The sequence below is a fragment of the Salmo salar genome, chromosome 01 (assembly GCF_965601325.2).
Source record: "Salmo salar chromosome 01, fSalSal1, whole genome shotgun sequence".
Taxonomy (NCBI): Eukaryota; Metazoa; Chordata; class Actinopteri; order Salmoniformes; family Salmonidae; genus Salmo; species Salmo salar.
In genome coordinates, this window is record NC_138291.1 from 156,608,856 (window position 1) to 156,877,678 (window position 268,823).

A 268,823-nucleotide genomic window follows, 5' to 3' on the forward strand; every position below is an offset into this window, starting at 1 on the left:
TGCCTCACAGGACTGTTTTCTCGTCGTTGTTTTTGATTAAGTGTTTGTTTGGTTTTCTTCGTAAATAAAGAAGATGAGTTTACACATTCCCACTGCGCCTTGGTCCCATCTTTACGACGAGCGTGACAGTTCAAGAGTAGCCTACAACTTGCCCACATTCTTTAACGTATGTATACTCAGAATGGACTGATACATTGTACCTTTAAGCATAACTCAAATAATACCACATAGAATGGTCAAGTGCCTCTGAATCTGCTCAGTGGGCATTGGGCATTCTATCTAACTGTTAATGTTTACCAAGGGAGTCTTGGTTATTCAGCTAGATAAAGAAAAAGCACTTTAAAGTTGCCAAAGGAAAAATAGTCCATCTAGGGCTGTGAACAGTGCCGCAATTATCAGGTTGTTCAGAAGATAAGACTTCATATCCACTGGAGAGAGATGGGGGTATCTGGGAGAGATGGACAGGCACCTGCTCATATGGATCTGGACAGTCATGGGTGAAGGTGGATGGACTGTGTGAAGGACCATACCTCCCCAACACCAGCCATCAGTGACAGGCAGTGACCAGTAAGCAGACAAGAGACCCAGACAGCAATCAGAGGGATGGGACTACAGCACTGGAAGGTTTGCAACAATGACTGTCTGTCTGTGCTCTTTTATACATATTGAAAGTACATTTGCAAAACTATCTATTTTTAAGTGTAATCTACAGTCCTTTCAGTTGCAAATACAACTATGTGGTGTTATTTTAAATATGTGCAATTAAGGTACAATTTATCAGTCCTGTTTAAGTATACATGATTTGAATTTGGGTCTGTTAGATACTCTTGAACTGTATTCTTATTCTCTCTCTAGTTGATGAGCCCTTGCTCTGGAATCCCGTTTTAAACTAAAGTCACAGCTTTAACAAGTGACCTGATCTCTCAAGCTTTCTAAACTATTCATTCTCTACATGGATGTTTGCTTTTGTAATAGAATGAGTGTCTTAGAAGTCAAGGTAAAAAAATAGGTGCTTTCCAACACACTGTTTCTAGGCATACAGAAGTGTTATGTGTTTCTTAGAAGAGTTTAGAGAAGTGGAGCATTACACTGCGGCGTTAGTTCTGTTGGAAGACACTATTGTATTGGGAAATCAGGGAGGGATGGATGGGCAGTTTCCTCTGTCTGACATGGCCCTTTCTGAACAGTACAGAACTTGATCTCTTCCCTTCTCATAATCTGATAAACCTATTTTATCATACAATTTGTGTAAAGAAAAAGGGACTTTCCCCACAGTCCCTTTAGGGTGATTCCTCCCCTTGTTAGTGGTCTATCTCAGCCTCCTGGTTTCAGCCAATTGGTGTGCACGAATGGACATTTGGACTCACCCACTCTAGCTCAGAGTGATTATCATCTTCAGCTGATGAGGATGCAAAGTTAGGCTGGGGACCAAGTTTTCACAGTGTTTTCTAGAACGCTGTGAGTGCATCGACATAACCACAACAAGTAAGATCACAAGTCATTCGGATTGAAATTCCTTCATAAAAACATCTTCAAATGGAAACAGCTGTGCTGAGCTCCAGCTAGCCATTTTTACAAATTGACTCTAGAAAGGCTGGCTAAAACTTTTACATGTGCAACTTTTGAAAAGTCCTCTGACATAACCGAAAAAGCTACTGTACCTGAAAACAATCTTCTCTACTGATAAGGTATGTGTTAGGTCAGTTGTGTAAAGTACTTAAGTAAAAAATACTTTAAAATACTACTTAAGTAGTTTTTTGGGGTATGTGTATTTTACTTTACTATTTATATTTTTGACAACTTTTACTTTTACTTCCTAAAGGAAATATTGTACTTTTTACTCCATACATTTTCCCTGACACCCAAACGACTCGTTACATTTTGAATGCTTAGCAGGACAGGAAAATGGGCCAAATCACACACTTATCAAGAGAACATCCCTGGTCATCCCTACTGCCTCTGATCTGGAGGACTCACTAAACACAAATGCTTCATTTGTAAATGAGTGTTGGAGATGGCCCCTGGCTATACGTAAATTTAAAAAACAAGAAAATGGTTCCAATCTGGCTTGCTTAATATAAGGAATGTTAAATAATGTATACTTCTACTTCTGATACATAAGTATATTTTAGCAATTACATTTACTTTTGATACTTAAGTATATTTCAAACCGAGGACTTTTAGACTTTTACTCAAGTCATATTTTACTGGGTGACTTTCACTTTTAATTGAGTAATTTTCTATGAATGTATTTACTTTTACTCAAGTATGAAAATGGGTAATCATTATGTACGACGAAATACAGTCTCTGCAAACCTATTTGTCTTCATCACCAATATGGCCATAGCAGAGCATGGTAAACACCAGCTCAATGTTAACCACTGTAAACACACAATTTATTACCACCAACACCGTAGATGGTAGTGATACTGTGTCCTAACAGCCCTCTGACTAACACGTCAAATAGTGCAAGTTATAGTTTTTATCTCTGTCCACTAACATCTCAATGGAGGCCTTCCATCCACCAATGATGGTCCCAACAATCCCATCCTGCTTAGTAATAGTTTTTCTACAGATATGTTATTGTATCACATTTGGTTTGTGTATCTTGCTAAACTGAGAAACATAACATTTAACTGAGAAAAAAAAGCGGGGAGGGACAGAAGATGATGATGATAAGAGAGAGAGAGAGAGAGAGCATAGTGCTGCTGTGCACACTGAGTACGTACATCCCGATACAGTTATCTTTCAATCATCAACATAGAGCATCACAACCCTTTTCACCTCTGCCTTCTGTGGACACTTCGAGCAGGGTCCACATCAACGCATCAACAGGAGCAGACAAGATTGGGACTTCACATCTACTGACCCACAGCCCACCTCCCAGGTTAGTGGATCGAGAGGGACAGAATTATTGTGCCGTCCATGGCATGTTAGAGAGGGAGTGAGTTTTGTTGTATTATTGATTTTACTCTGTATTGTGAATTGGTTAGATTTGAATGTGTCTCGGTTCCTGCTACTTTCAGTTACTCAGACTGCTCGTATCTGCGTCTGGTGGTCGGAGCTACATGTGTTACTTGTGTTACTTCTTGTCACTCTAATCTACTGTGCAAAGATCCAAAAACTCAATTAACCCTTTACACTCGTGAGAATTGGCCTTTATTGATAGGAATAAATTGAAACGCTTCTTACAGAAGAAATATGAATTAGATAACCATGGTATAGCAGCAATTGAAAGGGAACAGTTTCAAGATTAAGGGGAAATTATTAGTCATCAGTTCACCTGACACAAGGCTGAATTCAAATATGAAACTATTTATTTGTTGATAACAGCATCTGAAAATACTCTGACAAACAGAAAGTGTTTTTTGTTTAAAATCTATTAATTATTTAAGATGAATGGGTATAAATCGATCTCTGAATGTGCTACCGTGTTGAAACCACTCCCTCATGCTGCACTATGATGTAATGATTATTAGTGCCCAGCTTCAAGTACTTTCAGATTTCACATCCTACGTCAGACAGGCCCAGAAAAAAAGACTACTTTGTCCATGGGAACCAGGGCTATCAATCAATGCAAGCCATTTCAATCTAGGGTATCCACAGATCAATTTATAAGCAAAAAAGGACGGTAGGACCCGATACCAGAACCACGCAGGTCTCCTAAAAGCAAGCTGTCGGGCACGGTTTTCTCCAGTTCACAGGAGGTGTAGGCAACACTGTGTGCTAACTAGCAACACCGGTAGACAGTGTCCTTCGCCCCCGCCTGTCGGCCCAATTTTCTCCAGGACACAGCAAGCGGAAGGCGTGGCCGACACCATGTGCTATATAACGAGCAAGCTAGCACACGGTGTCGCTAACTAGCTAGCTAGTTAGCACATGGTGTTGCACCAGCCTCTTGCCACTGACTAACAAGGTAGCTAGTTGCAGTAGCACACTGTTGCCCCAGCCTCCCATATTCCAGAGAAAACCATGCCCAATAGGTGGGTGCGAAGTACACTGTCACCCACCTCCCATTAGCACAGCAGGCAGGAGGAGGGGGTCGACATCATGTGCTAGCTAGCTAGCGACACCGTGTGCTAGCTTGCTCGTTATATAGCACATGGTGTCGGCCACGCCTTCCGCTTGCTGTGTACTGGAGAAAATTGGGCCGACAGGCGGGGGCGAAGGACACTGTCTACCGGGATGACCACTAGACGGTGTCCTTGGTCGTCGCCTGTCGGGCACTGTTTTCCCGCAGTTCTCTCAACGATGCTCAGGGCAGGTGTTCGGCATGCGGGATCGAAGGACACTGTCTACCAGGAGCGAAAAAACTCAGATAATACTTATTTTTTTCCTTTTGACCCACATTCAAAAGTGTCACACAAACATGCAGATGTCTTGCGGGGGGGGGGCGTTCAAGCAGGAACCAATGGGATGCTCAAGGGGAGGCGTTCCTGAAGATGCAGGAATGCCGACATGCAGGAACTCCCCGAATTGCAAATGTATAGGCAATGGAAGGCAGGCTTCATCAGCGCATCACACACCACTTTGCAATGAGCTGGAGGCAGTATGAATTTGGAAAACATATACTTACTACATATTATGAGGCATGTCTTACCTTGCTAGTAGCCTAGTCAAAATCAGACCATCTTTAATTGTCCAGTAGCCAAAGCCATAATCCTAGTCATATTATCAACCCATGCTAGTTGTTGCAGATTAGATCTCCCCTATTTCTGAATGGATATTTTATCTCTGTCACATGAAACCGCTTGCATGTGCTGTGGGCTTTTGACAATAGTTTTTTTCCGATAATTGCCTACTGCCTTGTGTGCATTGCTGCGCTTATAATGTGAATAAATAATATACTGAACAAAAATATAAACGCAATATCAACAATTTTACTGAGTTCATATAAGGAAATCAGTCAATGGAAGTAAATTCATTAGACCCTAATCTATGGATTTCACATGACTGGGCAGGGGCGCAGCCATGGGTGGGCCTGAGGGGGGCATAGGCCCACCCACTTGGGAGCCAGGTCCACACACTGGAGAGCCAGGCCCAGCCAATCAGAATGAGTTTTTCCCCACAAAAGGGAATTATTATAGACAGAAATCCTCCTCAGTTTCATTAGCTGTCCCAGTGGCTGGTCTCAGACGATCCCACAGGTGAAGAAAGGTCCTGGGCTGACATGGTTACAATTGGTCTGCGGTTGCGAGCCAGGTTGGACGTACTGCCAAATTCTTTAAAATTACATTAGAGGCAGCTTATGGTTGAGAAATGAAAATGATTCTATGGCAACAGCTTTGGTAGACATCCCTGCAGTAAGCTTGCCAATTGCACGTTCCCTCAAAACTTCCTGTGTGACAAAACTGCACATTTTAGTGGCCTTTTATTGTCCCCAGCACAAGGAGCACCTGTGCAATGATCATGCTGTTTAATCAGCTTCTTGATATGCCATACCTGTCAAGTGGATGGATTATCTTTGCAAAAGAGACATGCTCACTAACAGGGATGTAAACAAATTTGTTCCCAAAATTTGAGAGAAATTAGTTTTTTGTGTGTATGGAACATTTCTGGAATGTTTTATATAGGTTCATGAAACATAGAACCAACACTTTACATGTTGCATTTATATTTTTGTTCAGTATATAGTTTAACAAAATGTTTCATCAAAATGTTCTGATCTGTTGTATCAGACTCATTGCTTTGAAAGTTTTTAATGTATCATCCCACAACTGTCCCAGGGTCTGTTTGGAATAGGCTATTTCTTTCAGTACAAGCTGACCAATAGAATAGGTAAACTTTTCTACTACGGGGAATAGGAGATTGACATAGGTTAGTGATTTTGATGTTCGTTACGTTGGCTGAAGAAACGTAGGCCTAAATGTGGACAGTTATTCTAACATCTTCGAAGTGTGCATCAGAATTCTATATGAAGTACCGCACATTGTTGCATCCTCGGCTTGCATGTTCTGTTGATATGAATTACCATAATCTAAATGTAACTTCTGTTATTCTGAGTACCGTGGACGCCCTAATCAGGTTACACACCCAATGCATATAGGTCCGGTAAATTTCTCAAATGTCTGGTAAATTCAAAGTCTGCCAGTCCGGTGCCACAGTTTCCTAACTGAAACCCTGGGATGAGGGCAACTTCTTGTCGGGTGAGGTGCTCAAGTTCAGAGCAGCTGTCAGTCAAAACCCAAACAGGGCTGTGTAGTGCAGAGACAGAGCTCTGACGTCATGAATAGCATGTTACTGTATGCCTACAGCCACTGTGCTCCAATGTAGGCGTTTATCAGTAGTAGAAAGTTTATCAAGCCCCTTTCTCATCCTCCTAGATCTATCCGCTGCCTTCGTGAACCATTAAATCCTCCTCTCCACCCTCTCAGGGTTGGGTGTCTCAGGCTCTGCACACTCTTGGATTGCATCCTACCTGGCAGGCCGCTCCTACCAGGTGACGTGGAGAGGGTCGGTGTCTGCACCACGTTGTTTCACTACTGGTGTCCCCCAAGGCTCGGTTCTAGGCCCTCTTCTCTCTATACACCAAGTCATTCAGCTCCGTTATTTCCTCACATGGTCTCTCCTATCATTGCTATGCGGATGACACTCAACTACTTTTCTCCTTCCCCCCTTCTGACACCCAGGTGGTGACATGCATCTTCGCATGCCTGGCAGATGTCTCAAATTGGATGTCAGCCCACCACCTCAAGCTCAACATCGACAAGATGGAACTGCTCTTCCTCCCCCCCGATGGCCTGCCTGCTCAAAGACCTCTCTATCACGGTTGATAACTCCAGTGTCACCTTCCCAGAGTGCAAAGAACCTTGGCGTGACCCTGGACAACACACTGTCGTTCTCTGCAAACATCAAAGCAGTGATCCACTACAGCAGGTTCATGCTCTTCAACATGCGTAGAGTACAACCCTACCTCACACAGAAAGTGGCGCAGGTCCTAATCCAGGCACTTGTCCTCTCCCGTCTGGACTACTGCAACTCGCTGTTGGCTGGTCTCCCGGCTTGTACCATCAAACCGCTGCAACTTATCCAGAATGCAGCAGCCCGCGTGGTTTTCAATCTTCCCAAGTTCTCTCATGTAACCCGCTCCTTCACACATTCTACTGGCTTCCAGTTGAAGCTCACATCCACTTCAAGACCATGGTGCTTACATACAGAACAGCAAGAGGAACTGCCCCTCCCCCTTCAGGATATGTTCAAACCCTACAGCCCAACCTGAGAACTCCGTTTTGTCACCTCAGGTCTTGGCCCTTACTTAACCAGCACTTTCACTTGCCCCCCCCCCTCCTAGCTCTGACTCTACTGATAGCTACGATATTGAGGAAAAATGTGGTTATCCTACCTAGCTATCTGAAGATTAATGCACTATGGAGAATGGAGCCTGGAAGGGATGGCGGCCGTTTTAAGGGCTCCTAACCAATTGTGCTATTTTGTTTAACTTATTTTGTACATAATGTTGATGTTACCGTCTCTTATGACTGAAAATAGCTTCTGGATATCAGAACAGCGATTTCTCACCTTGAAGTGGGCAAATATTTTTTATTTAATGAGTGTGACGTGCAGGATATAATGTTGCTTCCAGACAAGGATGAAAATCCTCGTCATTCACGTGAATAAAATAAGGAAATACAAGGGGCGCAGATCAGGGTGCCTTGTGAGAATTCGTCAGCCAGTGGGTAACCCGCATCTACCATCCGTTCTATTGGCCAACGAGCAATCACTGGAGAATAAACTGGATAAGCTCCGTTCGAGACTATCCTACCAACGGGAAATGAAAAACGAATATCTTATGTTTCACGAGTCGTGGCTGAATGACGACACAGATAATATACAGTTGGCTGGATTTTCCGTGCATCGGCAGGACAGAACAGCTACTGTACGTCCAGTAACACAAGGGGTGGGTTGTGTGTCTACTTGTCAATAACAGCTGGTGCACAATTATAATATTAAAGGAGTCTCGAGGTATTGCTCGCCTGAGTTAGAGTACCTCATGATAAGCTGTAGACCACACTATCTTTTCGTAGCGGTCTATTTACCACCACAAACCGATGCTGGCGCTAAGACCACACTCAACAAGCTGTATAACGCCATAAGCAAACAAGAAAATGCTCATCCAGAATTGCCGCTTCTGGTGGCCAGGGATTTTACCTAATTTCTACCAGCATGTCACTTGTGCAACCAGAGGGGAAAAAACTCCAGACCACCTTTGCTCCACACACAGAGACGCGTACAAAGCTCTCCCTCGCCATCTATTTGGCAAATCTGACCCTAATTCTAACTTCCTGCTTACGAGCAAAAACTAAAGCAGGACATACCAGTGACAGACTCAACAGGGAAGTGGTCAGATTACGCGGATGCTACGCTACAGGACTGTTTGCTAGCACAGACTGGAATATGTTCCGGGATTCATCCAATAGCATTGAGGAGTATACCATCTCAGTCACTGGCTTCATCAATAAGTGCATCGACGACGTAGTCGTCCCCACAGTGACCGTACGTACATATCATTTTTTACATTTACATTTTAGTCATTTAGCAGACGCTCTTATCCAGAGCGACTTACAGTAGTGAATACATTTCATACATTTTTTAAATACTTTTTTTTGTACAGGCCCCCCGTGGGAATCGAACCCACAACCCTGGCGTTGCAAACACCATGCTGGCGTTGCAAACACCATGCTCTACCAACTGAGTCACAGGGAAAGCCCAAACAGAAGCCATGGATTACATGTAACATCCGCCCCAAGCTAATGGCTAGAGCTGCCGCTTTCAAGGAGCGGGACACTAATCCGGACGCTTATAAGAAATCCCGCTATGCCCTAAGATGAACCATCAAACAGGCAAATCATCAATACAGGACAAAGATTGAATCCTACTACACCGGCTCAGACGCTCGTCGGATGTGGCAGGGCTTGCAAACTATTACGGACTACAAAGGGATACCCAGCCGCAAGCTAACCAGTTACGCGAGCCTACCAGATGGGCTAAATGCCTTTTATGCTTGCTTCAAGGCAAGCAACACTGAAGCATGCATGAGAGCACCAGCTGTTCCGGACGACTGTGTGATCACGCTCTCCGTAGCCGATGTGAGCAAGACCTTTAAACAGGTCAACATTCCCAAGGCTGCAGGGCCAGACGGATAACCAGGACGTGTACTCAGAGCATGCGCGGACCAACTGGCAAGTGTCTTCACTGACATTTTCAACCTCTCCCTGACCGAGTCTGTAATACATGCATGTTTCAAGCAGACCACCATAGTCCCTGTGCCCAAGAAAGTGAAGGTAACCTGTCTGCCTAAATTACTACCGCCCCGTATGGTAGCCATGAAGTGCTTTGAAAGGCTGGTCATGGCTCAGATCAACAGCATCATCCCGGAAACCCAACCGCCCCAACAAATCCACAGATGACGCAATCTCAATCGCACTCCACACTGCTCTTTCCCACCTGGACGAAAGGAACACCTATGTGAGAATTCTGTTCATTGACTACAACTCAGCATTCAGCACCGTAGTTCCCACAAAGCTCATCACTAAGCTAAGGACCCCGGGACTAAACACCTCCCTCTGCAAATGGATCCTCTTGTACTCTCTGTTCACCCATGACTGTGTGGCCAAACACGATGGTGGTAGGCTTGATCACCGTTGTGGTAGATGGTAGGCTTGATCACCGAGACAGCCTATAGGGAGGTCAGAGACCTGGCAGTGTTGTGCCAGGACAACAACCTCTCCTTCAACATGAGCAAGACAAAAGAGATGATCATGGACTACAGGAAAAGAAGGGCCGAACATGCCCCCATTCACATCGACGGGGCTGTAGTGGAGCAGGATGAGAGTTTCAAGTTCATTGGTGTCCACATCACCAACAAACTATTATGGTCCAAACACACCAAGAAAGTTGTGAAGAGAGCACAACAATGCCTTTTCCCCCCTCAGGGAGACTGAGATTTGGCATGGGCCTCCAGATCCTCAAAGTTCTACAACTGCACCATCAAGAACATTCTGACTGGTTGCATCACCGCCTGGCATGGCAACTGCTCGGCATCCGACAGTAAGGCGCCAGTACATCACTGGGGCCAAGCTTCCTGATATCCAGGACCTATAGACTACTAGGCGGTGTCAGAGGAAGGCCCAAAAAACAGTCAATCGTTTTGGGTAGCCTTCCACAAGCTTCCCACAATCAGTTGGGAGAATGTTGGCCCATTCCTCCTGACAGAGCTGTTGTGACTGAGTCAGGTTTGTAGGCCTCCTTGCTCTCACACGTTTTTTTTCAGGGCTTTGTGATGGCCACTTCAATACCTTGACTTTGTTGTCCTTAAGCCATTTTGCCACAACTTTGGAAGTATGCTTGGCGTCATTGTCCATTTGGAAGACCCTTTTGCGACCAAGCTTTAACTTCCTGACTGATGTCTTGAGATGTTGCTTCAATAAATCCACATAATTGTCCTCCCTCATGATGCCATCTATTTTGTGAAGTGCACCAGTATCTCCCGCAGCAATGCACCCCCACAACATGATGCTGCCACCCCTGTGCTTCACGGTTGGGATGGTGTCCTTTGGCTCGCAAGCCTCCCCCTTTTTCCTTCAAACATAACGATGGTCATTATGGCCAAACAGTTCTATTTTTGTTTCATCAGACCAGAGGACATTTCTCCAAAAAGTACGATCTTTGTCCCCATGTGCAGTTGCAAACCGTAGTCTGGCTTTTTTATGGCGGTTTTGGAGCAGTGGCTTCTTCCTCGCTGAGTGGCCATTCAGGTTATGTCGATATAGGACTTGTTTTACTGTGGATATAGATACTTTTGTACCTGTTTCCTCCAGCATCTTCATAATGTCCTTTGCTGTTGTTCTGGGATTGATTTGCACTTTTCGCACCAAAGTGCGTTAATCTGAGCAATATGACGACTGCGTGTTCCCATAGTGTTTATACTTGCGTACTATTGTTTGTACAGATGAACGGGGTTTTTCAGACGTTGGAAATTTGTCGCCAAGGATGAACTAGACTTTTGGAGGTCTACATTTTTTTGTTCTGAGGTCTTGGCTGATTTCTTTTGATTTTCCCATGATGTCAAGCAAAGAGGCACAGAGTTTGAAGGTAGGCCTTAAAATACATCCACAGGTACACCTCCAAATGACTCAAATGGTGTCAATTAGCCTATCAGAAGCTTCTAAAGCCATGACATCATTTTCTGGAATTTTCCAAGCTGTTTAAAGGCACAGTCAACTTCGTGAATGTAAACTTCTGACCCACTGGAATTGTGAAACAGTGAATTATAAGTGAAATAATCTGTCTGTAAACAATTGTTGAAAAAATGACTTGTGTCATGCACAAAGTAGATGTCCTAACTGAAATGCCAAAACTATAGTTTGTTAACAAGAAATTTGTGGAGTGGTTGAAAAACAAGTTTTAATGAGTCCAACCTAAGTGTATGTAAACTTCAACTGTATGTATACATAAACATTCATACATATACATACTTTCTTTAGAATATACCTTTATTTTTCCCCACAAACCCTACCACCCCTCCCCAATTGGAGTAAACTAATAAACAATAACACTTAGGCTTCTACCTTCAGTTTATACATATTATACACATTTTACAGACACAAGTTTGTTTTTAGTCCTTCCTCTATTTCTGTTGTCCATCCAGTTTGGTTTCTATTTGTACCTGTGCTACACATTTTACAAATCCCGTATGTTTTTACATTGGTTATCTTGTTATTAGTCCCGCCCTTCAGCTCCATTCAACCCCTCCCATCTATCTTTTAACACCGTCTATTTTGGATTTCTATTTGCCATATATTTTTCAACTGTGCTGTGATGCTTCACAAAAGTACTGAACCTTTTATTCTCATGGCTTCTACAGATTGTAAATTAAAGAAGCATTTTTGAAAAAAGAATTATTGATTGATTGACTATGACTTTCCAGATCACCCAGTATTGCTATCTGCAGTGTTAGTTCTAGGTAAATGTTGCAGTTCTTCAGCTGTTCCTGGAGCTGTGACCAAAAACACGCTACATGTGGACAATACCAAAATAAATGATCTAATGACTCTGCCTCCTCACAGCAAAATCTGCAGAGCTGATGTTCTAACTTTATACACTGCACTCTTTGAGAGAGGTAGTTAGCAAACCAGGCCAAATTCCCCTCAGAGACACCAATACTCCTTAGCCGGCCCACAAGGATGGAATTGTTTACCGTATCAAAAGCTTTGGCCAAGTCCAAAAAAAAATGGCAGCACAACATTGCTTAGAATCATTGGCAATGGTTGTAGTGACACATCCATAACCTGAGCGGAAACCAGATTGCATACCCGAGAGAATACAATAGACATCGAGAAAGCCAGTGTGGGAGATGATTCAATGTAACTAGGTGCAGTTGCTATGCGGAGAAAACATCAAGCCAATAATTACATTGGCCAGATGCAGAAATGATGTCATCTAGTGCATGACTCCAATATTATCAGGCAGTATTTAGACTGTCCACTTTGAAGAGCTAAGACAGAATGGCTATATAAGGAATGGAAAATATAGGACCAGGGCCCCGCTACCATTATAACCTATACTGCTGTCAGATGTGGGCGTTAACAAGCAAGAACTGAGATGGAAAGATAATGGTGGAGAAAGGTCAAGGGAAGCTATTTTCATATAGAGGGAGGGGACTCTATACGTTATGCAAAGACAGAATGCTATAAAGGCAGGACTCTGGAATATGAGAATTTTGTCTTTTCCATGGAGGGGCTCGGCTCTGTAACATTTGTGACAAAACTATGGCCTGTAGGACCTGTCTGGTTGGCTGAGATATCAATAAATCAGAGCAACGCCTTATCATGGACAGACCTCTTCCCATTACATTAACCATTGAGTCTATATGTTTTGACAATGATAGCTTGCTATCTAGGGTGACACCCAGCAGTTTAGTCTCTTCAATTTGCTCAATAGCCACATTATACAATAATAGATCAAGATGAGATTTAGGGTTGAGCGAGTGACTTGTCCCTAGAGATGCTTTTCATTTTTTAGATATTTAGCAACAGCATATTGCTAGTTACCCATTCTAAAACTGACTGGAGCTCTATGTTAAAGGTGTCAGTTATTTATTTGACTGTTGCAGTAGAAGGTTATTAGTAAAAAATAATGGTCCTAGCCGGCTGCCCTGCAGTACATCAAACTCAACAAAATCATTTGCATGAAAGAAAAGCCTCTGTGTTCTATTGGATAGGTAACTGACCATCCATGATAAGGCAGAGGATATTAATCCATAGCACAAAAGAAGTCTCACAAAACAGCTCCCACAATCTTATCAATTTCTTTCAGCCAATCAGTAATTTGTGCTAGTAACGAGCATGTTGAGTGGTGTCATGACGTTGGCCTGTGGGTAAGGTTTATGACCCCCCCCCCCCCATAAATACCTTTCTCCCTTCCCTCTTTCTCTGACTCTACTGAAGGACTCTTGAATAGCCTTTGTTAAACATAGAGAGTCTGGGAACATCAAACAAGTGGGGGGAAAGGAACCATATTTCGGTAATAGAACCAGTTGAAAATACATTACATTACATTACATTTAAGTCATTTAGCAGACGCTCTTATCCAGAGCGACTTACAAAATGGTGCATTCACCTTATGATATCCAGTGGAACAACCACTTTACAATAGTGCATCTAAATATTTTAAGGGGGGGGGGGGGGGTTTAGAAGGATTACTTTATCCTATCCTAGGTATTCCTTAAAGAGGTGGGGTTTCAGGTGTCTCCGGAAGGTGGTGATTGACTCCGCTGTCCTGGCGTCGTGAGGGAGCTTGTTCCACCATTGGGGTGCCAGAGCAGCGAACAGTTTTGACTGGGCTGAGCGGGAACTGTGCTTCCTCAGAGGTAGGGGGGCCAGCAGGCCAGTGGTGGATGAACGCAGTGCCCTTGTTTGGGTGTAGGGCCTGATCAGAGCCTGAAGGTATGGAGGTGCCGTTCCCTTCACAGCTCCGTAGGCAATCACCATGGTCTTGTAGCGGATGCGAGCTTCAACTGGAAGCCAGTGGAGAGAGCGGAGGAGCGGGGTGACGTGAGAGAACTTGGGAAGGTTGAACACCAGACGGGCTGCGGCGTTCTGGATGAGTTGAAGGGGTTTAATGGCACAGGCAGGGAGCCCAGCCAACAGCGAGTTGCAGTAATGCAGAGGGGAGATGACAAGTGCCTGGATTAGGACCTGCACCGCTTCCTGTGTGAGGCAGGGTCGTACTCTGCGAATGTTGTAGAGCATGAACCTACAGGATCGGGTCACCGCCTTGATGTTAGTGGAGAACGACAGGGTGTTGTCCAGGATCACGCCAAGGTTCTTAGCACTCTGGGAGGAGGACACAAGGGAGTTGTCAACCGTGATGGCGAGATCATGGAACGGGCAGTCCTTCCCCGGGAGGAAGAGCAGCTCCGTCTTGCCGAGGTTCAGCTTGAGCTGGTGATCCGTCATCCACACTGATATGTCTGACAGACATGCAGAGATGCGATTCGCCGCCTGGTTATCAGAAGGGGGAAAGGAGAAGATTAATTGTGTGTCGTCTGCATAGCAATGATAGGAGAGACCATGTGAGGATATGACAGAGCCAAGTGACTTGGTGTATAGCGAGAATAGGAGAGGGCCTAGAACAGAGCCCTGGGGGACACCAGTGGTGAGAGCGCATGGTGCGGAGACAGATTCTCGCCACGCCACCTGGTAGGAGCGACCTGTCAGGTAGGACGCAATCCAAGCGTGGGCCGCGCCGGAGATGCCCAACTCGGAGAGGGTGGAGAGGAGGATCTGATGGTTCACAGTATCAAAGGCAGCAGATAGGTCTAGAAGTATGAGAGCAGAGGAGAGAGAGTTAGCTTTAGCAGTGCGGAGAGCCTCCGTGACACAGAGAAGAGCAGTCTCAGTTGAATGCCCAGTCTTGAAACCTGACTGATTAGGATCAAGAAGGTCATTCTGAGAGAGATAGCAGGAGAGCTGGCCAAGGACGGCACGTTCAAGAGTTTTGGAGAGAAAAGAAAGAAGGGATACTGGTCTGTAGTTGTTGACATCGGAGGGATCGAGTGTAGGTTTTTTCAGAAGGGGTGCAACTCTCGCTCTCTTGAAGACGGAAGGGACGTAGCCAGCGGTCAAGGATGAGTTGATGAGCGAGGTGAGGAAGGGGAGAAGGTCTCCGGAAATGGTCTGGAGAAGAGAGGAGGGGATAGGGTCAAGTGGGCAGGTTGTTGGGCGGCCGGCCGTCACAAGACGCGAGATTTCATCTGGAGAGAGAGGGGAGAAAGAGGTCAAAGCACAGGGTAGGGCAGTGTGAGCAGGACCAGCGGTGTCGTTTGACTTAGCAAACGAGGATCGGATATCGTCAACCTTCTTTTCAAAATGGTTGACGAAGTCATCCGCAGAGAGGGAGGAGGGGGGGGGAGGGGGAGGAGGATTCAGGAGGGAGGAGAAGGTAGCAAAGAGCTTCCTAGGGTTAGAGGCAGATGCTTGGAATTTAGAGTGGTAGAAAGTGGCTTTAGCAGCAGAGACAGAAGAGGAGAATGTAGAGAGGAGTGAGTGAAAGGATGCCAGGTCCGCAGGGAGGCGAGTTTTCCTCCATTTCCGCTCGGCTGCCCGGAGCCCTGTTCTGTGAGCTCGTAGTGAGTCGTCGAGCCACGGAGCAGGAGGGGAGGACCGAGCCGGCCTGGAGGATAGGGGACAGAGAAAATCAAAGGATGCAGAAAGGGAGGAGAGGAGGGTTGAGGAGGCAGAATCAGGAGATAGGTTGGAGAAGGTTTGAGCAGAGGGAAGAGATGATAGGATGGAAGAGGAGAGAGTAGCGGGAGAGAGAGAGCGAAGGTTGGGACGGCGCAATACCATCCGAGTAGGGGCAGAGTGAGAAGTGTTGGATGAGAGCAAGAGGGAAAAGGATACAAGGTAGTGGTCGGAGATTTGGAGGGGAGTTGCAATGAGATTAGTGGAAGAACAGCATCTAGTAAAGATGAGGTCAAGCGTATTGCCTGCCTTGTGAGTAGGGGGGGAAGGTGAGAGGGTGAGGTCAAAAGAGGAGAGGAGTGGAAAGAAGGAGGCAGAGAGGAATGAGTCAAATGTAGACGTGGGAGGTTAAAGTCACCCAGAACTGTGAGAGGTGAGCCATCCTCAGGAAAGGAACTTATCAAGGCGTCAAGCTCATTGATGAACTCTCCAAGGGAACCTGGAGGGCGATAAATGATAAGGATGTTAAGCTTGAAAGGGCTGGTAACTGTGACAGCATGGAATTCAAATGAGGAGATAGACAGATGGGTCAGGGGAGAAAGAGAGAATGTCCACTTGGGAGAGATGAGGATTCCAGTGCCACCACCCCGCTGGCTCGATGCTCTAGGGGTATGCGAGAACACGTGGGCAGATGAAGAGAGAGCAGTAGGAGTAGCAGTGTTATCTGTGGTAATCCATGTTTCCATCAGCGCCAGGAAGTCTAGGGACTGGAGGGTAGCATAGGCTGAGATGAACTCAGCCTTGTTGGCTGCAGACCGGCAGTTCCAGAGGCTGCCGGAGACCTGGAACTCCACGTGGGTCGTGCGCGCTGGGACCACCAGGTTGGAGTGGCAGCGGCCACGCGGTGTGAAGCGTTTGTATGGCCTGTGCAGACAGGAGAGAACAGGGATAGACAGACACATAGTTGACAAGCTACAGAAGTGTTGTTTCTTGTATTATTGTCTCCTGTGTCTTTAGAGAACTGTTTCACTTTGATATCCTTTTTCTTCTGTCCTGATTTTCTCTTTCTTTTCTTCTGTTAACTAGATATTCTTTGTTGTTCTTCGTTAGCTAGCTAGCTTCTTCCAAAAGAGTCCCTAGCAACTGCTTAGCAACTGGTAAACAATTCAGCTAGCTAAGATAAATAACTATTTTTCATAAAATTGTAGTTTTCAAAAGCCTATCTTCTTTGTTTGTTGCTTGTTTTTTCTCCTATTCAGTCTTGCAGTTTTCTTTTGCTTTTTTCCGATGTACTTCACTCTAAAAACCATGTAAATTTCAATATTTAGAAAATATATGCGTTGGTACTTAATGTATATGATGTCTGTTCGGTTGTCATCTGAGACATTATGACTGATGACAGGATGACATAAACTGTATCTGGGAAAGTCTACACATTCTAGTTATCAGATTCACATGGAATTGTTGTGCAAATTAAATGTTTGAATATGAAACTATTTGTGATAAGATTAAATGTAATTTTAGCTTCCAAATGAAAGAATTGGGTTTTCATAAGGTTAGAGCCCTGCTCAATCAGTGGCCCGCCCCTGTGAAGAGACATGGGTTATAAACTATGAAACACACCCTTCTCTCCCTCCACTATATAAGCCCTTGATGAAAATGTAACCTCCTGTTCCGAGGACGATAGGACGACGGTCCATACGTTAAAAAGGACTAACATGTCAACTACAGAACTAAGCCAACCTCAGCGTGAGCTTTGGTTGTGAATGGTATGAACTTTGAACTCTTATTCACTAAAGAAGTGAGACATCCTAGCCGTTGAGTTAGCAACAGCAGCTGTAAACGTGGGCTAGGAAAGGATGGACGACGTATCCAGTCTAACACAAAACGACGATACTATGACGTATCCAATTTACCACCAGAGATTCTTCCGAGGACAGGAAGATCTCTGTTGGCCAACACGGCCAGCATCTACGACCAACCTACAGAAGCGCAGCTCAGAGTAAATATTTATTGCATTTTCCTTTTCCAAATGGGCGGTAATTTAGAATGCATAAGATACTGTATTTACGATAGCACAGCTTCTCCCTTTGTTCCTCAGTCTTCCTGCTCTTTCATTCAAGCCCATCCCCCTCTCTTTGTATAACAAGCCATCATACAGGTTCCGTCCACCAGGGATGTTTTCTGTATGACATCATTTGCATTCTGTGTATATGTAATTCTGTGTGATTAGTTAGGTATTTAGTAAATAAATAATTAAACCCAATTTTGTCTTGCTGATTTAACTTGTTAGCCAGGGTTCGTGAAGATAACCAAGAATTTACAACTTTCAGATGAGACTGAAATAAGGTGACGATTAATATTGACTGCTATTGATGTAAAATATTACTAGGTCTTTCAGAGTTTATTCGGAAGATAACAGCTCTATAAACACACTTTCGTGGTGCCCCGACTTTCTAGTTAATTACATTTACATGATTAGCTCAATCAGGTAATATTAATTACAGAGAAAGTATTTTATAGGATAGCATGTCATATCACTTAATCCGCCATAGCCAAAGACACGACAGTGGCCTTCCCTATAAGCATGCTGAAAGTCTGTTCATTTGTTTTCTGTAAAATAACATTGTATTTGGTGACATGGGGACAAGCACAGAGTGGGGAAGGATAGACAACCACAATACAGGAAGTCAAATGTAACACGCAACACAAACAAAATAAGAATGACAAAGCATGTTAAACAGTAGCAAACAAATTCAATCTCCAACTGATCAGTCCTATCTTTGACCAAACTACTCCCAACATGTAAATTGAGATGGTAGAGATGGTGACAAACAAGTATGTACATCAAGCAGCTACAAGGAGATACATACTGTAGCTATTGTCATTCAGCCACTTATAACTTTAAAATCAACCGCTCCCTGGATGTCTAATAATACCATGGCATGGATGGAAGGTGTTCCAATAAAATAAGAAGTGATAAGGCCAGTGGGCTACTAGGTACAGATACAGGCTGGTCTCATAGCCTAGAAGTAACATAGTAAACGATAATCCTGGACACTCAAATCAGTATGATATGTTACGTTTGGTATGATTACAGAAGACAAAAGGAGGGTGGTTGGTAGGGTGTATGATGTGAACATCTAGCAACCCAAAGGTTGTGCGTTCTAATCTCAAGGACAACTTGAGCATTTTAGCTAATTAGCAATTACTTACATTTGAGCTACTTTGCAACTACTTAGCATGTAAGTTAACCCTTCCCCTAACTCCTAACCTTAATCTTAAACCCTAACCCCTAACCTAGCTAACATTAGTCAAAACAAATTGTAATTCGTAGCATACGTATTGCAAATTTGTAATTGTATGAATTGTAATTCGTAACAGCCTACCATACAAATTGGATGATGGACATCCACAAATTAATACGAAATGTAACAATTTGAATGTCTCAGATTTTTGTTTACTATGTTATGTTTACCCCTGAGTCAAGGTTAACGGAAACGGAAACCTGTTTTCTCTGCTCATTTCCCTGCAGTGACAGAACCCTGATGACAAACAAGGGTCCAGCTCTACCATGAAATCCCCCTCATTTTGCCTCAGGCTCTTCCTCCTCCTCATCTGCCTGGCCCCTCTGTTCTTTCTGGTGGGACAGGGGAGTAAGGGTGGGCGGGGTCCAAACTCTGACAGAAGCCACAACATCACCATCCTGCTGTGGCACTGGCCCTTTGGCCCTTCCTACAATTTGGAGGGAGACGTGTGCTGGAACCGGTACCGTATCCCTGACTGCCGCCTGGTGGACCAGCGCTCTCTCTATCCCAGTGCTGACCTGGTGGTCTTTCACCACAGAGAGCTGATGAACGGCCAGGAGCGGCTGCCACTCCACCTCCACCGGCCGAGGCACCAGAAGTGGGTCTGGCTCTCTCTGGAGTCCCCTGACAACAGCAGATACCTGAAGCCCTTCAATAACGTGTTCAACTGGACCATGTCCTACCGCCGCGATGCCGATATCACCATGCCCTATGGTAAGCTGCTGCCAAAGAACTGTGATACTGGTAATGATAGCAGCACAGAAGACATCATTCCCAATAATAAGTCCATTCTGGCCTGCTGGGTTGTTAGTCACTATGAGCCTCAGCACAGCAGGAGCTTGGTGTACAAGAGCCTGAAAAGAAGCATCCCAGTGGAGGTGTATGGTCGCTTGAGAGGGAGTGTTTTGGCCTCCAGCGACCTGCTGCCCACCATCTCAAGCTGCTACTTCTACCTGTCCTTCGAGAACTCCATCTCCAAGGATTACATCACTGAGAAGCTCTGGCGGAACGCTTACCAGGCAGGGGCAGTGCCTGTGGTTCTGGGTCCACCGCCAGATGACTACATAGCTGTGGCTCCACCTAACTCCTTCATCCACGTTGAGAACTTTCCATCCACCAAGGAGCTGGGGAACTACCTCTGCCAGCTGCAACTGGACAAGGAGAGATATGCTGGGTACTTTGCGTGGCGGCATAGCTATCAGGTGAAATTGTATACAGACTGGAGGGAGAGGCTATGTAGCATCTGCCCTCAGTATCACAGCCTGCCTGCTCAGAAGGTTTACCATGACCTGGAAGCCTGGGTCAGGAAGTGAAACCACACCCACGGTTCACTTTGGCACCTCAGACTTTCTGCATCCCAAATAGCACCCTTTTCCCTATGCAGGTCGTTACATTTAACAAGGGCTCACAGGGTCTGGTCAATAGTAGTGCACTATACAAGGGGAAACAGTGACATTTAGGACACCTTTTAAGAATGTTAAGATGGTCTTCTCTAGGACCAGCTCTTTTCACATAAATGGACATTTCAGCAATAAACCTCCCCACGCAACTGTGAGGAACAGGGAAAGTGGTTGAGCATTTATGGGTAATCGGTGTCACGATTAGCTGCACTGTTAAGCAATGTGTTACACATACTGCGTTTATATACACAATAGCATATTCACTGCAGAAGTCTCAAACATTAAGGTAACAATGTAGATTTAACACTAATGCTGCAGTGAAACCTTGTAACATGCACAACTCAGTATAAGAACCTCAATCGTAAAAAGAACCAAAGCAGAGAAGGTAAATGTTCAAGTTGGAATAATTGTTACAACAGGTTGGCATGGAAAATATTTAATTGTGTGGTGAAAAAGTTACATCTTAAGGTTGCGCCAGAGAAATAGCCAGAGTTTCAATAAATTATCAAATATGCTTTTATTTATAAACATGAGATTGTGTAAATATCTCTAGTCAAGAGATTTGAGTCACATACAAGATGAAGTCATTTCAACTACACATAAAGGCACTAGATTGTGCCTGCGCAGGATGGCCATTTCAGATTTGTTTTGATCAAGTTTGTGTACGAGTGGTGATGTAATCAGCGCTGTAACAGTGAAAACCATTAACAATACAGGTCCCTGATGATCATGTTAACATAAGTAACACATTGGTTAATCCCCTTACAGCAATGGCTACTATTAGATTAAAAACAGTTAGGCAACATATGCAATACAGACATGGGTAACAAACATGGCAGGATTTTTTTAAGACAATCAAAAAATGTATTTGTATACTTCCACTATACCTTCTGGACAAGAATGCAAAGAATATTTAAAGAAATAGTAGGTAAAACAATGGTCATCTAATAGATAACCTCTGGACGAACTGCAGCAGTAAGACAGCACAAGGATATTCAAGATAAAGAAAAAAAATCTCATTTTTAAAATATAAAAAAAAAAAAAGGTCAGACAACTTTGTGCAAAAGCATAATCTCACAGCAGATATTCAGAGCCAATCCCTCCCCATGGTGCAGGATGGAGCATTCAGTGCTGTGCAGATTACTTGTAGCTGAACTGGGTGGGAGGCAAGGCCCTAAACCGATGAACACTTTCAAATAGACCAGGAATTTGCAGCATTTCTTTACTGTATTCGCCTTTGATTGACTTCCTCCCCATTGTTGAGGAACTGGATACAGAGGACAACATCCTTGGTTGGGAGGGACTGGTGGAATGAAGAGGTAGATAATAGCCATGTTGGGTGGGAAAGGGAGGCCACATGGCCACAGCTGGTTTGGAGAACTGGAACACGTTTAGCTGGTCAGGTGACCCACCAGTCCAGGGTGCAGGGCCTGCTTAAAGACATCTGGCCTCTGGAGGGGGGGCATGTAAAAAGTGGGGGCCCCGGTGTGGCTGGATAGGTGGTACCCCTGCCCAGGGAGGGGGGAGTGGGTCATGTGCGGGGGAGGTGGGCTCTGCTCGTAGTACTGTCCTTCACACTCCTCATCGAAAGGGAGGGCCAGGCGCTTGCCTTTCTGTCTGCGGTTACAGAACCACACACGCACCACCTGCCAAACACAACAGTCACATGCTGTCCAGAATACTCCCCACTTCCTTAATTTTTAAAATATAGAACCTGACAGTGTCAGATGAGTCATCACATACAGCACTAAGATTCAAACCATGGAAACACAGGAAAAGCATATTTACCATAAATTAATTTAGGGTCCATTTCATCTAAGAGCAACTTAGACTAAAAAGCCATGCAGGGTTGGGGAAATAAAGGCCAGTAGGTGACCGAAAGGAAGTGAGGGAAAGCTGTATCAGTGTGGGACTCACATCTCTCTCCAGACACAGGTCATCTGCAATGTGTGTGATCTCCTGGGTGTTGGGCTTGGGGCACTTGATAAAGTAGGACTCCAGAGCCGTGCGCACCGAACCCTCCAGACTGGTCCGCCGCTTCCTCTTCCTGGTGTCCACAAACACCCGCTCGATCTTGTACATCTGGGGATACAAGCATACTCACATTCAGACTGGGACATTTCAGTGTGCTTTGGGCCATTGCAGAGGACATAACGCTATTGGTCCCCCCCAAAAGGGCCTCCCCTCAAATACCAAATGCAAAAGTTGAATGGTGAACATTTTCTAATAAATATTACTTTGGTTGGCCATGGGAAGTTCATGGCCAACAAGATGGAATCCTAGACACATTGTGCAAACCTGATGCTGCTCTGGACCAGCTGTGATTCTAAACAAAACAAAGGTATCTGATAATAAAGAGTTTGATTAGAAGAATACTCACATCCTGAGGGTTGTCAGAGCTCTCAGCCTCATTCAGCCATCTCCGAAGCAGGGGCTTCAGCTTGCACATATTCTTGAAGCTGAGCTGGAGGGCTTCGAAACGACAGATTGTAGTCTGGCTGAACATCTTGCCTAAACAGAGAACGAATCATTGTCAGTAGTTGACACTAGGGATTAATATTTTCCCAAAAATCTACCAAATCGCAATACCGGGAATAATTCATATGTATCCTGGGAAATACACAAAAATCAGAGCGTTTAAAACCAAGATATGGTCACTCAGGATTCTCCCAAAATAAGATTGTCACTGAGCCGAATTGGAGTCTTGGGTAAGACACTAAGGAAAGATTTCACAACAAGAGAAACTAATATTTAGTAATGATTGAGTAACTGCTCCCCAATAACGTTGTGAATTGCGAAACAGGTAGTTGATCAATTCAGTGCTTTATCATGCTCCTCAATTCAGCATTTCATCAGTAGGCCTAGGCTATCTCGAGACAGACATGCACTAACAGCAGGCAAACAAAGTCAATGACCAAAGTGATTAAGCTTGCTAGATAACCAAAACTTTCTATTTGGCAAAATCGAGTGGATTATACAGATAGCAGATCAGCTCATGAATAACGGAAGGTGAAGAGGAACTTGTTTAAATATCAATGCATCTTAACCGGGACCAGCTGTTTAAAAGATATATACAGATCTACCATCAGACCTTGTGTTGTTTACACGTACTCTACCGAAGCTCTCATTCAGGCAGCAATACGAGACAGCGCAGAGAAGCGGGGAAACTTTTTTCCCCCATGCATATGCGAGACGTGATTTGATAATGCCACCTATAGATTACAGAATAAAGTTAGCAATGTTAATGCTAGACAGGATCCGGATGTTGGGTTTCAGTGGGATTGGGAAGATAGGAAAATACCCAAACTCTATATAGGGCTACTACGTGAGTAAATAGATAAATTACACTTGATTTATGCTACATTATTGCATGCTAAATGTTTGATCAGTGAGAGTAGCAAACGAATAAATGAGCTACCACTTCCACTTGTCCAGCCAGATATCATTTAACCAAATATACAGACCCTGGCTTTTGGTCGGGAGTAGGACAGGCTACTACGCGAGTAAAGCGCAAAATACACTTGTATAACATGCTAGCTAAATGTTCTGATCAGCAAACTACCAAAACGATATTTATTAGCACAGACCTCAATTTAGCTATCATTTCCCAGGCTTAAATTGTTACCAAATATCTAAACGGAGATTCAGTGAAAACAAAAGATCTGACATTGAATTATCTAGACTAGTCCGCCACTCTTGTCTCAAATCAGCGACACGGCCCTGTCCCAATGAAAACGGTGCTGAAATTATAATCTAGTTGACCACACACACACACGACTATTGCTTTAAGAATTAGTACAACGGTTTTATATCACTTTTGGAGTTTCAGTATAAGCAAGATCTTGATAAATGCCTTCAATTGTATTAGCCTAATTAATTCCAATATTTTCATAATTCAGCTGAACAAAAGGTGAGTTTTCCTCTGCACTTTTTCTCGGCCCAATGGCTGTTTCTTGTCTCCTCACTCAGCTGCCGCCCGCCACCGCCACATTGAGAACAACACCAGTTCAAAACAATAGTGTACGGCTGTCAGGTTAGGGCTCATTTCATTTATGTGACGTTGAACCAGTCATGGGCTTCAGCTCACTGGTCTTGGTTCAGAACGGGATCGAACTTCCAATTCTGGTGAGAGGTTTAAAGTGCATTCGGATCTGGTGTGTAGTACAGCAGTGTCAATTATGCGTGTGCTTTGAATTTATGGCGATTGTGTGAAGTAAATACACTATGCGTCCATGGGACAAGCTGTTCGCATAATGGAAATATATATTTTAAATGGCACAATATGCTGCACATAGTGCATTTTGAGATTATTGCATTAGTGCGATATTGGGGGGGGGGGGGGGGGGGTCATTTCCCGGAACTGGTCCTTAATTGTTTTCGGGAAATGTAAAAGAGTGGTCCCGGGATTGCAGTTACCCATATTAATCCCTAGTTGACACTGCAACAACTACAGTAGGTGTCAAACACAAGGACCATAGTATTCTATGGTTTCCTAAGCCAATTTAACGGAACACTCAGTAAATTCAAAGACCAAACACGCATTAATATTAGGCTGTGACATAGGTTAATGGTAGTTTTAGTGTACGCCTAATCCAAACTCACCATAAAGGTTGCCTAGAGCCATTCCTACATCTGCTTGTGTGAAACCCAGTGTTATACGCGTGTGCTTCAGCTCCTTGGCAAACTGTTCCAGCTCCTCAGTTGAAGGGTTCTCCTGTTAAAAAGAGGCACACTTACTAAAGACTTTAGGAAACATTTTCCATCCCTTAACTTTTTTATTAATAGGCAGGCCCCAGGGTAACAAGCTAATAGGACATCATGGGGATAACGGTACATAGGCCTATTTTCAGACTCACCTCTTCCTCCGAGTCGCTGCACCCACCGCTGGAGGATCCATTGCTTTGGGTTTGCGCCTGGGGCGCTTGGGCACCTTGGCTTGCGCTCCCGTTGAACGGGATCCCGGGTAACCCATTGCTGGGGGGTGACGGCGAGAGCGATGGGGATGTTGAAGACGATGTTGAGGGTATGGAGTTAAAGTTTTGAGTATTGGAACTCGCAGCAGTGATGTGGGGAAGGCCAGGCCAAAACGAGGGGTTCCATGGGGTCGAGTAGTAAACCCCTTGAGCCACAGCGGACGACGGAGTTGGATACTGTTGAATCTTTACCTCACACTCGTCATTGACATCCTTCTCAAGCTTTATATTAGGCATTTTGATTTGTTCCCTGACTTCGGCAATGGGTGGGCTCAGGTTTGTGGCCTGCGTAGTCACTGCAACCCTCGGTACTTGGCCGGTGTATTCGGGAGCAGCGATGGGATACCAGTGTTTGGGTTGGCAAAAGTCACCGGCTTGTAAATCGGAAGCCCTATAGTCACCACCAACTGGTGGGAATTGGAAAAAGGTTTGAGGTGTTGGAGGCAACCCATTGTATGCAGTCTTGTTGAATAGAAGACTGTGGTGCTGTAGAACGCCGTGAGGGATCTGGAGCGACGTGCCTCCAAACGCCTCTTGACTCAAGGCCTGGGCGTACATGGGTCGGCTGAAGTCATCCGGCCGGCTGTTGCAATCCGAAATAGGGCTCTGAGATCGCTCCGACATTCTCCTTGATTTGAATCTCAGACAATGTGGTTCAGGCACTTGGTTAAAGTCAAGGACACGCTTGCAGTCTATTCCGTCTATATACCCATTACGCAAGATAGAAAATTGTTTCTGAACGGCGTGCCCTGAACACTTGAGGGTGGCAAGAAAATGTCCAAACGCCAACGTTTTTTGAGCAATTCCTTAAAGGGTGAAAATCAATCCCGAAAGTTCCTCGTCACGCTGTGTGGAAACAAACCTGTACAGAAATAGAAGCCTGTGTGCGAGATACCCATCAACTGTAGTCCATTGAGTCTCGAGTTCACCACCTACTTCACCTTAAAATGGCCGTCTCACAACACCCCAGCTCCACAGTTTTTTTTAATCAATCGGTGTTGGGATGTTAATTGCCTCGCCTCCCATTGGCCGCGAGAGACAATCATACACAGCTGATTGTGAATTTGCGAACGAACTTGATTTTTCCCCTTCACGGTGAGATAATGGTCCATGCTATCAGGGATCATTGGGACGTCCCTACCCCCCATTGAAGTTGAAATGTAAATGGTTAGGTAAGGGTTATGTTTAAGGTTAGGTTAAGGGTAGGGGTTAAAGTTTAGTGTAGGGACGTCCCAAAGATCCCTGATAACACTGACCGTGAGATAACAGGTAAGGTAGGGCGCGTGCTTTCCCATTGGAAACTTGAGACTGAAAAAAATTGTTACGATATATATATAGGCTATTCGTCTTCCTGAGTTAAAATTTAAATAACTGAAGCTCAGGTGTGTATGCAAACATCCTGTAAGCAATTAAAGTAAATGATCTAATACATTTTTTTGATCCATTTAATATATTTAGCCTACATGACTAAGTAGTAAATACATATTCAGTGACGTAGCCAAAGTATCTTATATGCATGGAGCGTTGTGTGGACATTGTTTAAATCATTTACCTTAAATAGCTTTCCTTGATATTAAAAGTGATTTGGGATAGCGTACATGAAAGCAGATGTATTTAAATACAGAGCAGAATTACATATTTTGACTATCACTCATTAAAAAATGTTGGCCTATAGGCCAAGAAAGTATACGCAAAATTGTGTTCAAATCAACAATAACATTTATTTTAACAACATTTGGGCAACCTTGCTGATCATGCTCAACTTATATCCATTTTATATTACACTATAAAACAATAGGCTATATAAAGATTATATATTTTTCATAGCCTAAAAAGCCAATTTTGTGCAAAAATAATTATCGAGTATAAGTGAGGGATCCCATTCGATCAAAATAAAAAAAAAATGAAATAGCATAGACCCATCTATTTTCGCTTGCTGAATTTTTTGGGATAATTGTTAGAAATTAAAATGTAAAAAAAAATGTGGGGAAAATCTTTCAATTTGTTAAATGGAAATTATAACCGACTCAATGCATTTTGATTGAGGTTTAGACTTATACACAAAACACATTGGCCTTATGTGATCCACAAGCATTAGTGAAGTTAACTAATAAAGAATTAGGTTAATGTTTTGTCATGTTTCACAATGTTTGGACCATCCTTTTGGCCGAGAGACAAGGCCTACAATGTGATGGCGCTGTAGCCTAATTATATGGATATATCAGTAAACTGAGAATGACTCCTGTTTCAGAAATGCATGTGAAAAAGGTCAGTAAGTCTAGAAAATAAAAGCAGTCTTATGACATTTCAAAATAGACAATTAACTCAACGAATGATGAACATAATGGTTGAACTTTTCTGAAGTGTCAACTTTACTCTCAATTTACATACAGAAACCAATTTTTGCCCATGTAAAATCAGGACAACGCAGAGGAAATTACTAAAACAACTAAAAGCATCCAGTCGAATTTATACTAGCCTTGATGGGTGTATTGAAAAGAGTGGATGGCCGTCGCACCGATACAGATACGCACCCCCATAGCGAGTCGTTGGCTTCAGATTGTGGCAGGAAGACGCGCCGCGGGAGGAGTGGGGGTGTCATTGTGCTACTTGGCCCGGGGGCACCCCGCGGCTTTTAGTCGTTGAGTAGCGATGGCCGACCATTAGCTCCTTTTCAGACACGAACAATAAGTCGCAACCCTTTGATTCCGGCCCACACACACCTACCCCCTACCCTGAATGAAACAAACACTCATGTCTAGGGAGTAACTTATTTGATGGGGTGGGTGATGTTATCATGAAAGTTATAGCATTTGTACATTGCTATGTGCAGTGTGAATAGAGGATGAATGAACATGGTGTAGGGGCATCTCGAGCCACCCCCTTAGAGCATATGCAGACCAGGTGGCTGGAGTGTTTAAAGACATATTCAATCTTTTTCTATCCCAGTCTGCTGTTCCCTCTTGCTTCAAGATGTCCACCATTGTTCCTGTACCCAAGAAAGCGGAGGTAACTGAACTAAATGACTATCGCCCCCTTAGCACTCACTTCTGTCATCATGAAGTGCTTTGAGAGGTTAGTTAAGGATCATATCACCTCCACCTTACCAGACACCCTAGACCAGGCGTGGGCAACTCCAGTCCTTGATGGCCTGATTGGTGTCACACTTTTTCTCCATCCCTAGCAAACACAGCTGATTAATCTAATCGCATTCTAAACTGAAGATCTTGATTATTGGAGTCAGGTGTGTTAGCTGGGGCTGGGGAAAACTGACACCAATCAGGCCCTCAAGGACTGGAGTTGCCCACCCCTGCCCTAGACCTACTGCAATTTGCATACCGCCCTAATAGATCCACGGATGACACAATCTCCATCGCACTGCCCTATCCCATCTGGACTAGAGGAATACCTATATAGGAATGTTGTTCATTGACTACAGCTCAGCCTTCAACACCATAGTACCCTCCAAGCTCATCATTAAGCTCAGGACCCTGGGTCTGAACCCCACCCTTTGCTTCTGGGTCCTGGACTTCCTGATGGTCCGCTCCCAGAAGGTACGAAACAACACCACTACGCTGATCCTCAACACAGTGGCCCGCCAGGGGTGTGTGCTCACCCATGACTGCATGGCCACGCACAACTCCAACTCAATCACCAAATTTGCAGAAGACACAACAGTGGTAGGCCTGATTACCAACAACAATGAGAGAGTCTACAGTGAGCAGATTAAAGCCCTGGCAGAGTTGTGCCAGGAAAATAACCTCTTCCTCAAAGTCAACAAAATCAAATCAAATTGTATTTGTCACTTGCACCGAATACAGTGAATAAACCTTACAGTGAAATGCTTACTTACAAGCCCATAACCAACAATGCCGTTAAGAAAAATACCTACAAAATATAACAAAAGTATCAAATATTAAAGAGCAGCAGTAAATAATTTAGGTAATATGTAGATAGCGTTATTAAAGTGACTATGCATAGATAATAAACAGAGACTAGCAGCAGCGTAAAATAGGGGGGAGGGGCAATGCAAATAGTCTGGGTAGCCATTTGATTAGATGTTCAGGAGTATTATGGCTTGGGGGTAGAAGCTGTTTAGAAGCCTCTTGGACCTAGACTTGCTGCTCCGGTACCGCTTGCCGAAGAAGCTGATCGTGGACTTCAGCAGAGAGCAGAAGGAGCACGCCCCATCAACATCGATGGGGTCGCAGTGGTGAAGGTGAAAAGCTTCAAGTTCCTTGCAATACACATCAGTGGCAATCTGAAATGGTCCAACTACACAGAGTGTAGTGAAGAAAGCGCAACAGTGCCTCTTCAACCTCAGGAGGATGAAAACATTTGTCATGGCCCCTAAGACCCTCACAAACTTTTACAGATGCCCCATTGAGAGCATCCTGTCAGGCTTTATCACCACCTGGTACAACAACTGCCCATTCCGCAACTGCAAGGTAAACTGTCTGCCCTCCAGGACATCTACAGCACCTGGTGTCACAAGAAGATTAAGAAAATCATCAAGGACCTCAGCCACCCGAGCCATGGCCTGTTCACCCTGCTACCATCTAGAAGGAGGAGACAGTACAGGTGCATCAAAGCTGGGAACAAGAGACTGAAAAACAGCTTCAATCTCAAGGCCATCAGACTGTTAAATAGTCACCACTAGCCGGCCTCTGCCCAGTACCTTGCACTGAACTTTAGTCACTGGTCACTTGAGTCATGTTTACAAACGGTTTTATACTGTATTATATTCAAGTCCATCCTATTCAACTGTTGCTGTACATACACTATTGTATCCTACGTATTATTCAGATACTGAATATTCTATCCACATACTTTCCATAATGTCGATACATCCCATCACACACACGCATATTATTGTATATATATATATATATATACATATATATACATACATATACATATATATATATATATACATACATATATATATATATACATACATACATATATATATATACATACATACATATATATATATACATACATACATATATATATATACATACATACATATATATACATACATACATACATACATATATATATACATATATATATATATATATATACATATATATATACATACATATACATACATACATATATATAATGTATGTATATATATACATATATATATATATATATATATATACATATATATATACATACATATACATACATACATATATATAATGTATGTATGTATGTATGTATGTATGTATGTATGTATGTATGTATGTATGTATGTATGTATGTATATATATATATATATATATATATATATATATATATATATATATATATATATACACACACACATATATATATACACATACTGCTCAAAAAAATAAAGGGAACACTTAAACAACACATCCTAGATCTGAATGAAATAAATAATCTTATTAAATACTTTTTTCTTTACATAGTTGAATGTGCTGACAACAAAATCACACAAAAATAATCAATGGAAATCCAATTTATCAACCCATGGAGGTCTGGATTTGGAGTCACACTCAAAATTAAAGTGGAAAACCACACTACAAGCTGATCCAACTTTGATGTAATGTCCTTAAAACAAGTCAAAATGAGGCTCAGTAGTGTGTGTGGCCTCCACGTGCCTGTATGACCTCCCTACAACGCCTGGGCATGCCCCTGATGAGGTGGCGGATGGTCTCCTGAGGGATCTCCTCCCAGACCTGGACTAAAGCATCCGCCAACTCCTGGACAGTCTGTGGTGCAACGTGGCGTTGGTGGATGGAGCGAGACATGATGTCCCAGATGTGGTCAATTGGATTCAGGTCTGGGGAACGGGTGGGCCAGTCCATAGCATCAATGCCTTCTTCTTGCAGGAACTGCTGACACACTCCAGCCACATGAGGTCTAGCATTGTCTTGCATTAGGAGGAACCCAGGGCCAACCGCACCAGCATATGGTCTCACAAGGGGTCTGAGGATCTCATCTCGGTACCTAATGGCAGTCAGGCTACCTCTGGCGAGCACATGGAGGGCTGTGCGGCCCCCCAAAGAAATGCCACCCCACACCCCACCGCCAAACCGGTCATACTGGAGGATGTTGCAGGCAGCAGAACGTTCTCCACGGCGTCTCCAGACTCTGTCACGTCTGTCATGTGCTCAGTGTGAACCTGCTTTCATCTGTGAAGAGCACAGGGCGCCAGTGGCGAATTTGCCAATCTTGGTGTTCTCTGGCAAATGCCAAACGTCCTGCAGGGTGTTGGGCTGTAAGCACAACCCCCACCTGTGGACGTCGGGCCCTCATACCACCCTCATGGAGTCTGTTTCTGACCATTTGAGCAGACACATGCACATTTGTGGCCTACTGGAGGTCATTTTGCAGGGCTCTGGCAGTGCTGCTCCTGCTCCTCCTTGCACAAAGGCGGAGGTAGCGGTCCTGCTGCTGGGTTGTTGCCCTCCTACGGCCTCCTCCACGTCTCCTGATGTACTGGCCTGTCTCCTGGTAGCGCCTCCATGCTCTGGACACTACGCTGACAGACACAGCAAAGCTTCTTGCCACAGCTCGCATTGATGTGCCATCCTGGATGAGCTGCACTACCTGAGCCACTTGTGTGGGTTGTAGACTCCATCTCATGGTACCACTAGAGTGAAAGCACCGCCAGCATTCAAAAGTGACCAAAACATCAGCCAGGAAGCATAGGAACTGAGAAGTGGTCTGTGGTCCCCACCTGCAGAACCACTCCTTTATTGGGAGTGTCTTGCTAATTGCCTATAATTTCCACCTGTTGTCTATTCCATTTGCACAACAGCATGTGACATTTATTGTCAATCAGTGTTGCTTCCTAAGTGGACAGTTTGATTTCACAGAAGTGTGATTGACTTGGAGTTACATTGTGTTGTTTAAGTGTTCCCTTTATTTTTTTGAGCAGTATATATATATATATATATATATATATATATATATATATATACACACACACACACACACATATATATATATATACACACATACATACATACATACATACACATACATACATACTAGCTAGGGACAAGCATTTCGCTACACCCACAGTAACATCTGGTAAATATTTGTACGTGATCAAAACAATTTTATTTGTATTGTAATCATTTTTGTTTCCATTTCAAAACCCCCACCCCACTCAACACTCCCTTTACAGATGACTGTTTCCCCTCTCCATCCAGCCTGTCCAACTTCAAACGCAATGACCCAGCAGATTTAACCAGGAGAGCTGTGCTCTCGCTCTCCCTATTATAAAGCCAGGGAGAGGGGACCTTGGAGGCCACAGGAGCCAGTCAAAGGCTTAAAAGACATCAAACTCAAGCATTGTCCTGTGCCATGGACTTGGGAAGGAATTGTCATGCTAAACACACAGGGAGAAAGTAGAACCAGGCAGGGATTCCAAGAGGACAGGGGTCCGTGGGGGCAGGAGGGATCCGATGGGGACCTGTATGGCCTGGTACAGTCAGGGGGTAGTAGGTACAGTCAGGGGGAGGGAGGGTGCTTGGGGATTAGCCTGAAAATCCCCCAATGTCTTTTTTTTTTTTTAGATCTTGTCTTACCTCTTTTAAGTGGCCTCTTCGTCGTTCATAGTCCCTTTCTTCAAGGGAGCTCTGTATTTCTCTATAGGAGAAGAATCTATCTGATCTCACTGCAGACTGGGTGAGGGGCTTTGCCCTCCTTTCGCTGAGCTTTAAATAAAAGAGTGGAGGTAGTGGAGACAGTAATGGTATCACAGCACAATACAATACTGTATTATGTAATAAAGTCAAAGCTGTAAAGATGTTTAATGGTATTGTATACTTCAACACTCTCACTGAGACAACTCGCACATATCAAGTCTGTCTAGTACCATGTCCAAATAAGCTCCCTGTACTACAGTGTATTCTATATGAAAGTAGTGTGGCATCAGCCATGAGGAGGTGTGAGGGAAAGTCACACATTGCTGTGTGCGTAAACAATTGTGGTTCAGACACACGGTCCCCACTCACCCACCCAGGGTGATTGAGATAGGCATAGGAGGACTGCCTAGTTTCAATCATTTAAGCCTTTTTTTATTTCATTGCCATAAAAACATCTTGCCATTATCCCCTTCTGACTCGGTCAGTGGAGAGATTTCATACAGATTGACTTGCCCAAAAACACTTGTTCATTTGTCTTGATTGGCTGTTTTCAGAGGCCATGACAGGGGGGTGGTGTAGTGTATATGTATATACCCATAACTTCTTATTCAGGCCAACTCTAAAAACTCTAGGCCTTAGTTATAGCCTATATACACACAACCTCTAGGGCTCAGAGTTTTTTCTGACCTTTCTCCCCATAGCATCCATCGTAGGCTCACAGTCTGCACCTCTTTTCTCGCTGACTACCTTCCCCCATAAATGAGTCTGATGGCTTTTTGATTTTCTCCCTAACAGCCCTGCCTTTGACAGTCAACACTATCCCTCTACCCATCGCAAACCTTCAGCAGCAGACCCATACCTGCCTCCCTACCACCATTCATAAGGACAATGGGCCTTAACGGCCCTAGGCAGGCAGCTCAATGGAGCCAGTTACAAGAGCCCCCACACACGTTTGTTTTACTATCCTTGTGGGGACCAAACAATTGATTCCTATTCAAAATCCTATTTTCCCTAACCCTTAACCTTAACCCAAACCCTCAACTTAACCCCTAACCCTAATTGTAACCCTAACTGTAACCCTAAGCCTAACCCCTAAGCCTAAAATAGCCTTTTTCATTGTGGGGACCGGCAAAATGTTCCCTTATTTTACTATACTTGTGATGACTTCTGGTTCCTCACAAGGATAGTAAAACCAAACACACACACACACACACACACACGGTTGTAGACCTGATAACCAACAATGACAAGTCAGCCTGTAGGGAGGAGGTAAGTGAACTAGCATTGTGATGCCAGGACAACAACTTTTCCCTCAACGTCAGCAAAACAGAGGAGTAGATTGTTGACTTCAGGAAGCAGAGGAGGGAACATGCCCTGATCCACATCAACAGGACTGCAGTAGAGAGAGCAGAAGTTTTAAGATCTTCAGCGTCCACATCACCGAGGACTTGATATGGACCAACACCACCACCACCACTGTTGTCAATAAAGGCACAACACAGTCTCTACTTCCTAAGGCCGCTGAAGAAATTTGGCGCGCCACCCCGGGTCATCTCCAAATACTACTGCTGCACCATCGAGAGCGCCCTGACCAGTTGCATCACGGCCTGGTATGGGAATTGCTCCATCCACGACCGCAAGGCCCTCCAGCGGGTGGTGCAGACGGCCCCGTACATCACCCATCCAGGACATCTACTTTAAACGGTGCCTGAGGAAGGCCCACAGCATTATTAAGGACCCCACACACCCCAGCCACAAGCTGTTCACTCCCTTACTGTCTGGCAGACGGTATTGGAGCAGGAGGTCTGATAGAAACTGTCTCTGAGCCTGTTGGTATCTACAAGCCCTGAGACTGCTGAACACTTGAACTGGACTGACCACTTGCTCTAATTCTCCACACCTTAGTGTAACAGTATAGCTTCTGTCCCTCTCCTCGCCCCAACCTGGGCTTGAACCAGGGAACATCTGCACACATCAACAAACACACCCAGACGCACACAACACACATTAATGCTGCACACCCATCACAATGGTTGCTACCAGACTCTTATTGTGATTGCTAAATACTGCACGATTTAAATACTTGCCCCCCAATCCCCCCCCTTCCCCTAAACACCTGTAAATATTGGACAATAAATTGTGCCTTCCTGTATTATACTTGTGCTAAACAGTTTATTCTATTCTACTGAGCCATTTACTTTATGTTCGTGTTGATATATTTTATGATTTCTGAATGTTGTTGCTTTGTCCAGAAGGAAACTGCAAGTAATCATTTCGTTGGGCGGTGAATACCATGTGTATTCCGTACATACGACTAATAAAACTTGTAACTTGAAACACACAAACAGAAAGGAGTGAGGAGAGCAAAAGTGACTCCAGTCCAGTCCACCAAAGACATTTGAGAAGTGTCATAGAAAGTGTGATTCAATAGGCAATGAAAGTTGAAAACTAATGAAACTGTCTTTTATTTGGTGTTGGTGTGTGATGCGGAACCGACAATACAACAAGTCATAGAGAGCTGGATAACAGAGTCAGGAATGGATATTTCCAGTACCTACTCCAAGCCTCCCCCACACACCTCTGATCCCCAGCACTCGCTCCAGCCACTCCTATATCTTCAACCCACATCATTTACCCATTTTGTGCAGAGTCCATTTCAGGGTCAAAAGTAATGTAAAGACCAACATCCTTTCAAGAGAGAGGGAGATAAAGAGAGAGTGAAATCCTTTAGAGAGAGAAAGAGAGAGATAGATAGAGCGACAAAAATGTGCATGGTCATTTTGCACATCTCATTTAAAAACATTTAGTTAATGTGCAAATATATAACAGAGAGAGATAGAGCGACTCTTTGTATGTACATTTTGCCACACCAGGGTTGGAACAAAGGGATATTTTTAATTGTACCTTTATTTAACTAGGCAAGTCAGTTAAGAACAAATTTTTATTTACAATGATGGCCTAGGAACAGTGGGTGCCTTGTTCAGGGGCAGAACAACAGATTTTTCCTTGGCAGCTCGGGGATTCGATCTAGCAACCTTTCAATTACTGGCCCAAAGCTCTAACCACTAGGCTACCTGCTGCCCCAAACAGAGGATAAAACAGAGACAATACTAAATAGTGATATTTACCATACATCCACCACCAATTGTCAATCCTATAGATATTCAAGTGTATATATATCACTTTACATGTCTCCTTCAGTTACAGGATCCTTACACATATGAGACTGAATCACAGTCAAACATGTCAGAATCACACCATTTTTGTGGGCATAAAATAGTACTTTAAAGATTATATCACAGTATATCATGACAGTGTCCCCTTGTGTTCCTCTCGCTCCTTAACCCAATACCAAGCACATTTCATGAAAACCCCTTTATATGTACCTATAATGAACTGGGTTTAGCTACTAGCTATGCATGACAAATACAGTAAGGGACTGTTTTAATTATATATATTATAAAAACTGCACATCTCTGTGTTCTGTATGCAATCTATACATGTTAGCTCATTGTAACATTCAAACAGAGGCTTTGGGAGATCACTGCACAAAATAATGAGCTTTACAAAGGCAAGCAAAGGAAATATTGATTCTAAGAGGGGGGGGGGGGGGAAATATCGAGTTGACACAAAAGGGGCTATATAGTGCACTACTTTTGACTAGGATCCATAGGGCTCTGGTCAAAAGTAGTGCACTATATAGGGTGTAGGGTGCCATTTGGGACACACATTGAGGTTTACACATGGCTGTAGTTCCCATAGAAGTCCACAATGGCCGTGAGTGATCCAGAGTTCATCTGTCAATCAACATCCCTCTTCATTTTCTTTAAAACATTTTTTTTATTCTTCAACAGATGTTGGATCTTAACTTGACCACTCTTTTGTTGCGTAAAATTTTCCTGATTCAATAATTCAAATGTGCCTTGTGATTGGCTAAAAATGAGCAGTTATTTCTCTCTCCATTCGGGGGCAATCAAGTTATTGGGATCAGAGCTCGCTATCCTAAACAAACATTATCTCCCGCTCGCTCAAACGCTATAGGCCTAGGTCCCATCACTGCAACATTCAAATGTACAAAAATGTATCTGAAATTCAACCATATACATCAACAACTTTTGTTTTATATAGCTTAATAACACAAGATAGTTATTGATCTCCACTAGGGTATGACATACAAGTGTCTAGTGTATCCTAAGGTTACAAATAAACCAGGGGTGCAACTTTGGTTTTCGAAGTGGGGGGGGGGACATAATTATTATTATATATATTTTTATCCAGTCGAATAAAACACTCCGAACAGGATACCCGACCACTCGGAGGTGTCCGCATGGTCTTAAAGCCCACCGTTGCCTCGTTTTGTATCACATTCCAAAAATGCAATTTCAGAATGTGGGGTGGGGGTGGGGGGGCATGTTCCATCCCCAGTGAAAGTTGCGCCCCTGGAATAAACTATCCAAATTGAGTTCAATTGTGGTCTAGTGGTTATCGCCACTGCCTTCAGCTTGCACATATAGGCCTATCGTGTTGGCGTGCGTTCGATTCCAGCCCAAATAATGCAATCTCCAGATTGCCTTGATGTGGTTAGACATTACAAATATGGACAGTCCAGGGTCATTTCTTGATTAGAAATTACCATACCAGACACTTTTGAATAACATAAATAGTAAACAAATAAAATAACAGTACACCAACATTAGTTTCCATTCATACAAAGTGTTGGGTGAATTGCCACAGTAGATTTGCCATAATAAATGAGGAAATACTTTATTTCTATTGTACAGAATGGTTGTAAAATAGATAAATCACCCGTAGTCTGTTCAAAAAGGACTAAATTGTTCCGATGACAATGCCAACCAGAGGGCGAACATATCTTGAAAGACTTTGGTTGAAAGCAGGACTAAGGCAGAGAGGAAGAGGTGAAGTGAGAGGGCTCACTCTCGCAAAAATAAACCCAAAGCGTTTCTATGGTCTTAATATGCAGACCTAAGCTTGTCGTCTGCCTTTGGGACGACTCCCATTGTTAGGGCGAAGACATGAGCATCTCGTTATTATATACAGATCTCTGACTAAGGTAACACCATCATCTTTTTGGGGGTCGTAGAGGTGACCAACAATGGTTGGAATTGAGATCACCTGTGTGGGTAAATTTAGCGCATATTGATAGTTTAACGAGACCTATAGCCGTGTTCACATTGGCAGTTTGAAATGACTCAAATCCTTTTCAATTCGATCTGTTATTTTCCCTGCTGTCTGCACAGCCAAAAAAATACATGGAATCTGATATTTCAATCCGCATTTCAAACCACCTTCCTGGCCATGTGACTTGTGTCTGAACAGTCAGGTCTGATTTATTTGCCCTCAAGTGGTTTTTAGACTGTTATTTGGCATATATTGTTGCTTGCTAGCTACTCTGTTGACAGTTTGACAAGAACATGTGGTAGCTACCTAGCTTGTTCATTGTTTACAAACAAACTAGTGAATATGCTAGAAAGCTAAACAGCTACCTAGCTAGCTAGTTTACTGCTGTGGCTAGCCAAAAAGGACTCGTTTTGAAAGTTGGATCATCTTGTCCTTTGATGCTTTTACTTCTTGCGAATTAGTGGGACGCTACCGTCCGGTGAAATTACAGAGCGCCAAATTCAAATTAAATTACTATAAATCACAAGGGCAATACATAAAAATAAAGCTTAACTTGTTGTTAATCCAGCTGCCGTGTCAGATTTCAAAAAGGCTTTACGGCGAAAGCAAACCATGCGATTATCTGAGGACAGCGCCCAGCACACAAATGCATAACAAATTGAGAGTTGCGACACGAAAGTCAGAAATAGCGATATAATATATGCCTTACCTTTGAAGATCTTTTGTTGGCACTCCAAAAGGTCCCAGTTACATTACAATTGGTCCTTTTGTTCGATAATGTCCTTCTTTATATCCATAAAAACTCAGTTTAGCTGGCGCGGTTCAGTCAATAATCAACTCGGTTTCCCTCCTTCAAAATGCATACAAAATGAATCCCAAACATTACGAATAAACTTATCCAAACAAGTCAATCAACGTTTATAATCAAACAATAGGTACCCTAATACGCAAAAAAATGATAAAATTTAAGACGGAGAATCGTTATTGTCTTTGCCGGAGAAAAATACCAAAGAATGCGCTCTCATTCACGCGCTTGGAAACACTACAGACAAAATGGGAGCCACCTAGAAAAACTTCTGGGTAATTTTTCCAAAAACCAGCCTGAAACTCTTTCTAAAGACTGTTGACATCTAGTGGAAGCCCTAGGAACTGCAATTGGGCACGATTTCGCCCTATTACAAAAGTGCCAGCCATTGAAATCAGTGGTAGGATGATTTTTTTGGGGGGGGGGGGATGGTTTGTCCTCGGGGTTTCGCCTGCCATTTCAGTTCTGTTATACTCACAGACATTATTTTAACAGTTTTAGAAACTTTAGAGTGTTTTCTATCCAAATCTACCAATTATATGCATTTCCTAGCTTCTGGGCTGAGTAGCAGGCAGTTTACTTTGGGCACGCTTTTCATCCGGACGTCAAAATATGGCCCCCTATCCCAAAGAAGTTAAAAGTGTTCTTACCCTAATGATTTTAAACATTCAAAGCAACTGGGACACGTCCATGGCAGGCATTGTTGTCACCTTAGCTTGCTACATAACGTCTGAGTGATAGGAAGCACAAGCACCACCACCAATCAGCCTACACCACTGCGCAAACACCTGTCGTTACTATGACAACTAGCGTAGCCTTGTCCGCAAATGACTGCTGTCTGAACACACACAATCCGATTTGGTCACTTTTAGCTTGCTGTCTGGACAGTCAGTAGCGCAAAACAGATTTGATATCCCAAACTTTTAGTTAGGCTATGTATAATTTGCAGAGGTGGGTAGAGTACTGAAAATCTGTATTTAAGCATAAGTACTTCTTGAGAAACTACTCAAGTATGAGTAAAAAAAGTATCCGGTCAGAAAACATTAATTTATAATTACAGCCTGCCAGCACCATTTTTATTTATTTTTATTTTACCTTTATATAACTAGGCATGTCAGTTAAGAACAAATTCTTATTTTCAATGACGGCCTAGGAACAGTGGGTTAACTGCCTTGTTCAGGGACAGAACGACAGATTTGTACCTTGTCAGCGCAGGGATTCGAACTTGCAACCTTTCGGACACTAGCCCAACGCTCTAACCACTAGGCTACCCTGCACCATCTTGCAGACGTCCCCCAGCACAGGTACTCTCCAATGAAGACTAACATCAAACAAAGTCGGTAGGCTGTATAGTTTCAAATAGAGTCATTCAATGTTGACTTAATATCTAGCAATGTGCAAAATTTCATAAAAAGGTATGTGGTACTCGAGACATTGGCATAATTGTACAATTTCAATGGCATTAATGAAAAATGTATTTCACAATATCATTTCAAGTACATGTGATAATGCATAGAATTTTTTTTACACCAAGTGTGATGTTCAATTTTTCACTCAGAATGGACAGGTGTTACAACAGTAAAACAATCAATACCGAAATGTCACTATAAAATCGTGTTACTAGTATGCAAATCAGACACATTTTACCATTGAATTAAATGGATGTCAAAAGTAGATTTTTTTGTTGTTGCATTTTAGCTAATCCTAACACTTTTACTAACCTTAACTTACTCCTCCTAACCCGTTATGATTTTTTATTTATTTTTGACAAAAGCTTTATCCCTTCTAGACAAAACCGGATTTATACTCCATCCCTTCCGAACCTGTCCTTTCCACTTTCAAGGGTATTTTATTTTCTTGGCTGGCTCATTTTCCTACCGCCTCGGTTCTGCCGCTACAAGCTATAAATAAAAATACAATCTATATTATTTCTATAGTGCACAAAAAGCTTACTGAGATGATACACTGACTGTATGAAAGAGGTGCTTATAGGCATTTTCATAAAAACAGAATGACACACACACAAACACAGGGAGAAAAATGTGTGGGAAGATGCTGCGGCGGACTGACCTGTTGATCTTGCTAATGTTAGCTAGCTACATTGTTGACACTGCATCTAGCTTAGACAGCTTGTCTTGTAATGGCAACCTAATGTGATAGCTATACTGAACGAAAATATGAACGCAACATGTAAACTGTTGGTCTCATGTTTCATGAGCTGAAATAAAAGATCCCAGAAATTTTCCAGACGTAAAAAAAAAGTCTTCATCTACATTTCTTTGCACAAATGTATTTACATCCCTGTTAGTGATAATTTCTCCTTTGCCAAAATAATCCATCCACCTGACAGGTGTGTCTTTACCAACAAGCTGATTAAACAGCATGATCATTACACAGGTGCACCTTGTGCTGGGGACAATAAAAGGCCACTAAAATGTGCAGTTGTGTCACACAACACAATGCCACGGATGTCTCAAGTTTTGAGGGAGCGTGCTGCCTGCAGGAATGTCCACCAGAGGTCATATGGGGAGCTAAAAACATGAGATGAAACTTTTTCTGTCACATTCTGGGTCAACCAAAGCTAGCTACTTAGCCATTTGATTTGCACTTGTCCTCAAAACACAATTTCAACAACAGAATAATATATTAGAAATTACTTATCTTACTTCAGAAATATATAATATTACAAAGGCAGAAGGTAATTAAAGTGCAACTTACCTGATCAAGTCTGGCTAAGAACCCAAGAACAAAAATATGAAGACGTGCGCTTCCCTTCGAGAGCCGTGGTGGAGATAAAACTGGGTTTGATGGACAACTTTGAGAGCCAATGGACTTAAGAGTTTTGATGACAACCTATTTTGAAAACATTTCATTGGTCAAGTGGTTGTGAAACGTTCATACAGACGTATAGTATCGAGTCATGTAAAAAATGTCCTCCGACAGCGACTATAATATAAATCTATGTAACTAAAGTAATTTGATCAAATGTAATGGAGTAAAAAATAAGTACATTTCTGAAGGAAGTAACTTGAGTAAGAGTACAAGTACAGCCCACAGAGATTAACTAGAAATGTACTAGTTTCTCAAAGGACATTAGTGGACCAGATTCAAACCCATGCCTACTCTAGCATATGTTTACCGTTGTCAGCGGCTGTACCCACTGGACCACACAGGCACTGCAATAACCACCAATTTATTTTGCTTATTGTTTGCCTTGAACATATAATACAACAATTAATCAGTGGACCTACAGTCTAAATTATTGTATAGCCTACAAAACACTGCTTCCAACTGCCCCCCTGGTATTGATTCTCAATATTAAATAGACATTAAATTCCTCCTGCTGCAGATCATTTTCCTTTTGCAACGAAATGCGTTAAAATGAAGATCCAACATCTGTATAAGCCTGTCCAGTTTTGAGAGAAACCTGACTGATAAGGTGGTCTTTTCCAGAGTACAACAAATTGCATGTGTGTGTAGGTTTGTATTATGTTTTAATTGGTTGTATGTTTCTGTGTGTGTGTGTGTGTGTGTGTGTGTGTGTGTGTGTGTGTGTGTGTGTGTGTGTGTGTGTGTGTGTGTGTGTGTGTGTGTGTGTGTGTGTGTGGTGTCTGCGTGTGCCAGCATGCATTAAACCCTATGGAATTCCCTTGGGATTCCCTTGGTAGTATAGGGTAGAGTCGTCAAACAAAGGATTTTTCACTTCCATCTCTCCAGTCTGCAATGAAATAAAAACTGTTGTTAAAAGCCAAACAAACACAGTCATCATCAATATGAATATTGTGTGTGAAACAAGGACAGAATTTGTGTGAATATATTATGTGTTCGTGCCTGAGTGTGTGTGTGTGTGTGTGTGTGTGTGTGTGTGTGTGTGTGTGTGTGTGTGTGTGTGTGTGTGTGTGTGTGTGTGTGTGTCCTAGCACACCCACCGGTGCAAGGCCAGGGCACTCGTACACAGTGAAGTCTCCGCCCACTTCTTCCTCATCTGATGTGACTTCTGAGTCAGTGACTTTCGTCTCCGATTTATGTCTGAAAAACAACAGAATGCACCAAGATGAATATGTGTGTGTGTATTCATATTTGAATGAAACTGAATTGTTGGACAGGTAGAGAGAGAGAAAGGACACAAGAGACCGAAAGGGGCAGGAGGAGTAGAGCTCACTTTTCCATGGAGAGCATCTGCTGTTTCTGATGCTGGTAGTGGTACATCTGAGCACTCTGGGCCAACTTCTTATCCCCCGACTGAGGAGAAAAGGGAGAAGGAGAGGAGAGACCCATGAAAACCACCCTCAGCGGGGAGGAAAAGCAGAGAAGATGCAAAGCCTGAAAATCAGATGTTTACATCACAGACATCCTGTGGTCAAATCACATTGACAGAAGGAAATTAATCATACAAAAAAAATGGTCTAGTCCCTTATTTACACACACATATAGGGCCGGTATCCCGAAAATAGATTAAGGCTAATCCTGGTCTAAAATGCATGTTCAAAATAGGGATCTTATATTCAAAGTGCTTCTTCGTCCAGGACTAAGCTTAAAGACAAACTTTAGCCATTTTTTTACGTTTACTGTTGAAAAACAATATCCCCTGTATAAATACAGTAATGTACACACACTTATGGGTACACAAATATGTTTTGAGCAAAACTTTGTTTTTGGACACAATTGCAAACTTCAAGAGTTGTCCATTCAAGGAGCTGGTCTGATGGGTTTACTCTTATGTCATCAGCCTCCCCACTTGATTGTGGAAACAACAGAGGACCAAAGGGAAAAGGGTCTAATCTGGGTCTGGGTAATATGGAATAGACTCCTACTGTATTTAGCTGCGGTGGATGTATTGTGCCCCATGCGGAAACAATGCACTTACTGAAGTCCTGTTCGCTGTTCCATTGCTTCCAAATGCAGGGTAATCTACCTTCTGGGCCAGACGGGATTCCTTCTGCAACCTGTAGGGGGCAACATTATTCTGACCCATTAGAGACTAGGGAGACTGGAGCAGGAACAGTAGGCAAATATATTTTTAAAACATCTGCATTATGGACCCATCCCAATAGCGGATATTCTCTATATAGTGCACTACTTTGACCAAAGCTTTATGGACCCTGGTCCAAAGTGCACCATAGGCAGTAGGGTGCCATTTGGGATGCATCATAACAGTGCAGTGCTTAAATTTATCCTTTATAAAATGTGTTGGAAAATTATTTAACATGCTCTAACAAAAACAACACTTGACAGTAAAACAATAGAAGGGAGTCTAGCACACCTTAGTTGTCAAATTAAATAATAACATATTGATATTGTTACTGTCTGATGTCTTACCTTACCCAGCAAACTGTAGCCAAGATCAGGGCCACAGTGCCAAAGATGATACACACAGAGATCATAACTGCAGAGGTCGAAACAAACAGAGAAGAGGATAGAGTGAAGACAAGATACCCATAAAAGGAGGAGAAATTATGAAATTGTGTGTGACTGCAGATGAAATCTAACCACTCTCAAATCTATTCCCTTCGGAAATTATTCAGACCCCTTCACTTTTTCCACATTTTGTAACGTTACAGCCTTATTAAAAAAATACTTACTTATTTTTTCCCCTTATCTACACACAATACCCCATAATGGCAAAGCAAAAATAGGTTTTTAGACATTTTTGCACCTTTGTTAAAAATAATAAACTGAAATACCTTATTTACATAAGTATTCAGACCCTTTGCTATGAGACTCGAAATTGAGCTCAGATGCATCCTGTTTCCATTGATCATCCTTGAGATGTTTCTACAATTTGATTGGAGTGCATCTGTGGTAAATTCAGGATTGGACATGATTAGGAAAGGCCTGTCTATATAAGGTCCCACAGTTAACAGTGCATGTCAAAGCAAAAACCATGCCATGAGGTGGAAGGAATTGTCCGTAGAGCTCCGAGACAGGATTGTGTCGAGGCACAGATCTGGGGAAGGGTACCAAAACATTTCTGCAGCATTGAAGGTCCCCAAGAACACAGTGGCCTCCATAATTCTTAAATGGAAGAAGTTTCGAACCACCAAGACTCTTCCTAGAGCTAGCCGGCCGGCCAAACAGAGCAATCGGGGGAGAAGGGCCTTGGTCAGGAAGGTGACCAAGAACCTAATGGTCACTCTGACAAAGCTCCAGAGTTCCTCTGTGGAGATGGGAGAACCTTCCAGAAGGACAACCATCTCTGTAGCACTCCACCAATCAGGCCTTTAGAGTGGCCAGACGGAAGCCACTCCTCAGTGACGGCACATGACAGCCCGCTTGGAGTTTGCCAAAAGGCACCTAAAGGACTCTCAGACCATGAGAAACAAGATTCTCTGGCCTAATGAAACCAAGATTGAACTCTTTGGACTGAATGCCAAGTGTCACATCTGGAGGAAACCAGCCACCGCTTATCACCTAGCCAATACCATCCCTACGGTGAAGCATGGTGGTGGTAGCATCATGCTGTGGGGATGTTTTTCAGCGGCAGGGAATGGGAGACTAGTCAGGATCAAGGGAAAGATGAACGAAGCAAAGTACAGAGAGATCCTTGATGAAAACCTGCTCCAGAGCGCTCAGGACCTCAGACTGGGGCGAAGGTTCATCTTCCAGCAGGACAACGACCCTAACTGCACTTAGTAGAGCTGGCCTGGGCTCAATCCATAAACGTGTCACTACTTTCAACTAATAAAGACACTTACTGACAAGGAGACTGTCCTTGGAGGGATATGGGATGGCTATGGGGCCTCCAGGTCCCACCCTCTCCAGAGCCCTAGTGGAAGGCTGCGGGGTCCGGGTAGAGGGGTGGGCGGTAGTGGGCTGCTCCGCAGAAAGTTGGGCCTTGCTTCTCTGTCTGGGAGACTTTGTCTGAGTCATAGGAACTGCCTTGGAGGGGGTGTCTGGGAGAGAGAGAATAAGAGAGCGGAAGAGAAAGAGAGACATTGTTATTATTGTGGTGTAGATAACGTTTTATATATAGCGACACGCATCTATGGAAAAATAACTGAAACGTAATAAAATTCATAGAAATGCATAGTAAGACTCACCTGATTGCTTTGATTGTTTGACCTCTGACACTTCCTGTTTGGCAATGACTGAGTGAAGGAAGTCAATCTCTTCATCTAGATCAGAGAAGGCTGTCACTTTACCTGAGGAGGAAGACATTGGCAGATATAAGAGTGAGTCCATATGAACATCATGCCTTTGTTCAGGATATCTTCATATATGTATGTATATTGTGCTTCTACATTTGTGAGTTTTGTATTTGTATTTATTAAGGATCCCCATTAGTTCCTGCCAAGGCAGCAGCTACTCATCCTGGGGTCCAACAACATTAAGGCAGTTACATACAATTAAAAATATTACATGACATTCATAACGATTTTCACAACACATTAAGTGTGTGCCCTCAGGCCACTACTCTACTACCACACAATACAAAATCCATGTGCACGTGTGTATAGAGGGAGTGTGTTATCATGCGTCTGTGTATGCGTGTGTATAGAGGGAGTGTGTTATCATGCGTCTGTGTATGCGTGTGTATAGAGGGAGTGTGTTATCATGCGTCTGTGTATGCGTGTGTATAGAGGGAGTGTGTTATCATGCGTCTGTGTATGCGTGTGTATAGAGGGAGTGTGTTATCATGCGTCTGTGTATGCGTGTGTCTGTGCCTGAGTGTGTCCATTCACAGTCCCTACTGTTCCATAAGGTATATTTTTTATATGTTTTTTAAATCTGATTCTACTGCTTGGATCAGTTACCTGATGTGGAATAGAATTCCATGTAACCATGGCTCTATGTAGTACTGTGCGCCTCCCATAGTCTGTTCTGGAATTTGGGATTGTGAAGAGACCTCTGGTGGCATGTCTTGTGGGGTATGCATGGGTGTCCGAGCTGTGTTTTAGTAGTTTAAACAGACAGCTCGGTGCATTCAGCATGTCAATACTTCTTACAAAAATAAGTAGTGATGAAGTCAATCTCTCCTCCACTTTGAGCCATGAGAGATTGACATGCATATTAGTAATGTTAGCTCTCCATGTACATTTAAGGGCCAGCCATGCTGCCCTGTTCTGAGCCAATTGTAATTTTCCTAAGTCCCTATTTGTGGCACCTGAACAGACAACTAGACAGTAGTCCGGGTGCAACAAAACTAGGGCTTGTACATCCTTGATAGTGTTGTTAAAAAGGCAGAGCAGTGCTTTATTATTGACAGACTTATCCCCATATTAGCTACTGTTGCATCAACATGTTTTGACCATGACAGTTTACAACCCAGGGTTACTGCAAGCAGTTTAGTTTAGTCACCTCAAATTGCTCCACTTCCACATTATTCATTACAAGATTTAGTTGAGGTTTAGAATTTAGTATTGTATTTGGGACAAATCATTCAGTAAGTTTTTGAAATATTTAGGACTAACTTATTTCTTGCCACCCATTCTGAAACTAACTGCAGCTCTTTGTCACTCGCTTTAGTGGCTGACGTGTATAGTGTTGAGTCATCCGCATACATAGACACACTGGCTTTCAGTGGTATGTAATTGGTAAAGATTGAAAAAAGGTAAAGGGCCTAGACAGCTGCCCTGGGGAATTCATTATGTTGGAGAGGCTTCAATTATGTTTTAGAGGCTTCAATTAAAGAACACCCTCGGTGTTCTGTTAGACAGGTAACTATCTACAATATAGCAGGGGGTGTAAAGCCATAACACATACGTTTTTCCAGCAGCAGACTATGATCGATAATGTCAAAAGCTGTAATGAAGTCTAACAAAATAGCTCACACAATCTTTTATCATCAATTTCTCTCAGCCAATCATCAGTCATTTGTGTAAGTGCCATGCATGTTGAATGCCTTTCCCTATAAGCGTGCTAAAAGTCTGTTGTCAATTTGTTTACTGTAAAATAACATTGGATCTGGTAAAACAGATTTTTTTTCAAAAGTTTACTAAGGGTTGGTAACAGGATGATCGGTCTGCTATTTGAGCCAGTAAAGGGTCTTTACTATTCTTGGGTAGCGGAATGACTTATGCTTCACTCTAGGCCTGAGGGCACACACTTTCTTGTAGGCTTAGAATGAAGATATGGCAAATAGGAGTGGCAATATCGTCCGCTATTATCCTCAGAAATGTTCCATCCAAGCTGTCACCCAGGTGGCTTGTCATTGTTGATAGACAAAAATATATTTTCACCTCTTCCACACTCACTTTTCGGAATTCAAAGTCACAATGCTTGTCTTTCATAATTTGGTCATTTAGTGTTTACCTATTTAGTAGCGTTTGTTGCTGGCATTGCTAATCTTGGCGACGAAAAAAATCATTAAAGTAGTTGGCAATATCAGTGGGTTTTGTGATGAATGAGCCACCTGATACAATGAATGATGGAGGGGAGTTTGCCTTTTTGCCCAAAATGTCATTTAAAGTGGTAACCATATAACTGAGAACAGAGTGTGGGTGTGAAAGAGCAAGCATTAGAAGAAACAGGACATCCTGTTGTGTGACTACAAGTGCATGAAGCAACCCATGAGAGAGCCAGAGAGCCAGAGAGTGTGTGTGTGTGCGCGTGTGTGCGTATAAATGTGTTTGTGTGTGTGTGATAGAGAGTGTGCCAGTGTGTTGTTTGTTTGGGCAACAGTGAAAGAGAGACAAAGCCAGGGTGTTGTTTAACAGCTCTGTTGGCCAGACAGTAGGCCACATTCCAGGACTAGGCCACAGTTCTCCCTGGTTACCGGTATACATAGTGTGTGTGTGGCCAGGGGTTGAAGCACCGCAGGGGGCTTGTGCAATCACCCCGCCCCTCTGTCTCGGCCCTGCTCCCTCACACACACAAGTCCCTAAATCTCACTCAGCTGAGTGCTAATGGTGATGATAATCTCTCCCTCCCCAAGGTTACTCTAAAAGACCAGGGAATTCTACACTGTTTACGTGATAAGCTAAATATGATTCAGATTCAATATTTAATTACTATAGTGAGACATCAGCCATATCACCAACTAAGCCACTTCTTTGAATATGCTTAGTAATGTCTCATTGTGTTTGTATTAGCGTGAGCGCCGTGTTATTAATGATTAAGGTGCTGTCCTCTACAGAAGGGTGGCCATCTGGCGGTGGTAATGTGCGTGATATGATGTGACGGCACTTTCAGTCTGTGCTTTGTTACTTTCTCACCCCCCTCTGTCCCATTTAGTGTGATCCACAGCAGGTGTCAGTGGGGGTGGGTCATGCCATCTGTACTTTGCAGGTGGTGGAGTACTCCAAGTGTGTCAGTGTACCTGCCAGCAAGAACACTTTATACCCTACTTTGTTAGCCAACTTAAACATTTGAGGAAAATGTCAACATTTGAAAGAAAAGGAGAACATTCCTGAGATATTGTGTTGGCATGAGTACTTGAGTGAGAGGGTACATAGAAGAATCAGTGAGCATGAACCACAAAAAAAGGGAGCATATGGGTATTTATGTTTGTTTGAGTGGGAGTGTGTAGTAGATAGAGAAAACAAGAATGGGGAAATTGATGTGTGTGTGTGTGTGACTAAGCGTACACCTCTCCATGCATCAGAGAGGAGGTTTTGGCACCAGGTTGATAATTAACCATAACCCAAGAGGTGCCAAGAGGGATGTAAGGTGCACTAGCCTTGAGTGCGGGTGAGAGAGGGCTTGACAACGCGCTGGGTTGGAAATGACAGCGATTAGTGTGGACTAAATGGAGGAAATTGAGAAAAAGGTGGTGGGGGGGGGGGGGGGGGGGTGTTAGTAGTACAGAATTTGGCAGACCATGATTGACCACACACTCCAGCACAGTAGGTGGCGGCATGCACCTTAAACGTTTGTTTGCGGACTGCCATGATATCATAGAAGTAGAAGAAGAGGGATGTAAGTTTGTGAAAACAAACACTAAACGGTCAGACTCTCTTATTCCACTTACAGCGCATTTCTATCCACCCTTTCCCCACCCTGGCTGGGCCTTAGTCATACATCAGGACAAGGCATTCAGTTACCTATCATTTCCCATCACAACATAAACACCGAATCTGTCATTTGTATTTACAGTAAAAGGGGCTGCCCTGATCTTGTTTGTGAACTGAAGGAATAAAAGTATCTAATGGACATGTAAATTCACAGACACAGCTCACAGACACAGTCTGGGTAGGCTGTGCTGGTAGGGTAGTCTACGTGATGAGATTATTATGGATAAGAGCGAGAATAATTTTTTTGGTCAAACGGCAGTCAAGCATCGATCACCATGTCACCGGAATAAGACCCTCTAGATTTATTGGAAAGCAGCATCAAGCTAATCACAGTGCTCTTTCACCACCCTGTGAAGTGCCTCATAACTTATTTCATCTGTAGCCTAATAAACTGCATGGATTCCCGAGCAGTGTTGCCAACTCATTTTCAGGGGAAGTTGCTAGAGGCAGGTTGATTTGTTGCTAAAAGTTGCTAAATGACGTTGTGACATCATTGCGTGATGATGTCATTATGTAATAACGGAAAACGGCATCGTTACTAGAATACACAACGTTACTCAAATTGACTGGCCATCTCGGCGAAAAATATGATTTTACATTTGTTAGTTTAGATTTGTTTGTTTATTATCATATATTTTTATTTGTAAAAGTAATAAACACATTTTATATCATCAGATAGTTTTATTTTTAAACACAACACATTGAATTATTAAACAATTACACATTATTGAACAATTACATTTTATTTATTTTCTTTAACTAGTAAACCTACACATTCTGAACAATTATACTTTTAAGCAGTGTATTGGTAGTTAATATGTTACCTAACTGATCAACAATTATAGGTACAAGCTAATAACAAGGTATATATGCTATCTTATTGAACTAGGCATCTCTCTCCAGCTCTCTCCAGGTTGTTGTGCTGCTTGGCTGGCTAGCTGCTCAATGGTTTCCTCCAGATATTGCCACTGTTCTCGCACACACTGCAGAACACACTGCCACCATCAGCTGTGTGTCTCCGCCAGTTCCAGAAAGTCCACTCCTTGCATACGTACTGTAAATATGATGAATTATAGATAGGCAAGGAAATCCTCTTCATCTTCACTGTCCAACTGCATTGTCACGGAGCTGGAGCCAACAGTAGAGGATGGAGAAGCCTTAAAGATGTATGCTGCTGTGGTGCCAAACTGCTGCACAACTTCACTTGGTAGTTTATGCTGGTAACAGGTATCACCAGCCAGCTTCAGTCCATACTGCACCAGGAGCATGGAGTTGAGAGTGTGCAGTGACATTCTATTTCTTAACTTTTACTTGACCACACTCATTTGGCTGAACAGCCGTTCAACCTCCGCAGTTGAGTGTGGCAAGGAGAGGGTAGCGAGTGCAGCTTTGCACAGTTCTTCAAATGGATTTGACCCGGAAGAGTCTGTGTAGTTATTGACTTCACTCCAAAACTCGACTGTATTTTCAGTTGAGTACCACCTAAACAGATGGATGTTTCTCCATTGGGAAACAATTTTATCAATTGTTTGGGGCTGGTATCCCAGTAGCTTAGCTACTTTAATCATTTCAGAGGTGCCTTTATTGTGCTTTAGCGTTTCCTTAACGCTGAACAAGGCCATGTTTCGCAAGGCTTCAAGGTTGTCTGGGAGCCTTGCTTGTAGCTCCTTGCTTAAAGCAACAATGTAGTTGATGCACCGTCTCCGAATGACCTTTTTGTCCTCTGGCGCAAGACTGAGTTGGTACACCGTGCTTTCTAAAAGGTACCGAAGGTATGGTGATGGACTGAGATGTCCATCAATGGCATCCTTCAAAACATCCATTTTTGCCATAGGGTTGACTACTCTGCTGCAAATTGATGTTAAGAGGTGTACCAGATTGTCCAAAAGCTTAACAGGATCTGTTTGCTCTCCCTCAAATGACTTCACTGCAACTTGTACGTCAGACAGGATTGATTTCAAGAATGTCAGGTAGACATAGCTGGTCTTGTCCATGTACATGGCGTAGAGCACATCCGCCATGTAGCAATGCTCACTGGCCTTGGTCACCTCAAAGTGGAGTTTCAGTTCTTCCCACTGGCTCAATATACACGAGTTACCGCAGGCTCAATCGATAGCCAACGTGTGGCCCACACTTTGGTGATCTGCAGGGGTTTCTGGCCACAATTAATGGTGGCATACACTGCTTTGTACGCCTCGTGCCGTTTTGGGGAAATCGAAAACCAGTTGTAGTTTTCCTGATTAAGTACTCAACACTCCTATGAATGATTTCTTTGGATGCTGCACTGACAGACAATTGTAAAGAATGGCACACACAGCAGATGAGTACCAAATTGGGCAATGCACATTCTTCCTTTAAAATCTTGTGCACCCCGTTGTGCACCCCAGTCATCACGGACGCATTATCAGTGCCAATACCTGAAGAGTCTCTTTTTTAAGGTTACACTTCTCAAGAAACTCAACTACCGCCTTTGCTATTGATCTGGCATCGCCCCCTCCAATTCAACCAGCCCGAGAAATGTGGACACAACGGTTCTTTTTTTAGCACTGAAATATCGAATCACCACACCCAGGTATTTCGAGACACTGACATCAGTGGACTCATCAAAAAGGAGACTGAACTTCTCATCCCCCACATCTGATGTTACCCTTTTGAGAAAATAAGGAGCCAGTACTCCCCTAATCATTTCTGTGCACTTGGTGCAGTGCATTTGGAAGTTTGTTGCTGCCACAGAATCTGAAAAGGCAGCTTTGCAAGCATTACCTAAATGGTCGCATGCTAGCAGCGAATAATGCTCCGCAATGGCCATTGCCATAGTAGCTTCTGCGCTTTTGCAGTTATCCACTTTCTTAACCAACTGTGGTAATGTAGACTGCGTTGTGGGGTTGTATGGTTTTGATTTATTTATATGCTTTGCTGTAGCACAATGTTTTTTGATGTCATACATTTTTGCAAGCATATCTGATTTGCAGTATGGCCGACAATCATCCCCAATTACTGGCTTCAGCCACCCTTTAAATTCATGTACAGACCTCCCACTCTTTTCTGTACTTCTGGCTATACAATTTTGATTGAGACATGTTGATTGATGTTGTAAGTTCTGTTCAAGATCAAACATTTGTGACCAACTATATTCATTGGGTTTGTCTCGTTGAACGCATACTACTGCTGCTGCAGTCAGCCAACAATGACTTGCAATTTGCTGAAATTGCTGCTGGCCTGCTGCTGCCTGTGCACGAGCTGAGCGCCTTCTGCTGACGTCACTCACAATGCACTTTTGCAGCCAGACACGTGTGTTGTGACTGAGTGTGTGACAGAGAAAAATCGGTTTTGTGTCATTTAGAGGGAAAATGGAAATGCCTTTATGCTCAAATACTGATATAATAACCATCATATCGAAGTAAATTTGTAGTCACACGATGATATGGGGTGTGGTCCTCCCACTACGACTCGGGAACAGTGATGCCAACTTAGCAATTTTGTTGCTAGATTTAGCAACTTTTCAGAGTACCCTGGCAACTTTTTTTTCAAACAGCACCTAGCATCAAATTTAGCTACTTAAAAAAAAAAAGAACTTTTAGCAACTTTTGAAAAGTGACTCAAACGCTAAAACATAATTAATTTTACCGAAACAAAAAGATCCCATTTCGAACAAACAAATTCTGTCGGAATTTATAAAATGACCCCATTTATAAAATGACACCAAAACTGCCTGTTTCCGTCAGAGCTGTCATGATTTTTTAAATAATATGAGTACTCACATAAAAACTGGATGGAAATGTGGTTTCCTGACTAATACTCAGAGGGTGGGGAATTTCTCAGAGGTTCATTCTTAGGGTCTACTGCTGCCCTCTTGTGGCTATGAGAACAATGTGCCGGTGATTATTTTCAATAGGACCTCTTCCATTTCTATTTTAAAAAGGCAAGTCAGTTAAGAACAAATTCTTATTTACAATGACGGCTAGGAACAGTGGGTTAACTAACTGCCTTGTTCAGGGGCAGAATGACAGATTTCTACCTTGTCAGCACAGGGACTCGATCTAGCAACTTTTCGGTTACTGGCCCAATGCTCTAACCACTAGGCTACCTCCATACAGTGCACTAGGGTAGATGGGCAATCATTTTCACTGGAATGTTAGCAGCTATAGCTTCTTCTCGACCACACATGGTAAAGCTTGTTGACTCAAGCCTATATTTGGGTCAGAGGTACTTGGTCAACATCCATAATGTCTTGGTTAACTATTCCATCCTCAACATTGCAACATTGCAACAACCCATTTCTCTCTCCATGGTGACACAGCATAAAACACATTTTCAAGTGAATTATTCCTGAACACCAAACTCCCAAGAGTATTGTCCCTTGTACAGGTGTCTATCAAATTCCATCAACCCTAGTAGTCACCATGTTAAACAGAATATTGAAATAAATCACAAGGACTTCACTATTTTTAAATGAACATCACTACCACTCAACTCAATGACTCCTCAACGCATTTCCCATCAGGACTAACATAGTTAGAGCTCCACACTGAATCAACTAACAGCATGGCATTGAATAACATCCCTGATTCCTAATGGATTGTCAACAGCTGTCATTAGGCTCCATTAGAGAGCTTCATTAGCTTTGCTTAGACCCCTATGCATCATCCCTCCCCGCACCCCGTCTCTCCCCATCTCTAGAGGGTCTCCCTGTTCCCAATGTCCAGCTCCTTATCTATTATTAGCCTCTAGGTCTGACTATGGAGGGGTCAGTTTGACCACAGCTTTACCTGCTGTTGATGACCACACGTACACATGGACCCAGGTACCTGTCCCTGTTTCTGGGTAGAGCTCTGCCCTCAGTACATACTGTGTGTATACATATCCAGTTCTCCTGACTGGTTGCCAGCCTTATTACCAGACAGGGCCCATAGCTCCAGTGTTTACCTATGGAAGTGTATGCCTTGATGTCAAACACAGGCTTGTCTTACACACACAAAGAGTACTGTTCACTAACTGTACTCACCTAGCTACTGTTATTTACCTACCCTGTCACCTCTGCTCCTATTGGCGGCCACTGTAAAACCAGTGAATAACAGTACTACTCTTCTCTTTCTGAGAAGATACACATTGTACCTGGCACCTTAATTGGGGAGGATGGCTCATAGTAATGGCTGGAACAGAGTTAATTGAATGGTATCAAACACATCAAACACAGTTTCAAATGCTTAATACCATTCCATTGACTCCATTCCAGCCATTCTTATAAGCCGTCCTCCCCTCACCAGACTCCTGTGGAACCTACCCATGACAACTTTACCTACTAACCTACAAAGCATGGCACCTACACTCACATATCTGTGTATTAGCGTGTGTGTGCGCGCATGCGCGTGTGAAAGAGAAAACAAGAGGTAGTATGCTCATGTATGCGAGTGTGTTTGCATTTGTGTACATTTCTAAATGTATGTATTACATGTTGCTGTGGAGAGTGTATTTGCTTATTTTGTGTATTCCAGTGGAGGCTTCTGAGGGGAGAACGGCTCTTAATGACTGGAACGGAGCGAATGGAATGGCATCAAACCATGTCTTTGATGTATTTGATACCATCCCACCTATTCCCCTCCAGCCATTATCACAAGCCCGTCCTCCCCAATTAAGGTGCCACCAACCTCCTGTGGTGTATACTGATGTGCATCCTGCTGCTCTCTCATACATAGTCTAAGACATCCGAGTTGCTAGATTTAATAATGTATCCGTTTCGGCTCCACTGGGTCACATAAGCCTCTCTCTGGCCCTGCTGTGTCTGGATGGGTTCATCTCTCCATGGACAACAGTCTCTGTCTACATGTGTACTGGAAAAAACATCCATAAGCTTCCTCAATAGATACAGCCTATGGAGATAAGAGATAAGATCATGCTAAAAATAAGCACAAATAAGTTTAGCACATAAAAGGAACATAAAAGGTAAGGCTTTGGATGGTGACATGTCCGGATTGCTCTGATTAGGAGCACATCTCCATTGATGTACACCTCATCCTGTACATAGGGGCTGCATCCCAAATGGCACCATATGGGCCCTGGTCAAAAACAGTGTGCTATATACAGGTTGTCCTGGATGCAGAACTGAGCGATTTCCCCTTAGATAGGCTAGCTGTAAAGTCAAAATTGGCTATATTTTAAAGATTCATGAAAAAGTGGTCTTAATTTAAGGTTAGAGTTAGGCATTAGGCTTAGCAGTGTGGTTAAGTTTAGGGTTCAGGTGTGGGTAAGGTAAAAAAAAAATTTTTTTATGATTTTGTGGTTGTGCCAGCTAGTGACCACTCTGCAGAGCTGCCTCCAGAACAAGATTCATGACAAAAAAACGCTAACCTGTGCACTATATAGGAAATAGGGTACTATTTCAGACATAGCCAGCAGTCTCTGACCACAAGGTAGGCTCCCCACAGGGTCAGTTTGTTCTAGCCAGCCCTCACAGGTTTATGTAACCTAGTCCAGTGGTCTGTAGCACTCATATCACACCACCACAACACACTCAAACCACACCATAACACACCACCACAACGACCTGGCCTTCACAATACACACACACACCGCTTCTGCTTTGTATCAGAATTTCTGCAAATAAGACGCTCCTAGGTTGAAAAATTCCCTCCTCAAACAAAGTTCTCGCTCTCCTTTTCATCCGCTCTTATTTTTCTTTCTCTCATATCTCTCTGTGTGATGCCGTGACCCCTAATCTAATGTCCTCTGCTGCAGACCCAACTGAATTATTAATCCTGGAGAGAAACACACACACAGAGACAGAGAGAGACAGAGAGAGACAGAGAGAGACAGAGAGAGACAGAGAGAGAGAGAGAGCGACAGAGAGAGAGAGAGAGAGAGAGAGAGAGAGAGAGAGAGAGAGAGAGAGAGAGAGAGAGGCAAGGTAGAGGTGGCAGGGTAAGAGAGAATATCTCCTAGTTCCTCTTCCTCTCTATTTCTCCTCTCCCTCTATTTCTTTCACAAACCATGGCATGCCTTGTAAAATCACCAGACAATAAAAATGAAAAATGTTATTTATTTCCACGGGGCAACGCTTTTACAGAATGAAATTAGATTGTATTAAGGAGCCAGAGAGAGTGAAAGAGGGAGAGATGGAAGGGGAGAGTAACAGAGAGAAAGGGAGAGGGAGAGAGATGGAAGGGAGTAAGAGAAGGACAAAGAGAGATGGAGAGAGAGATATGGAGATGCAGAGAGAGAGATATGCAGGAGAGAGAGATGCATGCAGTACTCTGGGTGATTAAATGCGGTGGTGATCTGTCTGTGGGCAGCAGGAGCGGGGATTAGAGAAACACAGGATCAAACTACAGCGCACAGAGAGATGGAGAAATAAGGACAGATTGATGCAGAGAGCAAAAGAGAGAGCTGAAGAGATCGAGGGAGAGAGAAGAATGGAGAGATCAATAGGGAGAAGGAGGGAGAGGAATTGATAAGGAAGGCGATAGAGTAAAGAATAAAAGAGGTATCGAATAAATATAGAAGAGGGAGATTGAGAGTGAATGCGGTAAGCAAGAAGGGGGACTGGGAGAGCGAGGGAGGAGGAGAAAGAGGAGTAGTGAGGGTTTCCTGTCTGTGTCACTGTGGCTCAGTGTGCCCACTCTTAAAGCACAGAGTTAGTTACTCATGGCTACACCGCGAACAAAGGCGCACACACACACACACACACACACACACACACACACACACACACACACACACACACACACACACACACACACACACACACACACACACTTCAAACGGCAGCCTCTCTGCATCAGCTCATGAACCACTTTGTGTGACCAAACTGTGTTTGACCTAAGCCCATAACCCATGTCTGGATGCTCAGAGATCTGTAGCTTGACACAGGATGTGTCCCAAATGGCACTCTATTCCCTACATAGTAAACTACAAAGGTGTCAAAGTAGTGCACTATGTAGGGAATAGTGTGCCATTTGGGATGCAGATACAACCAGGGAAAGGATGATGATAGATGTTCATTGAACATACGTAGAAAATGACCCTGTGCTGTTGAAGCAGCTTCATCAAATAAATTCAATAGCATCTTTCGTAAATTCCCCAAATCTCCTTGCTTTCCTACATTATAATGGAGATTGTGGGGCCGTTTGAGTGTGCATAATGTGTGTGTAATATCCAGACCAACATACCATGGTGATGGCGCCTCTTCCTTGCTACACACTGTCCTTCCTCGTTCTCCTCCAATGGGGTGAGGCAGGGGCCGCAGTAGGAGGTGCCAGGTTTGCAGAAGTGCCGCCCCTCACGGGCACAGTCTATGTGGTGCGGGCACTTACCCCCAGCTAAATAGAAAAAGAGAGCCAGACATTAGATAACACTTTTGCTCACCTCCTCTAACAGAACATACTGCATCATGGTCATCATGATTCTTATGGAGTGTGTGTGAGAGGACAGGAACATGAGTGTGTCACATCATCCCCCAGGTGTCATGACAAAAGAGGCTGCTTGGAGACAAGATGCCATGTAGTCATGACAACTGATTGAATTAAAGATGAATTGACGCACCAGTGGCAAACAACATTTTATTATGTACAACGTAGAGGGATTTCAAATTGCAAAGCCTTCTGACTGTGCTATTGTCTTCATTGCATGAACATTATTACATTACATTTAAGTCATTTAGCAGACGCTCTTATCCAGAGCGACTTACAAAATGGTGCATTCACCTTATGATATCCAGTGGAACAACCACTTTACAATAGTGCATCTAAATCTTTTAAGGGGGGGGGGGGGTTAGAAGGATTACTTTATCCTATCCTAGGTATTCCTTAAAGAGGTGGGGTTTCAGGTGTCTCCGGAAGGTGGTGATTGACTCCGCTGTCCTGGCGTCGTGTATCATGTATCATGAACATCATGTATTGGTTAGAACTCTGTTTTCAGACACAGACCCCAACTATTGTAATCACATTGTGCTGAATTTAAAAACAGTTACCAGGGAACTGAGGAGAGCTGCTGAGGGGAGGACGGCTCATAATAATGGCTGGAACGGAGCGAATGGAATTTCATACCATTCCACTTATTGTGGTCCAGCCATTACCACGAGCCTGTCCTCCCCAACTAAGGTGCCACCAACCTCCTGTGCACACACACACACACACACACACACACACACACACACACACACACACACACACACACACACACACACACACACACACACACACACACACACACACACACACACACACACACATATTCACCTGTTCCCTGGCTCTATTGACCTTAGAAAAAGTAGTCCTTCCAACCAGCAGTGTCATCTATCAAAATGATTGAAAGAATATACAATTACACCTTCAAGACCTAGATCATGATGTTCTGCTGATCAGGATTATAAACCAGGTTGACAGCATGAATGCTTGAATAATTCTCCAATCTGTGATTATCAACATCCCTATCTAGCCATACCATAGATATCTAATGTGTAACCATTGGCTGGGACACACACACACACACACACACACACACACACACACACACACACACACACACACACACACACACACACACACACACACACACACACACACACACACACAGAGAGAGAGAGAAAGTGGGTCACAAGGTGTATTTTGTTGCAGAGGGTAGGCAAGGACATAGCAATAGACTTAGCAGCCTATTTCTTTTTCTTTTTTTACCTTTATTTAACTAGGCAAGTCAGTTAACCTGTTATGGCTAGGGGGTAGTATTTTCACGGCTGGATAAAAAACGTTCCCCGATTTAATCTGGTTACTACTCCTGCCCAGTAACTAGAATATGCATATAATTATTGGCTTTGGATAGAAAACACCCTAAAGTTTCTAAAACTGTTTGAATGGTGTCTGTGAGTATAACAGAACTCATATGGCAGGCAAAAACCTGAGAAGATTTCATGCAGGAAGTGGCCTGTCTGACAAGGTGTCGTTCTTCTTGTCTCTGTTTATTGAAGAGTGAGGATCTTAGCTGTCCCGTGACACTTCCTACGGCTGCCATAGGCTCTCAGAAGGCGGCAAAACGCTGAATCGTGGCTTTGCAGGCTCTGGCTGAAACAAAGTAGCGCGTTTGGGTAGTGGCTGGTTACAGTACTGTGAGACTCAGGCTCGTGCTCGCGTCGACCGAAAGCTTTGTTTTCTTTCCTCTGTTTAGCTAAATGGACATTCCCGGTCGGAATATTATCGCTTTTTTTACGAGAAAAATGGCATAAAAATAAATGTTAAACAGCGGTTGACATGCTTCGAAGTACGGTAATGGAATATTTAGATTTTTTTTGTCACGAATTGCGCCATGCGCACGACCCTGATTTACCATTTCGGATAGTGTCTGGGACGCACGAACAAAACGCCGCTATTCGGATATAACGATGGATTATTTTGGACCAAACCAACATTTGTTATTGAAGTAGCAGTCCTGGGAGTGCATTCTGACGAAGACAACAAAAGGTAATCAAACTTTTATAATAGTAAATCTGATATTGGTGAGTGCTAAACTTGCCGGGTGTCTAAATAGCTAGCCCGTGATGGCTGGGCTATGTACTTAGAATATTGCAAAATGTGCTTTCACCAAAAAGCTATTTTAAAATCGGACATATCGAGTGCATAGAGGAGTTCTGGATCTATAATTCTTAAAATAATTGTTATGCTTTTTGTGAACGTTTATCGTGAGTAATTTAGTAAATTGTTAGCAAATTCCCCGGAAGTTTGCGGGGGGTATGCTAGTTCTGAACGTCACATGCTAATGTAAAAAGCTGTTTTTTGATATAAATATGAACTTGATTGAACAAAACATGCATGTATTGTATAACATAATGTCCTAGGTGTGTCATCTGATGAAGATCATCAAAGGTTAGTGCTGCATTTAGCTGTCTTCTGGGTTTTTGTGACATTATCTGCTAGCTTGAAAAATGGGTGTCTGATTATTTCTGGCTTGGTACTCTGCTGACATAATCTAATGTTTTGCTTTCGCTGTAAAGCCTTTTTGAAATCGGACAGTGTGGTTAGATAAAAGAGAGTCTTGTCTTTAAAATGCTGTGAAATAGTCATATGTTTGAAAAATTGAAGTTTTTGTATTTTTGAAGAATTTGTAATTCGCGCCACGCCTATCATTGGATATTGGAGCAGGTGTTCCGCTAGCGGAACGTCTAGATGTAAGAGGTTAAGAACAAATTCTTATTTTCAATGACGGCCTACCGGGGAACAGTGGGTTAACTGCCTGTTCAGGGGCAGAACGACAGATTTTTACCTTGTCAGCTCGGGGATTCGATCCAGAAACCTTTTGGTTACTGCCTCAATGCTCTAACCACTAGGCTACCTCCCGCCCCAGAGTGGTACAGTAACCATGGGCTATTACAAGTGCACAGTACAGAAGGAGGGTATTCATAGAAACTCATGCCCCCTAGGCTGCTGCAGAACTACAACATCTGTCGCCATAATGACCTCCATGGCAACAGGATCTCTGACATCAGGAGCGAGTCACAGTAGTGTTTATGTTAGTGTGTACTGTATGTCAGTGGAGGCTGCTGCGGGGAGGACAGCTCATTAGAATGGCTATATAATGAGTTCCACTTATACTGCTCCAGCCATTAACATGAGCCCATCCTCCCCAATTAAGGTGCCACCAACCTCCTCTGCTGTATGTGTGTATGTCATAGGCTGTGTCCAAAATCTGGATTGCCCACTACTTACTGCATACTGTGTACTAATCTTACAACATACAGTGGGGGAAAAAAGTATTTGATCCCCTGCTGATTTTCTACGTTTGCCCACTTACAAAGAAATGATCAGTCTATAATTTTAATAGTAGGTTTATTTGAACAGTGAGAGACAGAATAACAACAAAAAAATCCAGAAAAACGCATGTCAAAAATGTTATACAATTATTTGCATTTTAATGAGGGAAATAAGTATTTGACCCCTCTGCAAAACATGACTTAGTACTTGCTGGCAAAACCCTTGTTGGCAATCACAGAGGTCAGACGTTTCTTGTAGTTGGCCACCAGGTTTGCACACATCTCAGGAGGGATTTTGTTCCACTCCTCTTTGCAGATCTTCTCCAAGTGATTAAGGTTTCGAGGCTGACGTTTGGCAACTTGAACCTTCAGCTCCCTCCACAGATTTGCTATGGGATTAAGGTCTGGAGACTGGCTAGGCCACTCCAGGACCTTAATGTGCTTCTTCTTGAGCCACTCCTTTGTTGCCTTGGACGTGTGTTTTGGGTCATTGTCATGCTGGAATACCCATCCACGACCCATTTTCAATGCCCTGGCTGAGGGAAGGAGGTTCTCACCCAAGATTTGACGGTACATGGCCCCGTCCATCGTCCCTTTGATGTGGTGAAGTTGTCCTGTCCCCCTAGCAGAAAAACACCCCGAAGGCATAATGTTTCCACCTCCATGTTTGACATTGGAGATGGTGTTCTTGGGGTCATAGGCAGCATTCCTCCTCCTCCAAACACGGCGAGTTGAGTTGATGTCAAAGAGCTCCATTTTGGTCTCATCTGACCACAACACTTTCACCAGTTGTCTTCTGAGACATTCAGATGTTCATTGGCAAACTTCAGACGGGCATGTATATGTGCTTTCTTGAGCAGGGGGACCTTGCGGGCGCTGCAGGATTTCAGTCCTTCATGGCGTAGTGTGTTACCAATTGTTTTCTTGGTGACTATGGTCCCAGCTGCCTTGAGATCATTGACAAGATCCTCCCGTGTAGTTCTGGGCTGATTCCTCACCGTTCTCATGATCATTGCAACTCCACGAGGTGAGATCTTGCATGGAGCCCCAGGCCGAGGGATATGGACAGTTCTTTTGTGTTTCTTCCATTTGTGAATAATCGCACCAAATGTTGTCACCTTCTCACCAAGCTGCTTGGTGATGGTCTTGTAGCCCATTCCAGCCTTGTGTAGGTCTACAATCTTGTCCCTGACATCCTTGGAGAGCTCTTTGCTCTTGGCCATGGTGGAGAGTTTGGAATCTGATTGATTGATTGCTTCTGTGGACAGGTGTCTTTTATACAGGTAGCAAACTGAGATTAGGAGCACTCCCTTTAAGAGTGTGCTCCTAATCTCAGCTCGTTACCTGTATAAAAGACACCTGGGAGCCAGAAATCTTTCTGATTGAGAGGGGGTCAAATACTTATTTCCCTCATTAAAATGCAAATCAAGTTAAAACATTTCTGACATGCGTTTTTCTGGATATTTTTGTTGTTATTCTGTCTCTCACTGTTCAAATAAACCTACCATTAAAATTATAGACTGATCCTTTCTTTGTCAGTGGACAAACGTACAAAATCAGCAGGGGATGAAATACTTTTTCCCCCCACTGTACTATTTAGAACATACTGTTTAGTAAAAATGAATGCAGTAAGCAACAAATATCAGAATACTAGGCTCATTCTACTGAGAATGTGTCATCTAATCCGCAATCGCGTTGATTCCCACCATTTGTTAATTTTGGTATAGCGGGTCCCCTCAGCTGATTATCAGCCGTTGTCTCGAAAGACGATTCTATTGCTCAATAGTGTGTAGCGAATGCTGCTAGATGTGTACGACATCCTGGCATTTAAAGCCTATACATTTCACATACTCCAATCCAGTGGAGGCTGCTGAGGGGAGGACAGCTCATAATAATGGATGGAATGGAGTCAATGGAATGGCATCAAACACATAAAAGACATGGTTGATATCAATCCATTCCAGAGATTTTCATGAGCTATCCTCCCCTCAGCAGCCTCCACTGCTCCAATCTGTGATTGTCAACATCCCTATCTAACCATATCACCCCTTAGATCGCTCATGTTCAAGCATAGGCTATTTAGAATGCAAGTACGGGTTTTCGGACACGGCCTGAGTATTAAGTGTGTGCATAAAATAATTGGTGTTTTCACTTAAGGAGTGCACCACTAAGCCGTCCACCTCCAGCTTGCCTGCCTTCCCTACTCACTGGCCTGTCCTTCTGAAGGTGGCAGTGCTTATGTTACCCAGGCCACACTGGGATCATGCACTGTTGACTGCTCCCACATGTGATGTGGCTTTGGAGGCCACATATCCTGCCCTTTGAAGGATTTTAATCCCAACTTCCCTTCATGTATATCTCTGTTTGTCCACTTCTCTTCATCCGTGGTTCTTTTCATCAAATTGTGCCAGATCATTTTTCTTCTTCTTCTCTGTAGTACCAAATAAATATATCTGAAAGCATTGTTCAGATCATTATATCTGTGTTGCCTCTGTATGTTCTGTGGTGTAAGTATCATTAGCCTGCAGTAGTTTTCTTTTTAAGCGGGAAGTTAATGTTGCACAGAAAATTGCAGCCCTAAAGACTGTGATCTTTAAGCTTTACTAACACACACACACACACACACACACACACACACACACACACACACACACACACACACACACACACACACACACACACACACACACACACACACACACACACACACACACACACAGAGTCCCCAGCTGAAGCACCACCTCTTTGCTGTGGGTCATGGTAGTGAATTAAGAGATAAGTGCATCATCAGCCCAAGGTACCACAGCATGAAGCAATTAAAGGAGAATAGTCTGAGTCACACCCAAGGCACTTCATTAAACCTGCGACTGAGGTGGGTGGAAAGAAAGAATGGTGAGAGAAAGAGAGGTGGGAGAGGCTTAATACAGAAGAGCTCATTGCTAGAGCACCACTTCTGAGGCATGTGTGGAGACACTGACAGTATGGCTAAAGGCTCTAGTCAAAAGAAGTGCACTATGTAAGGGAATAGGATGCACTGTGTCTATAGGGTCTTCATGACACCATCACTATCATCACTGTGAGACAGCGTCCTACGCACTTTCCCTTTTTGTCCTCATTTTGTCGATCGCCACAAACACAATGTGATTACAGAAGGAGAGAATGTCAATAAACTATAGGAGGTCAGGTTGTCACCTCACCATGCCTCCCATACCACTCAATAATTAGCAAACATGAAGATCTCCACGAGGGAGAGAGAGAGAGAGAGCGAGCACCATCCAGTCAGGTGGGACCAGAGAGGTGTAAATACAGTTATGTAACGCCAGAATAAGTCGATATGAGACATGAAAAATGACTATTCTAGCCATCTGCTGCCTGCCAGGCTGTGCAATCATAAACAGTTCCAAGAAGGGCAGACCAGCAAACAGTGCCATGACATGTGTACCACAGACGGTGAAAAACACTGATGTGGCAATGTTGACCGTTTATTGACTTAAGGTGGTATCATCAGAAGTCATGAGAAAAGCTGGAAAATTACACAAATCAGTACATAGGAGGAGTGGAGTGGGCCTCCTATACAATTACATTTTAGTCATTTAGCAGAAGCTCTGATCCAGATGAAGTGAGACAACCACATACTATATCAGTCAGAGTAAGCACATTTTCCTCCAAAAACGATCTATCGGCAAACTCAGAGAGAGGAGAGTCTATGGACATGCCTGGTGCCCAAAATGGATGACGTATGTACAGTGGGGGGAAAAAGTATTTGATCCCCTGCTGATTTTCTACGTTTGCCCAGTTACAAAGAAATGATCAGTCTATAATTTTAATAGTAGGTTTACTTGAACAGTGAGAGACAGAATAACAACAAAACAATCCAGAAAAACGCATGTCAAAAAAGTTATAAAATTATTTGCTTTTTAATGAGGGAAATAAGTATTTGACCCCTCTGCAAAACATGACTTAGTACTTGGTGGCAAAACCCTTGTTGGCAATCACAGAGGTCAGACATTTCTTGTAGTTGGCCACCAGGTTTGCACACATCTCAGGAGGGATTTTGTCCCACTCCTCTTTGCAGATCTTCTCCAAGTCATTAAGGTTTCGAGGCTGACGTTTGGCAACTCGAACCTTCAGCTCCCTCCACAGATTTTCTATGGGATTAAGGTCTGGAGACTGGCTAGGCCACTCCAGGACCTTAATGTGCTCCTTCTTGAGCCACTCCTTTGTTGCCTTGGACGTGTGTTTTGGGTCATTGTCATGCTGGAATACCCATCCACGACCCATTTTCAATGCCCTGGCTGAGGGAAGGAGGTTCTCACCCAAGATTTGACGGTACATGGCCCCGTCCATCGTCCCTTTGATGCGGTGAAGTTGTCCTGTCCCCCTAGCAGAAAAACACCCCCAAAGCATAATGTTTCCACCTCCATGTTTGACGGTGGAGATGGTGTTCTTGGGGTCATAGGCAGCATTCCTCCTCCTCCAAACACGGCGAGTTGAGTTGATGTCAAAGAGCTCCATTTTGGTCTCATCTGACCACAACACTTTCACCAGTTGTCTTCTGAGACATTCAGATGTTCATTGGCAAACTTCAGGCGGGCATGTATATGTGCTTTCTTGAGCAGGGGGACCTTGCGGGCGCTGCAGGATTTCAGTCCTTCACGGAGTAGTGTGGTACCAATTGTTTTCTTGGTGACTACGGTCCCAGCTGCCTTGAGATCATTGACAAGATCCTCCCGTGTAGTTCTGGGCTGATTCCTCACCGTTCTCATGATCATTGCAACTCCACGAAGTGAGATCTTGCATGGAGTCCCAGGCCGAGGGAGATTGACAGTTCTTTTGTGTTTCTTCCATTTACAAATAATGGCACCAAATGTTGTCACCTTCTCACCAAGCTGCTTGGCGATGGTCTTGTAGCCCATTCCAGCCTTGTGTAGGTCTACAATCTTGTCCCTGACATCCTTGGAGAGCTCTTTGCTATTGGCCATGGTGGAGAGTTTGGAATCTGATTGATTGATTGCTTCTGTGGACAGGTGTCTTTTTTACAGGTAACAAGCTGCGGTTAGGAGCACTCCCTTTAAGAGTGTGCTCCTAATCTTAGCTCATTACCTGTATAAAAGACACCTGGGAGCCAGAAATCTTTCTGATTGAGAGGGGGTCAAATACTTATTTCCCTCATTAAAATGCAAATCAATTAATAACATTTCTGACCTGCGTTTTTCTGGATATTTTTGTTGTTATTCTGTCTCTCACTGATCAAATAAACCTACCATTAAAATTATAGACTGATCCTTTCTTTGTCAGTGGGCAAACGTACAAAATCTGCAGGGGATCAAATACTTTTTTCCCCCCACTATATGTTGCGCAGTGAGAGTTGAGTGAAGACGAATGGATTCGGTTCAGTCAGTCATTCTATTGAGCCCTCCCCAGCTAACTATTCTGAACAAAAATATGTAATAATGCAATTCTCCTTTGCCAAGATAATCCATCCACCTGACAGGTGTGGCATATCAAGAAGCTGAAAAAGTCAATGTCCGCGCCACCATGGAAATCTTATTAACATGATCAAATCTGTCAGTTTAAGCTAGTGCATCTGACCGTAAGGCGCTAGAGGGTAGTGCGTACGGCCCAGTACATCACTTGGGCCAAGCTTTCTGCCATCCAGGACCTATATACTAGGCGGTGTCATATGAAAGCCCCCCCAAAAATGTCAGAGACTCCAGTCACCCAAGTAATAGACTGTTTTCTCTGCTACCGCACGGCAAGCGGTACCGGAGCACCAAGTCTAGGACCAAAAGGCTCCTTAACAGCTTCTACCCCCAAGCCATAAGACTGCTGAACAGTTAATAGCCACCAGACTATTTACAGTGGCGTGTGAAAGGAAAAATGCCAAGTGGGGTGAATACTATTTTGTTGCCTTACAACCTGGAATTAAAATAGATTTTTTGGGGGGTGTGTATCATTTGACTCACACAACATGCCTACCACTTTGAAGATGTAAAATATTTTTTATTGTGAAACAAACGAGAAATAAGACAAAAAACTAAACTTGAGTGTGCATAATTATCCCCCCCCCCCCCCCCCATGATTCACTGTGGGGATGGTGTTCTCGGGGTGATAAGAGGTGTTGGGTTTGCGCCAGACATAGCGTTTTCCTTGATGGCCAAAAAGCTACATTTTAGTCCCATCTGACGAGAGTACATTCTTCCATATGTTTTACATTTACATTTACATTTACATTTAAGTCATTTAGCAGACGCTCTTATCCAGAGCGACTTACAAATTGGTGGATTCACCTTATAATATCCAGTGGAACAACCACTTTACAATAGTGCATCTAAATCTTTTACGGGGGGGTTAGAAGGATTACTTTATCCTATCCCAGGTATTCCTTAAAGAGGTGGGGTTTCAGGCGTCTCCGGAAGGTGGTGATTGACTCCGCTGTCCTGGCGTCGTGAGGGAGCTTGTTCCACCATTGGGGTGCCAGGGCAGCGAACAGTTTTGACTGGGCTGAGCGGGAACTGTGCTTCCTCAGAGGTAGGGAGGCGAGCAGGCCAGAGGTGGATGAATGCAGTGCCCTTGTTTGGGTGTAGGGCCTGATCAGAGCCTGAAGGTACGGAGGTGCCGTTCCCCTCACAGCTCCGTAGGCAAGCACCATGGTCTTGTAGCGGATGCGAGCTTCGACTGGAAGCCAGTGGAGAGAGCGGAGGAGCGGGGTGACGTGAGAGAACTTGGGAAGGTGCGGAGTCTCCCACATGCCTCTTGGCAAACACCAAACGTGTTTGCTTATTTTGTTCTTGAAGCAATGGCTTTTTTCTGGCCACTCTTCCGTAAAGCCCAACTCTGTGGAGTGTGCGGCTTAAAGTGGTCCCATGGACAGATACTCCAATCTCCGCTGTGGAGCTTTGCAGCTCCTTCAGGGTTATCTTGGGTCTTTTTGTTGCCTCTCTGATTAATACCCTCCTTGCCTGGTCCGTGAGTTTTGGTGGGCGGCCCTCTCTTGGCAGGTTTGTTGTGGTGCCATATTCTTTCCATAAAAAAAATGATTTAAAATGGTGTTCTGTGGGATGTTCAATGTTCCTGATATTTTTTTATAACCCAACCCTGATCTGTACTTCTCCATAACTTTGCCCCTGACCTGTTTGGAGAGTTCCTTGGTCTTCATGGTGCCGCTTGCGTGGTGGTGCCCCTTGCTTAGTAGTGTTGCAGACTCTGGGGCCTTTCAGAACAGGTGTCAAATCATGTGACACTTAAATAAAGTCCACCTGTGTGCAATCTAACTAATTATGTGACTTCTGAAGGTAATTGGTTGCACCAGATCTTATTTAGAGGCTTCATACCAAAGGGGGTGAATACATATGCACACACCCCTTTTCCCGTTTGTAATTTATTTTAAAACAATTGAAACAAAGAAATAATTTCACTTCACCAATTTGGACTATTTTGTGTCAATTAGATGAAATCCAAATAGAAATCCATTTAATTTACAGGTTGTAATGCAACAAAATAGGAAAAAACGGCAAGGGGGATGAATACTTTTGCAAGGCACTGTACAATGATACCCCCTCCATTTGTTTTGTATACTGCTGCTACTTGCTGTTTATTATCTATGCATAGTCACTTCACCCCTACCGACATGTACAAATTACCTCAAATAACCTCAACCCTCACACACTGACCCGGTTATAGCCTCGTTATTGTTATTGTGTTACTTTTTATGATTATTATTGTTATTATTATTAATAATAATTTAGTAAATATTTTCTTAACTCTTTTTTGAAACTGCACTGTCGGTTAAGGGCTTGTAAGTAAGCATTTCACGGTAAGGTCTACACTTGTATTCGGCACGTGACAAAGAAGTTTGATTTTAGATACTTTTTTTGCATAAGATGCGTCTCAATCCACCGCATCTGCCTATGTCACACTTTCGCATCTGCGGTAAAAGATCTACAGCGGGGTTTATCAGTCCATGAGACATCTCAAATATCGATCTCCTCACGTTTTGGCCTAGAAAACTATTATGACCCTTCTATGGAAAGACGAGACTCTCACGAACAAGATGGTGTTCTCTGTTTTGCTCTACGACCCTCACAAGCGTCTTGGACTCGCCTGAAGTCGGTACAGCCGATCTGCCAACTTCTGTCTGTAGCGTCCGAACAGTTTGGACTACACACTAATATGACCCCTCTGCATAAAGGTGAGACTCTCACAAACATGTACATGCCGGTTAACTTGCACTAGAACGCCCATCTTTTTTTTATGGAAGTACAGCATATATGGAGATGGTTTAGTGACAAAAATAAGGTGTTTAATACATGTAAAAAGAAATATTAAAAATCCTGATTTTTCTTGTATCTCAGATATAGGACAGACACTTCTGAACAAACTTTCTTAGAATTTTTTGGGGAGACCATCTGTTGTTCCATGTAGTGAATATGTTATTCAATGCATTTGTATGGGCTAATATCAGTAACGCCAAAAATGTTTAATACTTCAAGGGGTCTTACAATTCCAAATCAAATAGTAAAATGATCCTTGGTATGATCTTCTTAAAACAATTCCATATAGCTTAGTAGTACACCGCCGACTTAGACAGGGCTTAGACTCTTATGGGTTGCATGATCACTACACAGGTGCACCATGTGCTGGGTACAATAAAAGGACACTAAAATTTGCAGTTTGTCACCCAACACAATGCCACAAATGTCTCAAGTTTTGAGGGAGTGTGCAATTGGCATGCTGACTGTAGGAATGTCCACCAGAGTTGTTGCCAGAGAATTTAATGTTAATTTCTCTACCATAGAGAACTTGGCAGTACGTCCAACCGGCATCACATCTGTAGGCCACGTGCAACCACGCCAGCCCAGGACCTCACCTGCTGGATTGTCTGAGACCAGCCACCAACTGTGGGTGTGCACAACTGAAGAATTTCTGTACAAACTGTCTCAGGGAAGCTCATCTACGTGCTCGTCATCCTCACCTGAGTTTTGACCTGACTGCAGTTGGACGTCGTAACCAACTTCGGTGGGCAAATGCTCACATTCGATGGCCAATGGCACGCTGGAGAAGTGTGCTCTTCATGGATGAATCCCGGTTTCCTAATATGAACTGTTAGTCAAATCTTTGAAATTGTTGCATGTTGCGATTATATTTTTGTTCAGTGTAGTTTTGCTTGTTTCTATAAACGTCAGCTAGAATTTGACTTGTTGGGACTTGTGAGTGTTCAGCTGTCACCCTGGACTGATATTATCTACAATATCTAGCTACTTCCCTCTACAGTAAGTTACTGCAGGACAGCAGTGCTCGGCAAGCGGGACTGATGGTTACTACCAATATTACACGTTTTTTCTTGTGTAGGCTGCGATCTCACTCGAAATAAAATCAAGTGGGATAGAACAACATTTCCACGTTAGCTACCTCCAGCGACATAGGACACAGCTGCCCGGTGAAGCAACTGCTAACAAGTGGAAAGCACCAGTGGGAAGCACCTTGATACAACACCGTTGCATTTGTCATTACATTAGCTAATTGGCATTTCACGGTTGGCATGTAACTACAAGTTATTTCTCACTCGTCCATTGAAATAAAGAACTTTCTTTTACCCGTTTTAACTAATGCCATGCTAATGTTGTTGCCAGTTAGCCAGCATAAACTAGCTATGCAGCTGGGAGGGCTCTTTAGGACGACTAACAGAACCGAATCCATTCGTCTCCACTCGACTCTCAGTTGCACGACAAACGTCATCAATTTGGGCACCAGGGGTGCCCGTATAGCCTTTCCCAGTAAGAGATGTCCAGAACTCTATGGGCCCTGGTCAAAAGTATTGCGTTATACAGGGACCCATTTTGGACAGACTCCTACTGTAACTGTACTTTCCCCCCCAACCTGGTCTCAGATCACTTGTTATTATGTACTTAAACCCATCCTCCACTGGTAGAGTATAGAATGGTGCAGTGGCGTGAGAGGGGGTGCAGGAAGCTGAAAGGGCAGCAGGGTTATGCTGTCCCATTGTGTGGACTTCCTGTCTCTAGTTAAACAGGAACTGAGCCATGCACTCAAAATCAAGTGGCTACAGCCAGCAGCATCATGACGGACTGAAGAGACCTTTGAAATGGATATGATTATGTCTGTTTCAGACATTCTCTTGAATACATACTCTATGCCTATGGCTGTATATGAAGTGTCACTTTTATATTTTACACAGCAAGGACAATCAAGTCATTGATCGCAGCCCAATTTAAAATGATTAAGAAAATATAGATAGCCCATGTAACAAACAGCCAGTACTCAGAGTATTATTTATTTGGTTTTATTCTATAACAACGGTCATGTCACAAAGACATGTTTCAACCACAAAGACAACAAATGCTATGAAATAGAACATAAGAACTACCCACATAAAAATGCTAGTTTACTATAGAATACTATAGTACTTATACATTTGCACAAACACTGCCCATTCCCCTCCCCATATCCCAATTTGTGTCACCTATGAGTGAGAAACCTACATGCCAAGCATAGACCAGATACTGTGTTCCCTACAGGTGAACTACAATGCTCCCCCCAAGGTTAAATTATAATATTTTTTTAAAGAGTACATTCGTGGCCAAAAGTTGAGAATGACACAAATATTAATTTACACAAAGTTTGCTGCTTCAGTGTCTTCAGATATTTTTGTAAAATATTACTATGGAATACTGAAGTATAATTACAAGCATTTCATAAGTGTCAAATTGACAATTACATGAAGTTGATGCAAAGAGTGAATATTTGCAGTGTTGACCCTTCTTTTTCAAGACCTCTGCAATCCGCCCTGGCATGCTGTCAATTAACTTCTGGGCCACATCCTGACTGATGGCAGCCCATTCTTGCATAATCAATGCTTGGAGTTTGTCAGAATTTGTGGGTTTTTGTTTGTCCACCCGCCTCTTGAGGATTGACCACAAGTTCTCAATGGGATTAAGATCTGGGGAGTTTCCTGGCCATGGACCCAAAATATCGATGTTTTGTTCCCCGAGCCACTTAGTTATCACTTTTGCCTTATGGCAAGGTGCTCCATCATGCTGGAAAAGGCATTGTTCGTCACCAAACTGTTCCTGGATGGTTGGGAGAAGTTGCTCTTGGAGGATGTGTTGGTACCATTCTTTATTCATGGCTGTGTTCTTAGACAAAATTGTGAGTGAGCCCACTCCCTTGGCTGAGAAGCAACCCTACACATGAATGGTCTCAGGATGCTTTACTGTTGGCATGATACAGGACTGATGGTAGCGCTCACCTTGTCTTCTCCGGACAACCTTTTTTCCGGATGCCCCAAACAATCGGAAAGGGGATTCATCAGAGAAAATGACTTTACCCCAGTCTTCAGCAGTTCAATCCCTGTACCTTTTGCAGAATATCAGTCTGTCCCTGGTGTTTTTCCTGGAGAGAAGTGGCTTCTTTGCTGCCCTTCTTGACACCAGGCCATCCTCCAAAAGTCTTTGCCTCACTGTGCGTGCAGATGCATTCACGCCTACTGCCATTCCTGAGCAAGCTCTGTACTGGTGGTGCCCCGATCCCGCAGCTGAATCAACTTTAGGAGACAGTCCTGGTGCTTGCTGGACTTTCTTGGGCGCCTTGAAGCCTTCTTCACAACAATTGAACCGCTCTCCTTGAAGTTCTTGAGGATCCGATAAATGGTTGATTTAGGTGCAATCTTACTGGCAGCAATATCCTTGCCTGTGAAGCCCTTTTTGTGCAAAGCAATGATGACGGCACGTGTTTCCTTGCAGGTAACCCTGGTCCTACCTACTTATAGGCTATGGAAAATGGTATATTTTAATATTTCTCCAGTAGGTTTCCTCAAGGAGAAAGCCCTGACTTATGTTAAAGATAATAAAACAAAAACACTATAGTAAACACTACAATAATCTCAGTGAAAAAAAACACTACAGTAAATACTAGTATTCACTAGAGTAAATACTACAGTAAAGTCCACAAAAACACTACAATGAATACTGTAGTATATAAATATAGTAATACTACAGTATTTATACCCTTGTATACTATAGTATCTTTTCATGTAGGTAGGCCTAACTATATTTGTTAAAGCTGACCGTCATTACGCATTATAGTCCTAGAAGGCCGGACAATTTCTCTTGGTTTACTGGGGGTTTTCAAAACTCAGTGCAAAAAAGTCCCTATCAGACCAAGTTGTTCCTATTTTCATGATTCAGGTTCAGTCTGGTGATTCAACCATGACCCTGAAAAGGCCTGACAAGAATCTGTCGCAATGGCACTTTCTTGTTAAGTCCTTCAAATGTGTCAAAGGGGCAAAGATAGCCCTTGAGGCTCACACTGCACCTGTTTAAATACATTTACAGTGCAAGCACATACACTCACAGTCACACACATAACCTCACAACACGACTAAAAACGACAAGAAAGTGAATTCAGACAAGTGAAAGAATTTGTTCCTGAATAGTGGCCTTTTCACAATATAATTCCAACCTCATAGTGTGAAATAAATACAGTACCAGTCAAAAGATTGGACACACCTACTCATTCAAGGGTTATTTTTTTATTTTTGCAATTTTGTACATTGTAGAATAATAGTGAAGACATCAAAACTAAACCTCAGCAAAAAAAGAAACGTCCCTTTTCCGGACCCTGTCTTTCAAAGATAATTCGTAAAAATCCAAATAACTTCACAGAGTTTCATTTGAAAGGGTTTAAACAATGTTTTCCATGCTTGTTCAATGACCCACAAACAATTAATGAACATGCACCTGTGGAACGGTCATTAAGACACTAACAGCTTACAGATGGTAGGCAATTAAGGTCACAGTTATGAAAACTTAGGACACTGAAGAGGCCTTTCTACTGACTCTGAAAAACACAAAAAGAAAGATGCCCAGGGTCCCTGCTCATCTGTGTGAATGTGCCTTAGGCATGCTGCAAGGAGGAATGAGGACTGCAGATGTGGCCAGCACAATAAATTGCAATGTCCGTACTGTGAGATGCCTAAGACAGCGCTACAGGGAGACAGGACGGACAGCTGATCGTCCTCGCAGTGGCAGACCACGTGTAACAACACCTGCACAGGATCGGTACATCCGAACATCACACCTGCGGGACAGGTATAGGATGGCAACAACAACTGCCCGAGTTACATCAGGAACACACAATCCCTCCATCAGTGCTCAGACTGTCCGCAATAGGCTGAGAGAGCCTGGACAGAGGGCTTGTAGGCCTGTTGTAAGGCAGGTTCTCACCAGACATCACCGGCAACAACGGCGCCTATGGGTACAAACCCACCGTCGCTGGACCAGACAGGACTGGCAAAAATTGCTCTTCACTGATGAGTCGCGGATATGTCTCACCAGGGGTGATGGTCGGATTCACGTTTATCGTCAAAGGAATGAGCATTACACCGAGGAAGGTACTCTGAAGCGGGATTGATTTGGAGGTGGAGGGTTTGTCATGGTCTGGAGCGGTGTGTCACAGCATCAGACTGCCTGCAATGACAACAAGCTCAATCTCAACGCTGTGTGTTACAGGGAAGACATCCTCCTCCCTCATGTGGTACCCTTCCTGCAGGCTCATCCTGACATGACCCTCCAGCATAACAATGCCACCAGCCATACTGCTCGTTCTGTGTGTGATTTCCTGCAAGACAGGAATTTCAGTGTTCTGCCATGGCCAGCGAAGAGCCCGGATCTCAATCCCATTGAGCACGCCGGGGACCTGTTGGATTGAAGGGTGAGGGCAGGGCCATTCCCCCCAGAAATGTCTGGGAACTTGCAAGTGCCTTGGTGGAAGAGTGGGGTAACATCTCACAGCAAGAACTGGCAAATCTGGTGCAGTCGATAAGGAGGAGATGCACTGCAGTACTTAACCTATTCCATTACCGTACTTCGAAGCATGTCAACTGCTGTTTAAAATCAATTTTTATGCCATTTTTCTCGTAAAAAAGCGATAATATTCCGACCGGGAATCTGCGTTTAGGTAAAAAGAGGAAAGAAAACAAAGCACAGGGTCGACTCGTGCACGCGCCTGAGTCTCAGAGTACTCTGATCGGCCACTTGCCAAACGCAATAATGTGTTTCAGCCAGAGGCTGCCTCGATATCATTCAGCTTTTTCCCGGGCTCTGAGAGCCTATGGGAGCCGTAGGAAGTGTCACGTTACAGCAAAGATCCTCAGTCTTCAATAAAAAGAGCCAAGATGAACAACAACTTGTCAGACAGGCCACTTCCTGTAAGGAATCTTCTCAGGTTTTTTTCTGCCATATGAGTTCTGTTATACTCACAGACACCATTCAAACAGTTTTAGAAACTTTAGGGTGTTTTCTATCCAAAGCCAATAATTATATGCATATTCTAGTTACTGGGCAGGAGTAGTAACCAGATTAAATCGGGTACGTTTTTTATCCGGCCGTGTCAATACTGCCCCCTAGCCCTAACAGGTTAACGAGAGTCTTGTCTTTAAAATGGTGTAAAATAGTCATATGTTTGAAAAATTGAAGTTTTTGCATTTTTGAGGTATTTGAATATCGCGCCACGGGATTACACTGGCTGTTGAGTAGGTGGGACGCAAGCGTCCCACCTAGCCCATAGAGGTTAATGCAGCTGGTGGCCACACCAGATACTGACTGTTACTTTTGATTTTGACCCCCCCTTTGTTCAGGGACACTACTCCATTTCTGTTAGTCACATGTCTGTGGAACTTGTTCAGTTTGTCTCACTTGTTGAATCTTATGTTCATATAAATATTTACACATGTTAAGTTTGCTGAAAATAAACACAGTTGACAGTGAGAGGACATTTATTTTTTTCCTGAGTTTAGGAAATAATACTTGGAATCATATAGTAACCAAAACAGTGGCAAGAATGTGCAAAGCTGTCATCAAGGCAAAGGGTGGCTACTTTGAAGAATCTGTAATATAAAATATGTTTTGATTTGTTTAACACTTTTTTGGTTAGTATATGATTCCATATGTGTTATCTCGTAGTTTTGATGTCTTCACTATTATTCTACAATGTAGAAAACAGTACAAATTAAGAAAAACCCTGGAATGAGTAGGTGTCCAAACTTTTAACTGGTTCTGTATATACTGTAAAACACAGGGAAATCAAGATTTTGACTGCACTTGGCCTTTAAATCTCTAATACACCCCAAGTTTTAAATTTCCTGCATAACTCACTCACTCAAATTAACAGAAACCGTACAGCACGATATAGACAGCATTGAATTAAGATGCAGTGGGTTGAGTCTAGTTAAATGTCTCTGGATCAATATTAGGCATCCCATTGCCAGCTACACTACTGTTTTCCCTTGGGCTGGCTGGGAGAAACTGGCTTGCCTCATCTGAGGCTTCGGAGTTGTCATGGCAACAAGTCCCTGCCTGACCAACTGTGTCGTGAAAAAAAACATCCTTTCTTCCTTCTTGCCCCTTAGACCTATCAAACAACATTTGTTCAGGAGGATTTGAATCAGGAAAAGGAATCAAGGAAAACAGATCAATATTAACTCCTTTCTGATTGTTACTTAAGAGATTTTGACAGCCTTTTTTCCCAGGAATCTTTGAGAGCAACACCCTCCACTGTATACTATAGACCATTTTAATTTCTCTCTGCATCTATAGACCTGTACTACCATTAGTATACCTAATCTCGAAAAGGTATGACATTTCTAGCTCACATTTGGCCAGATTAATAATTACCAATGAGTTCTATCTTATAATTGAAACATTACATCACATTGAAGCACTTACAATTTCAGAATACAGATGTAGGATCTTAAATTGATCACCCTGTAGCAGGAAAACTTTTCTGCAATACAGGATAATTAAAACTTGTAGTGTATTGTTTAAAGGCCCAGTGCAGTCAAAAACTAGATTTTACTGTTTTATATATATTTCCACATGAGGTTGGAATAATACTGTTAAATTGTGAAAATCATTAATGCCCATTTAGTGTAAGAGCTGTTTGAAAAGACCACCTAAAATTTCAACCTGTTTTGGTGATATTGAGTTTTGGCCTGCCTGGTGACATCACCTGGTGGTAAATTAGTTAATAGACCAATAAAAAAAGAGTGCCAAAACTCTCTGCCAATAACAGTAATTAACTCAGACCACTCCCAGACAGACCTAGAAAATTATTGTTTGAGAAATTGCTCTTTGCTAAGAAGCAATTTTTGTTCTTTATGACCATTTTAATTGAAAGCAATCACAGTAAGGTACTTAATTGTTACCCAGACAGAAATGATTTGATATTGAGATAAAATAAACAAAAAAAAGATGCCTTGCTGTAGCAAACTGGCTCAAGTTAAGCGCTATAGGTTTGCTGCCAGCTGCCATGTGGGTTCAAGACCAGGATTTGTGTAATTTCACTGCCAAGTCCTCATCTTTTTACTGTAATAACGTATTCTTCTGACCTCTCCTGAACCTGTAACTGATCTCTGAGCATATAACAGCATGTGGCCACTTATAGTCCCTGTATGGAGTACACATAACTCAATCTTATAAGAAAGGTCAAAGCCCCAAGATGCACTTTAAAAAAACGGACATGGATAAGAGACCTGAGGAAGAGGAGTACATTAGTCCACTTTCCTTTTTCCTTTCCAAAATGCGTCTTTGGTTCCAAGCCAAGCCAACCTCCCGAGACACACACACACACCCAAGGGGTTGGAAGCCAGGGTCAGCCTCAGGGCAGGGCCCCAGGAGAAGATTGCATTGTCCGTACTCTTCTAAAATACTCTTAAATATCTATCTAGGTATCCATCCAAATAAATAAATAAATATATATAAATAAATAAATAAAAAAATAAAAAATAAAAAAAAAATATATATATATATATATATACATGCGCATTTTCCCACCAGAGGTGTGTTTCCATCAAACTGACTTTTTGTGGGTAAAATGCTGTGCGTGATGACATTGTGGACATCAAATAAATGTTTAACCTTTGTAACGATTGTCCTTATGTTCAGTGGTGGAAAAAGTACATCATTGTCATACTTGAGTAAAAGTAAAGATAAGTTAATAGAAAATGATTCAGGTAAAAGTGAAAGTCACCCAGTAAAATACTACTTCAGTATAACTCAAATGATTTGGTTTTAAATATACTTAAGTATCAAAAGTAAATGTAATTGATCAAATGTACTTAAGTAACAAAAGTAAAAGTAAAATTACAAATAACTTCTAATTCCTTATATTAAGCAAACCAGACTTCACCATTCTCTAGTTTTTTTTAAATTTACGGATAGCCAGGGGCACACTCCAACACTCAGACATAATTTACAAACGAAGGATTTGTGTTTAGTGAGTCCTCCAGATCAGAGGCAGTAGGGATGACCAGGGATGTTCTCTTGATAAGTGAGTGGGAAAAAAACTAAAATGGCGCCGGAGCAGAAGGCAGACGTTTTACGTGCCCACAACTGATTGTGGTTTTTTGTTAGTTTATCTGCGTTGTTTGTAACTTAGTTTTTGACTATTTTTGTACATAATGTTGCCGCTACCGTCTCTTATGACCGAAAATAACTTCTAGACATTAGGACTGTGATTACTCACTACGGATTAGCAGAATCCTTTTTCTTCTTTCACGACTCTGACGAGCCTGAAGCGGAGGATATACGGCTCCATCGGGAACTGGCCGCGACCCCAGTGATCTGCGTGAAGAGGAGGCTGAGAAAGAGAGTCCGGAGGGCGGGCTGCCTTCTGAGGAGTAGGTGAGCGAATAAACCCCCACTCCCCTCAATTCTGCTCACAAACATGCTATCTTTGGACAATAAAATGGACAAGTTATTGGTAAGATTAAACTACCAACAGGACATTTAAAAACTGCAACATTTTATGCTTCCCAGAGTCGTGGCTGAACAACGACAATATCAACATAGAGCTGGCTGGTTACACAACGTACCAGCAGGATAGAACAGCGCCGTCTGGTAAGACAAGAGGCGACGGTCTATGCATTTTTGTAAACAAGAGCTGGTGCACGATATCTAAGGAAGTCTCGAGCCATTGCTTGCCTGAGGTAGAGTTTCTCATGATAAGCTGCAGACCACATTACCTACCGAGAGTTTGTGTCTATATTCTTTGTAGCTGTTTACATACCACCACAGTCAGAGGCTGGCACCAAGATAGCATTGAATGAGCCCTATTCCGCCATAAGCAAACAAGAAAACACTCACCCAGAGGTGGCACGCCTAGCAGCCGGGGACATTAATGAAGGGAAACTTTAATCAGTTTTACCTCATTTCTATCAACATGTTAAATGTGCAACCAGAGGGAAAAGAACTCTGGACCACAAACTCCACACACAGAGATGCATACAAAGCTCTCCCTTGCCCTCCATTTGGCAAATGTGAGCATAATTCTATCCTCCTGATTCCTGATTACAAGCAAAAATTAAAGCAGGAAGCACCAGCGACTAGATCAATAAAAACGTGGTGAGATGAAGCAGATGCTAAGCTACCGGACTGTTTTGCTAGCACAGACCGGAATATGTTCCGGGATTTCGCCAATGACATTGAGGAGTACACCACATCTGTCGTTGGCTTCATCAATAAATGCATCGATGACGTCGTCCCCACAGTGACAGTACATACCCCAACCACTGACCACGGATTACAGGCAGCATCCGCACTGAGCTAAATCTCCCGTTTTTAATGGAGCGGTACTCTAACTGAGAAGCTTATAAGAAATGCCGCTATGCCCTCCAACGAACCATCAAACAGGCAAAGCTTCAATACAGGACTAAGATCGAGTCATACTACACCGGCTCTGAAACTCGTCGAATGTGGCAGGGCCTGCAAACTATTACAGACTACAAAGGGAAGCATAGCCAAGAGCTGCCCAGTGACACGAGCCTACTAGATGAGCTAAACTACTTCTATGCTCGCTTCGAGGCAAATAACACTGAAACATGCATGAGAGCACCAGCTGTACCGGAAGACTGTATGATCACGAACTCCGCAGCTGATGTGAGCAAGACCTTTAGACAGGTCAACATTCACAAGGCCGCAGGGCCAAACGAATTACCAGGACGTGTACTGCGAGCATGCACTGACCAACTAGCAAGTGTCTTCACTGACATTTTCAACCCTCTCCCTGTCCGAGTCTGTAATATCAACATGTTTTAAGCAGACCACAGTAGTGCGGTGCCCAAGAACACTAAGGTAACCTGACTAAATGACTACCAACCCGTAGCACTCACGTCTGTAGCCATGAAGTGCTTTGAAAGGCTGATCATGGCTCACATCAACACCATCATCCCAGAAACCCTAGACCCACTCCAATTTGCATACCGCCCCAACAGATCCACAGATGATGCAGTCTCTATTGCACTCCACACTGCCCTTTCCCACCTGGACAAAAGGAACACCTATGTGAGAATGCTATTCATTGACTACAGCTCAGTGTTCAACACCATAGTGCCTTCAAAGCTCATCAATAAGCTAAGGACCCTGATACTAAACACCTCCATCTGCAACTGGATCCTGGACTTCCTGACGGGCTGCCACCAAGTGGTAAGGGTAGGTACAACACATCCGCCACACTGATCCTCAACACAGGGGCGTGCTCAGCCCCCTCCTGTATTCCCTGTTCACTCATGATTGCACGACTCCAACACCATCATTACAATTGTCGATGACACAACAGTGGTAGGCCTGATCACCGACAACGACGAGACAGTCTATAGGGAGGAGGTCAGAGACCTGGCCATGTGGTGCCAGGACAACAACCTCTCCCTCAACGTGATCAAGACAAAGGAGATGATTGTGGACTACAGGAAAAAGGAGGACCGAGCACGCACCCATTCTCATCGACGGGGCTGCAGTGGAGCATGGTCCAAGCACACCATGACAGTCGTGAAGTGGGCACGACAAAACCTATTCCCCCTCAGGAGACTGAAAAGATTTGGCATGGGTCCTCAGATCCTCAAAAGGTTCTACATCTGCAACATCGAGAGCATCCTGACTGGTTGTGTCACTGCCTGGTATGGCAACTGCTCGGCCTCTGACCGCAAGGCACTACAGAGGGTAGTGCAAATGGCTCAGTACATCACTGGGGCCAAGCCTCCTGCCATCCAGGACCTCTATACCAGGCGGTGTCAGGGGAAGGCCCTGGAAATTGTCAAAGACTCCAGCCACCCTAGTCATAGACTGTTCTCTCTGCTATCACACGGCAAGCGGTACCAGAGCGCCAAGTCTAGGTCCAAGAGGCTTCTAAACAGCTTCTACCCCCAAGCCATAAGACTCCTGGACATCTAGTCAAATGGCTACCCAGACTATTCACATTTCCGCCCCCCCTCCACACCGCTGCCACTCTTTGTTGTCATCTATGCATAGTCACTTTAATTAACTCTACCTACATGTACATACTACCTCAACTAACCGGTGACCCCGCACATTGACTCTGTACCGGCACCCCCCTGTAATATTTTGTTATTTTTTTACTGCTCCTCTTTAATTACTTGTTACTTTTCATCTCTTGTTCTTATCCGTATTTTTTTTTTTTAACTGCACTGTCGGTTAGGGGCTCATAAGTAAGCATTTCCCTCTAAGGTCTACACCTGTTGTATTTGGCACATGTGACTAATAACATTTGATTTGGACCATTTTCCTGTCCTGCTAAGCATTCAAAATGTAACGAGTACTTTTAGGTGTCAGGGAAAATGTATGGAGTAAAAAGTACATAATTTTCTTTAGGAATGTAGTGGAGCAAAAGTTGTCAAAAATAAAAAAGAGTAAAGTAAAGTACAGACACCAAACAAAACTACTTAAGTAGTACTTGAAAGTATTTTTACTTAAGTAATTTACACCACTGATTATCTCCTCGTCACCAAAGCTAAAGTTAGGCCCGATTATCAATAACCAGACAATGTTTATGAAACTGTTTATGAGAGGCACATGTATTTATTGAATATAATGTGGGATTAGGGATGTATTTCGACGTCTTGTTGTTGATCACCTGCAAATGACAGGGGACTTGTGTGAGAGCTGGTGTTCGCATGCCGTCAATGGGTTTGTGCGCGTAAAACCTATCGTTGTGCATCGCCCACTATATAACTTAATGCTCATGTATTTTTGACTAGGAAGTACAACTGTGATGTAATCATGTTTGAAGATTAAATCCTGAGTGTTAAGCTTAAATGTAGATTATTAACTTGTTATCCTTGTTTATTGAAGAGGTTTCTGTTAATTTTCTGGTCTGAGAATTGACTGGCAAAAGGGGTGCGGTCGAGCGCATAGTTAATGAATAGTACGTGTAATGCGGTAGTGGCTTATCCCGGGGGACGTACATGTTTATATTCCAGGTTGTATTTATGCTTAAAGCAAGTGGAGCAGTTTTATTGATATGTGTGCTGGTATGAAAACATATAGCGCATGTTTATGAACTTAACATGCTGTATTGAATTTCCTGTATTGTTAATGTTAATTGATCATGATGTGACACGGTTCATCCTATTGGCTGATACGCACAATGTATGTGTATTTAAACCCTGTCATTTTCATTGTTTGGGATTGGACAAGGAACTGGTTAGCATGCTACTGGCTTACAGTACATTTGGGGCCTGGGTTTTGTTTGAAGTGCTCTATTAGGTTCAGTTTGTATTCCTGTTGCAACATCCAGTTTGTTATTTTCTTATGTAAATATTTGTACAGTTCCCTGGCTATCTTCACTTTTGCTAATAAAAGCCTCACTTGGGGCAAGAAAAGTAAAGAACTGCTGTTTCCACCTCACTGTTAAAAATCGAACCGCATGGTGAAACTCACAGCCTTTTGCTTTTCTTCAACCAAATCTCTATTTTTTATGTAAATGGAGTGTTATAGACATTTCTTTTGCAATTTCACTTGTTTTTGAGAAACCTACCCCAAATACATCCTTTTAGAAATGGACAACATACAATTTACAAAATTACAAAACATGTTAAGAAAAATACATTTATCAACATAGAGGTATCCAATCATGACTCTGAACTGATCAAGGGGGACCAGAACATCTCATTTCAGAGAGCTCTGGAAGTTGTTCCACATAACGGGCACAAAAAAACTAAAAGCAACTTTACCCAACTGTGTGGAGACCAAAGGGACCTCCAGTGTTATCCAAGCCTGGTTGTGGTAAGTTTCTCAAAAACAAGTAAAATCGTAAAGAAAACGTGTCTGGACACTTCTATAACATGCCATTTACATTAAAAAAATGAGATTTGGTTGTAAAAAAAGCTAAGTTCTCCTTTAAGTTTCCATGTACCGAATTAAAAGCAAACTTTCACTATCTGGTTTTGGCACATGTTCTCTAGACAACAGTTTGCTGACAAAGTGGACAGGGTAGGTTATATGATGAAATATAAATAAGAGCAATATCATTTTTATTTGATAATTGCCAGCCAAGCGTCAATCATCATGTCACCAGCATTGAAATAAAACCCTCAATATTTATAGAACATTTGCATTAAGCTCATCACCGTCCATCCCTTAACCACCATGAAGTTCATCATAACTTATTTCATCTACCTAGAAACGCATAATGCTTTTCCACGTCGTGGTAGTACAATGTATATATAGCATATCATTGCGTGACTCCAAGTTTACTTCGACATGATGGTTTATTATATAAATATTTGAACATGAAAGAGTTCCCACCGCAATTGTTGCATAATTTATTATACCGACACAAAAAGATCCCACTATGTCGAATGAACAACTTGTCTGTTGACATTTCTGAAATTGTACCAACACTTCATGTTTCCACCAAACCTGTCATGGTCTTTTTTTTCATACAGCATGACTTTACTCGCATAAAACCTTGGATGGAAACATGGTTAGAGAGAAAGGAAAAAAAGAGAGAGAGAAAGAGAGAGACACCCCTTCAGTAGTGCGAGTCAGTGGTCTATGTGGGCCTCTGTCACAGTGTCAGTTCAGACCCTTAACAATTTCCATCTGCTCTCTCTCTGCCTGGCCCCATAGGTGCTGCAAAATCTGGACAGTATCTGGGTCACAAGAGTGTGTGTGCGTGCATGTTATTTGTGACTAGCAATAACAGTTAAACTGTAATCTCTCCCTCTAACACAAGCAAACCCCCAGGCGACTGATCACTGAATAGTGACAAGATTGCCAGAGAACCACACAAAGGCACTGCCTTTGCAATGACAAACCTGACATTTGAAAATAAAACACTGATGACAACAGGGAGAATCAGCTAAAAGTAGGGCCTGAGAGAGAATATGCTTATTATGTGGTGTTGTTCATCAACAGAAGCCAGTTGAATAAGACAGCCGGCATTTTTACAGTGGAGAAGCTCTCAGAACACAAAAGTGGTGCCAATGCAAATGCAGGTTGATTTATATGATGCATTTCCATCCCTGGCTTTCATTCTCTTTGACAATACTCGGCTTACATAACATGAACATGTTAGCAATTCAACAGACTGCTTATAGTCAATCAGGATGATGATAACAAAACCTATGGTAAACATTGTCCGAATGCCTGAAACCTTACTCTGAAGCTTCAACAAACAGTACAGGCCAACATACAGGAGGTCTGTGTACACATGTATTGTAGAGATATACATTGCACACATAGAGGTCCACCATTTTGGGATAATACTGTATATGCCGGAGTAAAGTTACACTACACTAAAGAGTGTATGAGTGTGTTTGAGTTATTGTATGGAACAGCATGAGTGTATACGATTTAAAGAGTGAATGCATGCCACTGCTAATGGAGGGATGTGTGTGAGTAGTCCAGCAAGATAAAGAGATTGTGTGTGTTAGTGTCCAGATTTTGTGTTGCTCATAGGGCCTCAGTGTGGATAGCTCTCTCATCACCAGTCAGTCAGCCAGTTCCTCTCATCATCAGATAATATTAATTATCCAATTCATCCTTTTCAACCTCATCTGTCTCTTATAAAAAGGTGATTTACTTTATGTCAGTAAAATAAGGCATACATGTTCAATATTTTCATGGAAATTAAAATTACATTTGATACATTTTATTATATTTACTAAATTAAGTGTTTCCCCCCCAATTACAATCTGCAATATAGGCTAAGACTTAAAATGTATAAATAGTTATTATATGAATTACATCAAATAATATAGACCACATCCATTTTTGTGTTTTTTAATTTAACCCTTATTTAACTAGGCAAGTCAGTTAAGAACAAACTCTTACGAAGCTGGGCCAATCGTGCGCCGCACTATGGAACTCCCTATCACGGCCGTTTGTGACACAGCCTGGAACCGAACCAGGGTCTGTAGTGACGCCTCTAGCACTGAGATGCAGTGCCTTAGACTGCTGCGCCACTCGGGAGCCCCATTTGCTAGGGAATACACTGTGCAGCTGTAGAGCGGAAACGCTTTGAGTAACTTAAATTACGAGTTAGGGAATTAGTGGGGAATTCTTGAGAATGTATTTTTCTCGATCCCTTTTCTTAGTTTGCTCAGAGGCATATCTAGACTTAGTAAACCAGACTAAAAGTAGACTGTTGTCTTGGTAGAGAGTAGCAGCACCCTGTTGCATATCAGATGTCACAACTCTTAGTGAAGCAAAATGTTACCGTCACGCACTAAGTAGTAAAGCACAGTGAGCGTTAAACACAATTCATTGATTCAACTCACAATTACAAATAAACATTTACATTTCAGTGCCCTTTGGACAATTTTCTCCATATAATGATGACCAAATAATGTCATGTTTTTAATGTTATGTTTGTTGTTTATTAATTGGATGCGGGCTGTTTTTAAAATATGAAGACATTAATAGGGCATAGGCTAATCAACATTTTATACGGGACAAAACAAAATATAATTCTGCCTTAAAAAAAAAAAATCAGTTTAATTTGTCCTAGAATTAAACTATATGCTTACCTGGCATGCTGGCACTGATAGTGGCGAGAGTGAAACATAGGAAAACCACGGGCAGGAGCGAGGGCCGTGGTTGTCGTTCGATCCGCTTCGGAAGCAGCATCCTTGAAAATGCTTCTTTAGGAAAAGAAAGCCAGAAACGGGGACATGGGGGTTGTCATCATTCCCCCCACTCGATTTCCGAATCCGTGCCAAGTGGTTTCCGTGACAAGTAACACACCGATACCGAGCGAAGTCCTACAATGCTTGTGGACAGTCCGATTCACGGTCTCTGCGCCACTTTACATTAATCCGTGGCAGTGCTAAAAATAGCGGTGCGCTCGTTGAAAAGTGGATACGGCGGGGAATTCAGCATACACAGAGAGGAGAGATTAGATGGAGGGGCACGGGTGAACCGTGGAGGTAGGCTACGTCAAATCTTGGTGTCGGCGTCATGACGCGTTTAGAAAACAGGCTTTGGCACTTTGACAGACTGCGCAGGCAGGTAGGCGAACGCCAGGTGTGTGTCTTGTGTAGCCAGGGGCGAAAATCTGATATCAACTTCGGAGGGGACAATTACACATTTCTCAAGAGCAATTCCTGAGGGGGACACCAAAAGTAGTGCTGTAACACATAGCCTACATTGTAATATGGTAAATGTATATTGAGGAACCAAAGAAATAAGGTGTTTGCCGTACTCCTAACTACCGGTACCCAAAACTACACAACTAATCACAACAGCAATACCATTGCCTTTAACAAATCTTAGTTCAGTCACCAGTTTAAGTTGAGAGTGGGGGTATCCATGGCATTTTCCAATTATGTTCCTATTTTACAAGTCAAAAAAATTGAGAACCTTTCATAATGTTGCCAAACAAAGACTCAACAAACTTACCTGAGACTCCCTGTCTCTGCCAGTCTGTCCCTGCATATCTGTCCCCAACTCTGCTGTCTGTGTGCCATCTGTTGCCTGCTCTGCCTAATGACATCATTGTGAAACATTTCCATTAGAATTTCATTTCTTTCTTATGAACATTTTATCAACTAGTCTTTGAGATATTAGGCTACTAGGGTTCTTACTTTGCGTTTTGGTGTACTGAAAAATACTCTGTCCGTCTTTTATTTTTCAGACATTTTTCTACCTGGCTGGCTGGCTACACACACACACAGTGTGTAGGTTATTTACAGTAGGAGATGGGCTTCTATCATCTTATCTTTTATCATTCTATTTGGGCTTCGATCTAAAAGGTAGCTAGCAAATGTGAAACGGATTAAAATGACAAGAGTTGACAGCTGTATGAGTTCACCATTTACACAACATATGCTGCAACCTTTTGTAATTTTAATAGTTTGTTTCATATTGGCTGGCTTCCAACAATAGCTGAATTTGCAAAGCTAGCGAGCACCAATTCCGTTTCAGTGGTGTTTGCTATAATCTTTGCTACCCGGGTTAAATAAAGGTGAAATAAAATAAATAAATAAAAGTTCCCTTGCGACAATTTAGCTTTTGCAACGAGACCATTAAATATATTTAAGACAATGGTAGAAGAGAGTGTAGTTCTGTTCAGTTTGGACTTCAGTTTATTGCTAACCTTATCGCAGGGACTTTGAAGCACTAATTTACATCATCTGAATGCTGATCTTGGAATAATTTGACGATAGCAAAGATTCCATCTTTGACGAGGCCATATAAATGGAATAGGTACTAGCTAGCTTAATAGTTCATATTTGCGCGCTAGCTCTGCATATTCAGCTAGTGTGTGTGCGCGATTGACCGGATTAACCTCACTTCAGTTATGTTCATTGAGTGCCTTTCAGACAGTAGACACGACCCCTCTGTTACCTTGCCAACTAAGGAACTGGTAGTGGATCAAAACATTGTGAGGCAAAGGGTGGGGGGGGTCGCAATCTTTTGAAACTTAAAAACACGCTATTAACCTCTCTAGGGTAGGTGGCACCAAATCGTCCCACCTACGTAACAGCCAGTGTAATCCCGTGGCGCGTTATTCAAAAACCTCAAAAATGCAAAAACTTCAATTTTTCAAACATATGACTATTCTACACCATTTTAAAGACAAGACTCTCGTTAACCTGTTATGGCTAGGGGGCAGTATTTTCACGGCTGGATAAAAAACGTACCCGATTTAATCTGGTTACTACTCCTGCCCAGTAACTAGAATATGCATATAATTATTGGCTTTGGATAGAAAACACTCCAAAGTTTCTAAAACTGTTTGAATGGAGTCTGTGAGTATAACAGAACTCAAATAATCTAATGTTTTGCTTTCGCTGTAAAGCCTTTTTGAAATCGGACAGTGTGGTTAGATAAAGGAGAGTCTTGTCTTTAAAATGCTGTGAAATAGTCATATGTTTGAAAAATTGAAGTTTTTGTATTTTTGAGGAATTTGTAATTCGCGCCACGCCTATCATTGGATATTGGAGCAGGTGTTCCGTTAGCGGAACGTCTAGATGTAAGAGGTTAATCTAACCACACTGTCCGATTTCAAAAAGGCTTTACAACGAAAGCAAAACATTAGATTATGTCAGCAGAGTACCCAGCCAGAAATAATCAGACACCCATTTTTCAAGCTAGCATATAATGTCACATAAACCCAAACCACAGCTAAATGCAGCACTAACCTTTGATGATCTTCATCAGATGACAACCCTAGGACATTATGTTATACAATACATGCATGTTTTGTTCAATCAAGTTCATATTTATATCAAAAACCAGCTTTTTACATTAGCATGTGACTAGCATGTGACTAGCATTCCCACCGAACACTGCCGGTGAATTTACTAAATTACTCACGATAAACGTTCACAAAAAGCATAACAATTATTTTAAGAATTATAGATACAGAACTCCTCTATGCACTCGATATGTCCGATTTTAAATAGCTTTTCGGTGAAAGCACATTTTGCAATATTCTGAGTAGATCGCCCGGCATCACAGGGCTAGCTATTTAGACACCCAGCAAGTTTAGCACTCACCAAAGTCAGATTTACTATAAGAAAAATGTTATTACCTTTGCTGTCTTCGTCAGAATGCACTCCCAGGACTTCTACTTCAATAACAAATGTTGGTTTGGTTCAAAATAATCCATAGTTATATCCAAACAGCGGCGTTTTGTTCGTGCGTTCAAGACACTATCCGAAAGGGTAAATAAGGGTGACGAGCATGGCGCAATTCGTGACAAAAAATTCTAAATATTCCATTACCGTACTTCGAAGCATGTCAACCGCTGTTTAAAATCAATTTTTATGCCATTTTTCTCATAAAAAAGCGATAATATTCCGACCGGGAATCTGTGTTTAGGTAAACAGACGAAAGAAAATAAAGCATGGGGTCGACTCGGGCACGTGCCTAAGCCCATAGTACTCTGATCGGCCACTTGCCAAAAGCGATAATGTGTTTCAGCCAGAGGCTGCCTCGATATCGTTCATCTTTTTCCCGGTCTCTGAGAGTCTATGGGAGCCGTAGGAAGTGTCACGTTACAGCAAAGATCCTCAGTCTTCAATAAAAAGAGCCAAGATGAAACACAACTTGTCAGACAGGCCACTTCCTGCATGGAATCTTCTCAGGTTTTGGCCTGCCATTTGAGTTCTGTTATACTCACAGACACCATTCAAACAGTTTTAGAAACTCTAGGGTGTTTTCTATCCAAAGCCAATAATTATATGCATATTCTAGTTACTGGGCAGGAGTAGTAACCAGATTAAATCGGGTACGTTTTTTATCCGGCCGTGTCAATACTGCCCCCTAGCCCTAACAGGTTCAGTGTCTATAATCAGCACAATTGCTTTCAGTGCGTATTATTTATATCATTTAAATTACATAGTTATGTTTCAGTGATATATTGGGGGGGACAAATCATATTTTTCCAAGGATGGGGGGGTCGTGTCCCCCCGTGTCCCCCGGGATTTCCGCCCCTGTGTGTAGCCTATGGTGTGACCAAAGACGGTGTATTCCTTTGTCTCTGGTTTGACCACTACCAGTCACACAGGCTAACAAATGTTTTCCTTTTCGTTTCACATCACCAATGTATTCACTGTACACTGTAAATTATATGCTCTGGGAACCATATATACTGCAAAATATGAGGATTTAGCCTTATCAATATTAGAAGGAGGGAAAATATTTACAAAGCTTCCTGATGCATATTTGTTGGTAAGATATGCAATGGAAAGTCCATGTTTATGCCAGAGACAACGTATTGGCCTAAGCAGCTCCTTTGAGTTTCCACTATTACCCTGGTATTACCCCTATTTATTAAGTCAATTAAAGTGCTATCAATATAACCCAACCTCTTTATTTTCTGAGAAAATAACATTGTTAACTATAGCCTATTTGTGCTATAAAAGTGTTTCCCAAAATATCAGAAAGTGAGTACAGCATCAGTGCATGTTAGTGTCAACATCGGTCTCATAAGGGTCCCAGTTGGAGCACTGCACATCTAGAGTTCCACTGTCAGGGCTGATACAGCTGAACAGCTTCAGGCCTTCTATCTGATGGCAGCCAATGGGAATAGTTTTACTTCAGCCAGCCATACATACAGAGTTTCTGTAGCTGTATGGATCATAGGGTGTGAGAACCATTACCAAAACACTACAATAACCCCTATCACATGGCTACATATGACCTCCAAAGCGTTACCCCTCTTATCTCAGACCACTTTTCTGATACAGGGGCAGATTCCCGGACACAGATTATGCCTATTCCTCGACTAAAATCATTTTCAATGGAGATTCTCCACTGAACTTACTTTTTAGTCCAGGACTACGTTTTACCTGTGTCTGGGAAACTGCCCCATACACTCTTAGAAAAAAAGGAGAACCCTTTGAATAACTCCTTTTGGTTCCAGGTAGAACCCTTTCCACAGAGGGTTCTACATGGAACCCAAAATAGTTCTATCTGTAACCAAAAAGGTTTATACCTGGAACCAAAAAAGGTTCTCTTATAGGGACAGCCGTAGAACTCTATTTTCTTTAGCATAGAGTGAGTAGTGGCCTACCTCATGGCTTGGAGGACTGTTCTGCTGTTTCTGTGCTTTCTTCTTAGTAGGGTTCCTCTGGGAGTGACGGGAACGCTCAGACTGGGCCGATGTGCAATCATTGAAAAACAAACTGGACGATCTACGATTAAGATTGTCCTATCAATGGGACATTAAAAACTGTAATATCTTATGTTTCACCGAAACTTTGCTGAACGACGACATGTGCTTAATATAGTGCTAGCTGGCTTCTCCGTGCTTCGGCAGAACAGAGTAACTACGTCTGGTACGGGGTGTCTATTTGATAATAACTGCTGGTGCGTAATGTCTAATATTAAAGAAGTCCCGAGGTGTTGTTCTCTTGGTAGACCACACTATCTACCAAGAGAGTTCTCATCTATATTGCTCGCACTTGTCTATTTACCACCACAAACCGATGCTGGCACGAAGACCGCACTCAACAAGCTGTATAAAGGCCATTTTATATTTTATTTAACCTTTATTTAACTATGTAAGTCAGTTAAGAACAAATTCTTATTTACAATGACGGCCTAACCCGGCGATGCTGGGCCAATTGTGTGCCGTCCTATGGGACTCCCAATCATGACCGGATGTGATTCAGCCTGGATTCAAATCAGGGACTGTAGTGACGCCTCTTGCACTGAGATACAGTGCGTTAGACTCCAGCGCCACTCGGGAGCCATAAGCAAACAAGAAAAAGCTCATCCAGAAGTGGGGCTCCTAGTGGCTGAGGACTTTAATGCAGGCAAACAAATCCGTTTTACCTAATGTGCAACCAGGGGAGGGGGGGTGTGGGGGGGACTCTAGACCACCTTTACTCCACACACAGATGCATACAAAGCTCTCCCTCGCCCTCCATTTGGCAAATCTGACAATAATTATATCCTCCTGATTCCAAGCAAAAACTAAAGCAGGAAGTACCAGTGACTCGCTCAATATGGAAGTGGTCAGATGACGCGGATGCTACACTACAGGACTGTTTTGCTAGCACAGACTGGAATATGTTCCGGGATTCATCCAGTGGCATTGAGGAGTATACCACCTCAGTCACCGGCTTCATCAATAAGTGCATCGATGACATCGTCCCCACAGTGACCGTACATATATTTCCCAACCAGAAGCCATGGATTACAGGCAACATCCGCACCGAGCTAAAGACTAGAGCTGCCACTTTCAAGGAGCGGGACACTAATCCGGATGCTTATAAGAAATCCCGCTATGCCCTCAGACAAACCATCAAATAGGCAAAGCATCAATACCGGACTAAGATTAAATCCTACTACACCGGCTCTGACGCTCGTCGGATGTGGCAGGGCTTGAAAACTAGTACGGACTACAAAGGGAAACCCAACCATGAGCTGCTCAGTGACACGGGCCTACTAGACGAGCTAATTGCCTTAATATGCTCACTTCGAGGAAAGCAACACTGACACATTGCATGAGAGCCCCAGCTGTTCTGGACGACTGTGTGATCACATCCATAGCCATGAAGTGCTTTGAAAGGCTGGTCATGGCTCACATCAACACATCATTCCAGAAACTCTAGGCCCACTCCAATTCGCATACCACCCCAACAGATCCACAGATGATGCAATCTCAATCGCACTCCACACTGCCCTTTCCCACCTGGACAAAAGGAACACCGATGTGAGAATCCTGTTCATTGACTACAGCTCAGCGTTCAACACCATAGTGCCCACAAAGCTATTCACTAAGCTAAGGATCCTGGGACTAAACACCTCCCTTTGCAACTGGATGCTGGACTTCCTGACGGGCCGCCCCCAGGTGGTAAGGGTAGGCAACAACACATTTGCCACGCTGATCCTCAACACTGGGGCCCCTCAGGGGTGCGTGCTTAATCCCCTCCTGTACTTCCTGTTCACCCACGACCGCATGGCCGACTCCAACACCATCATTAAGTTTGCTGACGACACAACAGTGGTAGGCCTGATCACCGACAACGAGACAGCCCATAGGAAGGTGGTCAGAGACCTGGCAGTGTGCCTTGGCAGCAGCTAATGGGGATCCATAATAAATACAAATTGCAGGTGAAGGAGAGGACAGAGAAGTTAATTCTAAATTCAGCCATTTGGAGATTGAAAAGCTCACACTTTATGGAGTGTTTATTCTTTGAGATAAGGGGTTTGGAGTGGCCCAGACTGCGCAAGGAGAACACATGGGTCTGGGAGGACATCTGTGATTGTGGGAGAGGGCGCAGCCTGCTGACCATTGTAGGAAGCATAAGCTGCAATACAGATGTATTACTAAAACTATCACCAGAGTAATAATAGGAGTAGCAGTTTACATAACCTGGACCCAGGGGTAGACATAACATAGTAAAATTAATCCAGGACTATCCATTTAGTATGATATGTTACGTTTTGTATAGTATGTATTAATTTGTGAATATCCATCATCCATTTTGTATGATACTTTACAAATAGCAATTTCTTGTGGCTAACGTTAGCTAGGCTAGGAGTTAGAGGATAAGGTAGGGTTAATGTTAGCTAACATGCTAAGTAGTTGCAAAGCAGCAAAAAAGTTAAGTATTTGCAATGTTCCTAACTTTCTAAAACGCTGAAGTTGTCCATGATGAGATTTGAACACTCAACCTTTGGGTTGATAGACGTTCGCATTATATGCCCACCCATCCAACCATGGGTTGCAAGATGTTCGCATTATACGCCCACCCATCCAACCACCCCACTTTCATTTTTGCCTTAACTAACCATACCAAACGTAACATATCATACTAATTTCAGTGTCCCAGATTTACATTTACTATGTTGCGTCTAGTCTATGAGACTAGGCTGGTTTACAAGGTTTAAAATATGATCAGAGGCAATACAAAATACCACTCCTCTTTTTTTGGTGCAGTCTTTTGGATGGGAAATAATGTTGCATACCAAATAAAGCAATTGTTATATAATCCTAACACTAATAGGTTGGTAATAAATCAAAGATAACACTGGGGATTGTTTTTTAACCTTATGTCCAGTGTCCTTGCGTATGACCAGGTCTGTATACTGGGCCTGGCTATAAGCCTGTGGTTTGTCTCCCCTGAAAGAAAATGATTTTATCAGTCTCCAAACCTCACAATAAAGCAGTAAAACAAGTAGGCTACTGAACTTAAATGAAAAACCTAGTCACAAAAAACTGAGATCATGATTCTTAATTTATTGACAAGATCAAGTTGCTTCAGCTCTCAAATAATCTTCACAAAATACATTAGAATCTGATACTGTGTTACCAGCAATAATCACTTTGGCACTTTTAGGAGCTTCAGCTATTCCTATCATCAACATTTCCAAAAGGCAAATAATATTAGCAGAATAAATATCTAAAAAGTCAACTTATGTTTAATGTCTCATGGCGCTTTCCTCTCTGAGTGGACAATAATGGTCATAGATACCATAGATGTATACAGGTTGACTTTGCCTTGAATACACATGTATATAGGTGGCAATGTTGGAATGAGATTTAAAATGTGAGCAGCAACAATGACCGGTCTACTTCACTGTTAACTGTTTGGAATACACTCTGTCATGACAAAACACTGCTTTTCTTTACAAACCATTCCCATGTTCCCACAGGGATCATTGGAATATAACCCACTTTTACACCTTAAAATGATATATTACACATAAAACCCATGCAAAAATTATTCAACATCTGGCAGATAAAATTGAGACTCAGGAATGAATGATAAAATACGCAGATGTGAGTGACTGCATTTGACCATACAAATATAAACGTTATGGCTGTTCTTGGTACACACACTCATGCCTAGTAAATCACAACGCTAAAAGAAAGATGAACGGAAAGAGAAAAAGATAAAAAAACTATGGAACAGTCTGATGTTTTTACACTGTCCACACACAGACAATCATACAAAAGGCTATTTGCAATGAGAGACACCAAACAGACAAAACACAGACAGACACCGTTTAGTGTGCTGTGAGCTGTTTGAGGAGCAGTCCCTGGGTGTGGCCCCACCATCACAATAGCTCTTGTAGGAAGATGCCCATGTGCCAAAGTGCATGGCATTATAAGACTCTGGTGGCAGTGGTGAAGACAGGAAGAGTACAAACCTAGAGCTAAAACCATCCGATAAAGACCTAGAAGAGCATTGGCGTTAACTTAAAAAGGTAGACTCAGCGTTTTAAAGTTGCAACGAGCAGCTTCGCAGATATTGAGTTAAGTGCAATGCAAGACTTTCTTCTCACACAGTATCTGCATATCATGCACTGGTGCACTTCACGCTGCTACCACATGGTCGTTACGGGTCCAAAACAGCAGAGAAGTTTAGTTTGGCACTTAAACAGTCTTAGTTGTTACGGATATCGGCCAGATATGATGTTTACTTCGTGTATCGCCGAGTCTACCTTTAATAATAACCAACTGACAATTGAAAAATGGAATGCGCAAGACTAAGGTCGATACAAGGTCTTGATTCGGTAGTGTAGTAACGGTCACACACATTCAAGTATTTTTCACTCTTAAATTTCCCTGATTTACCAGTACAAAATAAATAAGACTGAAGTCATCAGTTCACCGAAACTGGCCCCTTATCGAAAAGCATTATAGTTTGTTATTCTTGTGAGTGATAACGCATCCCTTCAAACAGCACTACTTGCCACAATGTGGAAATTAACACACATCACTGTATTGACAGGACACCATCTTGGTACAGGGGACAGTAAAGAAATCCCCTCATCATTGCAGTAGCTCAACACAATCTAGCCTACAGTACAGAGACTCAAACACAAGGCTTCAGACAAGGGTGCCCTATATCAGCCTAATATCCCCTCTGCTTACCTCAGCTATTTCTCTGAAATGTGCACATCATCAATTCTCTTACAAGCATCTGACTAAATCTATGTCATCACCACAATACAACTGGGGATGAGGCTACAGTAGCAAGGTAAGACTAACAAGCTATGTTTGTGTAGCACTACCCCTGCCCAATGCCCATCCCTTCCTATACATGAATACATACTGCAGTCCCAATAACTATTAACAATAAGAGAAGGGAGCGTGAGTGAATCAGTGGGATTGACTGTCACACTAAGTTCCCCTCTTGGTTAAAACGATCAATTCAGTCCTATCCCGAGCGGGCGGGAAGGCAGTGAGGGCTCTCTCTTGGCAAAGCAACATGCCTGTAGACACTGATCTGGGATCAGTGCTGGGGAGCCCAGGGCCTGTGGTCAGTGGGAGGGGGTTGAGGAACCTGACTGTCCTGAGATCTGGGGTCTGTATTGGGGTCGTTAGGGCTGTGGGAGGGGGGCGAGGCAGCAGTCTGTCCATAAGAACACGGCACATGATCGCCTCCAGGTGTTAAGCAGCTGTCTCCTTGCTGTCTGTACTCCTCTTCCTCCAACACCACCTCTCCCTTCTCCAGTACAAACTTCAGGGTGGGCCCTCTGGCCTCCCCCTTCTCTAGCTCCCCCTCTTCCGCCAGGCGGAACTTGATGTTCATCTTCCCCAGGGGCTTATCTGCTTTGTCTGGAGTAGTGATCAGAAGGGAGACCGAGAGAGAACAAGAAAGAGAAAGACGGGGACAGAGGGAGAGAAAGAGACAATGTAAGTGGAAAACATGTAATCTGTTACACCTCAAACATCTAGCATTTACGTTACAGAAGTTTTTTTTTTTTTTCATTGAACCCCAAAAAACGATACTAAAGTTCAGAATTAAACATGAGTGAGGTTTTTGGGCTGTTTGACTAAATGTAGAACCCTTCATCCTCATAATGAACCCCCATAGCCAGGCTGCCACTTTTTTGATTTTTTTATTACATTTTACGCTTTATTTAAACTGTTGGCAACAGATGGGGAGACAAGCAAATGGGAGAACAGCAGGAAGCATAGATGCGGTAATTGAACCCTGGGTCTTCAGTGGGGCGCATTATATGTGACTGACCGCTAGACCACAGGCTTTGCGCAGGCCTCCTCTCTTACCTAGCTGTCTTACCTAGCTGTCTCTCCTTGGGCAGCATCAGTACATCTACGTTGCTGTGATCCTCCAGAGCAGAGGTGAGCAGCGCCCCCTCCTGGCTGAACAGGAAAACCAGAGGGATGGTGATGTCAGCCGTGGACCCTCCGTCTCCCACCATCTGGAACAGGGGCGTCTCTGCACTGTTACTCCCTTCCCGGTGGTCTAGGAGGGACGGGGAAACATGGGAAATTGAGTCTTGTAGGGAAGCAGGGATGCAAACTGAAAATCCTTGCTGGGGGAAATGCAGGTTTTAACTAATTAAACAACAAAGAATATGATCTACATGATCAGTCTCTGTGTGTAAAATAAAAAGTGGTTCATGTGAACTTAACTCAAAGCCAAAAAATGTAAAGAAAGCAATCCAATGTAATTGTTGCCTAGACTTTACTACACTCACATCTTGAGAAAAAACCCTCACTAATATTGCAGTTAGCCATGACAGCCTTTATAATAGAATGCTTGTGACCACACACATAAATATTGCACTTGGGGAAAAAAAAACATCTTTAAGTAGAAATAGAATTAAACAGGCATTCTTTTTTTCTCTATTATAGTGGCCACTATAGTAGACATTGATCAAGTGCACAAGGCTACACGTGTGCAAAAATAACGTTCACAGAGTAAAAAAAATGACAATCACCCTCACTCACACATTCGTGTTACTGTCAAGTTCAACACAACAAAACCGATATCTTTGGGCTACACTACACATTATTACATTGTACACTTTCTGCCTGTGGACATCTGTTCTACAATGTGCCAGCAGAGCATGATACCCTTTGTAGGCATAATTGATCTCTTTCAGGCAGAGAGTACACCTGGCATACCCCTTTTTATCCACTGTATTGAAAAAGTGAGAAAGAGGGAAAGTGTGTGGTGTTCCTTTTTATTTATTTATTTTAATTTAACTAGGCAAGTCAGTTAAGAACAAATTCTTATTTACAATGACGGTCTACCAATAGGCAAAAGGCCTCCTGCGGAGACTGGACCTGGGATAAAAAATATCTATATATCTATAAATAAATACTATATAAATATAGGACAAAACACACATCACAACAAGAGAGACAACACTACATAAAGAGAGACCTAAGACAACAACATACCAAGGCAGCAACACATGACAACACAGCATGGTAGCAACAACATAACAACAACATGGTAGCACCGAGGTAAAGACAGTTTCAAGTTGGATATTCGCGCTTTCAAACCACTTGAGCCATAGACTCCAAATAAGTGTCATTATGTTGGAAAAATTGCACAGGTCTTATTTTCACGATTGACATTAATTCGCTTTCCAAAGCTAATAAACATATGGAAATGTGAGCAGCATTGTGTATTCCTAGTTGAATTAGTTAGGGAGTGTAAACAAAGTACAAACCTTTTTTACATTCAAATTTCAATAGCTCATTGGCCATGTGACCTAATGACTTCAAACAAGGTTCAGAATATCCACTGACTACCCTTCTAATTTGCACACCCTTTGGTTTGTCCATTTTCATCTCACAAGATTTTACATGAATTTTTCAAAAATGTAAAATTTCAATAGCTCCTTGCTCATGTGACCTAGTGACTTCAAACATGGTGCAGAATGTACCCTTCTTTATTGCACACTTGTTTGTGTACTGTAAAATCACACGGTGTAACGTACATTTTTTCATAGTTTTAAATTTCAATAGCTCCTTGGTAATGTCAATTACACACCTAAGAAGCGTGCAGTGGATATACACCCATATTGCATAACCTCTAGTTATGTCTTTTCTATATTGTTGTACATTAATATTAGTTTGACAATTAGGGGGTTCAGTCCAGTGTTGTGTTTACCCTTTTTTTTAAAAATATTTATCTAAAATGACTGGTAGTTCTAAGTACTTACTTTCAGTTTTTTATTTTTCCACAATATTTAACAGCAGTACACAATAGGAGAGACAGATAATATCTCCTTTCGCCGTTAATATCAACCACTATAATCTAGTAGTAGAGGTAATTTCATTTATGCCCCATTCTACACACAGCCTAAATTATAGGCACTGAACCATTTACAGGACAATAATAAAAGTAGCATATAGGATCCAACCCTATCACAGAGTGAATAAATGTAGAGCGTTTGTAGACTAAGAAAAAAATATTAAGTGACAGTTTCATCAGTACGGGCTTAAAGAAAGTCACATCACAAAGATCACAGATGACAGTGCCCACCAAATCTATGACAATAGAGAATGAATTGTAAGCACCAAAGTGTGTTTGTCAAAATAATATCTGAAAATGTCAGTTGTTGAACATAATACTTCCATTTGCAATAGCAATTTATGATATATGCAGTTGAGGAATATTCCATGTACCAACACTACATGTAGGACGGACATAAGACATTCCCACATACAGTATTTTTTAAATGTATTTTATTTCTTTATGTCACCTTTATTCAACCAGGTAAGCCAGTTGAGAACAAGTTCTCATTTACAACTGCGACATGGCCAAGATAAAGCAAAGCAGTGTGACACAAACAACAACAGAGTTACACATGGAATAAACAAATGTACAGTCAATAGCACAATAGAAAAGTCTATATACAGTATGTGCAAATAAAGTAAGATTAGGGAGGTAAGGCAATAAATAGACAGTGGTGGCGAAATAATTACAATTTCGCAAATAAACACTGGAGTGATAGATGTGCAGAAGATGAATGTGCAAGTAGAGATACTGGGGTGCAAAGAGCAAAAAAAAAAAAAAAAAAAAAAATAAAAAAAAATTATATATATATATATATATATATATATATAAAATATATCACAATATGGGGATGAGGTAGTTGGATGGGCTATTTACAGATGGGCTATGTACAGGTGCAATGATCTGTAAGCTGCTCTGATAGCTGATGCTTAAAGATAATGAGGGAGATATGAGTCTCCAGCTTCAGTGGTTTTTGCTATTCGTTCCAGTCATTGGCAGCAGGGAACTGGAAGGAAAGGCGGCCAAAGGAGAAATTAGCCTTGGGGGTGACCAGTGAAATATACCTGCTGGAACGTGTACTACGGGTGGGTGTTGTTATCGTGACCAGTGAGCTGAGATAAGGCGGGGCTTTACCTAGCAAGGACTTATAGATGACCTGGAGCCAGTGGGTTTGGCGACGAATATGAAGCAAGGGCCAGCCTACGAGAGCATACAGGTCGCAGTGGTGGGTAGGATATGGGGCTTTGGTGACGAAACGGATGGCACTGTGATAGACTGCATCCAATTTGCTGAGTAGAGTGTTGGAGGCTATTTTGTAAATGACATCGCCGAAGTTGAGGATCGGTAGGATAGTCAGTTTTACGAGGGTATGTTTGGCAGCATGAGTGAAGGATGCTTTGTTGAGAAATAGGAAGCCGATTCTGGATTTAATTTTGGATTGGAGATGCTTAATATGAGTCTGGAAGGAGAGTTTACAGTCTAACCAGACAGCTAGGTATTTGTAGTTGTCCACATATTCTAGGTCAGAACCGTCCAGAGTAGTGATGCTAGGCGGGCGGGCAGCGATCGGTTGAAGAGCATGCATTTAGTTTTACTTGCATTCAAGAGCAGTTGGAGGCCACGGAAGGAGAGTTGTATGGTTAGTTAACACAGTGTCCAAAGAAGGGCCAGAAGTATACAGAATGGTGTCATCTTCGTAGAAGTGGATCAGAGAATCACCAGACGCAAGAGCGACATCATTGATGTATACAGAGAAAAGAGTCGACCCGAGAATTGAACCCTGTGGCACCCCCATAGAGACTGCCGGAGGTGTGGACAACAGGCCCTCCGATTTGACACACTGAACTCTATCTGAGAAGTAGTTGGTGAACCAGGTGAGGCAGTCAATTGAGAAACCAAGGCTGTTGAGTCTGCCGATAAGTTCCTAACTTCCCTGAAAAGTTGCATATCGCGGGGGCTATTCGATGCTAATGCAGTACACCACAGGATGTTTTTGTGCTGGTCAAGGGCAGTCAGGTCTGAAGTGAACCAATGGCTATATCTGTTCCTGGTTCTACATTTTTTGAACGGGGCATGCTTATTTAAGATGGTGAGGAAAGCCCTTTTAAAGAATAACCAGGCATCCTCTACTGACGGAATGAGGTCAATATCTTTCCAGGATACCCGGGCCAGGTCGATTAGAAAGGCCTGCTCGCTGAAGTGTTTTAGGGAGTGTTTGACTATGATAAGGGGTGGTCGTTTGACCGCGGACCCATTACGGACGCAGGCAATGAGGCAGTGATCGCTGAGATCCTGGTTGAAGACAGTAGAGGTGTATTTAGAGGGCAGGTTGGTCAGGATGATATCTATGAGGTTTGCCCGAGTTTACAGATTTGGGGTTGTACCTGGTAGGTTCCATGATTATTTGGGTGAGATGGAGGGCATCTAGCTTAGATTGTAGGACGGCCGGGGTGTTAAGCATATCCCAGTTTAGGTCACCTAACAGTACAAGCTCTGAAGATGAATGGGGGACAATTAATTCACATATGGTGTCCAGGGTGCAGCTGGGGGCTGAGGGGGGTCTGTAACAAGCGGCAACAGTGAGAGACTTATTTCTGGAAAGGTGGATTTTTAAAAGTAGAAGCTCGAACTGTATGAGCACAGACCTGGATAGCATTACAGAACTCTGCAGTAGATTGCAACTCCACCCCCTTTGGCAGTTCTGTCTTGGGGGGAAAATGTATACACATACATAGAGGCATTTTTCAGCTATGATTTTACCACTCAGAATCCAGAATGGATATGACAATGGGGCCAGCATAGGATGTAATACACCCTTACAACAATCTAGTTTTTGATCTTCTTCACTTCTTATCTGGTAAACTGCTACTATGTGTCAAGAAAAGAGCCCCAATTAGGGGTTAAGGGCTGGTTTAGATTAAAAACTATTGCCCTGTGCCCCCGTTCATAAGGGCATGAGAGACTCGTCACTGGTAGAATTGAGTTGGCACTTTATTGGCCAAAACACCCACAGACCCACAAGGTTGAGATTACTCATGGACAGTAATTAGTCAAAAATAAAAAAATAATGTTGCACTGAGTCTTCTAACGATTCAAGAATAGGATCCAAAGTGTTAGGAAATATTTGTTCCCATAAATACAAAGGAGGACGGTGCCAATTGAAAGTCAAGGGGTGTGTCTCTCCTCATACCTCTGGCACTTTAGTCAGACTGCCAGACTGTGCACCACAGAGCCAATCAGGAGAGAATACATACAGGTCAATGTGCCAATTGGATTACTCTCTCTTTAAAGAGAACCCCCGTGGTTCAAGTCAAGAGCTACCCTTCCCCTTCCCGTCTGCGCATGTCTGAAAGTGACAGAGCCAGCAGCCAAGAGTTTTCACAGTATGTCATAAAAAATTATTACACTTATGAATTTATGTAAAATGCTAATATCTATAAGATCCAGTACAATAGAATAACTAAGAGCTGAATTTGAATGGAGCGTGTTCCAATTCCTCCTTCTCTTTCTGTTCAGCAGGGTCAACAAAAAACACTTGGCCTGATGGTTCATGCAGATACTGGGGAAGCAATATAGAAATGTATTTATCCCTTAAATGATTTTACTATTAAATGACCCATATCACAACCCTCATACCTTTTCACAAAAATGTACCTAAATCAATTTTGGAAAAAGGATTCTGAACCTTGTTTGAAGTCACTAGGTCACATGACCAAGGAGCTATTGAAATGTAACATTTTGAAAAATTCATGTAAAACGTGTGAGAGGAAAATGGACAAACTAAAGGGTGTGCAATATAGAAGGGTAGTCAGTGGACATTCTGAACCTTGTTTGAGTCCAGTAGGTCATTTGACCAATGAGCCATTGAAATTCAAAATTGTAAATAAATAATTGAAAATAGTGCGAGATGTAAAATCAACAAAAAATAAATGTGTGCAATGTGTGTCTATGCCATCGGGTTAGCTAGAACCAGTTTTGAAAGTTTTAGGAGTAATGGTTAGATAGCTATTGAAATTTGAAAAATTTGATTTGTCACCATGTTGATGGTTCCTAACTGCTGTTGGTGAACGTAAGGAAAACTAAAGGTGAATATCCGTTGAATATCCAACCTGAAACTGTCTTTACCTCGGTCATGATAGCAGCACAAAACATGCCACAGTGTCTCCTGATCCCTCCTGTCTCAGCCTCCAGTATTTATACTGCAGTAGTTTATGTGTCGGGGGGCTAGGGTCAGTCTGTTATATCTGGAGTGTTTCTCCCGTCTTATCCGGTGTCCTGTGTGAATTTAAGTATGTTCTCTCTAATTCTCTCTTTCTTTCTCTCTCGGAGGAGGACCTAAGCCCTAGGACCATGCCTCAGGACTACCTGGCATTCCTTGCTGTCCTCAGTCCACCTGGCCGTGCTGCTGCTCCAGTTTCAACTGTTTTGCCTCTCTAGGTTTCTTCCTAGGTTCTGGCCTTTCTAGGGAGTTTTTCCTAGCCACCGTGCGTCTACACCTGCAGTGCTTGCTGTTTGGGGTTTTAGGCTGGGTTTCTGTACAGCACTTTGAAATATCAGCTGATGTAAGAAGGGCTATATAAATAAATTTGATACAAACATTATTGGGCACAGTCAACAGCACAAAGGTCAAGAAGGTAGGGACAACAATACATCACACAAAGCAGCCACAACTGTTAGTAAGTGTCCATGACTGAGTCTTTGAATGAAGAGATTGAGATAAAACTGTTCAGTTTGAGTGTTTGTTGCAGCTCGTTCCAGTTGCTAGCTGCAGCGAACTGAAAATGAACCACATACTGTAGAGGGAAAACATTAGTTAACAGATCGTGGTTAGTTCGTTAGCTAGTTAACTAGTTTCACACAGATTGCCAGGGTCCAGTAAGCAACTAACGCGTTATAACTTGAGGAACGACAGAGTCGTATACCAGTTAAAACTAAAGCGAATTGGTTAGGTTACTAATGATAGCGCAGCTGATGTTGTAACGTTAGCTAGCTAACGTTGGCTGTCTGACTTTATTAGCAAGCTCATTTTCACACGATAAACTCAATTATTTGATCAGTTAAATTGGCTAATGTTGATCAACATTACTCTGGCTAACGGAGAATTCGATCCAGCTAGCAAGATACTTAACAATGCTAATACTTGTTCCACCACACGTTCTCCCTCACCTCAAACTTTCCAAATGTTTTTCAGTTACAGCTCATGAAGTACGCTTCACCACCACTGATGCTGTAACTAGTCAATTGGCTGTCTCTTATTTCTTCAGTCGTGTGATGCGCTGCATTCTGTTGTTATGTGAACGATTGGCTGAGCCTACGGCCACTAGTACTGCTCCAAACGCGCATTTCTCGTTCGCTTACAGCCAGTCAAGTGATACAACCCCCCCCTCCAAAACTTTTGTCATCGGATCTACATGTAGGTCACCTATTTTGGATTCAAAACGAAAGGTGACTAGTTTGCATCCCTGAGGGAAGGCTCGTGAGTGACATGAATGAAAAAAGGAACGGCATTACAATCAATGCCTGTTAGGGGACTAACTTAGAAGGGTAAAACACAGAACTACTGTAAACTCACAAAAAAGTGAGTGATTGTAAGTAGTTACAGTAGACAGTAGTGTACTAACACTGCAGACCAACATGGCCTTCTCAAACTAGGTTAAGCCCCACTAAACTCTTTCCCTAAGCTCCTGACTCTTATAGCAGAGTAACAGGCTGTGTCCTCATATTATGGACTGTGTGGGTGTAATATGAGAGAGAGAGAGAGAGGCAGAATTGGTGTGTGTGTCTTTTTCCCTCACCTATGAAGACGACTCCGATAGCCCCCGCCTCCTGTAGCCTGCGGGCCTTGGCAGCAAACATGCAGTCGCCACGCAGTGCAAGGGCAATGTGCCCACTCAGCTCCTGAGCATTCTCTATGGGCCCACACGCTGTGTAGGGAGAGGTCTTCACGATGCTACCCTTCACCTGGGAGAGGAACAGGGTGTGTGTGTGTGTGTGTGTGTGTGTGTGTGTGTGTGTGTGTGTGAGAGAGAGAGAGAACGGAGGAGATATTCCTGTAAATACTCCATACAGTAGTGACACATGCAGACATCCAAAGAGCTCCAGAAATATCCAAAACTAATGCTGACATGGGTAAATATTTAAATTTGAGTCTTTGGTTGATACATTTAAGGGGACTAGGAGGTGCATGCCCGTCTTTTATCAATATTCTGAGTGACATAGAAAGAAAATAAAAATAAATGCAAGATTCAAGAAAGCTCACCCCGTGCTCCTGCTTGATTAGGTCCATTCCAAACTTGGCTGGTCCAGCAGTCAGGACCGTTCTACCCAGATACGGGGGGGATATGAGCTGAACGATGAGGGGCACTACTTCCTCCTCTGGGGTCTGGGTCACCTCGGCCACCAGTTTCACCCTGTAAACACCTTCATGTGCCTCATTAAAAGAAAGACATTGGTGAAATGAATTACACAGGAGCATGAGGTAGACAGGCTAATGTTGCCCTGCTAAGCAATAGAGACAATAGAATGCTAGGTCACATCCCAAATTGCACCCTATTCCCTATACAGTGCACTATGGCCTATAGGGTTCTGGTCACAAGTAGTGCACTACATAGGAAAAAGGGTGTCATTTGGGATGCAACCCTAGAGGCAATAGGGTGCTATAGATAAATAAGATGCTCAATCATCTTACCCCATGTATCTCTGTTTCCCCAGCTTCATTCAGTGGGGTGAGGGAGATGCCCATGCTCCTCAGAAACTCCACTGGCTCCATACCGTGGTCGTGAAGTGGCAGCTCTATGCCCCTGCAAACACACACACACAATCATCAGATAGGGAGTTTGATTAAGCTAAACTGGGGTAGACCCCGGGCAAAAGCACATATGTTTTTATCAGGGGAGCATGTGAAAACTCAGAATCCTTAGTCATTACTCCACATTAGGGTTGGATAGGTTACTTTCTAAATGTAATCCGTTAGTTACTAGTTACCTGTCCATAATTGTAATCAGTAACGTAACTTTTGGATTACTCAAACTAACGTATTCTGATTACTTTCAGTTACTCAGATTACTTTCCCCTTAAAAAGGAAAGATTCACCCATTTTGAACATTATATTGTTTTTTTTCATCTCTGAGCAATGTTCTATCGATTCCCGGGTTCATTACTCTGTATCTGAGCTATTGTCTTTGAAGAAGGCCGACATTTGGCTGTTATGACGCATTTATAACTAACTCAAGATGGTTCATCTGTGTCGTTTACAGTGGGAGCAAATGAAGCAGTGGGCAGAACAAGCACGAGCTAGTGATATCCTATTGGCGCGTTGTAGAATTTATTTGCATATTTTCATTAGCGAACGCGTCCTCTGAAGTGCGCGTGTGCACAAACTCAATTCAACTCATAAACAACGTAATTTTCTATAACTTTGGCAAATCGTCAGGTCTATAAAAAAGACTTTGTGCACTGTGTTCGTAACAGATTCTAGTTTTGGGAACAGAAATGTATTGAGATTTTGCAGAATGTCGTCCCAGTTTCACCTAGTTTCATCCTCTCCCACTACCCCCGACTGGACTTCCTCTCACTACCATATTTGGTGGTGATAAAAACGTTCTAAACGGACGCTTCAATTTTATAGCCCCTGTGACGTGTCTGGATTACCCAGTCTGTGACGTGGCATTGCGATAAAGCCGCTATCACTACACTGGGAGTTAATATGATTACGACTTTTAGATTGTGAAAACATCTATCTTACATTACAACACTGGCCAATGTGAAAACGCGGGAGGTTGTCTTCTTTCCAATGAGTTATTGATCATATTTCTGCGATAGTCTGACCTCAAGAAATGTGTAATTTAACAGAGGGTCCACCATATGTATCCTATTTGTCTGCCTCTTCAGTCAAGGGTGCATTGCATGATGCGGTTGCCTGGCCATTGCATGTCAGATTACACTCCGCGAGGCACATCGATCTGCAGTTTAAACATAGTGAGATTGTAGACTCCTAAATTGATAGTGTAGTTTGTTTAGGCCATTTTACACTTAACTACCTAATACACATTCTGATATAGACTGGTATTATTGTGTGTAGCTACGTTTGCTAGCTAGCTAGCCAGCCAACCCATGGAGCATTGGATTGTGGGTTTTGTAGTCGGCGTGAGCTGCAGATTTCCACAATGATTTTCACGTTACTACCAACCTTATAATAACAACATTAATAATTTGTTCACAGAAGATATTGTTGTCACATAATGTTATTTAACACTGTAAATTGTAGGAATGTGTGGTTTTGGGTGGATTTTTCCTTCAAGAGGTAATATAAATTGTTCTACTTCTAGAAGCAAAGCTTTTATATTGCCAATTGAACGAGGTCTATAGCAGGATAAATCAATGTTCGAGTTTACATAGCTGGCCATAAATGGATGTTTCATTTTCCTTTATGTGTTGGTTATGTAGGCTTCTTCTAACCCATCACTTTCTACTACATATAATAATAATAATAATAATAATAATAATAATAATAATATGATAATGCCATATCTTTACATTAAAAGCAAAAGTCTGTCAGATTTCCAGTCCTTCCAATCAATTTAATATCCACAAAAAAAAAAGACTGGGAAATATGAAATATAGATTACCCAAATTGTTTTACCTGAGCATAACCCAACAACTAAGGATTTATTAGCCTACTCTGTTGTTTATGATTTTGTTGTCATGGAGGATTGATTGGGCTCATTGCTTAGAGTTGAAGAAAAAAAAGCTGCCCTCATGGAATGGCATGCTTTGAGAACTACAGAAAAGTGTCATTTGCATGTGAAAATGTAATGCCATACGTTGCATTTGCTATAGGCCTTTTGTCTGTTTTTTTTTTTGGTGACACTTTCATATCTCGATAATTTGTTTTAAGTCTATTAAAGTGTGAGAGTTTAAGCATGTGTCCGTTAGGTATTTGGATTTTTTTTATCAGCACGAATTAGATCGAGCAATAAAAGCCCCACTCTTCTAAAATTAAACTACTTTAACAGTATGGACTGGAGCACAATAGACCATGGAGGAGTTTAGAATGGAGGAACTCCCTCAAACTTTTATTCCAAAGGCTGCAAACCACACTATGAAGCTGTGTTAAAATACACATAGGCCTACACATTTGTGAACAGCCATCCACAACAACCGCAATGCATCCGTAAGGCGCAAAAAGCAAAATGAGAGAGCAGCAGTGTGATTCACATCAATGCGCTATGTACAGTATTTAAAAAAAAATAATATTTCACCTTTATTTAACCAGGTAAGCTAGTTGAGAACAAGTTCTCATTTACAACTGCGACCTGGCCAAGATAAAGCAAAGCAGTGTGACAGAAACAACACAGAGTTACATGGAATAAACAAGCGTACAGTCAATAACACAATAGAAAAAAAAGAGACTATATACAGTGTGTGCAAATGGCATGAGGAGGTATTGCAATAAATAGGCCATAGTAGCAAAGTAATTACAATTTAGCAGATTAACACTGGAGTGATAGATGAGCAGATGATGATGAGCAGATGATGGTGTGTAAGTAGTGATATTGGTGTGCAAAAGAGCAGCAAAGTAAATAAAAACAATATGGGGATGAGGTAGGTAGATTGGGTGGGCTATTTACAGATGGACTATGTACAGCTGCAGCGATCGGTTAGCTGCTCAGATAACTGATGTTTAAAGTTAGTGAGGGAAATGTAAGTCTCCAGCTTCAGCGATTTTTGCAATTCGTTCCAGTTACTGGCAGCAGAGAACTGGAAGGAAAGGCGGCCGAAGGAGGTGTTGGCTTTGGGGATGACCAGTGAAATATACCTGCTGGAGTGCGTGTTGTTATTGTGACCAGTGAGCTGAGATAAGGCGGAGCTTTACCTAGCATAGACTTGTAGATGACCTGGAGCCAGTGGGTCTGGCGACGAATATGTAGCGAGGGCCAGCCGACTAGTGCATACAGGTCGCAGTGGTGGGTGGTATAAGGTGCTTTGGTAACAGAACGGATGGCACTGTGATAGACTGCATCCAATTTGCTGAGTAGAGTATTGGAAGCTATTTTGTAGATGACATCGCCGAAGTCGAGGATCGGTAGAATAGTCAGTTTTACTAGGGTAAGTTTGGCGGCGTGAGTGAAGGAGGCTTTGTTGCGAAATAGAAAGCCGATTCTAGATTTGATTTTGGATTGGAGATGTTTGATATGAGTCTGGAAGGAGAGTTTACAGTCTAGCCAGACACCTAGGTATTTGTAGTTGTCCACGTATTCTAGGTCAGAACCGTCCAGAGTAGTGATGCTAGTCGGGGGGGGCGGGTGCGGGCAGCGAACGGTTGAAAAGCATGCATTTGGTTTTGCTAGCGTTTAAGAGCAGTTGAAAGCCACGGAAGGAGTGTTGTATGGCATTGAAACTCGTTTGGAGGTTAGTTAACAAAGTGTCCAAAAAAGGTCCAGATGTATACAGAATGGTGTCGTCTGCGTAGAGGTGGATCAGGGAATCACCCTCAGCAAGAGCGACATCGTTGATATATACAGAGAAAAGAGTTGGCCCGAGAATTGAACCCTGTGGTACCCCCATAGAGACTACCAGAGGTCCGGATAACAGGCCCTCCGATTTTACACACTGAACTCTATCTGAGAAGTAGTTGGTGAACCAGGCGAAGCAGTCATTTGAGAAACCAAGGCTATTGAGTCTCCCAATAAGAATACGGTGATTGACAGAGTCGAAAGCCTTGGCCAGGTCGATGAAGACGGCTGCACAGTACTGTCTTTTATCGATGGGGGTTATGATATTGTTTATTACCTTGAGCGTGGCTGAGGTGCACCCGTGACCAGCTCGGAAACCGGATTGCACAGCGGAGAAGGTACGGTGGGATTCGAAATGGTCAGTGATCCGTTTATTAACTTGGCTTTCAAAGACTTTAGAAAGGCAGGGCTGGATGGATATAGGTCTGTAACAGTTTGGGTCTAGAGTGTCACCCCCTTTGAAGAGGGGGATGACCGCGGCAGCTTTCCAATCTTTAGGGATCTCGGACGAAATGAAAGAGAGGTTGAACAGACTGGTAATAGGGGTTGCAACAATGGCGGCGGATAATTTTAGAAAGAGAGGGTCCAGATTGTCTAGCCCAGCTGATTTGTACAGGTCCAGGTTTTGCAGCTCTTTCAGAACAACTGCGATCTGGATTTGGGTGAAGGAGAAGCTGGGGAGGCTCGGGCAAGTAGCTGCGAGGGGTGCGGAGCTGTTGGCCGGGGTTGGGGTAGCCAGGAGGAAAGCATGGCCAGCCATAGAGAAATGCTTATTGAAATGTTCGATTATCATGGATTTATCGGTGGTGACCGTGTCGCCTAGCCTCAGCGCAGTGGGCAGCTGGGAGGAGGTGCTCTTGTTCTCCATGGACTTTACAGTGTCCCAAAACGTTTTGGAGTTAGAGCTACATGATGCACATTTCTGTTTGAAGAAGCTAGCCTTTGCTTTCCTGACTGACTGTGTGTATTGGTTCCTGACTTCCCTGAACAGTTGCATATCACAGGGACTATTCGATGCTATTGCAGTCCACCACAGGATGTTTTTGTGCTGGTCAAGGGAAGTCAGGTCTGGAGTGAACCAAGGGCTATATTTGTTCTTAGTTCTACATTTTTTGAAAGGGGCATGCTTATTTAAGATGGTGAGGAGATTACTTTTGAAGAACGACCAGGCATCCTCGACTGACGGGATGAGGTCAATATCCTTCCAGGATACCTGGGCCAGGTCGATTAGAAAGGCCTGCTCGCAGAAGTGTTTTAGGGAGTGTTTGACAGTGATGAGGGGTGGTCGTTTGACCGCGGACCCATAGCGGATGCAGGCAATGAGGCAGTGATCGCTGAAATCCTGATTGAAAACAGCAGAGGTGTATTTGGAGGGCAAGTTGGTCAGGATAACATCTATGAGGGTGCCCATGTTTATGGATTTAGGGTTGTACCTGGTGGTTTCCTTGAGAATTTGTGTGAGATTGAGGGCATCTAGCTTAGATTGTAGGCCTGCTGGGGTGTTAAGCATATCCCGGTTTAGGTCACCTAACAGAACGAACTCTGAAGATAGATGGGGGGGCAATCAATTCACATATGGTGACCAGGGCATAGCAGGGAGCTGAGGGGGGTCTATAACAGGCGGCAACAGTGAGAGACTTATTTCTGGAGAGAGTCATTGTTAAAATTAGAAGCTCGAACTGTTTGGGGATAGACCTGGAAAGTATGACAGAACTTTGCATGCTATCTCTGCAGTAGATTGCAACTCCTCCCCCTTTGGCAGTTCTATCTTGACGGAAAATGTTGTAGTTGGGTATGGAAATCTCAGAATTTTTGGTGGCCTTCCTAAGCCAGGATTCAGACATGGCAAGGACATCGGGGTTGGCGGAGTGTGCTAAAGCATCAAGTAAAACAAACTTAGGGAGGAGGCTTCTGATGTTAACATGCATGAAACCAAGGCTTCTTCGATTACAGAAGTAAACAAATGAGAGTGCCTGGGGACACGCAGGGCCTTGGTTAGCCTCCACATCACCCAAGGAACAGAGGAGGAGTAGAATGAGGATACGGCTAAAGGATAGCAAAACTGGTCGTCTAGTGCGTTGGGGACAGAGGATAAAAGGAGCAGATTTCTGGGCGTGGTAGAATAGATTCAGGGCATAATGTGCAGACAAGGGTATGGTGGGATGCGGGTACAGTGGAGGTAAGTCCAGGCACTGAGTGATGATAAGAGAGGGTGCATCTCTGGACATGCTGGTTATACTGTCAATAATAAGTGATATCAGTATCACCAGTAGGCTACACCACTGATGTTATCCTTATACCTCCAAGCGTTTATTCAAGTTGTATAATTTTTGGATGCCGAGGTTAACACAAAGGATGTAACAGAAGGAAAATTGAAAAAATAAAATAAATATCTTAGTGAATGCAGCTATTTACAACACATGAACACAGACACAGACACACCTGTCAGGTGAAGCGTGGAAAGCCCGGCCCACCCCAGTCAGGTACTTGTAGCTGTCCCTTATGGTCTTGGCAAAGGAGGGGTTGTTGGGGAACAGGGTCTGGGTGCTGGGGCACGAGTAGGTGAACAGGTCCTCCTCCACGGCAGTGGGCGCTTCCTGGAACGTATAAACACAAAATGGCAGATCAGTTTCAGCTCTTCTGACCATAACACACATAACTGGACAGCTGGTTCAAACAGACACCATATGGCAAATCAGTTTCAGCTCCTCTGACCATAACACAACTGTTGGTAACTGACTGAGCCTCACCGTGTTGTTGCCCCGACAGGGGGGCTGTGAAGTGGACAGGGAGACAGGCAGCAGGTGGGCCTCGGTGGTGAAGATGTATTCGTCGATGTCAAAGTGAAGCTGGTTCTTCTCGGAGAACAGAAGGTACAGGTACTTAAACATCTCCGCTAGGAAGAATGAGTCCATCCTAAAGAGAAAGGGAATGTTTGAAATCACTTGAACAGAACAAATGTGTCACGTAACACTGTCATTTGAGCTCTCTTGCTAAAGACCAACATATCCATTAGTAATATTGGAAATAGCACAGTTGAAGGCTGGAGTGAGAAGGAATCAGTGGAGATGACCTGAGGTTTCAGATTTGAACCCATATGTTTCACTGTGTTCCCCTACCTATCCTCGTGGGTGCCTGTGCGGACATCCTGCACGGCTGCAAACCCACAAGGCACCCTGGCATGAGCGTTGAGCTTCTCCACTATGGACTGGCCCACTCTGAGGTAGTAGGGGTCACCTGTGGCCTGTGGAAGGGAAAACATGGTTTATCCCATTCCCAACCCCTCTCTCAACCAGTTCAGAGTACACCATTACTATGCACGTTGGCTTTTCACAGTGGGAACAGCATTACCTTGTAGAGGTAGTAGGTGCTTTCTGCAAACTCTGGCCTCAGAGGGTGTTGACCCCAATGAACTCTGAACTCCGTGGTGAAAGCCTGCAACATGAGGAATACCACGCAGTCAAGCAGAGCTGAGAGCAGATATTATCCTCTTGACTCAAATTTCAAATGCCACTTTTTCTGACCTCAGGGAGAAACTTGTGTTGCTTGGTGACCTGGTAGAGCATTTCATGGGTCTCTATGGCTGGTTTCAGGTCTCCTCTCAAAACCTATAGTGAAGAGGTTGATAAGGCAGTCTTTACTATGAACGATTCCCTTTCAGCATATACTTGATCATACAACCCACTTGAAAACTATAGAAACTCAACCTAAAAACCAGAGAACGTTATTTTGCTGTAGTGGAAAGAGATGTGGTCATGATGATGTTATGATACAAACAGAGGGTCTCATTGTTCACTTATGTCATACTTGCATTCCAAATATGGGCCCATAGAAAAAAGTAGTGCACTGTATAGGGAATAGGATGCTATTTGGGATGTAACCTATGTCATATTATTAGAGGCAGGGGGGCTAACCATAACCCTGACAAGTGGCGATGATTGAGGCTGTGTTATGGGACTCACCTGCAGGCCGGGGAAGAAGGCGAGTAGGGAGTCCATCCAGCTGCGGACGCTCACAGTGGGGTTGTGCATGTGCACGTTGAGCAGCAGCGGAGGCTGGCTGATGTACTTCATGATAGCGTTGTAATGCTGTAGGAGACAACAGACAGCCGGGGTCACTAAAGATACCTACATTATGCATGATGTGTTTTGATATGGGGGGTTAGATCAGTGATGTGACTGAGACCCCGTTTACACGTCATACTAATGTACATCTTGTTTTATCTGATTACTATCTGACCACAGTTAATCTGAACTCAGAGCATTTGATATGAACATGTATTTTTTGTAGTCTGGTTCTGCAATCTGGATGCAGGTAGTATTTTAATGTCAAATGTAAATGGTGTCTGAGAATTTGGAGTGTTATCTACAAGCATAGAGCAATACATTGCAATATATCTGCAGCTGGTGATAGTACAGTAGAGTCTCACAGTGTTGAACCTCTCCAGGTAAACGTTGTCTCCCAATAGAATGTAGGCCTTCATTAGGTACTCATAGTAGGAGTCAATGCCAGCACCCACACCACTGTCTGAAGATACACAGAGGAAGGGAGAGGGGGGAGATACGTTTCAGTTCCTTGCTCAGAACATGAGAACATATGAAAGCTGGTGGTTCCTTTTAACATGAGTCTTCAATATTCCCAGGTAAGAAGTTTTAGGTTGTAGTTATTATATGAATTATAGGACTATTTCTCTCTATACGATTTGTATTTCATATACCTTTGACTATTGGATGTTCTAATAGGTACTTTAGTATTGCCAGCCTAATCTCGGGAGTTGATAGGCTTGGAGTCATAAACAGCGCAATGCTTCATTGCGAAGAGCTGCTGGCAAACGCAGTAAAGTGCTGTTTGAATGAATGCTTACGAGCCTGCTGCTGCCTACCACCGCTCAGTCAGACTGCTCTATCAAATCAGACTTAATTATAATATAACAACACACAGAAATACGAGCCTTAGGTCATTTATATGGTCAAATCCGGAAACTATCAATTCGAAAACAAAATGTTTATTCTTTCAGTGAAATACGGAACCATTCCGTATTTTATCTAACGGGTGGCATCCATAAGTCTAAATATTGCTGTTACATTGCACACCCTTCAATGTTATGTCATAATTACATAAAAATTATGGCAAATTAGTTCGCAATGAGCCAGGCGGCCCAAACTGTTGCATATACCCTGACTCTGCGTGCAATGAACGCAAGAGAAGTGACACAAGTTCCCTAGTTTAATATTGCCTGCTAACATGAATTTCTTTTAACTAAATATGCAGGTTTTAAAAATATACTTCTGTGTATTGATTTTAAGAAAGGCATTGATGTTTATGGTTAGCTACATTTGTGCAACGATTGTGCTTTTTTTGCAAATGAGCTTTCGTTAAATCATCCTCCGTTTGGCGAAGTTGGCTGTCTTTGTAAGGAAGAAATAGTCCTCACACAGTTCGCAACGAGCCAGGCAGCCCAAACTGCTGCATATACCCCGACCCTGTTGTACAGAATGCAAGAGAAGTGACACAATTTCCCTAGTTAAAAGATATTCATGTTAGCAGGCAAAATTAACTAAATATGCAGGTTAAAATATATACACACACACACACTTGTGTATTGATTTTAAGAAAGGCTTTCGGAAAAGCTGACCACGACTCCATTTTGTTGCTCCCAGCCTATAGACAGAGACTAAAACAGGAAGCTCAGGTCTGTTCAACCAATCGGATTCCACACTCCAAGATTGCTTCGATCACGTGGACTGGGATATGTTCCGCATAACGTCGAACAACAACATTGATGAATACGCCGATTCGGTGAGCGAGTTTATTAGCAAGTGCATTGGTGATGCTGTACCCACAGCGTCTATTAAAACAGAAACCGTGGATTGATGGCAGCATTCGCGCAAAACTGAAAGCGCGAACCACTGCATTTAAATCAGGGCAAGGTGGCCGGAAACATGACCGAACACAAACAGTATAGCTATTCCCTCCGCAAGGCAATCAAACAAGCTAAGCGTCAGTATAGAGACAAAGTGGAGTCACAATTCAAAGGCTCAGACACGAGAGGTATGTGGCAGGGTCTACAGTCAATCACGGACTACAAAAGAAAAACCAGCCCCGTCGCGGACCACGATGTCTTGCTCCCAGACAGACTAAACAACTTCTTTGCTCGCTTTGAGGACAATACAGTGCCACTGACAAGGCCCGCTACAAAAACCTGCGGGCTCTCCTTCACTGCAGCCAACGTGAGTAAAACATTTAAACGTGTTAACCCTTGCAAGGCTGCAGGCCCAGACGGCATCCCCGGCCGCGTCCTCAGAGCATGCGCAGACCAGCTGTCTGGTGTGTTTACGGACATATTCAATCAATCCTTATCCCAGTCTGCCGTCCCCACATGCTTCAAGAGGGCCAACATTGTTCCTGTTCCCAAGAAAGCTAAGGTAACTGAGCTAAATGACTACCGCCCTGTAGCACTCACTTCCGTCATCATGAAGTGCTTTGAGAGACTAGTCAAGGACCATATCACCTCCACCCTACCTGACACCCCTAGACCCACTCCAATTTGCTTACCGCCCCAATAGGTCCACTGATGACGCAATCGCCATCGCACTGCCCTAACCCATCTGGACAAGAGGAATACCCATGTAAGAATGCTGTTCATCGATTACAGCTCAGCATTTAACACCATAGTACCCCCCAAACTCATCATTAAGCTCGAGACCCTGGGTCTCGACCCTGCCCTGTGCAACTGGGTCCTGGACTTCCCAACGCGCCGCCCCCAGGTGGTGAGGGTAGGTAACAACATCACCACCTCGCTGATCCTCAACACTGGGTCCCCACAAGGGTGCGTTCTCAGCCCTCTCCTGTACTCCCTGTTCACCCACAACTGCGTGGCCATGCACGCCTCCAACTCAATAATCAAGTTTGCAGACGACACTACAGTGGTAGGCTTGATTAACAACAACGACGAGACGGCCTACACGGAGGAGGTGAGGGCCCTCGGAGTGTGGTGTCAGGAAAATAACCTCACACTCAATGTCAACAAAATAAAGGAGATGATTGTGGACTTCAGGAAACAGCAGAGGGAGCAGCCCCCTATCCACATTGACGGGACAGTAGTGGAGCGGGTGGAAAGTTAAGTTCCGCGGCGTACACATCACGGACAAACTGAAATGGTCCACCCACACAGAGAGCGTGGTGAAGAAGGCAGCTGAAGAAATTCGGCTTGTCACCAAAAACACAAAAACTTTTACAGATGCACAAATCGAGAGCATCCTGTCGGGCTGTATCACCGCCTGGTACGGCAGCTGCTCCGCCCATAACCGTAAGGCTCTCCAGAGGGTAGTGAGGTCTGCACAACGCATCACCGGGTGCAAACTACCTTCCCTCCAGGACACCTACACCACCCGATGTCACAGGAAGGCCAAAAAGATCATCAAGGACAACAACCACCCGAGCCACTGCCTGTTCACCCCACTATCATCCAGTAGGTGAGGTCAGTACAGGTGCATCAAAGCGGGGACCGAGAGACTGAAAAACAGCTTCTATCCATCACTAACATTGAGTGGCTGCTGCCAACATACTGACTCAACTCTAGCCACTTTAATAATGGAAATATTGATGTAATAAATGTATCACTAGCCACTTTAAACAATGCCACTTTATATAATGTTTACATACCCTACATTACTCATCTCATATGTATATACTGTACTCTATACCATCTACTGCATCTTGCCTATGCCGTTCGGCCATCACTCATTCATATATTTTTATGTACATATTTGTATTCATTCCTTTACACTTGTGTGTATAAGGTAGTTGTTGTGAAATTGTTAGGTTAGATATTACTGCATGGTCGGAACTAGAAGCACAAGCATTTCGCTACTCGCATTAACATCTGCTAACCATGTGTATGTGACAAATAAAATTTGATTTGGTTAGGTACACATTGGTGCAACGACAGTGCTTTTTTCACTAATCCGCTTGTTAAATCACCCGTTTGGCGAAGTAGGCTGTGATTCAATGATAAATTAACAGGCATCGAATCGAATATATTCAACGCAGGACAAGCTAGATAAACTAGTAATATCATCAACCAGGTGTAGTAAACTAGTGATTATGTTAAGATTGATTGTTTTTATAAGATACGTTTAATGCTAGCTAGCACCTTACCTTGGCTCCTTGCTGCACTCGCATAACAGGTAGTCAGCCTGCCACGCAGTCTCCTCGTGGAGCGCAATGTAATCGGCCATAATCGGTGTCCCCCCAAAAAATGCTGATTACCGATTGTTATGAAAACTTGAAATCGGCCCTAATTAAAATCGGCCATTCCAATTAAATCGGTCGACCTCTACTTTCTGCATTGTTGAGTGTGTGACAGTGGAACTTTGGCTCACCCCTGCGGACCCAGTCTCCATTGTGGATATTGATGACGGTGCCCACGAGGTCACTTCCTCTCTGTCTCTTCTCCCACAGGACGTCCAATGCTTTCCTAGCATGCTCCTGTGGGACACAGAAACACAGGGATATTATCTTCATACACACTGGCCAATAAATACAAAACAACACTATCGATTATTACTGGAATTACTAATGTACCTCGAACACAGCCTCCCCTGACAGCCGACTGAGAGCAGCAAACTCCAGAATCATGGTCCCTGCACAGGCTGTACAGGTGTCCGACTCAGTGCCTGTGCGTGACAGGGGGTTAAGGACCCCATACCTCAGGTTTACCTGGAAACAAACAGACAAGTAGTAAGTATATTGAATGTACTACATGCATATTGTCAGATAGCTTTGTAGTCTTATTACTATCTTGAATCACTTTTAATCCTCTATTCATATTCGAGTGGACAGTCCGCTCAGACCTGAATCTGGTACTTTTCCGTTCATGTGACATTGTGGAAGTTATGATAAACAAGGTTTTGCACCCAGGGGTCCCAAGAAAACCAGAAGCGTGGAGACTGAGTGAGGTGTGTTACCCTGGGGTAGGGAAGGCCACTGGTAGTGTTGAAAGCAGGCAGCAGTCTGTGGCCCAGCTCCTTGGCCATGTGGAGCAGCTCATCTCTGTACCACTGCATCCTCTCCCCCCGCTGACGGAGCATGTCAGCCATCACATGCGCCCCCAGCAAGCCGCTGTAGGGAGAGCAAGATGATGATGTGGTGAGCAAGATGATCGTGTGGTGAGCATGTGGCAATGCCCAGACAATTTCCCATTCCTCTCAATATAAAAATACTGACAGCCCTATATTATGAAGTCATATAGTTATTTTATCATAAAGTCAATAAGACATTTGAACCAGTATCATACACAATCTTGGTGAAGCTCTGTGTAGTAGTGAGACAATGCATTGTATAGGTTCATACCCCAGGACTCGGATGTTGGTCTCAAACACAGACACCACCACATCATTGTCCAGCCTGACATCCCTCAAAGTCCTCCTAACTGCATCCTCAAATTCATCCAGCTTGTTCAACACCTGGACACATGCACAAGACAAAAGCATTAATAGGGGAATAGACTGAATAAATAAGTGTTTCAATACTTAGGCAAAAAAAGACTTACCTAAAAACACAGCTATTTGAATAATTCCTGTGAATTACTACATTTCAATGATTTTTTGCTAAGGTTTCCAGAACCGTAAGCAAGAAAGACTATCCATTTAATATATACTTCCATTGACTGTATGTGTGTGGCTCTGAGGGGTTGTCGGAACAATGGATCCCATTTGCTCCTTGATTTCTCTATAGACATTTGTGTTCCTATAGCGGACTCAAAAACTTACAGCCAGACAGACAGGATAAGACACTCACCACTAAAGTATCCAGGGTGTCGACCAGTGTGAGGGAGAACCTAAGAGAGAAAACAGGGCTATATTCATTAAGGAAAAGGGGATACCTAGTCAGTTGTACAACTGAATGCATTCAAAATGTACCTTTGAAATGTGTCTTCCACATTTAACCCAACCCCTCTGAATCAGAGCACACCATAGCAAATGTTTTGCAACAGTTTCAGTCATTTTCTTCCATTTGGTGCTTAATAAATATGACCCAGGTCAGGAAGATGGCATACTGCAGTGCACAGCAGAGGAAATGGATCATGCGCCATGTCAGCTTCACCATGTAGTCTCATCGTCTATTGTGTTTCCAGGTTAAGTGTGTTATACAAGGTCTTAAGGAAGAATCAGAGCGAGGTCGGATTCCCTTCAGAGATGTGTTCCTTCCTTGTATTTTCATAATATAGGCTAGGTTTTCCCCACATGATTTCACAACACACATCAATTAATTTCCTTTTCCTATGAAAATTACATATTGAAAAACATGGGACATATTTCTCTACCTAGCCCCCGTCCCTCCATCAGTGCAGGGGGTGACATAACAGACACATAATAAATCCATTGTGAGACTGAGTTGGCTGAGTGGCTGTCTCTCTCTATACATCAAGAGACCCCTTTGAGTACAAAAGTAAGCCGATAAACAGCTAAAATCACCACAAAGGCTAAACTCAGAGAAACCACAGGAGGCTGTGAGGAGGTTTTCCGTGCAGTTATACTCACTTCCCCAGAGAGTCATCGATGTCTCCTCTGTTGGGCTCCAGGCCACGCACCCTCCCCCTGCAGCTCAGAGGCATCAGCTCGTCCGCTGGGTACGCATATTTCTGTGGCAGAATCAGGGCACGGGGCTACAGTCAGGGTACGGTACACATACGCAATAGGAGGAACATTTGTTTAAATGTTTGAACCAGCGGAGGCTGCTGAGGGGAGGACGGCTCATAGTAATGGCTTGAATGCAGTCAATGGAACGGTATCAACCAATGGAAACCACATTTGATACCATTCCATTGATTCCATACCAGCCATTATTATGAGCCGTCCTCCCCTCAGCAGCCTCCACTGGTTTGAACTTATAAGTATAGGCCGAGTGTATGGCACACAGTCAAGTTAGAGAGGCTGTTTGAGCAGTAACATAATATCAACTAGGGCCGGGACAATACCAGTATTGCGATATTTGTTAGTATTGTGGCAAGGAAACGAAATACCAAGCGGATTTGACTTCTTCAGGAAAACAGCCATAATGTTGGAAACAAACATCATTATGATGTCATCCAAAATCACATTTATATATTTTCCAAGCTCTAGCACACAATATTTAACATAACATTAAAGGACCAAAAAGTTCTCTCCTTCGTGTTTTCATTTTGCCATGAAAAAAATATTGCAATACTGGTATTATCACAGCCCTAACATCAACAACAATGAAACCGTAAACAGCAGCATGCCCTGGCCTGCGACATGGTCAGTAATACAGATGGACAACAATAGCTACGGGTTGAAACATCCAACTTTGCTCAGTATAGTTGAAAGTGGCAATTATGTAGTCAGACACAGACTTACCATATAGCTGCCATAGGCATGATCAAACATCTCAACAATCTGGTCCCTGTAACAGAAAGAAATATACAAAATCAACATAACCAAGTAATTTCTAACAGACAAGTGGACGGATAGATAGTGATGGTGTGTTTAATGATTTAGTCCCTTCATCTTTATAGTATGGACTTTGCCACTCAGTAGAGGTGGGCATTGGGTAATACTGGAGTGTGTGATCATACACGGCTGTTATCTCACCTGATTTTGGTCTTTTCTTCAGGTAACATGGTCAAACCTTCTTGGCCATTGGCCCAGCTAAGAAGGCTTGTGAGGAGTAGGGCTCTCAGCATCATGGAAATGCCAGGAGAACCCTGTGGTGAGCAAAACAGTTTTTCTCCCATTTAATCTTTGACAGGTCTGTACACAAGTAGGTGTTCCTGTGCTCTCAATGACGCCCCAGAAATATCAAATAATCCAATGCATTTCCTCTGCATAGTGTGGCCTCATGGACAAGCACCAAGAGTTCATAAAGTTGACAACTGGCTGTCTCCACTACAGTTGATGGGTTTAACTGTCAAGCTAGTTGTCAAAATGGCTAACTGACAACAATGTCACATTAACCCATACCTTACAAAAAAAGATTGCAGTTTTGAAACGGCAGTAAACGTGCAGTAACTGCAGTAGACTGTGGTATTTTGGACGCAGTAACTGCAGAATAACTGCAGTGTACTGCACTGTAACAGTAGTTACACTGCAAAATCACTGCAGTTAAAACATTTTTGGGGGGGACACAGTATTTGCAGAATACTGCAGTTATATAGCACTTTAACTGGAGTTATACTGCAACCTTATTTCGTAAGGGATAGCAACTGTCAACAACTAACAGGTTACTTGATATGTACACAATGACAAGGCATGTTACCCCTGGCAGCTCAGGATAATTAATTAGCTAGCTGGCTTAACAAGTGAACCAGTTGACATCTGTACAGTAGACGTGTACCTAGCCAACTTGCTAGCTAGCTAGTAGCTATGTCTATATACTTCGAATCACACACGAAGCTCCTCGTGTTCACTACTAGTGTGATTTCCGAGTCTATAATCAGACGTATACTCCAAAGGACAGGGAGGATCTCCATTAGGTTAGCTTGCTTGCTAGCAGCTAGTTAACTAGCTAATTAACAAACAAGACTGAACGCCGGTGGTGATGTGTCTTCTTTCGTATTGCAACACAAATATCCCTATTCTTCCGTGTCAGTCCCAGTCTCACGAACAACGCCAGGTCTCCCGACCCGAAAAGGGTATTTCAACCAAACCGTCGATGAAACCCCAGCGAGAAAACTATTTTCGGAAATTAGACTGTGCTCAGTTTCTTTTGTGCTTCTTTAGCTAGCTAACGTTACTTTACTAACTAGCTACTCAACAACCCTTGACAAGCTGGAGGTACCTCTTGATTCTATTGGTTAAGGCGGCGGAAGTAAAGTGAAAACATTTACATTTGTATCACGTTAAAATGCGAGTGATATTGTTTTTTAAAGTTACATTCTTACTAGTTATGGGCATAATATTGGATTACAATGTATCCGATCCGTACTTTTTAACTTGAAGAAACATGAATTCCTCCAGTCTTTTAAAACAACACTACAATGTACCTATTTTTTTTATATATGCATTATTACTTGATTATACCTGAAATGTAGTGTATATACAGATACTGCATACGCTTAGTTGCCTCCAGCACGTAATTGTATAATGGCCACGAGACTCCATTTACCATCTGCCCTTGCGATATTTTAACGTCGCATTTGGGGCGGGCTCATGCTGTTGATGGTAGCCTACAGCCCTGCGATCAAAACAAGTATAAGTGGAACGCAGCTAAATTATTGCAACAACAAAAAAAATGTCTGCAGTTCGCTGTCTTCTGTGATGGGGAGTCGAAGGACCTGAGGATTCCCCCATAAAATTCTTATTTGTCTGCTCAAGTTGATCAATTATGTCTGTAAGTAGTTTCTTCGCATAGCCTTCTATGTGTCGCCTTTGATTTATCCCCCTAAAATACAGCTTTTTTAAAGGAGCTCAGCCCGGCTTTAAATGTACTCTTGAAAGTTGTAATAGTAGAATGCACAAGGTGCAATTTCGAAATTGGGTAGTGCATCATCAGTTCCTCTTGTCATGTTAGTCATTGCATACCTTGGAGAGCTATTTATACTAGCCCATGTCAGCGAATGTTTTTTAATAAAAGAATGTGCCCATAGATATTGTTGTAATATTGTAGTCACTCAAATATAACACGAATACACATTAGACATGGCAAAATGTATAGAATTGCCATAAAATTTGCATTAAAACTGCAAAATGTTCTTTGCACCCTGTGACAAGATGTGTAGAATTGCAGAAAAGAAGGTTTAAACCTGCTAAATTCTCTCCACCAACAAGAGGGGTGTGAACAGTTTGTATCATGAACAGTGCTTGGAAAAGTTAGTCCATCCTCCTCCGATTTAAGAAAATATAATTTTCATAGTCATGGCATGCTTTGTGAATGAAAGAAGCTGTGGATTATTCTCCATCCACCCGAGCGATTGAAGATTTAAAGACAGAATAAAAAAATGAACTACATTTCAAAAACAAAACAGCTGTGGATTTTTGTCCATCCTCTCCGATTCAGAATATATCATTAGTCATGGCACACTATGTGTAAGAACTATCGAATATTGAAATCAGAAATCTTATTGATTAAAAAATAAAATAAATTGAGCCTGGATTATTCTCCATCCACCCGATTCAGAATATACCGTCTTCATAGTCATGGCATGCTTGTTTCAATAGCGAGTCACGAGAGAGAACAGAATATCCTGTGGACTCTGTCATTAATTGCCACAAACGATTTGGTCTATTGGATTAGATTGGAAGACAGAGACACCCTTTTTTAAAACGCAAAACCTGACAAAGGTAGGTTGAGGGGCAGGTAAGGAAAGGTTTTGAGATTGTACGGGGCCGTTTCCCCAAAAGTATTTTAAGGCTACGTTCATCGTTGGAACCTAAGTAAGAGCATCGTTAACCATTGTTACTAAAGTTTCTCTTGAAAACGCTGGTTATTTAACGATTGCCTCAAACCAGTCAACTCGTAAACCACTACATCGTTAGATGCTTTTTTTTGCCTTTGTGTCACATACACAGATCTCCGCTAAACACAGAATCAAGATTGTTCTGTCTTTCTGTGACACTAGATACAGTATGTTTCCATTAACTTGTCCAGGGGTTTCTTGTCGACATTAAGAAAGTTTGCATGGAAAATTGATGCGACAATTGCCTGCTAGGATGCGTTTACATTTAACTATGTTGTAGATAAAAACAGCTGGGTGTAGTGACGTCACACCTAAACAAAAAAAAATCTTTTTCACAAATAAAAAGTGTTTCCTTTACCCATTCAGGCAAATTGCGCATTAATATATTGGCGACAGCCTGTAATGACCTCCCACCTATCGGTTTCATGGCTCAGGTAGCCCGCGAAAGCCAGCAAATATTTGCCACTTTCTAATAATTATGAGCCAATATATCCCCACGGTTCGTGCCATGGTGAAACTTGCACTTTGACAAAAGAAAAATACACCCCTGTCGAACGGTGTCACGCTTGTCGTTGGTAATGGAGGACCAAAACGCAGCAGGTATGTGTAAGCTCATCTTGACGTTTATTAACTCAGAATGAACGTACAAAAATAACAAACAAGCGAACGAACGCTCAACAGACAGTCTGCCACAAATACACACCCAACTAATATAGGACTTCCAATCAAAGGCAACACCACACAGCTGCCTTCAATTGGAAGTCCACCCCAATTAACTCAACATAGAAATAGATCAACCAGACTACACATAGAAATACATCAACATAGACCATAACTCAAAACCCGGAAATAATAAATCAAACGCCCTCCTAACTAACACACCACCCTGAACCACATAAAACAAATACCCTCTGCCACGTCCTGACCAAACTAAAATGACAATTCACCCTTATACTGGCCAGGACGTGACAAACGGATAAAAATGTTGATCTTTAGAACATTTCTGCTGTAGACTCTGTCATTTCCATTACACATGTCCCAATTTATTTATGTCAAATAAACCTGAGTCAATGGAAACCTGCCTAGAAACTAAAAATACAAAATAGCAATTTTCTTTGCATAACAAATGATATAAAACCGAGAACTGTATTAAAATATAAATACAGTATAGGCTACATAGACCTATATATACTGCTCAAAAAAATAAAGGGAACACTTAAACAACACATCCTAGATCTGAATGAAAGAAATAATCTTATTAAATACTTGTTTCTTTACATAGTTGAATGAGCAAAATCAACAAAATCACACAAAAATAATCAATGGAAATCCAATTTATCAACCCATGGAGGTCTGGATTTGGAGTCACACTCAAAATTAAAGTGGAAAACCACACTACAGGCTGATCCAACTTTGATGAAATGTCCTTAAAACATGTCAAAATGAGGATCAGTAGTGTGTGTGGCCTCCACGTGCTTGTATGACCTCCCTACAACACCTGGGCATGCCTGGGCCAACTCCTGGGCCAACTCCTGGACAGTCTGTGGTGCAACGTGGCATGGTGGATGGAGTGAGACATGATGTCCCAGATGTGCTCAATTGGATTCAGGTCTGGGGAACAGGCGGGCCAGTCCATAGCATCAATGCCTTCCTCTTGCAGGAATTGCTGACACACTTCAGCCACATGAGGTCTAGCATTGTCTTGCATTAGGAGGAACCCAGGGCCAACCGCACCCGCATATGGTCTCACAAGGGGTCTGAGGATCTCATCTCGGTACCTAATGGCAGTCAGGCTACCTCTGGCGAGCACATGGAGGGCTGTGCGGCCCCCCAAAGAAATGCCACCCCACACCATGACTGACCCACCGCCAAACCGGTCATGCTGGAGGATGTTGCAGGCAGCAGAACGTTCTCCACGGCGTCTACAGACTCTGTCACGTGCTCAGTGTGAACCTGCTTTCATCTGTGAAGAGCACAGGGCGCCAGTGGCGAATTTGCCAATCTTGGTGTTCTCTGGCAAATGCCAAACGTCCTGCACGGTGTTGGGCTGTAAGCACAACCCCCACCTGTGGATGTCGGGCCCTCATACCACCCTCATGGAGTCTGTTTCTGACAGTTTGAGCAGACACATGCACATTTGTGGCCTGCTGGAGGTCATTTTGCAGGGCTCTGGCAGTGCTTCTCCTGCTCCTCCTTGCACAAAGGTGGAGGTAGCGGTCCTGCTGCTGGGTTGTTGCCCTCCTACGGCCTCCTCCACGTTTCCTGATGTACTTGCCTGTCTCCTGGTAGCGCCTCCATGCTCTGGACACTACGCTGACAGACACAGCAAACCTTCTTGCCACAGCTCGCATTGATGTGCCATCCTGGATGAGCTGCACTACCTGAGCCACTTGTGTGGGTTGTAGACTCCGTCTCATGCTACCACTAGAGTGAAAGCACCGCCAGCATTCAAAAGTGACCAAAACATCAGCCAGGAAGCATAGGAATTGAGAAGTGGTCTGTGGTCCCCACCTGCAGGACCACTCCTTTATTAGGGGTGTGTTGCTAATTGCCTATAATTTCCACCTGTTGTCTATTCCATTTGCACAACAGCATGTGAAATTTATTGTCAATCAGTGTTGCTTCCTAAGTGGACAGTTTGATTTCACAGAAGTGTGATTGACTTGGAGTTACATTGTGTTGTTTAAGTGTTCACTTTATTTTTTTGAGCAGTGTATTTCAATGACAACATATATTTCAATAGTTTTATTTAGCTATTTGTACGTTTTTGTCTTTAGGCAAATGTTTTGCCTCAATATATTTCATGATGTGTAACATGCAGAATGATGTGCCAAATCTTGATTTAGTTTATTATTATTATAACATTTTAACTAGGCAAGTCAGTTAAGAACAAATTCTTATTTACAATAACGACCTATCCCGGCCAAACCCTAACCCGGACTTCGCTGGGCCAATTGTGCACCGCCTTATGGGACTCTCAATCGGCCGGTTGTTATACAGCTTGGAATCGAACCAAGGTCTGTAGTGACGCCTCTAACACTGAGATGCAGTGCCTTAGACCACTGCGCCACTTGGGAGTCCAAAAGATTTTGTGCATTATTATAGGATATGCATTAGAATATGCCGCCTCAATATTTGATATCTCTCTAGGAGATGATTCGTTGACACTATTGTGGAATAATTCGAATGTTAAGGTAAGATTTAAAAGGGAGAACGCTGATCCGAGAGCAGTGCTTCCGCTCTTTCGATCCTATCAGTATCGACACATGCCTCTACGATGAACTTAACAAACGTTGTCTCTGCTTGGTGTGTTGGGAAATGCATGTTACATCTTGGGCCGTTGTAGGAAAGAAAGAGGCATCAAAACCACTCGTAAACCTAAATTCCAGATCTATGTATCAGGAAACCGGGCCCAACTTTTGTATACTTCCCCAAGATATAAGGAGAGAATGAGTTTGATTTCCTCTTACCAGAGCTACAGCTAATTGCTTTCACGTGGAAATAATAATGAAGTCCACATCATGGCCTCACATACAGTACATTCTTTATTGTGCATGATCAGCTCCTTTGATCAGGCATTCCAATGGAGGACTATTGGACAGGTGACATATTAACAGGACTGCATCTGTCTGGCAGAGTTTGGGTAACACCAACAAAGCACATTCCTGTGTTGTCATTATCTACCTGACTAAACCAAAAAATATTTTGTACATTTTATATATTTGACATTTGTTGATGTAACCACTGTTCATTGGTTAAGGATTTGCTGCACAGGTCCCAGATCTGGTCTGCTGCCTTGCAGTATATTGTTGTTCTTTATTGTAGTTATATGGCTCTCTTTTCTCATACAGATGACCTTCGAGGCAGGGAGTAGAGTGACGCTGCTGTTTGACTTCTGGGATGTGCACGGACCCGCAGGTAGGCTAACATTGATGACAGGCCTGTGCCCTCAAGAGAATCTACAGAGTAAATCATATATTTCACAACCTGTTTGTCTGGCAGTCAAAGTGCAGTATAACTGCAGTATACTGCAAATACGGCATCCAAAAAAGTCATTTTTACTGCAGTAGTTTTGCAGTATAACTGCAGTACACTGCAGTTATTCTGTACTTACTGCGTCCAAAATACGACAATCGACTGCAGTTACTGCACTTTTACTACAGTTTCAAAACGGCAATCTTTTTTTGAAAGGGTGACCTCATTGTGTTGTGAATACACAGTTTACCCCCTTCATCCTGCATAGTGTTTCAGGTACAACAAATTAACTTCTTGCAAATGAGATATTTTAGATCTGTTTCAATGGGGCCCCAAGTGATGGATGTACTGATTTCTTACATTCTTAGATTAGGTCACTGTTGTAGTCTGTACAGTACTATGTACAGTTGAAGTCGGAGGTTTACATACAGTTAGGTTGTAGTCAAAACTTGTTTTTCAACCACTCCACAAATTTATTGTTAACAAACTATAGTTTTGGCAAGTTGGTTAGGACATCTACTTTGTGCATGACACAAGTAACTTTTCCAACAATCTTTAACAGACAGATTATTTCACTTTTATAATTCACTGTATCACAATTCCAGTGGGTCAGAAGTTTACATACACTAAGTTGACTGTGCCTTTAAACAGCTTGTAAAATTCCAGAAAAGGATGTCATGGCTTTAGAAGCTTCGGAAAGGCTAATTGACATAATTTGAGTCAATTGGTGGTGTACCTGTGGATGTATTTCAAGGCCTACCTTCAAACTCAGTGTCTCTTTGCTTGACATCATGGGAAAATCAAAAGAAATCAGCCACGACCTTAGAAAAAAAATTGTAGACCTCCACAAGTCTGGTTCATCCTTGGGAGCAATTTCCAAATGCCTTAAGGTACCACTTTCATCGGTACAAACAATAGTGCTCCAGTATAAACACCATGGGACCACGCAGCCATCATACCGCTCAAGAAGGAGACGCGTTCTGTCTCCTAGAGATGAACGTACTTTGGTGCGAAAAGTGCAAATCAATCCCAGAACAACAGCAAAGGACCTTGTGAAGATGCTGGAGGAAACAGATACAAAAGTATCTTTATCCACAGTAAAACGAGTTCTATATCGACATAACCTTAAAGGCCACTCAGCAAGGAAGAAGCCACTGCTCCAAAACCGCCATAAAAAAAAGCCAGACTACAGTTTGCAACTGCACATGGGGACAAAGATTGTACTTTTTCGAGAAATGTCCACTGGTCTGGTGATAGAAAAATAGAACTGTTTGGCAATAATTACCATCATTATGTTTGGAGGAAAAAGCAGGGAGGCTTGCAAGTCGAAGAACACCATCCCAACCGTGAAGCACGGGGCTGGCAGCATCATGTTGTGGGGGTGCTTTGCTGCAGGAAGGACTGGTGCACTTAACAAAATAGATGGCATCATGAAGCAGGAAAATGATGTGGATATATTGAAGCAACATCTCAAGACATCAGTCAGGAAGTTAAAGCTTGGTCGCAAATGGGTCTTCCAAATGGACAATGACCCCAAGCATACTTCCAAAGTTGTGGCAAAATGGCTTAAGCAAAACAAAGTCAAGGTATTGGAGTGGCCATCACAACACCCTGACCTCAACCCTATAGACAATTTGCCCCAAATTTGTAGGTAGAACTGAAAAAGCGCGTGCGAGCAAGGAGGCCTACAAACATGACTCCGTTACACCAGCTCTGTCCGGAAGAATGGGCCAAAATTCCCCCAACTTATTGTGGGAAGCTTGTGGAAGGCTACCCAAAACGTTTGACCCAAGTTAAACAATTTAAAGGCAATGCTACCAAAGACTAATTGAGTGTATGTAAACTTGTGACTCACTGGGAATGTGATGAAAGAAATAAAAGCTGAAATAGATCATTCTCTCTACTATTATTCTGACATTTCACATTCTTAAAATAAAGTGGTGATCCTAACTGACCTAAGACAGGGAATTTTTACCAGGATTAAATGTAAGGAATTGTGAAAAACTGAGTTTAAATGTATTTGGCTAAATTGTATGTAAACTTCCAACTTCAACTGTATAGTTCCAGACCGAGCTGTGGTCTCTGTTGAACATTATTGCTTTCAGCCATGATAAGCTCTGTTGTCAATGTGTTTGCAGGGATGGTGCTGTCTGTGTTCGTGGTCCTACTGTTGACAGTGTTCTACGAGCTGCTGAAGGTGTGGAAGGTCCGGCTGGGAAAGCCCTTAGAGCAGCCCACTCAGCCAACCTTCCCACTGACCTTCCCCCCTCCCCTCCACTCCTCAGACAGCCAGGGAAGCAGCGCTGTGTTTGCCAGTAGCCTGTCAGAGTCTTCTCTGGCCCCCACGGAACAGGCTGCTCCCACTCCCTCCCCCATGAACAGGTAGGATTCACACAGGAACCCATGTACTTCTCTGTAATTAACATGTTCCAGAGATGCTGGCTTTAATCTACTGCTTCACAAATTGGCAAGAGTGCGCATGTGTAACAGTATTGCTTCCGTCCATCTCCTTGCCCCAACTTGGGCTCGAACCAGGGACCCTCGGAACACAGACAACAGTCACCCACAAAACATTGTTACTTATTGCTCCACTACTTCAAGGACTCAGAGCGAGTGAGATCACTGATTGAAAAAAACCCACCGCTAACTAGCTAGCCATTTCACTCCTTCCCCTCCCGGAGGACCTGAGCCCTGGGACCATGCCTCAGGACTAACTGGCCTGATGACTCCTTGCTGTCCCCAGTCCACCTGGTCGTGCTGCTGCTTCAGTTTAAACTGTTGTCTGCGGCTATGGAACAGCCAGAAGAGGACTGGCCACCCCTCAGAGCCTGGTTCCTCTCTAGGTTTCTTCCTAAGTTCCTTCCTTTCTAGGGAGTTTTTCCTAGCCACCATGCTTCTACATCTGCATTGCTTGCTGTTTGGGGTTTTAGGCTGATGTAAAAAGGGCTTTATAAATACATTTGATTGATTCACACAAGTTACACATGCACCTGGTTTCCCATGCCTACATAATGCACTGATAAATTATGAATAAATAACAGCTGATAATTAGACCCATGAGAACCTGAACTGTGCACCTCTATATAATGACTCCAGAGAGAGTACTGCAGTAGTCCCAGTTGGTATTAGATAGACTGTTGTGGCCCTGTCCGCCTGTGTGGAAAACAACCTGTGGTTACCTAGGTTATCCTATTGGCTCAGCAAAACATTGCCTGCTCCCGCACATTCTCACTACTTAGAAAAACGTAATGTTAGGACTTCCCTCATGCCCCTTTTCATGACAGTGCTAGCAGCCACAAGAGTGCTAGCTAGCTACCAACTGAAACATTAAGCTAGCCAAGAACAACACAAACAAACGGTCTACACAGCTACAAGTAGTGAGTGGAGTTAGTTTATACTAAACAAGTTAAATGTCTTACCTGTGATGAAATGTTTTTCACACACATAGCTATGTGTAGCCTACTTGGACACCGGGTCCCCACATTTCCCACTGAATATCCCGAAGCAACAGGGCTCTTCTAGCAGGCTACATTTCCCTACATGGAAGCATTGCAACCTGTAGGTCGGGATTTTATTTTAATCTGATTACATGTACATTGAACAACACAGAAGCTTTTTGGCATGTTTTGTTATTTCTGTATAACAACTTTGACAGTTGGCTCTTTTACAGTGGGGGTCAATGTTTTCCCCAATTTGTTGGTGGTGGTCGAGGGGAAATTCCTTCTTTTGACCTGAATACCGACTTGGACTATATTACTCTTCTGTCTCCTCTCCACCAGATGGCGTCTCCATGGTATCCAGACAGCCATGCACTTCCTGCAGGTGACTCTGGGCTACATACTGATGCTGTGTGTCATGTCCTACAACACCTGGATCTTCCTGGGGGTCATCTTGGGCTCTGTCCTGGGATACTTCATATGGTTCCCTCTACTGGGTCAAATCTGATCAAACAGCAGAATCGAAAGAGTCATTTTCCTGGACTATAGATCTACAGGGACTAGATATCCCATACCTGTTGGTCAAAGATTTGATCTGAAGAGCATATCGTAGAAACTCCCATGGTGTTTGTCATTCTGACTCTGTTGTGCACTGATGCGCAATAGATCTCCCTGTGACTGTGTCGCTTATCAAGTTACCTGAAGTGGAAGGTTGTTCCAGTATTTCTTCCCTACTTATACATGATCTTACGTAAAAAGCAAGATGGAGACTTCCATATAGTGACAGATGTACACAGAGTACAGCATGGTAGATGAGTGATCGAGCACACCCAAGGTACCTTTTTATCACAAAGTTTCATTAAGTTTTACATTTTGTGTTCAAGCAAGGCAACTGTTACCCTGTACTATGTACTACACATCCACAGTCATCATTTTGACCAGGGCCCGTGAGTAGCTATAGGGCTTGAGTTCAATGGTGTCAACCTGTGGTTACTTGACTTAAGGCAGGGCTGCCCAACCCTCTTCCTGGAGATCTACTGTCCTGTAGGTTTTCAGTCCAACCCTAATTTAGGATATCTGATTCAGCTAGTTAAGGTCTTGTTGAGCAGATAATTAGTAGAATCAGGTGTGTTTAAATTAGGGTTGGACTGAATACCCACAGGACTGTAGATCCCCAGGAAGAGGGTTGGACAGCCCTGACCTAAGGTTTGTCATTCTACCATTTCACTCCAAGGTCAGACTTCCAGCCCGCACTCTAGTCACAAGACAACATTGAGGAATTGCCACCTTGACAGCACAGAAGCATGTGATGGAGTATTGTAAACTCCATAGATACTGCATGTCAGGCTCATTGGGTAACAGATTGTTCTATTGCTCTGAAATACGGAGGATAACAGATTCTGGGTCATGTTGCGTTTTTTCATCATTTGCAGGAGAGCCACCATAGTGAAACCAACCATTTTAGTGCCTTTTATATCCAATAAACAGATTAATATTTTCATTTTAATTAGCTATTTTCTGTTGAATTATCCAGTAGCCAAGTTTGAAAACATGAATGAATGCAATACTTTTTTTTATGCCCAATTGATCTATAAAGTCAACTGAAAGTAGATAACGGACTACTCCTACAAGTGGTTTTGTTTAAAAAGTCCGTATTGAGAAATACCCATGTAGACATGTGCTTACTGTTGTTTTAGTGTCATTTTATTCTAATTATAAAAATACCACCAACTAAGAATTTTCAGAAAATCAAATATGATCTAATTGATTTGAAAATGCATTTTAGTATAGAGATACAGATGATCAATAGGAAAACCATAAAATCAACTTATTTATCCATACAACTATACCCAGTCATACATATAGCTAAACACAATCAATAAAAATATCTTGCATGGAGCTTTACATATAAAATAAAGAATATGGCTGGTGCATTGAGCACCACACAGTATTTGTCATAAATAAGAAGGAAACAGAGGCACTTTGAGTGAACTAAGTAACCCTTTAAGTCATGGAGTTACATGGAAATATTTTCCTCAAGGCTACAAACTGATTAAGCCTGATTTAAGAACAATGTGCCTCAAATATACAGTGTCCATAAACATAGCATTGATAGTTTAGAAAATAATACATTTGATTTCCCTCATTTAAAAGAGTGGGGGAAATTACTTGGTTATTTTCCCATGATTCCCTTTGTTTGGCCAGAAGAGACTGACACAGAGGCCTCTTCATGACAAGGTACATAGCCTACCGTCAGTCATCCAGACCTCCCACACGCAGACTGAGCATTCTCTCTCAATGAGATTCTGCTGATGCGTCACAGTCAAAAGTTATCAGCAGAGAAAGTCCCTTTAGTAACAGCTGTAAGCATAATTATGACGGTGGCATTTCAGTAGCACTGTAGCCGACATGGGACCTCTAGCATCTATAATACGACTGTAGTGACTGCTACCATTTGAGCAGCTCCCCTCACGCTAAAGGGTTGGACCAACATACATAGAAAATAAGTCAGTAAGCAAGTGCCATTTCATGCTGAAGTCATGCACTGTAAAAAGATAATGTTGAAACAATAAAGCCACTTGTGAAAATAAAACGATAATGGTTGAAAAGGAGGCTCAACATACACTTATTCAAAATGTCTGACTGGTTTTATACAAGTTGCTAAGTCAATGTAAAAACATGTTAAAAAGCAGTGCTCCCAGACCCTGAATACAATGACAGCTACATCTCTATAATGATATGTTATACACAACAATGTCCATTACAGTAGGATGACATGCCAGACTGTTTGCGTCAACCGCCTGCCTACAGTGCCCCCTACTGCTGAATAAAAGGACATGTAATGACCAGTGGGTGTGTGACTGCCCATGAACCATAGAGTTATAACTATCTATGTCATGCATCTCTGTGAACATATCCTTAGGGCCCTTGCAGATAGGCCTCTGTAGTGTAATGTGTATCTTTTGCATCCACAATTCTCCCCACATCCCTTATCCAATTCTGACTTAAATTATTTAAATTCCTTACTCCTTAGTGACCACACAATCTAAGAATAATGCAGCAGATACCTGGGGTTCAGTGTCACACACAAAAGCTTGAGGAATAAAATGTAAAATGAAGAGAAATTAAACTTGAACAAACATGACTCCAGATGAGGTTGGAAGTCACAGTTAAATAGGCCACTGTTGTAGATGTGACTGTACGGAATATAAACCAGAAAAACAATGCTGAGGGGTCAGGAATTAGCAGTTAACACCGACTAAAATGAAACGTTTTTGCTCCCTTGTCCAACCCATTTAAAATCTTATATACAATTTCTGTCTCGCCCTCTGCTGTTTTCCCAGTGAAGTCCTCCCCGGTCTCACTCGTTGTGAAGTGCAGTGTCTCCCGGCTCAGAGTCAGAGTCTACGGCACACTCAGTTATCCTCTCTCCATCCTCTTCCTGTACCGCTATCTCTATTTCCTGTATGGCATTCTTGATGGCCGCCTCGTGTTCCTCCCCCTTGCCTTCAATAGCTGCCTCCCCCTTTTCCTGAAGCCCCCCCTCAGCTTCCTGGTCTGGACTTCCTGTTTCTACCAGCTGCTCGTTCACTTCCTGTGGGGCGCTCATCCACTGTGGTGACTTCCTGTGCATCTCCTCCACCACGGTGGTGATGAGTGTCACCTCCTCCTCCTTCCAATCCTCCAGCGTCCCTGTCCCATTGGTGAGAACAGCTAAGTCCTCCTCTGAAGCTGAGACCATTATCTCTACCACTGGTTTGCTGTGGTAACGGATCTCCTGCACGCTGTCTGAAGAACCAGGCTCCTTGGGGGGGTCTGGTTCCGTGGGGGTCTCTTGCTCCTTGGGCTCCTGAGCTTTAACCTCGACCTCCTCCATCTCTCCCTCCTCGGGGATGAAGTCCACCCCCGGCACCTCCAGGCATGACTCGTAGGGCAGTGGACCCATCTCGTCCAGCTGGATCATGGAGACCACTTGCCTACGCCTCCTGCTGGACTGGCCGCCTCCTCCCAGGGCCCCTTCAGGCTCCTCATTCCCACCACTGTACTGGGTGGCCCAGTCTACCGAGGGGTTCTCCCCCAGCAGGTGGAGGTTGGGGTCGCTGTTGGTTAGGATCATGCTGTCTCTGTACAGGTTGTGTTTCTTCTGGACCGCTGCCTCTTTCACAGCTGTAGGCAAACATAGAATCACTAAATCAAATCAAATGTATTTATATAGCCCTTCTTACATCAGCTGATATCTCAAAGTGCTGTACAGAAACCCAGCCTAAAACCCCAAACAGCAAGCAATGCAGGTGTAGAAGCACTACCATGTTAACAGTTAATTTGTATCACATTTACATCAGGGCCATATCACCAATCACCTCAGAATAGCACTGCTGGATCTGCTGATCTAAGATGACCATATAATCTTGTTCAGTACTCTGAGATGATTTGTGAATATGGGCCTAGAAGGACTCTCCAATTATCTATGACAGGCCAGTGTCTCCATGCATGTCCACCACTCACCCATCATGATGTCCTTGGTGACAGACTGCAGCACCACCTCCTCAAACACGTTCTCCACCAGGATGAACTGGGAGAAGTCCTCAAAGATCAGCTCCTGGAAGCGAGGGAGGTCCTGAGAGGTAGGAGATGAGGTTATAGACGAATGCACTCAACATAGGCAACGTCCCAAGTGGCACCCCAGTCCCTATATAGTGCACTATTGACCAGAGGTTATAGGGTTCCATACGGTTGGCTAGAGTCTGAGGGGTATCACTATATTCAGTGAGCCTCACCAGATGGAAGGAGGGAGAGAGCTGCTTCAGCATGTAGGGGATGATGATCTGTAGCACAGCCTCTCTGAAGAACTTCTTACGCACCGTGCTACTGTCATAGTCATATTTCTGACAGGGACAGAGAGGGATAAAGACACAAGACCTTAGACTCTTTGATCCGTGATGGCAAGGGTTGCAAAATTCCATAAACCTTCCCAAATTCCCAGGTTTTCCGGCCTCCCGATTGGAATATTTTCCCGGTATCAGGTGGGAAATCTGGAACCCTCCAACCAGAATTTCAGGAAAACCTTGGAATTTTTGGAAAGTAACTGGAATTTTGCAACCGTATTGAGGGCCAATCTATTCTTAAATCAATCAATTAATCCATTCAATCAATCAATCCAGTCATTCGCCTTCATCCTAATCCACCCTCAGTCTAACTAACGAACCTTAAGCACTCTGTCTTGACAGCAGTGGATGGTCTTACACAGGTCCTCTCCTCCCTGGACCTTTCCCTCCAGACTCTGGTGGAGCAGATGCTCAAACGTGTACACAGCATTGTCCATTTGCTGTTACAGGGGAGAGAGGACATAAATGATACATGGGGGGGTACATTCCTACTGATCTAACGTAGCTCATGACAGCTGTACTTTTATAGCCAATTAGCGTTTCTCAACATGTTCAAAACACGTGAATGCATCCAACTCGTATTTACTACTTCACAACTAGAAAACTACAGTGTTGGTAGTCTGGTGTGGCAGGGCACATCCATGCCCACTATGCCTACTAGGTGGTGGGATTTGTGGGTTAAGGTCTCACCTCTCTCATGAGGATTTGAGCCCTTTGGATGAACACGGAGGGGCTTGACACATCAAACCTCTGCTGCAGTCCCTCCAGATTCAGCTGCTCCACCTTCTCATAGCAGCTCTGCATCTTCACCGGGTGGAACGCCAGCATAGAGATCTTCTCCATGTGCTGAGAGAGTGATGGTGAAAGGGATGAGGGGAAAGAAGGAGAGACAAAGGGAGTGAATGAGGAAGAGGTGGGGGTAGGTAGAGAGAGAAAGGGTAGGGGAGCGAGAGAAAGAGTGGGGGTTAAAGACAGACAGACAGGGATGAGGACTTGGCACCAAAGACAATCCCCCAGGGTCCCTGCGAACCCCGCTGGTATGTCCAGTCCGGTGGTCCACTCACCTCCCCGAGTTTGTCCTTGCCCCCTCCATTGAGCGTGTTCTTGCTGACCTCCACCAGCTCTCTGAAGAAGACGTCTCGGACCTCGGAAAAGCCTCGGCTAGTGGGCTCCATCAGGGCCTCCAGGATGGAGCTGAGGAAGGGCTGGACGCTGCCCCGCAGGAGCTGCTCTGCCCTGGGCAACACCAGAGCTACAGAGTGGGGAGACATGGAGGCGTATTGTTAGTCACCATGGTGGTCAGTAGACAGTAAACACCCACACTTCCAGACCACAGTATTACCCAGAGCATTACCTAGCAGCCTAAACTCCACTCCATGGTGAAGGAAGTTTCTGATGAATTTCACCAATGGAGTGGATCCGAGACCAGGCTTTGTGGAATCTCTCTCTGACTGCATCGATTCGCCCAAGGTCAATACTTAAAAAAATACAAATTACGAAATGGCCACCTTTGTAGTTACGTGCCTCTGTTTGCTGAAACCATACTTTTCTAATAAACGTTAATCAAATACAACCACCAACTGTTTGCTCAATGGTGTTGCTCTAAGATTTCAACTCAGCACAAATGCGCATGTGGCAATTGAATCTCAACAAGGAAAAAGTCAGTGGCGGTATTTGATTAACATTTATTGTAAAAGTATGTATTTCAGCAAACAAAGAACGGCATGCAACTACAGAGGACAAATAAAGGTTGGCGTTTCATAATTTAAATCAAATCAAATTTATTTATATAGCCCTGGAGCTAGATTCCACAAAGCCTTGTCTTGGCTTACCCAAAGGCATCAGACTGAAAAGTCCGGAGGAAAGCAAGGGTGGGAACAGGTTCAGGGAACAGAACACAAAAAAGAATGACATTATTTGAGGAACAGAACTTGAACAGAAAACGAAAGTGATCTGTACTGTTCCGGAACAAAGCCGTTATTTTATAAACGTGGAAACCGGTTAATAACGTTATTTTACATTCCGAGCATTTTGTTTCCAGTCCCACAAAAATCCTAACAAAGCGCCTATGCAAAGCACTCACTCCGTCACTCAGAAACTTATTCCAGCGTCTGCCTGCCAGCTTGATATCTTTGCTACTGTGTGTGTGTGTGTGTGTGTGTGTGTGTGTGTGTGTGTGTGTGTGTGTGTGTGTGTAGGTTACCTGCCCCTCCACACTGAAGCATAGGTTACTGTAGCCTCCTGACAACGTTACATAGATTACTGTAGCCTCCTGACAACGTTACATAGGTTACTGTAGCCTCCTGACAACGTTACATAGGTTACTGTAGCCTCCTGACAACGTTACAAGTATGATTCAGAAATTAGGGAGAGATGTTTAAAAGAATGTATTAACTTTTTTCAATGCTAGTTAAGGATACCATAGTTATCACATTTCGCATTGGATTTATGAACTACAAAAAGGTAAGACGTGTTTTTAATTTTAGTGCTGCTCTGCACACACAAGCCTGTTAGCTAGCTCTGGTTAGTTTGAACTTTCGATTTGGTTTAACGTTGGACCAGAGCAAAGACATTTAAAGTTCCTCAATAGATGCCGCTCCTCCATCACATAGTGGACCTGTGAGCCGTGAGCCCTGAGCCCGGTCTTAAGTGTACCAGTGGTATAAAGTGAACATTGGACTCCAGTAACATCTAAGGAATGCAGTCCTTCAACATTGGCTCCATGGGAAACAAAACACAAGAGAGAAAAAAAGTGCCCTTTATCTTTTTAGGTGGAATGGTGACGTGCTAGAATAAAATAGTGAAAGATGCTTTAGGGTTAAAACAAGCAGGCAGGCAGGCAGATAAGAGCATGAGAGAGAGAGAGAGAGCTAAGATAAGGTAAAGAAAGAGAGATGGAAGTAAGGGATGAGAGAGAGAAAGTGGGAGAGAGTAAAGAAACAGAGTAGAAGTTTGAAATGTGAGAGGGAAAGGTAGGGTCAGTTACAGTACAGGATCCCTCTGGTGGCAATTGTCCATAGAAATTCACCAGTAACATGATGCCATAGTCTAATACTATAGTGTTACTCAATGAGCGCATCCCAAATGCCACCCTATTCCCTATATAGTGCACTACTTTTGACCAGGGCCCATAAGGCTCTGGTCAAAAGTAGTACACTATGTAGAGAATAGTGTGCCATTTGGGATGTAGCCAGTAACTGGTCTTACTGCTTTACTGTGCCAATAAGCCCTTAGCTCTGCACTCACCAAACCAAAACCACTAGAAATGACAAACGGTAGGCACTCTAACAATGGACATTACAGACGCTAAGACTGCAGAAGTACAATTGTTGAGAGAACTAATACAGTGTGATTTGATTAGGATCTCTTTTAGTCCCGATTTGGATGAAGTCGACATATCAGTAAGGAGTGTTTTCTATGGGTGCCGTGTGTGCATGTCTCACCGCGGATCTTGCCGCTGACATGTTCCTTGGAGGTGATTATCTGGTCCATGTCTGTGCGTAACACTGCGTCTAGACGGGATATCTGAACCTCACAGGTCTGGACTAAAGCCTCATACTGAGCCTGGGTCTGAGACAACACCTGCTTATACACCGCCTCAGAGATCTGTAGAGGGGGAGAGAGAGAGAGAGATCTTGAACACACTCGCAGCGTTCCAAATGGCACCCTATTCCCTACATAGTGCACTACTTTTGACTATGCCCCATAACTAGTGCACTATGTAGGCATGTCAAATGTAATGCACTATTTACGGTGCCATTTGGGATGGGGACCATTTGACCAGGGCCCATAACATTAGCTGAACCATACAGTGGCAAGAAAAGGTATGTGAACCCTTTGGAAATACCTGGATTTCTACATAAATTGGTCATTACATTTGATCTAATCTTCATCTAGGTCACAACAATAGACAAACACAGTCTGCTTAAACGAACACAAACAATTATACGTTTTCATATCTTTATTGAACACACCGTGTAAACATTCACAGTGCAGGGTGGGAAAAGTATGTGAATCCTTGGATTTAATAACTGCTTGACCCTCCTTTTGGCAGCAATGACCTCAACCAAACGTTTTCTGTAGTTGTGGATCAGACCTGCACAACGGTCAGGAGGAATTTTGGACCATTCCTCTTTACAAAACTGTTTAAATTCAGCAATATTCTTGGGATATCTGGTGTGAACCGCTATCTTGAGGTCATGCCACAGCATCTCAAATCGGGATGAGGTCAGGAGGTGAAGGTGTATTTTCTTCTGTTGAAGCCATTCTGTTGTTGATTTACTTCTGTGTTTTGGGTCGTTGTCCTGTTGTATCACCCAACTCCTGTTGAGCTTCAATTGGCAGACAGATACCCTAACATTCTCCTGCAAAATGTATTGATAAACTTGGGAATTCATTTTTCCGTCGATGATAGCAAGCTGTCCAGGCCCTGAGGCAGCAAAGCAGCCCAAACCATGATGGTCCCTCCACCATACTTTACAGTTGGGATGAGGTTTTGATGTTTTTGTTGTGCCATTTTTTTTCTCTAGTGTTGTGTGTTCCTTTCAAACAACTCAACTGTAGTTTCATCTGTCCACAGAATATTTTGCCAGTAGCGCTGTGGAACATCCACGTGCACTTTTGCAAACTTCTGATGTGCAGCAAAGTTTTATTTGGACAGCAGTGGCTTCTTCCATGGTGTCCTCCCATGTACACCATTCTTGTGTAGTGTTTTACGTATCGTAGACTCGTCAGAGATATTAGCATGTTCCAGAGATTTCTGTAAGTCTTTAGCTGACACTCTAGGATTCTTCTTAACCTCACTGAGCATTCTGCGCTGTGCTATTGCAGTCATCTTTGCAGGACGGCCACTCCTAGGGAGAGTAGCAACAGTGATGAACTTTCTCCATTCATAAACAATTTGTCTTACCATGGACTGATGAACATCAAGGCTTTTAGAGATACTATTGTAAACCCTTTCCAGATTTATGCAAGTCAACAATTCTTAATCTTAGGTCTTCTGAGATCTATTTTGTTCGAGGCATGTTTCACATCAGGCAATGCTTCTTGTGAATAGCAAACTCAAACTGTGAGTGTTTTTATAGGGCAGGGCAGCTCTAAACAACATCTCCAATCTCGTCTCATTGATTGGATGAAGATCAGATCAAATCTGATGACCAATTTATGTAGAAATCCAGGTAATTCCAAATGGTTCACATACTTTTTCTTGCCACTGTAGATAGATAGCTTTTAGGCTTACATTAGCTACAACTTTAGCATATTGAAGTTACCTTAGAACAAACCAGGCTTCATTTGACCAATATCATGCAAATCATTATATGAAAATCTTTTCATTGCGCCTTAAAATGTTGGTAATTCACTGGGGAGTTGCTGCTTGCAGTTCCTGCTTGCTGTGTTCTGAGATTCCCTTAAAGCTACAGCGACCAATTTGAGAGTAACAGGCTATTACAGAAATTCCAGATAAAACATCTATAAAACAAGTCTCAAATATAAGGTAAATGTCTATACATTTCAGCTGTTTCAAAAACATTGCTCTGCAATTAAGATTTTTTACTATAGGAGCAAACATTTCTGTTGGATACTATTTTGTTTACATTAACTGCTTGGCGGGGGCAGTCTCGCACGCGGAGGTGGCGTAAGAGATGTGAAAAATGAAACAAGATTCTAGTCTTTACACTATTGTATTATATCTAGCCGCGGGTATTTTTTCCAATTGCTCTCGGGAATCTATCGTAGTGTAAATTCACTCTGTAGGGAATAGGGTGCCAATTGGGACGCCGGCGCAATCAGCAATGTGGTTAGGAATGGTAGGTTCAGGAGTTTTCCTGACTATGTGACCTGAATGGGAAAAACTTAACATGTGGCTGGGGTAAACTCCAGGTTCTAGGAAATAACACAGTGCAGCATGTAGGAGGGACAACAACTCACCAGCATCCAGTTCCTCTGTCGCTGTTGTATCTTCCCCTTTAGACGAGGACCAATCAGATTCCTCAACTCTGGATGGAGGGTCTCCATCACTAGGTTGGCTAGGATCTACACACACACACACACACACACACACACACACACACACACACACACACACACACACACACACACACACACACACACACACACACACACACACACACACACACACACACACACACACACAGTCAGGTGTTTCCACAACAGAGAAAATGACATGGTGTTGTGTCACAGTTGTGACACTTCAAACGGCAACAAACACACAACTCAACCTATGGAGTGCAGGAACAACTTCTGAGTCACCCATATGAATGGGTTGAGTGGTGTGTGATTCTGAGGATTTAGTACATGAGTCCATGGAAGTGGGAAAGAGGGCAGTGATGTTGAAACACTACAATGAGAAACAGCATTATGTGGCTCCTCTACAAAACATAATAACAACTAAATGTATGACTAAGGTGCCGTTCCCAATACAAGGTACCATACAATACCTATCCAATACAACACCAAATAGTTTAAAGGCATGTAATAGATTTTTCGGTGAAAAGTCAACTGAATTAAAAACTGTAATATCATATGTATTCAGTGCTATGGTATTGTCTCCCTAATCTCAGCACCCACAATTTCATGAAATACTATTTTCTCTCTAAAATGCAGTAAAATACTCACACACTCCAAAGAAGCCCAACACGCATACATCTGCTGGGAGTGTGTTTGTCAGAGGGCAAGTTCTCCATTTCCATTAAATGGAAAATAATTCAGGGTATAAATAAGATCTAAATATTAAAACACATCATTCAGTCAGTATCATCTAAACGTGCAGTGGTCTTGGCTGCAGATTACAAACCATAACTCACGTGTTTTAATTGAATATGCTTGGACCAGGGCTTGACTTGTCCCACTCTGCTTTAGACCTAATTGAATAATCGTCTCAATGCGGTCCAGGCAGCATATTGGAGCTGAACAAAGTGGCTAGATACATGACATGCAGAAGATGTTTTCCATGAGCATAGATGTCCATATATAAAACTACTGTGTTGTTGGTGAGGTACAGTCCATATTTTAGGATGCCTGTGATGCTCTGGTGCAACTAACACTACGTAAGCTAGAAACACACTATTAGTCCTTCCAGGACAGCTGTTATTATACTGAGCAAACATAAAACGCAACAATTTCTAATTTTACTGAGTTACAGTTCATATAATGAAATCATTCAACTGAAATACATTCATTAGGCCCTAATCTGTGGATTTCACATGATATACAGTGGGGGAAAAAAGTATTTGATCCCCTGCTGATTTTGTACGTTTGCCCACTGATAAAGAAAGGATCAGTCTATAATTTTAATGGTAGGTTTACTTGAACAGTGAGAGACAGAATAACAACAAAAAAATCCAGAAAAACGCATGTCAAAAAATGTTATAAATTGATTTGCATTTTAATGAGGGAAATAAGTATTTGACCCCCTCTCAATCTGAAAGATTTCTGGCTCCCAGGTGTCTTTTATACAGGTAACGAGCTGAGATTAGGAGCACACTCTTAAAGGTAGTGCTCCTAATCTCAGTTTGTTACCTGTATAAAAGACACCTGTCCACAGAAGCAATCAATCATTCAGATTCCAAACTCTCCACCATGGCCAAGAGCAAAGAGCTCTCCAAGGATGTCAGGGACAAGATTGTAGACCTACACAAGGCTGGAATGGGCTACAAGACCATCGCCAAGCAGCTTGGTGAGAAGGTGACAACATTTGGTGCGATTATTCGCAAATGGAAGAAACACAAAAGAACTGTCAATATCCCTCGGCCTGGGGCTCCATGCAAGATCTCACCTCGTGGAGTTGCAATGATCATGAGAACAGTGAGGAATCAGCCCAGAACTACACGGGAGGATCTTGTCAATGATCTCAAGGCAGCTGGGACCATAGTCACCAAGAAAACAATTGGTAACACACTACGCCGTGAAGGACTGAAATCCTGCAGCGCCCGCAATGAACATCTGAATGATTCAGAGGACAACTGGTGAAAGTGTTGTGGTCAGATGAGACCAAAATGGAGCTCTTTGGCATCAACTCAACTCGCCGTGTTTGGAGGAGGAATGCTGCCTATGACCCCAAGAACACCATCTCCACCGTCAAACATGGAGGTGGAAACATTACGCTTTGGGGGTGTTTTTCTGCTAAGGGGACAGGACAACTTCACCGCATCATTTGACGGGGCCATGTACTGTCAAATCTTGGGTGACAACCTCCTTCCCTCAGCCAGGGCATTGAAAATGGGTCGTGGATGGGTATTCCAGCATGACAATGACCCAAAACACACGGCCAAGGCAACAAAGGAGTAGCTCAAGAAGAAGCACATTAAGGTCCTGGAGTGGCCTAGCCAGTCTCCAGACCTTAATCCCATAGAAAATCTGTGGAGGGAGCTGAAGGTTCGAGTTGCCAAACGTCAGCCTCGAAACCTTAATGACTTGGAGAAGATCTGCAAAGAGGAGTGGGACAAAATCCCTCCTGAGATGTGTGCAAACTTGGTGGCCAACTACAAGAAACGTCTGACCTCTGATTGCCAACAAGGGTTTTGCCACCAAGTACTAAGTCATGTTTTGCAGAGGGGTCAAATACTTATTTCCCTCATTAAACTGCAAATCATTTTATAACATTTTTGACATGCGTTTTTCTGGATTTTTTTGTTGTTATTCTGTCTCTCACTGTTCAAATAAACCTACCATTAAAATTATAGACTGATCATTTCTTTGTAAGTGGGCAAATGTACAAAATCAGCAGGGGATCAAATACTTTTTTCCCCCACTGTAGATATGCATCTGTTGGTCACAGATACCTTTTTAAAAAGTTAGGGGAGTGGACCATAAAACAAGTCAGTATCTAGTGTGACCACCATTTGCCTCATGCATCTCCTTCACATAGAGTTGATCAGGCTGTTGATTGTGGCCTGTGGAATGTTTTCCCACTCCTCTTCAATGGCGAAGTTGTGCGAAATTTCTGGATACTGGCGGAAACTGGAACACACTGTCGTATGCGTCGATCCAGAGCATCCAAAACATGCTAAATGGGTGACATGTCTGGTGAGTATGCAGGCCATCGAAGAACTGGGATATTTTCAGCTTCCAGGAATTATGTACAAATCCTTGCGACATGGGGCCGTGCATTATCATGCTGAAACATAAGGGGATGGCGTGGGATGAATAGCACAACAATGGGCCTCAGGATCTCGTCGCGGTATCGCTGTGCATTCATATTTCCATCGATAAAATGCAATTAAAGTTTGTCGTCTCTAGCTTATGTCTTCCCATGCCATAACCTCACCGCCACCATGGGGCACTCTGTTCACAACGTTGCCATACATGTGGTCTGCGGTTGTAAGGCTGGATGGACGTACTGCCAAATTCTCTAAAAAGACATTGGAGGCGGCTTATGGTAGAAGAATTATCATTAAATTACCTGTCAACAGCTCTGGGGGACATTCCTGCAGTCAGCATGTTAATTGCACGCTCCCTCAAAACTTGAGACATCTGTGGCATTGTGTTGTGTGACAAAACCTTTATTGTCCCCAGCACAAGGTGCACCTGTGTAATGATCATGCTGTTTAATCAGCTTCTTGATATGCTACACCTGTCAGGTGGATGGATTATCTTGGCAAAGGAGAAATGCTCACTAACATGGATGTAAACAAATTTGTTCCCAAAACTTGAGAGAAATAAGCTTTTTGTGCTTATGGAACATTTCTGGGGTCTTTTATTTCAGCTCATGAAACATGGGACCAACACTTTACATCTTGCATTTATATTTTTGTTCAGTATACACAGGGCCATGATATTGACATGATAATTCTTGGGTGCCCGTCTGAATAGCACCCTATTCCCTATAGTGGACTAATTTGGCCAGGGCCAGTTTAGGGTACACTATATAGGGAATACGGTGCCATTTCGGATGCAGACCTACTGTCTAATGCCCAACACTTGGACCCCTTTAAAGTTTAGTGTCTCATTTCTACTGAGTAAGTGTGATCACTTCAGGACTTCACAGAGTAACAGTGTCCCGTCCCAAATGGCACCCTATTACCTTTACACCGCAATACTTTATCAAGTGAAACCAGAGTGATTCGACTCTGGGAATGACACCACTTAGTCCCTACTTGTACCTTTACAATGGTAGCAAGCAGAAGACCCAGTCCCACTGTTGGCACAAACAGGTCGACAGTGGGAAGTGGTGATGATAATCGGGGGAAGAGTATGAGTGAAATGGAGCTCTTTTAGGGGAGACCCCACCCAGAGGAGCAGGAGTCTGGCATCACTGACAGAGGGAGGTGGTGAGGTACAACATGTTCTCTACACTGTTTTCTCAGGGGGAAGAGTATTTTCTCCTTCCACGTGTACTCAGATAAACAGCCAATCCTCAACAAACAGCTGTGAAATACACACCGGCTGCCTGACTGACATCCATCATGGCCACTGGCCACCCAAGAGGTTTAGCTAAGGCCGGGAATGACCTGCTGTAAGATTGCTCCTGAACTTTGGGTAGCGATCTTGAATACAGTACATATACTGTAAGGTGTTAGCATCACTAATTCAGAATACAATCAAATGAAATGAGATTGACTAAATGTAACAAAGTCCTCAAGAGCTAGAGCCAACTCTATAGTGTTCCTCTCACCTGTGGTGGCCCTCCACACATCATGTCCCAGGTGCCGTAGTGTCCCTGAGCCTGCCTGTGGAGTCGCATCGCATCTGTGAAGGCCGGGGTCTGCACCCTGCACTCCTCTGACAGACCTGGAGGGGGCACCAGAGAGCACACATTTTGGATAGGTTGGAGCTTCTGCAGTGGTGGTGGTGTTTGACGTGTGTGTCCAAAAGGTGATAGAGAAATTTGAAAAATCTATTCACTTTCAGGAAGTAGGCACTCACCGTGTGGGTTGGTTTATGTAGTGAAAATACACCAGCACTCAAATTCAGGGGATCCTGAAATGAGGATCTGTTTCTATTAAGGTCTCTGTATTGTGACACCCTCTAAAAGTGAGTGTGTTGAGAAGTGTGGCCATGAACTGAATAGCCACAAGCGGATGTGCCTGCCTCGGTCTGCCATATGGATTGGCGGATGAGACAGAGTGCCACAGCATGTATACAAAGAATACACAACACGCAAACACACCAGCCAGTTGATTAGGTACACCCATCTAAAACCAGGGCAGACCCCCCCACCCCCCACTTACCTTACAAGGTGTTGGAAATGTTTGTTGCGCAATTGGTATTAGGGGACCTAACAAGTGCCAGGAAAACATTTCCCACACACCAGTACACCAGGCTGGATGGGGCCATGGACTCATGCTGCTTACACCAAGTCCTGACTCTGCCATCAGCATGACGCTACAGGAACCTGGATTCGTCAGACCAGGCAATGTTTTTCCACTCCTCAATTGTCCAGTGTTGGTGATCGTGTGCCCACTGGAGCCTCTTCTTCTTGTTTTTAGCTGATAGGAGTGGAACCTGGTGTGGTCGTCTGCTGCAATAGCCCATCCGTGACAAGGATCGACGAGTTGTGTGTTCCAAGATGCTGTTCTGCACACCACTGTTGTACTGCGCCGTTATTTGTCTGTTTGTGGCCCGCCTGTTAGCTTGCACAATTCTTGCCTTTCTCCTTCGACCACTCTCATCAACGAGTTGTTTTCACCCACAGGACTGCCGCTGTTTTTTGTTTGTTGCACCATTCTCTGTAAACCCTAGACACAGTGCACAAATGTGACAGGTGGGATCGAACAACTACAACCCTCCACAGAATCAGTAGAGGATGGCTCTCAGCTTAGTAGAAGCCAAGCTACCTACTGGGAAAGGACTATATAAAAGGAAACCCCTGCTAAATATAACCAAGAGGTATAGCCATATATGGGAAAAAAATATGTCTGACATAAGCTCCAAAAACAGCATCAGATATCACTTCATGACTCCACAATAGTCAAGCATACAGGAAAGGCTCAACTTGAGTGTGAGTGTCTGTGATGTAGTGTAGTCATGTAGTAACAGTGGTGGAAAAAGTTACCAATTGTCATACTTGAGTAAAGGGAAAGATACCTTAATAAAAAAATGACTCAAGTAAAAGTCACCCACTAAAATATTACTTGAGTAAAGTTTAAAAGTACTTGGTTTTAAATCTACTTAAGTATTAAAAGTAAATGGAATTGCAAAAATATACTTAAGTATCGAAAGTAAAAATAATTTCAAATTGCTTATACAGTGCTTTCGGAAAGTATTCAGACCCCTTGACTTTTTTCCACATTGTCAGGTTACAGCCTTATTCTAAAATTGATTAAATTTGTTTTTTTCCCCTCTCATCAATCTACACACAATACCTCATAATGACAAAGCAAAAACAGGTTTTTAGAATTTTTTGCAAATGTATTAAAAATAGAAAACTGAAATATCACATTTACATAAGCGATTACAGCCTCGAGTCTTCTTGGGTATGACGCTATAAGCTTGGCACACCTGTATTTGGGAAGTTTCTTCCATTCTTCTCTGCAGATTCCAAAGCTCTGTCAGGTTGGATGGGGAACGTTGCTGCACAGCTATTTTCAGGTCTCTCCAGAGATATTCGAAGAGGTTTAAATCCGGCTGGGACCCTCAATGAGATTCAGAGGCTTGTCCCGAAGCCAGTCCTGCATTGTCTTGGCTGTGTGCTTAGGGTCGTTGTCCTGTTGGAAGATGAACCTTCGCCCCAGTCTGAGGTCCTGAGCGCTCTGGAGCAGGTTTTCATCAAGGATCTCTCTGTACTTTGCTTCATTCATCTTTGCCTCGATCCTGACTAGTCTCCCAGTCCCTGCCGCTAAAAAACATCCCCACAGCATGCTGACATCACCACCATGCTTCACCGTAGGGATGGTGCCAGGTTTCCTCCAGACATCACGCTTGGCATTCAGGCCAAAGAGTTTAATCTTGGTTTCAGGTCTGAGAGACCTTTAGGTGCCTTTCGGCAAACTCCAAGCGGGCTGTCATGGGCCTTTTACTGAGGAGTGGCTTCCATCTGGAAACTCTACCATAAAGGCCTGATTGGTAGAGTGCTGCAAAGATGGTTGTCCTTCTGGAAGGTTCTTCCATCTCCACAGAGGAACTCTGGAGCTCTGTCAGAGTGACCATTGGGTTCTTTGTCACCTCCCTGATCAAGGCTCTTCTTCCCCGATTGCTCAGTTTGGCAGGGTGGCCAGCTTTAGGAAGAGTCTTGGTGGTTCCAAACGTCTTCCATTTAAGAATGTTGGAGGCCACTGTGTTCTTGGGGACCTTCAATGCTGCAGACATTTTTTGGTACCCTTCCCCAGATCTGTGCCTCGTCACAATCTTGTCTTGGAGCTCTACGGACAATTCCTTTGACCTCATGGCTTGAGTTTTGCTCTGACATGCACTGTCAATTGCGGGACCTTATATAGACAGGTGTGTGCCTTTCCAAATTATGTCCAATCAATTGAATTTACCACAGATGGACTCCAATCAAGTTGTAGAAACATTTCAAGGATGATCAATGGATACATGATGCACCTGAGTTCAATTTCGTGTCTCATAGCAAAGGGTCTGAATACTTATGAAAATAATTTCTAAAAACCTGTTTTCGCGTATTAAGCAAACAGCACAATTTTCTTATTTATGTATTTACGGATAGCCAGGGGCACACTACAAAATGCAGACATAATTTACAAACAAACAAAGCATTTGTGTTTAGTGAGTCTGCCAGATCAGAGGCAGTAGGGATGACCAGGGAGGTTCTCTTGATAAGTGCATGAATTGGACACTTTCCTGCTAGCATTCAAAATGTAACGATTACTTTTGGGTGTCAGGGAAAATGTGTGGAGTAAAAAGTACATTATTTTCTTTAGGAATGTAGTGAAGTAAAAGTAAAATAGTAAAGTACAGACACCCCAAATAACTACTTAAGTTGCACTTTAAAGTATTTTTACACCACTGTGTAGCATATGTGTGTTTTTGATTATTTTACCCTACTCTTACAATAAGTGCCATGGAATCTTTAGTGACCACAGAGAGTCAGGAAACCCGTTTAACATCCCACCCTACACAGGGCAATGTCCCCAATCACTGCCCTGGGGCATTGGGATATTTTATTTTAGACCAGAGGAAAGAGTGCCTCCTACTGGCCCTCCAACACCACTTCCAGCAGCATCTGGTCTCCCATCCAGGGACCAACCAGGACCAACCCTGCTTAGCTTCAGAGGCAAGCCAGTAGTGGGATGCAGGGTGGTATGCTGCTCATGTGAGAGTCTATCTTGCATGCTTTGGCTGTGGGTTAGACAAAGACAGGAAATAAATGGAGCGAGTTGGGGAGGGGTTGACAGAGACAGGAAGCCCTCTCTCTGCCCCCGGTGCCCGCTGTGCCAACTCTGGGCTGATGGGTGAAACAGGGCTAGTTTGTCTAGGCATTGGCTCTCATGAGAACACACTGGACATATAGATCAGCTGACCAAGGCTGCATCCCAAATGGCACCCTATTCCCTATATAGTGTCCTACCCGTACCTTATAAAGTGCACTCAAAACTAATGCACTATATAGGGAATAGGGCATCACTTCGGATGCACACCAAGAAAAATGTGTCGCTAGGGATGAAGTTTGAACCCCTTTTAAAACAGGACTGCTATGAATTCCTTTCTTCATAAAAATAACAATTTCTCATACCATGTTCCTCTTGGGACATGGGGACTAGTGTGAACCTTTACTAAGTTACATGTATTTACACTGAGTATACAAAACATTAAGGACACCTGCTCTTTCCATGACAGATGAATCCAGGTGAAAGCTATCATCCCTTATTGATGTCACTTTTTAAATCCACTTCAATCAGTGTAGATGAAGGGGAGGAGAAAGGTTAAAGTCTGATTTTTAAGCCTTGATACTATTGAGACATGGATTGTGTATGTGTGCCCTTCAAAGGGTGAATGGGCAAGACAACATATATAACAATGGTCCACCCCTCAAAGGACATCCAACAACATGGGCCAGCATCCCTGTGGAACACTTTTGCCACCTTATATAGTCCAAGCCCCGACACATTGAGGCTGTTCTGATGGCAAAACGGGAGGGGGGTGGGGGGCAATCCTGGAAAAGGGAATAAATGTTTTATTCACAATATGACTTGTTGGAAACCATTACTTATACCAAGATCAGGGAGCAGATTGCATCCACAGTAGCATGAAAAAGTGTGTGTGTCTGTGTAAAAATATGTGGTAGCGTTTACCATGGTCTCTTTATTTGAGACATTTACCTGTCCATCTCTGCACTACTGCAGTTGGCGTGACTCCTGCCACAGCCAGATCCCAGTTCCCTTCACATCTAGCCTGTGCGTGTGTATTGTTAATCACTTGTTTACAGGAGTCTGCGAGACAGTACCATCAACCGGCTCTCCGTTAGCTTAGAAGCAAGATGGGTTCAGAGTTCAAGTGTATACCATGATAGCGCCTCATGGTAAGATACTGAAACGTACTATAGCCCTCAGCTCTATTCTCTACAACCAAGCTCTGACAGCATTACAAGACTCCTTCACATGCTATCTGTCACAGCCTGGGTGTGTACCAGCCTCACTAGGACAAACAGAACTCACTCTACAGTCAGCCAACACATTATGAAAACATACAATGAACCACACTATGGTAAACATACGCCACACTCAGTCTGCTAAGGGTTAAAGCAGTGATGTGGCGGTGTGGTGCTCAGACCAGAGGGGCATACTACAATGTTAGCTAGATCTATTCAGGATTTTAGAAAGCTAGCCAGCTTCATGTAGCTTCACATTCCAGCTCAGGCTTTATCCATGTTACGAAGGTGGATTTTGATCCTGCACCTGCCGCTTATTTAAGCCAGGCTTGTAACTGCACGTGGCTAGTGGAACGCTGAAAACTTCATTAAGACAATGCTGATACAGCAATTGATCGCTCCCTGGTGGCTGGTGGCAGCCCAGGGCTAGCTCTGACTGCCAATGAGATGCACCGCCCTGCAGGAAATACAACTGGTATGGTGATAGACTGACAGACAGGCTGACTAATCATGAGAGATCATCTCGATCACATACCATAAGCCGACCATAAGCATAGGACTATGAAAAGTTAAACCAAAAGGAGAAAATGTGCTGGAGAAACAGTATGGAAATAGTCTGATCTTATAGAGAAGAGACAATTAATTAGATCTGCACGGCATTGATATATTACATTGATTGAAGTCAGCTTTTGCACAAAAGACAAAATCCCTCAGTTACTATTCTAAACGTGTGGGTGCATTGGTAATGAAGATGTCATCAAGTGACAATACCGTCACCTGCCACAGGTGAGGCCACAGGAACGATGGGCGGTTTTTCTGAGTGGTTGCTTTGTGCTAAGGCCTCAGCTTTTAGTGTGGTAATACATTTCTTAAAGAAGGCTTGTATTCAAATAGGACTCAGGCATTCATACAACAGGACACTGAGCCACAAGCACAAAACCAGCCTGAGTGTGCATCCCAAATGGCACCCTATTTTGGAAAAGCTGCACACTATTAAGGGTGCCATTTGGGACTCAGCCCAACCCAGTCCTACCCCGGCAAACAATAGATCCTCTGAACGTGATGCAAAACACTGTTGCTAACACTTTTACTGGACTGTACTTCATGATAACCAATTCCGCTGCGAGTATGCAGCAAGCCACACAAAGTGTGTATTGGTGGTTAGACTTATCAGGTTGTTTCAGATTATATCACAACGCAGTATCTCCACTGACACACGGCTCTCGACCTTCGCCTCTCCCGAGTCCGTACGGGAGTTGCAGTGATCAGACAGGACCGTAACTACCAATTGGATACCATGAAATTGGGGAGAAATAGGACTATATATATATATATATCTCCAACTGAGCGTTCTTAACAGCCATGATTGAGTGTAGTCTGGCCCAGGAGTGTGAAGGTGAACGGAAAGGCACTGGAGCGATGAACCACCCTTGCTGTCTCTGCCTGGCCGGTTCCCCTCTCTCCACTGGGATTCTCTGCCTCCAACCCTATTACGGGGGCTGAGTCACTGGCTTACTGGTGGTCTTCCATGCCGTCCCTTGGAGGGGTGCTTCACTTGAGTGGGTTGAGTCACTGACGTAATCTTCCTGTCCAGCTTGGCGCCCCCCTCGGGTTCGTGCCGTGGGGGAGATCTTCATGGGCTATACTTGGCCTTGTCTCAGGGTAGTGAGTTGGTGGTTTGAAGATATCCCTCTAGTGGTGTGGGGGCTGGGCTTTGGGTAAAGTGGTTGGTGTTATATCCTGCCTGGTTAGTGTCTCCCGACCCCTCCTGTCTCAGCCTCCAGTATTTATGCCGCAATAGTTTATGTGTCGGGGGGCTAGGATCAGTCTGTTACAGTTGAAGTCGGAAGTTTACATACACTTAGGTTGGAATCATTAAAACTTGTTTTTCAACCACTACACAAATTTCTTGTTAACAAACTCTAGTTTTGGCAAGTTGGTTAGGACGTCTACTTTGTGCATGACACAAGTCATTTTTCCAACAATTGTTTACAGACAGATTATTTCACTTATAATTCACTGTATCACAAGGAAAATGATGTGGATATATTGAAGGAACATCTCAAGACATCAGTCAGGAAGTTAAAACTTGGTCGCAAATGGGTCTTCCAAATGGACAATGACCCAAAGCGTACTTCCAAAGTTGTGGCAAAAAGTCAAGGTATTGGAGTGGCCATCACCAAGCCCTCAACCCTATAGAACATTTGTGGGCAGAACTGAAAAAGCATGTGTGAGCAAGGAGGCCTAGAAACCTGACTCAGTTACACCAGCTCTGTCAGGAAGAATGGGCCAAAATTAACCCAGCGTATTGTGGGAAGCTTGTGGAAGGCTACCCGAAACGTTTGACCCAAGTTAAACAATTTAAAGGCAATGCTACCAAATACTAATTGAGTGCATGTAAACTTTTGACCCACTGGGAATGTGATGAAAGAAATAAAAGCTGAAATAAATCACTCTACTATTATTCTGACATTTCACATTCTTAAAATACTAGGATTAAATGTCAGGAATTGTGAAAAGTGAGTTTAAATGTATTTGGCTAAGGTGTATGTAAACTTCTGACTTCAACTGTATATCTGGAGTATTTCTCCTGTATGAATTCTCTCTCTCTCATATCGACTAAGAAAAGCCAACTGGCATTAACTCCTGAGGTGCTGACCTGTTGCACCCTCTACAACCACTGATTAGTATTTGACCCTGCTGGTCATCTATGAACATTTGAACATCTTGGCCATGTTCTGTTATAATCTCCACCCGGCACAGCCAGAAGAGGACTGGCCACCCAGTCTAGGTTTCTTCTTAGGTTCCTGCCTTTCTAGGGAGTTTTTCCTAGCCACCGTGCTTCTGCATTGCTTGCTGTTTGGACAGCTGGCAGGCCTGGACATGTAGGGGGAGTACTATGACTTTGATTGGCTCCAGGCCTGGACAGGTAAGGGGAGTACCATGGCTCTGATTGGCTCCAGAGGAGGGGCCAACAAGGGGTGAAGATTCTTGAGCTTCTTATTGTTCGTACAAAGAGTCAGAGACGATAGTCAATGTGCACCCAATGTGGTCTAGGTGTTAAAAAATATATATCCTATTTATGAGAATGTTTTAGTAACCAGAGCAGATTACAGGAGCAATACGGTTTAAGTGCCTTGCTCAAGGGCACAGACAGATGTTTAACCTAGTAGTCGGCTAGGGGATTCGAACCAGCAACCTTTCGGTTTCTGGCCAAACGCTCTTAACCGCTAGGCGCCGCCATAAAAATAGGCAAAAGATGAGTCTATGAGAAAAAAGTATGTACTTATAGTTCTACTAACTATATACTGCATGGAAATGACTGCATAGAGGATGCTTTAAATCAATCTGCAGAAGACATCTTCAAAGGTCAAAATGGACACAAACACTGTGTCAGCACCTTGTCATTGTGTGTGTGTCTGTGTGTGTGTGTGTGTGTGTGTGTGTATGCACGTGTGAATGCATGTGTGCTTTGATCCCAAGTGAACACGGCTCAGATCCTCCCAGGGCGTGGGGTGTTAGTGGTCGAGACATGCCAGTGTGTTTATTTAAAGTGCATTATGGGAAGGTGCTGACGTGATGTCGGAGGACCATCAGTGGATCAGTGCAGTGATCACCATTTTATTGTTGAGCTGCTTCTGCAAACTGTGGGATCCTAGCAAGTCTGTTCATGTGATTTCATCAGCCCACTTTGTCACTCAATGAATAATCACATATTGTTTCACCTTCCTGTGAAATCCTCCCTAAGGGGATTTCTCACTTCTCCAAGTTTCTCTGAAAATGTGTGTTTGTGTGTGTTGGATGAGGTACAGGAATACACACAAGCACATTTACGATTGACATGGAAAGGGGGGGCTCACCTCATCCTATACCAATGTGTAGCCCATTAGGCCTCTGGACAGAAATAATGCACTATATAGTAAATAGCGGGCCATTTGGGATGTTGCCCAAGACAATAACTTCAATAACACATTCCTGCCCTGCTGCGTTTCACCGTCACTGATAGCTCATTGTGATGGTATGCAAACTTTCACAAGACACACACAGGTCTGTGTTGTGAACAATGGCAGTGAGGCAGAAGAGCAGTAATTGGTCAGGGTGGAGCTGAGGGAGAGTCTCTATGTTGTTCTCCATCTGAGATGGGTAATCCTCTGTCATGCACCACCAATGGGATTGTCTGCATGAGATGATATTCTTGCTGTAAATGTGTAGTGTAGAATTTTGAATGGAAATCAATTTCAGGTCCCGACAAGGATAGTATATGCTGTTTGTGTGCGTTATTATGACAGTGTGTGTGGTGTGTGTGTTCAGACAGCTCCTCACCATTGTTGCTGTGTCTGACACAGTCCTGAAGCACAGCGTGCCACTTCTTCTGCTCCTTCTCTGTCAGCACACAGAAGTAGTGGTGGCGGGCATACGGGTGCCACAGGATCAGGGGGAACTGGGTGGCACACTTCACAAACGGACCACTGCCCACCTTGGCCTTTATGCCTAAAACACAAACACACATTCACGTTTATAGGTGTTCATAGTCTCCTCAACAGGGCACCAAAACAAAGAAAACATATTGAATCAGAAAAGGAATTCCAGAACTTGTCCAATAGAAAACACTCATTGCTAAATGTTTTGCTACAGTATTCCCTAATGAATATGGCCCAGCTAGTCACTGAGTACTTGATCTCACATTGGGGAAAGTGCTGGTTATACCAAAATCCAACACTGTCTAATGATCAGCTGTTTATTATATACAAATCAGCTAGTCAGGTGTAACCCATTCATCTCTCACCTGGCAGGCTGGTGTTGATCAGTTCAAGATACTCCTCCATGGAAGTTAGAGCTTTGTATCCAGCACAGTTGATGGTTCCTTTAGGGTGCAAGCTCCTCTCGTGAGCCTATCAGAGAGTGAGGGTGCAGTTTCAAGAAAAGAAGGTGAAAAATGTACAAACCGTTCAGAACCATCAAATCACAGTTAAAGTTGTGACCTAAACGATTCAGACTAGCTGGCATGTAAATCGGTCTGATTATGAAAGTGAAAACAAATCTAGCAACAACAAAAAGAGATGGTTTCTGTTTTCTGACCAGCCTCACCACTTTGTTTTCGTAGAAGCTGATGTTGTAGGTGTCGGCCACGAAGACAAAGCGGTTCCTCCATCTCTTGTTTTCCTCCAGGTACTGGAACAGACCCCCAGAAAAGATGGAGCGGTCCTCCAGAGCGTTCTACCACAACAGACAGTTAGCATTAGAGCTGCTATCACTTGTATTATTGTACTACATGTGATTTGGTTTGTTTAGAGAACAAATCGATACAATTTGGTTCGATGCACTAACAACTGTTGCATAAACACATTCATTTTCCATTCTAAATGAAACTCTGAGCTGGGCCTATCTGAGCGGACTTCTGTCTGTGTAAATTATGTATGTATTATGTAGGCACTTGAGCTGAGCCATAAGGGAGACTAGGCATCTACTACCCCACTACGACTATCAGATCATTTTTTTACCTACGCATAAACAAAAGTATTTTTCATTCTATAGCTTGTTCTCCATCTTCTTTTTAAATAGTAATCCAACATGTTTTCAGCACTTATTTCCATGACCTTTCTAGACGATTAAACTCAACTCCACGATTTACGATGGAGTTGATTGGCGACTAGTGTGGGCAGACTGGAGCTCCGACAACACAAAATGTTATCATCAAAAACGACTAATGTCAGCACCCAATGAATAGTGCGCAACTACACAGGACAATGTCAAATTGTATCGGCATCTAAGTATCGTGATAATATTGTGTCGTGAGGTCCCTGGCAATTCCCAGGCCTAGTTAGTTAGTACCAGCAAAAGCTGTAATGATGGTCCTTCGTCCCAAATAGCACCCTATTCCCTATATAGTGCACTACATTTTACCAGGTCTGGTCAAACATAATGCACTACAAAGGGTATAGGGTGCAATTTGGGACACAACTGTGGTGTTTGCAGTTGTACAAGTGATGCTGATCTGCATGGTCAGTTAGTTACCAAGTCAATTACAGATCAATCAATCTAATTCAGACACTATTTAAAAGGAAGGACTGAAAACAGGAAATACATTGGACACCATTGGTCTAAACATGTCTTGTAACATACAGAGAAGGCATCACGTGTGTGGAACAACAAGGTCCTGACACAGACAGGCTGTATGTCAAATGGCACCATAGGGCTCTGGTCAAAAGCAGTGCACTATACAGGGAATAGCGTGCCATTTGAGACTCATACATACAGTAATGTCAGGTCTGATATCATTTGACACGCTGGTGGAGGTTGAGACTGGATGGCTACAGTGAGAAAACACAGGTGTGGTATATTGTTTACACCACTTTGTTTTTAGATTTCCTGTTGTAGATCAAATACTGGAACTCAAACAGCATAATCCCAGCTGAGCAAGAAAGGAGGGGTGGTGGGGTGGAGCTGGAGAAGAAGAAAGGTTATGTGTGCTTGGAAGGTGCTAACTGGGAATGCTTGGTTAAAGGTGGTGCCTATGAGGGCCTCTGTTTTAATCTGAAAGAGTTCTGTGCTGTTTCCTTGTGTGAATGTAAGTATGTGCATGTGGGTTTGTGTTTTTGTGCGCGCATGTGTCAATGCGAGCGTGTCACTACCCAGAGCATCACTTGGGTACTGAAGAGAATAGACAAGGAAAGCAGTCACAAGATTCTTAGCACCATCACTGTTTGTTCATGTGTGAAATCTGCTTTAATTCCCTCCAGTGACTCGATGGTGGAGACTAACACAGAACTCAACAGTATCACAGTGGGGATGGCTACAGTACACGCGTCATATCTGTGTCCATAGCATTTTGACTGTTAGAGTGGTAACACTCACGACCTAACAATGAGATAAAATCTTAAGGGAGACTCAGAGGAGGATGGTGAGGTAGATAAAAACAGAGGATGAGGAGCAGAGGAGGATGAGTAAGAGAGACACAGATGGCGTGGGAATACTGTGATAGAGGAAAATGAAGTAACTGAATAAACGGAAGAGGGACAGCTGAATGTGTAAATTAACGTATAGAATGTATTATAAAAAGAGAGAATTCACGAGGGTGCAGTGAGATACCCAATGGGTTGGACGATACTTTTACCATCAATCATCTAAAAAAATATATATTTAAAAACAGGAAATCAACAAAACCTCCACCATTAACACAATGGAAAGGTCAAATGCATTATTATCTAAATGTTGAAAGTGCGTGGGTGATAGAGAGAAACAAAATGGTGCAGTTTGAGGCCATGTGGAAGAGGGTAATGTGGGCGCTGGAGATGGGGGTGTGAGCAGGTGGGTCTGGGCAGGTGTGATGTAGTTGATGTTTGTGTGTGTCTGTATGCTGTCGTTTGTGTATGTTTTGTATTGTTAAAATTACACACACACAACATAAACTCAGCAAAAAAAGAAAACGTCCTCTCACTGTCAACTGCGTTTATTTTCAGCAACTTAACATGTGTAAATATTTGTATGAACATAACAAGATTCAACAACTGAGACATAAACTGAACAGGTTCTACAGACATGTGACTAACAGAAATTGAATAATGTCTCCCTGAAGAAAGAGTGGGTCAAAGTCAAAGTAACAGTCAGTATCTGAGGTGGCCACCAGCTGCACTAAGTACTGCAGTGCATCTCCTCCTCATGGACTACACCAAATTTGCCAGTTCTTGCTGTGAGATGTTACCCCACTCTTCCACCAAGGCACCTGCAAGTTCCCAGACATTTCTGGGGGAATGGCCCTAGCCCTCACCCTCCAATCCAACAGGTCCCAGGCGTGTTAGGATGAGCCTACAGGAAGGGTACCACATGAGGGAGGAGGATGTCTTCCCCGTAACGCACAGCTTTGAGATTGCCTGCAATGACAACAAGCTCAGTCCGATGATGCTGTGACACACCACCCCAGACCATGACGGACCCTCCACCTCCAAATCGATCCCGCTCCAGAGTACAGGCCTCGGGGTAACGCTCATTCCTGCTGCGATAAACGCGAATCCAACCGTCAACCCTGGTGAGACAAAACCGCGACTCGTCAGTGAAGAGCACTTTTTGTCAGTCCTGTCAGGTCCAGCGACGATAGGTTTGTGCCCATAGGCGACGTTGTTGCCGCTGATGTCTGGTGAGGACCTGCCTTACAACAGGCCTACAAGCCCTCAGTCCAGCCTCTCTCAGCCTGTTGAGGACAGTCTGAGCACTGATGGAGGGATTGTGCGTTCCTGGTGTAACTCGGGCAGTTGTTGTTGCCATCCTGTACCTGTCCCGCAGGTGTGATGTTTGGATGTACCGATCCTGTGCAGGTGTTGTTACCCCTGGTCTGCCACTGAGGACCATCAGCTGTCCGTCCTGTCTCTCTGTAGCGCTGTCTTAGGGGTCTCACAGTATGGACATTGCAATTTATTGCCCTGGCCACATCTGCAGTCCTCATGCCTCCTTGCAGCATGCCTAAGGCACGTTCACGCAGATGTGCAGGGACCCTGGGCATCTTTCTTTTGGTGTTTTTTTAGAGTCAGTAGAAAGGCCTCTTTAGTGTCCTATGCCATTCCCCCCAGAAATGTCCGGGAATGTGCAAGTGCCTTGGTAGAAGAATGGGGTAACATCTCACAGCAAGAACTGGCAAATCTGGTGCAATCCATGAGGAGATGCACTGCAGTACTTAATGCAGCTGGTGGCCACACCAGATACTGACTGTTACTTTTGATTTTGACCCCCCCCTGTGTTCAGGGACACAGTCATCAATTTCTGTTAGTCACATGTCTGTGGAACTTGTTCAGTTTATGTCTCAGTTGTTGAATATTCTTATGTTCATTTAAATATGTTCATTTACACATTATGTTTTCTGAAAATAAATGCAGTTGACAGTGAGAGGACGTTTCTTTTTTTGCTGAGTTTATATATAAATAAAAAAAAATGGAAGAGGGACAGATGGAGTGAGAGAAGAACAGAGGAAGACAAAAACAGCAACAGGGGGTAAACGAGTGCGACAGACAGTCGTTTCCGGGCCGGCCTCTTGCCTTGCGGTGCAGGAGTTGTGACTGGGGCCCTCCTCCCCCCTCGATCTCAAAGCGGACACTGTTGAAGAGGGCCACTGCATACTGCTGTTCGTACACATGGCCAAACTCCCCCATCACCTGCCTGGTACGAGCTGTGGGCAGAGATAGATGACAGTTAGAACTTACAGTTAGAGACACATTCACAGAACGCACACAACACAGCCTGAATAACCCAGTATGTAATGTAAATGACAACAGGTGCCAAGTTACTCAAACATCAACGTCAAAACAGACATGTCAATGTGACAAAACAGTCACACACACACACACAGAGAGACAGAGACAACATGCTAGACAGTCACAGAAAAACAGCCACAGACAAAGAGAGTGAGAGTAGCAAAGAATGCAGGAGATAATGTGGGAGAGCAGGAGAGAATGTGGGAGAGCAGGAGAGAGAGCACAGCTAGGCCACACAGTCCCAGAAACTTCAACTGGCAGCAGGGCCAGAGCATGACACATCAGTAATGTGACTCATCAGATCACAGAGGACATGGTCTTGAAGACAAGCTGTGAGACTACCGAAGGGGGCATAGACGACAGGCTTGCAGAGAGGCTATACTATACGGTGACTCGTAACGAAAGGTGGACTGGACCGGACTCAGACAGGTAAAGCAAAGAGAGACTGTGGAAGAGAGGGCATTAACCCTCCAGTATTTTTACCACCTTTCTATCAGCCGTATATGAAAAGCCAAGCAATAAAATTTAAATTGCTCTCACATGTCACTATAAGGAATTATACCAAATCATGAGTTATAGTATGTTTAAACAGAGACTTCATTAATTGAGAAAGGGCTAAACACACTGAGTGTACAAAACATTAAAAACACTTTCCAAATATTAATATTGAGTTGCAACCCCCTTTTTCCCTCAGAACTAGACATGGACTCTACAAGGTGTCGAAAGCACACAGGAAACTGTTGAGGGTGAAAAACCCGTTGCAGTTCTTGACACGCTGAAACTAGAGGTCGACCGGTTAGGATTTTTCAACGCCGATACCGATTACTGGAGGACCAAACAAAAGCCGATACCGATTAAATCGGCCGATTTCTTTACATTTCTTTGTAATATTGACAATTACAACAATACTGAATGAACACTTATTTTAACTTAATATAATACATCAATAAAATCAATTTAGCCTCAAATAAATAATAAAACATGTTCAATTTGGTTTAAATAATGCAAAAACAAAAAGGTGTTGGAGAAGAACGTAAAAGTGCAATATGTGCCATGTAAGAAAGCTAACGTTTAAGTGCCTTGCTCAGAACATGAGAACATATGAAAGCTGGTGGTTCCTTTTAACATGAGTCTTCAATATTCCCAGGTAAGAAGTTTTAGGTTGTAGTTATTATAGGAATTATAGGACTATTTCTCTCTATACGATTTGTATTTCATATACCTTTGACTATTGGATGTTCTTATAGGCACTTTAGTATTGCCAGTGTCATGACCTTGGCCTCTTTGAGTACAGGGAGGACAGTTGACCCCCTCCCCCCTTGCACCATCCCCCAACCTACCTTCCCCCACCCAGGCCCTGTGTGAAAGTGTTGTAAAAACTCTAAGAGGAGAATCTCTTGCCACATGGCCCATAGAGAGACACAGGAAATTCTTCCAACTCACAGAATTGGGGAGCCAAGCGACATTTGTGTTCTGGAGAAGGTATGAAAGATTGGTGCAGAATCCAGCTACGAACTGGTCCGCTTGGTACAATTTTGTGATACTCAGAAGAGACAATATAGCCATATTACCATAAAACGGTTTATATAATAGCCTCAGCCTTGAGACTTGCATCCACATGGTTGAATAGAATGTATTAATAAGGATAAAGCTATTTGTAATACATTGAGATGCTATGTACTGATGTTAATGTGATAGAATTGGATTTCTGTACCAAGCTTAACTCAGTCATCGGCACGCCCCCAGGGACACAGACAAGACCAGGCGTCATGTTCTATGTTCACTATAAACCCCCCCCCTGACTTACTAGTCTAACAGACCCGGCCTCCACTCCATTGCGAGTTGGCCAATAGGTTTGACCATCCAAGTACTCTACTGAAAGTGAACTATACCACGTGGTTAACTTTTAGACTATTGATACCGACAGAATAAGAACAAGTCTTTGATTATAATTATTAGTCTGCAGCTAAGTAAATTATATCATTGAATGCGAAGACCAACGAAACATCCATTCTATAACGATATTAATGAATGTCGCTTTGAAAGATCCATTCTAACCGATAGAGAGAGAGAGAGGACAAAACTCTCCACAGAACGACGCTCCAACAAGGATCCCGACGACACACTGAGCGTAAATATACTACTCAAAAAAATAAAGGGAACACTTAAACAACACAATGTAACTCCAAGTCAATCACACTTCTGTGAAATCAAACTGTCCACTTAGGAAGCAACACTGATTGACAATAAATTTCACATGCTGTTGTGCAAATGGAATAGAGAACAGGTGGAAATTGTAGGCAATAAGCAAGACACCCCCAATAAAGGAGTGGTTCAGCAGGTGGTGACCACAGACCACTTCTCAGTTCCTATGCTTCCTGGCTGATGTTTTGGTCACTTTTGAATGCTGGCGGTGCTTTCACTCTAGTGGTAGCATGAGACGGAGTCTACAACCCACACAAGTGGCTCAGGTAGTGCAGCTCATCCAGGATGGCACATCAATGCGAGCTGTGGCAAGAAGGTTTGCTGTGTCTGTCAGCGTAGTGTCCAGAGCATGGAGGTGCTACCAGGAGACAGGCCAGTACATCAGGAGACGTGGAGGAGGCCGTAGGAGGGCAACAACCCAGCAGCAGGACCGCTACCTCCGCCTTTGTGCAAGGAGGAGCAGGAGGAGCACTGCCAGAGCCCTGCAAAATGACCTCCAGCAGGCCACAAATGTGCATGTGTCTGCTCAAACGGTCAGAAACAGACTCCATGAGGGTGGTATGAGGGCCCGACGTCCACAGGTGGGGGTTGTGCTTACAGCCCAACACCGTGCAGGACATTTGGCATTTGTCAGAGAACACCAAGATTGGCAAATTCGCCACTGGCGCCCTGTGCTCTTCACAGATGAAAGCAGGTTCACACTGAGCACGTGACAGAGTCTGGAGACGTCGTGGAGAACGTTCTGCTGCCTGCAACATCCTCCAGCATGACCGGTTTGGCGGTGGGTCAGTCATGGTGTGGGGTGGCATTTCTTTGGGGGGCCGCACAGCCCTCCATGTGCTCGCCAGAGGTAGCCTGACTGCCATTAGGTACCGAGATGAGATCCTCAGACCCCTTGTGAGACCATATGCTGGTGCAGTTGGCCCTGGGTTCCTCCTAATGCAAGACAATGCTAGACCTCATGTGGCTGGAGTGTGTCAGCAGTTCCTGCAAGAGGAAGGCATTGATGCTATGGACTGGCCCGCCCGTTCCCCAGACCTGAATCCAACTGAGCACATCTGGGACGTCATGTCTCGCTCCATCCACCAACGCCACGTTGCACCACAGACTGTCCAGGAGTTGGCGGATGCTTTAGTCCAGGTCTGGGAGGAGATCCCTCAGGAGACCATCCGCCACCTCATCAGGAGCATGCCCAGGCGTTGTAGGGAGGTCATACAGGCACGTGGAGGCCACACACACTACTGAGCCTCATTTTGACTTGTTTTAAGGACATTACATCAAAGTTGGATCAGCCTGTAGTGTGGTTTTCCACTTTAATTTTGAGTGTGACTCCAAATCCAGACCTCCATGGGTTGATAAATTGGATTTCCATTGATTATGTTTGTGTGATTTTGTTGTCAGCACATTCAACTATGTAAAGAAAAAAGTATTTAATAAGATTATTTCTTTCATTCAGATCTAGGATGTGTTGTTTAAGTGTTCCCTTTATTTTTTTGAGCAGTGTATATATTGATTGCAATTGTTCCCGAATGAGTGAGCGTTCAATTGTCAATTGTTAATATTAATGAACTCTGTGTACCTCCTCAGCTGAACATTTTATGACCCATTGTTCTACAAGACACCAGCCATGCCTGTTAGCCACTAGGGCACATTACTCTACCAATTCTTTGTGATGATAATTACTGTTTGTATACTTTATGTGAATTACTTAGTTTAGTAAATAAATGATTTTAAGACAATTGATGTATGGATGATTTTAGTAAAGACTGGGTTCGTGCAGATACAACAATTTACGACGTTTGGAATGAGACTGGACGCGAGGTAAAATACACCATTTAAACCAGAAGATAATCGACCTATACTATAATAGAATATAATATATAATGTTATAATATAGGAAAGTTATATTAGGAAAATTATAACTTTGTAATCTGAATATTTTCCTTGGTGCCCCGATCTCCTAGTTACTTACAATTAAACGATTAATCAGTTTAATCGCGTGATAATAATTAGAGGGAGTTAATTGATAAACATGTCTTCAGTTTAATGGTACCCCAAAGACACGACACCAGTGTAACAGTATAGCTTCCGTCCCTCTCCTCGCCCCTACCTGGGCTCGAACCAGTAACACATCGACAACAGCCACCCTCGAAGCAGCGTTACCCATATAGAGCAAGTGGAACAACTACTCCAAGTCTCAGAGCGAGTGACATTTGAAACGCTATTAGCGCACACCCGCTAACCCAGCTAGCCATTTCACATCGGTTACACCAGCCTAATCTTGGGAGTTGACAGGCTTGAAGTCATAAACAGCGCAATGCATTGCGAAGAGCTGCTGGCAAAACGCACGAAAGTGCTGTTTGAATAAATGCTTACGAGCCTGCTGGTGCCTACCACCGCTCAGTCAGACTGCTCTATCAAATCATAGACTTAATTATAATATAATAAACACACAGAAATATGAGCCTTAGGTCATTAATATGGTGGAATCTGGAAACTATCATCTCGAAAACAAAATGTTTTTTTCTTTCAGTGAAATACGGAACCGTTCTGTATTTTATCTAACGGGTGGCATCCCTAAGTCTAAATATTCCTATTAGATTGCACAACCTTCAATGGTATGTCATAATTACGTAGAATTCTGGCAAATTAGTTCGCAACAAGCCAGGCAATGAACGCAAGAGCAGTGACACAGTTTCATGTTAGCAGGCAATATTAACTAAATATGCAGGTTTAAAAAAAATAAAAAATAAATAAAATAAATAAATATATATTAAAGAAAGGCATTGATGTTTATGGTTAGGTACATTGGTGCAACGACAGTGCTTTTTTCGCAAATGCGCTTGTTAAATCATCACCCGTTTGTCGAAGTAGGCTGTGATTCGATGAGAAATTAACAGGCACCGCATCGATTATATGCAACGCAGAATACGTTAGATAAACTAGTAATATCATCAACCATGTGTAGTCAACTCGTGATTATGTTAAGACTGATAGTTTTTTTATAAGATAAGTTTAATGCTAGATAGCAACTTACCTTGGCTTCTTGCTGCCCTCGCATAACAGGTAGTCAGCCTGCCATGCAGGCTCCTCGTGGAGTGCAATGTAAGGCAGGTGGTTAGAGCGTTGGACTAGTAACCAGCAGGTTGCAAAAACGAATCCCCAAATCCCCCTTGAACAAGGCAGTTAACACCCGTTCCTAGGCCGTCATTGAAAATAAGAACGTGTTCTTAATCTGACTTGCCTAGTTAAATAAAGGTGTTAAAAAATATATATATATATATATATATATATATTTTTTTTTTTTTTTTTTTTTTTTTTTAAATCGGCAAATCGGTGGCCAAAAATACCAATTGTTATGAAAACTTGAAATCGGCCCTAATTAAAAATCGGCCATTCCGATTAATCGGTCGACCTCTAACTGAAACCGGTGTGCCTGGCACCTACTACCATAACCCGTTCAAAGGCACTTAAATATTTTGTCTTGCCCATTCACCCTTGTTTCATGGCTTAAAAATCCTTCTTTAAATCTGTCTCCTCCCCTTCATCTCCACTGATTGAAGTGAATTTAACAAGTTACATCAACAAGGGATCATATATTTCACCTGGATTCACCTAGTCAGTCTGTCATGGAAAGATTTCCTAATGTTTTTTTACACTCAGTTCATAAAGGTAGTACAATAAATGAATTATAAATTGGAACAGATAATGAAGACTTCTACAGTCAAGGCACATTAGAGCCTACAATAACATTGTACCTACTGAATTTGTACCACACTACAGACTATATGGAGATTCAAGCATCAGGATGTTGAATGGTAAAATACCATGGTCTAACCAGCAATAAAGACCATCTTCTTTATTATAAAAACAAGTTATTTTTGGTAGGACTTTTCCTTAAGATACCAGTAGTACTTTTCCTAAATATAGCACTTTTCCTAAAGATCCCTTATAGTACACAGGCTTAGCTTGTGGTGGCTCCGTGTTCTCAGCTCAACTCTGACATGACACAGTAATCTGTGAGATGTTTATGGTAGAGGCGCCACAGGAAAGAGAGAGCAGCCTTTGAGTAGGAGGGCAGGAAGGAAAGACCTGACAAGATAGGAAAAAGGGGAGAGAAGTAATCTCAAAGTAACACTCAAACACTCTGTATTGTAATGCACTGTATAAAAAAACAAAACATTCTTGTTTCAATCCTGGGTTTCAGAACCCCAAAAATAAATACTGAGAAGGATCTAGACATAGATACTAAAAAGGGTGTTCCCCTCAGTTTCACCTGTATAATATATTCCACACTGGTCTAATTCATCATGACACCACCCTGTGTGTATTTGTATAACAGTGGAAACAGGCCAGCAGGGCTTGGATGTTGTTTGAGTCATCATGAGGGTACCAGATATCTCCTGCTACATCTGTGAGCACTTTGATCCATTATTTCCCACACATCCTCTGTACTGTGCCTGTGACCTCTGACTGAGAACAATACACTAGACACCCATGTGTGTTCTCTGAGGACCAGAGCTAGCCCCATTCACAACCAGAGGCTAGAGTTGCTATTTCATTCACATGCTGCACTTTCCACAGGCTGGGTTAGTGTGCCAAAGCCTGCAGACTGGCCACAGGGAGAGTTAGGTCAAATGACACACTTCCCCACTGGAATGAAGGCATGGCTTGAATGACAGTCTGCAGCAAACTAAACTGATGGAGATTTGAATGCACTTAAGGGCTAAATTAGGAAACGGTGTGTGTCTACTTAGTGCCCTGTCATCCCAAATACAAGAAGTAGGCAGTCCCAGTGCCGGGGATTAGAGACTGACAGCACAAACACCTACTTCTAGCCTGTGTTTGTTTGTTTGTTTGTGTGAGTGAGTGGTAGAAAGGCAGACAGAGTGAGTGAGAGTACAGTAGTCAGCGTGCATTGATCATTTCCCTTCCTGTTTCCATTGGGTGCAGATCGTCTAAACAGCTGGAAAACTCTAAGAATCAGCAGACATCCTGTAGCTTGAATGGTACACTGTCACACTGGGATGAGGGCTAGGCCTACTGTACCATATAATGTATTAACCCTCCTACTGTGTTCCGGTTGAATTGGACCGATTTACAAGTTCTCTCTGAACAATGTAGTTAATTTAATCTGATTGTCATAAGGTTCCATGACTTGGTCCACACAGGGCATCTGAACACACAAAATACATTTTGATGATTTTCATGACATTTTTGGTGTTTTATCTAACTTTTGTACACCTGTGGCGTTCCCGGTTTTAGTGTATAAAATTTAGTTCAGGCACAAGCCTGTTCATCAGATGGACACACTTCCTCTCCCAGACCCCCACATGCATGTGTGTTGTAGCACACACACACCTCGCTCCCCTTCTTGGCTTCCATGGCAACCCCCACGGGAACCTTTCCCCAATAGAATCTTTCCCCCACGGGAACCACACCTGTTGGCATTCTCACAAACAATTGCAACATTGTTTCAATAATATATAGAACTTTTCTTGCAGCTTAGGCATATAAAGCTTTTTGAGGCCTTGCTCACATTTCATTCTGTGGCAGTACAATGACCAAACGATATACTGTTTGTGAGGCTCTTGATCATATCTTTGATCATGACACTGGTGGGGAGAGAGTCCTTGTTAAACTTTGACACAAAGTAGTCTGTGATAAATAACACAATATATTTCTGAGTATTTATTATAGTCAAAATAATCCATACATTATGCTTTTTTTACTCAAAAACGAGTTGTATGAGCTCAGGTCAATGAGCAAACAGAAGAAACAGAATGAATTAACATGAAACCAACACAATAGGAGGGTTAAAGGGATGAAGGAGTGACGGACTAGGTTCAAGAGGTTCACTGACACCTGATTAACACAAGTCTAAGAGTAGGAAAGAAAACAGAAAGGGGGTGTGTGTGTGTGTGTGTGTGTGAGTCAAAGAGGAGTTCAGCTGCTGAGAATGTGCCTTGACAACAAATGTGGAGACGTCGACCAGTACAGCCAACTACTCCAAACAGTATACTCCCAAAGGAAAAGAGCTGACTAACCACTCCTCCCACAGGTACAAACATGTGTACACACACACACACACACACACACACACACACACACACACACACACACACACACACACACACACACACACACACACACACACACACACACACACACACACACACACACACACACACACACACACACACACACACACACACACACACACACACACACACACACACACACACACACACCTCTCACCTTATGCAGTGGGTTGGGTAGTGCTGGGAAATAGACAAAAAGGTTTAAGATGAAACAATAGAAATATGACAGGTAGAAATAAAGCTGCATAGAGAGAATGAAAAACCTTTATATAGGATTTGTCGGCCAAAAGAACTACATTGTGAAAGAGCGAGAGAGGGAGGACAAAAATACAGCAGTATGTGAGAACCAAACTAGCTTTCTGCTCAGTAATCCCAAGGCATGTTCCTACCTGTTTCTTCTTCTGTACACACACTCACTTCCCTCCCTTTCCTTCTAAATCTGCAGCTTTAGACATATTTAGAAGCTACACAGGGACAGAATCCTGAATCTCTCAGCCTCATGGCAAATGATGTAGACTAGCTTGAGATGAGCTACAAAACAGCACATTTTTCTCACACCAATGACAAAAAATGTAGTATTGCAGGAAATTATCTTTAAAACCACAACATTTTATCTTAGTCTCCTGACAAAATCTGTAGAATAGCATTATAAAAAAAAATACAAAAAATACGTTTTCCAAAAACATTGAGTGTACGAAACATAAGAAACACCTTCCATAATATTGAGTTGTGCACCCCCTTGTTGCCATCAGAACAGCCTCAATTCATTGGGGAATGGACTCTACATGGTGTCAAAAGCATTCATTACATTACATTTACATTACATTTAAGTCATTTAGCAGACGCTCTTATCCAGAGCGACTTACAAAATGGTGCATTCACCTTATGATATCCAGTGGAACAACCACTTTACAATAGTGCATCTAAATATTTTAAGGGGGGGGGTTAGAAGGATTACTTTATCCTATCCTAGGTATTCCTTAAAGAGGTGGGGTTTCAGGTGTCTCCGGAAGGTGGTGATTGACTCCGCTGTCCTGGCGTCGTGAGGGAGCTTGTTCCACCATTGGGGTGCCAGAGCAGCGAACAGTTTTGACTGGGCTGAGCGGGAACTGTGCTTCCTCAGAGGTAGGGGGGCCAGCAGGCCAGTGGTGGATGAACGCAGTGCCCTAGCATTCCACAGGGATGCTGGCCCATGTTGACCCAAATGCTTCCCACAGTTGTATCAAGTTGGCTGGATGTCCTTTGGGTGTTGGATCATTCTTGTTTTGTACACTCAGTATATATAATAGTCAACCGAGAGTCATCGGTTCTTTCGACCAATCGATTGGTTGAAATTTTAAAACGTGTATTTTTCAATATGTAGACACACCCCATGTTAGAATAAAATCAACTATATGTAGGCTACTTTGTCTGATGCTTTAAGCACTGCAATAAAAAAAAAGGAAGATACAAATTACTAAAGAGGGAGCCAGAGATCAATATAGCCCAACCCTCCTCCTCCCGCTGCTGGCCTTTGCAGATTCTACACCAGCGGTCAGCAACCTTTTCCATTTGGAGTGCCAAGTTATTATACCATTTCTACTGATCTGTGTGCCAGTTATGATTTTCATATGCACATTTTCGTGGAACAGTTTAATTTAATTTATAATAAAGTCTTCATATGTCAAAATCAATGTAATGTGGTTAATCAAAATTCTAACTAAATGAAAGTGATACAAACCTAAAAGTAACTTCTATTGCCATTGCGTAAAAAAATAGCCTACATAAAGCCAACAAATAAAAACATTGCAGCCCGCAGGTTGAAAATATCCTGATAAAAATAAGTATCCTATAAATCACATTGGCTACACATGGCCTGTCTGCAAGAAACTTGAAATATTGTATCAACTATTAACTTGGGTCTGGCCTGAAGCTGGTGCAGCAAACTTGCAACATTGTATACAATATTCTGGGCCCTTAGAGTTTACCATGCCAGTGAGCTCCAGACAGACAGCTGTAGGGTATTTGCACAAGGGATAAGAAGTAATCAGGTTGGCCTATTTTATGACATTTGCATCAGATCAGAGCATGAACTACTGTCATTCTCAATGGATGTAAAAACAGACTTTGTTCACTTGCTTTTTTTGAGGCGACGAAAAAATTACTTTGAGAAGCTCCACAGTGGTGGTGAGTTAAGACAATCAGAAATAGTATCAGATTCCCAAATGGGCACATTTATAAGCCTACATTTGCACTCAGGCCAGGTAGCCTAGACCTAGTTCTATGCATAACTCAAATTTGACAGGAGCGTTCCAAACAGAAGACAATGAATAAATTGACTAATCGTAAACGGAATCAAATAACGTGTCCATTCCTACAGTGACAATGGTAAGACTATATTATTATTACTACTACTACATTGAATGCATTAACAGAAATGACCTTATCCAAACAAACATTTTAGATTAGAAATGGTAAATGTACTACAGGTGAACCATCCCCGCGGCCTACACAATGGATTAGACCACTCAGACAGGCGTCTCGTGTGCCATAACATTCATTTTGATATATTTGCCACAGCTCGACAAAAAAAGAAATATGGGTTGACCAACAGCCTATCGACTAGTCGACTAAATGGGGTCAGCCCTAATAATAACCATCATATCAAAGTAAACTTGGAGTCATGCGATGACATGTGTGGTCCTCCCACTACAACCCGGGAAACCATGCAGTTTATTAGGCTACAATAAGTTACGATGAACTTCACAGGGTGGTGAAAGTGCACTGCGATGAGCTTGATGCGCCTTATATCGAGGGTCTTATTCTGGTGACATGATGATCGATGCTTGGCTGCCATTTGACAAATAAAAATGATCTTGCTCTTATCCAAAACAATAATTTGGTCAAACATAAAAGTACATTATCCTCATGACTCCTGTAATGAAAGTGTCTGCCTGCCCCTGTACCCATTTCGTTGGGGCCTGTTGCTGTGTCAAGAGAACCACTCTCTCTTTCCCAGGGGGGTAAAAAAATGCTCTGGGAGAAAAAAAAGGGTTTTCTGATTGTATAACATTTAAAAATCATATTGTGGGCCATTCTGTTGCCACAGTTGAAAAAAAATGAGGTTATCAGCTTTCTATAGCTATACTTTTTATTTCGCAGCTCTCAAATTTTGAGCTCAATAGCAACTATTTTTACAACCAAAATATTTTATATGGCTTTGAGATAAGGAGCGCATGAAATGAGCACTGGCAATTGCGATTACCAAGGTAGGGCATTAAGTGATATGCAGTTCGCAAACGATTCATTATTTTTTAACTAACTCTTTGTACTGACTCGAGAGTCATGATTTGTTTTTTTCCTGAGTGACTAGTCATTTGTTTGACCTGCTAGTGCTGGCCGCAATGAGTCCTACAGCAGGATTAATACAAGCTCCTCCGGCTCAGCGGCTCCAGAGACATGCGCCGACCACCAACTATCTCTCATATGTGCGCAGGAAAATAGATAATGAGCAAAGAGAAGAAAAACCCATCTACCAATAGGTGCCCTTCTTTGCAAGGCATTGGAAAACCTCCCTTGTCTTTGTGGTTGAATCTGAATTAGGCTTGCCATAAACAAAGGGGTTGAATACTTACTGACTAAAGATATTTCAGCTTTTAATTTTTTATTAATTTGTAAACATTTCGAAAAACATAATTACATTACAGGGTATTGTGTGTAGGCCAGTGACAAAAACAAATTGAATCCATTTTAAAATTTAGGCTGTCACACAACAAAATGTCGACTCAAATGAATGAAAGTCGAAAGATTCCTTCTTTTGAGCCCAACTTCCCATCACTAATGACTACTAACAGTGAGTATCATATTTAGATTTAGCAATCTAGCTAATGTGTTTTGTGTTTCCAATATGAACTAGCCTTTGGTATTAGTGCACATTAAGACGTAGTCAAATTCATTCAATTGGAGAATTATTCTTTTTTTTTTTATTCTGGAGCCCTATTTTAAAATGTAAAATAAAACAGCCTAATTGTCAACCCATAATGAATGACAATCACTGGATTAGGTTGCACATTAGGAAGGCCCGGAAAATCGTAAAAAAAGACTCCAACCACCCAAGCCATAGACTATTCTCTCTGCTTCCACATGGCAAGCAGTACCGGTGCATCGAGTCTGGGACCAACAGGCTCTTGAACAGCTTCTATCCCCAAGCAATACGACTGATAAATAGCTAACAAAATGACCACGGAGACTGAGTTAACCTTGTATTTTTTTTAACCTTTTATTTAGCATTGTCTATGCACACTCACAGGGTCCCTAAACACACACATTCACTCCATCCTCTTCTCACTCACAAAATATGCACATATATTTATACTAACTCCACACACACGCACAACCACTCACATACAAGCTGCTGCTACTCTGTTTTTTATATCCTGTTGCCTAGTCACCTTACCCCTACACAGGGGCGCACTGAGGAGGGGGGACATTCTGAAATTGCATTTTTTCCCCCCCTCAGTTTTATAATTGGAATGTGATACAAAACGAGACAATGGTGTGCTTTAGAGCCATGTGGATGCCTCCGAGTGGTCAGGTAGGCTGTTTGGAGTGTATATCCGACCAGATAAAAAGTTATAATTGTAAAAAAAATAATGCCCCCCCCCCACTTCTAAAACCGAAGTTGCGCACCTGCCCCTACACATATACCTCCATCACTCCAGTATCCCTGCAAATTGTAAATATTACATTGGAACTGACCCCTGTATAGTATGCATACTTACTTAGTTCTGATTCAGAGGGGTTGGGTTAAATGCGAAAGACACATTTCAGATGAATGCATGCAGTTGTACAACTGACTAGGTATCCCACTTTCCCGTCATATTTTCCGTGTTTTTTTCTAGTATTACATAGTTATTGATTATCGCATTGTTGGGTTTCGAGATTTCAAGAAAGGCATTTCACTGTACTTATGCATGTGACATTAACTTGAATCACAACATGAAACAATGTATTTCTTGAATACGATCTCATTTTTTAATAAAGCACTGAATTACTTTGATAAGATATATATATATATATATGGATATAGTCCCGTGTGGCTCAGTTGGTAGAGCATGGTGTTTGCAACGCCAGGGTTGTGGGTTCGATTCCCACGGGGGACCAGTACGGGGGGGGAAAAAAAGAAAAAAGTATGATATGTATGCATTCACTACTGTAAGTCGCTCTGGATAAGAGCGTCTGCTAAATGACTAAAATGTAAATGTATACATTTATTATGTGACGGCGTGGTGTGACCAAATCATGGGCTGGTACAACTGACAAACTTAGTGGCACCAGGGGAAAGTGTTAGTCTGGAGCCCTGTGAGGGTCAGTCTGGGGGGAAAGTGGCATACAGTGTTTCCAGCCACAACCACACACAGTCACATATCCTGGATTCTGAGGTTGGAACCCCAGACAGAGTGGCTAGTCATGGAAAATACAGGTCTGGAGTAGCCCGATCAGACCGCACTTCACCCAAGCAAACTCATATAATCAATTCAACATGACTGAATTGAGAAATGGTTAAGTGAAACACACCCCAGCAAACATGACCCCATTGGCCCCATGTGGGTTTTCGGGCTAGTCGTTCCAATAAGTGTTATGTTGTGTGATGACCAATTGTTATTTACCTTGTACACTGCCAATGATGAAGTCTTTAAAAATACTTCAATACCTAAGTGCATGTGACATATGAGAAACATAAAAGGGAAATTTCACTGCTGCTCTATTTCACTATATATGCCCATTAATATGGTATTAACATGTCATAAAAATCAAAAATGTATTCACTACAAGGAAATCGAGGGTTTCTGCATTTCACCAGTAGATAACGGGCCATCTACATTTGCTGGTTTTAAACCAACCACCATATCCAGAATTCATAACAATTTCAGGATGTAGTACCATCCTGTTGGAGGTGGATCCAGTTGATGTGAATACTCCCATGGAGAAATAAAAATGTCTGTTTGTAGCCAACACTTTCAGACAACGGATTTTGAAACGGATCGGAAGTCTCAACTCATGGTGTTGCAAGGTCGAACGTTGAAAAGTGATGCTATTCCATCGATTCTCCCCTTCAGGTCAAAGAAGAAGGCATCCGATCAGCCAACATCAGCACAGCAGAAAAGAAGAAGTCGAGCTGACGTTTCCTAGCCAACTAGCTAGCGAACTACATTTGTTTATCTAAACCAACATTTCCCCAGCTTTCATAATACGCTGGCTATTCAAAAAACAAAAATACATTTTTTTTTTCTTCATTCCACACTAGGAAGAGCTGGGTAGAGCTGGCCGCATGGCCAAACGTCTTCCATTTTAGAATGGAGGCCACTGTGTTCTTGGGGACCTTTAATGCTGCAGACATTTTTTTTGGTACCCTTCCCCGAGCTGTGCCTTGACACAATCCTGTCTCGGAGCTCTACGGACAATTCCATCGACCTCAGTTTGAGGTCCTGAGCGCTCTTGGAGCAGGTTTTCATCATGGATCTCTCTGTACTTTGCTCTGTTCATCTTTACCCCGATCCTGACTAGTCCTCCAGTCCCTGCTGCTGAAAAACATCCCCATAGCATGATGCTGCCACCACCATGCTTCGCCGTGGGGATGTTGCCAGGTTTCCTCCAGACATCGCACTTGGCATTCAGGCCAAAGAGTTCAATCTTGGTTTCATCAGACCAGAGAATCTTGTTTCTCATGGTCTGAGTCTTTTAGGTGCCTTTTTGGCAAACTCCAAGCGGGCTGTAATGTGCCTTTTACTGAGGAGTGGCTTCCGTCTGGCCACTCTACCTACCATAAAGGCCTGATTGATGGAGTGCTGCAGAGATGGTTGTCCTTCTGGAAGGTTCTTCCATCTCCACAGAGGAACTCTGGAGCTCTGTCAGAGTGACAATCGTGTTCTTTGTCATCTCCCTGAACAAGACCCTTCTCCCTCGATTGCTCAGTTTGGCCGGGTGGCCAGTTCTAGGAAGAGTCTTGGTGGTTCCAAACGTCTTCCATTTAAGAATGATGGAGCCCAATGTGTTCTTGGGGACCTTCAATGCTGCAGGCATTTTTTGTTACCCTTCCCCAGGCCTATGCTTCGACACAATCCTGTCTCGGTGCTCTACGGACAATTCATTTGACCTCATGGCTTGGTTTTTACTCTGACATGCACTGTCAACATGTGAGCTTATACAGACAGGTGGTATACGGTCTGATGCTGGTCTTTCAGCATTCAGAGCTCGAACCACCCAGTTTATAATATGAGACACTTTGAAATCTCACAGACACACGTTAGCTAGCTAGCTACAACACACAGGTATAGTTACTCCAAGACTAATATGAGTCATAAATCCAGAGTCATTCCTTTACTCTTCATCATCAAAATATTTCCCTAGTTTCGCTCCTAATGAGGTGCACTGAAGCTAGCTAGGCTAGTTAGCTAGCTATAACTTCGACTACAGTACATTTTAGGTATAGGAAACAAAGCTAGCTAGCAAAACTTGGCTTGTAGTGGTACTAGCAAGCCCCGTTATGGCCGAATCGATCACAAAATTGTACTGAACAACACTGCCTCATGTAAAAAGAGAGCTTATATTGCTAGCTAGCTATCGACTGCAAAACAACTTACTTGTTTGTCATTTGCCCTCCTTATCCAGCCGCTGCTGCTTTCTGGTCTTGCAATTATTTTTCTCGCTGTCTCAACTCCTCTTCAATGCATTCCGGCTCAAATAAATAGGGCTGTACCTTCCTATGTAAAAAATATATATTTTTTGTCTAGCTCTTCTTGGAAAAAGGAATAATCAGAAGCAGCTATTGTAATTATTTAGTGCATGGTAAAATAGCTCCCATGAACCTGTAGAAACGAATACCGCCCCCATTTTCAAAAACGGTGGGACAGACTACTGCCCAAACATTATGATCAAGCTGACTGTCCTTGGGAAAGCAGTTATTATCTTAGCTAGAGATTGTTAGAACAGATAATGTGGTTTAACCAAATATTTTTGTATCCATTACTGGGAGTTACAGGTAGGTTTGGAGTTACAGGTTAGGTACTGTTTGGTGTAGCACAGAAAGCTTAATTTGGCGACACTATTTTTGTTCTCGATTCGGCCAAACATGTATCTTCTAAATGTATGTGTCCAGTTGCAGATGGTGCATTTGAATTTAGAGAATGCTCCACTATTAAAATACATCCATTTGAAATAAATAAATAAATAAATAAATAAATAAATAAATATATATATATATATATATATATATATATATATATATATATATATATATATATATATAAAAATTATTATTTTCAATGACAGCCTAGGAACAGTGGGTTAACTGCCTTGTTCAGGGGCAGAACATCAGATTTGTACCTTGTCAGCTCAGGGATTCGAACTTGCAACCTTTCGGTTGCTAGTCAAACTAGCTCTAACCACTAGGCTACGCTACCGCCCCATATTGGTAAGTTAAGGTTGGTCGAAAATGATCTGTCCTATACACCAAACAGTACCTAACCTGTAGCCCTTGATCGTGACGTTCAGTTCCATTACATTACACAAATGAGTCATTAGACAAAGGTGTCTTCTGTATGGGGGAGTTTGCGGTAGGATTTTGGAAGTATAAGGACCTTATCTTTCATATCAGCAAGAAATAATTATATATTAAAAAAAGTGAAATTGATACACACCTTTGTAAGGTTCCCACAACGCCATATTTCCATGTTACATCGCTTGTTTACAGTGGTGTAAAGTACTTAATAAAAATACTTGAAAGTACTTCTTAAGTCATTTTTTTGGGTATCTGTACTTTACTATTTATATTTGACAACTTTTACTTCACTACATTCCTAAAGAAAATAATGTACTTTTTACTCCATACATTTTCCCTGACACCCAAAAGTACTTGTTCTCTTGATAATCATTCAAAATGTAACATCTCTGGTCATCCCTACTGCTTCTGATCTGGCGGACTCACTAAACACGTTTCATTTGTAAATCATGTCTGAGTATTGAAGTGGCTATCCATAAAAATAAATGTAAATAGTGCCGTCTGGTTTGCTTAATATAAGTAATTTTTAACTATTTATACTTTTAATACTTAAATATATTTTAGCAATTACATTTATTTTTTAAAGTATATTTATAACCAAATACTTTTAGACTTTTACTCAAGTAGTATTTTACTGGGCGACTTTAACTTTTACTTCAGTCATTTTCTTTTAAAGTATTTTTTTACTTTGACCCCTTTTTCTCCCCAGTTTTGTGTTAACCAATTGGTAGTTACAGTCTTGTTCCATTGCTGTAACTGCCGTACGGACTAGGGAGAGTCGAAGGTCAAGAGCCATGACTCCTCCGAAACACAACACAACCACGCTGCTTCTTGACATACTGTTCGCTTAACCCGGAAGCCAGCCGCACCAATGTGCCAGAGGAAACACCGAAGTCAGCTTGCAGCCACCCCGCACGCCACAAGGAGTCGCTAGAGCGTGATGGGACAAGGACGTCCCGGCCAGCCAAACCCTCTCCTAACTCGGATGACGCTGGGCCAATTGTGCGCTGTCTCATGGGTCTAACGGTCACGGCCAGCTGTGACACAGCCAGGGATCGAACCCGGGGCTGTAGTGACTTCTCAAGCACTGCGATACAGTACCTTAGACCGCTGCGCCACTTGTATCTTTACTTTTACTCAAGTATGACAATTGGGTACTTTTTCCACCACTGCTTGTTTACGGAAAACATATGGAAGACAACATGGACTACCTGTGCTAATTAGCTATCTGCTTCGCCGTACACCTGTGTGTGTAAATGGAAGACAGACACCACAAACGTGTTGTCACTGAAAAATACTGTCGGCTGCAACTGTGTAAAAAAAAACGGTTAAAACAGCTGTACAGTAACTGTGCATTATGCATTTGTGAAATTATTTTGTGATATGAAAGTAGAGGGATTTATGGTTTTAGAACCATACCACAATGGAGAATCGATTCACGTTTAGATGGAGTATTTGGCTGTTTTGTCTTCCAGAGACAATTCACCCTCTAAACAGAACGTGTAATGTCCTTGGACAAAGGAGTAACACTGTGCTCTTTTTGAGCGACCTAACCTGTAACTCCCAGTAATGGATACCAAAAATATTTGGTTAAATCACATTATTTTGTGTAACAATCTGTAGGTAATATCATCTCTGAGAAATAAGTTATTTCAGATTGGGCTTGATTCAAGTAGGGAGAGTTTGTCCGTTTTGAATGTAATTCAGCTGAGTTTTATGTCAGGCAACTTGACATTATGTAGAATTCTAATTTATTGCAACAATGTACATTTTAAAACGTGTAACTTTCGAGGGATGCTGACTGACGAGTAAGTTTCCTGTGCGCGAATAGAAAAAAAACAGTGGGTAAGGAGCCCATATCCTTTAAATGAATTGTCTTGTATCCCTCTTCACATTTTACGCAAATATATTAAGCAGCAATCCAAGATGTAAATTGGAGGGAAAGTCAAGGAGCTTACCGGTAATCATCTCTCGCTTGCCTTCGTCCAGGTGAGTGGAAATTACATCCCCCATCGTTACAGCTCCGCTGGTTAACCGACAAACCCCAAGAGAAGGGGCAAGAAAGGCGCGTTGGCCAATGTCACGGACAGTATCTCAACCTAGGAGAGGAACAAATACACTAGTCTACCGCGTATGACTTCGCCTTTCCACGAAACGACGCCACCTACAATGTTTCAAAAGCAAGTTGGTCGCTTATCCGCCAGAAAATCTGGGTCGACAAAAAGTTGTGGAAGAGCGTGTCGTGTTGTACCTTTTCTGGATCGTGAGAAAACTCAAATGAAAAGTTAGAAAGTGGGCTATGTTAGTTCATTCTGACAAGACACACCCTCTCAAAATCATCACTCCATCGTGTTCAGCCTCATGGGTGTGGCTTTTAAAGGAATCTTCTGGGTATACAATTACCAGACTGTTGAGTGCGTGATTTACAGAAATGATATTTGGCCCAAATTTCAACTTCATTATTGAGGTGCGGAAATGTTGCTTTTAGCCTTTCCAAATAAATGTAGGCTAATAATAGTTTTCAACACTAATATAGCGTAGGCTACACTACAGCCATCTATGCAATGTGTGATGATGTTATTCTGTAAAGTTTTTGTCAAATGTTTGAATTCTGTTTTTGTAAGAAAGTCATCTTTGACAGGAAACAAAATGCCAAGTTTAGGGAGACGATGATGAGCTAGGGATGGGGATGAGACTTCTCAAACGAGGAGGTATACTGCCCCCGTGTGGATTATCAACATTGGCAAAAGTGAAAGGACCACCACGGACCATTTCCATCCAGTTTTGGCTGAAGGTTCTTGACCAATACTAATTTAAAAAAGATTAAACGTTACAGACTATTATAATGCGTCGGTGATTCGTATAGGCTACGTAACATAATTGCACTACAAATGTACTCGAAAAAGCAAAAGTAACTATGGGCCTATCAACAAAACACATAGATGCAATTTGGCAATTAAAATTACCTACACCAATTAAGAAAAAACGACAGAGATGAACTACATAAGGAATTAATTCGTATCTTAAAGATTAGGAACCATTAGGAAACGTATCAGTGACGATTTTAGTATGTCAATCTTGCTGGGGGAAACTTAAAGAAAAAACGTGACATGCATGCCAACAAAGCCACAACACAACACTAAAGAATACATAAATTCAGGCCTGGGCAATTATTTTCCATTGAGGGCCACATTAGAATATATTTTTGCCATCGCGGGCCAGAATCATATTACAGGATTATACATCATGTGTATGACTGTGTCGACAGATATATCTACTGTAAATCACGTCCAGATATGCTACTTATTTTACTTTTTCAACATGCACAGAAATAAACCACATCCATGTTCTCCTTTTGGTTGGTATTTTCATTATTAAACATGCAACGAACTACACGGAGGGAAAAGTACACTGTGCATTCAGCACCACGGACAGAACTATTGTTAACGGGTATGCACAGAAACACAAGAAAAAGAGAGAGCTCAACATTACATTTAAACTACTCAATCAGTGTGAGGAGTGAAGTCTCTGATGGGCATTGACTAGAGCAGTGAAGCCAGGTATAGTTTCTGACGTCGCTATGTGCAGGATTGCTATGAGGTGAGTCAGTAAGAGATGATCTGTGCCTTGACTTGTTATATTTCGTCACTGAAAATGTCTGTTCACATACATAGGTTGACCCAAACAGTAGAAACATCTTCTGAGCATGACTCCTAATCATTGGAAAGTTTTGTTCGAGAGATGCATAGAACCTCGTCAGTGACATTGTTTTGAAAAGTTCTCCAATCACTGCATCAGACTGAAGATCGTTAATCTCAAATTGCAGGTCAGTGGGAGCGTTATCCACATTGAAGGTGAAAGGAGAGGAAACCAACAGCATGTCATTTTCCAACACTTTGAAATCCTCAAAACGACAAGAAAACTCACCGTTGAAATCACGCAGCCGCGATGTATACTTCTCCCGCTGGTCATCTGATATGGAACAGACTAGTAGTGTCGGATGGTGGGTGAGATTGTTGGCTTCTACTTGGCGGGTCAGAATGAACAATTTTCCCTTGAAAGCTTTGACAAGGCTGTACATCTGATGAGCAAAAAGGCCCTTCCCCTGTAGTTTGGAGTTCAGTTCATTCATGAGGGCCATGATGTCCACGGTGAAGGCCAAATCAGCCAACCATCCTTTATATTGCAGTTGAAGGAAATCCACATTTTCCTTTCATTTGCAAAAACTCAGCAATCTCCAACTTCAGGTCCCACACCATTTTAATCATTTTCCCCAAACTCAGCCATCTCACGTTTGTGTGGTAGGGGAGATCTCCATGGCCCGACTCTGTCTCTTCCAACAGTGGCACAGTGAGACAAACTGCCTGTGCTTTAAAGATTTTGCTCTTATGCAGTTTACCACTTTAGTGACTGTATCCACAACATGGCTCATTTTCAGAACACAGTTTTACAGAGCACCTCCTGATGAATAAAGCAATGCAGGAAAATACTTGTTTGGTCTGGGTTCAGCTCAGCTACTTGATCTTGTATCATTTTCAAAAGGCCAACGTTTTTTCCTGTCAAGTTTGGGCACCCATCAGTGGTCACACTGGATAACTTTTCAAAACTCAGTCCCAGCTTTGCCACACTTATTAACCTCCTCCAATAAATCTTTCCCTGTGGTTGTGCTCTTCATTGACTGCACTGAAGCAAGCTCCTCTGTAATTTCAAAGTCTGGGGTTCTGGGGTTATGCCTCGTTAGAATATCAACAACTGCGCCGTGTCACGTGCATCACCGCTCTCATCCAGGGCCAAGGAGAAACAGGTGAAATCCTTTACCTTGTCTTTCAACTGTTGTTCCATATTCTCTGCGATGTCATCGACACGCTGTGTCACTGTTCGTCTTGACAGGGAAACATTTTCAAACAGCTGTTTCTTGTCGGGGCAAAGTATTGCTGCAGAGTCAATTAAACCTTATTTAATGAATTCGCCCTCAGCGAATGGCTTGCTATGTTTAGCAATTCCGTCATTTGCTGACTGCAGTTTTGTGAAAAGTCCTTGCTGCTTTTGCAACTCAGAAGACATATTCCTATATTTCTCTGCATTCTTCGTCTGGTAGTGTCGGGACAAGTTGTAGTCTTTCAAGACAACGATGCTCTCTTTGCACACTAAACCCACAGCTTTCCCTGATACCTCAATAGATACATATTTTGATGTCCACTCTTGCTGGAACACCCTACATTCATTGTCTACTTTCCTTTTCTTTGAAATATTTGAAAAACACATTTTGGCGCAATTTCTAGCTAACTATTATTCGTAACTGTGACGTGTGTCAGCCTGTTAGTCACTGTCTGTCCTCGTGCATTTGTTATTTATACGTGCCTTCAAAATAAATGTCCCACAAGCGGTGGGAGTTAAATCATTACACAAAGGCTGGCATTCATTGGGCTTTTAATTTGAATAACAAATACGTTTTTCAAAACTTTACTATTGTAAATTCTTGATGTGATATAAGCATGACTGGCAGCGAAACAGTACATTTAGCCTAATTTACTGCCTTTAAAAAAACTCGCAGATATGGCTGACTTGCTTAAATGTTTGTTCAGCACATTCGAAACGTACAGCGACAGAATTCAGAACATGGGCTGTTCTTACAGTATTATCCTTTTACACCAAGTCAGAACCGTAGGATAAATATAGAGTGCATATAAGCAGACAATGAAAGCGCTTACAGTATTCAATGATTACATTTCTCTAAAACAGCCTATAGGCTACATGTGCACCACCAAGTCAGAACAGTAGGCTAAATTATGAGGGGAAAGGGACTAAATGATTAGGGTTAGGCACACAGGCTATAACAGCTTACTACACAACATACACATAGTATTAATTTCTTCGCTCAGTATACATATTTCCCTGGCATCATTATGCAGCAGAATACAATATATTTTTTGACTCACCTTGTTGTGCTGTGCTCACTTGAACAGGAAGGTGGTGCGGTGGTCCCGTTCAAAATGTATTTTCCCTGTCGGAGCTAGTTTTTTTTCAGAGTTTTCAGTTGTCTTAAACTCATTGAAGTCTGAGATTTCCCAGTTCCGAGTTTCTAGTTGTTTTGAACGCCGCCGAAGTCATGCTGCATTGATAGCATGACCAATGTATTCAACCTTTTCTGGCCCATGACATGTGAATGTTTATCCTTTTAAGCTTGGAAAATAGACCCTTAAACCCAGACTTGGACTACACACCCACTCCACTGAATAGCAGGCTAGTGATTGCTTTGCAATAAGGTTTTCTTATTACAGTTAGCCACTGATTCCTTCCAAACCACTCATTGTTGAATTTGCGATTTCCAACTTGTTGTGTAATGTTTATGGCCGATGAGCACCAATACGTTTTATCTATAATTTCTCTTCATATGACAAGGATTGAAAAGGATTTGCCAGTAGATTGTCGACGTGATTCATGATGATGGCTGCTTGTCTAGCTTGCTAGCTAAGATTTTTAAAGTATGATGATGACATGATCAGTCCAATCAAAGCTACAGTAGAATAACGTGATTTGATATCATTTTATCTGTGGCCAATGACCTTGAGCCTTCTCTGATGGGCACTTCTAATGTAACTATGGCAGCACCCAAGTGGCTTGACTTTTCGAGCTCTCCCCATAGATTTTGAGGTGACATTGTGTCCCCATGTGTGACAGAACGCTGAGCCAATCACTGCGCAACTAGAGAACATTACCAACCCCTACACTCTGTATTTTCTGCTGGCTGCCCCACCACCACAAAAAGCACTGAGCTAGGCTGAAACACCTGCATTTTGTTGCTGCCTTACTCAAGAAAGCAAAAAAGAGACCATGTTTGTATGTGACTGTATAAACTCAATAATGATTTCATTTTTACATTGTTTGCAAACTGATATGTTTGCAAACTTATTAATGTAAAAATAATATGCAAAAAAATGTGGCTCTGCCCCACCTGCCCTTAATGACGGGTCTCCACTAAAATATATAAATGACATTTTTATAAATGTAATTGGCTAATGTAGCCACTCATATGGGGGTGGAGAGATAAGCAGTGACGTCGCCATTCGAAGCTCTGCAGCGATGTGAGGTGTGCACATTCGGTCGAGCAGAGAAACGAGAGGAATACTGCGAGGGAGAAAGAGGGAGTCAAAGGGAGAGATTGAGAATACGGTCAAACACACAAGAGCATCATGGCACCCATAGGACTCAAGGCGGTGGTTGGTGAAAGTAAGAAAACCTTATTATATTTAGCCTGTTGACCATTTTATATAGATTGAACATCCATTGATACACATCGATGGGATGCACTGTGCGTTTTTCTCAGACAGAGTGGTGATGTGCATTAACCAGGGAGCTATAGCATTAGCCAGGTACCTATAGATGTGCAATTTCTCTGCTACAGCGATGCTGACGCGCATTACAATTTCGACGGAATAGGCTATAATCTGAACGCGCTGCGGCCAATTATCAACTATGAAAAATCGAACTCTGCATAAGAAGGGGCTTTGGTCGAGAAAGACACAGATACGCCCATACTACGAATCTAAAATTAAAATACAAATTGTGCAGCAGTAGGGTGACATTACACAACGTCTAAAACCATATGCTATTCCAGGCCAGTGATTTTTTTTATTTAGGCACAATGTTAACTGCACATTAGAACGTTGTAGGCCGATAACAATTACATAATGTCATGTCATTGATGATTAGATGGATCGTAAATGAATATTCTCCACCCAGGAGTGCTGCGTCTAGAGCGTTTATGGGATTCCCGTGTTTCAGAAATGCCTCACCCCTATGATGGATCACCAGTGCAATACGCTGCGTAGAACATCATCCTTCAGCATGAACGGTTCAAACAAGAAAATGAAGGTTAAACATCATGATATTCTTGGTCTGCAGTATTACAGTAATGGCGGAGGGTGAGCTGTCCTCTATATGGAGGACAGGAATGAAATAGACAGTAAAAACAGAAAAAAAAACGCATTCCGTATGTTAACACACCTTTCCGAATACGGATATTACGGTGTTTTCATCCGCGTATAATAGGAGGCGATGCGCCTTGACTCATAGGCCTACTTGCCCACGATCTACAAGCATAATTTGCGCAGTATACGTATCAGTTGAAGCCTAATGAAACAGCATCGGTGTATGGTTTCAAAATAAGCATCAATGGTTGTTTTCAGACAGTGCTGTCACTAGGCCTATTGCCCAATCCCCTGGAGGTTGAAGTCCATGGATGTTGTAGGCCATGGCCATGTAGGGGCTTTTGAGACATCTCGCTAACTGTTCAAACGAAATATTCTGTACACTCATAGAAAAAAAGGTTCTGGATAAAAACAAACATGGTTATATTGCTTGCTTCATATAGCATATTGCACTTCTAAAGGTTCTATATGGAACCCTTGTGTAGGAACCCTTGTGTAGGAACCCCAGGGGTTATTCTTGACTGAACCAAAATTGATTCATATTGAACCATTTGGTTCCATATAGAACTTTTACGGGTGCCATATACGAAGCAAGTTTAGAACACTTTTTTGTTAAATCCAGAACCCTTTTTTTAAGACAAATCACAAATCAGATGGCAACATTTGTGGACTAGTGGTGCTCAGGTCAGCCGTTTGTTCACCCGCCCGCAATTGTTAACCCATCCGCAACCGTCCGACTATATGTTCTAAAGTGAAAATCTGAGGGCCGCACACGACCCTAATCCGCTAATATTTAAAATGCGCAGTAGGCTAGTCAGAGAAGGCGTAACGCTTTTTTGCCTGATTTAGATATGTTTCTGCTTATAATTTCTTACATTTTGGTAGGCTATTTGTTAGTCAACTTGTCTATAATTAGATACATGCAGCTTTTATTTAGTCATTCGACTAAATAAACCTCTGCTCACCAGAATAATGTAATAAATCGATAGAATGGATGCTTCAATCTAGTTGACATCGGTCAAGTTTTCACTGCCACCTCTGCTACAATACCTAAAAACCTGGAAAGATTTTCTGTGCAAAATTGCCAAATGATATCAGTTTGATCGGTTGTAAAAGAAATAGAACGCTTTGAAAACGACCCAACATGTTTCTGATACGATTTCAGTTCGGCTTGGATGCATATTTTATTGGTTGAAATACTATTATCAGCTTTTATGATACTACTAAAGATAGGTTACCGTCTGGTGCTATCTAACGCATTCGCATTCTCTCAAGATGCTGAAATAAATAACTAATATTTATCCACTGCTGTTCCCAAGTCAAAATTGTGCCTACGTTTGGTGTATAATTATACTGCAATACATTATTAATTCTGCTGGAGTTAATATTAAGGCTATGTGAGAGATTATAGATCTACAGTCATTGTCCAAATGTAAATGTCCATTTAACCCATCTGAACAGTAGGCTACAGTTCCATTGACGTGTAATAGGCCTATTTGAAGTCCTTGTTTTGTGACTGTCGTATTTGTATATCGCCTCACAATCATCACTCAAAATATAACAGGTGTTGTGCCGAAAATCTCCCTCCTGCCAGAACCCCCCCCCCCCCCCTTCTAATTTCCTTAAATCTGTGGCTAGTGTCAAATACTTTCTGTGACACACACCAGAGTAAAATACTTTCTATAGAACAAACTTCACGTCAGGATAGGCAACATAAATTAATAATTAATGTATGTGTGCTATATTAAACATAGAGGAGGGAGTAAAATGTTGGCATCTTGCTGGGGGGCTGAAGGGGGTATTCGCTCAGGGTGCCATACAAGCTAGAAACGCCACATACACTTGAAACAAATAGGCAAACCGAAAACTGCAGACAAAAACAAGTGTGCACATCTTAAACACAAACCAGATTTATTAGGGGTGAGGCATTGTCCTGAGTCCAAAGGCTCACCAAATATATGTTGTTTTAAGATTAAACATGTTCTTATCGGATAATGGCGCCATCAACAGCAACGGATTTATATCCAGAGGTTATTATGGATGTGTAAGTATAGCCTACAGGCCTACTATAAGTAATGGTAGTGCAATTAGATATGCAAAGAATATTCAAAAAACGAACCCAATAGCTTGATTCTCAAGAGATAGCCTATGGATCAGGTTAGCCTACCCAAATACCAACCTGGACAGAGAGGAAGACGTGACATAGTAAACGGAAATCAGGGCCATTCAAATGAGTATGATATGTTACGTTTGGTATGTTATGTATTAATTTGTGGATGTCCATCATCCATTTCATATGATATGTTACAAATTACAATTCGTATGATATGTTACGAATTGCAATTTGTACATTATGTTATGAATTTGCAGTACCTATGATATGTTACAAATTCCAATTTGTTGTGGCTAACATGAGCTAGGGGGCTAGGTGGCTAACGCTAATGTTAGCTAGATGGTTAACGTTAGCTAGGCTAGGAGTTAGGTTTAGGGGTTAAGCTTAGGTTAAGGTTAGGAGTTAGGTAAGGGCAAGGGTTAGCTAACATGCAAAGTAGTTGCAAAGTAGATAAAAAGTAGTAGGTACTGTAGATTTGTATAACAAGATAAATTGGCAAAAATCTTTAAAAAAGAATCTTAACAGGACCATGGACCTTGTCACCTTTTTCATTGTTTTATTTTTATATAAAAACATAGTTTTTCTGTGTGTCAAATTCGATCAGCCCACACAACTAAAAAATGGTCCAGCCCATCTGACATTTCCCAGAATTGCCAGATGGTCAATCTGCCCCTGCCTAATCCCTGCCTACATGTGAATATCTACCTCAAATACTCCAGTATCCCTGCATATTGTACACTTGGTACTGGCACTGACACTGTATATAGCTTCTTCTCTTATTTCTTACTTATTGTTCATTTGTGTGTGTTTTTTCTTCTTCTTAATTATAGTTTTTTATATTGAATACTGCACTGTTGTTGGGTACGGCCTGAGAGTTAAGCATTTCACTGTACTGAATTTATACATTAACTATTTGTGAAATAAAAGCCGGACACAGGGTTTCAATGTCAATTGAATTCCTCATTTGCAGAATTAAGGCCAAAGTAAACATTGTGTGATGACCCACCAGGGATGCATCTAGAACCTGCGTGCTATTTAACTGGGTTGATGGTGAGGAGATTGGCTCGGATTGTTTTACAACGGGAATGTTCGCAGTAAGACGCGATACACCACGGGCCCTCTGCAGCACGCGCAGTAGCAGCCTCTGTTGAAGGGGGATGGGCAGCGTATAGCGTTTATCTCTCTCTCCCTCCGCCTTCACGACTGTGAGCATCAATTCCATGAAGCAGCAGACTACAAAATAGGGCTAGGATAGGAATGAAAGGCCAAAGTCCATAGATGTGTAAATGAAAATTGACATTAATTTGTAGGCTGCCTACACCCCTAAACGAAATGAGAGGGATCACGTGATTCTAGTTGCATTACCTGCCCTTAAAAATAATAAATTTTAAAATAATTGAGAATGCTTAGTATCATAGCCTATATTTTTATCATTCAACCAAATAATTTCTTTTTTCAGCAGCATTCTGCAACATAAAACCATCTCTTTGCTCTCTTTTTTATCACCACTATAGTGAATCAGTGGTATTGCAGGGGCTAGGGTACTGTCTGTGCGGAGTCTCATCTGTGCTTCATACAGTATGAAAATGTATGCACTCACTACTCTAAGTCGCTCTGTATAAGAGCATCTGCTAAATGACTAAAATGTAAAATGTAATACAGTGGACGTTTATGTTTTACTTTTATATGGATTAGACAAGAAGGATGTCACACATCTTGCTCTCACTTCTATCATGTCTTGATCTTTTACTTGTTGGAAATACTTAGCCTAAAACATGCATTTCAGTATTATCACAATGGCCCTGTCTTACATTCTAGCCTTTCTGTCAGACTGAGGTCCACAGGGTGTGATATGAGGCTTGTGTAGGTAGCTTGACAGTACAGGGGCTGTGAGAAGAGACTAGCCTGACAGTGCAGAGGAGGAAACCAGGAGTAGTGTGATCATGACTGTAAATCCAGTGTGACACATGCCAGATAGAGACACAGTAGCCAAACTGACCCAAGCGACTGCATCCTACCCAGTGACTCATAGTATTTCTCCCACTTCATTGTCCCTGCTGCTTGAGTGGGTGGTTTTAATAGTCTGCAGTGGACATCACTCAATTTGTTAATAAAATGGTTCAAAAGCACCCCACATCCCCATGTGGGCTGTGACTGCTGCTAAGATCTTGCGGCTCCATCCTTCCAAATCTACAGCAGAACGTGAGAAGCCTGGGTTTTCCGAGGCTTGCTAGATGTGATTCCAAAGTTAGTCAGAAGGACAGAGAGGTGACCATGCAGGGAGAGGAGAGGGATGGAAGGAGGGACGGAGGATGCTCACCACCATGTAGGACTTCAGGGTTGACCAGGCTCTGCAGTATAGGGAGAGAGGGAGTTACTGTACATCTCATTACCCCAGCCCAAGCACTCATCAGCTGCACAGCCCAGGCCAACACCAGGAGACACACACACACACACACACACACACACACACACACACACACACACACACACACACACACACACACACACACACACACACACACACACACACACACACACACACACACACACACACACACTTGCTGAGTTCATTGTGTGACGCGGTGCCCTCAGCCTGCCACTCTACACAGACAGACCCAACATTTAATATATTTTCTAATGACTTTCTAGACACAGACCAGCCCTCTTTATATGCTAGATTAGAATAGTCATGATTATGACCATTAATAATTACATCCCATTCTCCTTGATTAAGAAGCAGTGCTGCTGTGTCAGCACTGGCAGGGACTCTTCCTCCTTCCTCCCACTCAACTCTCCAGCAGACCACACTGACACACAGCAAAGACATACTTGTATTTAGATTTGAGATTCCTCTGCAGCGAAATGCACCATACTAATTAAATATATTATCATACTTAACATAGAAACATCAAAATGTACCAGAGACCATCAAGAGGCTTGCTGTAGCAGGGCCAAGTAGCATCGGCCAATACTGCCATTCCTGCGGAAGAAAGAGAGGAACAACATCACAGAATGCAGATTAGGCTGCCAGTGGGAGAGATGGATAATGACAGAAGGAAGAGGAGGAGAGCGAGTGATGGAGGAGAAGTGATGTAGAAAGTAGTATTATTGCTTTATGGGAAGGGATTTAATCTAGATGGTGATGTGCAGAGTCATTAAACCCTCATACCTCAGACCTCATGAGATTGCAGAGCTCCTTCACCTATCACAGCCCCCCTCCCCTCACTCAGACACCAGACACTTATGCATGTACATATTCCGCTCAGACTTCAGACAGAGAGAGAGAAACCTTTTAACTGATCTTGCCAGGACATAGCAGCCTGCGGCATTGCAATGCATCACTTGCTTCTCCATTTACATTTTTTACTGCCAGCCATTTTCAGCACTAGACTAGGCATTTTGTAAATTGCTTTAACGTTGCACTTGACTGCAGTCAGTAGATACAGCTTTCAAATAAGGAGGAAAATGAACTCAAACATAGAGGGAAATGTATCTGCAGGTGGATTTATCATGTATTTGTTTTGTACTAAAACCTCCCCCGGGCTAGATCGAATAGGCTTGCATGTTGCTCAACCCTGCTCTAGTCTATCATTACATTGTGTTGTAGGAAAATGAAGAAATAGATGGAATATAACTCCGACACCAGGATAGATTGTTGTGGCAGACAAATACTTTACCTTAACATACTAAGAATACAATATTTATGTAAGGGATTGTTCATGGTCTTCATCTTGTCTGTGTTCGTTAGAATCAGACGTCTATTATTTTTCCTCTCACAATACCTTGTCCCTTTAACACTGGGTGTGGCTACAACAAAGAGTCACACTCACATCCATCCATTTCCTGCTCTGAGAGAGTGGTCATGACCGGCAGCCAGCCTCTGACAACACAACCTTTGACCCAGTCTGGGATGGGGATGAGAGTAGTCGGTGCTTGCTTGTTATTCCTGTTCAGTTCTCCTGAGATGTCTCTCAGCTGATCTGGAATCTGTTTTGCGGTGACGCTGTGAGAGACAAGAGGTTGCGTAACGGCAGGCTGGCCTCACAGAGCTGACTGAGGTACTGTCGACTCATGGCTGCCTGTGATTGGCTAAGTCTGTGGAAGGGCACTCTGAGACACTCTGCTCCTTCTGTTACTGAGGATCATACCAGGGAGAGCAGTAGTCAATATCTACATCTGAGAATCCATTCTCCTCTGTTTTTTATTTGTGTCGTATCCACACTATTACATACATGTTAGAACTGTGTTTAGTATTCTTAAAGGATACCCTAGGATAGGGGGCGCCACAGCGCATTTTGAAAAAAAATCGTTCCCATTTTCAACGGCCTACTAATCAAACTCAGAAGCTAGGGCATGCATATACTTATTATATATGGATAGAAAACACCCTAAAGTTTCTAAAACTGTTTGAATGGTGTCTGTGAGTATAACAGAACTCAAATGGCAGTCAAAACCCCGAGACCGATTGAAACAGGAAGTGGAATTCAGAATTGTGGACTCGACTTCTCATCTTTCCCTATAAATCACACCGTTAACCATGGTTCAGTGAGCACTTCCTATTGCTTCCACTAGATGTCGCCAGTCTTTTCACAGTGGTTTGAGCCTTATACAGTCGAAACTCAGTGAATGAGACGCGTTGGAAATTGGTCACAGGGGATGGGCCATCACCATTATGACGCCGGCGGCCATGTCTACCCCCACCTTTGGAAACGGTTTTAAAGGCAATGAAATCATCCCCCTCGAATCTTATTGGCTCTCTTGGTGTTACAGGCCCTGAAGATTAATGTTTTACAACGTTTGACATGTTTGAACGAACCTACAGGCGGGAGAATCTCATTTTATCCGCAACTTCAGCCCTGCGCTTGGAGAGAGCCATAGGACGCGCTACCAACAGCAGGCTAATGGAACATGAAGTATGGACTTTTTGACCGAAAATACATCTGTTGTGGACCTGGGATGCTTTCTGATGAAGACAACTAAAGGTAGGCGATTATTGACAATATTATACAAGATGAGATGTGACATGCGATTGTTTCCAAGATGGCGCCGAGCTCTGTATATTAGCTCATTTTCTGAGTATCGCATCTCCTTTTATCGCAAAGTGTGATTACCCAGTAAAGTTAATTTAAAATCTGGTATGACAGGTGTTCTCAAGAGATATTCATCTATAAATGTTAGATTGACAATATAAATTAAAAAAATCGTTATCGGATAGTAATTTAGGGAATTGTAGCATTGTTTACCGGGACGCATTTGAGGGGAAATTATTTAGTCAACGTCAGACGCCGATGTAAAATGCTGTTTTTATATATAAATATGACCTTTATTGAACAAAAGAATGCATGCATTGTATAACATGATGTCCTAGGGGTGCCATCTGATGAAGTTTGTAAAAGGTTAGTGCTGCATTTAGCTGTTTTTTGATTATATGTGATGCAAGTGGTTGGTCGGAAAATGGCTATGAAGCTGCTTTTTACGATGGACTCATCTAACATAATCTAATGATTTGCTTTTCCTGTAAAACCTTTTTGAAATCGGACGACGTGGGTCGATTCAGGAGAGGTGTATCTATAAAAAAAATATATATATATTAATTTTTTTAAATTTAAATTATGATTTTTTTTTAATGCTAATTGGCGATATGATTTTTCGCTGGATTTTGATCCCGCTGACGGGATGAGACGCTGGAGTATGAACAGTGCATAATTAAACCAAATATGACTATTTTACCAAATGTGTCTATTCTCTTCTTGTCTTTTCAAGAGCCATCCGAAATGTCAGAGAGGACCAAATCAGTCAAGATCCTACTCTTTTTAACTGAGATAATTAGGAGTGAATGTACCTCCTGCTGTGTGCCCTCCAGGACTAGAGTATGGTTCTGATGATGAGAGGGAGATGGGAGGGCTGTGTCCTGCTAAAATGGCCGCGTTTCTCTTTAAGAGCAGGGTAGTTACATTCCCTGGGGACTAATGCTGATATCCAGAGAAAATGGGTCAGGCAATCGTAGGCGCCAACCCCCAAGGGAGAATAGGAAGGTAAAGAGGGAAAGTCTCAGTGTTGAGTAGCGAAAGCTGTGTGTTTGTTGGGGTCAATGTTGAGGATTCTACAGGAGTGGATGACATAATGCACAACCATGACAAAACCAATACACATCAATGACACAACATACAGCCAGCCAGCCTCTCAGTGAGACTCATTTTTCCTGTGTGGATAAAAGGCTTATCCTGTGCTAAGCACACTTATGACCTACAATAAAGGCAGAGAAATAACATGCAATCCCTCAGTCTGTCTATGAATGATTATACTGCTTGAATTTACTATACTGCTTAGAAGCAATAGCATACTATGTTTTACCACAATTATATCTATTTTGATGGGGGTTAATGTTTCATACCAAAACATATGGAAGTGGAAAAGATAGTGGTCTGATATTCTGTTAGTTTTGTTACGCTGTGTTGGTTATCTGTATGAAGAGTGTGTTGAGTGACTCCTGCTGGAGCCTACCATTATGGTATGGGTTGATGCTAATGCTAGCCTAGAAGTGTGGTATGGGTTGATGTTAATGTTATTGTTGATGCTAATGCTAGGCTGCTAAAGTGACAGCTGTGGAGTATGCTGTGAACACAGAGTACTGCCTTCCTGTGTGAGGTGAATGGTTGGGGAACATCTGTGTGTGTCTAACCCATTCCAATTCTCTCTGCTCTACTTTGGAAGACAAAAGTCAGTATTAAGATTCAGGTGAGGGTTATGTATCCCCCTAATTTGAACAACTCTGAGATGTCAAATTGATTTCGTATTTACAGTGACACACGGATCAGGCTGAGGACAGCTATGCCTGATTCACCTAGAAAGAGCTCTGGTTCCAACCCATCCCACAATGGACAATTGCTTACAGACTGGCCTCAAAAGTGACATCTAGTACACAGATTCCCCTAAAAAGTGACATCTAGTACACAGATTCCCCTAAAAAGTGACATCTAGTACACAGATTCCCCTAAATTGTCTGGCTTACAGACTGACACAAACACTGAGAATTTTTTTAATATATTTTTTAATTTAACCTTTATTTAATTAACCAAGTCAGTTAAGAACAAATTCATATTTACAATGACAGCCTAGGAACAGTGGGTTAACTGCCTTGTTCAGGGGCAGAACGCTTGCATACTGTATTACTCTACCATTTATGTTTGGTAGAATATGACCAGGCCTATCTGAAGGAGACTCCTGCGTGTGGCTGAATGAGACGGTGAGCCTCTCGACTCTGCTAGTTGACACAGCTGCTCCCCTGTGTTTGTTCAGGTTCCTTCCCTCCTCTTAGTCTGCCTGCTACGGGACTGCATTGTTATGCCACACAGGGGTCAAGGAAGAGCCAGAACAATCCCAGAACAGCCTCCACTTCCACTTCCTCCTATGTGCTTTGTTCATCTTGATGTTTGTCTTTTGGCTATCCCTCAGTCTCTTTGTCATTTACATACACATACCTCAGCCCAGGAGAAGCGAGTCAGAGAGAGGATGCATGTATATGCCCCATGCCCTTGAAAAAACAGCCATTTTGGTTCTAACTTTTATGTCTATGTGCAGTCATGTGGACTGGCAGTTTGTGTTTCTGTATGAGGGAAAGAGGGGGGGAAGATAGGAGGGCAAAGAGAACCACACAGGACAGAGGAAATGGGAAAGTGAGAGAAGGATATCCCTTGTGCTCCTACAGTTCTGTCATCCTGTTTGCTGACAGTTTCTTGTGACAGCCTAGAAAGAGCTGGAAATAGACAAGAGCTGAATCAAGGATTCACTCTGGATTCACTCTCTGCCATTCCCCACAAAGATTGCAAGATTAGACTCTTTCCCTACCGAGGTCACATCATGATGACATCAGTGCATCTATGGGTGGAGTGCTGTATTATGTACAGACCTAAACCCCTGGCTTTGAGTGGTCTGTGCTTTAAGCGATAGTCCACCAAAATGACCTTGTCCTTTGATTGTGTACAGGGTATAAGGAAACCAATATGTCATGTAGTAAATTGGGTGAGCTATCCCTTTAGTTATCATGTGAATGTTGTCCTTACAAATGACTATCGGCAGCAATTACCCAACAAATCCCCCTCATTCTCTGAATAGCCCTGTTGTCTCCACGTTGCATATTCACACACACAGCCTGTTTAATCTGTGATAATCCATCTGTATCTCTTTGTATGCCCAGATGTTGGGCACTACTGCGCCAAAGGGCTTAGCGGTTTTTATATGGTGATACCGCAAAATGTTAGAGAGTGATCCTAAATGGATTTATCCCAATACTGCAGCCAGATGGCCAACAACGGTGATCAGGCTAATAATGGCTCTGCCACACACACATGGCCCTGCCTTGGCCTGATCCACAGATGACCAATGGGGTGACTTTATTCATACTGCAGCAGAGAAGAACTAGAGCCAACCAAAAATAATTGATTTGTAAGTTCAGAGAATGAATTTTGCATCTAGCAAAAATGTTTCTTCTTTATTGGATAATACATTTGATTCGTTATTTACCTGTAATGGAGTCAAAATAGATTCAGTCCATTCTGGAATGGAATTGCATGAGAAGGCAATAGACGAGCTGTATTTCATCATGCATTTTGACTCATTGGTGGAGGCAGACCTCCATTTTGCTAGCTACAGTGTAAGATAGAGTAGACATGATGCTTTCAGAGACCTTCCCTCCAGTGACAGCATTTAATACAGAGGCAGTGATCTGAGTAGCATTGTGGATATGCTAGTCTCTTGTGGCTTTTAGCTCCATGTCAAATTACTTCTTTATCTGATACTGTGGGTACCTTTGTGTACCACTAAAAGCATTTGGCACATAACATAAATATTAAAGAAAATGGTGTCCAATACAGTGCCTTTAGAAAGTATTCATACCCCTTCACTTATTCAATTTTTTTGTGTTACAGCCTGAATTCCAAATGGATAATTTTTTAAAATACATTCTCACCCATCTACACAGAATAACCCATGATGACAAAGTGAAAACACGTTTTTAGAAATGTGTGCAAATTTATTGGAAATGGAATACAGAAATATCTCATTTACATAAGTATTCACACCCCTTTGGTATGGCACTCTAAACTGAGTTTAGGTGCATCCAATTTCCTTTGATCATCCTTGACGTCACTACAACTTGATTGGAGTCCAGTTGTGGCCAATTCAAATGTTTGGACGTGATTTAGAAAGAAACACACCTGTCTATATAAGGTCCAGTTGACAGTGCATGTCAGAGCAGAAACTATACCATGAAATCCAAAGAACTGTCCTTAGATCTCTGAGATAGAATTGTTATGAGACATATATCTGGGGAAGAGAATAAAACTATTTCTAGAGTGTTGAAAGTTTCCAAGAGCACATTGGTCTCCATCATTGGGAAATTTAAGCTAGAATTGGCCATCCGACCAAACTGGGCAACCAGGCAAGAAGGACCTTGGTCAAGTGACCACTCAGACAGAACTACAGAGTTCCTTGGCTGAGATGGGAGAACCTGCCAGAAGGACAACAGTCTCTACAGCACTTCACCAATCTGGGCTTTATGGGAGAGTGGCCAGACGGAAGCCACTCCTAAAGGAAAAGGCAATTGTTAGCGCCTAGATTTAGCGAAAAGGTACGTGGAAAAACTCAGAGCATAAGGCAAAAGATGCTCTGGTCTGATGAGACAAAAATGTAACTCCTAGGCCTGAACGCAAAGAGCTATGTCTGTAGAAAAATCGGGCACAGCTCATAACCTGCCTAACACTATCCTTACCGTGAAGCTTGGTGATGGCAGCATCATGCTATGGGGATGCTTTTCAGCAGCAGGGACTGGGAGAGTGGTAAGGATAGAGGGAACAATGAATTGAGCCAAATACAGGCAAATCCTTGATGATAACCTGCTTCAGAGTGCAATCGACCTTAGACTGGGGCAAAGATTTACATTCCAAAAGGACAATGACCCCAAGCATACAGTCACAGCATACAGCCAAAGCAATGTTATAATGACGTCAGTATAGGAATGTCAAAGTCCTTGAGTGGCACAGCCAAAGCCCAGACTTGAATCCCATTGAACATCTGTGGAAAGACTTGAAGATTGCTGTTCACCGCCGCTCTCCATCTAATTTAACAGAGCTTGAGAAAATCTGCAAGGAAGAATGGAAGAAAATCCCAAATCCAGATGTGCAAAGCTGATACAGACATATCCAAGACAACTCAAAGCTGGAATCACTGCCAAAGGTGCTCCTACAAAGTATTGACTCAGGGTTGTGAATACTTATGTAAATAAGACATTTCTGTATTTAATTTTCAATAAATTTGCAAAAATTTCTAAAAACATGTTTTAACTTTGTCATTAAGGGGTATTGTGTGTCGGTGGGTGAGAATTTTTTTTATAAATTTTGAATTCAGGCTGTAATGCAACAAATGTGGAATAAGTCAAGGGGTCTGAATACTTTCTGAAGGCACTATACATAACTATAGGTATGGACCTAGCACAACAGACAATGTAGGTGCTTACGTTTGTCCTATTTCAAACATGTACAACTGTGTATTATACATGAATTTGAATTTAGCTTTTTGCAAATCCCATTCCCCCTGAGACACCCTTGGAGAGTGTGGTCACGGATCATCCATTATTGACGGCAACCCTGGAACATTTAGGGTTAAATGCCTTCCTCAAGGGAAAATCGACAGATTTTTTAACTAGTCGGCTCGGGGATTTGAACCAGCGACCTTTTGGGTTCTGGTCCAATGTTCTTAACTGCTAGACTACCTGCCGAATTCTACTCACAGTCATACCCAGAGTCACAGACACATGAACTCTAACAAATAGAGCGTATACCCTCAGTATGAGCCATATGTTCACAATGATGTGAGTATTTCATTACGGTCGGCAATGCATGCATGACTAAACACACACACTCACACATGAACACACAACCCATTCACTTAACATAGAACAGAACCCTTGCCAGCATGCTGATGTATTCTTAAAGTGGTCCGATGACCAGCAATTATACATGACAGCTATGAGACAGGCGGTCAAGAGCATATAGTAGCAATGCGGTCCAATAGAACCATGTATAAGGTTCAGTGTGCTCTGTGGCTGATCTGGGAGTGGAGCTCACTGCAGGGATGTATTATTCACCTGGCCCTACTGACATTCTCAACATATTCTCACTCGTCACTTATCTCACAAGCGTGTGTGTGTGTGTGTATCTGTTTGTGAGCATGGGGCTCTCTGGGCACACAGCCTGACTTAGGTGTGTTTGGCACAGCAGGATGCTGATAGATTCCTGACAGGGTTAGGGCTTGGGAGCAAGCAAAGGGCTGTGTTAGATGTCATGAAGTTGGTGCAGGGAAACGTGTATGTGTGTGTGTATACGTGTGTGAGTCCTCCATAGAGGAATGACTCTTCTCACAGCCTTGTTCCCAGATGCGAGTGTGAGAGTGTTTTTTTTTGTCTCCTGTGCTCCACTGTCACTCATCACTATGGAAACAGTCTGCTTCCTGTCAAGGAAATTAAATCAGACAGAGAAAATGACTGTATATTATGAACCTGTACTGTACACTCAAATCTATATGCTAGGGGTTTTGACATTGAAAGTAACAGAAATAGAATTGTATCAATTGAAATTGGACAGATGCACACACAGTGAAGAAGCATGTGAAGAAAAGAATGTTCTGACCTGTGCTTCTCCTCGTTCACAGAGATTATGAATGATGTCATCAAGAAGGTGAAGAAGAAGGGGGAATGGAAGGTGAGAGTTTATTTTTGCAGTCCACCTTGTGTTCCTTTCTTTTCTTACACTTAGCAACAAATGGGTGTGATCATTCTGTGGTCCTTGCAGTGTACTCTCAAACTGGTGTGATTAGAACGTCCAGTTTCGATTGACGCAACAGTCAGCGTTTGAGCTGGTCCCACAGTTGTTTAATTGAAACATTTTGCACAAACACAGTCCTTACAAAGTTGTCCTGAATGTGACCAGTTTATTTTTGGATCCAATGTTTAGATATTCACAAAAGTACAGTGGGTCCTCATTTAAAAGTTGCGTCATACAGCTTGTGGGATGCTGCGCAATGTTATGGCATGTTGGAGTGCATGACGTATTTTATTTTCCTGTCAGACATTACCGTTGATGCTAGTTTGACCACCAGAGGGGGTCTTTGAGGGGGTCTTTATGAAGCGTGTTGGTCCTTGCTTACTTTTACAAATAATCCTACAGAGGTCCATGCAGGCCAGATGTTTTGATTGCTAAACCCTATCTGAAAGGTTAATGAACCTAGTTTTGCCAAGCAACACAAAATATTTTACAGATGGTCTCTGAGTGAAACGGTGCTGAAATAGTTGACCACACTCCGGCTATTGCTTCAAATCCTATAACAATTGGATGACTTTGGGTGTTTCAGTATGCAACAATTTCATGCCATCAATTGCATTAGCCTACTTTATTCCAATATGTGTCCTTCAGTGATATTTATTCCCATAGTAATTCATTATGGGTCCATCCAGATGTGGTTAGAAAACAGTGCATGTGGTGGGCTATGCAAAGAGATGGGTGAAGTGAAATGCTGCGCAAACACTCATTAAATGTAAAGTCCCTAAACTCGGCAAGAGTCTATTGTCCTGCTAAACCATTTACACCTGGCCCACAGCCTTGAGTACTTACAGTACGGTGCACTTTCACTCCATTCTCCGCATGACTGCCACCAGATGCTTCTTTCTATTCGGTAACATTCCACGGGTAAGTGTAATAAAAAACAGCTCTGGAAAACAAACCTTTTTGGGGGTTTTATTTGTCTGCTTAGTAGCCGAGGCTTTATGGCTTTGCCATCAACTTGTTAGTTTAGCAGACATCACTTGCGTATATTCAGTAAACCATATATTACGACTATAACATAAGTTTCTTACTACAACTGTTAGAATAAAAACCTTAGTGTAAGTAACAGCTACAGAGGAAGAGCAATTCTTACACTATTGTTCTAAATTTAGTCACCCTTATTCTGTTCACTCAAATTCAATTGTAATACATTTTGTCACTCCTGTTCAACAACTCCAAATCACTTTTGCATGTGCTTCAAAGGGATAACTTGAACTAACCCAAAGGAAAATGTGATTATTTATTAGCCTAGTGTATATAAGTATTTTAGGCATATCATGTGAATTAGGCCTCATGTAAAATCATTGTCAAAGTGCAAGAGATACTGTTGCATGACAAACAGGGGCTGTTAGATTACAATATAATTGTTCTGCCCGTTTGGAACAGTGTAAACACTAAATAAATAAGTAAACAGAGAGTGTTCTAATGAAAAAAAGTAAAGCCTTTAATACAGCATAGAAAAGTTCTAAAACAGACAGATTTGTGAAGTGGCTTTCTGACACTTTGCATTGCGTGAGGCTTGGTGATCACAGAATCAGTAGGATAAACAAACACTCACATAGGCAACAGAAGCAGGAACAGATGCATAGGGAGGGCTGAGTGACTCACTCATTTCTGGCTTTTGTTCATATTATAATGTAGGGTTAAAGACACATTCTTTCTGATTGTCTTTAGCATATGCAGTCTCTCCTCTTGCTACATCACATTTGAATTATGTGATTATATGTATATATACACTGCTCAAAAAAATAAAGGGAACACTTAAACACATCCTAGATCTGAATGAAAGAAATAATCGTATTAAATACTTTTCTCTTTACATAGTTGAATGTGCTGACAACAAAGTCATACAAAAATAATCAATGGAAATCCAATTTATCAACCCATGGAGGTCTGGATTTGGAGTCACACACAAAATTAAAGTGGAAAACCACACTACAGGCTGATCCAACTTTGATGTAATGTCCTTAAAACAAGTCAAAATGAGGCTCCGTAGTGTGTGTGGCCTCCACGTGCCTGTATGACCTCCCTACAATGCCTGGGCATGTTCCTGATGAGGTGGCGGATGGTCTCCTGAGGGATCTCCTCCCAGACCTGGACTAAAGCACCCGCCAACTCCTGGACAGTCTGTGGTGCAACGTGGCATTGGTGGATGGAGTGAGACATGTCCCAGATGTGCTCAATTGGATTCAGGTCTGGGGAACGGGCGGGCCAGTCCATAGCATCAATGCCTTCCTCTTGCAGGAACCGCTGACACACTCCAGCCGAGCTGGACCCAAGGAAATAAATAAATATCCAAAAACACCCCTAAGCTAGACTAGCCTGCTTTAACAAGTAGTTAACTAACCAAAAATACAGTGGGTGGTCCACCCAGTTGTAACTAGGGTATTTAGACAAAGTTTACCTACGGGTAGTGTATGCCCATGGGCGACTTGTCTTGGTAGCCCCTTTTCCCACCAACAAACAGTCATGAAGCACAACAATACATACTCACATAATTCCAGACAAATGTGACGTGTAGCAAAACAAAAATAAAAAAATAAAAAAATAAATAAAAGAGCTCAATCCAAAGAGGGAGCTCCAGAGAAAACAACTGGCTGGGGTTTTTAAACCAAGGGAAAGGGGATGTGATTGGGTAAGGGAAAAATAGCAGGTGTCTTCTGATTGGTGACTGATTGGCGACACCTGTGAATAGGGGAGAAGGAAAGAAAATACACACACAGGATACACACACAGGATACCTGTATCTGTGACAGTAACGAATCGGCTCTCGGAACTGTTAAGAGGCGGCTTCTATCTTCAATATAATCATTAATTCAGAAGGTTTGACCCATAGGATTTAGGCCTGCAGTAGATTAAATTAGATTACCAGGTTCATTTTTCATTAGGTTATAATGATCCATGCCTTCTGGGAATGTTATAAAGTCCAAAAGTTGGTGGTGGCGTTAGAAAGTTGGCTGTCAGAAGTATTACAATGGAAATACATTTTTTTATCCATCTGTCTGCATATTTCAAGACATGACATGTAAGGGTGCAGTGAGATACCCTATGGGTTGGACAATACTTTTGTAGTCAATCAACTTGAAAAAACGTATACTTAAAAACTGAAAATCAACCAATGTCAGCCTTTAAATGCTTTATTATCCAAGTGTTGAAAATGCGTGGGCGACGGAGAGAAACAAAATGGTGCATTTTGAGGCCTTGTACCCTGTGTAGCTCAGTTGGTAGAACATGGTGCTTCCAATGCCAGGGTTGTTGGTTTGAATCCCATGGGGGACCAGTATGAAGATGTATCCCAGAATGGGGTGTTACACACTGATCTGTAGCCACAGCCTTTTTTTCACAAATATGCGGGTCATATTTTACCATTTCATAAACCATGTCACGGGCTGTATTAAACTACTTGGGCTGCAAACTTGTTTGGTAACCAACAACCTGGTAATTTGATGAGTATGGTTTAAGATGGCACTGGAAGACAGGAAAGGGGCTCCTGGATAGCTACTTCAGGACATGTCTTTCAGAAGTAGTCACATTGGCCTAATGTAGGAATGAATTTAGATCAATGTCTTTTTCTGGTGCTCCTGAATACTGTTTGGTCAGGTGCTTCTAACTTTTAAACGTTGGGTGCACCAGTGCTACCAATGTTAAAAGTCAACATGGTTAGAGAGCCCTAACTTTGTTTTCTGAAACCTCTGACTAACTCTTTCGTGTATCTCACTCTCCCTGGTTTCTCATTGGTTTCTCTTCCTGGTCTCAGGCGCTGATTGTGGACCAGCTGAGCATGAGGATGCTGTCCTCCTGCTGCAAGATGACAGACATCATGTCAGATGGCATCACCAGTAAGTACTCTGCTCTGTTTTTGAACCTCTTCAGCCTTCATTGTTATACTGCACTGCAGCAAAGGTACTGTATATAATGACGAAATGGTCTTGTCTCCGCCTTAATGGGAGTTGTTGTTCCAAAGGCCGGAAGACAGGCAGTCTGCTTATCGGTCTACTTATTGTGGACAGATTATGATGAGATTGAACCCTCTTGCTTCGCCTCTTCATCTCTGACTGTAGCTACCATTTGGTAAACATGACTCAGCCATCAGCAAACATGATATAACCACATCTCTCCCTTCTGTTTCTGTTTTCTCTCTCTCTCTCTAGTTGTGGAGGACATAAACAAGCGGCGAGAACCTCTTCCCACCCTAGAGGCCATTTACCTGATTACCCCCACGGACAAGGTACACACACACACACACACACACACACACACACACACACACACACACACACACACACACACACACACACACACACACACACACACACACAGACATCTCACTATCTTGTATCCTTCATTTTCCAGTCTGTGCAGACCCTGATTGGAGATTTCAAAGACCCCCATTCAGCCAAATACAAAGCAGCCCATGTCTTCTTCACTGACTGTGAGTAGATACCTGAGGAGCCTCTCCACTACACCTTGAGTGCTCTGCAGATTCACTACACAGGTCATTGAATGCAACCACAGACATTCATTGAATGCAACCACAGCCATTCATTGAATACTCTCACAGCCATTCATTCTTAGTGGAGAGGGCTGTGATGTTGGTAAAAGGGTTTCATGGAAGGAATAATGTGTAACCAAAGAGAACACTTTTTTTCACTGTTCAATTTATTACAAAACTGGAGTTGATCTAGACATCCAAAATAGAAAATGGCTCTGAATTTCACCAACATAATCCTATGAAACAAGAGTTTTCAATATACAGGCCCATGTTTTAATACAATGTAGTATATGCCATTAGCAGAGGATTTTATCCAAAGCCTCTAACAGATGTGTGTGCATACATTTTCATATGGGTGGCCCCAGCAGGAATCAAACTCACAATCCTGATGTTGCAAGTGACATGCTCTACCAAATGAGCCACACAGAACCAGCACTAAAACTCACATCAACCTCTCCCTGTTTCAGCCTGCCCGGACCCACTTTTCAACGAGTTAGTAAAGAGCCGTGCTTCCAAATCCATCAAGACCCTGACTGAGATCAACATCGCCTTCCTGCCCTACGAATCACAGGTACCAAACAGAGGGAGGGAGAGAAACAGAGGGAGGGAGAGAAACAGAGGGAGGGAGAGAAACAGAGGGAGGGAGAGAAACAGAGGGAGGGACAGAAACGGAGGGAGAGAGAAAAAGAGAGGGAGAGAGAGAGAGATGGAGGAAGATGAATCAATCCAGAAAGAGCTAAGCAGAGAAAATCTAATCAAATTGTATTTGTCACATGCTTCGTAAACAACAGGTGTAGACTAACAGTGAAATGTTCCCAACAATGCAGAATTAAATGGTAGAAAAAATACAACCGCAAGATACAGAGATCCTAGAATAGCCAGAGAGATCAATTGAGATGGAGAAAGGTAGGAGGGAGAGAGGATCAGAAAGAGATGGAGACAGATAGAAATAGGTATGGAGGGATATCAGTAAAGAGAATCAGATATATACTGCTCAAAATAATAAAGGGAACACTTAAACAATACAATGTAACTCCAAGTCAATCACACTTCTGTGAAATCAAACTGTCCACTTAGGAAGTAACACTGATTGACAATAAATTTCACATGCTGTTGTGCAAATGGAATAGACAACAGGTGGAAATTATAGGCAATTAGCCAGACACCCCCAATAAAGGAGTGGTTCTGCAGGTGGTAACCACAGACCACTTCTCAGTTCCTATGATCCTGGCTGATGTTTTGGTCATTTTTGAATGCTGGCGGTGCTTTCACTCTAGTGGTAGCATGAGACGGAGTCTACAACCCACACAAGTGGCTCAGGTAGTGCAGCTCATCCAGGATTGCACATCAATGCGAGCTGTGGCAAGAAGGTTTGCTGTGTGTGTCAGCGTAGTGTCCAGAGCATGGAGGCGCTACCAGGAGACAGGCCAGTACATCAGGAGACGTGGAGGAGGCCGTAGGAGGGCAACAACCCAGCAGCAGGACCGCTACCTCCGCCTTTGTGCAAGGAGGAGCAGGAGGAGCACTACCAGAGCCCTGCAAAATGACCTCCAGCAGGCCACAAATGTGCATGTGTCTGCTCAAACGGTCAGAAACAGACTCCATGAGGGTGGTATGAGGGCCCGACGTCCACAGGTGGGCGTTGTGCTTACAGCCCAACACCATGCAGGACGTTTGGCATTTGCCAGAGAACACCAAGATTTGCAAATTCGCCACTGGCGCCCTGTGCTCTTCACAGATGAAAGCGGGTTCACACTGAGCACATGTGACAGACGTGACAGTCTCGAGACGCCGTGGAGAACGTTCTGCTGCCTGCAACATCCTCCAGCATGACCGGTTTGGCGGTGGGTCAGTCATGGTGTGGGGTGGCATTTCTTTGTGGGGCCGCACAGCCCTCCATGTGCTCACCAGAGGTAGCCTGACTGCCATTAGGTACCGAGATGAGATCCTCAGACCCCTTGTGAGACCATATGCTGGTGCGGTTGGCCCTGGGTTCCTCCTAATACAAGACAATGCTAGACCTCATGTGGCTGGAGTGTGTCAGCAGTTCCTGCAAGAGGAAGGCATTGATGCTATGGACTGGCCCGCCCGTTCCCCATACCTGAATCCAATTGAGCACATCTGGGACATCATGTCTCGCTCCATCCACCAACGCTACGTTGCACCACAGACTGTCCAGGAGTTGGCGGATGCTTTAGTCCAGGTCTGGGAGGAGATCCCTCAGGAGACCATCCGTCACCTCATCAGGAGCATGCCCAGGTGTTGTAGGGAGGTCATACAGGCACGTAGAGGCCACACACACTACTGAGCCTCATTTTGACTTGTTTTAAGGACATTACATCAAAGTTGGATCAGCCTGTAGTGTGGTTTTCCACTTTAATTTGGAGTGTGACTCCAAATCCAGACCTCCATGGGTTGATAAATTGGATTTCCATTCATTATTTTTGTGTGATTTTGTTGTCAGCACATTCAGCTATACAAAGAAAAAAGTATTTAATAAGATTATTTCATTAATTCAGATCTAGGATGTGTTATTTTAGTGTTCCCTTTATTTTTTTGAGCAGTGTGTGTATATATATATATATATATATATATATATATATATATATATATATATATATATATATATAAATAGTAGTGATGGGGGGAAAAAATCATACAGTTACATATCGGGATATTATTTTTCATTATATGTCGTATCGTTTGTACAATATCACAATATTATTTTTGTGCTACTTGACTGTACCTGCACCAAAACTCCAGTATCTTCTATTTAAATAGAGAGACAATTTGTTTTCAGCACTTTTATTTCCATGACTGATTAAAAACTCATCTTCTCATGACTCTCTCTTGTCCCTTTGCAGCAGACATATGGTGAACAATATGTTTGGAACATCAAATCGCAATAAAATCACAGTATCGAATCGCAATTCATATAGAATAGTGAGAATGGTAATACATATCATATCGGCACCTAAGTATTGTGATAATATCGTATTATGAGGTCCCTGGCAATACCCAGCCCTAGGGTTGTTTACTGATAGACTGTTTACTGATAGACTGTTTACTGATAGACTGCTCCAGAACTACTCACAGCTCTCTGGCTGGCTGACGATGCTTTGCTCATCCTGTCTCGGATTATTATTTCAGAGCCATAGGTTTTTGCTCCTGGCGAAATGCTGCCTCATAAGCCTGTTTAAGGACCCCGCCTCATTGGCTCCCTCAGCCTCCACACACCATACAGCAGCCAATAGGAGTGGGGCAAGGAGAGGGACCCATATGTACAGCAGAAGGGTGGTCATGTGACCTTGGGCAGATGGGGCCGCAGGGGGGGGGGGGGGTTGTGTTCTATAGGAAGGGGAGAGGAGAAGGAGAGGTAAAGGAGGGGAAAGAGAAAAGTGGAGTGGAGGAGGGGAGAGAAGAGGAATGGTGAAGGAGAGGAGAGGGAAAGGACAGAAGAGAGGAGATGCAGTGAGAGAGACAGACAGTGAATGTGATGAAGGGTGGGGGAGGAGAGGAGAAGAGAGGACTGCAGCAGAGACAAAGGCAGGAAGGAAAGGCCACAGTCTAGGCACTGTCACTGAATATCAGCTCACACACATACAGAAGCTAGGAGGCCTGATTCTGCCCTCAGAAAGACCCAGAGCAGGCCAGTAGTACAAACAGGAAACCTAGATAGAAAATACTCTGTTGTTGCTATCAAATGATTACACCATCACAATCCTTAGAACGTAATATACGGTGTAACTGTGGATCTACATGGTATAGAACTAAGCCTTGTAGAAAAATTAGAACACCCACACACACATACATTTGACCTCTGCACATTTATTGAGGTCGACGTTTCGGTATGATACTGTACACCTTTCAAGACAATGTTATTTTTCTACAATGTAGATTTTTGGGGCAGTAACTCCCAGTACCACAACTGTGGTAAGCTTGTTAGTGTGGATGATAACTCTCTTCTATAAAACTGAGCTTATCAACAATGAGGTTGGCTAGAGAATGATGCTCTTTTCCCTGTCAATGTCTGCTCTGCTTACATAAAGCACTATAGAAATAACATTTCATTGATCAAATTTGATTGTGTGTGTGTGTGTGGTGTGTGTGTGTGTGTGCAGGTGTACTCTTTGGACAACCCGGATGCCTTCCAGAGTTTCTACAGCCCCCATAAGACCCAGCTGAAGAACCCAGTGATGGAGAGGCTGGCAGACCAGCTGGCCACCCTGTGTGCCACTCTGAAGGAGTACCCCGCTGTTAGATACCGAGGGTGAGCCACAGGGGGGCGCCACTGAGACTATAGGGACAAAAACATGACTGTGTCCCAAATGTCACCCTATTCCTATATAGTGTACTTCTGGGCACTGGTCAAAAGTAGTACACTATGTAAATAATAGGGTGCCATCCTTTCATTTAACTAGGCAAGTCAGTTAAGAACAAATTCTTATTTTACAATGACGGCCTTGTTCAGGGGCAGAAGGACAGATTTTTAACTTACCAGCTCGGGGATTTGATCTAGCAACCTTTCAGTTACTGGCCCAATGCTCTAACCACTAGGCTACCTGCTTCTAACCACTAGGCTACCTGCCTCTAACCACTAGGCTACCTGCCTCTAACCACTAGGCTACCTGCCTCTAACCACTAGGCTACCTGCCTCTAACCACTAGGCTACCTGCCTCTAACCACTAGGCTTCCTGCCTCTAACCACTAGGCTTCCTGCCTCTAACCACTAGGCTTCCTGTCTCTAACCACCAGGCTTCCTGCCGCCCCCATCATTGACAGAAGGGAGATTACCTCTCATTGACAGGAGGGAGGTAACCTCACATTGACTGGAGGGAGGTAACCTCACATTGACAGGAGGGAGGTAACCTCTTATTGACAGGAGGGAGGTTACCTCTCATTGACAGGAGGGAGGTTACCTCTCATTGACAGAAGGGAGGCAACCTCTCATTGACAGAAGGGAGGCAGCCTCTCATTGACAGAAGGGAGGCAGCCTCTCATTGGCAGAAGGGAGGCAGCCTCTCATTGGCAGAAGGGAGGCAGCCTCTCATTGGCAGAAGGGAGGCAGCCTCTCATTGACAGGAGGGAGGCTTCCTCTCATTGACAGGAGGGAGGCTTCCTCTCATTGACAGGAGGGAGGCTTCCTCTCATTGACAGGAGGGATGCTTCCTCTCATTGACAGGAGGGAGGCTTCCTCTCATTGACAGGAGGGAGGCTTCCTCTCATTGACAGGAGGGAGGCTTCCTCTCATTGACAGGAGGGAGGCTTCCTCTCATTGACAGGAGGGAGGCTTCCTCTCATTGACAGGAGGGAGGTAACCTCTCATTGACAGGAGGGAGGTAACCTCTCATTGACAGGAGGGAGGCTTCCTCTCATTGACAGGAGGGAGGCAACCTCTCATTGTCAGGAGGGAGGCAGCCTCTCATTGACAGGAGGGAGGCTTCCTCTAATTGACAGGAGGGAGGCTTCCTCTAATTGACAGGAGGGAGGCTTCCTCTCATTGACAGGCGGGAGGCTTCCTCTCATTGACAGGAGGGAGGCTTCCTCTCATTGACAGGAGGGAGGCTTCCTCTCATTGACAGGAGGGAAGCTTCCTCTCATTGACAGGAGGGAAGCTTCCTCTCATTGACAGGAGGGAGGCTGCCTCTCATTGACAGGAGGGAGGCTGCCTCTCATTGACAGGAGGGAGGCTGCCTCTCATTGACAGGAGGTAGGTAACTTCTCATTGACAGAAGGGAGGTTACCTCTCATTGACAGGAGGGAGATTACCTCTCATTGACAGGAGGGAGGTTACCTCTCATTGACAGAAGGGAGGCTGCCTCTCATTGACAGGAGGGGGGTAGCCTCTCATTGACAGGAGGGAGGTAACCTCTCATTGACAGGAGGGAGATAACTTCTCATTGACAGGAGGGAGGTTACCTCTCATTGACAGGAGGGAGGTTACCTCTCATTGACAGGAGGGAGGTAACCTCTCATTGACAGGAGGGAGATTACCTCTCATTGACAGGAGGGAGGAAACTCTCATTGACAGGAGGGAGGCAACCTCTCATTGACAGAAGGGAGGCTGCCTCTCATTGACAGAAGGGAGGCTGCCTCTCATTGACAGAAGGGAGGCAGCCTCTCATTGACAGAAGGGAGGCAGCCTCTCATTGGCAGAAGGGAGGCAGCCTCTCATTGGCAGAAGGGAGGCAGCCTCTCATTGGCAGAAGGGAGGCAGCCTCTCATTGGCAGAAGGGAGGCAGCCTCTCATTGACAGGAGGGAGGCTTCCTCTCATTGACAGGAGGGAGGCTTCCTCTCATTGACAGGAGGGATGCTTCCTCTCATTGACAGGAGGGAGGTAACCTCTCATTGACAGGAGGGAGGTAACCTCTCATTGACAGGAGGGAGGCTTCCTCTCATTGACAGGAGGGAGGCTTCCTCTCATTGACAGGAGGGAAGCTTCCTCTCATTGACAGGAGGGAAGCTTCCTCTCATTGACAGGAGGGAAGCTTCCTCTCATTGACAGGAGGGAGGTAACCTCTCATTGACAGGAGGGAGGCTGCCTCTCATTGACAGGAGGGAGGTAACCTCTCATTGACAGGAGGGAGGTAACTTCTCATTGACAGAAGGGAGGTTACCTCTCATTGACAGGAGGGAGATTACCTCTCATTGACAGGAGGGAGGTTGCCTCTCATTGACAGAAGGGAGGCTGCCTCTCATTGACAGGAGGGGGGTAGCCTCTCATTGACAGGAGGGAGGTAACCTCTCATTGACAGGAGGGAGATTACCTCTCATTGACAGGAGGGAGGTAACTTCTCATTGACAGGAGGGAGGTTACCTCTCATTGACAGGAGGGAGGTTACCTCTCATTGACAGGAGGGAGGTTACCTCTCATTGACAGGAGGGAGGTTACCTCTCATTGACAGGAGGGAGGTAACCTCTCATTGACAGGAGGGAGATTACCTCTCATTGACAGGAGGGAGGTAAACTCTCATTGACAGGAGGGAGGTAAACTCTCATTGACAGGAGGTAGGCTGCCTCTCATTGACAGGAGGTAGGTAACCTCTCATTGACAGGAGGTAGGTAACCTCTCATTGACAGGAGTGAGGTAACCTCTCATTGACAAGAGGGAGGTAACCTCTCATTGTCAGGAGGGAGGTAACCTCTCATTGACAGGAGGGAGGTAAACTCTCATTGACAGGAGGGAGGTAACTCTCATTGACAGGAGGGAGGCAATCTCTCATTGACAGGAGGGAGGCAACCTCTCATTGACAGGAGGGAGGCAACCTCTCATTGACAGGAGGGAGGCTTACCTCTCATTGACTGGAGGGAGGCTTCCTCTCATTGACAGGAGGGAGGCAGCCTCTCATTGACAGGAGGGAGGCTTCCTCTCATTGACAGGAGGGAGGCGTCCTCTCATTGACAGGAGGGAGGCTTCCTCTCATTGACAGGGGGGAGGTAGACCTCTCATTGACAGGAGGGAGGCTTCCTCTCATTGACAGAAGGGAGGCAGATCTCTCATTGACAGAAGGGAGGCAGACTCTCATTGACAGAAGGGAGGCAGCCTCTCATTGACAGGAGGGAGGCAGCCTCTCATTGACAGGAGGGAGGCTGCCTCTCATTGACAGGAGGGAGGCTGCCTCTCATTGACAGGAGGGAGGCTTCCTCTCATTGACAGGAGGGAGGCTTCCTCTCATTGACAGGAGGGAGGCTTCCTCTCATTGACAGGAGGGAGGCTTCCTCTCATTGACAGGAGGGAGGCTTCCTCTCATTGACAGGAGGGAGGTAACCTCTCATTGACAGGAGGGAGGCTAAACTCTCATTGACAGGAGGGAGGCTTACTCTCATTGACAGAAGGGAGGCAGACTCTCATTGACAGGAGGGAGGCTGCCTCTCATTGACAGGAGGGAGGCTGACTCTCATTGACAGAAGGGAGGCTGACTCTCATTGACAGGAGGGAGGCAGTCCTCTCATTGACAGGAGGGAGGCTTCCTCTCATTGACAGGAGGGAGGCTTCCTCTCATTGACAGGAGGGAGGCAGACCTCTCATTGACAGGAGGGAGGCTGACTCTCATTGACAGGAGGGAGGCTGCCTCTCATTGACAGGAGGGAGGCTGACCTCTCATTGACAGGAGGGAGGCAGCCTCTCATTGACAGGAGGGAGGCAGCCTCTCATTGACAGGAGGGAGGCTAACCTCTCATTGACAGGAGGGAGGCTAACCTCTCATTGACAGGAGGGAGGCTAACCTCTCATTGACAGGAGGGAGGCTACCTCTCATTGACAGGAGGGAGGCTTCCTCTCATTGACAGGAGGGAGGTAACCTCTCATTGACAGGAGGGAGGTAACCTCTCATTGACAGGAGGGAGGCTACACTCTCATTGACAGGAGGGAGGCTTCCTCTCATTGACAGGAAGGGAGGCGTAAACTCTCATTGACAGGAGGGAGGTAACCTCGCATTGACAGGAGGGAGGTAACCTCTCATTGACAGGAGGGAGGCTTCCTCTCATTGACAGGAGGGAGGCTTCCACTCATTGACAGAAGGGAGGCAGCCTCTCATTGACAGGAGGGAGGTAAACTCTCATTGACAGGAGGGAGGTGGGGCTAATATTTTCAGTTTTCATTGTCTGTCTGTGTCTGTCTGTCTGTCTGTCTGTCTGTCTGTCTGTCTGTCTGTCTGTCTGTCTGTCGGTCTGTCGGTCTGTCGGTCTGTCTGTCTCTCTGTCTGTCTCTCTGTCTCTTTGTCTGTCTCTCTATCAGTGAGTACAAAGACAATGCCACCCTGGCCCAGCTGTTGCAGGACAAACTGGATGCCTACAAGGCTGATGACCCCACCATGGGAGAGGTGAGGCAGGGATGGAACGAGGGAAGGAGGGGAGAGTGCTTATTAGATAACAAAATGAGAGGCAGAAGGACATGTATTAGCAGTGAAAATATGAGAACCTAGAAGAAGATACTATACTGAAATGTATTGTTATTGTGTGCTACTTTAACAAAAGATCCCACCTTGCACTCACTGTGGCACTTTGTAATTGTCTTTCAATGAAAAGCTTGTTATAAATTAAATGTATTACTATTATTATTATTATTATTATTATTTATACTACATATATCTTTCATGTAGGACCTATCAGGCACAGAGTGAATCTTCACCTCTCTCCTCTACCCCTCCTCCATCTCTCCATCCCTCCATCTCTCCATCCTACTTTCTCTGCAGGGTCCTGATAAGGCTCGTTCTCAGCTGATCATCCTGGACAGGGCTTTTGACCCCGTCTCCCCCGTCCTGCATGAGCTCACCTTCCAGGCCATGGGCTACGACCTGCTGCCCATCGAAAACGACGTCTACAGGTACGCGCGTGCGTGTGTTTGTGTGTGTATGTATGTGCGTGTTCCAATGTGTGTGTGTCTCTGTATTCACATCCCTCTCTTCATCTGTCTCCAAGGAAACAGACAGGCTAAGGCCTAGCTAGCTGCTAAGGTTTAGCTGTAACTACTGTAAATAGAAGAACACAATCAGTTGAGGGAGGGCTGCTGTAGCGCCCACAAAACGTTCACTACAAGGTAATCATCTGTGGTGTTTTAGATCACTAGAGACTTTGATCAGAGTGCCTTTCCCATCCACACACATTCAGGACTCAAGCATCTGTGCCAGGTTCGAAGAATAGCTTTTGAATCTGGTGTGGTTTTGTGTTGAAATACTTTGCTGTGCTGGAAATCCTATGTGCTAGAGTTTCTGTAGTGTAGAAAAAGTCACACATAATGTTGCTAAGGTAGATTACAGTAAATATACGTGGAGTGCTTTTGCCTGTTTTTATGTATGGATCCAATTTATCTTTGTCTCTCCCCTTGTCTATCTGTCTGACTGTCTATCTGTCTGATTGTCCATTCATCTCTATCTGTCTGACTGTTCATTCATGTCTGTCTATCTGTCTATTCATGTCCGTCTGTCTGTCTGCCTCTCTCTGTTTCTGTCTGTCCGACTGTCTGTCTGTCTGTCTGTCTGTCTGTCTGTCTGTCTGTCTGTCTGTCTGTCTGTCTGTCTGTCTGTCTGTCTGTCTGTCTGTCTGTCTGTCTGTCTGTCTGTCTGTCTGTCTGTCTGTCTGTCTGTCTGTCTGTCTGTCTGTCTGTCTGTCTGTCTGTCTGTCTGTCTGTCTGTCTGTCTGTCTGTCTGTCTGTCTGTCTGTATCAGATATGATTCCCCTGGGATGGGAGACACTTCTCAGAAGGAGGTCCTGCTGCATGAGGATGATGACCTGTGGGTGGGGCTCAGACACAAACATATCGCTGAGGTGTCCACGTAAGTCACACACCCGTTTCTCCCTCTCTTTCTCTCTCCCTCTCTTTCTCTCTCCCTCTCCCTCTCTGTCTTTCTCTCTCCCTCTCCCTCTTTCTCTCTGTTTCTATCTCTCCCTCTCTTTCTCTCTGTTTCCCTCTCTTTCTCTCTGTTTCTCTCTCTCTCTCTCTCTTTCTCTCGTGTATGTCACTGCCACTGGTTGATATTAACTCAATAAAGTCAGAACAAAGTCGAGCTCTATTACTTACTAGCTCTCTTATGCTATCTATCTTCTCTAACTGCCATCAGGGAGGTGACACGCCAACTGAAGGACTTTTCTGCTAGCAAGAGGATGAACACTGCTGGAGAGAAGGTAAGGAGGGAGAGATGCTTTCAGAAAGCCTCCCTGTCAGTACGTTTTTATGGCTGAGTGGAGAGAGAACGTAACCATGTTGTGTGTTCCAACAGACCACCATGAGGGACCTCTCTCAGATGCTGAAGAAGATGCCCCAGTACCAGAAGGAGCTGAGCAAGGTTAGAGAGTGTGTGTGTGTGTGTGTGTGTGTGTGTGTGTGTGTGTATACTGACCTCTCCCTGTGTGTTGCAGTACTCCACTCACCTGCAGCTGGCTGAGGACTGCATGAAGCACTACCAGGGCACAGTGGACAAGTTGTGTCGTGTGGAGCAGGTAAAGGAGAGGAACAAGAGAGGAGGGGAAGAGGGGAGAGCAGGGAAGGGGCAGAGGGATGGAAGAGGTGGAAAGGGATGAGAAGATGAGAGAAGAGACTCATTCTAGGGCACTATAATGAACTCAGTGGTTAGTGTCCGCCCTGATGTTGGGAGTTCGATCCCCGACCGAGCCATACCTGTAAAAAATAGGACCTGATGAATACTCTACTTGGCACTTAGCATTAAGGAGATTGGGGGTAAGGCCCTGCGATAGACTAGCGTCCTGTCCAGGGAAGCTGCCTCACGCTACAGAAACAGGAGATAGGTTCCTGCTCCTATGAGCCGTTCTGACTCTACTTACTTACTTACTTCCTTATATAGGGCGCTATATATTGAATAGGGTGCTATGGGATGTATCGGTAATCTCCTCTCTGTCTCTGGCACGTAGGACCTGGCCATGGGTACAGACGCTGAGGGGGAGAAGATCAAGGACCCCATGAGGGCCATCGTGCCCATCCTGCTGGATGCCAATGTCACCACGCACGACAAGATCCGCATCATCCTCCTTTACATCTTCCTCAAGAACGGTGAGATTGAGAGACGCTTGACCTTTAACCCTAACATTTACCCTAAACCTAGCTTCATGTCCACATCCCAATTCAACCCTAGCCTCAACCACAACCCTAACTGTAACCCTAGCTGCACGTCCACATCCCAGTTCAACCCTCAACCACAACCCTAACTGTAACCCTAGCTGCACGTCCACATCCCAGTTCAACCCTCAACCACAACCCTAACTGTAACCCTAGCTGCACGTCCACATCCCAGTTCAACCCTCAACCACAACCCTAACTGTAACCCTAGCTGCACCTCCACATCCCAGTTCAACCCTCAACCACAACCCTAACTGTAACCCTAGCTTCATGTCCACATCCCAGTTCAACCCTAGCCTCAAACACAATCTTAACCCTAACAGCTGATCTAGGATCAGCTTTTCCTGTTTATTCCTGAAGCTTATTTTAAAACCTACATACAAACGTAATGCAAGCTGCGCAAGTTGGCAGTAGTTACATATCAATATACAAATGTGTGCAGCAACGCAATTTGTAATTCATCCAACGATGCAGGATCGCCATTTTGCATGGTATACAAAGGGTATAAATGATGGTTTAATGGTAACCCATAAGAGCTTAACAACCTGTGGTGTGTTGTTGGGTAGGCATCACGGAGGAGAACCTGAACAAGCTCATCCAGCATGCTCAGATCCCACCTGAGGACAGTGAGATCATCACCAACATGGCCCACCTGGGCGTGCCCATCATCACAGACGTGAGTCAGCACTTCCACCTTCTGTCTATCCAGCCTCCTCTTCCGTCCCTCCTGGAGCTGCAATCAAGGGCATAGATGCACCAACACCTTTTCAACACCTACTACACACCATCTCTCTCTCCTGCCCATACTGTCTCTCTCTCTCACTCTCTCTCTCACTCTCTCTGTCCTCTCTCGCTCGCTCTCTCTCTCTCACACGCTCTCTCTCTCTCTCTCTCTCTCTGTCACACGCTCTCTTCTACGTTCCTACCATATTATTCCTTTTGTATGGATTCCAAATAAACACTTAAACAATCGAATGAATAATTTCTCTCTATCCCTTTGTTCTTTTCACCCCATGTTCCTCCTCCCTCCTCTAGTCCACCCTTCGCAGGGGAAAGAAGCTGGACAGGAAGGAACGTGTGAGTGCGCAGACCTATCAGCTGTCCCGTTGGACACCACTGGTCAAGGACATCATGGAGGTCAGTTACTGGACATTCACATTTTGTGTGTGTGTGTGTGTGTGTGTGTGTGTGTGTGTGTGTGTGTGTGTTGTGGGGGGGGGGTTCAGGCCATCCCAGCTTGTCTTTAGTGTGTATTTGCTAACCGTTCTCTTGCTCTGCCTCTCTCCTTGTCATCCCTGTAGGATGTTATTGAAGATAAGCTGGACACCAAGCACTACCCCTACATCTCTACCCGCTCCTCTGCCTCTTTCAGCAGCACTGCAGTCAGGTACACACACACACACACACACACACACACACACACACACACACACACACACTGGAATGTATTGCAGTATAGTCACTGGAATGTATTGCAGAAGAGTCACTGGAATGTTTTGCACTATAGTAGCACTATTGAGATTACAAAGAATGGAGGGACGTAGATTAATAGTAATTTGAGCTCCGAAGGGGAGGGGAGATCAATACTCTGATTGGCTGTAGAAGAGAGAAAGGGCGGGACTAAGAGCAGTGAAACCAAACAAATATTCAGTTACGGAGAAGAGGGCATTTAATGAAACATACTGCAACAGAGGGCTCTGTTCAAACGTAATGCACAAAATAAGGAATAGGGTGCCATTTGGGACCCAGCCAAGGTATCTGACCCTCACACTACTACCACAGGGAGAGAGGATTGGTGGTGGTGTGGGCACTGGGGAATGATGAGAGGGTGCTGACACATTGACCCCTGCATCTTGCATATCCCTCTCCTCTCTAGACCTTCATTGTGTGCGCATTGATCAGATCTGTCCACCAGTCATCCACCAGTCATTCACCCCTCCAATGTTATTGACTTATTGGGAAAGAAGCTCTGGGAATCCAAAGGCAGGCTCAGTTACATGAGCATATTTCACACCTCGCACACCCATGCCACAGCCAAACACGCTCACACACACTGGTCGCAATCCAGACTGACTACATTACAGACGTTAGACTGCGCAGTGAGGCATCAGATTGCTACATCATATGATGTGGTTTGCTGATACATTATAACACTTGCGTTTGACTCCCCCCCCCCCCCCCCCCCAGCTATCTTAAGATGAATACACTAACTGTAAGTCACTCAGGATAAGAGTGTCTGCTAAATGACTAAATTGTAAATATAATGGTGGAACAAGCTCCCTCACGACGCCAGGACAGCAGAGTCAATCACCACCTTCCGTAGACACCTGAAACCCCACCTCTTTAAGGAATACCTGGGATAGGATATAGTAATCCTTCTAACCACCCCCCCCCCCCCCAAAAAAAGATATAGATGTACTATTGTAAAGTGGTTGTTCCACTGGATATCATAAGGTGAATGCACCAATTTGTAAGTCGCTCTGGATAAGAGCGTCTGCTAAATGACGTAAATGTAAAAAATAATCCCGGTGTCGTGAGATCTGGCATGTGCCTGCAATGTATTCAGCCTGGAACGTGGCAGTGTGTGTTATTGACTCAGTTGGAGACAGACCCTGGAACAAAGACAGATGGATAAGATTAGCTAGTTCTCTCCACACAGAGAAGGACTCTACCTCTGCCCTCTTACCTCTCTTCCTAGTTAGTTAGACTCATTCCTAACTCAGTACAGCAGTGTTGAAATAGTTCAATAGAGTAAGACTGTGATATTCCACCCTTGTGATTGTGCTTCTCCCTCCCTGGCAGTGCCCGTTATGGCCACTGGCACAAGAATAAGACCCCAGGCGAGTACCGCACTGGGCCACGCGTCATGGTCTTCATCATTGGAGGCGCGTCCTTCAGCGAGATGCGCTCTGCCTACGAGGTCACACAGGCCAATGGGAAGTGGGAGGCCATCATTGGTGAGTCTGACACCGGGGGGCGCCACTGGGCGCAGGTCGAGGGGGGGATACGAGGGACTCCTCCGTAGGGAGTGTGACATTGGTGGTACATTAACACACAGATTCCTTTAATTTATTCAAGAATGCAGATTCATTTCAAATGGACACAGAGCCCCTCCCTCTGGGCACTTGTAGGTCTGAAAAGTCTGGATAGGTAGCCACAGTACGGTAATATGTCCACAATGCCCTCTGATAGGCTAGGTGGAATGGCTTATATCTACACAATTCTTTTCAAGATCTACACAAGGTGCCTTAGGGATGTGGGCTAGGATGTAGATTGTGAAATGGGCATCCTTCACTAACTGAGTGACTCTCGTACATTAGCTACTTCTGTTATGTCCCCATTCATTGTGGTCAGCATAGCAGAACATGAATACACATGTGTCTGCCATCATCAGTGCCAATGTAACTGTATTCTGTTCCCACTGTGTTGACCACAAGTGAATAAAGAAGAACGAAGCAGGGAAGTCATCCAGATAATCTTTCTCTCTTTTGAGCGCCTACCGCACTCGACCGTACTTCATGAACATTTTGACTCATCCACACACCAACAGAGTTGACCTCAATTTGCTTTCTGACTCCCATACACCCACTCCATGAATCCCAGTCAGTAAAGGTTAATTAAGCATAAGCTTATGTCATGACCCTAGTTTTCCTATTGAAGCAATCAACACTATTTTTGTAGTGCTGGATTTAGTGCTATATCTAGCAACTTAGATGGAGGAAAACGTTATGTTTCTGATGAACACTTATCTGGAATACCACCTATGATATGTTTAAACCCCTTTTGGGTGACATGTGTTCCCTGTTCATTGAATGTTGTCTGTCGAGTCAGCCAGTCCTTGTCCTAAGGGAGGGGGTGTCTCCTATGTTGTTTTTGCTGTGCTATGCTTTTACTTTTGGATTCAGTCTTGTTCTGTCTATAACACTGTTGTCTTTGAATTGCAGCTACACCCTGTCTTTTTCTGTGCATCTGGGTTTCGTGTGTGTGTGTGTGTGTGTGTGTGGTGGTGTGTGTGTGTGTACAGTATGTGGGTGGTGCTGTGCAGTGGCGTGTTTAACCCCTTCTTTTGGAGATGGCAAGGAAGGGGCAGAAGAGAGAAAGTGGCGTGGGGGGCGTGGCATGTGATGAGAAATGAGCGTGAAGCACCCTCTGTTCCTCCACAGGTTCCACCCACACCATCACCCCCATCAAATTCTTAACGGACCTGCAGCACCCTGACTTCCGAGAGTCCACTAGGGTGTCCTTTGAAGAGCCAGACGCAGGCTCAGACGAGTGAGACAGACAGAGAGAGGGAGGGAGGGAGAGAGAAATCACACTCTGACAAAGTAAAGGCAGCCGCGCAAAGAAGCCCTTTCTGAACCCCCACAGCACAAGGGCTTTTTTCCCCTCCGTACTCCTCTTACTACACTCAGTACTGTTTAACTCCGCCCCCTACCCTCAGGGATGGCTGTCTGGTCCCTGGCTCACTGCATTTCCCAGTTACCTCAAGCTCCACCTCCTGCAGGCCAACACCCAGTCACAGCGTGATACAGTGTGATTGGTGACCTTCACAGCCGGTAGCGATTGGCCATGCCATGCTGCTGACAGATAGAATGGGCATGTGTTGCAGTATCTGTCTGTTGGGCCTTCAGGTAGTGAAGCCTGTGTGAGCTGGCCTTGCTACAGGCGTCCTGACCTCATCCCTGCTGCCCCTCTCCCCCTCCACATCATCTCAGCTGGGTGGATTAAATCGCCCTCTCTGCCCTCAGGGCCCTCTCAGCCTGTTTCATACCCTACTTCCCAGAATTAATCCTTTTTTGGCGCAGATTTAATCTACCCCCGAGATCCATCTTTTTCTACTTTATTATTACAATCTAATTCTTTTTTTTATAATTAACACCTTCAAGACAATCAACTTGATTTAGTGGTTTCTTACAGGATAGGTTCTTGAGTTGATGTTGGATTTCAAGAAAGGATTCTCGTTTTTTTCGTTCTCTCTTTTTTTTTCTCAATCTTCCAACTTTCTCCCCCTCTCCTCCACTTCACGCTCTCTCAGTCCACCAGACATCACATGCATGCTTACATGGCCCACGAGTCATCTGCAGAGAACACTAATGTTTGTCCCTACTGCTATCTCCACTCCGTCGGACACTGTGCTTCTCTGCAGACACTGACACTGGGAATGTAGCGATGTTCACTCGATATGCTTTAGCACCTAGAAAAGATGCAACACATCATAAAAAGCCTTCACAATTGCCTCCCTCACTTTCTTTCGCATATAGCTCCATATTTTCTCCCTAGCAACACCATATGTTGCCCATACAGCATAGTCAACCAATAGTAGACCAAAATGGGTTTTGGGACAAAAAGACAGGAATATAAAAGCACATATCATAGGTCTACTTTTCGAACACCAATATTATCAATTACCACATCACTGCCTAATTTGGGGATTTTGTTTAATTAAGTAAGTAAGATTTTCCCCACACTGTCAAAGATATTTTCCTGCACACTTTGTTAAAGGGATAGTGTGAGATTCTGGCAATTAAGATTTATTTTCTACTTCCCCAGAGTCAAATTAACTAGTGGATAGCATTTTTATGTCTTTGTGTCCAGTATGAAGGAAGTTAGAGGTAGTTTTGCAAGCTAATGCTAACTAGTGTTAGCACAACGACTGGAAGTCAACAGGTACGCTAGCGGTATCCACAAGTTAATCTGACTCTGGGTAAGTAGAAAAACGGCTTAATTACCAGAGTCTTGCACTGTCCCTTTAAAGCTGTCTCCTGAGTGAGTTTCCCTCAACACATTAGCAAAGGACATCCATTTCGTTCTTGCTTATCTGCTAAAGCTATATCCTTTTCAAACAACTTTTGGTTTTATGGTTTTGGTGTTTTCTTAGTAAGTATCGATCACCGTGCAGTATGGACTCTTTACCACATATTGCCACATTCAACACTTCCAGAACAAAATGACCATTGTTTATTTACAAAAAAACTGTTTGTTTCTGTTATCTGGTATTTGGATATGTAGTGAGTGTTGGGGAGCAACATGGATCAAAGTGTTGTGTTTCTGGCCAAAGGCCTGCAAAGATGTGTGTTTCAGACGCTGAGAGACAGGAGAGAACCAGGCAAGGCCAGTCCAAAGTTGATCTGTGACTACTGCTCACCCCAACCCCACCTCACCCCACCCCACGCTCCCGTACACCCATGATGCCTGCATCCCCATGGTGACCCAACTTAAGATGGACTTGCCTCTTCCTCTCCTGTCTCTGCCTATGCCTATTGATGCTGGGATAAACCACTCCTGATTGGCTGTCATGCCACAGCTAGAAAGGCCTAACTGCCAGGACCAATTTAGATTTACTGAGCTTTAATTGAATTCTACCTAGCAACAGGTAAACCTATGCGTCTTCCTTGTTGAGCCAATATGACAGAAACATGCAGCTTTGCTTTAGAACAAACGATGAAGAATAACAATACTACTGATTAAACTGTTGAGTAGGTATGGGGAGTAAATCAGAACTTTGGTCCAGCGGTTTGCTTTATGAAGGCCTTGGTTTGTCCAAGATGGAGGGTAAGCCATTAACACACTCAACATCTTAGTGACAAAGTGATAAACTAGATGGACAAATGTTTGGTTGACTCCAATCCTATACCTCCTGAGTTATACTGTGTCCGAAATGTGTCTTCAGCTATGAAAAAGTCAGCTCATTCATATTTTGGTGGTGCTGTTGTGTTTAGCTTTCAATTTCACATTTTCATTCACAAGCATAGGCAAAATTACTTCCCTGATGTCATCCAATCAGAGAATGGTTGGACTGAAATCTGCTTTTCTTTTTTTGAAGTGTTTTGACCAGGTTTTTCATATTGCTGATGTTTGCATGCACTGTGATAAAAGCTTCTTAGGTCACATGCACAAGCTTACAGCTGGTTCGCTGCACTCTCCTATAGGTGTGGTCACAGGGTTCTACCACCAGTGCTTTGCAGCTCACAGAATCCTGCCAGCGCTGTGATGTCAGTGCATGTGTGTTTTTGGCAGGCAGTCCATTACCCCACCAATCTCCTTTGAATCTCTAAAACGTGTGAATAGCCCACACATCGTATGATAACCAATAATGATAACCAATACATTCTCCAAATGCTGACTATTGACTATGATTTCAAGTTTTTTGGTTGTACGTATATGTTTATCTTATTTCCAACATTTTTTTTCTCAAGAATACAGTGGTTTCATCTAAGCATTCAGAGCAAGAGCTGAAAACACATTTTCCTGGCAGGCTTATGTTTGGGCAGCTCTAATATAATGCTCTGTCTGTGTGCTTCCTCTGCTGCGTATCTGTCCACCTCTCTAGGATCAACCCACGTCTTCACCCCCACCGCCCTCCTGGAACAGCTCAAGACCATGAACAAACCAGACGAGGAACCAGCAAGCTAAAATCACCCAGCCCCATCTATCTATCTCCTTTCCTCTACCCTTCACATCCCCCAGTCACCCTCCCAAAAATCCTTCATGAATTGTGTAAGCATCTCATCTTGCACGAGAAGAATAAAAATATAAAACAATGATAGCATTGGTGAAAAAAATATATGTTGAAACAGAAATAAAATCATGTTGCAAGTATTCTCATGTTTTACAATGGATGCAAATAACGGAACTTATTTAAAAAAGGTTTAAATATCAACTAAGGTCATTTGAAACTGAAAGTACCAAATGTAATATTGTATGCTATGAAACCTGCTAGAATGTGTAAAACGTAGAGGTTTTCTCTGTTTGTTCCCTCAGTTTATCTTATTGGTGTGATTTGTATTGGTAGTGGGTGGAGGAGGGATGCCTTACTGGAGTTGGTTGGCACTAGGAAAGTCAATGCAGTAAGATCATATCACTCAACATGCAATATAACTCATCCCTGTCCTATTAGGTGGGAGAATCCTAGCTGGTCAAGACATTTGTATCAGTAGCATACAGGGATGGAACCTAAGGATTTTGGGCACTGGCCAGCCAGGCTAGTAGACTGCAATTTTTACTAGTCCAAAATCTGTGCCATGCGATATTTTAAAATACAACATTTCACTAGCCGTTGGACTAGTTGGGCACATTTTCTACTAGCCCGGTCTGAAAAGTACTAGCCATAGGCTAGCAGGCTAGCTTAATTTCCATCCCTGGTAGCATGCCTGAACATTGTGTGGACTGTTACTGTATATCCTTCAGTATGGCAATACTGAGACCAAGCGACCTAAGAGATCCTTTAATCACAGTACTCTCTGTGAGTTAGACAGTAACAAACAGCCAAACTGACCCTAGGTCTGAGGATAGAGAAAAACGGGACTCTGTAAATAGCTACAGAATGGTAGAAGCATCCTTCCTCCAGCCATAAGACTGGAAGTATTTACTCACCACATCCTTTTCCTTTTCTCTGGAGAGATTTCACGGTTGAGTGTCAAAAGGCCATTGCTTGCAGATGTTTAAAGAATAATCATAAAGGGCCGATTTGTATTTCAGTATTGTAGCCTGTCACATTGTAAGTCTTATCATTGGTTAGTATCAAAATGTTTAACCAGGTCATGCACTGAGTAGTGTGTTGTGTATATGCCATATGTTGATGTTTTAGTGTCTCACTGTTGACTGGTGATGTTTCTGACTGTGAAGTAGTAAAAGATTTCCTTTAAAAAAAAAGCCAATGTGAAGTCACGTGTTTGTGATGTTTTAGCTGTAGCTGTAGTGGTCAACTGGGAAAAGAACTAATATCTATATTTTGTTTGTCTGTCCGTTATTTTTATCTTCTGATACATTTTAACTCTTCCAATGGTGAATGGCTTTGCAAAGAAAATGTAACCCCAATATTACTAACATTTTATTTCTCTGTTTTTCCTCTCTATTTCCTGGCAAAACAGGTTGTATATTGATAGCACTATGCGTTTTCTGTTATGCCAACACTATTTCATTTTTTCTATTATCAGTTGTTGTAAAGGGTTCACTGTCTATTCAATTAATTTATATCCAAGATATTTGTCAGAGGGAAGAAATATTAATAAATGAAACATAAGTCTGTGTCCTAAACCGGTTTAACTTATTGGGATTCTATATTTGCAAGTGTTGAAGCACAAACAAAAGTATACTTCATGTGTACCAATGTACTAAGGCTGTCTAATAAATTGGCTTCCATTACAAGGACAAAAGACTCAGCACATTCTTAGCTACATTGTAAGCTACTCTGTTGCAATTATGCTATTCTTCATTGTGGTGTATCTGTGCTGTATTTGTGAGTTGACACTCATTTCAGGTTCACATTTTTCAGTAAGATCCTGCAGAATATCTCTGGCCCCGTACATAGGTTGTATAACTGATGTACAACACATTTCACTTGTTGGTTGTGATACAAATTATATTTTTGTGATACAACGGATTTGTGGGGTGTCTCCACAACACGTGTGTAATTATTCTGCATTGTATCAAAAGGGTTGTGTCAAATGCGTTACACATATTTTGTACAACTTCAGTGTGTATGGGTCTCTGATAGTGTGACACCCAGGTGACTCATCCACACCTGCAGTTCATGGCCAAGAGTAACAAGCTGGTTATAACCAACATTAGCCTTACTTAATAACCACTATTAGTCAGCCTTACTTAATAACAACTATTAGTTAGCCTTACTTAATAACAACTATTAGTCAGCCTTACTTAATAACAACTATTAGTCAGCCTTACTTAATAACTATTAGTCAGCCTTACTTAATAACCACTATTAGTCAGCCTTACTTAATAACAACTATTAGTTAGCCTTACTTAATAACAACTATTAGTCAGCCTTACTTAATAACAACTATTAGTCAGCCTTACTTAATAACAACTATTAGTCAGCCTTACTTAATACCAACTATTAGTCAGCCTTACTTAATAATAACTATTAGTCAGCCTTACTTAATAACTATTAGTTAGTCTTACTTAATAACAACTATTAGTCAGCCTTACTTAATAACAACTATTAGTCAGCCTTACTTAATAACAACTATTAGTCAGCCTTACTTAATAACAACTATTAGTCAGCCTTACTTAATAACAACTATTAGTCAGCCTTACTTAATAACAACTATTTGTCAGCCTTACTTAATAACAACTATTAGTCAGCCTTACTTAATAACAACTATTAGTTAGCCTTACTTAATAACAACTATTAGTACAACTTTGCAAACCATTAGAGACAGGTGCATACTGTCATGTACTCAGTATTACCAGAGAAATATAGAAAACTGTTTCAAGAATGTGACATTATAAAGTGTTCTGTGTTCTGTTTTAACATCAACATTTATTTGGCTTCAAATCAGAAATATAAATGTTTTACTACAAAATATTTGAACAAAAATCATTTGATAATCAATCAGTACAAAAGTACAAAATATACCAGAATCTAGATTTTTCCAAATCTGCATTTCTGAAATCCTATAAATGTGTATTTCTGAAATCTTATTATTGTGTTCAACACAAACTCTATTAATACACAAACGTGCTTATTTTTCGGATAAAATATTTTCCTGATGGGTACAAGTTTACACTACTGTAACACTGACACCAATTAGTAACCTTATTAACTAAATATTACACACAATACACAAATGATCAAGAACAAAATACAAAACAAATGATTTAGAATCAATAAATTAGGGTAAAAAAATTGAAGAAATCAATGTGTGAGTAGTTAATCTCCTCACCTGAAGATCCATAGCAGCTATTTCTTTTCTCTTTGTCACAGTCATTGTTCAAATGTAACAAAACAAATGTGAAAAGAATATTCCAGGTTTCAAAGCAAACTAAACATTCAACGAGCATATGTCCGTTATTTTGAAACGTAAATCATTCATATATAAATAATTCAGATTCAAGTGCATTTTATGAGTAAGAGATGGATTTTTGTTGTTTCTAGATGATACCTGAGATGGCAATATTGGCACTCCACCTTTGATCTAAAGCTATAACATGTACTGTACAAAGTAACCTATAACCTGTAGTAACCTGTATAAAGTACAGTGTGTGTAGACCCTACCTTACTATCAGTGCTGAGCCACTGGGTGACGATCAAATAGTTCCAAAGAAGCCAGTGGCTTAATGACTGGGTTGAGGTCCTAGTATCCGTACCCAGGCACTTGCTTCATGTTACTCCACATATCAAACTCTTACACCGAATATTAAGTGTACAGTACACATAACGGCACATTTAGAGACATCTGTGTCCTCACAGTGGTTAGTCCAAAGACTTGCCTAGTCGTATTCATTAGTGCAAACCGTAACAAAACGTTTTGCAACGGAAACAAGCGTTTCTTATTGGACAAATTCAGGAAGTCCCTCCCCGTTTCAGTCGGTTTTCTTCTGCTTGGTGCTTAATAAATATGACCCTGGTGTATTTCTGGTCTGATCCATCTGTGCATGCAGGACTGTGACAGCGCCTTCTGGTGGTGCAGTTCAGCGGCGATGGAGCGGGCCATGCGTTTGGAGGCCTCCCTCATCCCCCTGGCCGCCTCAACGGCATGGCTCAGAGAGCGCTGGTCAGCAGACGGAACGGCCAACTCCACCTCTGACCTGCTCACAACCCCTGACCCCAGAGGCCACACCCCCACTCAGAGACACATAGATGGGCTCGGGGTGGGATGGAGCTGCCTTTATCACTGGGCTGGAGTAGTACCTGCAGGGAACAGGACAGATTCTAACTACACTTACTTACTACTCGTCTTACTACATAGGGGGAGAAAGTGGGATGTTAAACAATGCTGAAATCATGACAGATACTTATGTGTGATTCAAATATTCACACTAATAAAACTATTACAGGATTAATGCAAAACCTAAGCATCTATTTCCTCAAGTCAGTATTTTGGACAAAAGATGAACTCCTGCACCTGCAGGAGTTCATCCACATAAGTATGCTGCTTGCTCGTGTTGTCACCATTAAGTGGTGAGTCTGTGTCTCAACTCAGAGATTTCATTAGGGTTGGCAGCAGATGAAGAGGGGGTTGTAGCTAAATTATTAATTAACCTAATGGACACTTTTCATGTCCGGAGGAAGAAAGAGAGAAAGAGAAAGAAAGAAAGAAAGAAAGAGAGAGAGAGAGAGAGCAGGGAACTCACAGAACTGGCGGGCACACTGGCACACAATGGACCAGCGGCACACTGCCCAGCATGGAAGGGTCGGGGCTACAAAGGACATGCCTCCCACATCTCTGTGGGGGGAGCTCATTGGCCGGGTGCCTTTGTGGGCGGGACCCGTGTCTCTCTCTCCGTCCTCCGGTCTGCAAGTCAGAAATCAACACAGGCTTCTTGTCAATTAAAATGACAAAGCGTTTAAACACAACAGCAAACAGGAATTGAAACAAATAAAATACAATTGTATTTGTCATGCTTCGTAAACAACAGGTGTAGACTAACAGTGAAATGCTCACATACGGGCCGTCCCTACAATGCAAAGAAAAGAAAAGAGAAATAGTAGAAAAACTTTTTACATATTTTGCCACATTACAGCCTTATTCTAAAATGGATGTAAAAAAAAATGTCCCTCATCAATCTACTCACAATAACCATAATGACAAAGGAAAAAAACATTTATTAAATTTTTTTAAATTTTTGCTAATTTATTCATTATTTTTAACTGAAACATCACATTTACATAAGTACTCAGACCCTTTACTCAGTGTTTTGCTGAAGCACCTTTGGCAGTGATTACAGCCTCAAGTCTTATTGGGTATGATGTTACAAGCTTGGCACACCTGTATTTGGGGAGTTTTTCCCATTCTTCTCTGCAGATCCTCTCAGCTCTGTCAGGTTGTATGGGGAACATCGCTGCACAGCTATTTTCAGGTCTCTCCGGAGATGTTTGATCAGGTTCAAGTCCGGGCTCTGGCTGGGCCACTCAAGGACATTCAGGCTCTGGCTGGGCCAGTGAAGGGCATCCTGCGTTGTCTTAGCTGTGTGCTTAGGGTTGTTGTCCCGTTGGAAGGTAAACCTTCGCCCAAGTCCGAGGTCCTGAGCACTCTGGAGCAGATTTTCATCAAGGATCTCTCTGTACTTTGCTCCGTTCATCTTTCCCTAGATACCGAGTCCCTGCCGCTGAAAAACATCCCCACAGCATGATGCTGCCACCCCCATGCCTCACCGTAGGGATGGTGCCAGGTTTCCTCCAGACGTGACACTTGGCATTCAGGCCAAAGAGTTCAATCTTGCTTTCATCAGACCAGAGAATCTTGTTTCTCACGGTCTGAGAGTTCTTTAGGTGCCTTTTGGCAAACTCCAAGCAGGCTGTCATGTGCATTTTACTGAAGAGTGGCTTCCGTTTGGCCTGATGGGTGGAGTGCTGCAGAGATGTTGGGTTTCTGGAAGGTTCTCCCATCTCCAAAGAGGAACTCTGGAGCTCTTTCAGAGTGACCATTGGTTTCTTGGTCACCTCCCTGACCATGGCCTTTCTCCCCCGATGACTCAGTTTGGCCGGGCGCCCAGCTCTTGTAAGAGTCTTGGTGGTTCCAGACCTATTCCATTTAAGAAAAGAACGGAGGCCACTGTGTTCTTGGGGACCTTCAATGCTGCAGACATTTTTTGGTACCCTTCCCCAGAGCTGTGCCTCAACACAATCTGGTCTCAAAGCAAAGGGTCTGAATACTTATGTAAGAGACACATTCTGTCTCCTAGAGACGAATGTACAGTCCTATATCGACATAACCTGAAAGGCCGCTCAGCAAGGAAGAAGCCACTGCTCCAAAACCGCCATAAAAAAGCCAGACTACGGTTTAAAACTGCACATGGGGACAAAGAGCGTACTTTTTGAAGAAATGTCCTCTGGTCTGATGAAACAAAAATAGAACTGTTCAACCATAATGACCATTGTTATGTTTGGAGGAAAAAGGGTGAGGCTTGCAAGCCGAAGAACACCATCCCAACCGTGAAGCACGGGGGTGGCAGCATCATGTTGTGGGGGTGCTTTGCTGCAGGAGGGACTGGTGCACTTCACAAAATAGATGGCATCATGAGGGAGGACAATTATGTGGATATATTGAAGCAACATCTCAAGACATCAGTCAGGAAGTTAAAGCTTGGTCGCAAATGGGTCTTCCAAATGGACAATGACCCCAAGCATACTTCCAAAGTTGTGGCAAAATGGCATAAGGACAATAAAGTCAAGGTATTGGAGTGGCCATAACAAAGCCCTGACCTCAATCCTATAGAACATTTGTGGGTAGAACTGAAAAAGTGTGTGCGAGCAAGGAGGCCTACAAACTTGATTCCGTTACACCAGCTCTGTCAGGAGGAATGGGCCAAAATTCACCCAACTTATTGTGGGAAGCTTGTGGAAGGCTACCCGAAATGTTTGACCCAAGCTAAACAATTTAAAGGCAATACTACCAAATACTAATTGAGCGTATGTAAACTTCTGACCCACTGGGAATGTGATGAAAGAAATACAAGCTGAAATAAATCATTATCTCTACTATTATTCTGACATTTCACATTCTTAAAATAAAGTGGTGATCCTAACTGACCTAAGACAGGGAATTTTTACTAGGATTAAATGTCAGGAATTGTGAAAAGTGAGTTTAAATGTATTTGGCTAAGGTGTATGTAAACTTCTGACTTCAACTGTACATAAGGTCACTGTGGGGACAACATCGTTGATACACTTATTAATGAAGCTGATGACTGATGTGGTAAACTCCTCAATGCCATCGGATGAATCCCAGAACATATTACAGTCTGTGCTAGTGAAACAGTCCTGTAGCTTAGCATCCGCTTCATCGAACCACTTCTGTATTGAGCGCGTCACTGGTACTTCCTGTTTGAGTTTCACCAATAGAACGGAGGTTAGAGGTGATTTATCCACTCTCCAACGAAGTCTCGTCAGGTATCCAGCACATCGGCCTCTATAGCACCGTCTCCTCCTTCTTCAAGTGTCGGGGATTTGGGCCTGGTCCACGATAATCAATATGTCTTTCGCCTCTGACTCATTGAAGTAGAAGTCCTCCTCCAAATAGTGATAGCTGTTCAGATGTCCAGATGCTGTATTCGGTTATAGGAAAGGATTGTGGAAACATTATGTACAAAAAAAGTTAGGATTAGTGCCCAAAAATACACAGAGTAGCACAATTTGTCAGGAGCCCGTAAAACGGCCACCATTCCCTCCGGTGCCATACTGGAGGGAATGGTGAGTGTACAGTAGATAGCTATAGGACGACTTGATGTTAATAAGGGCATGTCTGTTACTCACCGTGTTCACTGCTTGTGTTCCAATATGTCTCAGACCTCCCACACATAGAACATCGATGAGAATGAAGACCAGTGTGACTGTGGATAGCCTCAGTGTCACCTCAGTGTCTGGTCTTGTCAGTCAGAAGAAAAGAGAAAGAAGAATAAATACTGAGCAGAAAGGAGTGGAGACGACTCAGTGACACTGTGACACACAAACTACCATTACACCACAGTCTGAGAATGCGACCCAGCTGGCACCTTATTCCCTATGTATTGTACTACTTTTGACCAAAGCCGTATGCGTAGTACACTATATAGGGAATAGAATGTCATTTACTATGTAGCCTGAGAGAGAAGCTCTAACGTGTAGTGTGTCCATGTGTGTCTGTCTGTGGAGCACACTGTAGACATATATAGGGACCTGCCTCCCTCTACAGTCAGGTTCATCACCAGCATACCCACCTCCACCTACAGACATACTGACATTCTGCCCTGCAATCACAATACAATACAGATGAAAATACTATATTTTACATTCATATCAACATGTAGCCTATTGTAGCTCAGTTGGTAGAGTATGACGCTTGCAACGTCAGGATAGTGGGTTTGACCACCCGTAGGTAAAATGTATGCACATTCACTTGGGATAAATGGGTCTACTAATTGGTATATATTATTATATTCAAACAGAAGTCGTTCTTACTGTTGTGGGCTCCTCTGTTCCTGACTGTCTCTGCTCTGCCACGTGATGCAGGGGACTCTGGGATACGTCTGGAGGACCGATATCTGGGTGTGGACTGGGCATGCACCGAATCTGTCGCTGGAGATAAAACAAACAAAAATCAATATTTTGCCAGATGACTTACACCTAGGGTACCCAGCAAAAATAACACTCTAGTAAATGATGAATGTATAGTTAAGTGTGTTGTGAAATGTATAGTTGAAGTGTAATGTGAAGTGTATTGTGAAGTGTATTGTGTAGTGTACTGTATGTATGTATGTAAAGGGTAATCTGTGTCCCCAGTGAGTCCCAAATGGCACCCTACTCCCTATAAAGTGCACAACTTTTGACCAAAGCCCTATAGGGAATAGGGTACCATTTGGGATACAGCCCATGACTCCCTGATATCCAGTTCAGGTCTTAGAGGCTGTCGAGGTACAAAAGCTGATGTTCTAGGAGTTGACCTCGGAGCCCTATCCTCCTCCTCCTGCTCGTAGCCCCTCTTCCTCTCTCTACCACCATCGCTCCTTCGCTGAGCAGACCTGAGAGAGGAGAGGCATCCAAAGGAACATTACAAAATCAATACGGTGAAAGAAGACAATATAGTGTACTACTTTTGACCAGAGCCCTAAGGGACAGTAGAAATGGCAATTAACCTGTTTCAACAGTAACACATGTATGATGAAATCTCACTTAAAAAAAAAAAAAAAAAATGGCCAACCTAATGCAAGGTGTTCAGCTGAGAGGGTGTGTGTGGTCGTTCTGGGCTGAGGGGGAGCTCTGACAAGACTGGGAGGGTTGGTCTATCTCAGACTGCCCTCTAGTCGCACTTTCAGTCTGCTCATTTCCACTTGTAGAGACTGGATGGCTTCACTGGGACACAGATTTGCACACACACACACACACACACACACACACACACACACACACACACACACACACACACACACACACACACACACACACACACACACACGAGTACATTGTCACAGACGTCGATCAACGGTGACCAAAATGCAGCGGGTATAGTGCTCATCTTTCCTCTTTATTTGAAAGAACACTCAAAACAAAATAAACAAACGACTAAACAGTTCCGTAAGGCACACAGGCTATACAGAAAACAACCACCCACAAACCCAAAGGAAAAAACAGGCTGCCTAAGTATGGCTTCCAATCAGAGACAACGAAAGACACTTGCCTCTGATTGGAAGCCATACCTGGCCACACATAGAAAAAGAAACATAGAAATAGAAAACTAGAACCAAAATCCCCTAGAACCAAAAAACCCAAAACACACAAAACAAACACCCCCTGCCACGCCCTGACCATACTACAATTACAAATGACCCCTTTACTGGTCAGGACGTGACATACATATAAAGTGGGGATGCTCTCTCTACCTCACAACTTTGTTCAAACTCGATCAGTAATGGTACTTGTTCCAAATATTGTAGTTAGTAATATTGAAGTAATATCACCACAAGTGTGTTATAGGTGTTAAAACTTACAATTGACCCAGCTAACCAAATCGATTTGACATTCCAAGCCAAACCATACACATTATTTTGCTAAACTCATTCCAATTAATATGTGAGTCAACAAGCAGGGTCCACTCATGCAGTGTCACACCATGCAAGAGTCAACATTGGGTATGTATTTACCCCCCGAGTCTCCACATTTACTAGCTTTTAAGTCTGTAAAGAAATCAAATCACACATAATGTAAAAATGACTCAGGTTTTCTGGCATTTCACTTGATGTATCAAACTCTACCTGCCCATGGGAGGCCACACATTAGAAACACACTGAAATACCAGCCAACACTGAAGGATCCAGATATTTAGAATAAATATAAATATATAATATAATACATATATGGATCTGGTAGGATCCAATGCAATAACCCCTTTTCCCAGATAGAAGCAAGACACCAACCAGCCAACACTCTCAGCATAAAAGGAGAGAGAGAGAGAGAGAGAGAGAGAGAGAGAGAGAGAGAGAGAGAGAGAGAGAGAGAGAGAGAGAGAGAGAGAGAGAGAGAGAGAGAGAGAGAGAGAGAGAGAGAGAGAGAGAGAGAGAGACTCACTTGCGATTAGTCAACTGACCAGAGCTCAGGGCCCGGAGGGGGATGGAGGAGAGAAGGAGGAGAGAGGGTTTTAAAAGAGGATAGGGGAGAGGTGGAGGATCAAATAAACTGACACTGACAAAGAAACATTGCCAAACAGCTAGCCTCCCTGCTTGATCTCAGGAGGGTACATGCTTCTGACACAGAGTAGACTGTGTAGTTACTAGACAGACAGATATTAGTGCTTCATTACACAATGTTTTCATGTGTTCTTAGGTAGGGTTAGAACTGGTTCAGGGAACAGAATCAAAAACCAGAAAAGAACACAATTATTTGAGGGATCTAAAGTGATCTATACTGTTCTACAACAGAACCTTTCTTTTAAAAGCATGGGAATTGGTTAATAGCTTTATTTTACGTTTCAAGCATTTTGTTTCCAGTCCCACAAAAATCCTAACAAAGCGCCTATGCAAAGCCCTCACTCCATCAATAAAAAACGTATTCCAGCTGGAAATCTTTGCCACTGGGTGTGTGTGTGTGTGTAGGCTACCTGCACCTCCACACTGAAGCATAGGTTACTGTAGCCTCCTGACAACGTTACATAGGTTACTGTAGCCTCCTGACAACGTTACATAGGTTACTGTAGCCTCCTGACAACGTTACATAGATTACTGTAGCCTCCTGACAACGTTACATAGGTTACTGTAGCCTCCTGACAACGTTACATAGGTTACTGTAGCCTCCTGACAACGTTACATAGGTTACTGTAGCCTCCTGACAACGTTACATAGGTTACTGTAGCCTCCTGACAACGTTACATAGATTACTGTAGCCTCCTGACAATGTTACATAGGTTACTGTAGCCTCCTGACAACGTTACATAGGTTACTGTAGCTTCCTGACAACGTTACATAGGTTACTGTAGCCTCCTGACAACGTTACATAGGTTACTGTAGCCTCCTGACAACGTTACATAGGTTACTGTAGCCTCCTGACAACGTTACATAGGTTAGTGTAGCCTACTGACAACGTTACATAGGTTACTGTAGCCTCCTGACAACGTTACATAGATTACTGTAGCCTCCTGACAACGTTACATAGGTTACTGTAGCCTCCTGACAACGTTACATAGGTTACTGTAGCCTCCTGACAACGTTACATAGATTACTGTAGCCTCCTGACAATGTTACATAGGCTACTGTAGCCTCCTGACAACGTTACATAGGTTACTGTAGCCTCCTGACAACGTTACATAGGTTACTGTAGCCTCCTGACAACGTTACATAGGTTACTGTAGCCTCCTGACAACGTTACATAGATTACTGTAGCCTCCTGACAACGTTACAAGCATGATTCAAAAATTAGGGAGAGATGTTTAAAAGAATGTATTAACTTTTTTCAATGCTAGTTAAGGATACCATAGTTATCACGTTATCATTGGATTTATGAGCTACAAAAAGGTAAGACATGTTTTTAATTCTACTGCTCATCTGAGCTACGGTCCAACGTTAAACCAACTCTGAAGTTCAAAGACATTCAAAGTTCCTCCATAGAAAGTAAATACTTTCTTAACACTTATTTTTCTTAAAACGGCATTGTTGGTTAAGGGCATGTAAGTACGCATTTCACTGTAAGGTCTACTACACCTGTTGTATTCGCCACACGTGACAAATACAATTTGATTTGATTTAGGCAACTATAATTAGGAACAAAACAGGGAAGGAGTTTAGATAGGCAACTAGGGACAATGTAAGGGCAAGGTACAGAGCTGTGTGTGTGTGTGAGAGAGAGAGTGTGAGGAATGTGATGTGAGGTTCCGTGAGAATTACAGCCAAGTCACTGACTGGAGAGAGGGAAGGAGTAGGAGAGTAGCTCACCTCACTGTGGCCATCTGGTGGAAGGGACTGGGTGCTGCAGGAGTCAGGTGACTGCTCTCAGAGCCCACATCTCTGGTGAGATGATCCTGTCCTATTCCACACAGAGGGTTTGAGAGACAAGTTACTCTTGCTGGTTTAGAAGATATTGCTGAATTGTCAAGATAAATGAACAACATTCTTATTATTCAACATTATTATTCATATGCATAGACCTATACACTTTTCCCCCACTTACTAGCTCTGACTTTGCTGATAGCTACTTTATTGAGGAAAAATATACTTACTATGCCTATGATATGTGGTTGTCCCACCTAGCTATGGATAAGAGTGTCAGTTAAATTATTAAAAAGTAAAAATTCAGATATTTCTTTGTTGGTTGAACATGTTTTGGAAACAAGTTAGATGCAATTACATTGTGTTTTCAGTCATGACTGTGTCTTTCACAGCAGACACCAGATAGGTGAATAAGCAGTCAAAAATGTAATGGAAGCTTGATACAGTCTCTCAAGTAATTGACCTGAGATGACACTCTCCTGGTCCCAGGCTGCAGTTTGGAGCCCCTCCTCTCTGACGCAGTACTCTCCCCCAGACTGGTGAGGCTGCTGCCACAAGACTTCCTGACCTCTGACCTCTTGCTGTCATTGGCAGGCGAGCCATGAAATGCAGTGGATTGGCTGAGGTCCTTAGGGGAACAAAGAACTGATTTGCTGGTCCTTGGTCTTGCCATTGGGATGAATGTAGCGTCCTTCTGACCTAGCATTGGCTGTCTGAAAACAAATGATAGAGTATTAAAAAAATAATACATTTCAGGAGCTGGGTAAGAGTTTATGATCAGCATTTAGAGGCAGTGTTGTCCTGGGTCGAATTCATTAGTGCACAGTCTGCACACCGTAGCAAAACGTTTTGCAACGTAAAACCACAACAAGTGCTTCTACACCTGCATTGTTTTCTGTTTGGGGGTTTAGGCTAGGTTTCTGTACAGCACTTTGATATATCAGCTGATGTAAGAAGGGCTATATAAATACATTTGATTTAGATAGTCACTCTCTGTTTCAGCCCGTTTGCATCCGTTTGGTTCAGTTTGGTTCCTAGTGAATACAACCCTGGTGCAGTGAGTTCAGACTCACCTCTGAGGGAGACTTGTGTGGCCCTCCTCCCTCCTCCCTCCTGGTCCCTGGGTGTGGTCCCTCTCTTGTCCCCTCACCGCCTGCATGTGTGGCTTCTTCTCCTGCATCAGGAGAGTCATGGTCTCCCTCTGTCAGATCCAGGTCTAGCAGTCTGGGCACCTCCCTGAAACTGGTAACTGGAAGAGACAGAGCCTTTGGATGTGGTATTTACAAGCAAACTGATATTGACATTACTACTATATTGATCAATTGGCTACTTTAGAATACTTCTGTTCAACATATACAGACAAGACTTCTTTAAAAGGATAGTTCACCCAAATTACAAAATTATATATTTCCTTACTCTGTAAGTGGTCTATGGACAAGGTAAGACAGCAATCCATGCTTTGGTTTTGTTTACCTGGCCACTGTGTCCAAATGCTAATTTCTTATAATTTTTGTCCAAAAACAAATGCAAGTCCATATCCCAATTTTTTTTTTTCTCCAAATCTCAAAGAGTCTAAAATTGGTGGAGTCTTACTGGTACATCAGCAAGCTGAAGTCTCTCTCTACACGTTTGTGTTTGTGACCTAAAGGATGGAGGAGAAGGGACGGCAGTGCCTCCTCCTCTCCCATCCCTCCCTCCACTCCCTCGCTCTCTCCGCTAGCCGAGCTAACACCCCCCCCCCCCCCCTCCGACTCCCCAGGGAGAGGTAACACTGGGCTCTGGAGAGAGAGCTAGTGAGAGAGAGAAAGACAGAGAGATAGGGAGAGAGAGAGAAAGAGAGATAGTGAAAGAGAGAAAGAGAAAGAGAGAGTAAGCAAGACAGAGGTTAACACTCTTCGAAAGGCAGGCCTCCATTCTGTGAGATAGTATAGAATAGTGAATAATCTAATGTAGTTTCTTCAGTAGCTGTGTTGTCATGGTACCTCAGGGAGTGGCATGTGCTTGCTGCCCCCTGCTGGCATGGAGTAGGAGGTGGGGTAAGGCGGTAGAGTGGGAGGGGCCTCTGAGGTGGGTCAGTCCTGTTCAGTCTGCTCCAGCTGCTCTTTGAGCTCCTCCAAGCGCATCCCACACTGGAATATACGGCCCTCCAACTCCCTATCACACACACACACACACACACACACACACACACACACACACACACACACACACACACACACACACACACACACACACACACACACACACACACACACACACTTGAATGTTCTCATTCCCACCATATGGAACAGTTTACACAGCATGTTCTAATAGACCCTTTCTATAATAGTTGGCTATTTAGCACTTGGAGATGCTCCTCTATTTGCAAGACTCATGGGAGATAAATATCAGAACAATACCTCCATCTGCTCAAACGGTTTGAGTTTCCCTCTCCTCAGGAGCTCTTCAAATGTCTGCACCTGGTGGAGGAATCTGTCAGTCTGCTTTGAGAGAGCCCTCTCCAACTCCAGGGCCCAGGCTTCTGGAGGAAGAGGAGGCCGTTGAGGAGGGACGGACAGGGGAGATTCCACCAGGTCCTTTAGTGTGAAGAGAAAATAGGTTTGCACTAAAGGACAATTGAAATGTGTGAAGAATTGTTGAATGATTTATTTATTAGGATCCCCATTGGCTGTTGCTCATGCAGCAGCTACTCTTGCTTGCATCCACACATGAGAGGCAGAATCAACTGTCAAAGGAGTGTAAGAACATATTTAAACAAAGCAATAGCTGTGTCCCAAATTTTATCTGGGTCCCCAATGTTAGCCTATTACCCATAGGGCTCTTTTCAAAAGTAGTACACTATAAAGGGATTAAGGTGCCATTTGGGATGCATAAAGTCATTCAAAGATGACTGTTAGTACCTTGGTGGGCAGCCTGTTCATTCAGGTGAATGGAGCCTGAGCTGAGCTCTACCCTCTGAGCTTGGGGAAAGGTTAAGGTCATGACTTTTTAACCTTCATGGAGCACACCTGATTGGACAGCGTGACTGCAATTGGGAGGGTCAGAGTAGAGGCCCATCTGGAGAGAGAGACAAAACCACAGAGAGAAACAGGTGTCAAATCAATGAGATTTATGCCACCTAAACATAAATTAGGTAAACGATAGGCTACATTTGTTTGAGTCATAAGCTGTAGGGACAGAGGCAGGGATTTAAATAAAGACCTTGATAGTTATGCTATCTTGGAGGAGATATGCTTTTCAAAATAGAAAAGTCTGAAGTCTATGGGGTGGCTCTAGCCTCTGTATAATCTATGTGTATGTGTATCCATTACATCCTCCATTTTGTGGAGAGGTTTTATCACAACCCCCCTCAGACTCAGTCTCAGGATGATAGAACTTTGATTGGACAGAGTGGGTTAGTTAGTGATGGCTGTGGCTGAAGCTGACTGCCCCTCTCTGGTAAGCCCTTGAGACAGTAAATCACAGTGACCTCTGCTTAACCTCCCAGAGTGTCTGTGTAGCACCATCTCAACAAACACACCTGCCATGACTACCCAGTTCCCACCGAACAGAATGGAGAATAGGCTAACTGTCAGAAACAGCCATTTAATCATTTTCATACAAGCACATATTGGGCTGTGTTCGATAAAGGATTAGGATTGAATTGGCCTTCCCTGCATTTCTACACTACTATGTCTCCAGAAGGAGGAGAGAGACTGATGGCTGTGTGCTTGTGTGGGTAAGGAGAAGAGTAGGAGAGGCTACGCTGATATGACATAGTATTAAGAGTAGAGTGTTGTGCAGCTGGAGAAGGAATATGGGACAGAGGACAGGAGGAAGGAATACTCCTCCTAGATCCACATTCGATACGATGTGTGCGAGCCTTAGTTTCCACTTCAAATCAATGACTAGGCTATTACCAACATTAATGAGGCAAGAGACTGTGAATGTCCAAGACTATGAAAACAAACTGTCACTACACTGTCCATCTGAAGAGGACTCCCCTACAGGGCTCTGAAATCAATGACGTCATTTCCTGTTTCCTTGACTGTGTCACGAGGGCAAAATCAATGCATGCGATTGTTCTAATGTGAACCGCAGGGTCACTTGACTGTATCCCACATGACAGGATGGGTCTATTTAGTGTGTGTCTAGTATTGGGGTTAGAGAGAAATGAAGACCTACCAACCAAATCGCAAAAGCTAAGTGGTGTTGTTAACCATCTAACCAAATAGTAAACTGTGATACACAGGCAGCATTTAAAGAAGTTCTAGTAATAATGCAGTGTGCTAGAATTTGTTTCTTATTTTATAGCTTTTTGAGCTACATGAGAACCCAACTTTCCTTGGGTTCTACCACCACAAACTCTGTTTGCTACTGTCTTTTTACAACTCCCTTTCCATAACATACTTTGAGAGTGTAATTCTTTCATTTGACCCAAAATACCAATGTGGCTCTTCAGAGGTGCTGAGAATAGTCCAACAACAACAGAGGCTGGTGTATTTCTTCAGTAGGTAGTGTATTGTACATGCAGGGTGCCCTCTGAAACAAGCTGTGTCCTAAATGGCATCCTATATCCTATAGTGCACTACTTTTGACCAGAGCCTTGAATGGGAATAGGGTGCATTTAGGATGTTTAAACAGGCTATAATCATACAGTCCACTGGAGTGCCCCACCCATCTGTTTTGTGTTGTCTTTCATATGGACTGCATTCAGATGCAGAGCAGAGAGAAAAAGATTTGGCATAGGCCCTCAGATCCTCAAAAAGTTATACAGCTGCACCATTGAGAGCATTTTGACTGGCTGCATCACTGTTTGGTATGGAAACTGCCTGGCATTCAACCGCAAGGCACTGCAGCGGGTCATGCATACGGCCCAGTACATCACCCTTTTTACACAAACCTTTTTTTGACTCATCACATACGCTGCTGCTACTTTTTACTATCTATTACTTTATTCATAGTTACATGTGTATATCTACCTCAATTACCTCATACATCTGCACATCGACTCGGTACTAGTACACCGTGTATATAGCCAAGTTATCATTACTCATTGTCATTTATTATTAATTGTATTATTACGGTTTACTTTTCTATTATTTCCTTTCTCTCTGCATTGTCGGGAAGGGCCTGTAAGCAAGCATTTCACTGTTAGTCTACACCTGTTGTTTATGAAGCATGTGACCAATACAATGTGATTTTCTCATTGTGATCAAAAAGGCAGAACTGATCCTAGATCAGCACTTATACTGAGATGCTTGATACATACAGCCCCTGGACCTTAAACAGAAAACTCTGTCTATGTCCAATTGCTCAATGGAAGTTTTGTAGCACATACAGGTATTGTGATGACACACCTGTGTGCTGACAATGATGACACACCTGTGTGCTGACAAATACCGACCTGTTTCAATACACAGAGGCAATATCCCTGATCTTACCTGTGCACATATTATTAGACACGTAATTTCCGGCCACAACTTGTAGACTTGTTTACGTGCTGCTGTGCGTTTTGTTGCCAACCTTACTTTGCTACCTGCCAAATTTACGGTTTTTACTTGTTAATTACGGTTAATATTTTTTGATTTTCCTCGCTCTACTTTTTTTCATTCAACTTTTTCACCTCCACCAGCCGAAGCTAAGTAGTAACATTAACATGATGCCTTCTAATTGCAGTCGCTGTACTTATAATATACAGGAGAATGATCGCCTTAAGGCGAGGATAGCTGTGCTGCCAGCCCAACTTCAGATGCAATCGTTAGGCAAGGGTCATTTAAGTGTAGGAAAGGATGAAATAGCATCTGTGCCTACAGTAAGTTCAGAGAGTAGTATAAATCCCCTCGCACGGTCCCCGCAGCCGGACAACTTTCTCATGGCTTCTGAAAGGAAATGCTGTAGGAATGCTCAACCAGTGTCGCTCATTCAGCCGACAGAAACGTTCAACCGGTTCTCCCAATTAAGCAGCGAGTCGGAGTCAGAGGCCGAGCCTTCTCTGGTCTCTACTCCTCCCGTTACAGGGTCTGAGACGCCGAAGCCTCCCACCATTAGCTCTGACAAATTGAAAACCCTAGTCATTGGCGACTCCATTACCCGCAGTATTAGACTTAAAACAAATCATCCAGCGATCATACACTGTTTACCAGGGGGCAGGGCTACCAACGTTAAGGCTAATCTGAAGATGGTGCTGGCTAAAGCTGAAACTGGTGTCATGACGTTGGCCTCTTTTGGTACAGGGAGGACAGTTGACCCCTCCCTTTTGCACCCAATCCACCCTGTGTGTAAAGGGTCGTAAAAACTCTAAAATTCCAGGAGAGTCTCTGGCCACATGGCCCATAGAGAGACACAGGAAATTCTTCCAACTCATAGAATTGGAGAGCCAAGCAACATTTTGTGTTCTGGAGAAGGTATGGAAGATTGGTGAAGAATCCAGCTACGAACTGATCCGCTTGGTACAATTTTGTGATACTCAGAAGAGACAATATAGCCATATTACCATAAAACTGTTTATATAATAGACTCAGCTTAAGACTTGCATCATATGGGTGTATGGAATGTATTAATAAGGATAAAGCTTTTGTAAGACATTGAGATGCTATTGTACTGATGTAATGTGATAGAATTGTATTTCTGTAACCAAATCTAACTCAGTCATAGGTACGCCCCCAGGGACCCATACAGGACCAGGCGTCATTTGACAAGCTGTTCTATCAAATCAAAATCAAATTTATTTTTATATAGCCCTTCGTACATCAGCTGATATTCTCAAAGTGCTGTACAGAAACCCAGCCTAAAACCCCAAACAGCAAGCAAAGCATGTGAAAGAAGCACGGTGGCTAGGAAAAACTCCCTAGGAAAAACTCCCTAGAAAGGCCAAAAACCTAGGAAGAAACCTAGAGAGGAACCAGGCTATGAGGGGTGGCCAGTCCTCTTCTGGCTGTGCAGGGTGGATATTATAACAGAACATAGTCAAGATGTTAAAATGTTAAAATGTTCATAAATGACCAGCATGGTCAAATAATAATAATCATAGTAGAGATCGAGGGTGCAACAAGCACGTCCGGTGAACAGGTCAGGGTTCCATAGCCGCAGGCAGAACAGTTGAAACTGGAGCAGCAGCACGGCCAGGTGGACTGGGGACAGCAAGGAGTCATCATACCAGGTAGTCCTGAGGCATGGTCCTAGGGCTCAGGTCCTCCGAGAGAAAGACAGAAAGAGAGAAAGAGAGAATTAGAGAGAGCATATTTAAATACACACAGGACACCGGATAAGACAAGAGAAATACTCCAGATGTAACAGACTGACCCTAGCCCCCCGACACATAAACTACTGCAGCATAAATACTGGAGGCTGAGACAGGAGGGATCAGAAGACACTGTGGCCCCATCCGATGATACCCCCGGACAGGGCCAAACAGGCAGGATATAACCCCACCCACTTTGCCAAAGCACAGCCCCCACACCACTAGAGGGATGTCTCCAACCACCAACTTACCGTCCTAAGACAAGGCCGAGTATAGCCCACAACGATCTCCGCCATGGCACAACCCAAGGGGGGGGGGGCGCCAACCCAGACAGGAAGACCACGTCAGTGACTCAACCCACTCAAGTGACGCACCCCTCCCATGGACGGCATGGAAGAACACCAGTAGGCCAGTGACTCAGCCCCTGTAAAAGGGTTAGAGGCAGAGAATCCCAGTGGAAAGAGGGGAACCGGCAAGGCAGAGACAGCAAGGGCGGTTCGTTGCTCCAGCCTTTCCGTTCACCTTCACACTCCTGGGCCAGACTATACTTAATCATAGGACCTACTGAAGAGATAAGTCTTCAGTAAAGACTTAAAGGTTGAGACTGAGTCTGCGTCTCTCACATTGGTAGGCAGACCATTCCATAAAAATGGAGCTCTATAGGAGAAAGCCCTACCTCCAGCCGTTTGCTTAGAAATTCTAGGGACAATTAGGAGGCCTGCGTCTTGTGACCGTAGCGTACGTGTAGGTATGTAGGGCAGGACCAAATCGGAAAGATAGGTAGGAGCAAGCCCATGTAATGCTTTGTAGGTTAGCAGTAAAACCTTGAAATCAGCCCTTGCCTTAACATGAAGCCAGTGTAGGGAGGCTAGCACTGGAGTAATATGATCAAATTTTTTGGTTCTAGTCAGGATTCTAGCAGCCGTATTTAGCACTAACTGAAGTTTATTTAGTGCTTTAACCGGGTAGCCGGAAAGTAGAGCATTGCAGTAGTCCAGCCTAGAAGTAACAAAAGCATGGATTAATTTTTCAGCGTCATTTTTGGACAGAAAATTTCTGATTTTTGCAATGTTACGTAGATGGAAAAAAGCTGTCCTTGAAACAGTCTTGATATGTTCTTCAAAAGAGAGATCAGGGTCCAGAGTAACACCGAGGTCCTTCACAGTTTTATTTGAGACGACTGTACAACCATCCTGATTAATTGTCAGATTCAACAGAAGATCTCTTTGTTTCTTGGGACCTAGAACAAGCATCTCTGTTTTGTCCGAGTTTAAAAGTAGAAAGTTTGCAGACATCCACTTCTTTATGTCTGAAACACAGGCTTCTAGCGAGGGCAATTTTGGGGCTTCACCATGTTTCATTGAAATGTACAGCTGTGTGTCGTCCGCATAGCAGTGAAATTTAACATTATGTTTTCGAATGACATCCCCAAGAGGTAAAATATATAGTGAAAACAATAGTGGTCCTAAAACGGAACCTTGAGGAACACCGAAATTTACAATTGATTTGTCAGAAGACAAACCATTCACAGAGACAAACTGATATCTTTCCGACAGATAAGATCTAAACCAGGCCAGAACTTGTCCATGTAGACCAATGTTCTATGGGCACTATAAAACACCCCCTGATTTACATTTCCCCAGACCAGGCCTACACTCCGTTGGCTAATAGGTTTTACCTTCCAATTCCTCTACTGAAAGTGAACCATACCACGTGGTTAACTTTTAGACTATTGATACTGACAGAATAAGAACAAGTCAAAGACTTTCCTCTACTGAAAGTGAACCATACCACGTGGTTAACTTTTAGACTATTGATACTGACAGAATAAGAACAAGTCTTTGATATTAATTATTAGTCTGCAGCTAAGTAAATTATATCATTGAACGCGAAGACCAACGAAACAACCATTCGATGACGACATTAATGAATGTCGCTTTGAAAGATCCATTCTAACCGAGAGAGAGACTCTCCATCAGAACTACTCTCCAACAAGAATCAGAACGACACACTGAGCGTAAATATATATTGATTGCAATTGTTCCCGAATGAGTGAGCCTTCAATTGTCAATTGTTAATATTAATGAACTCTGTGTGCCACAGCTGACCTTTTATGATCCATTGTTCAACAGGCTGACCTGCCTGTTTAGCCCACAAGGGCACATTCCTCTACCAATCCTCTGTGATGATAGTTGCTGTTTGTATGTTTTTCTGTTAATTACTTAGTGTAGTAAATAAATGATTTTAAGACAATTGATGTATGGATGATTTTAGTAAAGACTGGGTTCGTGCAGATACAACAATTTACGACGTTTGGAATGAGACTGGACTAGAGGTAAAATACACCATTGAAACTAGAAGATAATCGGCCTATACTATAATAGAATATAATATTATAGTACAGGAAAGTTTATATTAGGAAAATTATAGCTTTGTAATCTGAATATTCTCCTTGGTGCCCCGATCTCCTAGTTAATTACAATTAAACGATTAATCAGTTTAATCGCGTGATAATAATTACAGGGAGCTAATTGATAAACATATCTTCCGTTTAATGGTACCCCCAAAGACACGACATTTGGAGCCCCCGTGCGAGGAATCTAAGATAGAATTGGACTTTGCTGTGAAATTCTATATATTAATTGTGCAAACAGAATTGTACAAACAGCCTGCTATGTAAACAAAGTGATTGTGCATTTTCCATTGAGAGAAGCTATTTAGAGTAGGTCCGGTCTTATGTCGATAGCAGTGAGGATTAAATTCCAGATTTAGTCCGTTAGGCCAAACGGTACTATTTCTGTCGGTCAATATTAACTTCTAGAGTAAGGTTAGAAATTCGAAGTTAACTGTCCGGTAAACCGAGCCGAATAATTTGCCTACCGCACTAAGACAGTGTGGGCAGACCGTATGCGTATTTTGTATTTAAGTACCGTGTCGCTCCGGTCAGCATAAACGACAGCAGAATATGCTGTCGATTAAGGTGAGACGTCACTAGAAAACCCACCCTTTTCTATTTTGGTGCTTGGAAGGATACTCCTGAACCAAGTAGCAATAGCTTAGCATTACGGGTAAGCTAACAGAGAGGGAACATTTTACCCTCCACCGTAACACGTTTAAAATTTCTCCGCTAGCGCGACGGAAGTCCGACCTTTGTACTTCCGTTTAATTTCAGCATTCTGCACCCTGGTGGTGAAGAATTGCCAGTACATCTCTAGGGGAAATTCAAACGTGGAGCACGGTAACATATCCAGACAATCACAATTGACTGGATATGACGTCTCATTCAATTTAACTAACAAGTGAAATTGCCAGATTTACCTTTTCAAGTGGATCTTTCAAATAAGATCCAAAATTGATTGGGCGTCTACAATGAGACATGATTAACTTTTTCCAAACTTAACTTAGATGAAGCAATGCTCTCAGGTTAATTGAAAGTTAATTCCCAGATAGCCTATACAGGTTTGATATATCATAAATAGATTAATCAGTAAAATCTGCTTTAGCAAGGCACAGTCAGTAAAACCCCTTTACTGACGTTCAGCCCCAGGGAGAAGCGTACCCTAGTGGTGAAGGGTCCCAACATTTGAACTACGGTTTACACTTATGATATCCAATCAATGGAGATTGCATGGATTATCGTCTCATTCAATTTATTTAGTTAAATTGTCGAACATACCTTTCTAGGTTCTTCCAATTAAATGAGACAACTTAAACTTTGCATATTAACCGGGATGAAGCAACCTCTCAGGTAATTCAAGTTTAATATCCAGATAGCCTACCCAGGTAGGACTAATCATTGGCATTGATTAATTCAATTTGCTTTTGGCAAATTCATTCACGTCCAACTTCCACAGTACTGTACAGTACTGATGGTTCATTAACGTCTATAAATAGATTAAAATTGTCTTTGCAGTTTTCCACATTCCAAAACCAAATTTTGGAAAATTAGGAAAAACATTTTTTCTTTTCAAATGTTCTAATAATGTGCAAGCTATCAGAGGGGGTGGTTCCCACTCGCCTGCTAATTAGTGAACCTCCACCCGTAAATGGATTGATCTCTGACCTCAGCAGCGATAACAACCCTAATTATGCCATTAGTGGAAAAGCAGACAACAATGTTTTCCAAAATCAACCATCGGGCGCAGGCCTCGTAAAAGTTCTCTCCAGTCTAGCTCTGATGTCTTGCCATCCGAGATTGCCATCTGTCCAATACCGCAGTGCACAGCTGAAGCACGAGCAGGTAACGGTAGACATAAAGGGACAGGTGGAGAGAACCGGGAAACCAATGACAAATGCAGAAAAGGGAAAAATTCTGCTAGCTATGGAACTGCGTTTGAAAACTGAACAATTAAATGTAATTGCAAAAACGTATGACGATGAACAAGCACAAGCTCTTCAACAAAATCGTTTTCTACAGGAACAAAATCATATGCTACAGGAACAACTCGATTTAGCCAAAACTAAATACGATGATGTCCACGCCAAACTAGATAAATCTGAAGAGTTATCTACAAACAGGAGCGCTCAACTTGACAACATGCATGCTGTTTTGTTGAATGTTACTCAAAATAACATGGTGCTCCTCAAAGCGCTGCAGACCAAAGACGATCAGTTAATGAACACAATGACAAAGTTGGATGATAAATCAGCAGAACTTATTGAAGTCGCTGACCAAATGAATGATGAGAGAACTCAGGTGATAAGGTTGGAAATATTGATTTCTAAGCAAGCAGAGGAAATCTCATCACTGAATCTCTCGCTCGGTACTCAAGACCTCTATCTGCAAACCATGACAGATAAGTTTGAGACCGAAAGGAGCAGGTGTGACACTCACGGGTCCAAAATCAGTACTCTAAGCGCTCAAGTGGACTCTGCAATGCAGCAGAATTCCACCCTTAGGTACCATCTGGAGGAAATCCAGAATGGTCACGCTCTACAGCGCGACTACCCATCCAAGCAACCGGAGCCCTGTACTCACAGGAGTGAAGACAATAGGTTTCAGACTTTGCCTCCCTCATGTGTCCCTCAGTCTTCTCCTCTTGGCCCTTCGGCACTGAGTAATATGGCGCCTCTTGGCCAACAACAACAAGGCTTGGCTTCTTCTCTTGGCCTTTCGGCCCCAATCTCTCCACAGGATGAAGCCAACCCTCTCCGCCCGCTTGGCGCGGAATACCTTGACAAACTCCTCAAGAATTTCCCCACCTTTGACCCCGTTCCAGGTCAGCCTAACGATACTGAGACGTTCCTAGCTGACATAGAGGACGCGTTGGGTGGCTACCCGAACGCTATGGGTTCTGACAGGGTTTACCTGTTGAAGCGAACGTCGATTAGACACGTGACGAGGTTCATTCGTCTACAACAGCAACACGTGCTAAATGACTATGCTAAACTTGCCACAGCTTTGAAATTAGAATTCAGTGGTTCTGCGACTCGCAAACACGATAGCTCACTGGCTAACACCGTCAAACAAGCTCGGAACGAACACCCACAAGCTTTCTATCATAGGCTTCGTTCAGCTTACTTTGGCCTACTCACAGAAACAGGAATGGAAGAGCTGTTACCATTCAAACAAATGTTTCTGTCGAACATGTATCCCACCTTCATTACCTACTTGGGCCCTGCAGCCCACGTTGGCTTGCCTATCTTACAACTCAGAGAGCTTGCAAGCACAGCTTTTGAGGCATCAAAAGTTCACAACGCTAAGAGCCCTGACCACTCAGTTTTGAAGTTTAACCAGGAGCACTCACTCCAGTTAGAGGGTGCATTATCAGGTATTGGAGCGTCGAGAGATGACGCACAACAACAGTTTCTACCACGAAACCCTGATTCCAATAACCTCCGCGGTCGAAATAACTGTAAAATACGTAGCCATCAACATGACTACCGCTACAATCGACCCGTTCGCTACGTTCCTGTACCCACCAAAAGTGTCAGAGCACAAGGGTAACAAAGGGTTGAAGGACGATCAAAACGTAGACCAATGTTCTCCAGAAGTCCCACTACGGGAAGAACTTAAGCGAGAACAATTTGAGAAAAGGGTAAAAGATAAGTCACAAGGACTAGACGGGGAATTACCGGACACCAGGTCCGCAGGAATTAACACCCATAGCATGGACGTTAAAGTTCAAATTTCTCCCGCTCTCATTCAAGACCCTATCCAGGGCCCGCTTGATCAAGAAAAAAAGACCCCGGGCTCTGTCCATAGACTCTGATACAAAAGTTGCGAAGAAAAAGGTCAACGCTTCGTTAAAGCCAAGCCCACTCAAAATCGGAAAAGTCAATCTGCTTCCATCTTGAACAGACATGGCACATCACGTCGTTGCGAACGACCACTCCACTTTGTGGGGAATATGTCCACTAACCACGAATCTAAACGGCCATACCTGGAAACAGTCCTGGAGGACTGCTTAGCTTGTCATGCGCTAATTGATTTGGGTGCGACAATATCACTCATCTCTCAAACATTGTTTGATGATCTCAAAAGGGCTTTGAAACCAACTAAACGTTGGTTAAAAGTGGAACGATGCGACACTAAACTTCGAGGGGTCACTCAGACTACCTCGCCTCTCACATTGAGAGTCATGCTGAAACTACACTTCCAGGACGTATCGCTCGTTCACCCTGTGTATGTTACCAGCCTCGAAACTGTAACCCTGCTACTTGGAGCAGACTTGATGGATCGGTTACTCCCATTGATGGATTGGAAAACCAACCAGGTATGGTCACAGGCCACAGTGCCTTCTCCACTGACCACACCGTCTCCCCCTAACGCTAGCTGCAACGCAGTCCTTCACGAGGGGTATCTGTCGAAAGCACCCCTTGAGGAAAAGACGTTTAGAAACCTCTTGGTACAAAATCCGATCCACGGAGATAGTACGATATCTCGACACATTCCATCAGCCAACCTGATTGACCATTCTTTTCATGATTTCGAGCCAGCTGTCTCTGTGAATAAGCAACTTCCCTCCTCCTTGCAGTCATGTAATACGGTAGTTGAGATGAACTTTTCTTTCCCTTTGGACACTTCCGCAAGCACTGCGGCCGTCCCAGCAAGAAAAACATTGATGCGCAGAGTATACTCTGCTTCCGATGATACACCTTCCGCTTTGTTGGGGACTGTCACCCCTTACAATGACACTAATGGCGTCAGTCCAGCAACTGACCCGATGACTCCCACTTGTGAAACACTTTGCGATATCACAGACCGATATCCTCGTCTCAGTTCACAGGTAATGAAGAGGTTGCCACACGCTGTCCGGTGGTGACTGACATGCCTCGACAGCCACTGAGCGTTTTGAAGCACAAACACCAGGAGATTTGGTTGAAAGGTTACAGCCACTCTCATAAAAACGCGGCCGCTGACAACTCGTACATCGGGTCCGACCTTTTCATTTGCGCATCGGACACCAACACCACCCGCTGGTGGGGGGGTCCCGAGGCACAAAGGGGGGGAATAGTAGCCCAGACCCATGATGAGCCTCATCGAGGCCGGTGGGGGGGTCAAGACTACGGACAACACCGTACGAGGCCGCCAGAGCATAAATCAAATCTAGTTGTAAACTCTCCTATGAGAACAGTGAGGAGCAGACAGGCCCCTAGACGGGGATTATCTTAGAAGACATCTAAGATAGTACTGAGGTGTACCACACTGGTCGTAAAGGAAGTCCAGTGGACTTGTCCACCTTCAAAACTAATGGCATCAATAATCATTCTTTGTCATGTGTAGGTTCAACTACAATACAACTAGTAAAATGCTCCAATCATGCGTTCCGGTAGATAATATTTCAGAATAAATCGGTAGGATAACTGGTCCCCTTGAGTACCAGTACCAATACTATCAACAGTCAGTCCAGCTACAATCAGTAAGAAGGTTAGAGACTTAACCAATCAAATTACCATTGACAACAGCGACATAGGAGTCACTCAGAGTGCAACACGTGGAGGGGAATCTCCAGTGCACTCTTCCAATGGTTAACACACATGTCACTAATAAATAGGACCCTCCATTCAGGAGTAAAATTATTAGAAGTCATGAACCATGATCACACCACGTATGACTGGTCCAATACTTAAAGAGTACTTCCGTCGTGAGGTTAGCTCCTCCGTGTATAACATAGCTATGAAATAGACTTCATACCTATCGCCACTACAATAGTGGAAGACAGTGACTTGTAGAAAAACTACTACAGACTCCCTTGACACCAATTCTGACTGACCTCCAGGAATTGACCTGAAAATTACCTGACTACGTCAGACTCATTCTGAACAAGTTGTAATCTGCCCGGATACTTGGTTTTCTTCCCTTGGCATGCTCGCTTGTGTAAGCATAAGCGCACATGCACAACGGAACATCCAATTAGGATTTATGCTAGGACCACTTAAGGGCCCAAGCAATATACCAGCCTTAGTAAAGTTGAACATTTACTTCTAGGCCTTTGACTCTACAGCACTCACCAGTTTTCTTCCCAGAAGTCCGTAGGTCATACCTGTAGACTGCCCAAAACTGGTGCATTACAGCTGTAGACTTATCATATAGTTATCAACTTAGGATAGCGCCTAAGCAACACACCAAGTAGGAAAAACCCTAGATATGGCATTAGAGACAATGCCATGATAATCATTTTGCCAGAACATTGGACGTATATAGAATACAGTCCAATTAGATGATTTTTTGTGTGAACTATATTTTGTATATTTTTTTGTTTTGTTTATGCTTTCATTCCTTTTCGGTTCAGTTCCTTTGACACTTAGGAAGTGATAGAGCCATAAACAGTGCCACAACGCCGCTCATTCTGGAATGAATTTAATTATATATATTTCATGAGTGTGTGTGCGTTGTTAACATCTGCCTAAGTTACTGCCCAGATCTTCCAGTCTGGACGACGTGTCCGGAACGGCGACCCCAAATCCGGACACCCACAGCCTATCCTTGTGGCGGCATGCCCGCTGTCAGAGAGACTACCAAGGTAAACCACCAGAGGGGGGGACCGCAACGGCGATCACCAACCGGACATCAACTGCCCATCCTTGTGGTGGACGGCTCCGCTTTCAGAGAGCCTACCAAGTTCAACCACCAGAGAGGACTGCAACGATGATCTACCAATGGGACATCACGTGGTCATGATTTTATGTTGATTTGTAACTTGCAGGATAAACAAGATCCAAACCACCAGGGGGGGTATGTCATGACGTTGGCCTCTTTTGGTACAGGGAGGACAGCTGACCCCTCCCTTTTGCACCCAATCCACCCTGTGTGTAAAGGGTCGTAAAAACTCTAAAATTCCAGGAGAGTCTCTGGCCACATGGCCCATAGAGAGACACAGGAAATTCTTCCAACTCATAGAATTGGAGAGCCAAGCGACATTTTGTGTTCTGGAGAAGGTATGGAAGATTGGTGAAGAATCCAGCTACGAACTGATCCGCTTGGTACAATTTTGTGATACTCAGAAGAGACAATATAGCCATATTACCATAAAACTGTTTATATAATAGACTCAGCTTAAGACTTGCATCATATGGGTGTATGGAATGTATTAATAAGGATAAAGCTTTTGTAAGACATTGAGATGCTATTGTACTGATGTAATGTGATAGAATTGTATTTCTGTAACCAAATCTAACTCAGTCATAGGCACGTCCCCAGGGACCCATACAGGACCAGGCGTCATTTGACAAGCTGTTCTATGGGCACTATAAAACACCCCCTGATTTACATTTCCCCAGACCAGGCCTACACTCCGTTGGCTAATAGGTTTTGCCTTCCAATTCCTCTACTGAAAGTGAACCATACCACGTGGTTAACTTTTAGACTATTGATACTGACAGAATAAGAACAAGTCTTTGATATTAATTATTAGTCTGCAGCTAAGTAAATTATATCATTGAACGCGAAGACCAACGAAACAACCATTCGATGACGACATTAATGAATGTCGCTTTGAAAGATCCATTCTAACCGAGAGAGAGACTCTCCATCAGAACTACTCTCCAACAAGAATCAGAACGACACACTGAGCGTAAATATATATTGATTGCAATTGTTCCCGAATGAGTGAGCCTTCAATTGTCAATTGTTAATATTAATGAACTCTGTGTGCCTGTTTAGCCCACAAAGGCACATTCCTCTACCAATCCTCTGTGACGATAGTTGCTGTTTGTATGTTTTTCTGTTAATTACTTAGTGTAGTAAATAAATGATTTTAAGACAATTGATGTATGGATGATTTTAGTAAAGACTGGGTTCGTGCAGATACAACAATTTAGGACGTTTGGAATGAGACTGGACTAGAGGTAAAATACACCATTGAAACTAGAAGATAATCGGCCTATACTATAATATAATATAATATTATAGTACAGGAAAGTTATATTAGGAAAATTATAGCTTTGTAATCTGAATATTCTCCTTGGTGCCCCGATCTCCTAGTTAATTACAATTAAACGATTAATCAGTTTAATCACGTGATAATAATTACAGGGAGCTAATTGATAAACATATCTTCCGTTTAATGGTACCCCCAAAGACACGACACTGGCGAGTTTAGAGAGTGTAGGGATATTGTTATCCACATCGGCACCAACGATGTTAGGATGAAACAGTCAGAGGTCACCAAGCACAACATAGCTTCAGCGTGTAAATCAGCTAGAAAGATGTGTCGGCATCGAGTAATTGTCTCTGGCCCCCTCCCAGTTAGTGGGAGTGATGAGCTCTACAGCAGTGTTTCACAACTCAATTGCTGGTTGAAAACTGTTTTCGGCCCCTCCCAAAGGATAGAATTTGTAGATAATGGGCCCTCTTTCTGGGACTCACCCACTATCAGGACCAGGCCTGTTGAGGAGTGACGGACTCCATCATAGCTGGAGGGGTGCTCTCATCTTATCTACGAACATAGACAGGGCTCTAACTCCTCTAGCTTCACAATGAGATAGGGTGCAGGCCAGGCAGCAGGCTGTTAGCCAGCCTGCCAGCTTAGTGGAGTCTGCCACTAGCACAGTCAGTGTAGTCAGCTCAGCTATCCCCATTGAGACCATGTCTGTGCATCAACCTAAGTTGGGCAAAACTAAACATGGCAGTGTTCGCATTAGAAATCTCACTGGAATAAAGACCTCCTCCATTCCTGCCATTATTGAAAGAGATTGTGATACCTCACATCTCAAAATAGGACTACTTAATGTTAGATCCCTCACTTCCAAGGCAGTTATAGTCAATTAATTAATCACTGATCATAATCTTGATGTGATTGGCCTGACTGGAACATTTATTTTACCTTTATTTAACCAGGCAAGTCAGTTAAGAACACATTTTTATTTTCAATGGCAGCCTAGGAACAGTAGGTTAACTGCCTTGTTCAGGGTCAGAACGACAGATTTGTACGTTGTCAGCTCGGGGATTTGAACTTGCAACCTTTCGGTTACTAGTCCAATGCTCTAACCACTAGGCGATTAATTTACTGTGTTAAATGAGGCTTCACCTCCTGGTTACACTAGTGACCATATCCCCCGCGCATCCCGCAAAGGTGGAGGTGTTGCTAACATTTATGATAGCAAATTTCAATTTACAAAAAAAACCCCGACGTTTTCGTCTTTTGAGCTTCTAGTCATGAAATCTACGCAGCCTACTCAATCACTTTTTATAGCTACTGTTTACAGGCCTTCTGGGCCATATACAAAGTTCCTCACTGAGTTTCCTGAATTCTTATCGGACCTTGTAGTCATGGCAGATAATATTCAAATTTTTGGTGACTTTAATATTCACATGGAAAAGTCCACAGACTCACTCCAAAAGGCTTTCGGAGCCATCATCGACTCAATGGGTTTTGTCCAACATGTCTCCGGACCTACTCACTGCCACAGTCATACTCTGGACCTAGTTCTGTCCCGTGGAATAAATGTTGTGGATCTTAATGTTTTTCCTCATAATCATGGACTATCGGACCACCATTTTATTACGTTTGCAATCGAAACAAACAATTTGCTCAGACCACAACCAAGGATCATCAAAAGCCGTGCTATAAATTCTCGGACAACCCAAAGATTCCTAGATGCCCTTCCAGACTCCCTCTGCCTACCCAAGGACATCAGAGTACAAAAATCAGTTAACCACCTAACTGAGGAACTCAATTTAACCTTGCGCAATACCCTAGATGCAGTCGCACCCTTAAAAACAAAAAACATTTGTCATAAGAAACTAGCTCCCTGGTATACAGAAAATACCTGGGCTCTGAAGCAAGCTTCCAGAAAATTGGAACAGAAATGGCGCTACACCAAACTGGAAGTCTTCCGACTAGCTTGGAAAGACAGTACCGTGCAGTATCGAAGAGCCCTCACTGCTGCACGATCATCCTTTTTTTCCAACTTAATTGAGGAAAATAAGAACTCCCCATGAGAGGATGGCTTTCACTTCAGCAGTGATAAATTCATAAACTTCTTTGAGGAAAAGATCATGATCATTAGAAAGCAAATTACGGACTTAAATCTGCATATTCCTCCAAAGCTCAGTTGTCCTGAGTCTGCACAACTCTGCCAGGACCTAGGATCAAGGGAGACACTCAAGTGTTTTAGTACTATATCTCTTGACACATTGATGAAAATAATCATGGCCTCTAAACCTTCAAGCTGCATACTGGACAATATTCCAATTAAACTACTGAAAGAGCTGCTTCCTGTGCTTGGCCCTCCTATGTTGAACATAATAAATGTCTCTTTATCCACCGGATGTGTACCAAACTCACTAAAAATGGCAGTAATAAAGTTTCTCTTGAAAAAGTCAAACCTTGACCCAGAAAATATAAAAAACTATCGGCCTATATCAAATCTACCATTCCTCTCAAAAAATTGGAAAAAGCTGTTGCGCAGCAACTTACTGCCTTCCTGAAGACAAACAATGTATACGAAACGCTTGAGTCTGGTTTTAGACCCCATCATAGCACTGAGAAGGTGGTAAATTACCTTTTAACGGCGTCAGACCGAGGCTCTGCATCTGTCCTCGTGCTCCTAGACCTTAGTGCTGCTTTTTAAACCATCGATCACCACATTCTTTTGAACCCAAATTGGTCTACAGGGACAAGTTCTGGCCTGGTTTAGATCTTATCTGTTGGAAAGATATCAGTTTGTCTCTGTGGATGGTTTGTCCTCTGACAAATCAACTGTACATTTTGGTGTTCCTCAAGGCTCTGTTTTAGGACCACTATTGTTTTCACTATATATTTTACTTCTTGGTGATGTCATTCGGAAACATAATGTTAACTTTCACTGCTATGCGGATGAGACACAGCTGTACATTTCGATGAAACATGGTGAAGCCCCAAAATTGCCCTCCCTGGAAGCCTGTGTTTCAGACATAAGGAAGTGGATGGCTGCAAATGTTCTACTTTTACAAAACAGAGATGCTTGTTCTAGGTCCCAAGAAACAAAGAGATCTTCTGTTGAATCTGACAATTCATCTTGATGGTTGTACAGTCGTCTCAAATAAAACTGTGAAGGACCTCTGCGTTACTCTGGACCCCGATCTCTCTTTTGACGAACATATCAAGACTGTTTCAAGGACAGCTTTTTTCCATCCACGTAACATTGCAAAAATCAGAAACTTTCTGTCCAGAAATTATGCAGAAAAATTAATCCGTGCTTTTAGGTTAGACTACTGCAATGCTCTACTTTCCAGCTACCCGGATAAAGCATTAATAAACTTCAGTTAGTGCTAAACACGGCCGCTAGAATCTTGACTAGAACCAAAAGTATTGATCATATTACTCCAGTGCTAGCCTCTCTTGTCACGTCCTGACCATAGTAAGTTGTTATTTTCTATGGTAGAGTAGGTCAGGGCGTGACAGGGGGTGTTTGTCCGTTTTTGTATTTCTATGTTTAGTTTCTAGTTTTGTATTTCTAGGTTAGTTTTTGTTTGGCATGACCTCCAATTAGAGGCAGCCGGTTGTCGTTGTCTCTAATTGGAGGCCATATTTAAGTTGATGTTTGTCCCACTGGTGTTTTGTGGGTGATTATTTTGTGAGTAGTGTATGCCTGCTCTGCGTCACGGCTTTCTTGTTTTTTTGTATTCCAAGTTTATGGTTTATTGCATTAGTTTCACGACTGAATAAAAGATGTGGAACTACGATTACGCTGCGTATTGGTCCGATCCTTCTGAAAGCCTTGACATCTCTACACTGGCTTCCTGTTAAGGCAAGGGCTGATTTTAAGGTTTTACTGCTAACCTACAAAGCATTACATGGGCTTGCCCCTACCTATCTTTCCGATTTGGTCCTGCTGTACATACCTACACGTATGCTACGGTCACAAGATGCAGGCCTCCTTACTGTCCCTAGAATTTCTAAGCAAACAGCTGGAGTCAGGGCTTTCTCCTATAGAGCTCCATTTTTATGGAATGGTCTGCCTGCCTACCACTGTGAGAGACGCAGACTCGGTCTCAACCTTTAAGTCTTTATTGAAGACTCTTCTCTTCAGTAGGTCCTATGATTGAGTGTAGTCTGGCCCAGGAGTGTGAAGGTGAAGGGAAAGGCACTGGAGCTACGAACCGCCCTTGCTGTCTCTGCCTGGCCGGTTGCCCTCTCTCCACTGGGATTGCCTGCCTCTAACCCTATCACAGGGGCTGAGTCACTGGCTTACTGGTGCTCTTCCATGCCGTCCCTAGGAGGGGTGCGTCACTTGAGTGGGTTGAGTCACTGACGTGATCTTCCTGTCCGGGTTGGCACCCCGCCTTGGGTTGTGCTGTGGCGGAGATCTTTGTGGGCTATACTCGGCATTGTCTCAGGATGGTAAGTTGGTGGATGAAGATATCCCTTTAGTGGTGTGGGGGCTGTGCTTTGGCAAAGTGGGTGGGGTTATATCCTGCCTGTTTGCCCCTGTCCGGGGGTACTGTCGGAGTCTCCCGACCCCTCCTGTCTCAGCCTCCAGTATTTATGCTGCAGTAGTTTATGTGTCGGGGGGCTAGGGTCAGTCTGTTATATCTGGAGTGTTTCTCCTGTCTTATCCGGTGTCCTGTGTGAATATAAGTATGCTCTCTCTAGGTCTCTCTCTCGCTTTCTTCTTTCTTTCTTTCTTTCTTTCTTTCTTCTCTTTCTTTCTTTCTTTCTTTCTTTCTTTCTTTCTTTCTTTCTTTCTTTCTTTCTAGGATCATGCCTCAGGACTCCTTGCTGTCCCCAGTCCACCTGGCCGTGCTGCTGCTCCAGTTTCAACTGTTCTGCCTGCGGCTATGGAACCCTGACCTGTTCACTGGACGTGCTACCTGTCCCAGACCTGCTGTTTTCTGTCTCTCTAGAGACAGCAGGAGCGGTAGAGATACTCTCAATGATCGACTATGAAAAGCCAACTGACATTTACTCCTGAGGTGCTGACCTGTTGCACCCTTGACAACCACTGTGATTATTATTATTTGACCCTGCTGGTCATCTATGAACATTTGAACATCTTGGCCATGTTCTGTTATAATCTCCACCCGGCACAGCCAGAAGAGGACTGGCCACCCCTCATAGCCTGGTTCCTCTCTAGGTTTCTTCCTAGGTTCTGGCCTTTCTAGGGAGTTTATCAAAGCCACCGTGCTTCTACACCTGCATTGCTTGCTATTTGGGGTTTTAGGCTGGGTTTCTGTACAGCACTTTGTGACATCGACACACACACACACACACACACACACACACACACACACACACACACACACACACACACACACACACACACACACACACACACACACACACACACACACACACACACACACACACACTTATATAGACTGCCTTGGCTTCCAGACGCATCCGATCAATAGTGTTCTCTGCCTCAGCATACTTGGTCAGCAGCCTGTTGTAGTCCTCCTAGAGAAAAGAGGGGGAAGGAAAGAGAGAGGAGGGAGGATAATAGTCAAGGCCGTGAGCTGGATAGGAAGTAGACGCACTACTCTGAGCTAGACAATTGGAGCATCATTCAGTGAATTAGTGTCAGTGTGTGGAAGACACGGAAAGTTGTTTAGCCTTTGCGTCTGAGTCTGTCAGAGTGCTAAGGAATCAGAGTTAGTCTGAGTCTGTCAGAATGCTAAGGAATCAGAGTTAGTCTGAGTCTGTCAGAATGCTAAGGAATCAGAGTTAGTCTGAGTCTGTCAGAATGCTAAGGCATCAGAGTTAGTCTGAGTCTGTCAGAATCCTAAGCAATCAGAGTTAGTCTGAGTATGTCAGAATGCTAAGGAATCAGAGTTAGTCTGAGTCTGTCAGAATGCTAAGGAATCAGAGTTAGTCTGAGTCTGTCAGAATGCTAAGGAATCAGAGTTAGTCTGAGTCTGTCAGAATGCTAAGGAATTAGAGTTAGTCTGAGTCTGTCAGAGTGCTAAGGAATCAGAGTTAGTCTGAGTCTGTCAGAATGCTAAGGAATCAGAGTTAATCTGAGTCTGTCAGAATGCTAAGGAATCAGAGTTAGTCTGAGTCTGTCAGAATGCTAAGGAATCAGAGTTAGTCTGAGTCTGTCAGAGTGCTAAGGAATCAGAGTTAGTCTGAGTCTGTCAGAGTGCTAAGGAATCAGAGTTAGTCTGAGTATGTCAGAATGCTAAGGAATCAGAGTTAGTCTGAGCGTGTGCCTGTGGTGTGGTCCTACTCTCTGTGCATGTACCTGCAGCTGCTGTACCAGAGTGCTGGCCTGTTGTGGGCATCTGAAGTCCTCTGGCACCGTGGAGTTTAGGGGCCTGTGGGGCCCATTGGGGGTTGAGGGGGGAGGGGGTCCGTCTGTACTGCTCAGCAGCACCTCTCTCACTATGTCAGCAGGGGACTTGAACACCAGGGCGGGCTCCACTGACAGAGACCTCTTTCTGGGGGAGCCTTTGCTCTTGGGGGGTGGAGGGTGAAGCCGTTCATGGGGAAGCGGACCCTGGGCTCTACCTTGGAGAAGTCACCCCTCTGTTGTCACTCTCTACCCACCATTGCGACCTATACACTCTCGTTGGCTGGCCCTCACTTCATACTCGTCGCCAAACCCACTGGCTACAGGTTATCTACAAGTCTCTGCTAGGTAAAGCCCCGCCTTATCTCAGCTCACTGGTCACCATAGCAGCACCAACTCGTAGTACATGCTCCAGCAGGTATATCTCACTGGTCACCCCCAAAGCCAATTCCTCCTTTGGTCGCCTTTCCTTACAGTTCTCTGCTGCCAATGACTGGAACGAACTGCAAAAATCTCTGAAGCTGGAGATTCCCATCTCCCTCACTAGCTTTAAGCACCAGCTGTCAGAGCAGCTCACAGATCACTGCACCTGTTCATAGCCCATCTGTATACAGCCCATCTATCTACCTCATCCCCATACTGTATTTATTTATTTATTCTGCTCCTTTTGCACCCCAGTATCTCTACTTGCACATTCATCTTTTGCACATCTACCATTCCAGTGTTTAATTGCCATATTGTAATTACTTTTGCCACCATGGCCTATTTATTGCCTTAATTCCCTTTTTTTACCTAATTTGCACTCACTGTATATAGACTTTTTTTTTTTTTTTTTTTTCTACTGTATTATTGACTGTATGTTTTGTTCATTCCATGTGTAACTCTGTGTTGTATGTGTCTAACTGCTATGCTTTATCTTGGCCAGGTCGCAGTTGCAAATGAGAACTTGTTCTCAACTAGCCTACCTGGTTAAATAAAGGTGAAATAAATAAAATAAAAAAATGTCCTCCCTTTGTTGTCACTCTCTACCAACAGTGTCACCCCTCTGTTGTCACTCTCTACCAACCTTAGAGAGTGATAACAGAGAAGTCTGGGGTGGGGTAGGTCAGTGGCCCGCTCCAGCCCTCGTCAATGTCAGGGTCATGGCTCCTGGGTTGGGGCTGGGACTCTCCCTGTGGGTCCGGAGGCTCCTGTCCTGGGTGCTGCAGTGAGGAGGGGACTGTGAGCGTGCATGCCAGCCTTTCTGAGGGGATCGAGCCATGGCTCGTGGCTTGTCAGGTGACACTCTCTACCAACCATGTCCCCCCTCTGTTGTCACTCTCTACCAACCGTGTCCCACCTCTGTTGTCACTCTCTACCAACCGTGTCCCTCCTCTATTGTCACTCTCTACCAACCGTGTCCCCTCTCTGTTGTCACTCACTACCAACCGTGTCCCCCCTCTGTTGTCACTCTCAGAGAGTTCACTAGTCTCTTCTATTTGTAGGTCGGCACTGTAACTTCTTATGGCATTGACCTCTCTCTCTTCTCCTCTGACACTATGGCCCTGATCCCAGCATGACCCAGCCCCCGCTATTACAGGACATGACATCATATCAGTGTGTGCTTGAGGCTCGCTGTCCTCCTCCTCCTCCTCTCCATCCTCCTCCACTTTCCTTTCATCCTCTGTCATGTCCAGCTGTCTGTCTCTCTCTGGGAGATGCTCCATCCGCTGCCTGTGGACCACCAGCTCTGCACCTCTTCATACTTTTGCTGCTGCTCCTCATCCTCACTCCAGATCTCCACACTGTCCTTGGCCTCCAGGACATCTAGCAGAGAAAGAGATGGGCATGGGAGAAAGAGTCAGTTCAGATTTGTCTTTATACAGTCACCTAGGTCAAATATCAAGATAAATGTAGCAGTTTCCCTTGCAATTGTCACCCCTGCTTACAGATCTTAAGGGACTTAGGCCTGAGGCTTTGATGCTTTTGGCATTTCTGAAATGTGTTATTATTTGACTAAAGAAGTGATGACAATGTTTGTAGTGTTTGTTAGTGTGTGACTCACCGAATGACAGGGTGTGTGTGTCCTCTCCAGGTGGCTCAGACTGGGACAGAGGCTCAGAGTTCTGCAGGTCACTCAGGTTATAACTCAGCTCCTCCAATGGGTCTACCTGCTCCAACCTCTGGTCCAGCCCAATCCCACCTGCCCTAGTGGAGGACAGGAACCCCTCCCTGGGTCCCTCTGGGTCCAAGGCTCCAGAGTACCAGGGCAGATCATCCTCTCCATTCTCCACTCCCTCCTCCTCTCCCTCCTCCTCCTCTTTTCCCAGACCCACATTCTGCAAGGCGTTCTCCAGTCCTATAATCCCATTCTCATCCATCTGGCTGTGGAAGTCCTCTTCTTCCTCTTCTTTCCTGTCCCCACCTTCCTCCTCATCCTCATCCCACCAGTCCACGTCTGAGTCTATGGAGGTGGAGGGAGAGGGGTGTTGAGGAGCAGGGGTCCAGAACAGAACCCCTGCCCTGGTACTGCGCCCTCTGGTCTCCATCCTCTCTCTCTGGTTCTCTCTCTCAGGTCTGACCTCTGACCTCTAGCTGGGTGTGGTGACACCCAGCATCCTGATAGGCTGCTCTGGTGCTCCTCTGAAGCCCACCTCCCACAGCCATGGCTCAGAATCTAGCCTTCTGGACCTGGCTGTAGGTCTTTCTTATCGAAAGCTTTGTCATGGGTGCACTGGATACCCTGAAACCAAAAGCAGTAATATTACAGGATTAGTGAGGGAAGCCTAACTCACTTTGCACAATTTTTGGTACAACACATTTCAAATGCAAGCACACACATATTCACAGATTGCATTACAAATGTCGCCCTTTCCCCTACATTGGGCACTACTTTTGACCAAGGACCTTAGGGAATAGGGTGCCATTTGGGATGCTCCCACAGACACGCACACACAGTTATACTGCGTACGCACCAACATCTGGGGAAAGTCAAATGCACTATACCACTGCAACCCTACTTCTCTGAAGACAGATGTGACTTCACTACACTGAAAACGGCAGGCCATCTTTAAGGCAGTAAGGCAGTCATTCAATAATTTGATGCAGAACACAGAGCTAATGAACTGTGATTAAAGAGCAAGGAAATGAACAGTCTGTCTTCATCCTCATGCACAGCTGCTCCCTACTGTTAACATGGAAGCATCTTAATAAACAGATAATCATGTGTCACTCCTTCAGTATGCCCAATATTTCATGTTTACGTAGAAGGGCTTTTTCTCTCTCTCTCTTTAAAGATTTTTTTTGGGGGGGGAATGTTTGCTTTATTCAGAGACAGACTATAATATGGGGAGACAGATTAGAGAGAGACAAAGGGTGGCAACAGGGATTGAACCCCGGTCTCCCTGGTCTGTGTTTAGACCCGCAGACCATGTGGCCTGCACAAAAGAAGGGCTTTCATACAGGAGAGGGGAAGAGGGATATTAATTCCTAAAGGTACTTTTAGAAGAAATAAACATCCATGTTTCAGTTTCAGTTAAACTATGCATATTATGAAATGTAATTGCTCAGTTTTGAGAGATTGCTTATAGCTATTTAGGCTAGCAATGGGAACACATCTGGGGTTCATATCAAGATAAAATGATTTTTTGATGTCATGGAGTCTTTGACTGTCACCATAGCAACAGACAACACCAAACCCTGCCTTACTGAGCTCGGAGAACAACAGGCCTCAATGCTGCACTTCTTATCTCTACCTTCAGCCAATCAGCATTCACACAGCATTGACTCATGGACAACAAAACTAAGCAGGGAGAGAAGACAAATGAGAGAAGTTTCCTCGGGTTTGAGTGGGAAGCAGCTATAGCCTCATCTGTATGAGTGACACGTACCTCCTCACCATATTGCAGTGCACTTTCATGCGCTTCAAAATACCTCACACAAGCATACACACATTCTACCTGTGAATGTGTTGTAGAAAGAAGAACGGAACAGAATAAAACAGGATAACAAATCAGTTTTGCAAGACACAAAGACCCATAAGTGTTTGAAGAATATATTGTAACAAACAATATGCCTAACAATAAGCAACATCAAAAAGTGTAGTTTTGAGATATGAATATTCAGATTTTTCATGTTGAATAAATGAATGTGAAAATGTGTATTTCAGAATCTAGACATACTCCATATTAAAGAAAACACTATAATAGGGTCTAAAAAGGGCCTAAAATGGACAATTTCATCATGATTTTCTAAACAATGGGTTGTGATACCAATGTAAAAAGCATGTTAAACATCCTTCCTCTCAATGAAGTTGCTATGTGAGATTTGCCAGAACAATCTTAGATGCCAGCAGGCTCGTATAGCCCCTCTGTCCTCATTTTATACGCAAATGTATGGAGAATCTCTCTCCATAGAGAAGAAGAGAAGAAGAGGCGGCTGGGCTGACTGCATCGAAACTGAGACAACTGGGAAAACACAAGCACTTCAGGCAGATAAACAACTTCAGGGCATTTTTCAATGCTAATTTCAGATCCGGGACATAGTTCATTAGTGAATATCAGACTTATTTTGATGTAGCCTAGATAGGATGCATACAAAATAAACAATTTAGGCTGTCATAATCTTAAGTAGGACTATAAATTGAAACCGTAAGATCATATCTTTGATACATTGATTAGGCTAGTATGCACAACTTCACTCGTCAATACAGAAATATAGCCATTCTCTTGATTGTAAAGCATAAATAATGTGGACTCACCTGTTGCTTAATCAAAACGACGTGTCCATTCAGCCCTGAGGTACTCCAAGGTTTTGTTATGTGGTCAGGCTTGGGTATTAAACCGTGCGGGGTTCACCTACAGCTCACAGACAGACAGGGCTGATCTGTTGAGAACACCCACTAGTACATTTCCACAGGAGCCCCACAGAGCCACACTGACATCTAGGCCACTCCTTGGGGTGCCAGGGGAGCTGTCTCTCTTTGAGACTGGGATGATGGGAGCTGCCAGGCTAGGCTAATTAACGCCCCTGACAGCTAGGCTCTCCGACGACGACAGACTCCCAGCCCTCCCTCCCAAAGCTGTCAGGACAGACATCAACGGAGCCAAAAGCAACACATTTCAGTTTTGTTAGGCTGAGGACGAGCATTCTGACAATTCTATGAATCTATTTGAAACCTCAGGATATCATTCAAGCTGAGAGAGAGCCCAGTCCAATGAAGGTTAGCTAAGATGACCTGCTAAATAACTAAGCAACATAGGCTAATCTTCTTATGAGGCAAGGGGGAGAGATAAGGACGTGCAGACAGTCACAGAGCAGAGTTTGTTGGGTGCTCATGCTAGGAGAATGACAAACAGGCCTGGCAATAATGCTCAAAGTTTTAACTTAGCAAAACCAAAGTTAGGGGACCACAGTAGTTTAGGTGACTAATACCAGGTCAACTTGTTGCAAAATTCCCAAGTCTCCAAACTGCCTACCCACAAGATTTTGCTATATCAGTTAGTCAAGGTTGATCAATGTTCAGTGAGCCGAGGACAACAGTCCCACTAATGCAGTGTAATTAGGAGAAACATTACAGGGCGTCAGGCAGCCCAAGAGAGCCCATCAGACATGTCAATTGTTCATACTTGTGTAGTAACGTTGTAAAATTACTATGTAACAACAAAGTAATACATAGATACTATTAATGTACAGTATGACATTTTGACATAATAATTTAGGAATAGCTTTGCATAGCACAATGGAGTTGGGAGGTTTTATCACACACACACACACACACACACACACACACACACACACACACACACACACACACACACACACACACACACACACACACACACACACACACACACACACACACACACACACACACACACACAAGAGCACTACAGATTCTAAACTTACCTTGTGCTTCTTAGGTTATATCATCCAAGGCAGTCGTAGCAGGAATTCAGAGAGACAGCGAAATTGCAGCATCGGCAGACTTAAAAGTAGCAGGCCTTGGTTGCCTTGAGAACTGCATACAACAAAAAGACTCACCCCAACGTCACCAAGCGACCATGCGATGCATGGCAAAACACGACTTCGCTCAATGCCACCTGAGTAAACAAAAAGACTGAGCTATAGCTAGGTTCAGTTTCAATTCAGTCACTGACTATAGCAAGGAGTATACATCTTGATCTTAAAACATGTGCTATAATATCTACATCTATTCTGCATATGCATCTATTCTTTCTCGGGCATGAATGCACTCTCCAAGTCGCTCCAAATCCCGATAAATCTGTATTTGAATTCCCATCACTTTCGATTTTAAATTTAAAGTAATAACTTATTAAAAGTAGATTATAGCTAATTCATGGTTAACGCAAATTAACTGGGTTGTAATACCTGATCGTGGACAATAATGTAAATTTATCAGGAAAAAGGTGAAGGAGTATTGTTGGATAATGCTTCCGTTCTCGGAGCATGGCACAGATTTTCAAAGCTTAAAGTTATCAAGGAACCAAACATTAGAGTGAAGTACCGATTGGTTCGCTAGGGGGCAGGACTTTCTGACTGATGTTTTCAAAAATAAAAATGTACAGTAAATGCATATGAAAATGTAGACATAATAATATAAGTGCTCCTCCAGTGTGACAGAGATCAAATGCTTCTCTCTATAGCCTCCCGGATAGATATAATCATTATATTATAATAATTATCAGAATTATGTATCAACACCAATGATGTGTATGGGTTAATACATATCATTCATTGATTAAGACTCAAATGATAAAGGGGGAAATAAAACTGTTTAGTATCACTTCATCAACGTGAGGGCGGAATTTTCTTAGATTTTCAATGCCATGTATTATTGTTCCCCTAGATGGCGCCGTTAGATGAATTACAGCAGAACCTTAATGCGTCTGTTGTGTCTCTAATTCTACATATAATACATTAGCAATTATTTTCCACATTAATGAAAACACCCATTATTCCCACATATTATGTTTATTAGTAAAGTTTGACTCCAAAAGCTGTACAGTCGCGTCTAAGACTGCTGATCTAAGATCAGGACCCGTACTCATAAAGCATCTCAGAGTGGGAGTGCTGTTCTGGGATCAAGGTGTGGGCCCATATTCATAAAGCGTCTGTCTCAGAGTTGGAGAGCTGATCTAAGATCAGGACCCGTACTCATAAAGCATCTCAGAATAGGAGTGCTGATCCTGGATCAGGTCATTCATGTCCATGTAATCTTAGTTATTAAAATATAGAAATTAATCCTAAATCAGCACTAAAACTCTGAGACGTTTTATGAATATGTAATCTTGTTCATGGTGATCTAAAAGGCAAAACTGATCCTAGATTAGCACTCCTACTCTGAGACACTTGATACATACAGCCCCAAGAATATAAGAATAAAGCTGAGGCCCCAGACCGGCATCTTCCACTGGGTGTCAATGGTGCTGCTATGGTCCTCCCCAGGAAGGGCTGAGGTAGAGGATCTGAATAATGATGCAGTCTACAGCCGGTGATGGGGTGTCTGTGGCTAGTGGGAAAGGTGTGCCTGGTGCCAGTAACGTCATGCCCACACTTAAGAGGCAGAACGATGACAAACCCTTCTATGGCTGGTCGGCTGACACAACTTTGACACGACAGTTACTCAAAGAGCATGTATCTCCTCTGTAGGAATGTGTGTGTGTGCGTGTGTGCCTGTGTCAGAGAGAGTGGGGATGCCCTTTGTGTTTTTGTGAGTGAGTGTGTGTATTAAATGAGAGAGAAAGCTTCTCTGACAGAGAAAGAATGATGAGAAAGACAGACAGACAGACAGACAGACAGACAGACAGACAGACAGACAGACAGACAGACAGACAGACAGACAGACAGACAGACAGACAGACAGACAGACAGACAGACAGACAGACAGACAGACAGACAGACAGACAGACAGACAGACAGACAGACAGATAGATAGATAGATAGATAGATAGATAGATAGATAGATAGATAGATAGATAGATAGATAGATAGATAGATGAGAGAGAGAGGTAGGGAGAGAGAGAGATAGAGTGATAGAGAGAGTAGACAGACAAGAAAACAGATACAGAGATTTAATCATAGGGTAAATGTTGCAAAATTCTTGTAACTTTCCAAAAAATCTCATATTTTCAAGACATCCTGGTTGAAGGATTTTGGATTTCTTGCTTGTTAATTCTCTGATTTCGGGAATCTTCCAATCAGGATTTCTGAAAAAAATAAAAACTGGGGATTTTGGGAAAGTCACTGGAATTTTGCAACCAAAGGTATTGATGTTCATGTCATATTTCTGTATCACTTGTTTGTGTATTGTTTGAGTATGGAACATTAGTAGCCTAGAATGTGTTTGTATGACTGTCTTTCTATTTCTATGTTATTAGCTCACTGTATTGTCATTAACTCTGCACTGCCTGAGCACAAAGGCTTAGCAAAAAAAGGCACAGACAGCCAGGCAGTTCTTGTGCAGTTATCTTTACTGTAAAATTAAACACACTTTCTGTATAAATAGCATGGCTGTGTTCAACACTTGTCATTAAACTGTACAAGAGGCAGGCAAATCAAGAACGTTGAAGGGTAGAAAACAATAACACTTAAAAACAACTTGTGCAGCTAATGGGGAGGCATACTCAGTGAGACAGAAATAAACTGTGGTGATTATCAATAGACTCCAATAGGTTGTTATCAATATAACGTCAGATGCAGAGTGTACAATTTGCCTGCTGGGGGCAAGGAGAGCCGCAGCTCCGCTAAAACCATTGACAACTGTGTGCCGTTTTCAAGGGAATGTTGAATAAATGTAAACTACTTAGCA

General features: G+C 43.2%; 7 protein-coding genes across 12 annotated transcripts; 3 read left to right on the forward strand and 4 right to left on the reverse strand.

Annotated features, from left to right (window-relative positions):
* The first annotated feature begins 1,412 nt into the window (after positions 1–1,412).
* LOC106567339 (alpha-(1,3)-fucosyltransferase 7-like) lies at positions 1,413–20,898 on the forward strand. Of its 2 annotated transcripts, XM_014136484.3 has the most exons (3): positions 1,413–1,688; positions 2,813–2,887; positions 19,219–20,898. In XM_014136484.3, the coding sequence occupies exon 3, from the start codon at positions 19,258–19,260 to the stop codon at positions 20,302–20,304; it is 1,047 nt and encodes a 348-aa protein (XP_013991959.1). In that variant the 5' UTR covers positions 1,413–1,688; positions 2,813–2,887; positions 19,219–19,257; the 3' UTR covers positions 20,305–20,898. The 2 variants fall into 2 exon arrangements, with proteins under 2 accessions (XP_013991959.1, XP_013991950.1); XM_014136475.3 differs by lacking the exon at positions 1,413–1,688 and having other exon boundaries at positions 2,705–2,887.
* Positions 20,884–26,486, reverse strand: LOC106567323 (POU domain, class 5, transcription factor 1). The gene is made up of 5 exons (XM_014136460.3): positions 25,248–26,486; positions 24,994–25,105; positions 22,772–22,902; positions 22,309–22,473; positions 20,884–22,037 (listed from the first exon to the last, which is right to left on the reverse strand). Exons 1-5 carry the CDS (start codon positions 25,986–25,988, stop codon positions 21,783–21,785), a joined length of 1,404 nt encoding a protein of 467 aa, XP_013991935.3. The 5' UTR covers positions 25,989–26,486; the 3' UTR covers positions 20,884–21,782.
* A 9,401-nt stretch (positions 26,487–35,887) lies between these two features.
* Positions 35,888–86,864, reverse strand: LOC106567317 (neural proliferation differentiation and control protein 1). The gene is made up of 9 exons (XM_014136454.3): positions 86,470–86,864; positions 58,060–58,209; positions 45,983–46,084; positions 45,638–45,835; positions 44,262–44,328; positions 43,810–43,888; positions 43,105–43,184; positions 42,872–42,971; positions 35,888–42,660 (listed from the first exon to the last, which is right to left on the reverse strand). Exons 1-9 carry the CDS (start codon positions 86,567–86,569, stop codon positions 42,580–42,582), a joined length of 957 nt encoding a protein of 318 aa, XP_013991929.1. The 5' UTR covers positions 86,570–86,864; the 3' UTR covers positions 35,888–42,579.
* A 7,756-nt stretch (positions 86,865–94,620) lies between these two features.
* LOC106567281 (ER degradation-enhancing alpha-mannosidase-like protein 3) lies at positions 94,621–122,746 on the reverse strand. 2 transcript variants are annotated; one of them, XM_014136416.3, is made up of 20 exons: positions 121,541–122,744; positions 121,307–121,352; positions 120,470–120,570; positions 119,727–119,766; positions 119,280–119,392; positions 118,895–119,048; positions 118,512–118,646; positions 118,310–118,415; positions 114,355–114,452; positions 113,888–114,013; positions 113,450–113,533; positions 113,277–113,360; positions 113,045–113,169; positions 112,676–112,841; positions 112,368–112,522; positions 106,100–106,211; positions 105,671–105,841; positions 105,207–105,372; positions 97,435–97,620; positions 94,621–96,968 (listed from the first exon to the last, which is right to left on the reverse strand). In XM_014136416.3, the coding sequence occupies exons 1-20, from the start codon at positions 121,681–121,683 to the stop codon at positions 96,643–96,645; spliced, it is 2,637 nt and encodes an 878-aa protein (XP_013991891.1). In that variant the 5' UTR covers positions 121,684–122,744; the 3' UTR covers positions 94,621–96,642. The 2 variants fall into 2 exon arrangements, with proteins under 2 accessions (XP_013991891.1, XP_013991901.2); XM_014136426.3 differs by having other exon boundaries at positions 96,675–96,968; positions 97,422–97,620; positions 121,541–122,746.
* Positions 122,747–123,069: 323 nt separating this feature from the next.
* LOC106567301 (protein SLC31A2) lies at positions 123,070–133,263 on the forward strand. 2 transcript variants are annotated; one of them, XM_014136441.3, is made up of 4 exons: positions 123,070–123,278; positions 128,196–128,262; positions 130,458–130,701; positions 132,099–133,263. In XM_014136441.3, the coding sequence occupies exons 1-4, from the start codon at positions 123,273–123,275 to the stop codon at positions 132,262–132,264; spliced, it is 483 nt and encodes a 160-aa protein (XP_013991916.1). In that variant the 5' UTR covers positions 123,070–123,272; the 3' UTR covers positions 132,265–133,263. The 2 variants fall into 2 exon arrangements, with proteins under 2 accessions (XP_013991916.1, XP_013991922.1); XM_014136447.3 differs by lacking the exon at positions 123,070–123,278 and adding an exon at positions 124,138–124,228.
* A 175-nt stretch (positions 133,264–133,438) lies between these two features.
* Positions 133,439–180,556, reverse strand: LOC106567292 (protein Niban 2). The gene is made up of 14 exons (XM_014136437.3): positions 180,193–180,556; positions 161,174–161,304; positions 157,236–157,364; positions 156,934–157,039; positions 156,471–156,638; positions 147,276–147,391; positions 142,571–142,675; positions 140,086–140,248; positions 137,707–137,894; positions 137,333–137,488; positions 136,963–137,082; positions 136,535–136,642; positions 136,263–136,374; positions 133,439–135,923 (listed from the first exon to the last, which is right to left on the reverse strand). Exons 1-14 carry the CDS (start codon positions 180,245–180,247, stop codon positions 135,118–135,120), a joined length of 2,463 nt encoding a protein of 820 aa, XP_013991912.1. The 5' UTR covers positions 180,248–180,556; the 3' UTR covers positions 133,439–135,117.
* Positions 180,557–185,306: 4,750 nt separating this feature from the next.
* On the forward strand, positions 185,307–225,377 carry LOC106567272 (syntaxin-binding protein 1). Of its 3 annotated transcripts, XM_045691766.2 has the most exons (20): positions 185,307–185,464; positions 199,988–200,037; positions 203,915–203,996; positions 204,309–204,385; positions 204,511–204,589; positions 205,117–205,220; positions 208,771–208,919; positions 213,388–213,472; positions 213,845–213,975; positions 214,817–214,924; positions 215,210–215,273; positions 215,369–215,434; positions 215,508–215,588; positions 216,018–216,156; positions 216,789–216,898; positions 217,258–217,359; positions 217,524–217,609; positions 219,025–219,179; positions 220,386–220,547; positions 223,553–223,821. In XM_045691766.2, the coding sequence occupies exons 1-19, from the start codon at positions 185,428–185,430 to the stop codon at positions 220,496–220,498; spliced, it is 1,818 nt and encodes a 605-aa protein (XP_045547722.1). In that variant the 5' UTR covers positions 185,307–185,427; the 3' UTR covers positions 220,499–220,547; positions 223,553–223,821. The 3 variants fall into 3 exon arrangements, with proteins under 3 accessions (XP_045547722.1, XP_045547724.1, XP_082811540.1); XM_045691768.2 differs by lacking the exon at positions 220,386–220,547 and having other exon boundaries at positions 223,553–225,377; XM_082955414.1 differs by lacking the exons at positions 185,307–185,464; positions 199,988–200,037 and adding an exon at positions 202,915–202,980.
* Positions 225,378–268,823: the final 43,446 nt, after the last annotated feature.

Excerpts from the sequence above, each read along its gene's own strand:
- LOC106567301 (XM_014136441.3), top strand. Across the intron at positions 128,263-130,457 it reads GGATGTGCACGGACCCGCAG|GGATGGTGCTGTCTGTGTTC; the intron begins GTAGGCTAACAT and ends ATGTGTTTGCAG. Across the intron at positions 130,702-132,098 it reads ACTCCCTCCCCCATGAACAG|ATGGCGTCTCCATGGTATCC; the intron begins GTAGGATTCACA and ends CCTCTCCACCAG.
- LOC106567323 (XM_014136460.3), bottom strand. The coding sequence starts at position 25,988 with ATGTCGGAGCGATCTCAGAGCCCTATTTCGGATTGCAACAGCCGGCCG. Across the intron at positions 25,106-25,247 it reads GCAGCGACTCGGAGGAAGAG|GAGAACCCTTCAACTGAGGA; the intron begins GTGAGTCTGAAA and ends TCTTTTTAACAG. Across the intron at positions 22,903-24,993 it reads GGCTCTAGGCAACCTTTATG|GCAAGATGTTCAGCCAGACT; the intron begins GTGAGTTTGGAT and ends TTCTCTGTTTAG.
- LOC106567339 (XM_014136484.3), top strand. The coding sequence starts at position 19,258 with ATGAAATCCCCCTCATTTTGCCTCAGGCTCTTCCTCCTCCTCATCTGC.
- LOC106567292 (XM_014136437.3), bottom strand. The coding sequence starts at position 180,247 with ATGGGGGATGTAATTTCCACTCACCTGGACGAAGGCAAGCGAGAGATG. Across the intron at positions 157,040-157,235 it reads GCTTCTACGAAAACAAAGTG|GCTCACGAGAGGAGCTTGCA; the intron begins GTGAGGCTGGTC and ends ACTCTCTGATAG. Across the intron at positions 147,392-156,470 it reads TGTCAGACACAGCAACAATG|GTCTGTCAGAGGAGTGCAGG; the intron begins GTGAGGAGCTGT and ends TGCCCCCTCCAG.
- LOC106567317 (XM_014136454.3), bottom strand. The coding sequence starts at position 86,569 with ATGCTGCTTCCGAAGCGGATCGAACGACAACCACGGCCCTCGCTCCTG. Across the intron at positions 44,329-45,637 it reads CAAGGACAGTCTCCTTGTCA|TTATGATCTCTGTGTGTATC; the intron begins GTAAGTGTCTTT and ends CGACCTCTGCAG. Across the intron at positions 43,185-43,809 it reads GAACAGCGAACAGGACTTCA|TCGGGGGATAAGAAGTTGGC; the intron begins GTAAGTGCATTG and ends TTTTCTCCTCAG.
- LOC106567281 (XM_014136416.3), bottom strand. The coding sequence starts at position 121,683 with ATGGGAGAAAAACTGTTTTGCTCACCACAGGGTTCTCCTGGCATTTCC. Across the intron at positions 113,170-113,276 it reads GCACCTACTACCTCTACAAG|GCCACAGGTGACCCCTACTA; the intron begins GTAATGCTGTTC and ends TCCCTTCCACAG. Across the intron at positions 112,523-112,675 it reads CCTGTCGGGGCAACAACACG|GAAGCGCCCACTGCCGTGGA; the intron begins GTGAGGCTCAGT and ends TATACGTTCCAG.
- LOC106567272 (XM_045691766.2), top strand. The coding sequence starts at position 185,428 with ATGGCACCCATAGGACTCAAGGCGGTGGTTGGTGAAA. Across the intron at positions 203,997-204,308 it reads CATGTCAGATGGCATCACCA|TTGTGGAGGACATAAACAAG; the intron begins GTAAGTACTCTG and ends CTCTCTCTCTAG. Across the intron at positions 215,274-215,368 it reads TGAACACTGCTGGAGAGAAG|ACCACCATGAGGGACCTCTC; the intron begins GTAAGGAGGGAG and ends GTGTTCCAACAG.